The sequence below is a fragment of the Pan paniscus genome, chromosome 9 (genome assembly GCF_029289425.2).
Source record: "Pan paniscus chromosome 9, NHGRI_mPanPan1-v2.0_pri, whole genome shotgun sequence".
In the NCBI taxonomy this organism is placed as follows: Eukaryota; Metazoa; Chordata; class Mammalia; order Primates; family Hominidae; genus Pan; species Pan paniscus.
In genome coordinates this window covers 3,801,776-4,081,273 of record NC_073258.2, presented here as the reverse complement: position 1 = coordinate 4,081,273, position 279,498 = coordinate 3,801,776, and the positions used below count along the sequence as shown (strand labels likewise).

General features: G+C 56.9%; 5 protein-coding genes and 1 pseudogene across 30 annotated transcripts; 4 read left to right on the top strand and 2 right to left on the bottom strand.

Annotated features, from left to right (window-relative positions):
• Positions 1 to 16,327: 16,327 nt before the first annotated feature.
• LOC117975093 (RNA-binding protein 33-like) lies at positions 16,328 to 26,891 on the top strand (annotated as a pseudogene).
• Positions 26,892 to 53,773: 26,882 nt separating this feature from the next.
• On the bottom strand, positions 53,774 to 85,796 carry LOC112441154 (CLK4-associating serine/arginine rich protein-like). 4 transcript variants are annotated; one of them, XM_055093959.2, is made up of 5 exons: positions 65,788 to 73,707; positions 62,549 to 62,610; positions 61,352 to 61,704; positions 60,704 to 61,263; positions 53,774 to 58,852 (listed from the first exon to the last, which is right to left on the bottom strand). In XM_055093959.2, exons 3-5 carry the CDS (start codon positions 61,513 to 61,515, stop codon positions 58,638 to 58,640), a joined length of 939 nt encoding a protein of 312 aa, XP_054949934.2. In that variant the 5' UTR covers positions 61,516 to 61,704; positions 62,549 to 62,610; positions 65,788 to 73,707; the 3' UTR covers positions 53,774 to 58,637. The 4 variants fall into 4 exon arrangements, with proteins under 4 accessions (XP_054949934.2, XP_034787812.3, XP_034787811.3 ...); XM_034931921.3 differs by lacking the exons at positions 62,549 to 62,610; positions 65,788 to 73,707 and adding an exon at positions 85,486 to 85,796; XM_034931920.3 differs by lacking the exons at positions 62,549 to 62,610; positions 65,788 to 73,707 and adding an exon at positions 85,096 to 85,410.
• A 279-nt stretch (positions 85,797 to 86,075) lies between these two features.
• DUSP8 (dual specificity phosphatase 8) lies at positions 86,076 to 104,907 on the top strand. 2 transcript variants are annotated; one of them, XM_034931917.3, is made up of 7 exons: positions 86,076 to 86,197; positions 93,023 to 93,361; positions 94,968 to 95,106; positions 99,899 to 100,065; positions 100,683 to 100,842; positions 101,037 to 101,160; positions 101,380 to 104,907. In XM_034931917.3, the coding sequence occupies exons 2-7, from the start codon at positions 93,131 to 93,133 to the stop codon at positions 102,443 to 102,445; spliced, it is 1,887 nt and encodes a 628-aa protein (XP_034787808.1). In that variant the 5' UTR covers positions 86,076 to 86,197; positions 93,023 to 93,130; the 3' UTR covers positions 102,446 to 104,907. The 2 variants fall into 2 exon arrangements, with proteins under 2 accessions (XP_034787808.1, XP_034787807.1); XM_034931916.4 differs by lacking the exon at positions 86,076 to 86,197 and adding an exon at positions 86,813 to 87,057.
• LOC134731178 (uncharacterized) lies at positions 103,164 to 104,350 on the top strand. Its single transcript, XM_063608029.1, is given in 2 exon segments — positions 103,164 to 103,712; positions 103,715 to 104,350. Coding segments are annotated over 2 exon segments (1,185 nt in total).
• Positions 104,908 to 124,681: 19,774 nt separating the features above from the next.
• On the top strand, positions 124,682 to 195,954 carry MOB2 (MOB kinase activator 2). Of its 4 annotated transcripts, XM_055093958.1 has the most exons (6): positions 124,733 to 124,828; positions 163,636 to 163,806; positions 184,017 to 184,177; positions 184,416 to 184,509; positions 193,996 to 194,120; positions 194,927 to 195,954. In XM_055093958.1, the coding sequence occupies exons 4-6, from the start codon at positions 184,493 to 184,495 to the stop codon at positions 195,241 to 195,243; spliced, it is 459 nt and encodes a 152-aa protein (XP_054949933.1). In that variant the 5' UTR covers positions 124,733 to 124,828; positions 163,636 to 163,806; positions 184,017 to 184,177; positions 184,416 to 184,492; the 3' UTR covers positions 195,244 to 195,954. The 4 variants fall into 4 exon arrangements, with proteins under 4 accessions (XP_034787806.1, XP_063464097.1, XP_054949933.1 ...); XM_034931915.1 differs by lacking the exon at positions 163,636 to 163,806 and having other exon boundaries at positions 124,682 to 124,828; XM_003805501.5 differs by lacking the exons at positions 124,733 to 124,828; positions 163,636 to 163,806 and adding an exon at positions 178,132 to 178,482.
• A 6,793-nt stretch (positions 195,955 to 202,747) lies between these two features.
• BRSK2 (BR serine/threonine kinase 2) lies at positions 202,748 to 273,282 on the bottom strand. Of its 19 annotated transcripts, none has more exons than XR_004664961.3 (22): positions 273,097 to 273,280; positions 232,306 to 232,400; positions 230,068 to 230,153; positions 227,442 to 227,582; positions 222,782 to 222,898; positions 222,292 to 222,325; positions 222,028 to 222,096; positions 221,798 to 221,944; positions 220,432 to 220,463; positions 219,969 to 220,133; positions 219,759 to 219,856; positions 219,520 to 219,670; positions 217,606 to 217,671; positions 215,605 to 215,665; positions 214,651 to 214,858; positions 214,028 to 214,076; positions 210,858 to 210,981; positions 208,928 to 209,108; positions 208,769 to 208,858; positions 208,407 to 208,501; positions 206,228 to 206,275; positions 204,403 to 204,492 (listed from the first exon to the last, which is right to left on the bottom strand). XR_004664961.3 is itself a non-coding variant. In XM_057299057.2 (21 exons), exons 2-21 carry the CDS (start codon positions 232,309 to 232,311, stop codon positions 204,473 to 204,475), a joined length of 1,893 nt encoding a protein of 630 aa, XP_057155040.1. In that variant the 5' UTR covers positions 232,312 to 232,400; positions 254,720 to 254,742; the 3' UTR covers positions 202,748 to 204,472. The 19 variants fall into 19 exon arrangements, 13 of the variants coding, with proteins under 13 accessions (XP_057155040.1, XP_034787798.1, XP_034787796.1 ...); XR_004664958.4 differs by lacking the exon at positions 273,097 to 273,280 and adding an exon at positions 254,720 to 254,742; XR_004664960.4 differs by lacking the exons at positions 204,403 to 204,492; positions 273,097 to 273,280 and adding exons at positions 204,829 to 204,918; positions 254,720 to 254,742.
• Between the last annotated feature and the right edge of the window lie 6,216 nt (positions 273,283 to 279,498).

The following is a 279,498-nucleotide window of genomic DNA, read 5'->3' as shown; positions in this document are numbered from 1 at the left end:
AGTGTGAACACCTCGTAGTGTCTGTTTCACCCACTGTCTGTGCTCATGCTCATAAACCTGCAGATTTCTTTCTTATTTTTTTTTCTTTTTTTTTGAGGCAGAGTCTCGCTCTGTCACCCAGACTGGAGTGCAGTGGCAAGATCTCAGCTCACTGCAACCTCCGCCTCCCAGGTTCACACCATTCTCCTGCCTCAGCCTCCCAAGTAGCTGGGACTACAGGTGCCCGCCACCACGCCCGGCTAATTTTTTGTATTTTTCAGTAGAGACGGGGTTTCACCATGTTAGCCAGGATGGTCTCGATCTCCTGACCTTGTGATCCGCCCGCCTCGGCCTCCGAAAGTGCTGGGATTACAGGCGTGAGCCACTGCGCCCGGCCTAACATGGGACGGTTGTAACGTCAATATGTATATGCACCTCCTTTTTTCCATCAGCTTCCGCGGTTACGTTGGATCGTCGTGAATTCGGCGGTCACCTGTTGATGGAGATGTCAGCATTTCACGTCGTGTGTTTGGCATCATTTTGTTGTTTCCGTGACACTGAAGGCAGTGCCAGTGCCCTTGTTCATGCGCCTTGTGGTGACAGGCCCAAAACAAGATGGAAGAGCCACAGGGTATTTACATTCTGAACTTAAAAGATGAAGACAAAATCTTCGTAGAAATGTGGGCTGGGTGCCGTGACTGATGCCTGGAATCCCAGCACTTTGGGAGGCCGAGGTGGGTGGATCACGAGGTCGGGAGTTCGAGACCAGCCTGGCCAACATGATGAACTCTTGTCTCCACTAAAAATGCAAAAATTAGCCAGGCATGGTGGCGGGCGCCTGTAATCCCAGCTACTTCGGAGGCTGGGACAGGAGAATTGCTTGAACCCGGGAGGTGGAGGCTGCAGTGGGCCGAGATGGCACCACCGCACTCTAGCCTGGGCAACACAGCGAGACTCCGTCTCAAAAAAAAGAAAAGAAATATGGGCAAATAATACACACAGGAGACTTATATCTTACAGGAAACACTCATGGCCAATGTGCACGCAAGAAAGTTAGCAGCCATCACACAAATGCAAAGAAAAACAAAAATGAGGGGCAGTTTCTTCAGGGCTGGTGAGGGGCGGGGAAGGGCGCCACCAGTCACAGCCGCTAGGGCGACCCACTCACTCCCGGAGACTGCCTTTTTAAAATGATTCTTAGCATTGAAAGCCCTGCATCCCTGGAAATCTCTCATACTTGGGCAGACCGGGCCACTCAAATGGCTGAGGAACATTCAAACCTTTCTGTTTTGTTCTGAGATGGAGTCTCGCTCTGTCACCCAGGCTGGATTACAGTGGTGCCATCTCGGCTCACTGCAACCTCCACCTCCCGGGTTCAAGTGATTCTCCTGCCTCAGCCTCCCAAGAAGCTGAGAGTACAGGCATGAGCCATCACACCCGGCTAATTTTGTTTTTGTTTTTGTTTTTGTTTGGTTTTTTTGGATCTTTAGTAGAAACAGAGTTTCACTATATTGGCCAGGCTGGTCTTGAACTCCTGATCTCAAGTGATTTGCCTGCATCAGCCTCTCAAGCGCTGGGATTACAGGTGTGAGCCACTGTTCCCGGCCCTATTCAAACCTTTCTCAAGGCGCATGTCAGCAGCAAGCCCAGACCTCAGCAGCACTCACCCCACCAGCAGGACACCCCACTGAGGCAGGCTGCAATTTTCGTCCTTTCTTTCCTTTCTTTTTTCTTTCTTTCTTTCTTTCCTTCTTTTCTTTTTTTTTTTTTGAGATGGAGTCTCGCTCTGTCACCCAGGCTGGAGTGCAGTGGCACCATCTCGGCTCACTGCAACCTCCTCCTCCCGGGTTCAAGTGATTCTCCTGCCTCAGCCTCCCGAGTAGCTGGGACTACAGACACCTGCCACCACGGCCAGATAATTTTATATTTTTGGTAGAGATGGGGTTTCACCATGTTGGCCAGGCTGGTCTCAAACTCCTGACTTCAGGTGATCTGCCCACCTCAACCTCCCAAAGTGCTGGGATTCCATATGTGAGCCACCATGCCCGGCCAGGTTGCAATTTCCCTACATGGCCTGTGTTATTCTGTGATCCTCCTGCCGTGGCTAGAACCAGAATAAATGATGGGGGTGACGGGGACCCCATTAGTTCTCATTCGAATGACAGTGGTTTGCATTTCATATGTTAAGGTCGTGTTCACCACTGGCTCCTGAGAAGCACGATTCCTCGTGTTTGAGCAGTTTCCTCCCATCTCTGTTTGGCATTGGGTTTTGCCATGAGTGGCTTTTGAGTTTTGTCAAGGGCATCTTGGGCACCTATAGAGAAGGTTTGCTATTTTATTTGGTCGTCTGGCTGATCATCTTTCCGGCTAGCACCCTTGTTTCTTTGGGGGAAAACACTTCATGTGTATAGTTTTTGTTACATGAGTATTTTCCTTCCACCACTAAAGGCGAAGAAGCACAGTCCCCCGGCCCCCAGCAGCAGAAGGCAGGTGAGCACGGCAGCCAGCCCCACTTGACGGCCAGCCCTGCTCAGCGTCCCGGATGTGCAGGAGACTGGGACCCTGAACAAGGCTGCTGCCAGGGCAGCATCTGAGTGGGCGTCAGGCATGCTCCTGGCTTCCCCAGACAGCTGTGGTCTTTTACTGGTATAACTCTGCCTAAATCATCCAGGGCCTGTGGACGCTGACCCATGGGGTTGAAGGACACTGCGGCCCCCTCCCAGTCAGAGTGGAAGTGTGTGGAGAGCAGACGACTGCCTGGATTTCAATGCAAACCGCTCAGGGCAGAACTTGCATGGACTCTACAGCTGGCCTGCAGCTGTCCCCTCGGGCACTGGACAAAGTGTCTGCACGAATGTCCTCAGTGACCACAAACCTCTGTGCTGGCCGCATGGACCCACAGCAAGAAGCGGCGAGGTGGGTCCTGCAGCTGTCAGTCCATCCCTGACAGGCGTGCGAGAAATGGCACCTCTTCCAGACTCCCAGGAACCATTCTACACCAGGGACTGGGGGTCCAGAGGCTTCCGTCCCACCCATTGCAGCCCCCCAGGTCTAACAGCACAGATCGCCCACGCCTGGGTATAGGAATGACAATAGTGTAGTTGGATCAGTACTCCAGCAGCTACCGCTCCGGGACAGTTGGCTTGCTGGAGCAAATCATTGCGGTGTCTGGCGTCTGCCGGGGGGCTGAGATCTGGGCTGTGTTTGTCTCTATCCAAACAGACAGAACGTTAGAATGAGGTTGTCTTTACTGCGTATCCCTGATGTTCGGGAGCCTGCGTGGGCGAGCCGTCACCTCCTGGCACTGCCTCAAGGCGGCACCACCTTGCAGGGTGCCCTGCTGGTCCAGCATGCGGGAGCCCTGGCACCCATCAACCCCAGAATGAGACACAGCGGGCAGCTGGGGATAGAGCCCGTGGCATCCCAGAGGGTGCTGCCCAGGCATGTCCTGGCACTCCTCTACCTGGATGCCCATGCCACTCAGAGAGGGGCACCATGACTGGCTGTCCTGCTCGAGGAAGGAGGTACCCCAGCAGCACCTCATTCTGTGGTTGGGACGCATTTCCCTGGGATCCAAGGGGCTGTCAGCCCTGGGGGAGGCCCAGGTGAAGGAGCCCTCTCGTGGGCCCGGCCCGCAGTGCCCCCACTGTCCCTGGAGGCCCCCTGTGCTCCAGGTGGCCCGGCAGGCTCACGCTCCACAGGGAGCTTCAGGAAGCCCCAGGAGATGAGTATGCAGGGCCCAGGGCCTTGGAGCACAGCCAGGCCTTCTCCATCCACTGAGGAACACTTCTTCCTTTGACTACAAACAATCCCTACTTTCTCCTAAATTTCTGTGGGAAAATAAACTCTTGAGTACGTGATACCAAGTGGCATGAGGCCCCACAGGGCGCACCAGACCCGAAGCTGCGGGTTCCAGGGGGCTCCTGATGCAGGAGGAACGTGACAGTGGAGAAGGCGTGCGCTCCTCAAGGAAGAAGGGGACGGGAATGGGAACAGAGGCGCACGCAGGCCACAGCCCCCTACCCCCTGCCCAGCCTCAGGCCTGTCTGTGGACAGCTGCATCCGCCCGGATAACCCAGGCCCTGCTGCGGTCACAGGGAGCCCTGAAATCACAAGGCTGTTATCTTAGTTTATGTTTCCTCAAAAACAGACACTGAGCCAAAGGCTGGAGGGCAAAGCTCATGGGGTGGGGGCGGATTCGGGGAAGCGCAGGGAAGAGGGAGGAGGAGGCCAAGGAAGCCTCAGTGCAGGAACGGCTGCTGGGGACCCTCTGCAAGGCTGCAGGGGACACCAGGGTGTCCTCTGAGTTATTTCTCTTTCATTAGTACAGATTGCCCCTAGAAGGGCATTAGCTTCCCTGACTCCAGCCTTCCCCACAGGCTGGACTCCATGCTGGTGTCCACAGGTGACCTCGGGGTGGGCGAAGATGTGCACACAGGGCCCAGCTGTGTCTGCTGCAGTCGGCTTGTGCATATCACAAGCTGACGCGACATGAAGCCCTTCAGAGTCCCCTCAAGTAGAGGCTTGGGGAAGTGAGCTCCCACCGACACATGGGCGGCCATTGCTGCATCCTTCATTCCCCATCATACAGATAAGAGAGACAGGGTGGTAGGGGTGGGGGAGAAAAAGGGGAGAGAAAGGGAGAGAGAGGGGGAAAGAAGGAAGAGAGAGAGCGAGACAGAGAAAGACAGAGAGAGAAGGGAGAGAGAGCAAGAGAGAGGGGGAAGAGAAGCAGAGACAGAGATGGAGACAGAGACAGAGACGGAAACAGAGGCAGAGACAGAGATGGAGATGGAGACAGAGACAGAGACATAGACAGAGATGGACTCAGAGAGATAGACAGAGAGTGAGGATGATGAATAGCGAACAGCTGCCAGGTGAGGTTTTGCAGAATATGTGCAACAGGCAGGCTCTAAATGGCTGAAAGTCTGCTTGTTTGGGGCTATTTTTAAAACAATTGAACGTATAAAAATCTGAGTTTGGTGCCAGTGGGCTCTTGAACTAATGAGCTCAGCCTGCAGGGAAGAAATAAGTGACCCAAGGGCCAGTCCCCAGAGGCCATCTCTGGCTCGTTTAGGTAACGACCACTCGTCCTTGCCCTCACCATTCAGGTGGGCCTGGCCCACACTGGGTGAGAAGCAGGGGCCACCGGAAGAGAAGGGCGGCTTCCTTGGAGGCTGAAATCATCCCCAGGCCCATCTGGGCTCCGTGGGCCTCTGGACACACAGGCACACATGGGTGCTACAGTACCAGCCAGGGACAGTGGTATGGACAGCAAGTCTGCGCCCCGGTGGTGGCAGAAAATCATTTCCTTTATTTGATTCTCATTCACTGACTTCTTTTCTTTGGTCATGGGAAAGCCCAAAGCCCTGAGTTGACTGGATTCTCTGAGCAGAAGTGGATGCCGGCATCCAAGCTGGGTGTTGTCTGGAGTCCCCCGTTTCCCCAACTCAGGCTCCCAGGCCTCAGAGTTAACACAAAGCAAGGAGCCCAGCAGGGAAGGGCTGACCCAGGCCACGAGGGTACCCAGTGCATGTTCGGATGCTTCCACTATGCCCTTCAGGGGCAGGCGGGAGCACACGGGCCCAGAGAATCCTCATAAGACTGTTCAGACCAGGCCAGGCTCGCCTGCCTCTGCACCCAGGGCGTGCAGGCTGGCAGCCAGGAGGTCCAGGTCAGGCGGTGGCCACCCACCCGGGTCGCCCAGCATTGGAAGGAAGGGACAGCCACGGTGCACCCAGACCCCGCGGTCTGCCTGTGTGCTTCAGGGGACAAGGAGGCCTTGGAGGGCCGTTTCCGAGACCAGGCTGCGGGTGCTTCACCCTGAATGCCAGGGATGAGCTCACAGGAAAGAGAGCTGGGTCTTCCCCGGGCTCCCTGCTTTAAAGGGCACCCCCAGGCACCTGCCAAAGGAGAGCTTTATCCCTCCAGGGAAAACCAAGTTGCAGCCCCGGAAAGCACGCCGCCCCCTCCTGCAGCTCCCTCCACCCGGCTGGCCCTCCAGGGCTTCCGCGCAGCCCGGCCCGGTTCTCCAGCGCTTTCCTTTTGCTATGCAACAGTGCCACCTGGTGGCCAGCGCCGCGCAACAGCAGCCTGGAAAGAGAGCTCTGGAACCAAGGCCCCTGCGTGGAATTTTGGTTTTTTTAAAAAAAAATGACTGAGCCATTAAAGGTGCCCACACTGAATTCAACAGTGAAGAGTGACGTTCCTGACGCCGCGGTTTGGAAAGCAGCTCGGGGGCGCTGATGCCGGCAGAAACGTGGCCAGCGCGGTTCCTGAGTGGGAAAGGCTAACCCCACTGCCAGGCCCACGGCTTTGCCAAGCGACACGTGGCGGTTTATGCAGAAGGAAGGTTCATGGACTATGAGCGGTTTGTCTCTGGTTTTTCCTTTAGAGTCTGTGTGCATATCATTTTTTCAACAGCCCACAGAGTGCACGCTTTGGGCGGTGATTCTCCAAGATTCGGTTAAAGTGACAAAAACGACCAAGTCGTTCCTCATCTCAAGGTCCAGACGGGGGCAGGCGGGGGATTCCGAATGTTCCCCGTCACTTCTCGCTAGGCGTCGGTTCTTTCTCGATGGCCAACGTGGGTCTCTGCTGCCAGGGTGAGGAGGAGGGTCACGCCAGCCTGGGCATCCGTTAGCTGGTGCCTGGCGGGGTTTCCGTCTCGATCTCATGTAGTTCAGGCCTGCGACTCCACGCACACCTTTCAAAGGCAGCAGAGACAAGCAGCGTCTGATGCCTCCGGGGGCATGCGGTGGCAAAGCCAGTGAGCCTGCATTCATCAGGGTCGGCTCCAGTGGACGGGGTGTGCTGTCCCATGCCTGGGGGAGCCTAGGCTCCAAGGTGGCTTCAGAGAGGTACTCAGGAGGGTGACGCTTTGGTGTGAATGCATCCCATCCGAAATTCCTGCAATGAAATGTAACAGGCCGGGCCTTTGGGAGGGGAGTAGGCGGTGAGGAAGCCTCCTCTCATGCGAATGGGATTAAGGCTCCTCTGAAAGAGGCTCCATGCAGCATTAGCAACGTCCCAGCTTCTGGCTCCTAAACTTCTCCTTCCACAGAGCACTTGAACATGGACATAATTCAGCCAAGATCTTTGCCATTTTGCAACAAGGTCGGTCTTTCCTCTAGTGTCCAGTAAGATATTCCTCACTTCTGGCTGGGTGGGGTGGCTCACGCCTGTAATCCCAGGACTTTGGGAGGCTGAGGTGGGAGGATCACTTGAGCCCAGGATTTCAGACCACTGTGGGCAACATGACGAAACCCCAAAAGACAGAGAGAGAAGAGAAAGGGAGAAGAGAAGCAGAGACAGACAGTGGGGATTATGAATAAGGAACAGCTGCCAGGTGAGGTGGCAGGGCGGGGTAGGGCATGCCTGCAGTCCCAGCTATTTAGGAGGCTGAGGTGAAAGAATCATTTGAGCCCAGGAGGCTGAGGCTGCAGTGAGCTGAGATCTCACCACTGCACTCCAGCCTGGGTGACAGAGCCAGACCCTGTCTCAAAGAAAAAAAAAAATCCTCACTTCTAAGACCCCATCAGAATAGTCTTCACTCTCCATATTTCTACTAACTTTCTGTTCACAACCATTTAAGCGTGAGGAGAGCTGGGCTTTTCCGCAGCACCCTCTTCCGAGGACCTGCCAGAATCACCCTTAGTGGTGATTCTCTGTGGTCATGAGAATCTAGGCTGCTTCTAGCATGCACCTTCCAAATCCTCCAGCCTCTACGTTACCCAGTTCCAAAGCTGCTTCCACAGTTGTAGGTATTTGTTATAGCAACAGCCTCACTGCTGGATGTGCCCTTCTGCTGCCTCCCACTTGAGGACACAGCGTTCACCTCCTCTGAAGGTCACAGCCAAGGGCACCAGCTATGAAGCAGACTGGAGCCCTCACCAGACGCGAACCTACCAGTGCCTCGATCTTGGACTTCCCAGCCTCCACGACTATGAGAAATCAGTGTTGTCCTGTCTACATCCCCCAGTCTCAGGGATTGCATTACAGCAGCGCAAACAGCCAGCAACAATGACATAGGTGCCCTTCTCAGCCAGTATGCAGGAGAGCTGGAGAAAAACCAGCTGTGGACCTGCAGCTAAAGGAGCCAGAAAAAACGGCAAAGGGAAGAAAGGAGGAATCCGGGGCAGGCAGGAGACGCCGCGGGTGATGCAGGCCCCAGGCAGGAACCTCTGGGTGTGGAGGTTCTAATCCTGGCACCCTCGGGCCCCGAGCACCCCAGGGTCCTGGTGCAGCACATCCACCATGGGGGTGAGCTTGAGTGTGAGACTCCTCTCAGGAAGCACAAGGGACACTGCAGAAATCTGCTCTTTACGCTCCAACCTTCTCTCACGCTGGAGACAGCAAGGCCATTTATGGAGAGATTCGCAAACCAGTCCTAGCAAGCCCCCATCCCTTCAGGACAGGACGTCCCCATGTGTCAGAGTTGCTGGAGCAGTTCGGACAGCTCTCTGACACAGAAGAGGGATGGAGTGCCACAGCGCCCTGCAGGCACAGGGAGGTCATGAGCTTCACGTCACCTAGGTTGGGCCACAGTGCCAGGCTGTTTGGCCAAACGCCAGTCTGAATGTTGCTGTGAAGGTCATTTAATCAAAGTCATTTTAAATCAGTAGGCGTTGAGTGAAACAGATGTCCCTCTGACAATGTGGGTGGGCCTCATCCAGTCAGAGGAAGGCAGGTGGGCCTCACCCAATCAAATGAAGGCAGGTGGGCCTCACCCAACCAGTCAGAGGAAGGCAGGTGGGCCTCACCCAATCAAATGAAGGCAGGTGGGCCTCACCCAACCAGTCAGAGGAAGGCAGGTGGGCCTCACCCAATCAAATGAAGGCAGGTGGGCCTCATCCAATCAGGTGAAGGTCTTAAAAGGAAAAGACTGAGTTCCCACAAGAAGGAAGGAATTCTCCCTTCAGGCTGTAGACTGCAACAGTAGTTCCTGTGGGAATGACCAGCCTCCTGCCTGCCCTGTGAGTTTTGGAGTTGCCAACCTCTACAATAGCACGGGATAATCCTTTGAAATAAATCTCTCTATGTCTCTGCTCTCTCTCTCTTTTTACATATACATGCATGTGGATATAGATGAGTGTGTATAGAGATAGAAATATCTAGTTATAGAGATAGATATCTGTCTGTATCTATATAGGTACATACAGATATATATATAATAAATATTAAGTATATTCATATTAATATTATTTAATATTTAATGCATAATTCATAATCTTTTTATTTATATTATTCATATTTCCTATACTTAGCATATATTATTATATACTATATGTATTATTTTGTATATTTTTATTAATGTATGTGTATATGTTACTCATATTAATTTATATATTAATTTTTTTTTTTGAGATGGAGTCTCGCTCTGTCACCCAGGCTGGAGTGCAGCGGTGCAATCTTGGCTCACTGCAACCTCCACTCCCAGGTTCAAGCGATTCTCCTGCCTCAGCCTCCTGAGAAGCTGGGATTACAGGCATGTGCCAGTGCACCTGGCTAATTTTTGTGTTTTTAGTACAGACAGGGTTTCACCATGTTGGCCAGGCTGGTCTTGAACTCCTGACCTCAAGTGATCCACCGGCCTTGGCCTCCCAGACTGCTCGGATTACAGACTTGAGCCACTGCCTCCGACCTTCAATTTATATATTAATATTAACTAGATCTTAAAGATGATTCTGTGGGTGTACATAATATGGTAAATACAGGTGTGTGCTTGTGAGTGAGAGCACGCAAGACGTGCCCTCGGCCTGGTCTTCCCTCCAGCAGCCTTGGCCGTGGCTGGAAGAAGCCACTCCAGGATCCAGGGAAGGCCTTGTTTGGCCACTGCCTGCACCCCTCACCATATGCACCTTTTACTGAGTGCCGTGGAGCACCTGCCACCTGGAGCCACGCAGACAAATCAGGAGCCGGCGCTGGCTCGGTGATCTGTGATTAGCTTTGTGGCTCAGATGCTCTTCCTGAACGATGGGCTCTCTGCTCACAAAATGAGAAAGACGTCTTTCTCATGGCGCCATTCCTCCCGATTCCGTGTCACCTCGGAGGCCCTAAATCATCCCTGCTTCCTTTGCTCTTCGAATGAGCAGACAGCAGGACGCACACGCATCCCTGAACCTGGGCGCTTTATGCTGAGAGCGCCACACAGGTTATTTTTCCTCTTTATGTCATCTCCTATGGTCCTGCTGATAATTTAAAATTTAAAATTGTACTTATCAATAATAAGATCTATCCCTGTCCCATGCCCTCCCCGGCCTCTCTGGATGGATAATTCTTCAGTTACCACGGGAACCCTGAACGTGGAAGAAGACTTTGGACCCAGATCCTGCTCCACACCGTCACTCACCCCGCGGTGAGCAGCAGAAGGGCCTTTGAGAGGGTCGCCTCTTCCGTCGCTGTTCCGGTGGGGGAGGGGCGCAGACCCCTTTCCTGGGGACAGGAGGCCGTGGGCATCAGCAGCAGGCAGGAGGGACCACCTCTTTCTCCCCGCCATGCAAACAGCCATGCTCGCCACTGCCCAGGTCCTCCTCCGGCTGCCACTGTAAACTGAGGCAGCTGCTGCTTCCCCCCAAACTGTCCCCCAGCCAGGGCTCGGCCCGCAGTGGGACCCTGCGGGCCATCTGACCGCGCTCAGCTTCTCATCCGCCCGAGATGCCAGGCTCCGGAGGCACCATCCCTCACGGGGACTCCGCGGTCTTGGAAAGGCCGCTGTCCTGCTTCGGGAAGGCCGGGTGGCTGCGCCCTCTGGCCGGTGAGAAGCTCAGTGCGGGCCCGGCCGCCTCCCTGCCTTCAGGAGCATTTGCCATTCCTGCATTACCTAGGACTGCAAAGGTCAAACTATGTCTGTTTGAAAGGTAGCCAAAATCTCAAGCTAAAAGATGATCATTCGGGATGCTTTTACATTCAAACATCTTGAGTGACGCTCTAGTCTCCCACTGAAATCCGTCCAAGTCTGCAGAGAGGCCCTGCAGACAGCCTAGAGCAGTGACACCCTCCAGGCTGCGTCTCCATTCGGGAGTCCGTAGCCACCTTTACCAAACACAGAAGACCTCCAGCAGCTGCTGCTGCTGCTTTGTGTGTGTGCAACACCGGGACCCTTTGCTATTTTCCCTCGTGCTTTCCTTTCTTTTCTTTTCTTTTCTTTTCTTTTTTTTTTTTTTGAGACGGAGTCTTGCTCTGTCGCCCAGGCTGGTGTGTAGTGGGGCCATCTCGGCTCACTGCAAGCTCCGCCTCCTGGGTTCACGCCATGCTCCTGCCTCAGCCTCCAGAGTAGCTGGGATTGCAGGCGCCCCCAACTGCGCCCAGCTAATTTTTTTGTATTTTTAGTAGAGACGGGGTTTCACCGTGGTCTCGATCTCCTGACCTCGTGATCCGCCCGCCTCGGCCTCCCAAAGTGCTGGGATGACAGGCGTGAGCCACCGCGCCCGGCCATGCTTTCCTTTCTTGTTTAGCCACTAACATGTATTACTTTCATAATTCAAAAAATTGTAAGTGCAAGAATTCCAAGTTACTGTGTGTCAAAGGCATGAAGCAAACCCAAAAGCTGCAACCTCTTTGCCGCAAAACCTCATTGCTGTAGTCCCCCTGAATAAAGTCTGTCTCACTGCCTAAAAAAAGGAAAGAAAGAAAGAAAGAAAAACAAGATGGGGCAAAGTACAGAATCTGTGTTATTTCCATTTACAAAGCATCATTGTCCCAAGAGAAAACATTATTAAACTAGACTATTTTCACCATAGAAGCAGTAAAACTTGCTTTTAGGCATGAGAAATAGTTCTCATTAGGAGTGAGAGTTGGTAAAAGATAATCAGAAATGGCTCTATGTTACGCCCTCCTGGCAAGAAACAGCACCTTCTACCACAGCTGCCAATCTTCATGTGCCAAGAGGGCTCCCATCCGTGCCAGGTCTCAGCACACAGGTCCGCTCTGCGTCCTAGAAAATGCAAAGAACCGGCCGGGTGCAGTGGGTCACACCTGTAATCCCAGCACTTTGGGAGGCCGAGGCAGGTGGATCATGAGGTCAGGAGACTGAGACCATCCTGGCCAACATGGTGAAACCCTGTCTCTACTAAAAATACAAAAATTATTCACGTGTGGTGGCGCTAGCCTGTAATCCCAGCTACTCAGGAGGCTGAGGCAGGAGAATCGCTTGAATCCCAGGAGGCGGAGGTTGCAGTGAGCCGAGATCACACCACTGCACTCCAGCCTGGGCCACAGAGCGAGACTCCATCTCAAAAAAAAAAGAAAAGAAAAGAAAAAAGAAAATGCAAAGAACTTTCCACAACCCGCAGGTGGGCCCCTCTCTGGAAAGGTGGTCGCATTGGAAAGCGGTGCTGTGGAGAGGCTGGTTCTCAGGATGAGCTAGATTGTAAATATTTCTGCTTAAAACAAATACCTCTAAGATACAAAGTTTAAATATAATGTCATCTAAAGTTCCAAAAGTCACTTTAGTGAAAAGTGTTTTGGTCTTTACAACTTAGTGCAAACGGTGCTGAAATGCATCCTCTGGTGACATCTCTCAGCCTCCTTCCGCAGCCAGGCAGCTCAGAGGCCACGGTGGGCTGACTGAAGGATTTCCAGAAGGAGAAGGAGTGTTGAGAACAGCTCATCTTGAAATCCATCGCCCACCTTTTAGAAAGTGATAAGAAATTAGGATCTTTTTTTTTTTTTCTTTTTTTTTTTTTTTTGAGACCAAGTCTCACTCTTGTCTCCCAGTCTGGAGTGCAATGGTGTGATCTTGGCTCACTGCAACCTTCACCTTCCAGGTTCAAGGGATTCTCCTGCCTCAGCCTCCCGAGTAGCTGGGATTACGGGTGCCTGCCACCATGCCCAGCTAATTTTTGTATTTTTAGTAGAGATGGGGTTTCACCATGTTGGTGCTGGTCTCGAACTCCTGACCTCAGGTGATCTGCCTGCCTCGGCCTCCCAAAGTGCTGGGATTACAGGCGTGAGCCACCTCACCTGAGAAACTATGATCTTTTGTAGGGAGGAGATGTTACCATCGACACACTCACCGAATGTTCATTATACTCACACACGCACACAGTATTTCAGGCTGCTATCATTTGTCAATCCTGAAGTATTGCTTCAAAATCAATGAACAATCTTGGTGATGACGGGCAAGCATCTACTGTCCAACACTATGGCTTGACTAACTGACCACTTTCCTCAATATCAAGGGACTCAGGTTTCGATATTTTAATACAAGCTGTAAGAGTTTAGAAATTGTCATTAGACCCCAGCATCAATAATGGGTCCAGGAAACACAGCTCACCAGTGAAAAGCAGGCCAGTGGCCCCTGTTCTCTTGTCAAATTTAGAATAACGGGTTTGGACCGCACTGACGATGCAGACCTCGGCTGGTTATGGAAGCCCACGGTCAGGGGAGCTCTTTCCAGAGGAGTCAGCAGTGCTGAACCGCCTAAGACAGGAACCGTACGCCCTTGGCGCCCTCAGACACTGGGGACTGAGAGGGGCTCAGAGGGTGATGCCCTGGGCGACTGGCGGGTGGGGACTGCCCCTCCAGAAGGGACCAAGGTTCCACATGTTCCCCCTAAAAGAGGAAGTCCCAGGAGCACAGGTGTTGAGGCTCCTGTGGATTAAAAGCCCCACCGTGCTACACGGGCAGGTGGCTCCTGTTTTCTGGACGGCTGGGCACAGTGGACTTGACCACCGGAAACCCCCAGGCAGGAGGAAGCCCAGCAGTCCTCAGGCCCTAGGCCAGGGTGGGTGGTGGAGGTAACAGAGAGCCCGGGGACTGCTCCGTGGGTGTTCCTGCCTGCAGCCTTCCCTACTGGCCCACCACCCCCTGTCCTGCTGTGTCACTCAGGAAAGGGGTGAGCGACGGGCCAAGGGGAGGAAGCCTCCAGCAGAAGCCAGAGGTGTTGGTGGAGCCCACTCTGCATGGCCGTGCCCAGAGACCCCAGCCCCTCTGCTGCTCTGCAGAAGCGCTGGCCAGAGAGATGGAGCAGGGAGGGGCATCATTTTCTCTACACCACAGCCTCCTAGTAGATTCCCCGTGGCAGCCAGGGGTGTCCCCTCCCAGGCACTGAAGCTGGCGCATGTGGGGAGACACAGGTGTCCAGGTGTCCTATGGGGGTCCCTGGAGCACCTGCCTCATTCCGCCCGGGTCCACCCCACACTCTGCTATCCCTGAGGGTCACTCACATCCCGGAGCTTCAGTTTCAGGGTGGGTGCCTTAAAACCTTGGCACCCTGGACCTCACCACCCTGTCGCCATGCTGGGCCGGGCTCCGTCATGTCTCACTCCTACCCCCACACCCCTCTGGACAATGCTCATGCAACAAAGCAGCGCCCAGGGGTTCCCTGTGACTCTGGGGAAGGGGAGAGTCCTACACCTTTTGCACCTGTAGGGACCAGCCCTAGAGGGTCTGTGGGTTTTTCTCCTCGTGTGTGGAGACGAGAGATCATAGAAATAAAGACACAAGACAAAGAGATAAAAGAAAAGACAACTGTGCCCGGGGGACCACTACCACCAAGACGCAGGGACAGGTAGTGGCCCCAAATGCCAGGCTGTGCTGTTATTTATTGGATACAAGACAAGCGGGCAGGGTAAGGAGTGTGAGCCGTCTGCAATGATAGGTAAGGTCACGTGGGTCACGCATCCACTGGACAGGCGGCCCTTCCCTGTTTGGCAGCTGAGGCGGAGAGAGAGAGAGGAGACAGCTTACGCCATTATTTCTGCATTTCAGAGACTTTTAGTACTTTCACTAATTCTGCTACTGCTATCTAGAAGGCAGAGCCAGGTGTACAGGATGGAACCTGAAACTGACCAGGAGCGTGACCGCTGAAGCACAGCATCACAGGGAGACGGTTAGGCCTCCGGATAACTGCGGGCGATCCTGACTCATGTCAGGCCCTTCACAAGAGGTGGAGGAGCAGAGGCTTCTCCAAACTCCCCCGGGGAAAGGGAGACTCCCTTTCCCGGTCTGCTAAGTAACAGGTGCCTTTTCTAGGCGCTGAAGTTACCGCCAGACCACCGTCCGCTAGGTAACAGGCGTCTTCGCAGGCGCTGGCGTTACCGCTAGACCAAGGAGCCCTCTGGTGGCCCTGTCTGGGCATGACAGAAGGCTCGCACTCTTGTCTTCTGGTCACCCCTCACTGTGTCCCCTCAGCTCCTATCTCTGTATGGCCTGGTTTTTCCTAGGTTATGATTATACAGTGAGGATTATTATAATATTGGAATAAAGAGTAATTGCTACAAACTGATGATTAATGATATTCATATATAATCATCTCTATGATCTATATCTGGTATAACTATTCTTATTGTATACACTTTCTTTATTACACTGGAAGAGCTCGTGCCCTCGGTCTCTTGCCTTGGCACCTGGGCGGCTTGCCACCCACATGCACCCCACCCCGTCTTGCCAGAGACTGCAGCCTCTGGGGTGAACCTCCCACCTGGGCATCAGGCCCCTGCTTGTGACAATGTGAAGGTGGTTGGGGGTGCCGGGAGACAGGAGCTGAATGGTGGGTGAGGATCCCCCCCAACTGGGAGAGCTCGCAGCCCTGGCAGTTCCCTGATCCTCAGGAGTCCCCTCTGCTGGTCGGGCATCTCAGGGGTTCTTTCTGCTGCTGTTTCCCCAACCTGGTGGTGGGAGGCCTGGCACAGCGGCTCCAGGTCACATGGGCAGGAAAACAGGACAGAGGAGCAGCCACCAGTGCAGCTGGGCCTGCGGCTGGACACACTGACCACCCCAATGTCCAGCGCTGGGGCGGGTCTCTCTGTGCTGTGGGTGGGAGCGTCAAAACGTGGAAGGGGCTCCTCTCCTGGGTGCCAGGTCGGGGCTGCCCCGCAGTGCCCGCCAGACCTCCCTCTCTGAACCTGTGGGCACTGGGGGTCCTCAGCCACTGAAGGGAGAGCCAGGAGTCCTGTCACTTCCCCCGTGCCCATCCCCAGCACTTTTGGAGGGACCTGGAGAAGGAGGGGAGGGGCCCAGCCACAGGGCAGTGGTGCAGCCCCTGGAGTCTCAGCGGTTGCCCTGCCTGCAGCAAGGGTGCTGGGGCTACTGGTACCTCCCCAGCCCATCCTGGCCTCCGGTGATGTGTTGTCCCCAGAAACACACGTGGAGGACCCCAGGAGGAGCCCCATCTTGCAGCCCATGGTAAGTGGGGCAGATGGGGTCACGGCGCTGCCGACCCCCAGCTCGGGGGTCCAGGGTGCTGCCTCAGCTCCCCTGGGAGGGAGGGAAGGAGGGAGCAGGTCCGTCCTGGCGGTCCCCACCCTCCTGAGAGCGAGTTGCTGCCGGTTCATGCCCAGGGTCAGGGTCGGGGTCAGGGTGGATGTGGGCATAGCCGCAGTGGCAGATTCTGCCTCTCTGAAACATGGGCCCAGGGGTGCGAGACACCCCTCAACCCCCTACCCCCCACTGTGCCTCTGAGCTGCTGGATATGAGCCTATTGCTTCGTGTCGGGGAAGAAGCAGGAGAGAATTATCTGATCCATGAGGGACAACCAGGGAAGAGCCAGGACAGCCCCCGGGCCTCCTGCCAGTGCCCTAAGGAAGATCCCTCCCCAGCTGTGGAGCGGAGGCCAGGTCCTCGGTCCCGGTGGGGAGCGAGAGGCAGCAGTGGGTAAACGCCAGTGGAGGGGGCGGGCCAGGGGGCCCAGGCTGGAGAGAACTTTGAAGGGAGCTTTCCAGAGCCCCAAAACCTCCATCAGGTAAGGGTGGTCTGAGGTGGAGGTGGTCTGGGGTGGGATGGGCTGGGGTGAGGTGGTCTGGGGTGGGGTGGTTTGGGGTGGAGGTGGTTTGGTTGGAGGTGGTCTCGGGTGGAGGTGGTCTGGGGTGGAGGTGGTCTGGGGGTGAGGTTGTCTGGGGTGAAGTTAGTCTGGGGTGCAGGTGGTTTGGGGTGGGGTGGTCTGGGGTGGAGGTGGTTTGGGAGTGGAGGTGGTCTGGGCTGGAAGTGGTCTGTTTGCCTGCATTCCAGCTGAAAACAACTTCAGACAACTTCCAGGCTGGGATGAGATGAGACAGAACGAGGCCCTTTCATAATTTCATCTAAACACTGACAAATCAAGATCCCGGTGCCAGCCATGAAATGCCAAACCTCCCCTTCTCTCTGCTAACAGGAGCTGGGCCTTGCCTGGGGTCAGACTTTTGCCAGCTGGTCATGGGGGCTCCAGCTTTCTGACAGCCTCCAACCTGGGGAGACCCCCAACCACCCAGCCACAGCCCAGTCCTACAGAGGGTCTTCCTGACGCTCCTCCTGCGACCCCCGGGTGCCCGTGGTGTGTGTGGCACGTGGTGAGTTGTAGCCCAACCTTTCAACCACAGGCAGCTCCTGGGGCTCTGGCTGGACAGAGACGCCAGGGTCAAGAGGCAGGTGAAGGCTGAGGGTGCTCGGGAGTGGCCAGGGACGGTTCTGAGCATGGAAGTTCTTCCCCACTTCCCCAGGTACCGGCAGGAGTTACTACAGCCACTTTCCACGTGTCTGGGACTTCCCCACGCGTGACCAACTCCCCAGGAAAATGAGATGGTTACAGGCCTCAATCAATCCATTAAAGAAAAGTTTCAGGAAATAGAAACATTATTAACCACAAGCAGAGGGCTGAGGAACTAAGAAATAGCTCTGGATAAGAAGACACGCGGGGCCCAAGCTGCAGGTCCAGCGAGAGGGACGACAGTGGGCGAAGTTCCGAGAAGCCCCTTCCCTGAGGCTCCCACTCCTGTGGGAAGATGGAAGTGTCCCGGGCGGGTGGGGGAGCCCGGCGGGATGCCAGGGCTGCACTGGGCACTGCAGGGGAGCTAGGGCTGGGGGGGGCTCCATGCGAGATGAAAGCTGCCCGCCGCTGGCACAGGACTAAGGGCTGTGCACAGCACGGGAAGACCCTCCCTTTAAGAGTTTCTCCCGATGCCCCCTTCCCCCTGCAGCCCTCCTCTGCTCCCCGAGTTCCAAACACACCAGGACGGAGCCTGTTTGAGCCTGGAGCCCTTTGCATTGCTCTGCTGCAGGCTATAAAGCAAAATGTAAAACGCAACGTGCATCACGTCCAGTTCACGTATTTCTACCATGTTTGGGTGTTTTTAAGGGTCACGCTTCATTTTTATCCTAAAGCCAGTGGCAGCCACTCAATCTTTGGAGACTGGGGCTGTCGCCTGCATCCGCGGTTGGAGTTCGCCAGACACCTGGCGCCTTGGGCCACCTCTGGGCTCCAGAACCTGCAACCCTGGGCACACGGCTCTCCCGCCGTCTTGCCACAGTGCCCCCTGGCGGCCCTGCTGAGTCAAGCCAGCTTCCTGTCTTCCCAGACTGGGCTCTTCCCTGAAACCCGGGAGGGAAAGGTGAGACTTTCAGCCCCTCTGCCCAGAGCTGCTCAGGATGGCTTGGAGCCCTGCACGCATTTGGCAAATATTTACTGTGTGTGCACTATGTGCCTGGCACTGTCATTGAACCAGAGGGTAGAATAATGACCAAAACCAGGGACACCTGTTCTCAGGGCTCCAAACTTCTGGGGACGGATGGACACAGCAAAGGGGCGTCTGTGAAGTGACACAGTGAAGGGGCGTCTGTGAGGTGACACAGTGAAGGGGCGTCTGTGAGGTGACACAGTGAAGGGGCGTCTGTGAGGTGACACGTCGAAGGAACGCAAGCAAGGAGACGGAAAGAGGGAGCTGCTAGTTTACACGGGTGCTGGCGAACATAAACGTTTGTGTTTAAGTACAAAGAAAATGGTTGCAGCTGTGCAGGCCTGGGGGGTTCACACTGGGACGATGACCACGGCTGCAGCCTGGTGCCCCCCAGCTTGGGGAAAAGAAGGAAATGAAGAGCAGTGTGCAAGCTCAGATCGAGACAGCCCAAACCCAAGAAGCCAAAAGTGTATTGGGGTGCAAGCTATGCTTTACGCTCTTATGCATTCTTCTTCCATTTGTAAAAAAGTTTGGACATTCAGAGAATCTGCGTTTGGTGCCTTTCAAATCGAGGGAACAAGAGGTCCCGCCTCCACGGGCTGGGAGAGCCTCACACACAACACACAAGGTGATGACTGATTTCTCCTTTTCTGCAAGGAATTTCCTCACTTTCTCTTCCCAGCACGGGAATGAGCCTTAGGAAGAGGCAGAGGTCGAACCATTTGGTTCAAGCAAGGCCTGGGGTCCGAGAGGGAGGCCTAGCTGGAGGAGATTGGGCGTTGGGAGGGGTGGGGGAGACACCGCAGGTGACCGGAGCCCCCTCCTCAGCACAGCCCCTAGCTCAGGCCCCTGAAGCTCTCTGGGTGGAGGCTGCAATCGTTACTATAAAACCATTGTCTTAGAGAGCAGGCGCCTTCCGCCTCTGGCATGGTGCCGAATAGAGATGTGATTTCGCTTTAGATATGAACGTGCACATTTGCAGGAAAACCTAACTATGGGTGTGCCTGTGTTTACACTGTATGAAGGGCTTCTCCATCTGTCGCTGTTCTATTGTTACTGTATCAGGCATTGATGGTTTATTAATACCTTTTCCGCAACATGGAGAAAACAGATGATGTTTTCCCCCGTGTCTGTCATTACTACAGTGAGTGTTTTATTGTTGGTTTGGTTTTTTGTTGTTTTTCTTGAGACGCCCAAGCTAGAGTGCTATGGCGTGATCTGGGCTCACTGAAACCTCTGTCTCCTGGGTTCAAGCGGTTCTCCTGCCTCAGCCTGCCGAATAGCTGGGATTACAAGCACCTGCCACCACGCCTGGCTAATTTTTGTATTTTTAGTAGAGACAGGGTTTTGCAATGTTGGCCAGGCTTGTCTTGAACTCTTGACTTCAGGTGATCCACCTGCCTCAGCCTCCCAAAGTGCTGGGATTACAAGCATGAGCCACCACATGCAGCCTCATTTATGTCTGGTATTATTTACAATATCAGGCACATTTGCTTTCTTGATGTCAACCCTTCGTTGCCACGATGCATCATTGTGCAAATCTGATGCTGGGTCTGATTTGCCAAGCTCTTATTTATTTGTCAGCAGCCTGTGGTGGAGCCCAGCCCAGGGTCGGGGGCGAGAGTGTGGCAGGGTCAGGTGAGGACCCGGGAGGGGTCCGAGGAGCTGGGCCCTGGAGAGGGAGAGAGATAGGCCAGACACAGAAATGGTGGGACTCCTGGTTCAAAAGGTAGCAAAAGGCTGGGTGTGGTGGCTCACACCTGTAACCCTAGCACTTTAGGAGGCCGAGGTGGGCAGATCACGAGGTCAGGAGTTCGAGACCAGCCTAGCCAAAATGGTGAAACCCTGTCTCTACCAAAAATACGAAAATTAATCAGGGGTGGTGGCGTGTGCCTGTAATCCCAGCTACTCCGGACACTGAGGCAGGAGAATTGCTTGAACCTAGGAGGTGGAAGTTGCCGTGAGCCAAGATTGTGCCAGTGCACTCCAGCCTGGGGGAAATAGCAAGACTCTGTCTTGGGACAAAAAAAAAGCAGCAAAAAACCACAGTGAAAGCTTTCCCCTTTAGGAATGATTTTATCACTTACACAATAAATAGGGGTGATAGTGGTGCCAAGTAACAACACCAATTTACAAACTACAAAACAATAATTTTTGGATTCAGAATTTTATATAATAAATAATATTTTATTAATAGGATGTTTATGATTTTTCCAATTTTTTCTGCAAATTCATTTATTAGATCATCAAAATGGATACTTCAGAAATTTCATTTTTGGTTTTGACATAACTGAAAGTTATTTCAGTCTTTTTTGGCAAATGCAAGATCTCAAATAATTTTTGATGACCTTTGAGAAGAATCTTTGTGCTGATACAGCTGTTATTGGAGCAGTAAAGGTATCTTATGGGCTGCGACAACATTAGGATTAGTTTCTGATAAATTGTTTTAAATGATAAATGTTAGCGCATGTAGACCTGGTGATTCTTGTAGAGAAATTTTTTTTTTTAATTAATTTTTCAAAGAAATCAGTTTCATGGGAGTCTAAATTATTTTTTAATAAGCTTTATTTTTGGAATTGTTTTAGATTTACAGGAAAATTGCAAAGCAAGTTTCCATACACCTTACACCCAGCTTCCCCCATTATTAGTATCTTACTTCAGTATGGTATGTTTCTTACAATTAGAGAACCAATATTGGGCCAGGCGTGGTAGCTCACACCTGTAATCCCAGCACTTTGGGAGCCTGAGGCAGAAGGATCACTTGAGCTCAGGAGTTGGAGACCAGCCTGGCCAACATGGTGAAACCCTGTCTCTACTAAAATACAAAAATTAGCTGGACGTCGTGGCTGGCGCCTGTAATCCCAGCTACTCAGGAGGCTAAGGCAGGAGAATCGCTTGAACCCAAGAGGTGGAGGTTGCAGTGAACTGAGATCATACCACTGCACTCCTGCCTGGGCCACAGAACAAGACTCTGTCTGAAGAAAAAACTAAACTAAACTAAACTAAAAACTAAATAATGACCAAGTACGGCGGCTCACGCCTGTTATCCCAGCACTTTGGGAGGCTGAAGCAGGCGGATCACTTGAGGTCAGGAGTTCGAGACCAGCCTGGCCAACATGGCAAAACCCCGTCTCTACTAAAAATAGAAAAATTAGCCAGGCGTGGTGGTGGACACCTGTAATCCCAGCTATGCAGGAGGCTGAAGGAGGAGAACTGCTTGAACCCGAGAGACAGATGTTGCAGTGAGCCGAGATCACGCCACTGTACTCTAGCCTGGGTGACAGAGCGAGACTCCATCTCAAAAAAAAAATTAAAATAAAATAAAATAGAGAACCAATATTGATGCATTATTATTAACTCAAGTCCACACTTTGTTCTGCTCTTATTAGCATTTCCGTGCTGGTCCGTTTCTGTCCCCGGGCCCCACCCAGGGTCCCACGTGACATTCCCTTGTCCGTCTCCCTGGACTCCTCTGGGCGGTGACCGTTTCCCAGGCTCTACTTGTTGGTGGTAACCTGGAGGGTTCAGAGGACTGCTCAGGTGTTTGTACGGTGTCCCTTATTAGGATCTGTCTGGTGTTTTCACGATTAGACGGGGCTGTGGATGTGGGAAGGAAGAGCACAGAGGGAGATGCCCCTCTCGTCACCCCGTGCTGAGGGCCTGTCCTGTTGGCATGGCTCGTCGTGCCTCGCGGGCTATGCTGCCCCCGTCTCCTGGCTGTGTTTGTGTCTGTCAGGACTCCCCACGGAAAGATGCTCCTGAATTCCCCTGTCCCGTGCTGCATTCTCAGAAGGAGGTCCCAGTGCTGCCTGCACTTAAGGGGTGAGGGCTACACAGAATTAGTGGGAATCCTTCTGCATGGGGGACTTGCCTATCCACTCCCATTTATTTATTTACTTTTATTTATTTACTTATTTTGGAGACGGAGTCTCGCTCTATTGCCCAGGCTAGAGTGCAGTGGTGCGATCTCGGCTCACTGTAACCTCTGCCTCCCGAGTTCAAGTGATCCTCCTTTATTTATTTACTAAATCACTTATTTCTATCAGTCATTCTCATGGATATCTATTTTACAGTTCGGGTTAGAGTCAATGCTACTCTCTCTATTTATTGTGTTGATCGAATTGTTCTATTTGTAACCCCCAGGAGCGCTTTCTGTTGGCTCACGTGTCCCTACAACGTGCTTCTGATACTTCCCGTCACTGCATGTGTGGGGGCTTTGCTTTGTTTTCTTTTAGATTTTTTTTTCTGGAGCTACAAGATGCTCCAGACTCACCTTTATCTTTTTTGCCTCAGTCCTAGAAGTTGCCATGTCTCCAAGGGTCCCTGGTCCTTGGGTTGGAGCCTGGTATTCAACCTCCTGCTGCTGTGGGGTGCCATAGGTTTGGGGCCCTCTTGAGGCAGGAGAGGTTGTCAAGGAAGTGGCCATCTCCTCGCAGTAACCGTGGTGACCACTGGGCCAAGGCAACAAGCCTCCCCATTCACGTCGTCATTGAGCTCATTCGAACAAAGCTATCTCAGGAGGGAATTTCCCCCGTAGAGAGCATGCACATTTTGATTTTACCTGTCCTCACTCTGACCCTTTGCTCCTTATAATAGTATAAAGCACATCCCTGGGTGGAGATTTAAGATGCTAATGAGACATGAATGGTGTGAACAAGCATGTACAGCTACTGCACACATGCATCCAGAGAACCACCCAAAACATGCTTCCTAGCAACACCTCTTCCCAGCTCCTTAGGAGTAATCATGGAAGAGTCCCATAAAGGGAGCCTCCCTCAGGCCGGTCTCTGCTTCTCATCCTTGTGAGCAGCCCGCCCTGCACCCTGTCTCGCCCAGGGCATCCTGTCTGCTCTGCACCTCACTTCCACAACATTCTTTCTCCTTTGCAATGAATTCCGCTCGGCTGCTCCCACACTGTGGAGTGCACTTTCCTTCTCAATAAATCCCAGCTTTTGCTCTCCTCGCTTTATTTGTGCGTTTTGTCCAATTCTTTGTTTGAGAAGCCAAGATCCTGGACACCCTCCCTGGGTACAGTAACAGGGCTTCCGTAACAGGGCTACAGAAGCCTTAGTCGGGGGATAATTGAGGGGGGAAAAAGGCAGGAAGTAGGCGAGCCCCACCCACAGAGTCTCCACCCCCTCCTCCGGTCCTGTCTACACTGCACGAGCTAGAAGATAAAAATGTCAATTCCAAGGCCAGGGTGAGAATGAGGTCCTGCCAATCAAATGCCTTTCCCCAGGTCTGGAAGGGAAGGCAGGCAGAGGCCCACGCCAGGGTCCAAGTGCTGCTGCGCATGAGGGCGAGCTGTGCACCTGTGGCTTCCGCTGCAGCTGGTCACCTGCTTCCCCAGAGAAAGGCTTGGGTAGATGCACACCCCAGTGCTGTCACCAGCCTGTGGACGCCCTGAGGTGGCTGTGGCAGAGGTGGCGGTGAGGTGGCTCCCTGTCCCCGGACCACATGGCAGGTGCACTGGAGCTCAGGGGTTCCAGGACAGCTTGGAAACCTGAGGTCCCCAGGGGCCCCCGCTGTGGATGGCTGGAGTCCTTCCAGGAAGTCCAGGTCCCAGAGCTGCCATCGAGAACATAAGCTTCTGATTTCCACTCTAGATCCCCCTGACAGAAAATACCCTGAATGACTGCTTTTCCTGCTCTGACTGAGCCACCGCTTGTACTTGCTTCCTGGGGCAGCCCTAACAAAGGACCACAAATGACAGAAACATCCCTCTCCCAATCCTGGGGGCCAGAAGTCCGAGATGCAGGGGTGGGCAGGGCTGGTTCCTTCTGGGGCTGCAACAGAGCCTCTGTTCTGGTCTCTTCTAGCTTCTGGGTCTTGCTGGCAACCCTTGGTCCTCTGTGACTTATAGAAGCATCACCCCAACCTCTACCTTCATCTTCACGTAACGTCCTAATGTCCATCAATGACAGACTGGATAAAGAAAATGTGGTACTTATACACCATGGAATACTGTGCAGCCATCAAAAAGAATGAGATCATGTCCTTTGCAGGGACATGAATGGAGCTGGAGGTCAATATCCTTCACAAACTAATGCAGGAACAGAAAACCAAATATCGTGTGTTCCCACTTATGAGTCAGACCTGAGCACTGAGTACATAGGAACACAAGGGAACAACAGCACTGTGGTGCATTTGGCGGGGGTGGGGGGGCAGGAGGAGGGTGAGGATCAAAAAGTCACCTATTGGGTACTATGCTCATTACCTGGTTGATGAAATAATCTATACACCAAACCCCCATGACATGCAATTCATCTATATGGCAAGCCTGCACATGCAGCCCTGAACCCAAAATAAAAGCTGAAAGAAAGCTTGTCTCCAGACTAGGTTGCCTTAGAAGGCACTGGGCATTTGGGCTCCCCCAGCTCTGGAATTTTTTTTTGGAGGTGGGGATCTATTCAACTCCTGGCTGTCTTCGAGCTTGTGTCCCGCAGCTGGCGTTGTGTGCAGTCCTGCCTTCTCCTGTCTGGTTTTTCAAGGCCCTGTGAGATTGCAGATAAGCCCAAGCTCCTCCGCATCTCCACGTCTGGCTCCTGCATGCACTAGGGGCTTCTTAGGGCCTGATGTGCCGCACATCTCAGCATACAGACCCTTCCTCATCCTTCCGCTGAAGTGGCCTGGCCCTGAGCTTCCCTCCCTCCCACGGGACGGCAGTGCCTCCACGGCTGACACCACCGCCCTCACCACCTTTCCCTCTCCCCACCTCTCCCCACGTACCAGACTGTGAGCTTGGATTTACTCTGCTCTGTCATCTCTGGAGCCCAACACAACAAGAGGCCCAGAGCAGAAAGCTATAGACGTTAGTTCTGTGCATGAAGACATGGACCATGACATGAAAGATGCTGAGGGGAGAGAAATGGGAACAGGCCCAGGGGTGGAGGCAAGAAGATGGTGCTTCTGGGAATGAGAGAGAGGTGGGAAGGAGAGAACCACAAGACAGTGAGCTTTGTGCTTAGAGACTTTGTTTATTTAGAGGGTCAGGATTCAGTCTTGATATACACAGAGCCAGAGAGATTGAGGGTCGATCACACTCCTGAAATAAGGGGCAGCTGTCAGGGTCTAAGGGGTCTGATCTGCCTCTGGGGCCTCAGTGGGCCGCTTTGGATCTTAAATGAGTGAGGAGCAGGGAGAGGAAGTTCAGGAGAAGTAGTAGGCAATGAGCCAGAAGGGGTCCCCAGTCAGTTTCGGGAGCGCTGGTGTGGAGTGGATGAAGCCAGTGAGGACACAGTGGAGACAGTGGAGCACCAGAGAACCCAGGGCAAGGAAGCTGGGCAGCCGGGCCCTTCACCAGTCAGGCCACCTGCAGTCTGCAGTCAGAGCCTCAGATCTTACACTGGCAGCACACGGGGACACAGCAGCTGGACTGGCAGCAGCAGGGCTTGTAGCAGCTGGACTGGCAGCAGGATGACCCACAGCCTGAGGAGCAGCAGCAGGGCTTACAGCAGCTGGACTGGGAGCAGCCATAAGAACCACAGCCCCCCTTGGAGCCCCCACAGGAGCCACAGCCCCCCTTGGACCCCCCACAGGAGACACAGGCCCCCTTGGACCCCCCACAGGAGCCACAGCCCCCCTTGGACCCCCCACAGGAGACACAGGCCCCCTTGGAACCCCCACAGGAGACACAGCCCCCCTTGGACCCCCCACAGGAGACACAGCCCCCCTTGGACCCCCCACAGGAGACACAGGCCCCCTTGGAACCCCCACAGGAGACACAGCCTCTCTTGGAGCCCCCGCAAGAGCCACAGCCCCCTTTGCCACAGCTGGAGCAGGAACAAGCTGGCACACAGCAGCATACGGGCTTGCAGCAGCAGACAGGCACACAGCAGCTGGAGCCACATCCCCCACAGCCCCCACAGCCAGAGCCACAGCCCCCACAGCCTCCACAGCCGGAGCCACAGCCCCCACAGCCGGAGCCACAGCCTCCACAGCCGGAGCCACAGCCCCCACAGCCGGAGCCACAGCCTCCACAGCCTCCACAGCCGGAGCCACAGCCCCCACAGCTGGAGCCACAGCCTCCACGGCCCCCACAGCCGGAGCCACAGCCTCCACAGCCTCCACAGCCGGAGCCACAGCCCCCACAGCCGGAGCCACAGCCCCCACAGCCGGAGCCACAGCCCCCACAGCCTCCACAGCCGGAGCCACAGCCCCCACAGCCGGAGCCACAGCCCCCACAGCCGGAGCCACGGCCTCCACAGCCGGAGCCACAGCCCCCATAGCCGGAGCCACAGCCTCCAGAGCAGCCACAGCAGCCCATGGTTCTGGTGGATTGAGGGTGGAGCAGGTAGAGGAGCAGGTGAGAGGGAGGTGCAGGTGTGGAACTGCCTGAGCCTGGGCCCTTTATATCCCTGCCCAGGGTCAGGTGTGAAGCTGGGCACACTGTCACTTCCTGATTCCTGCTTGTGCCACTGGTCCCAGTATTCTCTTCTGCTTTACATTTTTATAAATAACTCCTGTTTTCCTCGCGCTTTTCTCGAATGTGCTGTCAGGTCTGTGATGGAAGCGGCCCCTCAGTAAACACTGGCCCTGCGGTGAGTTTCCCTTTCCATGTGACAAGAAGGAAGCGATGGGCAGGCAGTGGCTCGCTCAGAGGCCTTGGTCTTGCCGAGGGTGATTTTGAGCCCAGGACTCCTGGCTTGCTCCCGGGAAGATTCCTCTGCGGGAGCATCGTGTCTTGCTTGGGACGTGCCTAGGCACTACACCTTCACGGTCCACAGCAGCTCCTGGCCCGCGGGCTGTTTCCAAGGGTCCCAGGACCTGGGGCTTCAGCCCTCAGCTCAGCAGGGTCCTTTTCGGTGTAAGACTTTGTTGGAAGGTTTGCAGTGTTGACTGAGACGGGGATTTTAAGCGCTTATTCTGGAGCTTGCTGCGTGCTCCCCATGGAAAGTGTTCTCCTGTGATAACCGCGGTCTCTTCCAGGGCTTTCGGACCACTCGGGTGGCAGGGCTGACAGATACAGTACAGGATGCCTGCTGGAACTTGAATTTCAAATAATCGAAGGCTGCCTTTTGAGGAAGGAAATCCAAGCATTGCAAGGGGCAGACACTGCCTCTGCGCTGGGTCAGGACCCAGATCTCATTGTCTCCTGCAGCGGTTCCTCCTGCCGCCGCACGGTGTCGCTGTGAAGCGGGTTCCCCCACCGCGTGGCCGGCCCAGGGCCTCCTGGACAGCGGCACAGGCTGATGGCAGAGGCCCTTTCAGGGTCAGTGAGCGGAAGAGGATGCCCTGTCTGGGTGCCCGCCTGCTCCGGGTCCCGGGCTCAGCCTGGGAAGCAGCAACTACATTCGGGTGCAGGCCCACTGGATGCTAAAGAAAGCCGGTGGAGAGCAGGGAACCGGATGGCCATTTGCCCCCGTGACCACAATACCTGTGAGTGCCCCGAGCCCAGTCAACAGGCCTCAGGCCACGGTGTAAACACCAGCTGGCACTCGGTGACTCTTCCCGTGTATGCTGGAGCCCCACTCTGTTCTGGGGCAGGGGACTGTATCTCAGGGAGGAACAGAAAACCCATTAGGAGAGAGCCGCCTTGTGTTGGCTGTGCCCACCGGAGGCGGCACCCTCCAGCTCTGGAACAGAGGCAACAGATACATTTGCTTCCTGATACACTTGCATCCAGCGTCTGATACACTTGCATCCAGCGCCTGATACATTCGCATCCAGCGCCTGATACATTCGCATCCAGCGCCTGATACATTTGCATCCAGCGCCTGATACATTTGTTCCAGTGCTTGATATATTTGCTTCCAGTACCTCGTATATTTGCCTCCAGACCCTGAAGTAATGTATCAACACCCGCGCTGACTCCTAGTGACACCCTTGGATCAGCTCCTTCCCTCGGGTACAAGAGGACTTTTCTTTTTTTACTTTGGGAACATCTTCCCTTTCATGGGCCTTTGTTCTTCGTGGTCCATTGATGACCTTCGGGTTCGCTGAGTTGGGCAAAGAGGATCCTCAGAGGGCCTCTTACAATGCTCTGATGGAACAATCAACTCACCCTGTCCCATGGGGCACCCCACGACCATGTAGCTTTTGAGCAAATGCCCCCTGAAATGTGTGTATTATATAAGGTGCATATGCTCCTGTCTAGTCATTTGCTATTTTAATTTTAGTTAATTTTTTTCACCTTTTCAGCGTAAAGCAGACATGAGTATGTTGTAGACTTTTCTCCTGTGCTCCACATTAGGAACTACCTCTGCAGACCCATATTCTTAACTACTGTGGGTTCGTAGATTCCTCTGTGGAATTTTACAGAGCCTCTCTTTAAACAAGTTTACAAACATGCACAAAAACACACAACTTTACATAAAACTGTGCAGTATCCAGACAGGATCTGATGTCCACCTGTATCTGTAGGCTCCAGATCAAGAACCCAACAGAAAAGGGGGCACCAGGTGAGAGAGAGCTGGAAGGATTTCTCCTCCTAAAACGAGCTAGGCTGACCCCTCAGATTTTCACTCCTCCACCACCTGAAACCACACTCAGATGAGAGGAAGGCTCAGGGGCGGTTTTTCCTGGGATAGTAAAGTGCTGGCTGATGCCGCGCAGCAGAGAAGGCTCCAGCAGAAGGACTTGCAGAAGAAGCAACAAGGAGAAGGCCAGCAGCACAGTATGTTTCTTGCGACGAAGACGGCAGACAGCATGATGGCACGGGGCTTGGAGGCTAGGACATGAAGGGTGGTACAACACCTGCCTCTCTCTCTCTCTGTCTCTCTCTGTCTCTCTCTGTCTCTCTCTCTCTCTCTCTCTCTCTCAGTACTACTCCTTCTGGGTGAAGCCAGATCCTGTGCCAATAGCAGCCCTGTGGAGAGGCCTGCAGGTGAGAAGCTGAGGCCTCCCACCCACAAGCCAAGGCATGTACCATCCTGGAAGTGGGTCCAATACCAGCCGAGCCTTCAGGGGATGCAGCCTCAGACCCCCAGCCAGAACCACCCAGGAACATTTGGGGCCTGACAGAGAAGAATGAAAAGGGCTGTGTGCGGGTGCTCACATCTGCAATCCCAGCATTTTGGGAGGCTGAGGTGGGAGGATCACTTGAGCCCAGGAGTTTGAGACCAGTCTGGGTAACATAGTGATATCTCATCTCTACAAAAATGTACAAAAATTAGCTGGGCCTGTGAGCGCACACCTGTAGCCCCAGCTACTCGGGAGGCTGAGGTGGGAGGATTTCTTGAGCCCAGGAGGTCGAGGCTGCAGGGAGCTATGATTGCACCACTGCACTCCAGCCTGGGTGACAGAGCTTGACTCTGTCTCAAAAAAGAAAAAAAAGAAAAAAGAAAAAGGTAAGGCCAGTAAAACACAAGAAAATTTTAACTTCATTTCATTATTAACAAATACAATTTCTGAATCAAATATTAAAGACTCCAATATGATTATTTAAAAATAGCAAGTCATAAGTAGGGTTTGTTCCAAGAATGTTAAGATGGCTCACCATCAGGAAATGTGTCATTGTAACTCATTACAAAAGTGCCTTGAGGGAGAGAATTCACACGTCCACCTCAGCAGGTGTAACAATTAGCTATGGCGTGCCTGACCATGAGCTGAGGGACAGAAGTGTCTTCTTCAAATTGATAACTTCCGGAAGGAAGTATGAGGTTCTCGTGAAGGTAAATGTGCTGTATATAAAGAAGAAATGAAGGATAGGATGCTCATGACTCGCTGGAGGTACAGGAAGGAGGCGGATCTGAAACACTGGACGGCACTCAGGTTGACACAGGAGATGCTAGTCTGAGGGGAGCACCTGCCTCTGTGCGGGGCCAGGGGAAGATGGTGGCTGATCTCAGACTGTGTTAAACATGCATGTTAAAATGTTCACAGTCACCACTGGGGAAAAGTAGAAACAAAAACATCAGTGCAAACCAGCAGAAAAAGAGGAGAAAGGAAGAAAGAAACTTCATCAAGTCCATAGAAGCAAGAAAAGAAAATTTAAAAGCCTACGAAAAGGAAAATATAAAAATAAGAAAAGTATGGAAACAGTAGCACTCACGAGATGGTAGAGACAGTGCTGCCCCACGGATGTGGTGAGGGGCCAGGATCGCCGCCCACCAGGGAGACAGCAGCCCAGCCACAATGCAGGGCCGTTTTCAAGAGCACCCGAGGGCAGCAACCCCCACCTTTTTTGGCACGAGGAACCAGTTTTGTAGAGGAAAATTTTTCCACGGACCCGGGGGGTGGGTGGGGGCTGGTTTCAGGATGAAACTCTTCCATCTCAGATCATTAGGGATTAGTTAGATTCTCGTAAGGAGCACGCACCCTAGATCCCTCGCGTGCGCACTTGACAGTAGGGTTCTGGCTCCTGTGAGAATCGAATGTGGCGGCTGAAGGGATGGGAGGTGCAGCTCAGGAGGTCATGCTTGCACGCCTTCCACTCACCTCCTGCTGTGTGGCCTGGTTCCTAACAGGACATGGACTGTGGCCTGAGGGTTGGGGACCCCTGCCCTAGGTCACCGGGTCCTTCCATGGCTCTAACCCCCACCCACCTGGAGGCTGTGGAAAGTGCCTCAGGAGGTGGAGAGCAGAGATGTCATCAGGTTAATTTTTCTCTCTGGGAATGCAGGTGGGCTCCGTAATTCACCATCGCCCGTGTAGTTAATTACTCAATGTTGGTCTTCATTCTACTGTCCTCAGCCCTTCCTGCCTTGCCTATCCCTGCCTCACTCCTTTAATTGGAATGAATCCCAATTGTGTAGGGTCCATATGATTTTCCCGAGTCCCAGGTGCTGTCGTCTTAGATTTCTGCCATTTTGGAGGCTGTGTTCCTGTTTTCTTCTATTTGAAGGACGTTTTGTCGCCACGTTCTTGGGTCATGTTTTGGTTTTGTCCTTTTTGGAGAAATTGATCCCCTATCTTTGGGTTTATGACCTCTCCGAGGAGCATCTAGGAGCAGCTAGCTATGAGCACCCTCCTCAGCCCTGACAGCCACGGCAGACTGGCCAGGGATTTGCAGAAGCAGCAATGTTGATTCAGCCTTTGGAGTTCTGTCACCAAACCACCACGGGCTCAGTCCTCAGCATTCTGCCTTCATTCTTTCCTGGAGCATGTTATGCTCTTTGGGGCTAAACTTTCAGATCTTCCTGCGGGTCATGGTGCATTTCTCTGGCCTTTGAATCTGCTTTCTGCTCCATCTGTTAAAGCCTCCACTGCTTACACCGATGCTGCAGCTTTCCTGTCCTCCCCGTCCGCCAGCCTCTCTCTGGCTGATTCCACGGCTTTGTGCTTTAGCCACACTGTGAGCATCTCGCGCCCTTCTCGGATGCCAGCGATCCAAGTCCCAGCCACCTCCGTTCTGCCCCTCACTCTTCCTAATCACCGACTCGAACTGTAATGACTTCTGGTGCTCATTTATTCCCTGAGGCCTCCGCTCTTCCTTTTAAAACTTACTCTATAGGCCGGATGCAGAGGCTCACGCCTGTAATCCCAGCACTTTGGGAGGCCAAGGTGGGCGGATCACTTGAGGTCAGGAGTTTGAGAACAGCCTGGCCAACATGGTGAAACCCTGTCTCTACTAAAAAAAACAAAAATTAGTGGGGTGTGGTGGCACGTGCCTGTAATCTCAGCTACTTCAGAGGCTGAGGCAGGAGAATCAGTTGAACCTGGGAGGCAGAGTTTGCAGTGAGCTGAGATCACATCATTGCACTCCAGCCTGGGTGAAAGAGCAAAACTCCGTCTCAAAAAATAAACAAATAAACAAAATAAAACTTACTCTATAACTTTACCATCTCAACTGAGAGCCCTATTAAAGTTAGTATGCCATATTTGTAATTTGCTGCCATATTTGTTATTATTTGTTGCATAACTCAACCATTTGCAGGAAATCGACGTTTGTCTCCTGGATGACAAGTTCGCGTAGAAAGGTTTGGCTCCTTCCTTTCCTCCTCCTTTTGTTTTTTAAGGTTTGTTTTCATAGCTGTTACAGAATCTCACGTTACCTCTCTTGGGTTTGGCCAATCCTGTCTAGATCTTCTACCTATGTTGAAACAAAATGGGATGCTCCTGGTTCCCTTTACCCAGCACCTGAAGGCGGAGCTGCCAAGCTCTGGTGAGCACCTGGGGTGCGTGATGGTCTGCTCACGTCCAGTGCGGCCTCGTGCAGGGCTGGTGGGGGATGGCTTTGTTAGGATGCCTGGGCTCTGTGTTCACAATCCAGGTCTTATGAAATGTCCCCATCCCAGCCTCACCGCGCCCAGTCGGGAGGCGTGAACTGTTGCCACACAGAGCTGCATCCTCTGACCCAGTGTGTTCCCTAGGAAGAAGGCATTTTCAGCACAGTGGGCACTTCCCTCTCTGTGGGTTTCTCTCAGTCCCCTGCCCCCACAGCCCCCATTAGCAATGGGAACGACGGAACCTATAACCCCTCTCTCACGTCTTCCAGATAAGACAAGGCCTTTATCCCAAGCTTGAAAGACATTCTTTTTTTTTTTTTTTTTTTTTTTGAGACGGAGTCTCGCTCTGTTGCCCAGGCTGGAGTGCAGTGGCGCGATCTCGGCTCACTGCAAGCTCCGCCTGCCGGGTTCATGCCATTCTCCTGCCTCAGCCTCCCAAGGAGCTGGGACTACAGGCGTCTGCCACCACGCCTGGCTAATTTTTTTTTTGTATTTTTAGTAGAGACGGGGTTTCACCATGTTAGCCAGGATGGTCTCGATCTCCTGACATTGTGATCCGCCCGCCTGGGCCTCCCAAAGTGCTGGGATGACAGGCGTGAGCCAGCGCGCCCGGCTGAAAGACATTCATTTTTATACCATCTAATAATGTTGGCGAGGCTAAAAATGACAATTAAGACAAAGTGAGAATGGCTTTTAAAAACGTCAGAAATTAAACTAAAGTACATGCCTGTGGAAAAACAAAGTACACTGTTTGAACACAAGGGATTTGTTCTCTCAATATCCAAATAACTTTTAAAGCAGTAATGAGAAGTCAAAAAGGTATAAATTTTTTTTTTTTTTTTTTTTTTGAGACGGAGTCTTGCTCTGTCGCCCAGGCTGGAGTGCAGTGGCATGATCTCGGCTCACTGCAAGCTCCACCTCCCGGGTTCACACCATTCTCCTGCCTCAGCCTCCTGAGTAGCTGGAACTACAGGAGCCCGCCACCACGCCCGGCTAATTTTTTGTACTTTTAGTAGAGACGGGGTTTCACCATGTTAGCCAGGATGGTCTCGATTTCCTGACCTCGTGATTCGCCCGCCTTGGTCTCCCAAAGTGCTGGGATTATAGGTGTGAGCCACTGTGCCCGGCCAATAAAAAAGTATATAATTTATATTGGAGTAAAAGAATCACCCTCACTAATAGTTAATTGAAGAGATTAACAACAGGATGATAAATGAGATCCCCCATCCACCCAGGAAATTCCTGAGATTTTTAACATAAACAATACTCACCACGTGAGGCTGTGTATGCAGCAGCCAGGAGTCCTGAGCACCCCACGACCTGAGGCTGGCGGAGGAGAGATTCACTGCAGTGCACCAATGTGTTAAGACAGAACCAAGATACAACGTTGGTTCCTCAATTAGCCTCTTTAATTATATGGATGAAAGCTTAGTTTTTAAAAAATTCTCTTTACACAAAGATCACAGTTTCAAAGAAAAATATAATGCCATAGGTGGGAAGAAAAGATGGGAAGAAAACAACCAAAATGATCTTTGTAGAAAACCCAGCATCTGCCCGTCACATGAGGAAAACAGAAGGCAGGTGATCAGTTCAGTACAAGGTCCAGTTCCAAGGAGGAAGTGGCTACATTTAGAAACATAAGCAGGTGGGTGTTGGATCAGGCCAATGAGAACCCGAAGTCCAGCAAACAAATAATCACATACCCAGGAAGTGCTGCGAATGATGGAGTGACCAAGGTCTCAGAGCAACCCTACCCAGGGATATAAGGGGGTCCAGGCTCAGGGGGCTCCACACCTGCACCTCCATCTCATCTGCTCCTCTACCTGCTCCACCCTCAATCCACCAGAACCATGGGCTGCTGTGGCTGCTCTGGAGGCTGTGGCTCCGGCTGTGGGGGCTGCGGCTCCGGCTGTGGGGGCTGCGTCTCCGGCTGTGGGGGCTGTGGCTCTGGCTGTGGGGGCTGCGGCTCCGGCTGTGGGGGCTGTGGCTCCAGCTGCTGTGTGCCCATCTGCTGCTGCAAACCTGTGTGCTGCTGTGTGCCAGCCTGTTCCTGCTCCAGCTGTGGCTCCTGTGGGGGCTCCAAGGGGGGCTGTGGCTCTTGTGGGGGTTCCAAGGGGGGCTGTGTCTCCTGTGGGGGTTCCAAGGCGGGCTGTGGCTCCTGTGGGGGCTCCAAGGGGGGCTGTGGCTCCTGTGGGGGTTCCAAGGGGGGCTGTGGCTCCTGTGGGGGCTCCAAGGGGGGCTGTGGCTCCTGTGGGGGTTCCAAGGGGGGCTGTGGCTCTTGTGGCTGCTCCCAGTGCAGCTGCTGTAAGCCCTGCTGCTGCTCTTCAGGCTGTGGGTCATCCTGCTGCCAGTCCAGCTGCTGTAAGCCCTGCTGCTCCTCCTCAGGTTGTGGGTCATCCTGCTGCCAGTCCAGCTGCTGCAAGCCCTACTGCTGCCAGTCCAGCTGCTGTAAGCCCTGCTGCTCCTCCTCAGGTTGTGGGTCATCCTGCTGCCAGTCCAGTTGCTGCAATCCCTGCTGCTCCCAGTCTAGTTGCTGTGTCCCTGTGTGCTGCCAGTGTAAGATCTGAGGCTCTGGACTCAGGCCTCATATGAGTCCTGCTAATCCTGTCTTCCAAAGCTGTGACCTGTCCTTCATTGTTGAGCCCCAAATCATTGCTCAGGGTCCATTCCCTGCTGTAGAACGATGCCATATCTGGCTGCCTTTTCCTAAGAAGAGTCCACCCTAATTAATGTCCATTGTCTCTCCTAACAAATTCTCTTCCCAAGTCAACTGCAATTGCAGCTGAATCACCCCTCACCCACTAGCCTCGCCTTTGCTCATCTTTTCAGAGGCCTGAGCTCCTGAACCCACTTGCAGTCCTGTCTTTTCCAGCTGGAGCAGCTGGGCATAAGCGTCCCACCTGCAACAAGGTGGGCATTTAAGAGGCTTCCTTGGAGTGGCTTTGCATGTCCAACACTCTGCTGTATCTTTTTCTTTTTTTTTTTTTTTGAGACGGAGTCTCGCACTGTCACCCAGGCTGGAGTGCAGTGGCACCATCTCGGCTCACTGCAAGCTCCGCCTCACGGGTTCACTCCATTCTCCTGCCTCAGCCTCCCCAGTAGCTGGGACTACAGGTGCCCGCCACCACGCCCGGCTAATTTTTTTATTATTATTAGTAGTAGAGACAGGGTTTCACCATGTTAACCAGGATCACACTGCTTTATCTTAAACAGAAAGTTGCAAACTAATAAAAATACCATGCCGACAAACTGAAACACATATCTTGCTGATTTCTCTGTTGTTCGGTGTCATTACTATGGCTATGGCTATTGTTTTCTTATTCTTGTTATATTTCGGACTCCGTGAGTCTGATGGTGATGTTGGTGGAAGGTGCTAGGATGGGGCTGGCTGTCTCCCCTGCCTCTCGTCCGTCTCAAAAAAAGAAAAAAAAAAAAAAGGTAAGAGTCAAACCTGGAGAAACTCTGTATAGACAGACTTGGAACAATCTGAACACCAATTTCTTAACTGGACTGATACACATCAAATATGTTTAAACTAGGAGTGAGTAATCATACACACACACATACATACACAAATAATAATAGAGATACTTTGCAAACTGTAAAATTTAGTTGCCTTTAGAGGATTCTAGGAATCAAGTCATTATTTCGAAGATGACTATACAAAGGAAAATAATCAGGCACTTATTCTATCTCTGATAGACAAACTCTATCTTACGGTAACCAAAAAATTAGAGGAAGTATTCCAGTTTATAAATAAAGAAGAAATCGTAGAATTAGAAACTAACCATTTTGTAACCCCTAATGAAATAATGGGGCTATCAAATTTACTGCATGCAGCCAAATCACTGCTTAGAGAAAAATTTATAGCCTTAAATGCATATGTTGGAGCAAAAAAAAAAAAAAAAAGCTTAAGCTCATTTAGCCAAAAACCTATCTATAGGACTGGCATCATTGCCACACAGAGCCCAGAATGGGGTGGTAATTAGGGCTATTTGTAGGCATCCTGGTTCTCCTCTCCTTCTGGGAACAGGTTGGATGGCAGGTGGTAGGGTGGACCTTCCATGAGCCCTCTCTAAGTCAGGTGTGGCCATGTGATTTGCTTGCGTCAGTGGGAAAAAGTTTGAAGCACCTGCTGCAGTCTTCTGCATTCTCTGTTTCTTCTCCCACCATGACCACTAACATTCCAAGCAGTGGCTGCTGCTTCCGACTGAGTCCCAGAGTGACGAAGCACAGAGCAGAGTCACCAGCTGACGTGCAGTGGCCTGGGATGTGAACAGGAAGTAAGCCTGTGTCGTGTGAAGTCACTGAAACGTGGGGGTGGCGCGTGTGAGCAGCGTAATTGGTCTATCCTGGTTGACCCAGAAACCTACCAGAACAAAAACATAGCATTGTGGGCCTGGTTTATTGGTCAGGGGGTGGGTGGAAAGGAAAGTTATTAGAGGTGAGAAAGGTAGTTATTATGTGTTTGGTAAGACTGTCCCAGATCGTGTATCCCTGAGGGAAGAGTTCAGAAAACACAATGCCACTCCCACGTGGGTCGTTGTGGCTGCATTTATCAAAGCATTACAAGAACAGGGTGAGCTCGAAAGAACCGGCTGATTTGCCAGCCAGGAGGAAAGTTCTAGAAAGCCTGGAGAAACCTGGGGAGCTACAGAGTTCTCAGTTCTGCCTGGTAAATGATAAGACTTAGAAGGCTTTTGAGCAGCAAAGAACAATTGAAGCTCAAATGAAAGGAATTCTTTTTTTTTTCTTTTTTTTATTTGAGACGGAGTCTCACTCTGTTGCCCAGGCTGGAGTGTAGTGGCACGATCTCGGCTCACTGCAAGCTCTGCCTCCCAGGTTCACACCATTCTCCTACCTCAGCCTCCCAAGTAGCTGGGACTACAGGCGCCCACCACCACGACTGGCTAATTTTTTTTTTTTTTTCTGTATTTTTAGTAGAGATGAGGTTTCACCGTGTTAGCCAGGATGGTCTCGATCTCCTGACCTCATGATCCGCCTGCCTCAGCCTCCCAAAGTCCTGGGATTACAGGCATGAGCCACCGTGCTCGGCTGAAAGGAACCCTTTTTAAGGGTACACTTTGATGAGGTTCCATGAGAACAGACCACACTGAGGTAGGGAGTTGGTAGCTGCCTCCAGCCTGGCCAGTGGGGCAGGAGGGGCTGCTGTGGGGTCAGTGGGTCCAGAAGAAGACGCCGGAAACTTCTCCCCCCATGGCTCACTTGGTGTTCTCTTTGCTTGGCCTGTGGCTCCTGTGGGTAAATTCATGTCCTGCTGTGTGATGAAGAGGTTTCTGCAGGGAAGAGGGGGAGGTGTTTGGCCCCGGCAGGACCCAGTGACCTGCAGATCAAAGATGGCCTCACTACCACGGTAATGGGCACCAGAGAAGAGCCTGCTGCCAGCTATTCGTTGGAAACAGGCCCTACAGAACCAATGCTGTCTGTGCTTGTGGTGTGGGGGTAGAAGAGAAAGCGAAAGAAACCCAAAACCTTCCTTAATAATGAACAGATGTCACATGATTGTTAGCAAGATTTAAGACATAGTTGTAACTCTCCATGAAATCAACAAAGAGAAAATCACGTGTTGGATATTTTATGCATAATTTTTTGATAAAATCATAGGATTGCCTGCTGCAACATCCTTCATTTCACAGTTGGCCGTGACAGAATGACGCTGAAGGGAGTCGCGTAGCAAAAACAACTGAGCTCCTTCTCATCCTTCACGAACGCCTCTCTTCGAGGTCAACTCGCCCCATTGGGAAGCCCCTATCTTGTCTCCTTGGCCAGCTTCTCTTTCAGGGTGAACTGCCTGATCTTCACTGTGGTGGCCTTGCCTGGCTCCCAGCAGATGTTCTCCAATGTCACTTTCAGTGACATCACAGAATCCTACGTTTCTTTTTTTGCAAGCATTGCAATTTTACTTAAAATTTGCATTGTAAATATGACTGTGGAAAATGTATTTAAGAGAGCTGGTTCTGCAAAGACATGAAAGACATTTGGGAGGGGGTGTGTGGGAATAAGTGATATTGTTAAGTAAATGAGCTGCTTGAGTGGAGAACACTTTTGGAAGTGGTCATCTTGGCCCCATCTGTGCTAAAAATACAAAAAAAGAAAAAATTAGCCAGATGTGGTGGTGGGCACCTGTAGTCCCAGCTACTCGGGAGGCTGAGGCAGGAGAATGGTGTTAACCCAGGAGGCGGAGCTTGCAGTGAGCCGAGATGGTGCCACTGCACTCCAGCCTGGGTGACAGAGCGAGACTCTGTCTCAAAAAAAAAAGAAGTAGTCAGCTTGGGCTTGGCTCACTCCTGTAATCCCAGTACTTTGGGAGGTTAAGGAAGAAGGAACACTTTAGCTCAGGAGTTCAAGACCAACCTGGGTGACATAGCAAGACCCCGTCTCTGCAGAAAAATGAAAGAATTAGCTGGGCATGGTGGTGCACACCTGCAGTCCCAGCTAATGGGGAGGCTAAGGTGGAAGAATCTCTTGAGCCTGGGAGGTTGAGGCTACAGTGAGTTATGATTGCACTGCTACACTCCAGCCTGGGTGACAGAGTGAGACCCTGTCTCAAATAAATAAAAAATAAATAAATAAATGACATTGTCAGCTTGTTTACTTGTTTGTGATTATTTTCTTTTTTACCTTCCTCTTCTTGTTTTTAATAGAGATAGAGTCTCACTGTGTTGCCCAGGCTGGTCTCGAACTCCTGGGCTCAAGGGATCCTCCTGCCTCAGTCTCTCGAGTAGCTGGTACTACAGGCATGCACCACTGCCACTAGTGAATATTTTCAAGGCCTGATGGTTTACAATGAGCACAGGGAGATCCTGTATGGAGCCTAGAGATGCTGGCTGGGTGTGGAGTGGTCACCGAGGGAGCATCTTAGCATGAATCTCTGGTCAGAGTGATTGGGGAACCAGACTCAGTCTGGAAACAAGCAGGGGACACCTTCGGCTTACAGACAGCAGATTGTGGAGCTGCTCAACTTCCATAATTGCAGGGTCCAATTCTTCAGAATAATCTATGTATCTATCTATGTATCTATCGATCATCTATGTATCTTTGTATCCATCTATGTAAGTATGTAAGTACCTATCTATGTATCTATGTATCCATCTATGTATGCATGTATGTATGTATCTATGTATCTATTTACGTATCTATCGATCATCTATGTATCTCTATATCCATCTATGTATGTATGTAAGTACCTATCTATCTATGTATCTATGTATCCATCTATGTATGTATGTATGTATCTATGTATCTATGTATGTATGTGTGTATGTATGTATGTATGTGTGTATCTAGCTAGCTAGCTATGTATCTATGTATCCATGTATGTATCCATGTATGTATCGATGTATCTATGTACCTATCTATCTATCTATCTATGTAGGGACAGAGCCAGCCCAGTGCAGAGCCCTGGCTTCCTTTCTGTGCCACCAGCCACTCCACCTCAGTCTCCATTGCTTAATTCTCCTCCTCCAGGCCCCGAGCACTGGGCGGTGCCAGGTTCAGCCGGGGGGTCTCTATCTCACATGCGACCTCCTCCATGTCTCTCACAACACCTTCCCCTCTAGGTTCCACACTCACAGGCCCAGGTGCCTGCTTCTCATGGACATCTGGCCTTTCAAACTAAGCACATCCCGGACTGAACTCCTCCTCCTTCCCCTGGAACCAGCGCCTTCCCAGCCTTCCCCATTGTGGTTCACAGCAGCTCCATCCTGCCCAGGGCTCAGGATAGAAGCCTGGGCATCCTCTCGACTCCTCTTCCACCCCCCACATCCAATCCAACAGCAAATCTCCAAGGTTCTACCTTGGAAACGTATTTGGAATCTGATTCGCCAATTGCCTAATTGGTGATTTATCCAATAACCGCCTTCACTGCCACCACCCGATATTGACAGCACCTCGTGCATTCCAGCTACTCTCCCACGCACTTTATAAACATGACTCCCTGAGTATCTCTGAGGTATGCACTCTTTTTTCAGTTTAACTTTTTATATTCGGGTGATTGTAGATTCACCTGCAGTTACTCATAAGAAGTTACTCGTAAGAAGTTACTCGTAAGAAGACACACAGGGGATCTCATGTACCCTTTCCCATGTCCCCTGTGACAGCATCTGGAACACAGGTAACATAACAACACAGTGATATTGACCTTGGCACGGTCACAATACAGATCATTTCTCTAGCAAGGACCCCACGCGTTGTCCTGATGAAGTCCCCACATTTCCCTCCTGTTCTCCATTTCTGTAATTTTGTCATTTCAAGAATGCTCCATGAATGGAAACACACAGTGTGTAACCTTTTGAGACTGGCTTTTCCTACCCAGCACGATTCTCTGGAGATTCATCTGGGTCATCGAGCGTCTGTCATTCCTGCCATTTCATGGCTGAGACGTGTCCCCTGGCAGAGGTGAACCAGTGTGTTTCCCCTTCACCCATCAAGGGACATGTGGGTGTCTCCAGCATTTGGTGATCTTGAATAAGCCTCCTATTAACATTTGTGGACAGGTTTTCCGTGTGCACATGTCTCTGGGATAAATGCCCAGGAGTGAGATTGCTGTGTTGAATGGCAGTTGTGTGGTTAGTTTTTTCATAAGCTGCCAACCTATCTTCCAGAGTAGCTGTACCATTTTGCATTCCCACCATCAACATACGAGTGGCCCAGCTTCTCTGCCTTTTGCCAGCATTTGGTGTCGCTGCTATTTTTTTGTTAAGCCATTCTCATAGGGGCATCATGATATCGCATTACTGGTTAGTTTGTCTTTCCTAAAGTCTGAGGATGTCAAACTTCCTCTCACATCCTTATTTGCCATCTGTACATCCTCTTCAGAGAATTGTCTCTTCAAGTCTTTTGCCCATTTTTGGATCGGATTGTTTTTGTGTTTATGTATGATTTGCTGTTGTGTTTTGAGAGTTCTTTACATAGTCTAGATTTGTATATTCCAGTCCATTGTCAGATATGTGGTTTGTAAATATTTTGGTTAGGGTGCAAAGTTATTTTATTTCTTATTTATTTACTATTATTTTTAGACAGGTTCTCACTTTGTTGCCCAGGCTGGAGTGCAGTGGTGCAATAATGGCTCACCGTCCCCTTGATCTTCCAGGCTCAAGTGATCCTCCCAACTCAGCCTCCCAAGTAGCTGGGACCACAGGTGCACATCAGTATGCCTTTTTTTTTTTTTTTTTTGTAGAGATGGGGTCTCCCTAAGTTGCCTAGACTGGTCTCAAACTCCTGGACTCAAGTGATCCTCCCGCCTTGGCCTCTTACAGTGTTGAGATTACAGGCATGAGCCACCATGCCTGTAAGCCAAAATTCTTTTTAATATACTGCTGAATTCTATTATGAATAGTATATTTTTCTTTTCCTCTGCCACAGCAACTGGCTGCCTGGGTTATGGAATAAGAGGCAGAGCCCCAGGTGTCTTGTGGTGGTGGGAGGTGTGGGTTGACTCAGCTACTGAGATCTTGGTGTGGTTTGTTGCTGCAGCACAACCCAGGCCATCCTGACTGACACTGGGTAACTGAGGGGCTGGAAAAGAAAACATGCCGAGAAAGGCAGTTTCCACACGGATACACAAAAATCTATACTGCATTAATCAGGGTTCTCCAGAGACACAGAACCAGTGGGAGATTAGGTACATAGGTAGATTAGATAGATAGATAGATGCATACATACATAGATAATAGATAGATACATAGATACATAAATGAATAGATAGATACAAAGATAGATAATAGACATATAGATACATAGATGGATATATATAGAGATACATAGATGATAGATACATATACACATAGATACATACATGGGTAGATACATACATAGATAAATAGATGATAGGTAGATAGCTACATAGATACATAGTTAGATAGCTACATAGATACATACATACATACATAGATACACAGATAGATACATGGATACATAGATACACAGATAGATACATGGATACATAGATACAAAGGTAGATACATAGATGGATAGATACATATATAGATACATAGATGATAGATACATGCATAGATACATAGCTACATAGATAGTTACATAGATAGATACATACATACATGCATACATACACACAGAGAGAGATACACAGATACACAGATGATTATGAAGAATTGGCCCATGCGATTCTGGAGGCTGAGCAGCTCCATGATCTGCTGTCTGTAAGCTGAAGACCTAGGAAAGCCGGCGGGGTCATTCTGTTCAAGTCCAAAGGCCCGAGAACCAGGGAGCTGACGGTGTGAGTGTAAGTCCGAGGGCAGGAGACCGATGTCCCAGCTGGAGCGGTCAGGCAGAAAGGGACTTCCTCCACCTTTTGATCTATTCGGGCCCTCAGTGGATCAGAGGAAGCCACCCACACTGGGGAGGGCGTCTGCTTTCCTGAGTCCACTGATCCCAATGCTGGTCTCATCCAGAAACCGCCCTCACCGACCACCAAGAAATAACATTCAGCCAAATATCCGGGCACCCTGGGATCCAGCCAAATTCACACATAAATTTAACCATCACATATACCTGATTCAAGATTTTAAAACAGATGACAAAAGTTTTCAACTTTTACAGAAAAATATATATCATGATCTCAGAGAAGAATTTCCTAAATAAGGCCCCAAATACTCTAATTCTAAAGGAAGAGGTGGGTGAATTGATAAGTTAAAATTAAACACTCAAAGATTCTCATTTAACAAGGGAAGCTGTCGCGAGAATGAAAAGATGAACCAAGGAGGATCTTGCAACATAAAAGCTGACCACGCGATAGTTTGCTGAGTAAATGACGAGTAATGGGAGCAGCACACCAACATGGCACATGGATACATACGTAACAAACCTGCACATTGTGCACATGTACCCTAAAACTTAAAGTATAATAATAATAAAATAAAATAAAATAAAATAAAATAAAGCTGACCATGGCTCAGCATTTGAAAACACAAAGAGCTCACACCAATCAGCAAGCAAAGAAAACAACTAAACAGAGGAACCAACTCATAGACATCAGCAGGCATTTTATAAAAGAGGAAAGACAGGCCGGGCGCAGTGGCTCACGCTTGTAATCCCAGCACTTTGGGAGGCCGAGGCAGGCGGATCACGAGGTCAGGAGATCGAGACCACGGTGAAACCCCGTCTCTACTAAAAATACAAAAAAAAAAAAAAATTAGCCAGGCGTGGTGGCGGGTGCCTGTAGTCCCAGCTACTCAGAGAGGCTGAGGCAGGAGAATGGCGTGAACCCGGGAGGCGGAGCTTGCAGTGAGCCGAGATCGGGCCACTGCATCCAGCCTGGGTGACAGAGCGAGACTCCGTCTCAAAAAAAAAAAAGAAAGAAAAGAAAAGAAAACAGGAAAGACAAAGACTTGGTGGGTGCAGTTACCTTTGTTCCCACGGGCTTCATAGTCTGGTAATGAGGGTGGGGGCTGGAGTGAGGAGGCACTTCCCAGTCTTAGAATTCCAGCTTCAGCCTTCAGCCTTCTCCAATTGCCCACATGGCACAGGGGCTCTCTCCAGGGTCTTTCCCGTGCCTCGGCTGTCTATTGCAACAGCAACGGGTTTTTTGGTATTTGAGATGATCAAGTTGGTTCTAAAATTTCGCTGGACAAGTAAAGGAATTGGAAACAAACAAAACCATCTTTAAAAAGAAGAATGAAGTTGGAGTCTCACAATACTTAACTTCAAAACCTCCCATAATGTCACAGTGACGTTGTGTTTGCATTAGGAAGCGGCATACAGACCTGCGGAGCGGGACACAGGAAGAAACTCGCCATTGTGTCGGCTGATTCTCATTAAAAACACCAGTGATTTCAGTGGGATAAGCACGGTTTGTTTGTTTGTTTGTTTATATCGAGACAGAGTCTCACTCTGTCACCCAGGCTGGAGTGCAGTGCTGCAGTCTCGGCTCACCGCAACCTCTACCTCCCGAGTTAAAGCGATTCTCCTGCCTCAGCCCCCTGAGTAGCTGGGATTACAGGCGCCCCCCACCATGTCTGGCTAATTTTTGTATTTTTGGTAGAGACAGGGTTTTGCCATGTTGGCCAGGCTGGTCTTGCACTCCTGACCTCAGGTGATCTGCCCTCCTTGGCCTCCCAAAGTGCTGGGATTCCAGGCGTGAGCCACTGCGCCTGGCCAGGAAGGTCTTTTTATCAAATGCTGCTGAAACAATTGGATGAAAATGTGAAAAAATGGATCTCAACTCCTACCTCACATTACACGCAAAAATTAGCTTGAGATCCATCATAGAACTAAATATAGAAACTAAAACTCTAATGCTTCTAAAGGAAATGCTAGGAAAAAGGGTTTTCAAAGAGGTCACAAGAAAGCACTAGCTGTCAAAACAAATGTTAACGTGGACTTCAAAATCAAAAACGTTTCCGTATAAAAAGTTCAGATAACAATAAGGCAAGTCAAATACTAGAAAATTATATACGATATATATATTCTACATATATATTATATACACACATATACACATGTATATGAAATATATATGTAAATATATATACATACATATGGCAAAGCACTTCACATATTCATTCTTGATATAGAATTTATGAAGAGTTCCAACAACTCAATAACAAAAAGACAAAAAAAATCACAATAAAATGGGCAAACAATTTTAGCAAAACTTTTTAACAAGAAAGATGTGCAAATGTCCAATAAGTGCAAGAAAGAATCCTTGCGAACATTAGTCATCAGAGAAACAGAGGTCAAAATGCTCACGAGATGCAATTTTACACCCATCCGATGCCTCACATTTGAAAAGCCGCTGGCCGGTACTGACAGGCCTGGGGCAGCGGACACTCTCAGGCATTGCTGGGGAGGGGGAAAGCAGCATGAGCATTTGGAAAGCTGTCTGTTTCTTAGCAAGTTAAGCATACACTACTCTATGGTCTAGCAAGGCCAGTCCTCAATATTTAACCAAAAAATTAAAACTAAAAACATGAATACGGAAGGACTGGAAGGCATGATTATGTGTTATTCATCATCGCCCCAAACTGTGAACGATTCAAATATCTACGAACATGAGAATGGGGGAACGCAGTGGAGAATATTTTTACATGGAATAACGGGGGCACCACCCCTCATATTTTCTTATGCCCAATTTCTGTCTCCAAAGAAAAAAGAAGTAAAAGCTAAATCCACAGGCAGACTGCCTGTCACCACACCCTGGGCCTGGTAGTTAAAGATCGACCCCTGAGCTAATCGGTTATGTCATCTATAGATTCCAGACATTGTATAGAAAAGCACTGTGAAAATCCCTGTCCCATCCTGTTCCGTTCTAATTACCGGTGTATGCATCCCCCAGTCACGTACCCCCTGCTTGCTCAATCGATCACGACCCTCTCACACAGACCCCCTTAGAGTTGTAAGCCCTTAAAAGGGACAGGAATTGCTCACTTGGGGAGCTCGGTTTTTGGAGACCTGAGTCTGCCGATGCTCCCAGCTGAATAAAGCCCTTTCCTTCCACAATTCGGTGTCTAAGGGGTTCTTGTCTGCGGCTCACCCTGCTACAGAAACACTATGCGGTGATTATAAAAGAAGAAGAAGGCCAGGCGTGGTGGCTCATGCCTGTAATCCCAGCACATTGGGAGGCTGGGGCAGGTGGATCGCTTGAGCCCAGGAAGTCGAGGCTGCAGTGAGCCATGAGCGCACCACTCTGCACTCCAGCCTGGGTGACAGAGCAAGACCCTGTCTCAAAAAAAAAAAAAAAAGAAGAAGAGCAAATCATTGACACACAGAATGACATCGTGAGGGAAAGAAACCAGAGTACATTTTTACTGATTTCATTTTTGCAACATTCAACAACAGGCACAACTGGTCAGCAGAGCTGTCTGTGCCTGGAGCGATGGGCAGGAAGGGAAGGCGGCGAAAGGGAACCTTCTGGGGGTGAAGCAGTTGGTCATGGTTGGAGTGATGGGCACACGAGTACATGTTTAGCGGAACTCATGGAATTGTACACTCAAAATATGTGCAGAGCCCAGGACACCAAGGCTGCTGTGAGCTAGGATCGCACCACTGCCCTCCAGCCCGGGCGACAGAATGAGACCCCGTCTCAAAAAAAAAAAAAAAAAAAAAATGCAGCCCAAGCCTGGTGGCTCATGCCTGTAGTCCCAACACTTTGGGAGGCCAAGGCAGGTGGATCACCTGAGGTCAGGGGTTTGAGACCAGCCTGGCGAACATAGTGAAACCCCGTCTCTACTAAAAATACAAAATTAGCTGGGTGTGGTGGTGGGTGCCTGTAATCCCAGCTACTTGGGAGGCTGAGGCAGGAGAATTGCTTGAACTCGGGAGGCAGAGGTTGTAGTGAGCTGAAATTGCATCACTGCACTCCAGCCTGGGTGACAGAGGGAGACTCAGAAAAAAAAATTTTTTTCACTGCATGTAAATTTTACCTTAATAAAAAATTAAAATTTGGCTGGGTGCAGTGGCTCACACCTGTAATCCCAGCACTTTGGGAGACTGAGGCGGGTGGTTCACCTGAGGTCAGGAGTTCGAGACCAGCCTGCCCAACATGGTGAAACTCTGTCTTCACTAAAAGTACAAAAAAATTAGCCGGGCCTGGTGGTGGGCGCCTGTAATTCTAGCTACTGGGGAGGCTGAGGCAGGAAAATTGCTTGAACCCAGGAGGCAGAGACTGCAGTGACCCGAGATTGCGTCACTGCACTTTAGCCCTGGTGACAAGAGCGATACTCCTTCTCAAAAAAAAAATATTAAAATTAATCTTTTAGAAAATAAAAGTGTGTTAGAGAGGTTGGCTAATCAAAATTTGTGTAGCCTTCAAGAAGAATAAACTTGAAGAATATCCATTGATTTGTAGAATTTTTACAAAGAATTAATTGAGGAAAACTCAAAAGCATTAGAAAGGGTCCTGCTCGTCTGTTCCCTCTGTGAGCCCAGCTTGCCTGAAGGGAACGTAGGTCTAATCCGTGTCTGGAGGAGTGAGCCGAACCGCAGGAGGAAGAGGTAAGAAAGACAAAGGAGAACCAGGGCCACACTCAAATCCATGCTCTTCAAAACTTTGTTTTACAGATTTGACAAAATATTTATACTTGAAGTTTTTAAGCGGTGGAACCTATAGACAGCCTTTCTTTCAGCTTATTTTTTTATTTTTATTTTATTTTATTTTTTACAAAATGACCATCCTTGATATAAACACCAATGCCAGGGGGTGGAGGGTCTGCATCGCTGAGGAGAGCCCTGAGCACCAAGGACAATGGTCCACCCTTCGGCCAAGCCACCACCGCCTCCCAGGCTCCTGGGACACCCGCTGGAGAGGGAGCCCAGTGTCTTCTAACAAAGGGAAACATCTATGAGGAAGAGGCCAAATTTAGAAACCAAGGAAAGGACAGCTTGGCTTGAGCTGATGGTGGCTCATGGGATTGTGGAGAGATTAAAAATAACACTCGTGCATGTGAAATAGCAGAAACAACAACAGAAGTATTCACGTGTTCAGTATAAACACCTGGGCAGGAATATAAAAAGCCCGGGCTCAGGGAACTCCACACCTGCACACCTCCCTCTCACCTGCTCCTCTACCTGCTCCACCCTCAACCCACCAGAACCATGGGCTGCTGTGGCTGCTCTGGAGGCTGTGGCTCCAGCTGTGGGGGCTGTGGCTCCAGCTGTGGGGGCTGTGGCTCTGGCTGTGGGGGCTGTGGCTCCGGCTGCTGTGTGCCTGTCTGCTGCTGCAAGCCCGTGTGCTGCTGTGTGCCAGCCTGTTCCTGCTCCAGCTGTGGCTCCTGTGGGGGCTCCAAGGGGGTCTGTGTCTCTTGCGGGGGCTGCAAGGGGGGCTGTGGCTCCTGTGGAGGCTCCAAGGGGGGCTGTGGCTCCAGCTGCTGTGTGCCCGTCTGCTGCTCCTCCAGCTGTGGCTCCTGTGGGGGCTCCAAGGGGGTCTGTGGATTTCGTGGGGGCTCCAAGGGGGGCTGCGGTTCTTGTGGCTGCTCCCAGTGCAGCTGCTATAAGCCCTGCTGCTGCTCCTCAGGCTGTGGGTCATCCTGCTGCCAGTCCAGCTGCTGCAAGCCCAGCTGCTCCCAGTCCAGCTGCTGTAAGCCCTGCTGTTCCCAGTCCAGCTGTTGTAAGCCCTGCAGCTGCTCTTCAGGCTGTGGGTCATCCTGCTGCCAGTCCAGCTGCTGCAAGCCCAGCTGCTCCCAGTCCAGCTGCTGTAAGCCCTGCTGTTCCCAGTCCAGCTGTTGTAAGCCCTGCAGCTGCTCCTCAGGCTGTGGGTCATCCTGCTGCCAGTCCAACTGCTGCAAGCCCTGCTGCTCCCAGTCCAGCTGCTGTAAGCCCTGCTGCTGCTCCTCAGGCTGTGGGTCATCCTGCTGCCAGTCCAGCTGCTGCAAGCCCAGCTGCTCCCAGTCCAGCTGCTGTAAGCCCTGCTGCTCCCAGTCCCGCTGCTGTAAGCCCTGCTGCTGCTCCTCAGGCTGTGGGTCATCCTGCTGCCAGTCCAGCTGCTGCAAGCCCTGCTCCTCCCAGTCGAGCTGCTGTGTCCCAATTTGCTGCCAGTGCAAGATCTGAGGCTCTGCCCACAAACCTCAGTGGGTCCTACAGATCCGGGCTTTCCAGGAATGACTGCAGCTGTGTCCTGAACTCCTGAAGCACGTCTCTGAATCTGTCCTCCTCTGGACTAAGGCAGCCTAGCGTCCAGGGCTCAGTACTCAGCCGCTCAGCCTCTGAGGTCATGAGGGCTTCTGGCATGCTGGGTCCTGCCCATCAACCCTCCCGGAATCCCCTCTTCCTTTCCTGACCCCACCACTTCAACCTTCTCAGGGCTTCAAGATCCCACATCCCTGGGCCCCTCCTGTGAGCCTGCTGGAAACACGCTGACACTGGAATCCTCCGACCTGCTGCCGCCTCTCCCCGGTCCCTGCAACCTCCTGGCTCCTCCCCCCTTCGTCTTCATCCTGCCTGAGCTGCCACCGCTCCGATTGCTTTTGGAGTTGACCTAGAGGACTCGGAATTATTAGAGACCCCAGGATCCTCTCCTGAGGAGGAGGGGCGCCCAGTCTCCTCTTCTACCTCCGACCTGGCCCTGTTTCTTTCCCCAGGGCTTCGCCTTGTAAGTGCCTAGGCTAGATCTTCTAAATAAATACGATCCGCACCTCCCACGAGTTTGCATTGTGATTCTTTTAACTTCTGTGTGATTAGAGAAATGTACACTTTCCACAGAGTTGCGCTCCCAGGCATTTGGGAACCCCCCGTACCCTGCTGTGTGAGTTTGCTAGGGCTGCTCCACAAACCGTGTGGCTTAAGCAACAGGAGTGGATTGTCTCACAGTCTGGAGTCCGGAATCCACCATCGAGGTGCCTCAGGGCCGGGTCCTCCTGAGGCCTCCCTCCGTGGCTTACTGATGCCGCCATCCCTATATCCTCACGTGCTCATCCCTCTGTGTGTGTCTGCGTCCTCATCTCTTTGCATAAGGACACAGATTAGATTAGGGCCCACCCTACTCCATTAGGTCCGTGTTTGAACTAATCACCCCTGTAAAGACCTATCTTCAAATAAGGTGCCATTCTGAGATACTGCGTTGAGGACTCCAACGTATGAACCAGGGGGCACAACTCAGCCGTGGCATCCACTTGGCTTGGGGCGTCGCCATCTTTCCCATCTTCCAGGATACAGAATTGGGAGGCCCTTTGGGCTTCTCTCCCCCACAAGTCGCCAAATCCCGCAGCATCTCCTGGAAGGCTTCCTACAGACATCTATTTCCTGCCTCCTTGTGACACCTCCCTACACAGACTTCTGCTTCAGGTGCCCACCTGTCCCTTCCCTGCTGCCTCTGTCAGCTGGGGCTGCCAGAACAAAACCCACAGAGTAAGCCTGGAAGACGGAACAACAGACACCATTTCTCCCAGTTCCGGAGGCTGGAGGGCCTAGACCAAAGTCCAGCATGTTCGACTCATGGGGAGGGAAGGCAGGAGCTGGCGGAGGAGGAGGTGGGCTGCACGGCTGGAGCCCCCAGACCCAGGCGTCTGTAACAGCAGAGCGCTGGAGGCTGCTCGGGAAGCCACCGTCTCACAGGATGGTAGGCAGTGAGTGCCTGACGGAACTGCGACAAGAAAGTGAAAACTCAACAACACAGAAGTTTTAGAAATTGCTTCTGAGTTTCTGTTTCGGTAGTAAGGTTGACTAGACACTATTCACAACCCTGAAACTTCTAAAAGGACGTGGTGAAACCCCGTCTCCACTAAAAATACAAAAATTAGCCAGGCATGGTGGTGGGCACCTGTATCCCAGCTACTTGGGAGGCTGACGAAAGAGAATTGCTTGAACCCGGGAGGCGGAGGCTGCAGCGAGCCTAGATCGCACCACTGCATTCCAGCCTGGGCGACAGAGCTAGACTCTTTCTCTAAATAAATAAATACATACATAAGTAAGTAAATAAATAAAGCTTAAAATGCTATATTTAAAGCATATATATTTTTTAAGTCACCGAGCTGCTGAAAAACTAAATAATCCTCAGAGCCAACAAGCAAGAGAGAGCTGGACCCACAGAGGAAGGTGAAAGTCAAAAACGGCCTCCACCCCATGGCTGGACCAGAAAGAGGCCCTCTCTGTTTTCTTCCACCTGTGTTATTGGAAAAAAATATTTGACAAGGAAACATACACCAAACCCAGCTCTTTTGTTTAAAAGCCAATTGCAAAAACACAGAACGAGTGACCTGGTTTAACAGTGGCTAAGAACAATAGAAAAAGGGCCTGGTTTATCCGAGTTAAATTTGAGCTCAGGATGAGGCTAGGCTGTGGTGTTGCTGCCGAAACCCACTCTGTGGTCTGAGGGTGGATTCACAGCCACGCAGTGTCCGACTGAGGGGTGAATGAGCCCCTCCCCATCAGCCCATGCTGGTTCCTTTAATGGACTTTTTTTTCAGAGCCGTTTAAGGTTCACAGCAAAATTGAGAGGAGTGGGCCACAGCATCCCCCGTGCTCTACAATGAGAGCACTTCCTCAGAGCCCAACACAGTGGGCCACTCTCTGGGCTTCCCCAGGGGCTCAGGGTGTGGCTGGCCTGTCCCCAACTCAGGAGAGACCAGGAGTTGTCTAACAGTTCCTTCATTGGAAGTCTCTGTGGATGCCTCCCACGGACCTGAATGTTGAGGGCCCATGATTTCTACAGTACATTGAGGAGCCGGGATGCAGGGCCCCTATTTCCTCTATGTGTGCCCTGGACACCCCAGGCCCAGGGGACAGGCCTGGCCCTGTAACCCCACCAGGGTCCTGACACCAGGCTTGGCCTGGCCTTGTGATAAGCAAGAGAAGAGGCAGGTCCAGAGACACCTCCTGCACGGGATCGCCTGCTTCCGACCCCCATGACAGGCAATGGCCAGCATGGTGTGGAAGGGGCCAGGATGGCACACGGCAGGCTGCCCTGTAGCCCCAGATGGCTCCTGGCCTCAGGAAATTAATATCCACTGGAAAACTCATCACTTGGAGGCTGCCAGAGGGAAGGGTGAGTGTCACGTTCCCGCAGCCATGGCCAGCCAGCAGCATGCCCTGTGGCCTCTGGCCCAACCTGTGGGACAGGGACCCCAGACAGGGCACAAGTCCCAGTCCCAGAGGGTCCTGGCCTGATGCTAACCCAAGCCCTGTCAAGGGAAGGGCATCAGGGGCGCCATGGGCACCCAGCAGCAGCCAGGATGATCACACAGGGGACTGAGCCTTCTGTGGCAGTGGCCGGACCCAGAACTTAGCCAAAAGCAGGGCAAGCCTCCTGGATCAGAGCGGGTGCTGCTGCCTGTGCATGCCCAGCAAGGCTGAGCCAGTGATGCTACCAGGGTCCATGAGGCAAGGGTGGGTGGGGCAGGAGCAGGCTGACCAGCCGCCAACCTCGTCCACTCCAGGAGGCAGGGATGGCCAAGCTCCCACGCCCTCGTGGCCGCCACCTGACCACCGATGGGGCAGAGGCCTGAGGCCAAGCAGTCAGTGCTGGGGCCCTGCTTCCAGGGTCTACAGACTGCTCCAGTCTGGAGGGCCAAAGATAACTGGGCACGTGAGGGCCCAGGAGGTCAGTTCCCTACGTCTGCCATCCTTGGCAGGTGCATTTTGTGGTCAGAAAAAGTCAGGAAAGGTGACACCTCTCAGGTGTTATTATGAAGGACTCTCCCAAGACACATCTTTTTTTACATTTATTTTTATTGTATATATTCATGGTGGACAACATGGTGCTGTGGTAAACATGTACGCTACTGAAATGATGGCTGCAATTAACATCTCCAACACCTTCCATGGTTCCTTTTCGTATGTGTGTGTATAAGTGTGTGTGCATGGGTGTGTTTGGATAGGTGTGTGTATGAGTGTGTATGCATGTGTATGAGTGTGTGTGTTTGTATGATTATGTGTGTATGAGTGTGTGTAAGGTGTGTTTTTAATTGTGTGTGAGACTGTGTGTATGTATGTATGTGTATGAGGGTGAGTGTGTGTGTGTATGAGGGTAAGTATGTGTGTACGATGTTAGTGTGTAGTATGTGTGTGTGGTAGGAGCACCTGGAGTCTTCTCTCAGCACACCTGCCACACACAACACCTGACTGTCACCTGTAGTCCTTGCACTGTGCACTGGACTGCTCGGCTCCCTCTCCTACACAACTGCAAGCCCTTGACCTCCTCCTCCCCCTTTCCTTCTTCCTCCAGACCCTGGTAACCACTGTTCTATTCTATGTTTCTATGTATTTGACTTTTTCAAAATGTGGAATATATACATACATCTATACGTGTATATATGGAATATTCTTCAGCTTTCAAAAGAAGGAGATCTGGTTACTTAAAACAACATATACGAATCTGGAGGACATTACACAGGGTGAGAAGAGGCAGACACAGAAAGACAGACATCACACGCTCTCCCTCACACATGGAGTCTACAGGAGTGAAACTCACAGAAGCACAGAGTGCAAGCATGGGAACCAGAGGCAGGGAAAGGGGAAATGAGGAGGTGCTGGCCCAGGGGTCCAAAGCTTCAGTTCTGCAAGATGAATAAGGCTTGGAGACCCAATGCATAGCAAAGTGACCACAAGTAACAACATGGTGTTTATTATGTACTTAAAACATACTGAGAGGGTAGATCCTAAATGTTCTCACCACCAAGAAAAGAGAGAGAGAGAGAGCTATGTGAAGTGGCGGATATCTTAATTATCTTGACTGTGGTGACTATTTCACAATGTAGACATATATGAGATCATCGAATTGTATGTCTTAAATATACACAATTAAAAAACAATAAAAGCCACCCCCAGTGCCGGGCCCCACAGGCACCCCCACCCAACCCTCCTACTTGCACATACAATGTATAAAAAATAGATGCGCATACACAATTGGGTATTGCTACCAATTAGGATTTTATTATCCACATTTCTTTGCAACTTAATTTTTTTCACTAAAACCTGTATCATGGTTGCCTCTCCTAGGAAGTAGATCTGGGTATAAGTCTATGTTTCTTTACGAACATGCATATTCATATATGTGGAGTTTTTCCACAAGTAGGATCACACATACTGGACTCACTTTTCACTGTCATTTTCTTTTTGTTGATTCCTACACACCTTCCCCACTCTACCCAGCCACTGTCCTATGTACCCCAGGCACACACTCAACATATGTGTAAAAAATATTTTTATTGCTTGCTACTAAAAGAGGATCCTACAGGGCTCATTTCTCTGCATCTACATTTCACACTAGCCAGAGCCTTGAGGAAATTTCTCCAAGTCCACTGGTACAGGTGTAATCTAATTTTTTAGTGGGTATGACTTTTAGTATTAATTTTCAATTTGCTAGGATTCTTTTTCTGACACTGTAAATAATAGATCATACCCATATATGTATACATGAATATGTTTACATTTAATCTTTTTTCAGTAATTTCAAGACTAATTGTATTGATATTACCTAATTTTATTAGATATTATTTTCAAAAAACTATAATAAATTATATCCCCAGAACAATGTATGAGTACCTTTTCCCCCAATTTCACTAGCAATAGGTGTTATTATTCTTGTTAATTTTTGTCAGTCTAGTAGATATAAAATATTGCAGGTAGCCACTAACTGAGTCCACTAGCGTGGGCAGAAAAGGAATTTACCAAGACTGTAGGTAAGGAAAGGCAGATTTATTAGAGAATGTAGGAAAATACGTTGCAAGAATGGAAAGGGCAGGTCAGCAAGGGAGGAGCTGGCTGCCAGGAGACAAAGGCTTGCTGGGGATTTTATAGGATGGTGCTTGTGCCGGAGAGGGTTACATGCAGTGCTGATAATGCCAAGGTTTCAGTGAGCTAATTTGCATTTTTCTATCAACTGAGGTCATAAGTTGAGTGCAGGAAGATTGTGAGTTATGTGAGTTATTTGCATAGGAGGGCTAAGTCCTGAACCATGAAGAAAGGCAGACTTGTAGTTCATCTGCCTTCTCTTTTTGCTTTCCCTTGGTCCAACCAACCTGGCTCCTTTTCCATCATTAGGACTCCACAGAAAAGATCCCGTGTATCTGACTACCAGTGAGTCTGATTTACTTTTTATATTTTTAATTGCACATTTCCATTTGTTTATCAGAGAATCATCTTTTTCAAAACTTGGTTGTTTGTATTCTACTTGTCAATTTGTAAGAGCTACTAATGTTTTATAGATTTTTTTTTTGAGACAGGGTCTCGCTCGGTTGTTGGAGTGCAGTGGCACAATGTCAGCTTACTACAACCTCTGCCTCCTTGGTTCAAGCAATTCTCCCACCTCAGCCTCCCAAGTAGCTGTGATTACAGGCATGCACCACCATGCCCAGCTAGTTTTTATATTTTTAGTAGAGATGAGGTTTCACCATGTTGGCCTGGCTGGTCTTGAACTCTTGGCCTCATGTGATCCACCTGCCTTGGGCTCCCAAATTGCTGGGATTATAGGCATGAGCCATCGTGCTCGGCCAGTGTTTTATAGATTATAGAACTAATAAATGAATCCAGCAAGTTTTCAGAATACAGGACCAATATATAAAAATCAATTGTATTTCTACTCACTTGCAACTCTGAAAGTGACAAAACACTGTTGAAAGAAACTAAAGAAGATCTAAAACATCCCAGATTTGTTGTGGACTGAATATTCATGTTCTTTCAAATTCATATGTTGAATCCATCACTCCCATTGTGGTTGTATATGGAGATGAGTTCTCCAAGGAAGAAATTAAGGTTACATAAGGTCATAAGGGCTTCCATAGGATTTGCATCTTCATAAGAAGAGACACCAGGGAGCATTTGCCTCTGTCTCGCTCTCTCTTTCTCTCTCTCTCTCTCTTCCTCCCTCCATCTCTTTCTCTCTCCACACACAAAGGAAAGGCCATGTGAGCAAAGAGTGGGAAAGCGGCCATCTGCAACCCAAAGAGAGAGCCCTCACCAGAAACTAAAGTTGCTTGCACCCGATCTTGGACTTCTGAATTGTGAGAAAATAAATGCCTGTTGTTGGGCCACCAAATCCGTGGTATTTTGTTATGGCAGCCCAAAAGCAGACTGATGTTCATGTATCAGGAGACTTAACATTTTTCAGATGGCAATACCCCCAAAATTGATCTACAGAGTCTATGCAATCTCTATCAGGAAAGCAGCTGGCTTCTTTGTAGAAATTCACAGGCTGATTTTAAAGTTCATGTGGAATCTCAAGGGACCCGGAATAGCTAAAACAAGGTTAAAAAGAAGAACAATGTTGGAGGGCTCACACTTGCCAATTTGAAAACTTACTACAAAGCTGCAGTCATCAGGGCAGTTTAGCACTGTTGTTAGAATAAATGTATAAACCAGTGGAATAGAATTGAGAGCCAGAAATAAACCCTCATGTAGTTGACCAACTGATTTTTGACAGGGTGCCAGATCATTCAATGGAGGAAGAGCAGTACTTCAACAAATGGTGCTGGGAAACTAGACATCCACATGCACAGGAATGAGCTGGACCCCTACTTCACACCACATACACTAATTAATTTAAAATGGGTCAAAAGGCCTACATTTAAGAGTCAAATCTATAAAACTATTAAAAGAAAACATGACCTTGGATTCGGTGTGGATTCATAGATAGGACACCAAAAGCACCAGCAACAAAAGAGAAATACAAATACATTGGATGCCATCAAAAGTTAAATATTTTTGCACCAAAGGACGCTATCAACAAAGTGAAAGAACAGTCTACATAATAAAGGAAGAAAAGATTTACAAATCAGATATCTGATAAGCATCTAGTATCTAGAGTATATAAAGAACTATTTCTTCAACTTTTATTTTAGAATCAGGCAGTACATGTGCAGGTTTGTCACATGGGTATATTGTGTGATGCTGAGGTTTGGAGTATGAATGAATCTATCACCAAAATAGTGACTGTAGTACCCAGTAGTTTTTCAGTCCTTGCCCCCTTGCTCTCTCCTGTTGTTCCCCAGTATTCAGCCCTTGCCGCCTCCCTCCCTTCCTCCCTCCTCTTGTTCCCCAGTGTCTATGGTTTTCATCTTTATGTCTATGTGGACTCAAAGTTTAGCTCTCACTTATAAGTGAGAATATGTGGTATTTGGTTTTCTGCTTCTGCATTAGTTCTCTTAGGATAATGGCCTCCAGCTTCATCCACATTGCTGCAAAAGATATGACTTCATTCTTTTTTGTAGCTGTGTAGTATTCCATGGTGTATATGTACCACATTTTCTTTATCCAATCCACCATTGATGGGCACCTGGGTTGATTCCACATCTTTGCTTCTGTGAATAGCACTGCAATTAACATATAGATGCATGTGTCTTTTTGGTAGATTGATATATTTCCCTTTGGGTATATACCCAATAATGAGATTGCTGGGTCAAATAGTAGTTCAATTCTTAGCTCTTTGAGAAATCTCCAAACTGCTCTCCGTGGTGGCTGAATTCATTTACATTCCCACCGACAGTGTACAAGTGTTCCCTTTTCTCTCAAGCTTTGCCAGCATCTGATTTTAGGTTTTTTTGTTTTGTGTTGTTTTTTACTTTTTATCAAAAGCCATTCTGACTGATATGAGATGGTATCTCATGGTGGTTTTGATTTACATTCCCCTAATAGTTAGTGATGTGGAGCATTTTTTCATATAGCTGTTGGCCATGTGCATGTCTTCTTTTGAGAAGTGTCTGTTCATATCCTTTACTCACTTCTTAATGAAGTTATTTGTCTTTTGCTTGTTGATTTGTTTAAGTTCCTTGTAGATTGCAGATATTAGACTTTTGTCAAATGCACAGCATGTGAATATTTTCACCCATTTTGTAGGTTGAGTGTTGACTCCCTGTTAGTTTCTCTTACTGTGCAGAAGCTCTTCAGTTTAATAAGGTCCCGCTTGTCAATTTTTGTTTTTGTAGCAATTGCTTATGAGGACTTAGCCATACTTTTTTTTCCGAGGCTGATATCATGAAGGAAATTTCCTAACTTTTCTTCTAGGATTTTTTTTTTTTTTTTTTTGAGACAGAGCCTCGCTCTGTCGCCCAGGCTGGAGTGCTGTGGCGCGATCTCTATGGGGTGTGTATCCAAAGGAAAATAAATCAGTGTGTTGAAGAGACATCTGCACCCCATGTTTATTGCAGCACTGCTCACAATAGCCACGATATGAAAGCACCTAAGTGCTTGTCAACAGATGAATGGAAAAGTAATGGAAAAGAAAAGATCGTGTATACACACAGTGGAATTCTATTTAACCCTAAAACAGACCAAAATTCTGCCATATGTGACAATACAGGTGAGCTTGGAAGACATTATGTTAAATGAAATAAGCCAGGCACAGAAAGATGAACTGCATGATCTCACTCACCGGTGCAAGCTAAAGAAGTTGATCTCAGGAGTAGAGAGTAGAAGGGTGGTAAGCAGGGGCTGGGAAGGGGTGGGGAGGAGGGAAAGGGGAGAGCCTGGTTCACGTATACAAAACTACAGCCACACAGGGGGAATAAGCCATAGTGTTCTGTAGCACTGTATGATGACTGGGGTTAACGATAATTTATTGCACATTTGCAGATAGCTAGAGGAGAAGATATTGAGTGTTCCCAACACAAAGAAATGATAAATGTTTGAGGAGATGATATACTGTTCACTCTGAATGATCTCTACACATTGTATACGTGTATCAAAATATCATGACGGATTGCTGGGTTAGCTGTATTTTGAGCTTTTTGAGGAACCTCCAAACCATTTTCCTTAGTGGTTGTACAACTTCCCACTAACAGCATGCGAGTTCCCTTTCTTCACTTCCTCTGCAGGATTTATTTTTGCCTTTTTGATCGTGGCCATTCTGTGGGATGAGAGGACACCTCGTTGTGGTTTTGACTTGTGTGTCTTTGATGATGAATGATGCTGAGAATTTCTTCAAGCTCTCATTGGTCATTTGCACGTCTTCCTTCAGAAATGTCGGTTCAGCTCCCTCTGCAGTCATGCCTGAGAACCACAAGTGAGACACGGGGAAAATTGCATTGGTCTGAAGCCGCCTGGAGAACCGTCCTGTGGGGTAGTGAGTGGGGGGTACTAAAGGGCATGAGGTTATGAAATTTTCTACAGCTGATTATGGCGATGGGTACACAGCTCTGCGAATATACTAAAAGCATTGAATTGTATACCTTAAATGGGTGAATTGTGTGGTATATGAACGATATGGCAATAAAGCTGTTAACAAAACAAGAAGCGGTATCAGACAGGTTGAGGATCAGTGAAGCTGTGGTTGTATCAATGGACCGAGAGTTCTGGGGGAATGAAAGCACTGGAGAAAGTGAGCTAGAAAGAGGAGGGTGGCTGGAAGCAGGTGCATGGGACAGACCCCAGTGGGGTGCCCTGTGAAGAACAAGGTCACAGATATCACCACAGGGGTGAGGGGTGGGGAAGGATCATTTACTTGTATAAATGATCCCCACAGGGGCACTGTTTAACTGAGCAGTGAGAAGGAGGACACCATCCTCCAGTACCCAGAATGGTAGAGCCACTGGCAGCTTGCATCTTGAGCATGGAGAAGCTGCAGGCACCCAACTCCAACCCATGAGAGCAGCTGCGGGGGCTGAACCCTCCAAAGTCACAAGGGTGGAGTTGCCCAAGGCCTTAGGAGCCCACCCCTCACCCCAGTGTGCCTGGATGTGGGACTGGGAGTCCAAGGAGATTATTTTGGAGCTTTAAGATTTAATGGCTGCCCTGCTGGGTTTCAGACATGCAGGTCTGCAGCCCCTTCCTTTTGGCTGATTTCTCCCTTTTGAAATGGGAATGTTTACCCAATGCCTCCACCCTCATGTATCTTGAAAGTAAATAATGTGTTTTGATTTTCACAGGTTCATTGGTGGAAGGAACTTGGACTTGGGACTTTGGACTTGATGTTGGAATGAGTCAAGACATTGAGAGGACTGTTGGGAAGAGATGATCCTATTTTGTGATGTAAGGACATGAGATTTGAGGGGTCGGGGGATAATGATATAGTTGGGATGTCCCCTCCAAATCTCTTGTCAAAATGTAATCCCCAGTGTTGAAGGAGGGGCCTGCAGGGAGGTGTCTGGGTCATGGGGGTGGATCCCTCATGAGTGACTTAGTGCCACCCCCTTGGCGATGAGTGTGTTCACTCAGATCTGGTTGTTCACAAGTGTGTGGCCCCTCCTCACCCCTTGCTCCCACTCTCACCATGTGGCGTGCCTGTTCCTGCTTCGCCTTCCACCGTGAGGAAAACTCCCTGAGGGCCTCCCCAGAAGCTGAGCAGAGGTGGGTGCCATGCTTGTGCAGCCTGCAGAACCATGAGCCATTCTAACCTCTTTCCTTTATAAATTACCCAGCCTCAAGTATTTCTTTAGAGCAATGCAAAGAATGGTCTAACACACCCGGAAAGCTGAGACTGGCATGAGTATAAAGATCGTGGATAATTTTGAAATCTAAAAATGTAAAATTAATATTATTGAGGGAGTCAACACAGGAAAGATGAGAGCACGTGGGCAGAGGCTGTTGCCCATTGGTCACATGTGGTCAGCAGAGAGCAGGTGACCGGCACCCCGGAGCTTTGCAGGAAGAACCAGACAGCCTGGAGCTGAGGTTTTCATTGTAGGGGCCAAAACAAATGGGGAAAAAGACAAATTTAGAAAACAAAGAAAGTAGATGCTCAACTGAGCCAGGAGGAAGTCACTAGCAAAGAGGAAAAAAATAGAGCTCTGGAAAAATAGTGTAAACAGTCACAAGAAAGGGACCCTGTGTCATGCCTGACATCTGGACAGGTATATAAAGAGCCCAGGCTCAGGGAGCTCCACACCTGCACCTCCCTCTCACCTGCTCCTCTACCTGCTCCACCCTCAATCCACCAGAACCATGGGCTGCTGTGGCTGCTCCGGAGGCTATGGCTCCGGCTGTGGGGGCTGTGGCTCCGGCTGTGGGGGCTGTGGCTCTGGCTGTGGGGGCTGCGGCTCCAGCTGTGGGGGATGTGGCTCCAGCTGTTATGTGCCTGTCTGCTGCTGCAAGCCCGTGTGCTCCTGGGTGCCAGCCTGTTCCTGCCCCAGCTGTGGCTCCTGTGGGGGCTCCAAGGGGGGCTGTGGCTCTTGTGGGGGCTCCAAGGGGGGCTGTGTCTCCTGTGGGGGTTCCAAGGGGGCCTGTGGCTCCTGTGGGGGTTCCAAGGGGGGCTGTGGCTCCTGTGGGGGTTCCAAGGGGGGCTGTGGCTCCTGTGGCTGCTCCCAGTGCAGTTGCTGTAAGCCCTGTTGCTGCTCCTCAGGCTGTGGATCATCCTGCTGCCAGTCCAGCTGCTGCAAGCCCCGCTGCTGCCAGTCCAGCTGCTGTGTCCCTGTGTGCTGCCAGTGTAAGATCTGAGGCTCTGGACCCAGACCTTCAGGTTTCTCCTGTTTGGTGAAAGCATTTCTTATGGTTTCCCTGAGTCAGTTCATCCCACACATCCTCCCTGAGGCACCTGCACCTGCTCTAGCTCACCATCCATGCACACGCCTCCTTCCATGGCTCGGCTCTCCTCTGGGCCCTGCCTTCAGCCTCCTCACTCCAGAAACGTGTGTTTCCCTGATGCGGGAGGTGTCCTTGCCTGGACGCAGGCACCCAGCTGGCTGCCACGATGTTCCCTGCACTTGGGTGTGGACCATCTTCTTCTTCTCCCTGGGCTGACTGAGATGCAAGGTCTGACCCCACAAGGCCAGGCCGACGTTTCTGAGTGATCACTAAGAACCAGCTTCTCAACCACCATCAGGACCCTGGATCCTCCTGGGCCGCTGCCTGTTCTCCTGCGGCCCAAGTGTGACGAGGAAGGTCTCTTTCCTTCCTGTTGTCTCCATCTGTTTAAAAAAAAAAATAACAAAATAATGAAGGAATTTCCTTGCAATAAAGCCTCTCAAGTCTGTAAATCAACTGTACACTTGGTGCAATTCTGTCCAACCCCTTTCCTGTGTGGTGACCGATTCTGTGTTCTGATCTGTCAGCTAAGCTGGGAAACGCCTGCCAGCAGGCCTGGTACACTCACAAAAAAGCCTGCCATTCCCTTCTGTCCTCCTCTCGGCCTCAAATATCTTCACAGTTTCTGCTTGCAGGAGAAGAGGGCTCAGCCCGGGGAGGATTCGGCATTCAACGCCCGCCTAGAGGTGCACAGGGGCAGGGGGGCCCTGAGTCCTGACGACCAGCCAAGCAGGGCCTTGCACAAGACCCGTGGCTTCCAGCTTCCCGCTGTCCTCTGGGGCCTCGGAAGGACCCCAGGCAGGGCAAGGTCGGAGGAGGGAGGAGTGAAGCACCGCTGAGCTCCAGCGCACTCTGATTCAAACACTCAATTAGCCTTTTACAATCATGAGGTCAACGGCTTTCCATAACTAAAGGTAACCAGGAAGTTACAGAATGGCCCAAGGTGTCCTCGGAGCTCAGTCTCCCGGCAGGAAAGGGGAGTTCCTGGGAAATGACACATTTGGGGACCCTGAGCCAAGTCCATCTGTTTCATGGTGACGTGCCACCACGCTGAGCCTGTTCTCTGACCAGTGTCACAGGCAAGGCTTTAGAAATCACGCACTGGGGAGGAGGGGACGAGAGTGATCTGAGGATGATCTCCAGACAAGCGAACCCGGAGGGAAAAGGTGGAGGGAAGACAGCACACAGGGAGCGCTGGTGAGAAATGAGCTCCCACAGAACACTCACAGATCTAAGCGACGGCTGATAATGCCGGGGAAGAGCAGAGTGGGAATTTCCAGGACAAATTTCTGAGAGAAAAGAGATGCAATGTAAGGAAAAATGAAATAATCTAGAAATAAAGGCTTAGATTAATTCAGCCACATTTAGGAGAGGGAATAAAAGTGTGTCAAAGGTGCATCTTGCTAGGGGACATGGCTATCGTTAGTTTCGCGACATTAAAAGGAAATGCTGCTTAAGACAGTTTACTCAAAAATCCAAACTGGGAAACTCCAGAAGGTGGCAGCAGACATGAACGCAGAGTTCATTACATTTGGGCCCTGTACATTCCCACAGCCCACAGGACACCGAGCAACTCGGTAACAAAACCAAAAATGCATGCTGGAGACTTATAACAAAACCAGGTAAGCCAGGCATGGTAGCACAAACCTGCAGCCCCAGCTACTTGGGAGACTGAGGCAGGAGGATGGCTTGAGCCTAGGAGTCTGAGGCTGCAGTGAGCTGTGATCGCACCACTGAACTCCAGCCTGGGCAATATAAAGTGAGATGGTGTCTTAAGAAAAAGCAGGTGAACCTAAAAGTACAAGAAGGTGGGGATAAATTTCCAAGAGCCACAGTCCCCCAGGGTTTCAGTGTCTGTGCAGGAGAAAGCGAAGAAACATCTAACAGAGACGAAAACAGGGGAACCTCAAAAGAGCCAACAGGTGTGTGCTGGAAAAGCGCAGCATGAATTTTGGATTTGGCTCCTGAAATGGGGAAGGTTTTCCTCCCTCTAGTGGTGAGTGGGTGCAAGGGCCCTCGGTAAGTCCCTAGAGGCAATGGAAGAAAGCTAGGAAGCCTGCCGTGAAACAGATCACAGTGGTAGCCTACTGTTTCCAAAGGAGCTAATGAACAATGAAAGGAAATGATACCAGACATAAATAAGGCCGGGCGCAGTGGCTCACACCTGTAATCCCAGCACTTTGGGAGGTGAGGCAGGAGGATCACTTGAGGCCAGGAGTTCAAAACCAGCCTGGGCAACATAGTGAGACCCCCCACCTCTACAAAACATTTTAAAAACTAAGTGGGTATGGTGGTGTGTGTCTTTAATCCCAGCTGCTAGGGAAGTTGAGGCGGGAGGATTGCTTGAGCCTGGGAGGTTGAGGCTGCAGTGAGCTATGATTCTGCCACTGCACTCCAGCCTGGGCAACAGAGTGAAACCCCATCTCAAAAAAAGAGACATAAATGAACAACAAAAGTCATAAATAGAAGAATTGCTAAATGAGGGGACATCACTCAAGAGAAAATTAGAGTTAAAAGAAATCACTCTAGAAATAAAGTCTAAAGTGGGACAAACGTATGAGTAAAAAAGTACAATAAATTTTAAAAACCAAAAAGAAATGAAGAACTAAAAAGGATTCAAGAGACAATGACAAAAATTGAAAAGAAGCAAAGAAGATCCAAGACTCCTAACCAAAGTCATGTATGACAGTCAAACAATTACATAAAAAACTAGAATAAAAAAGCACTAATCAAAAAGAACAGAAGAGAAAAAGAAATATAGATCAGGTGATGCAATAGAAAATTCAGACTAAGAACATAGGTTTTAAACCCAAATATTTCAGTAATTATTTCACAAGTAAATGGACAAAATGCTCTAGTTTTCATATAAAGATTGCTAGACAAGTTTTCTTTAAAAATGTATAACTATATGTAAAGTCAAAAGTTGCATCTAAAACATAAGGATTCAAAAATGTAAAAAAAAAAAAAAGAAGGGGGGGATAGAAAAAGACATAACATGCAAAGAAAGCTATACTAATAGTAGGCAAAATAAAAACAAAGGCCTGGCTGGGTGCAGTGGATCATACCTGTAATCCCAGCACTTTGGGAGGCCGAGGCGCACAGATCACCTGAGGTCGGAAGTTTGAGACCAGCCTGACCAACATGGTGAAACCCAATCTCTACTAAAACTAACAAAAAAAATAGCTGGGCATGGTGGGGCACGCCTGTAATCCCAGCTACTCAGGAGGCTGAGGGAGAAGAATCGCTTGAACCCAGGAGGCAGAGGTTGCAGTGAGCCAAGATCGCGCCACTGCACTCCAGCCTGGGCAACCAGAGTGAGACTCCATCTCAAAAAATATATATATACATATATATATATAGATGCATGCATCATATATGTGCTGAGAATTTTATAGATCACAATCCTCAGCTAATGAATCCTATATAGACATTTTTATTTAACTTTTTTCTCCTTCATTATCCCAAGTCCCATCATCCTCTCCACCCATAGGCATCCATCCTTGCAGGTATCTTTCCAATTCATCTTCCATAAGTTATTTACAAACATTTGCATATAATCATGACAAATATGTAGCATTTTTCAATGTGTATGTATTTGGTTTTGGTTTTGTTTTTGAGACAGGTCTTGCTCTGTCACCCAAGCTGGAGATAGAGTGCAACGGTGCAATCTCAGCTCACTGCAACCTCCACATCCCAGGCTCAAACGATCCTTCTGCCTCAGCCTCCCAAGTAGCTGGGACTATAGTCGCACACTCCACACCTGGCTAATTTTTGTATTTTTTGTAGAGATAGGGTTTCACCACGTTGCCCAGGCTGGTCTCGAACTCCTGGACTCAAGTAATCCACCTGCCTGGCCCTCCCAAAGTGCTGGGATTACAGACGTGAGCCACTGCGTCCAGCCTTGTGTATGTTATTTAAATTCATGATGGTTATAAATTCTGTTCTGTTTCTTGCCTTTTAAGCAAATCTGGTGCTTTTGGCATGTATTGCTACATGAAAATACAATGCATTATTTCTGGCCACTGAAGTGTGTTCCACTAGATTCCTGCCCCCCATTTCCCACATCCATCACCCTTTTTTGAGCTCTTTGCTGCCATATAATCCACCATGATGAATATCCTCATTCCTCAGCATAACACCCAGGAGTGGTGAACCTAGCGAATGAGTTTTCAATGATCAATGAGTGGGATGCTGAAATGGGGAGCCTGGGAGAACAGATTTCTTTTCCTTTTTTTTGCGATAGAGTCTCATTCTGTCGCCCAGGTTGGAGTGCAGTGGCACGATCTCAGCTCACTGCAAGCTCTGCCTCCTGAGTTCACGCCATCCTCCTGCCTCAGCCTCCCGAGTAGCTGGGACTACAGGCACCCGCCACCACACCCGGCTAATTTTTTGTATTTTTAGTAGAGATGGGTTTTCACTGTGTTAACCAGGATGGTCTCCATCTCCTGACCTTGTGATCTGCCCACCTTGGCCTCCCAAAGTGCTGGAATTACAGGCGTGAGCCACCACTCCCGGCCCCAGATTTCTTGAGAAGTATCTGTTTTGGAAGGAAGGCGACTGAGGTGTTGATCAGTGCCATATCTACATCTTCTTCATCAATATGGAATGATGCTTTCATGATCTAAAAAGGCAATAGCCATAGAATGAATGTGCTTCCCAGAATCAAAAGGCCATACCAAAAAAAAAAAAATGCAGTTTACAACAACCAAAAATATTGCTCCTCCTCAAGGCTGTGTACAGAGCTAGTATATTTGTGTGATGGATGGACCCCATTACACTGTATGTGCTTGAAAGGCAGAAGTCACGTAACGACTCCCGCTGTATGCCGCAGGTAAGCACATAGCTGCTCACGCCTCTCACAGCTGCTCACGCCTCTCACTAAATACCACGCGCTAAATGTAACATATCAGTAAGACTGCAGGTGTTTCCATTCTCTTCAAAAACCAGGGGCGTTTTGTTTTCATTGCTTAACTCTGATTAAAAATAAGGTTGAAGGTCTTTTCGCGTCCTCACTAGCCATCTGTGGGTGGTCCTTTCCTATGCTTTGCCCACTTCTCCACTGGATCTCCTGCCCTCTTCTGTTGATTTTCAGGGTTCCTGTCTAGACATTAGCTTCTAGGGGTTATAAATATGGTAAACGGCAAATATCTTCTCCCAGTTGATCAATCTTCTTTTTTTTTTTTTTTTTTTTTGAGACGGAGTTTCACTCTTGCTGCCCAGGCTGGAGTGCAATGGTGCAATCTCGGCTCACCGCAACCTCCACCTCCCAGGTTTAAGCAATTCTCCTGCCTCAGCATCCCAAGTAGCTGGGATTACAGGCATGCACCACCACACCTGGCTAATTTTGTATTTTTAGTAGAGATGGGGTTTCACCACGTTGGTCAGGCTGGTCTCGAACGCCTGACATCAGGTGATCTGCCCGCCTCGGCCTCCCAAAGTGCTGGGATTACAGGGGTGACCCACCACACTTGGCCCCAATCATCTTTTAATGGTTTTTTTGTGGGGTGATATCCAGACATATATCAGTAATTTTGATGTGGTTAAATACAGCATTTTCCTAATTACTGTTTATGTTCTGGGGATCATATTTAAGAATTCATTTCCTGACCCCAAGATAATAAACACAATCTCCTATATTATCTTCCACTCTTTTTATATTTTCCTTTCACTTTTACATATCCTTTTAGGTCTTCAATCCATGTGGATTGTAGAGGGTGTGAGGTAGGCATCTAATTTTAATTCTCTGCATAGAGTGAGCCATCTTCCCCATTCAATTTGTTAAAGATTAAAGCTCCCCTGGCCGGGCACGGTGGCTCACGCCTGTAATCCCAGCACTTTGGGAGGCTGAGGCGGGTGGACCACCTGAGGTCAGGAGTTCGAGACCAGCTTGACCAACACGGAGAAACCCCGTCTCTACTAAAATACAAAATTAGCCAGTGTGGTGGTGCATGCCTGTAATCCCAGCTACTCGGGAGGCTAAAGCAGGAGAATTGCTTGTACCCGGGAGGTGGAGGTTGCGGTGAGCCAAGATCGTGCCATTGCACTCCAGCCTGGGCAATAAGAGTGAAACTCTATCTCAAAAAAAAAAAAAAAATTAAAGCTCCGCAATAGATGGGTCTTTTCTGGGTTCCTGTTCTGTACTTCTAACTATTTATCCATTCATGTGCTAGTAGCAAACTGTTTTAACAACGAAGACTTTATTATGCCTTGATATCAGGCAGAGACTACCCCTTCTGAATATTATTCAGGAGTATCTCAGTTATTCACAAGTTTGCACATAAATTTTAGATCTATGGAATAATTTTCAGAATTAAATCCTTCTGGAATTTTAATTGAATAAAATCCATTGAATGTATGAATATAAGAAACTGAACTTTTTATAATGTTAAGACTTTCCACCCATGAACATGATATATTTCTCCACTTATGACGGTCTTCTTTTATTTATTTATTTTTTTGAGATGGAGTCTCACTCTGTTGCCCAAGTTGGAGTGTAGTGGCAAGATCTCAGCTCACTGCAACCTCCGCTCCTGGGTTCAAGCCATTCTCCTGCCTCAGCCTCCCAAGTAGCTGGGATTACAGGCATGCACCACCACACCCAGCTAATTTTTGTATTTTTAGTAGAGACAGGGTTTCATCATGTTGGCCAGGCTGGTCTTGAACTCCTGGCCTCAGGTGATCCACCCACCTTAGCCACCCAAAGTGCAGGGATTACAGGTGTGAGCCACCACGCCTGGCCAGATTGTGGACTTTTAAATAGACAAACTGTATATGCACATTTATCTCAATAAAACGGTTTTCTTTTTTTAAAAAAGACACATGGGGGCCAGGCGCAGTGGTTCACGCCTGTAATCCCAGCACTTTGGGCAGCCAAGGCAGGCGGATCATGAGGTCAGGAGTTTGAGACCAGCCTGTCCAGCATGGTGAAACCCCTTCTCTACTAAAAATACAAAAAATAAAATAAAATAAAATAGCTGGGCATGGTGACAGGCGCCTGTAATCCCAGCTACTTGGGAGGTTGAGGTAGAAGAATCACTTGACCCCGGGAGTTGGAGGTTGCAGTGAACCAAGATCTCGCCACTGCACTCCAGCCTAGGCAACAGAACAGGGCTCTGTCTTAAAAAAAAAAAAAAAAAAAAAAAAAAGACATATGGGGACATGTAGTAGATTTGACATTTGTCCAACTAGAGATGAGAGAGACTCGGGAGAGGTGAGACAGGGAGAGTCTCCCAAGGTTGAAACTGGAACCCTCGGTCCAGGAAGGACATGGCATGAAGCAGGTGGGAGAACCAAATGTGCAAGCCAGCTTCCACAGCAGACATGGAAGGCCAGGGACTCCAGCCTGCACAGCAGACACAGAAGGCCAGGCAGCTCCAGCTTCCACAGTAGACACGGAAGACCAGGACTCCAGCTTTCACAGCGGACACAGAAGGCCAGAGACTCCAGCTTCCACAGCAGACTCAGAAGGCTGGGGACTCCAGCGGAGGGGCAGAGAAAGTGACAGCAGCAACAGACGAAACAGCCGCCAGTGACACCTTTCAAGCACTGAGGAATTTTGTGCCAACCAAAGCATTATTCAAAAGTGAGGGCAGGCCAGGCATAGTGGCTCACGTCTGTAATCCCAGCACTTTGGGAGGCCAAGGTGGGAGGGTTGCTTGAGCCAAGGAACTCTAGACCAGCTTGGGCAACTTAGAGAGACCCCATCTCTACACAGAAATTAAAATTAGCTGAGTGTGATGGTGTGCCTTTGTCATCCCAGCTGCTGGGGAGGCTGAGGAGAAAGGATGGCTTGAGCCCAGGAGCAGGAAACAAGCCACCTCCATGTGAAAATGCAGGCTGTCTACTGATGAATGCTCGGGAGGAGCAGGAAACAAGCCACCTCCATGTGAAAATGCAGACTGTCTACTGATGAATGCTCGGGAGAAGCAGGAAACAAGCCACCTCCATGTGAAAATGCAGGCTGTCTACTGATGAATGCTGGGGAGGAGCAGGAAACAAGCCACCTCCATGTGAAAATGCAGACTGTCTACTGATGAATGCTCGGGAGGAGCAGGAAACAAGCCACCTCCATGTGAAAATGCAGACTGTCTACTGATGAATGCTTGTGAGGGAACTTCCGGTGGATGTTTTCAGGAAGAAGAAAGCTGAGCCCGGAAGGAAGAAGTATGGTGTAAGCAAGAACCACGCCTAGAGTTGTTGGTGGATGTGTGGCAAGTTTAAGCAAATACTGACTATAAATAAACAATGATGAGCAATGTGAGAGGAGCTAAGACGCTGGAGAAACTCCCGCAGCTGACACTGGAGGGGCTGGGCAGGGGAAGAAGCTGTCCCCAGCTCCCTGCACAACTCTCAGCAGGGGAGGAATAGAGGGCCATCACGTGTAGACAACATTTGTTTAAAAATACACATGAAATGCATAAGATTGCTGCTAAAAACAGGAATAGTGTATATAACTTCTAAGTCAGTCAAAGCAAAACAAAACAAAAACAAAAACAGAACCTTAAAAACTCCATCTAAAAGAAGAGGGGAAGGAAGCACTACCACAGGATGGTGAAATGCAAAGGGTGGTGGGAAGCAGCCCACGTATGTCAGAAATCACAGCAAACCCCACAGGCTTAGCTCATCGGGTAAAGAACAGAGACCCCAAAATATGGGAGCTTTTAAAGCAGCCCCACAGTAGTTACAAGACACAGCCCTCACCCAGAAGCTTGCAGAAAGGCTGAAAGAAGCTGAATGAAAATGACTGCAGAAAAGGGAGGGAGGGAGGGAGGGAAGGAAGGAGGGAGAGACAGAAAGCCCAGATGGCAGTGACTCTCTATCGCACGCCTCCTGGCCTGACAGTCCACGTCCAGCAGACAGTCACGCACCCCAGCACCCGCATGTTTAGAAAGTGCAAAAAGAACAATGGAGAAAATAAAGATATGAGCAGAACTAAATAAAAATGTTTAACACATACAACAAACAGAATCAACAAAATCAAAAGCTGGTCTTTCAAAAGACAAAGAAAATCAACAATATTTAGCAAAACCGATGAGGAAAAAAAGGGTCGGGCAGGAGAAAGAGCATGTATAACCTGAAGCAGGGATGAAAAATGGCAAACAGGCTGGGCACGGTGGCTCACACCTGTAATCCCAGCACCGTGGGAGGCCAAGGCAGGTGGATCACCTGAAGCCAGGAGTTCGAGACCAGGCTGGCCAACATGGCAAAACCCTATCACTACTAAAAATACAAAAATTAGCCAGGCATGATAGCAGGTGCCTATAATCCCAGCTACTCGGGAGGCTAAGGCAGGAGAATTACTTGAACCTGGGAGGCAGAGGTTGTGGTGAGCCGAGATCACACCACTGTATTCCAGCCTGGGCGACAGAGTGAGACCCTGCCATAAAAAAAAAATAAAGAAAAGAAAGAAAAGAAAACAAATAATGACAAATTTAGCAGTTATTAAAAATAACAGGCTACTAAGCCAGGCGTGGTGGCACACGGTAGGGATTTGTAGTAGTCAAATGTGGTAGTCTGTAGTAGTCCCAGCTACTTCAGAGGCTGAGGACCACTTGAGGCCAGGCGTGAGTTCGAGACTGCAGTGAGCTATGATGGTGCCTGTGAATGGCCACTGCACCCCAGCCTGGACAACATAGCAAGATCCCATCTTCAAAAACAGAGGCAACTATGAAAAGTACATCCCAATAAATTTGAAAAACTTAGAATAAATGACATCTATGTTAAGAAGAAACACAGGAGGATGAGGCAGGAGAATTGCTTGAACTCGGAGGCAGAGGTTGCCGTGAGCCGAGATCACACCACTGCACTCCAGCCTGCGCAACAGAGTGAGACTCTGTCTCAAAAAAAAAAAAGAAGAAGAAGAAGAAGAAGAAACAAAAGGCTGGGCGCTGTGGCTCTCGCCTGTAATCCCAGCACTTTGGGAGGCTGAGGCAGGTGGATCATGAGGTCAGGAGACCAGCCTGGCCAACATGGTGAAACCCTGTCTCTACTAAAAATACAAAAATTAGCTGGGTGTGGTGGCACGTGCCTGTAATCCCAGGGGAGACTGAAGCAGGAGAATTGCTCAAACCAGGGAGTCAGAGGCTGCAGTGAGCCGAGACCATGCCACTGCACTCCAGCCTGGCAACAGAGCAAGACTCCATCTCAAAATAAAAGAATCCAGAAAATTCAAAGAACTTCAGACACCAATAAAAATAATAATGATCTTGGCCAGGTGTGGTGGCTCACACCTGTAATCCCAGCACTCTGGGAGGCCGAGGTGGGTGGATCACTTGAGGTCAGGAGTTCAAGACCAGCCTGACCAACATGGTGAAACCTTGACTCTACTAAAAATACAAAAATTAGCCAGGTGTGGTAGCACATGCCCGTAATCCCAGATACTCGGGAGGCTGAGGCAGGAGAATTGCTCGAGCATGGAAAGCGGAGGTTGCAGTGAGCCGAAATCGCACCATTGCGCTACAGCCTGGGAGACAGAGCAAGACTCTCCATCTCAAAAATTAATAATAATAACTATCTCAATTTTGTAAAGTGGGCCAAGGACGTGAAATTAACGAGACTCTAATGACAGGTGACCATATGGAAAGAGGCACAGCATGGCTAGTAACCAGGAAGAGGGAAGATTAAACCACAGTGTGTAACACTGTGTTACACACCCACATGAAGGGTGTAAGTTGACAGTTGCAAGTTTTGGTGGGGGTGCCAGGAAACAGGAGCTCTCTGGCAATGCTGGTTGGACAGCAGCTGGCTGGGAGGATCCCTTGGGAAGACAGCTTGGTAACAAGGACCTCCTGACTTTCAGGCACCCACACCTGCAGGAGGAGTTTTGGGCAAGAAAGTTGCAGCTTGCTTGAAATAGCAACAAAAAGGAAACAAAAGGTCCATCAACAAGTAAATGGATAAGTCAATGTATATTTAGAAAACAGAGAAAACAAATAAATTAAAACCATATGTATCCCTAGAGAAAATCTCTTTAGCCTAACACCTATTTTTTTCAAAAGCAATTTACAGAAAGAGAAATACAGTGTAATACCCATTACATAAAGTTTTCAGCATGTAAAACTTTTTTTTCTTTTTTCTTTTTTTTTTTTTTTTTTTTTTGAGATAGAGTCTCACTCTGTCGCCCAGGCTGGAGTGCAATGGCGTGATTTCAGCTCACTGCAACCACTGCCTCCCAGGTTCAAGCGATTCTCCTGCCTCAGCCTCCCGAATAGCTGGGATTACAGGCACATGCCACCATGCCTGGTTAATTTTTGTATTTTTAGTAAAGATGAGGTTTCACCATGTTACTGAGGCTGGTCTCAAACTCCTGGACTCAAATGATCCGCCCACCTCAGCCTCCCAAAGTGCTGAAATTACAGGTGTGAGCCACCGCGCCTGGCCACAAAACATTTTTAAAGGAACATACATATTAAGTAGGAGTGTGAGGACCTTCATGAGAGTGGTGAATTCCAAATTCAAGAAATTATTAGGGTGGGACAGAAACAATATGGAGAGATGGATGAACGGAGACTTCATTTATTTATGCCATTTTTTCCCAAGTTGAGTAGGGTTTTTTACATTTTTTAAATATATTACTCTTTATACCATCGTTCAATTAAAATAGATCACTTTTTTTTTTTTTTTTTTTGAGACAGAGTCCCGCTCTGTTGCCCACACTAGAGTGCAGTGGTGTGATCTCTGCTCACTGCAACCTTCACCTCTGGGTTCAAGCCATTCTCCTGCCTCAGCCTCCCAAGTAGCTGGGGTTACAAGCATGCACCACCATGCCTGGCTAATTTTTGTATTTTTAGTAGAGATGGGGTTTTGCCATGTTGGGCAGGCTGGTCTCCAACTCCTGACCTCAAATGATCCACCTGCCTCGGCCTCCCAAAGTGCTGGGATTACAGATGTGAGCCACCACACCCAGTTAATTTTTGTGTTTTCAGTAGACACGAGATTTCACCATTTTGGCCAGGCTGGTCTCCAACCCCTCACCTCAAGTGATCCACCTGCCTAGGCCTCCCAAAGTGCTGAGATTACAGGTGTGAGCCACCATGCCCGGCCTAAAATAGATGCTTTTGTAAATCCAGTGTGACTCTGGAGTCAACAGGGAGAGGCTAGACCCTTGGGGGCCTCCATTAAGTCTGGTCACAGATTCAGCAAGAGAGCAGCGGCCCACTGAGCAGCCCATACACCAAGGGGTGGATTTCTAGAGGAAACAAGAAAAAGGGGCCCTAAAAATGGCACAAACAGGAACCAGGAAATGACTGTGTGCCCAGCCTCACACATGACCCTGGGCAGGGATATAAAGGGTCCAGGCTCAGGGAGCTCCACACCTGCACCTCCCTCTCACCTGCTCCTCTACCTGCTCCACCCTCAATCCACCAGAACCATGGGCTGTTGCGGCTGCTCCGGAGGCTGTGGCTCCAGCTGTGGGAGCTGTGGCTCCGGCTGTGGGGGCTGTGGCTCCGGCTGTGGGGGCTGTGGCTCTGGCTGTGGAGGTTCTGGCTCCAGCTGCTGTGTGCCCGTCTGCTGCTGCAAGCCTGTGTGCTGCCGTGTGCCAGCCTGTTCCTGCTCCAGCTGTGGCAAAGGGGGCTGTGGCTCCTGTGGAGGCTGCAAGGGGGGCTATGGCTCTTGTGGGGGATCCAAGGGGGGTTGTGGCTCCTGTGGGGGCTCCAAGGGGGGCTGTGGCTCTTGTGGGGGATCCAAGGGTGGCTGTGGTTCCGGCTGTGGGGGATGTGGCTCCAGCTGCTGTGTGCCTGTCTGCTGCTGCAAGCCCGTGTGCTGCTGTGTGCCAGCTTGTTCCTGCTCCAGCTGTGGCAAAGGGGGCTGTGGTTCTTGTGGGGGCTCCAAGGGGGGCTGTGGTTCTTGTGGGGGATCCAAGGGGGGCTGTGGCTCCTGTGGGGGCTGCAAGGGGGGCTGTGGTTCTTGTGGGGGATCCAAGGGGGGTTGTGGCTCCAGCTGTGGGGGCTGTGGCTCCGGCTGTGGGGGCTGTGGCTCCAGCTGTGGGGGCTGTGGCTCCGGCTGTGGGGGCTGTGGCTCCGGCTGCGGTGTGCCCGTGTGTTGCTGTTCCTGTTCCAGTTGTGGCTCTTGCGGGGGCTCTAAGGGAGGCTGCGGGTCATCCTGCTCCCAGTGCAGTTGCTGTAAGCCCTGCTGCTGTTCCTCAGGCTGTGGGTCATCCTGTTGCCAATCCAGCTGCTGCAAGCCCTGCTGCTCCCAGTCCAGTTGCTGTGTCCCCGTGTGCTGCCAGTGCAAGATCTGATTTCTGGCTTTGCAGGACTCTTACCATGGCCAGGCATTCCTGCCCAGCCTTTACCTCCTTTTCCTGGCACCCAGTGAGCCAGACTCTCCTTCCCCACCCACTACCCTATCTCCCACCCTCCTGCCTTGCCAAGCATGAACACTTCTCTTTGACCTTCTACCAAGAAATGCCATGGGCCCATGCATCCAAGAAGAATGACTTTCAAGGCCTCCCTTCCAGGCATCTGGAGACCAGCCCCCCACCACCCCAGCCACCTGCAGCAAATGCCTATCTGCAAGCCCTGCCTGCTGGCACCGCATCCAGCACGGACAGCCCTGCAGGACAGCCCAGGGTGCTTGCTCACTCTGCAGTCACTAGGAGTTCAGATCTCTGTCCTTTAAACATCCAATAAACCGCTCACCCCAGCACCCCATAGCTGTCTTGGTATATTTATGTTTATTTCCCTCTCGAGGCAGGTGGGGGGCATCTGTGGCTACACTGGGTCCCCTGGGAACCACACACACACACACACCGGCCCTGAACCAAACCGGAGCAGGCAGGTGGGCGCCCTGGCCAGCAGGGATCCTGGATACATGGTGGCGGTCAGAGGCAGGAGCACCAGCAGCCACCTGGCTCAGCCCCTCGCCGTGCAGCCTCTACCACACCCTCTCAGCATCTGGCTCAGGGCGGGGGTGCCTTGCCTTGATCAGGCAAAAGCAATCACTAGGGGGTCATCATGGCCTGTTACCACGCGGTCTTATTCTCTTTGGGCTGATGTAACAGAACACCATGGACTGGCACGTACAACAGAAGTGTATTTCTCAGGGTTCTGGAAGCTGGCAGTCTGAATTAAAGATGCCGGTGGCCAGGTGCGGTGGCTCATGCCTGTAATCCCAGCACTTTGGGAGGCCGAGGGGGGCGGATCACGAGGTCAGGAGATCGAGACCATCCTGGCTAACACGGTGAAACCCCCCTCTCTACTAAAAATACAAAAATTTAGCCGGGCGTGGTGGCGGGCGCCTGTAGTCCCAGCTACTCAGGAGACTGAGGCAGGAGAATGGTGTGAACCCGGGAGGCGGAGGCTGCAGTGAGCCGAGATCGCGCCACTGCACTCCAGCCTGGGCTACAGAGCAAGATTCCGTCTCAAAAAAAACCAAAAAACAAACAAACAAAAAAAGCCAGAAGAATGCAAATATGACATTCCAGAGGGGATGTATATGGAAGGTCAGCAATCCCATTGCAGCAACCAGAGAAGGCCACATTAATTACAGAACTCAGATGGTAAAATAAATAAATAAATAAATAAATAAATAAATAAATAAATAACTTCAGGAAATCCTACCGTATGTATCTTACCACAATTTTTTTTTTCTGAGATGGAGTCTCACTCTGTTGCCCAGGCTGGAGTGCAGTAGTGTGATCTCCACTCACTGCAACCTCTGCCTCCTGGGTTCAAGCTATTCTCCTGCCTCAGCCTCCTGAGTCTCTGGGACTACAGGCATGAGCCACCATGCCCAGCTAATTTTGTTTTGTTTGTATTTTTAGTAGAGACGGGGTTTCACCATGTTGGCCAGGCTGGTCTCAAACTCCTGACCTCAAATGATCTACCTGCCTCACCCTCCCAAAGTGCTGGGATTATAGGCGTCAGCCACTGCATCCGGCCCACAATTTTGAAATACCGGAAAAATGTATCTATAAAAAAGACATTGGAGAACTGTAGAAGCAACAAGAACCAGATGAAAACATTCAGAGAGAGCCCTTCCAAGATGAGCTGAATGTCGGCTTCTCTCCCTTTAAGGAGTTAACCAGTGCTGGGTATGAGCTGAGCCTCGGTCCCACTGGGGAAGAGGAATTCTACTGGGAGAAATACCCAGCAGGGCTCTTGGCAACCACAGGGGCTGGAGCAGAAAACTGGGACATTTGCAAATTTCTGGGGAGGCTAAGAAGTGAGGCCTGAGGCCTCCGCAGGTGCGCTGAAGTCTTGCATAGCCTTGTGGAGCTTAGTACACAGAGCTTTTCTAGAGGAAGGGGTTCTGCCCCAGGCACAGGTTAATCTGGCCCTTAAGACATTTTCCAAATTTTGAAGCTGCCTGAGCAGACAACTAAAGAGCTAAGCCTGTACCTCAGGGGAAGAAGTGACTCTCTGACAGCCTGTCAGGGATAAGAAGACACGGACTGGCCAGGCTCTTAACCAAAACTCCAGGAAAGCCACACAGAGGGACGATTGACTGAAGTGGCCCAATCCCTAACTGAGCGGGTAGATGAAATGTTCAGCTCCTCTCCCTGTCTGCACTAGAGAGGGAGGCCACGTGCTCGCTGTTGGAAGAGAGCAGCTAGACCCCCACGGTCCCGAGATATAGACCCCCACGGTCCTTAGATACAGACCCCCATGGTCCTGAGATATGGAGCCGGACAGTCCTGAGATATAGACCCCCACAGTCCCGAGATACAGACCCCCACAGTCCTTAGATATAGACTCCCACAGTCCCTAGATATAGACCCCCACGGTCCCGAGATACAGACCCCCACGGTCCTGAGATACAGACCCCCACGGTCCTGAGATACAGATCCCCACGATCCTGAGATATAGACCCCCACGGTCCCTAGATATAGACCCCACGGTCCTTAGATATAGACTCCCACGGTCCCTAGATACAGATCCCCACGGTCCTGAGATACAGAACCCCACGGTCCTTAGATATAGACCCCCACGGTCCCGACATATAGACCCCCCACAGTCCCGAGATATGGACCCCCACGGTCCCTAGACACAGATCCCCATGGTCCCTAGATACAGACCCCCACGGTCCTGAGATACAGAACCCCATGGTCCCGACATATGGTCCTTAGATATGGACCCCCACGGTCCCGAGATATGGACCCCCCACGGTCCCGACATATGGACCCCCATGGTCCCTAGATATGGACCCCACGGTCCTTAGATATAGACTCCCACAGTCCCTAGATATAGACCCCCACGGTCCCGAGATACAGACCCCCACGGTCCTGAGATATAGATCCCCACGGTCCTGAGATATAGACCCCCACGGTCCCTAGATATAGACCCCACGGTCCTTAGATATAGACTCCCACGGTCCCTAGATACAGACCCCCACGGTCCCTAGATACAGACCCCCACGGTCCTGAGATACAGAACCCCACGGTCCTTAGATATAGACCCCCACGGTCCCGACATATAGACCCCCCACAGTCCCAAGATATGGACCCCCACGGTCCCGAGATATAGACCCCCACGGTCCCGACATATGGACCCCCCACGGTCCCTAGATATGGACCCCCACGGTCCTTTGAGGCATACCTCTGACAGAAAGCACGAGATACAGGACACAGCAGGAAACAGTGATCAATAATCATGCGGAAAGCTAACAGAAGAAGCAGATTACAGATAAGCCACATATTGGAGTTAGGAAACAAGGGCTTTAAAATAACTATGATTGGGCCAGGCACAGTGGCTCACGCTTGTAATCCCAGTGCTTTGGGAGGCCGAGGAGGGCGGATCACCTGAGGTCAGGAGTTCGAGACCAGACTGGCCAACATGGTGAAACCCCATCTCTACTAAAAATATAAAAAGTAGCCAAGGGCCAGGCATGGTGGCTCACGCCTGTAATCCCAGCACTTTGCGAGGCCGAGGTGGGTGTATCACAAGGTCAGGAGTTCAAGACCAGACTGGCCGACATGGTGAAACCCTGTCTCTACTAAAAATATAAAAAGTAGCCAAGGGCTGGGCACAGTGGCTCACGCCTGTAATCTCAGCACTTTGGGAGGCCAAGGCAGGCAGGATCACAGGTCAGGAAATCGAGACCAGCCTGGCCAACATGGTAAAATCCCGTCTCAACTAAAAATACAAAATATTAGCCGGGTGTAGTGGCATGCGCCTGTAGTCCCAGCTACTCAGGAGGGTGAAGCAGGAGAATCGCTTGAACCCGGGATGTGGAGGTTGCAGTGAGCCGAGATCGCGCCACTGCACTCCAGCCTGGGCAACAAGAGCAAGACTCTATCTCAAAAAAAAACCAAAAAAAAAGTAGCTGGGCATGGTGGTGGGCACCTGTAATCCCAGCTACTTGGGAGGCTGACACAAGAGAATTGCTTGAACCTGGGAGGCAGAGGTTGTAGTGAGCCAAGATTGCACCATTGCACTCCAGCCTGGGCAACAGAGCAAGACTCCGTCTCTAAATAAATAAATAAATAAATAAATAAATAAAACAATATTTAATGTCCTATAAAATTTTTAAACTTTGTGGAAGTAAAATATATGACAACAGCACAGAAGTCAGGAGAGGGATAAACAGAATTAAATAGTTGTAAGGTTCTTGCCTTGTTTATGAAGACACGAGATTATTAACTGATAATATGTTATCATAATCTCTGGATGGGTGCAGAAGCTCACGCCTATAGTCCCAGCACTTCGGGAAGCCAAGGCAGATGGATTGCTCGAGACCAGGAATTCAAAACCAGCCTGGGCAACATGGCAAAACTCCATCTCTACCAAAAATACACAAATTAGCCGGGTGTGTTGGCAGGTGCCTATAGTCCTAGCTACTCAGGAGGCTGAGGTGGGAGGATCACCTGAGCCTGGGAGGTCAAGTCTGCAGTGAGCCATGATTATGCCACTGCACTCCAGCTTGGATAACAGAGTGAGATCCCATCTCAAAAAAATAAATAAATAAATATAACCATCTCTAAGGTAGCCATTAAAGGATAATGAATACATAACCCAGAAGCTAACAGAAGACAGAAATTAGGCCAGGTACGGTGGCTCATGCCTGTAATCCCAGCTCTTTGGGAGGCCAAGGCAGGCTGATCACTTGAGGTCAGGAGTTTGAGACCAGCCTGGCCAACATGGTGAAACCTCGTCTCTGCTAAAAATACAAAAAAATAGCCAGGTGTGGTGGCACGTGCCTATAATTCCAGCTACTTGGGAGGCTGAGGCACAAGAATCGCTTGAATCTGGGAGGCAGAGGCTGCAGTGACTCGAGATTGCACCATTGCACTCCAGCCTGTGTGACGGAGTGAGACTCTGTCTCAAAAAAAAAAGGAAAAAAAAAAAAAAAAAAACAGAGAGAAGTTAAATAAGATGCATGTTGTTTAGAAAAAACAAACCCTAAATATCAAGATCCAGGAAGATAGAAAGCAAAAGAATTAAAAAAAAAAGATAAATTAGGCAAACATTAATGTTTTCAAAAACCTAGTATAATGATAGTAAGATCAGACAATGTGGACTTTGAAACAAAACCATTATTAGAAGAGATGACATTTCATGATGATAGGAGAGTTCATGCAACCAAACAGAAAACAATCCTAAACTTCTATGTGCCAAATAACAGAGCTTTAAAACATATAAAGCAAACATTGACAAAACTAAAAGAAGAAATAGATAAATCCACAAATACAATTGGGACTATAATTGGGAATGTATAGGAATAATTGGGAATTTTAATGAACCTCTCTCTCACTCCACACAATGTGCCAGCTTCCCTAAACCCTCAGACACTCTGGCCTGCCCAGCAGCTGCCAAGAGGGGCCAGTAACACCACCTGAAGATGCAGGGAACTTAATTCCTCGGGAGAGCAACTCTGACCTATGAGAGCAGAAGACAGGAAGGAGCTTGCAGAGAAACTATTCTCCCTTCCTCCTCCCTGTGGACCATTCTGAGGTGGAGCATCGCTGTATGGTCTCGTGGGAGAGGGTGTGCAGACGTGGCCAGCTGAGCTGCAACTTCCAAAAAGCCACAGCAGCTGAGTAAGAAGCAGCCTCGCCTCAGCTTCACCTCCTCCCTGGCTCGGTGTGTTCCTCCCTTCCAGAAAATGTGTACACTGAGCTTTGCATCTGGCTACTTTCTGGGGAATGGAAGCTAAGACTCCCACCATCACCATGTCCACTTAGCATTATAATGGTGATGCCAGCCCATGCAATATGACAAGAAACAAGCAATGTGAGGTTTGGAAAGAAACGAAAGTGCAGATTCATAGATGATAGGGCCATCTACTTGGGAAATCCAAGTGAACCTACAGGCGGCCTGCTTGGAGGAGTAAGAGAAGTCAGAGAGGGTGATCGACAGCCAGCCCATGACAGGCAACAACACATCAGAAATTGTGGTTTTTATAACCTTTCACAAAGCAACCGAAATCATAAGCTCAGGAGTAATATACGCAATGGGAAGACTGTAAGGCCTCCCTGGGGAAGATTATAAGGCAATATAGAAGGACGTCTTCAAACTAAATATGGAGTCTGTGTGAGAAGACACTCCAGTGTCCTCCTAGTCAATCCATCAAGTAATGCAGCTATAATCAAAATGCATAAAATCCCAAGTGTTGGCAAGGGTTTTATTTTATTTTATTTTGAGACAGAGTTTTGCCCTTGTTGCCCAAGCTAGAGTGCAATGGCACAATCACAGCTCACCACAACCTCCACCTCCCAGGTTCAAGGGATTCTCCTGCTTCAGCCTCCTAAGCAGCTGGGATTACAGGTGCCCACCACCACACCCGGCTAATTTTTGTATTTTTTAGTAGAGATGGGGTTTCACCATGTTGGCCACGCTGGTCTCAAGCTCCTGACCTCAGGTGATCCGCCCACCTCAACCTCCCAAAGTGCTGGGATTACAGGTGTTAGCCACCATGCCCAGCCCTGGCAAGGGTTTTAAATGGAGTTCTTCTAGCCTGCTGGCAAGGTATTGGAATTCCCCACTCAGGGCAACTTTGCAATATCTGGGGACATGGAAGGTGGGGGCAGGGGGCACTGTGGCTCACGCCTGTCATCCCAACACTTTGGGAGACCGAGGCGGGCAGATCACTGGAGGTCAGGAGTTCAAGACCAGCCTGGCCAACATGGTGAAACCCTGTCTCTACTAAAACTACAAAAATTAGCAGGGCGTGATGGCAGGCGCCTGTAATCCCAGCTACTCAGGAGGCTGAGGCAGGAGAATCGCTTGAACCCAGGAGGTGGAGGTTGCAGTGAGCTGAGATCGCACCAGTGTACTCCAGCCTGGGCAACAGAGCGAGATGCCATCCAAAAAAAAAAAAAAAACTAGGAAAGAAAATAATCCTGTAATCCCAGCATTTTGGAAGGCTGAAGGCCAAGAGAGGAGGATTGCTTGAGCCCAGGAATTTGAGACCAGCCTCGGTAACATAGTGAGACTTCATCTCTACAAAAAAATTTTTTTTTTTTTTTCTGAGATGGAGTTTCATTCTGTTGCCCAGGCTGGAGTACAGTGCCACGATCTTGGCTCACTGCAAGCTCCGCATCCTGGGTTCAAGCGATTCTGGTGTCTCAGCCTCCCGAGTAGCTAGGATTACAGGCACGCACCACCACACCTGGCCAAAAAAAAATTTTTTTAATTAGCTGGACATGCTGGCACATGCCTGTAGTGCCAGCTACTCAGGAGGCTGTGATGGGAGGATTCCTTGAGCTCAGGAGGTTGAGACTGCTGTGAGCTATATTTCCACCAGTGCCCTCTGGCCTGGGTGACAGAGTGAGATCCTGTCAAGAAAGAAAAGGAAGACAGGAAGGACAGAAGGACAGAAGGACAGAAGGAAGGAATGAAGGAAATGGAGAAAGAGAGAGAGGAAAGAAAGAAAAATAATCTGAGAAGTGTGTTACAAACATGTAAGAGTTGGGTGTGGTGGCACGTGCCTATAATCTCAGCTACGGGAAGCCTGAAGCAGGAGGATCACTTGGGCCCAGGAAGAGTTCAGTCCAGCCTGGATAAAATAGAGGGATCCCATATCTCTTTTTTTAAGCATATACAATAGGATGCTGTCTGCTGCAGTTTTTTTGTTTGTTTTCTTTTTTGTTTTTTGTTTGAGATGGAGTCTCGCTCTATCACCCAGGCTGGAGTGCAGTGGTGCGATCTCGGCTCACTGCAAGTTCCGCCTCCCGGGTTCAAGCAATTCTCCTGCCTCAGCTTCCCAAGTAGCTGGGACTACAGGCGCCCGCCACCACGCCCAGCTAATTTTTTGGATTTTTAGTAGAGACAGAGTTTCATCACGTTAGCCAGGATGGTCACGATCTCCTGACCTCATGATCCACCCGCCTCAGCCTCCCAAAGTGCTGGGATTACAGGCATGAGCCACCGTGCCCGGCCTGCTGCAGTTTTTTATAGCCCGAATATGAAAATAATCTAATATGTAAAAAATAAAGAATTGGTTCCACTCTTGCCATACACCCATGAAATACAGAACCACACAGACATTATCATCAGGTTGTGGGAAAGCAGCAATGTGGACGAATCTCAAAAGTATTTCCTTAAGGCCAAGCAAGGTGGTTCACGCCTATAATCCCAGCACTTTGGGAGGCCAAGGTGGGCAGATCACCTGAGGTCAGGAGTTCGAGACGAGCCTGGCCAACGTGGTGAAACCCAATCTCTACTAAAAAATACAAAATTTAGATGGGTGTGGTGGCGGACGCCTGTAATCCCAGCTACTCAGGAGGCTGAGGCTGGCGAATCGCTTGAACCCGGGAGTCGGAGGTTGCAGTGAGCTGAGATCGTGCCACTCCACTCCAACCTGGGGGAACAAAGAGACTCTGTCTGGAAAAAAAAAAAAGTATTTCCTTGAGTGAAAGATGCCAGGGGCAAAAGTCCTCTCATTGTTTGTTTCCATTGTTTCCATTTTTATAAAGTGTACGAACAGATAGCAGTAACTCACGGTGACAGGTCAGAGGGTGAGGACAGGGCACCAGGGAACTTCTGGGATAATAAAGTTTCTAGGTCTCATTATGATGGTGATAAAACTACATATACAGTTGTCAAAACCCATCTACTGGCAGGGTGCAGTGGCTCACGCCTGTAATCCCAGCACTTTGGGAGGCCAAGGCGGGAGGATCACCTGAGGTCAGGAGTTCGAGACCATCCTGGCCAACATGGTGAAACCCCATCTCTACTAAACACACAAAATTAGCTGGGCATGGTAGTGGCCGCCTGTAATCCCAGCTACTTGGGAGGCTGAGGCAGGAGAATCACTTGAACCCAGGAGATGGAGGTTGCAGTGAGCTGAGATCGTACCACTCCACTCCAGCCTGGGCGACAAGAATGAGACTCCGTCAAAAAAAAAAAAAAATCTACTTGAATAATGGGTGCCAAGGGCTGGGGAGGGGGTTGGGAAGTTGGTGTCTAATGAGGACAGAGTAGAGTTCCAGTTTTGTAAGACGAAAAGCTCCAGAGATGGGTGGTGGTGACGGTTACACAGCAAGTGAATGTACTTAATGCTGCCAAATTCACTTAAAAATAGTTAATATGGCACACCGTATGTTCCTGCATGCATTTTACCACAATAAAAAATCATACGGTTTTTAAAGAAATAACGGGAGAAAAAGTCTACTTGAACAGCTGGGATGGGCATTGTATTGAGTTAGCTATGCCTTGACTTAAGTTGGGGAAATAGTGGCATGGAGGTTTGCTACACATAATTAGTTGCAACGATTATATGCACATTAGCGAGAAAAGTGAACCCCACTGTTCCTTCTGCGCAATAGGGATGCTTTAAGAAACGACCTTGGACGTCCTCCCGGAAGCGAGAGGAGCTTCAGGCGGCCGAGCCTGCGCCACGGCCTGCGGACGGCAGAGGGCGCGCGCGAACCGCCGGGCCGGCCCCGCTCGGACCCCACCTGCACGGCCCGGAGCGCGCGTCCCCGCCCCAGGCTGCTGGACCCCCGCACGTCCCTCGCCGCGGCCTTGGCGCCTCCCTGGCCCCTCGCAAGGTCCTCCCCAGCCCCAGAGACCCCCGAGGCGGCGTCTACAGGCCCGGGCCGGGACTGACACCGCAGCCCCCTCCCTGGTCGCGCCTCCCACCCCCGTCCACACCTGTGCCGGGAGGCGGTGCGGCCGCCGAGCTGAGCTGAGCTGAGCTGACCTGGTCGGGCACCCAGGCCCCTGAGCCCACCGCCCAGGCCGGCCTCTGCTGGGTGCAAAGGCAACGTGGAACTAAGCAGCGGGGCTGCAGAAAAACCACCGTCCTCTCCAGGGTGCCACCTCCCTAGTCCGCCACCCTGGTTGGGGGCAGAACCTAACGCTCTCAGTGCTTATTTGCATGAAAATGACTACGGGGATTATAACAATCGCCGCCCAAGGCACTCTGCCCCCCAGGGACAGCCCAGGCCCTCCAGGGGAGCCGTATTCCCCTCCAAACCACCCCCTGGGAGCCTCCAGGAGGCACTAAAGGTCGCTGCCTGCCACCTGCTCCAGCCTGGCCAGTAGCTGCCCAGGGTATAACCAGAGCTCTTAGGGGACAATGGGCACTCCCAGGCCACAGGCAGATGCTGGTCACATCCCAGCTGGGCAGAAGACACGCCCATCGGGCTCACCTAGGCCTGGCAGGGGGAACAAGCCAGGTGAGGCTTCCCCCCAGGCGATAGCCCCTCTATCTAACGGACAACAGCTCCCATGCCTGCGGGTCCCAGGTCCTTTCAGGCCTGTGACTGCCTCCTCAAGGACCTCCTTCGCCCCTTCCGGGTCTCAGCCTGAATCCTCCTGCCCCCTCCCAGGGCCAAGCCTCCCCCACTTTTCAAACCCAGCAAGGCTGCACCAGGCAGCCCTACTCACCTGGCCCCGCATCCGGGTCCGGCACCTCCAGTCTCAGGGACCCCCTCCAGCCAGGGCCTCCCTTCTCGCAGGGCCCTCCCGCTTTGGGGCGCAGCCCCAACCCCAATAACCCCTGGGCTCCCTTCCGGGACAGACCCACTCCCGCCAAGGCGTTTGTTTGTGCTGTGTGCCAGCTCTGCGCCAGGACGCACTCCACCGCCACCCCCACCCCATACGGGCCACTGCCGCTCCCCTCAGGCTGGCCAGGGAAGGGAGCTGCAAGCGCTTATTAATCGCCAACGGTGTACTCAGCTCTGAGGCTGGCAGGAAGACTGAGTATGGAAAGGGGGAGCCCCAAACCCCGCTCAGCATCCCCTGCTGCCCACAGTACTCCCCACCCCCAGCCATCACCATTGGCACCCTGAGCTCCGTGGTCCTGGTGCCCACTGAGGGTTCTGCGGTCGTTGCGCCAGCTTCATTTTCTGTGGCCCTTCATTCAACCAGCGGCCGAAGCCCCCTTCAGAGCCCCAGGGTGACCCTGGGGGGCCCAGGCTGGCTGGGGGCTCGGGGGCAGAAGGCGGATCCCCCCACGCTCCCTCTCCACCCGGCAGCGGGGAGGGGGCCTTTTAGAAATGTCTAGGGTGTCTCGTGACAACCCCCCCCCCCAAAAAAAATCATTACTTTCAAAGGCTCCCAGGCTCCTGGGCAGGGGTCTTTGTCCCCTTCCTCCAGGACAGCGAGGCCTCCCCCGCCCTCCCCCTGCAGCGCGAGTCTGACCCCCTTGCTCCCGCCCAACACCTGCCGAAGGTGCAATTACCCGTGCGTTCTTCCTGCCCCGGACTCGCCGCGTCCCCGCCGCACGCGCGGAGGTGTTCCCACAGCGGTCGGCGGGGTGCGGCCCCTCAACAGCCCGCACAGGGGTCGTCGGGGCGGCTTTCCACGGAAGCGGGAGGGCTGGGGGTCGTGGGGGGTCGGCGGCGTCCTGGTGAGCCCGCCCCCGGAGTTTGCGGATGTGTGACCCGAGGCAGCCGGCTCGCCTCTGAGGGTCCCAGGTCCGCCCGAGTGCAGGGGGATCCGGCTCCGTCCTGCGGGGGTCGCGGCGGGGCGAGCACAGCCGCTGCAGGTAAAACGCCGCGCCTGGGTCTGGGGAGGGCTCCCCAGCGGCGGCCCAGCGCCAACAAAGGCCAGGAGAAGGGGAGAGCGGCGCCGGCGCCTGTCCGGGTCGTGGGGAGGACTTCGCGCCCGGAGCCGCTCAGCTGGACCGTCCGGGGTCTGTGCGACGCGGCTGGGGGCCCGGGTGACGGGGGGCCTGGGTGACGCGGGGCCCGGGGCCGGGAGGGCTTCCTGGAGGCGGGGTCCCGGACGCCGCGTGGTCCCTTTAAGAGCCGGTCCCGGGGTGAGGGCGTAAGGCGGCGGCAGCGCGACCCACCCGCACCCTGCACCCCGCCCCCCCCGCGGCAGCCGCCTCAGCTTCACCCCGAGCCCGGGCTCCGCTGACGTCACCTGCCCCCGAGCCGCGCGCGCTGATTGGCTGCAGGTGACGTCAGGGGCTTTTTTCGCTCGGCATGACCTCATCCCCGCCGGCGGCCCCGCCCTCCGCCCCGGGCCTGTCACTCGCGGCCGAGCGCGGCGGCCGAGCCGGCTCCCCCCACAACGCCCCGCCGGACGCCGGACGCCCGAGCCCGAGCCCGAGCCCCAGCCCGAGCCGCGCCGGAACCGCCCGGCCGCGCCCGCCGAGCCGCGGGGCTGGGATGCGCGCCGCGAGCGCGCGTGCCCGCCCGCAGTGCGCGCGCCCCGGCCCGAGCGAGCGCTCCCCGCGGCGTTGGCGGCGGCGGCGGCGGCGACGGCGACGCGGCCCGCGCGCTCCCCCGGCCCCTGCCCCGGCTGCGCGGGCCCCCGCCGGGCCCATGGACGGCGCAGCCGAGCGGGCGCCCTGAGCGCGGCGCGGGTCCCCGGAGCGCCCCCGAGGCGAGCGCGAGCGAGGTGAGCGGAGGCGCCGGCGGGGCGGGGGCGGGCGCCGGGGATGGGGTTCACCGGCCCGGCCCGGGGGGCGGAGGGCGCCGCGTCGGGGGCGCTGGGGCAGCGGCACCCGGTGGGCGCCCGGGAGGAGGAGGCGGCCCCGGAATGAGCGGCCACGGCCGGCCAGGACGCCAGGGACAGGGAGGCCCCTTCCCCGCCCCCCGCAACGCCCGGCGGACCCGGGCCCAGCCCACGCCCGCCCGCCGCGTTGCCGCCCTTCTCCCCGCAGCTCCTTCTTTGGGTGTGGAATGGGGGGGGACAAAAATCCAGGACCCACCAGGGCCGCCTGAGATCCAGCGCGGATCTGCGCGAGCCCCCGACGTCCCGAACGTCACCCCCGCGGGGGCCAGAACCGGAGCAGGCGGACCCTGGCCCGGAGTCGGTCCGGGAGGTGTGGAGCCTCGGCCGTGGGAGGGACGCGACGGCCTCTGGCCTGGGACACCCGGGAAGGGGCCTTCCCCTGTCGGGGGGGAGGGCTGCAGATCCATCCCCCCAGTGTCCAGGCCGCACTGCATCCCCACCCCGGGGTGCCCAGCCGGCCCCTGAGGGATAAAGCCCCCGCGCCCTTCCGCCTGCTGCAGAGGCAGCCGCGGCGCTGGGGGAGGGGCTGGCACAGCCAGGCTGCTGCAGCCACCTCGCTAGGCCCAGCTGCCCAGCCTGGGATGCGGAGCAGACCAGGTGGGGGTACCTAATAGTCTGGCCTGGAGGGGAGGGGGCAACAATAGGCCCAGCCCCAACAGGGTCACCCCTTCTGGGAGAATCTGCCTCCGTCTCCCTGCTGCGGGGTGTACCGGCCTCTGCTGAGGGGAATAGGGGCTCTGGTGCTGCAGTGATGGGGGGCGGGGACACTGTGGGATGGAGGAGGGGGTGGCAGGATGTAGCGTGGCTCCGCAGTGCTCTTGCTGTGCAGCTTGGGGTGGGGGTGGGGTGCTGCAGGCCTGGGAAGCTCCTTTTGTGCCCCAGCGGGGGGTCTGAGGGGAGGTCCAAGCCCCCGCACTCTCCCTTGCCTCCCTTCTGGCACAGCCCACCCAGAGACACTGTTGCACCTAGGGCGGTCCAGGGGTGAATGTAGCACCCCAGGCCCCAGCCCTCCACCAGGAGGACAGTCCCATGCATTCACTGCTAATAAGCACTGGATGCGGATGGCAGATCATGTGACCCCAGCTGGAAGTTCATCCTGAAGTCTCGCTGAAATACCTCCTGCTGCAGCCAGCCGGGGGCTGCACGAGTGTGGCTGGGCAGGTTCTATTCTCCTGGTATCCTCTGTCCTCGGGGAGGCTTCTGGGAATAAAGTCCCATTAACAGAGGTGCAGAAAGACGCTTAGAGTCAGTCTCTGCTCCAGGACCCTTCTCTTCTCAGGCTGGGGCTGAAGTCAGGGCCTAGAGGCTGCCACTGGACAGGTGCCTCGAAGGGGCATCAGCTAGGGCCTGGGGAGACCTAGGTGTCACTTCTTGCAGAAGGCAGGGAAAGGGGCAGACCCACAGTGAGAGAGAGGTGGTTGGACTCTGGCCATGAGAACTGCACCCGCTGACGCCCCCTCTGCCGGAGTTGCTCAGGGCAGTGAACCTTGGAAGCGCCACACTGGTCCTGATGTTTAGCATGTGGCACAGTGACCAGCAGGAGGGACACAGGTCTGGTGGGAAGGGAGGGAACCTGGATATGTCCGGCTCTGAGACTCGACTGTCACGGCCCCTTGTGCCAAGTCCTCCCATCCCCTGCCCTGCCCGGACCCCGTTCCTGGGATCGGAGGGAGCCCCCAGCCCCACCCCACATTCTCCCAGGTCCACAGCTTCCCCAGGCCAGCGGAGCAGAGTGTAGGCCAGCTTGGGTCCTACACCACTAGCCAAGGGAGCTGAGGGGAGGCAGGGATGAGGGCATCTGGGGGAGCCCAGTGAGGGAAGATGAGCTGACCTGTGTGAGTGCAGGGTCCCTGCCTCCCAGAGTTGCCACCCACCAGTCTCTCCTCAGCCTCCTTAGTGTGACGATTTCTGCCTCCAGAAGCATCCCTGGGTGACAGTGAGCCGGACAGCTCCAAGAGCCTGCCTAGGTGTGAGGGGGAGACACAGTCCCATCCCCCCATGCTTGACAGTCCTGGCAGCTGTCTCTGAAGGTAGTGAGTCCCCATTTCTAGGTGCTGAGCAGAAGGTAACATGGTAAGGATGCTGTCAGTTGAGAGCTGGGGGTGGCCTGGGACTCCCTGGTCCCGTCTGTGCTCAGGGACAGGAATGTGCTGCACAGAGACGCTGGGTGTGGGAGCTCGTGTTTGTAAGGAGTCTGAAGCTGACCCCTCGGGTACCGGAGTCCTGGGGTTCTCAGGGGATCCTGCATACAGAGGGCAAGGACGTGCGTGTACTCTAGTGTATGTCCAGCCCACGTGTGCGCACATATTCACGCGTGGGTACTTGCACACAGGGCAGGTGGATTGCAGGTAAGGAGCACCAGCCCTGTGTGTGGAGTGGGTGTGCAAAGAGGTGTGTTCTGGCACGCACAGAGGGCAGTGTGCACGCGGCACTGGAGCCAGGCATGCTGTGTCCCAGGGGAGGGTGGCGGCCCGGTGCCTCCTGGAAGGTGTGGGCCTGGGAGGAGCCTTCTTCTGACTTTGGACTTGGAAACTGCTTCCTCCTGGGCTCAGAGACCTTTGAAAAGGGTGTATGGGGCCGTGCTAGGGGGCATCCTGTCCCCAGCCCTGCCTCTCACCCCCCAACCCCTAGGCACTGGAATAGCAGGGCCACAGGTACTCAGGAGGGCTTGGCATGTGGGGCCGTGAAAGGAGAGGCGTGGAACCGACACCATCCACATTTCCTTATCTCTGTTCCCACATGGCCAGTGCTGGCCCCCCTGATCTGCACCAGGCTGTCCTTAGTGTCTCTGCTCCCCACCCCACCCAACCTGCCCCATCCCTGGCATAGCTGAGCCCCGATCCTTAGCATCTGGGGAGACAGAGGTGAGGAACATGTCCCCCTGGGAGCTGTAGGTCCAAGGAGACCCTGTGGGTGAGGATGCTCTCCCAGAGGCCAGCATGGCACAGAGGCTTCCTGCAGGAGAGGGCACTCGGCCAGCCCTTCGCAGTACAGAGAAGGCCTCTGAGGGGGCAGGGAGCCGGTGAGCTGCAGGGAGCGTGCTGGGCACAGCAGGTACCGGGAGTGGGAAGGAAGGTTAGGACCAGGTAGGGCAGAGGAGCGGAGGGGCTGAGGACTGGGCTCTGCACTGCCGGGCACCTGCTGGGGTGGGTAGGAGAGAGCAGGGAGGGGCGCGTGCCCACTCTGCAGAGGAGCCTGCTCCATGGTGGTGGCTGCCGCAGGAGCAGCGGTTGCCTGGCACCTCTGCTGTTGCCATGGTGACGATGGAGGTGCTAACTTGCTAATGAATCCCCTTCGGCTGCAAATAACAATACTATTGTGGGTGACAGGCCCAGCTCCAGCTCAGCGTTGCTTAGGAGGCAGAGCAGGGCCAGGTAAAGGCCAGGACCCGTCCTCCCGCGCCTCCAGCCCCTGCCCACCACCCTGCAGCTGGACTTGCCCTCCTCCCTCCCCTCCCTCTGGGTCTCAGATCTGGCTGGCTGCACCGAGGTCTCTCATGGCAGTGTCAGGACTCAGGGCTGTATGAAGGCTAGGCCCTGGCTGCAGAGAGGGTGAGGGCCTCTCCTCACACCTGCCCTCCTCCCTGCACTGGGGGGTATTTGCTTCTGTTGTTTTCAGTGAGAGAGAATCCACCCCCACTTAACGGATGAGGACATTGAGGCCGGGGCAGCTCCTCAAAAGACCCCCAGCCCAAGTGTCCCTGCCACTGCAGCCTTCTCGGGGTTCTGGGTCTCTGAGCTGGACCCTTGAGTATCCTACGGGGTACCTGGAGCCGCTGTCTCACCAGAACCACACATCTGGGCCCTCGCCTCTCACCACCTGTGCAAGGCTCAGGTAGAACTCGGGAAGGACAAACAGCTCATCAAGGACCCCCTGTGGGCAGTCAGGGACCCCCTTGGCAGGCAGAGACCCTCCACAGCAGGCAGGCAGCAGGCCCTTTTGCTGTTGAACTTGCTGGGTCTGGCCCTGGAGAGGACTCCCAGGCCTCGTTCCCCACCCTGTGGTGGAGGCTGGAGCACCAGCCCAGGAACGTTATCTGAGTGGGATCCTGAGGCCCTGCTGACCAGGTGCCACCGCGATCCCTGGTGTCAGCCGTGGGGTCAGCTGAGGCTGCCCATCCACAGTCAGGTGTTTCCCTGGCCTCTGGCAACAGGAGGGATGGTGGGAATGCACAGAAGCCTGGGCCCAGTCGAGGCGGGAGGGGCCAGGCAGGGGCCAAGCTTGAAGTGTCTGGAGAAGGAGAGTGAGTGCGAGGCTGGGGCTCCTGGGCAGGGAGGAGCTGGGACCTGCCCCTCAGTGTGGAGTCGGGGCTGGGCCAGGGACGAGGTCCACACCAGCCTTGCACCTGCTGCTCTGTGAACTCTCCCACTGGCCCCCGCCGGCCTGGGAGCTGACCTGGAGAGTCCAGAAACGGTGGTGGCCTCTGTCCCCAGCCTGCTGTTTGCAGTGCATGGGTGTCCTCAGGGCGCCTTCCCCCAGTGCCTCCTGTGGCTGTGGGTTGGGGGTCTGGCTTGCTGAGGGCCCGCTACCCACCGTAGCCCGCTTTGCACAGGGCGCAGGGCCCAGGGTACATCTATCTCCCAGCCTTCCCTCAGTCCTGAGCTGGGTGGAGTAAACTTCCTGACTGCCTGGCAGCTGTGGGGGCACAGGGGAGATGGCATTGCAGGGACACCCAGTGCCCATCTGTGTGTGACCCAGGTGTGACCCAGGCCCCAACCCTGCCCCAAGCCTCGGTTTCCCCATAGTTAAAGCAAACTCATCATCCTTAACACTGTGCGCCTCCTAGGGGCTGTGAGTCTAAAGTGGACCCAGAGGAAGGCCAGTCCTGGCAGGTGACAGGGAGATGGGGCCCGGCAGTGGGGCAGTGACAGGCTTGTCATCAAGCCTGCAGGAGGGGCTTCCAGAGACTCCATCCTCAGACATCCCTACTCCACCTGCCCACCCGGCAGTCTGAGGCCTTTGCAGGCCATGCCGAGGGCCTGGCACCTGCGGGGTCCCCGACACTGACCCTCCTCCTAGGGCTGCCCCACCCCTCCCATCCTGGGCCCTATCAGCCCCTGAAGGAGCCTCCTAGACCCCAGGCTCCGCTAGGGGAGGGGCACTGTGTGGGTGCGACATGCCCCTGCAGGAGCTGGGCACTCACCCCCAGCAGGCACGTGGCGCACGCTAAACCTCAGCCTGCAGGTCAGGAGGGCAGCAGTGGCAAAGGAGCCGTGCCTCTGTGCCTGAGCCCCTCCCGCACCCGCCTGCTATCCGGCTGCCCCCGGGAGCCCACTCTCCAGTGGAGGCAGCCCCAAGGCCACCATCCACCAGGGGCTGGATTATCGGCTTACGGAGCTGCCCTGGAGTCAAGTCTCCGGGGATTGGACTCCCTGGGGCTGTGCTAGGGAGAGAGGGGCAGGTGTGAGGACAGCAAGCCCGGAGGAGGGCAGAGAGCTTGACCATGTGGGAGGGTGAGGTGCAGTCCAGACCCCGACTTGCTGGGGGTCCTGTGGTGGAAAAGATGCAGAAGTCACAGCAGGGAGATGCCTGTGTCCCAGGGATGAGATGGAATGTTCTGGAATGCCTAAGGGTCCGTGAACCCCAGGGCCCACAGGAAGGACCCCTGGCCTCTTCCAGCCCTCAGACCCTTCTCTGTGGGGCCCATTTGCCCCCCTCTGCCTTGTTGCATCCTGCTGAGAGCTGGCCTTGTGACCTGGACGGGGTCTCTCCAGAGGGAGAAGGGTTCCCACGGGCACATGTTGGTGTGTCCTGGTGGGCGCAGCTCCCAGCTCTGATCTGTCCTGGGGAGCTTCTGGGTGCCACCCAGGGGCCCGCAGCACTGCTGACCATCCCCCTGTCCCTGCAGGTCCGGCACCATGTGCTAGGTCACTCCCAGCGCGAGGCCACACCTGGGCCGTCGGAGCAGCCCCTCCTCACTTCCGGGGTCACCCTCCCCAGCACCCATTGCCCCACCATGGCCGGGGACCGGCTCCCGAGGAAGGTGATGGATGCCAAGAAGCTGGCCAGCCTGCTGCGGGGCGGGCCTGGGGGGCCGCTGGTCATCGACAGCCGCTCCTTCGTGGAGTACAACAGCTGGCATGTGCTCAGCTCCGTCAACATCTGCTGCTCCAAGCTGGTGAAGCGGCGGCTGCAGCAGGGCAAGGTGACCATTGCGGAGCTCATCCAGCCGGCTGCACGCAGCCAGGTACCCAGCCCACTGCCCACCAGGCATGCATCACGTCCAGGGTCCACAGCTAAGGGGCCCTCAGCTCGGGTAGCACCCCCCTCCTCTGCCTTCCAGTCCAAACTCGACTCCTTGGGGTCACAGCCAGGGGCGTGTGGAGCAGTCCTCTCTGGCACTTGCCTCTCACCGCTGCCTGTTGCCCCTGCTCAGGGCATCCCCCGCACCCCCGCCCACAGCACCCTTCCCTACCCTCCCTCCAGGGCCTCCTTGCTCAGCTTCTGCACAGAGGTGCCGGGCCCTCCCCACGCAGATAGGACTGTGTGGCCAGGGCCAACCCAGGCTCACAGAGGGGAGCAGTGAGTGGAATAGCAAGGTGTGACCACATGGCAGTGGGAGCAGCCCAGCTGGCCTACACGGGACAGGGACAGCTGTGTGGTCCACTTCCACTGCTGTGAGGACAGGAGGGGTGGTCAAAAGGCACACGTGAGCAGTCCGTGTCCCCGTCCCACAGCTTCCCCCAGCCCGCAGAGTATTCAGGGACCCAGAATTCTCTCTGTGGCCCCCCAGGAATGTCCTTCTGGGGAAGGACAGCTCATTCTGCCCAGGACCATCAGGTGCAGCTGGGGAGGGACCAGCGGGGCTGTTGACCTGTGAAGGTGGCGGCACCTCCTCCTTCTACTGCCTCGCAGGGGACAAGGGTGACAAGCTCTTGGCCCTGGAGGCTTTGAGAGGGGTCTGGGTCACTGATAGGCCCTGTTCAGAGCTGGGACATGGGAGGACTCAAGTGGGATGGCCACTGGCCAGGAGTCCGCCCGCCCCAAGGCCAGAATCAGCTCCCTTTGGTTTCCAACAAGGGGAATCCGGTGATTAATGACCCCCAGCAAGGACTCCCGGCAGAGTGCGATCCCATTGGCTGCCGGTGACGTCACCCAGCCCGGGGTTGGCGGCTCAGCTGGCTTAAGGGCTGAGTGTGTGCTTGCAGGGCGGGGGCACCGGTGCTGTCTGAGCAAAAGCCGCTCAACATCTGGGCTGGCCCTTGGGGTGGGGGAGGAGGGCAGGAGGAACCCAGCTTCCAGCTGCTGCCTCCGGAATTGGTGCAGGGGCCTGGGGTCCTGCTGCAGCCCTCTGTTTCTCCGCTGGGGGTTGGGGAGGGGATAGGGTGGGGAGCAGAATTGCTGGCTACAGAGTTAGCCCCACTGAGAGCCCACACCCGAAGGCATGCGTTTCAGGGCCAAGCTTCTCTGTCCCTCCACCACCCTGGGAGCCAGCCAGGTCCTATCCTGGGCTCCCATCGCACTCACCTGTGTCTCCTCCACACAGGCCTGGCCCAGAGCGTCCGTCCCCTTCACCCATGTGCATGGCATGGGGGCACAGCTGCGCAGGGCAGGAGCCCACCCCTCCCTGCCCCCATGGCTTGCTGTGTGGTGTGGGTGTGTGCATCTGGGCCTCTGGCAGATGGAGGAGAGTGTGTGACTGCACCTGCCCTCCCCTCCAGGCAGCAAGGTGACAGCTGCCTGCCTCCCATCATCTGATGCCCTTACTATTCCCTTGAGCCAGCATGGCTGGGACGGGGCCAGGGCATCGATAGGTGGAGGCGGCATGCTGATCTCTGCCCCATGGCCCCCAGGTGGAGGCTACGGAGCCACAGGACGTGGTGGTCTATGACCAGAGCACGCGGGACGCCAGCGTGCTGGCCGCAGACAGCTTCCTCTCCATCCTGCTGAGCAAGCTGGACGGCTGCTTCGACAGCGTGGCCATCCTCACTGGTGAGTCCATGACCCACGCCTCCCCGAGGCACTTGCTCCGCTGGCAGTGGGGCTGGGGCTGGGGCTGGGGCATCAGGGAGGTGTCCGCTGGGCACGGGGGGATCTCCACACATCTGTGGTTCTTGAGGCCCCACCATCCTCTCCCCAGGACGCCCACACTTCAGGACCCACCAATATGACTATCCTCAACACAGAAGGAAACCTCACAGTACAGCTGGGCTCCAGAGGTGTAGGGCAAGGCATGCAGGCTAGGAGCCCCTCCCACTCCCGGAGCTCCTGTCAGAAGCCGGAGGCAGAGGCCCCATCCTCTGGAAACTCAGCTGGAGCCGTGGGGTCCCGAGGAAGTCCCCCCGCCCCCGAAAGCCCAGCTGAGTGCAGGTTGCCTGGCAACAGCCTGGCATCAAGGCTGCTGCCTGGGTCCCAGCAGACAGCCCCCAGGGATCCCTGTGGCCCAAAAGCAGCCTGGGCAACTGGCCCCAAGCCCTGGAGGCAGGGAAGCCGCCCCCCTACACACGCTGATACACACTCATATACACTCACACACTCGTGGTCCCAGAGAGTTCTTTCTTTCCTTGGGCTGTGGCTGAGGGCGTGTCTGTAGAATCCACCTTCTGGGGTCGGCCCAGGTCCCAGAGCCGGACGGAGCTGGCCTGTCCCAGGGATGTGCACCCTCCCCCATCCAGGTCTGGGGTCTTTGTCCAGGCTCCTTCTGCCTGGTCTCTGCTACCAGGGGCTGTTCCAGGCAAGCAGAGGATATGGGGGACTGTGGGGTGCAGGCACGGTGGGGTGAGGAGTAGGCAGCCAAGCCAGGCCCTTGGCCCTGCATCCAGTGGAAGCAGGGACCTTCACCCAGCCTGAGGGTGGCTGTGGGGGATGAAGGGGTGGCAGCCGCTTTGGCCAGGCCGACCTCCCGACATGCCATGTCCTGGGACCTAAAGGGCACCTGGGAGGCTTGAGGGTGGTCCAGCGTCCTGGGCAAGAGCATTGAGGCCAGGCTCCCTCCCCACCTGTCTGTGGGTGAGACCAGCACCCTGCACTGCTGGGTGGCCATGGTCAGAGGGTGTCTGTGCATCCGTGCATGGCTCTGGGCGTCTGGTGACCAGCATCTGCCTCTGCGAGTGTGTACGTGAGCATGTGTGTGCATGTATGTGTGTGTGTGCATGTGCGTGCATGTATGTGTGTGCATGTACGTGTGTGCGTGTATGGGCATATGCATGCCTGTGTGTGCGCATATGTACATGTACGTGTGTGCACGTGTATATGCATGTATATACATGGAGGTATATTTGTGTATGTACCTGCCTGTGCTTGTCTGGGTGAGATTTGGGATTTGTGTGCGTATGTGTGAACTCTCAGAAGCAGAAGCCACAGAATGACGCGCTCTGATCCAACCCTGTTCCCCTAGGTCCAGTTTGAGGACTGAACTGGTGGGGGGCGGGGAGAGAGTAGTTTGGGGCTTTTTACAGCTCACCAGGTGTAACAGGACCCCTCCCAAGGGCCAGTTTGCTGCTCTAGCCAGGAATGGGAGTCAGGAGACTCTTCTTGGAGGCTGAGAAAGGTCCCAGAGTGGCACCTCCCAACCTGCAGGCGGATCCCAGGAAAGTCCCAAGCCTGGAAGGGCCTGTCTCCCTCGAGGCCAGAGTGGGACGGTTTGGGGGGCTGGGGCCCTCACCCAGCACTGGTGGGTGGGACAGCATGGGTGTGCAGGTGGGCGTGGATGGGTGTGGGCATGGGAGGGGCCGGGCCTGTGCTAGGATTTGCCAGGAGGGCACTCCCAGGGCCTGGTCATGCCACCCTCAGAACTGCCTTTCTGTGCTGACATCTGCCGTGCAAGGTTGAGGCTGTGTCCCCTTTTCTCCAGAAGTGCAGCTGCCAAGGAGTCCCAGGCCCCGTGGTATACAGTGGGCTCATGGCGACACCCAGGCAGGCCCACGGGCTCTGCCCTCAGGCTCCCTCCCACCCTGTGGTGGGCACAGCCCCTGCTCTGGGCTGGCTCTGCGAAGAACCAGGGAGAGTGGGAAAGAATATATTGGGTGGGGCAGGGGTGCTGCCCCTCACCCAGGAGAAGGGATGTTCCAGGATCCCGCAGCACAGGCAACACAGCTCCTTGGTCCATTTGCAGGGACAGTAGAGGCCGGAATGTGAGGACCAAGCCTCTGTCCTCCCCACAGCAGGGCAGGTTTGCGGGAAGCAGGAGAGAGACAGTGGCGGGACAGGCTGTGCTGGGGTCCCAGGACTGCTGTGAACCCCACCTCCCCCTGCCGCTCCTCTTCCCCCACTCCAGCTGCGCTGCTCACGATGTTGGGGGGCAAGCGGCAAGGGATGAGAGAGGGGCCTGGCCCTTTAAGCAGCGGCCCGCAGTCGGCCTTGGACCCTTGGCCGGGCGACTGCACTGCAAGTGGGTGGAGTGGCGGCTCCCGCCCTGGCGGGGAGTCCGGGGGTCATGGAGGTGGCGGGCAGAAGTGCGTCTGTGACTGTGGCCATAAGCGCTTGCAGGGTCTCCCAGGTGGCATGGGGCAGGCACATGTCCTGGTACACACGCCTTTTTTCAAGTCTGGGATTTCACTGTGAGTAACAGGTGAACTGCAGGCGCTGCCCCAGAAACCCCCGAGTCAGGGAGCAGGGATACTGGGAAGGCGCCTTTGGAGATGCCTGGGGGTAGGGGTGCCTCCCCAGGGCCCAAAGAGTGCTGGGACCTACAAAGGGTCCACTGAACCCCAACACCCCTCACTTATCACTCACCCCCAGAGCCTGGGTGGTTCTGAAATCCCTGGAGCCTCGGTCCCTGCTAGGCCTGGCATCCACAGTGGGGTGTGTAGGGACATCCACACTACCTGCTCCGCCTGGGGAGGTCCTGGGAAGCTTCCTGGGGAATTGCTGACATAGCTGTCGGTTCTCTGCACCTGTCCAGAGACTTTCCTGCCTTTACCTCCTCTGGGAGAGGTGGGAGGGTTCTGATGGAATCCCCAGCACCTCCTCCTTTGGCCAGGCCCTGGAGAAAGCAGAGAGTAAGGCACAAAATCCCTGGGAGAGCCACAGGGAGGAGGAGAGGCAGCAGGTGGCAGAAGAGTCTGCAGAGAAGTGGTGCAGCCCTTCCACCTCCCTGGGGCTGTCCTGCAGCGGGAACATCCAGGGCTACCCCAGCTCAGAACAGTGAGTGGAAGCCAGCTACAGTGCCCATCCCAGCCTCTGCTCAGGGGAACCTGCAAGCTGGGGCGTCGTTGGTGACAAGTCACCTACCTGCTTTCCCCTGTCCAGTCAGCAGGTTCCCACAGAAGAGACTGTTCCTCCAAGGCTGCTGCCTCAACCCACCCAGCCTGGAGCTTCCCCCATCTCCACAGTCCCCCAGCGTCACGCCCTTTTTAGGGACACGGGGAGCTGGCACAGCAGGTGTTCTGGTTGGGGGTTTGCACACACTCCCCTGTCCTCAGGAGTTATCCAGGGTGGCTCTACTCCACCCAGCAGGGGAGAATGGAGAGAGGAGGAGCCCTAGGCACTGGGGGCACGCGGGGCAGGCAGTGGGCACCTGCTACACATGTGGCACCAGCCTCTTCTGCAAACCAGGACAAAAAAGAGCCCTGGGGTTCCCAGGCCCTGAGCTCCCGCCGTCACTCCCCTGCCCCGTCCAATGGGATAGGGCAGGCCTCAGCCCAGCTGCCTCAGGCTCTGCACAAGCAGGAGCCGGCTTGCCATGGGGGCTTATGTTCTGGAAGGTGTCCTCGGGGTGGTGCTGGGCCATGCTGGCTTCACCCTCCCAAGAGCCGGCAGCCACCAGGTGGGTGCTGCCCAGTTTCTGGTCCACATCGGTGGTCGCCCCAGCCAGGTCAGGGACGGCCAGGTCCATTCTCACCATGTGTCTTCGTGCTCATTATCTTCTTGGAACCACACGATGCTGTGTGGCAGGCAGGAGGAGGAAGCTGAGACCAGAGCCATGGTGTGCACTACCCATGGTCACTGAGTCAGACATCCAGGGATTCACGTTCGGGTCCTTCCAGCTGGTGCAGGGCAGGGGACTTCCTCCCACCAGCCTGTGGCCTCGGACTTGGACGTGTGTGGAAGGCAGCAGCACACGCTGGTCACGTGTGCAGCGGGTGCCCACTGCCTGCTCCGCGTGCCCCCAGTGCCCTGGGCTTCTCCACTCTCCGTCCTCCCCTGCTGGGTGGAGTACAGCCATAACCAGACGGCAAATGCCCCGAGGGCTGTGCCAGGGTGATGTCATGCCTGGGGACGGGGAGGGCCTCTCGGAAGCCCTGGCCTCCTGGTCCTGGCACCCAAGCCCAGGCCTGGGGCTCCCAGCCAGCTGGAGGCAGGGAGGCATTGCATCAGTGCAGGGGAGGAGGAAGGCCCAGCCTGGCCCCAGGCCATGGGTATGGGAGATGGCGGGGCTCGTGAGGGCCTCTCCTCTGGGCTGTGTGACGCACACCCTCAGCAGGAGACCCCTGTGGCCTTCAGAGGCCCTGCCTGGGCCCAGCGCGTGCCGTGATGGCCAGCCACCTCAACGCCACCTTTACGGGCATCCTAGCAGCGTCCTCAGCTGGGTCAGCCCCTAATTAGCGTGAGGAGGAATGTGGGCGTAGGTGCAGGCTGTAAATGTGTGGCAGTACCCCCTCCCCCCATCGCGGGCAGAGCAGGTGCGCCGCCAGAGGCTTGCCGGCTGGGCTCAGGTTCGGGTCTGGGCTGGGTGTGACTGATCCTCAGCAGTAGATGGGGTGCCCTAGGCGGACAGGGCACCCTAGGTGGACAGGGAGCCCTAGGTGTTCTCTCAACCCACTCGACGGCCCTCCTCCTACAGGGGGCTTCGCCACCTTCTCCTCCTGCTTCCCCGGCCTCTGCGAGGGCAAGCCTGCTGCCCTGCTACCCATGAGCCTCTCCCAGCCCTGCCTGCCTGTGCCCAGCGTGGGCCTGACCCGCATCCTGCCTCATCTCTACCTGGGCTCGCAGAAAGACGTCCTAAACAAGGTGTGTGTGCAGTGGAGTTGGGGGGGTGGTCAATGGGAAAGGGGCAGGAGCTCCAGAAGCAGCTTGGCAGCGGAGCGGGGGATGAGGGAGGAAAGGAGCTGAAGGCAGTGGATGAGCTGGGTGTGGGAGAAGCATGGGTGGGGGCCCAGGAGGACCCCAGGCTCCCCACCCATGCCCCTGGAAGGACCACAGCAGGGCTTGCGGGAGGGCCCGGCAGGGCTGGGGGGAGGAGCAGGGAGCTGGCATGCCAAGCTGCGGATGTCACTGGGCCTCTGGCCAGCTCCGAAAGAATCCCGTGTTTTAAAAATGGTGACGAGGGAAAAGGGTAAAAGCCACCACCCAGGCAATCATAAAATTCCTAGGAGCCCACCACCAGCCGTGGGTGGGGCCTGCAGTCGGAAGCCAGCCATGCCCCACCCCCCGCACGGGCCCAGAGTGCCAGGGTGGACCAGAGAGGCCTCCTGGGCCCTCCCCTGGATACACTGGGATCTGGGACAAATTCCAAGGCTCCCAGGATTCTAAAGGCCCTCCTGACGGCAGGGCAGGAAAAGCCTCCACCTTCACTCCCGCCCCGAGCTTCTCCCACCCCTTTCCAACCCGCCCTCCCGCCCCTCCAGGATCTGATGACGCAAAATGGAATAAGCTACGTCCTCAACGCCAGCAACTCCTGCCCCAAGCCTGACTTCATCTGCGAGAGCCGCTTCATGCGGGTCCCCATCAACGACAACTACTGTGAAAAACTGCTGCCCTGGCTGGACAAGTCCATCGAGTTCATCGGTGAGTCTGCGGTGGGCGGAGGGTGGGGACCTGGCTAGAGGAAGGCTAGAGCTGTGTGTGGCCACAGACACAGGAGGGGTCCCCAGGAAGTAGCCGGAACTGTTGGCAGTTGGGCGGGTGGGGTCCCCTACCTGGGCCAGGGAGAAGCTGTGCAGTCTTAGCCCTCACCTGGCCCCCATGGCCCACCTGCCCAGATAAAGCCAAGCTCTCCAGCTGCCAAGTCATCGTCCACTGTCTGGCTGGCATCTCCCGCTCTGCCACCATCGCCATCGCCTACATCATGAAGACCATGGGCATGTCCTCCGATGACGCCTACAGGTACCGCCTTCCCCAGTCGCGCACTTGTGGCTCACAGCGTCGCCTCCCTTCCCCCGGCTGCCCACTTGCACCAGAATGACCCCACCATCCAGGACCCGTGGCAAGGGAGGAGGGCCTGAAACCAGCCTGGCGCACATGAGCTCGTGGGTGCCCAGCGGGTGCGTCAGGTGGGCAGCCTGGCCCCGGCGGGCGCCTGGGACTGAGCCTCCTCCCCCGCAGGTTCGTGAAGGACAGGCGCCCGTCCATCTCGCCCAACTTCAACTTCCTGGGCCAGCTGCTGGAGTACGAGCGCAGCCTGAAGCTGCTGGCCGCCCTGCAGGGCGACCCGGGCACCCCCTCAGGGACGCCGGAGCCTCCGCCCAGTCCTGCCGCCGGGGCCCCGCTGCCACGGCTGCCACCACCTACCTCAGAGAGCGCTGCCACAGGCAATGCGGCTGCCAGAGAGGGCTGCCTGAGCGCGGGCGGGGAGCCCCCCGCGCCCCCCACACCCCCCACGCCCCCGGCGACCAGCGCGCTGCAGCAGGGCCTGCGCGGCCTGCACCTCTCCTCGGACCGCCTGCAGGACACTAACCGCCTCAAGCGCTCCTTCTCCCTGGACATCAAGTCTGCCTACGCCCCTAGCAGGCGGCCCGACGGCCCCGGGCCCCCCGACCCCGGCGAGGCCCCGAAGCTCTGCAAGCTGGACAGCCCGTCGGGGGCCGCGCTGGGCCTGTCCTCGCCCAGCCCGGACAGCCCGGACGCCGCGCCCGAGGCGCGCCCACGGCCCCGCCGGCGGCCCCGGCCCCCCGCCGGCTCCCCCGCGCGCTCCTCCGCGCACAGCCTCGGCCTGAACTTCGGCGATGCGGCCCGGCAGACTCCGCGGCACGGCCTCTCGGCCCTGTCGGCGCCCGGGCTGCCCGGCCCTGGCCAGCCGGCCGGCCCCGGGGCCTGGGCACCGCCGCTCGACTCCCCAGGCACGCCGTCGCCCGACGGGCCCTGGTGCTTCAGCCCCGAGGGCGCACAGGGGGCGGGCGGGGTGCTGTTTGCGCCCTTCGGCCGGGCGGGCGCCCCGGGACCAGGCGGCGGCAGCGACCTGCGGCGGCGGGAGGCAGCGAGGGCTGAGCCCCGGGACGCGCGGACCGGCTGGCCCGAGGAGCCGGCCCCGGAGACGCAGTTCAAGCGCCGCAGCTGCCAGATGGAGTTCGAGGAGGGCATGGTGGAGGGGCGCGCGCGCGGCGAGGAGCTGGCCGCCCTGGGCAAGCAGGCGAGCTTCTCGGGCAGCGTGGAGGTCATCGAGGTGTCCTGACCCCTCCGCTGCCCTCGGCCCCGCCGCCCGCAGCCAGGCCTGTTATAAATGTATATTATATATAATGCAAAGAAAGGTAAATGGTTTTACTGGGATTTTTATCGAGAAGTAAATATTTCGATTTTTTATTTATTTAAGCTGTTCATTCTGGCAATGATTTGGCAAGAGTGCGGGTGGTCCTCGAGCTCTATTTTTACTGTCTGGTATTTAAACTGAAACATACGTTTCTAAGCAATACGAGGCCACCTTCAGTCGCAAGCTGGGTGCCAGGCCTGGGGCCCCTCCCAGTTCCCCCGCCCCAGGAAACACTGCTGACCTTTGCAAAGGCTGCCGAGCTTTCGTGCACTTTTTACATAACAAAAAGGTGAAAAAAAGGAAAAAAAACTTCTTTGCCACAAACTGAGCCGCAGAACCCCCCTTCTTCCCCCACCCACCTCCCCTGCTCCCTCCCTTCTCTGCGCCGGCCTAGGGCTCTGCACCAAAGCCATAGGATGGAGGAGCAGGAGCTGGTGTGCCCCGGAGAGGTGCGGCCAGCCCTCCATCAGCTCCAGGCACCAAATCTTGGTGGCAAGGAGGGCACCCCGCTGCCCGTTGCCCCAGAGCTGTTCTCTGGCAGGGGAGGACAGGCATTGGGCCCCATGGTGCCAGGGTGTTCAGAGGGGCTGAGAAATAGAACAGTGTGTGTAGGGGCTTCGGGCAGGGGGTTCTGGAACATCAGATGAGGTGGAGCCCAGGGGAGGACAGAGGTGTTAGTGCCCCCAACTCCTGCCAGAGCCCCAGTCCAGCCACAGAGTGGCTCAGAAAGGCCATTCCTAGAGGGCTGCGGCCCTCCCTTCTCCCTTGCCCATGCCCCCAGAGCTGCCTGCCGGGCAGGGTGGCACCACTGCAGGAGAGGAGCTTGGCCTCCGGGGGTCAGGCAGGAGGCGCCTGGCTACCAGTGCTGGCTCCACTGGGCAGGAAGCCCTGGACCCCCAGGTATGAGGAGGGGGTGGTCTTAGGGTTCTGTTCCAGGTCTGCCCCGCCCCCCCCCCCAGCCATGCCCCAGGCAGAACTTGGAATTCAGGTGTGCACCTGCAGGCTGAGGGGCTCTGTGAGCAGGTGCTGCTCACACAGGGAGTTCAGGCGCCAGCCAAGCCCCTGTGCTGCTGGGATAGGCCTGCTTCACTTAGGGAGTGCTGCCTCAAGACAGGTAAAGCCCCCTCGTTTGCCCCCACCCCCATGGGGCCGCTCAGGAGAGAAACTCCCATTCACCCCTTTCCCAGGGTGCTCTCTCTCTCTAGGTGGCATGCCAGCCCCCAAACACAGGTGGCTTTTGGGCCCAGGTGGGTCAGCCTGCTGCCCCTGTCCCATACCCCCTCGGGCCATTGGGACCCCTGCCCTTCAGATGTCCTAGGGTCTAGGAGTGGGGCCAGTCACTGTGGGAAGAGGCCAGGGGCTTGGCCGGAGAGGCAGCCCAGGGCAGGACCCAGTCCTGAGTCCTGGAGCAGGGCCAGGGAGGCGCCCATCCCGCCCCGGCCAGCCGCCCTCTTTGCTGTTTCTTCTATTTGTTCTTCTTTTCACCCACAGCTCTGTGTTCCTGTCATCCCTCCTTTCAGCAAAAGTCCTGTTCCCGTTCCCTCTGTCCCCACCCACTCCTGTTCCCCCAAGAAAATAAGCTATCGTTGTATTTGCAATCTATGGATTAGAGGTTTAAGTATTTATTATTATTGGTTAATTATTATTAATTATGTAAATTTGCCTCCCGTCTGTCTGTTGTGTTGGGTTTCTGAGGAGACCCTGGGTGAGGAGGATGCACTGGCTTCCCGCTTCTCGCCCCCCATCCCTGTGCTGTCCGGGAGACAGTGGTCTGGGGCCACTGGTTGGGCCCCCTTCTCCCTTCCCCTCGTCCCTTCTGCAGGCCGTTGAGGGGGGGCTGTCTGTCTCAGTCTGTCTCTGCTCCCACTCTTGAGGCACTGGTTACCCCAAAGTGAGCAGCCAGCAGGGGGACGAAGGTCCTGTGTTGGCCACTGCCTCCTCCAGTGCTGCAGGAGGCTGGCTGAGGCCCCACCTGGTGGCTTTCTCCTGACCGAGCCCTGAGTCCTTTTCAAGCCTCTCTCCTGCCCCTCCCACCTGGCCACTGCCTCCTCCAGTGCTGCCGGAGGCGGGCCAGGGCCCCACCTGGTGGCTTTCACCTGACCCAGCCCTGAGTCCTCTCCAAGCCTCTCTCCGGCCCCTCCCACTTGGCCACTGCCTGGCATTGGGATCGCCCCAAAATGGACCCGGCCCCTCCTGTTATTTGCTGGGAAGTCCAGCGGAGGAGAGGGTGCAGGTCCCCCGCTGAGCCTCCAGTCTCTGTAGACTGGGCTGCCGGCCCTTCAGCCCCCCTTGGAGCCCCTCCCGCCGCAGCCGCACCTTCTGCTCCTGGCCCCTCCCTTTGTATTTGGAGACAATGTGTTGTAATAAAGCTTAAAGTGGATGTTTTCCCCACGACTCCGCGCCTCTTCCTTCAGACTGGTGGTGGGCAGGGTGGGGGCAGAGGCTGCTGGGAGGCAGGCCTGAGACCAGAGCCTGGTGTGTTGGGTCTGGAAACTTGCCCCAGGCTCACACCGTGGGCGAGCTCTGAGAATAGTCCCTGGGGGCCAGGCATGGGCACAGGTCCTCAGCTGCACCTTTAGGGTGTAAAACACACTTTTTTGGTTGTTACAGGCTAGTAAAAGCTTAAATAACTTAAAACGATATAAAACCTCAGTGTTACACACCAGTCCCCTCACTCCCACAATCCCAATGTGAACAGTTGGATGCTTCCCTCCCAGCCCCTCCATGTGTGCTGTGTGCTGTGTGCATGTGTGTGGGTGCATATACGTACCAGCAGAAATAGGGGTCTAGCTATATATAGTGTCTCCAACCAGACTTTTTTTTTTTTTTTTGAAATGGAGTTTCGTTATGTCATCTAGGCGGGAGTGCAATGGTGCGATCTCCGCTCACTGCAACCTCCACCTCCCGGGTTCAAACAATTCTCATGCCTCAGATTCCCAAGTAGCTGGGATTACAGGCACGTGCCATCACACCTGGCTAATTTTTGTATTTTTAGTAGAGATGGGGTTGCACCATGTTGGCCAGGCTGGTCTCAATCTCATTGACCTCAAGTGATCCGCTTGCTTTGGCCTCCCAAAGTGCTGGGATTACAGGTGTGAGCCACCGTGCCTGGCCTCCAACTAGCTTTTCAAATCTTAAGTAATGTGCATGTCATACAAGGATCAAAAGCACACCAGGGTATGTGGTAGAAAGTACTGGTTTGTCTCCCCCAGGCTTGTCCCCAGCCTCCAGGGTCCTCTCCCTGGAGGCAGCCCCAGCCCGGCCTGCAGAGCCCCGCCTCCCCCCCCCCCCCCCCCCCCCCCCCCCCCCCCCCCCCCCCCCACCGAGGGCAGACCTGGCTGCTGCAGGTGCCACAGGCTGCAAAGATTCACAGTGTGCGTGCAGCCCGGGCTGAGGCTTGTCTACACTGTGGCAGAGGATACCAGATCTGTCCTTACCACACAGACCTGGTTCATGCAGCTTCTTCCAGGTTTAGTATACCTATCCCAGGGACCCCTCCCAACCAGTGATGCTGTCCAGACCGTGTGTGTGAGTGCTCATGAGACAGGAGGAAGAGGAAGCAAGAGAGGGGAAGAGGAGGGGGCCAGTCCCTCCTCGGGGGCTGCAGGAGGAGGTAGGGTCCTTGAATCCTGCATCTTTAAGAGTCCTCAAAAAGGAGGAAAGCTAGAAACATACTCTGATGCTCCCGCAAGGCTATTTTTGGCTCAAGAACATCTATTTATAATTCGGGCAGCCCCTAGCAGTCAATAAAACTGAGGCCTGGAAAGAGCTGATGGCTGACTCAAGCAGCACCGAGGTGCTCCCTTACCCCCTGTGCGCAGGAGCACCTGCAGCTCCAGCAGGTGGGTGACGGCCTCTCCTAGGATGCCCATCTGGGGCACATAGGTCTCAGGACCCTGGGGGCAGTGTAAGACTCCAGATGGAAGGAGGGGGTCTCATTTACCAACTCAATCAGGCTCCTAGAGGTCCAAGAGCTGCCCAAAGTAGGCGGTGAAGCAAGAGTTGAACACTGGTGGACTGGCCTCCACCTGCTACGTAGAGTCCCCTAAAGGCTTGATGCCCTGCCTACAGCTGTGTCTCCCCCCAGGACAAGAGCTTTAGTTGCTGGATGGGTCTTGGATGGGTGGGTAGATGGGTGGATGAGGGAGGGAGACATGGATGGATGGATAGGTGAATTTATGGATGGGCAGATGGATGAATGGTGGATGGATGGATGGGTGCATGGATGGGTGGGTAGAAGGGCAGATGGATGAATGGGTAGAGGGATGCATGGGGTGGGTGGGTGGGTAGATGGATGGATGGATGGATCAATGAATGGGTGGATGGGTGGGCAGATGGATGAATGGGTAGAGGGATGAGTGGGGTGGGTGGGTGGATGGATCAATAGGTGGAGGGATAAATGGGATGGGTGGATGGATGGATGGATAGAGGGGCAGATGGATGAATGGGTGGAGAGGGATGAGTGGGGTGGATGGATGGATGGATGGATGGGCAAATGGATGAATGGGTAGAGGGATGAGTGGGGTGGGCGGGTGGATGGATGGATGGGCAGATGGATGAATGGGTAGAGGGATGAGTGGGGTGGGTGGGTGGATGGATGGATGGATGGGCAGATGGATGAATGGGTAGAGGGATGAGTGGGGTGGGCAGGTGGGTGGACGGATGGATGGATGGGCAGATGGATGAATGGGTAGAGGGATGAATGGGGTGGGTGGATGGATGGATGGATGGATGGGCAGATGGATGAATGGGTAGAGGGATGAGTGGGGTGGATGGGTGGGTGGATGGATGGATGGATGGGCAGATGGATGAATGGGTAGAGGGATGAGTGGGATGGATGGGTGGGTGGATGGATGGATGGATGGGCAGATGGATGAATGGGTAGAGGGATGAGTGGGGTGGGTGGGTGGATGGATGGATAGGTGGGAAGATGGATGAATGGGTGGAGGGATGAGTGGGGTGGATGGATGGATGGATGGATGAGCAAATGGATGAATGGGTAGAGGGATGAGTGGGGTGGGTGGTTGGATGGATGGATGGGCAGATGATGAATGGGTAGAGGGATGAGTGGGGTGGATGGGTGGGTGGATGGATGGATGGGCAGATGGATGAATGGGTAGAGGGATGAGTGGGGTGGGTGGGTGGATGGATGGATGGATGAATGGGTAGAGGGATGAGTGGGGTGGGTGGATGGATGGATGGATGAATGGGTAGAGGGATGAGTGGGGTGGGTGGGTGGATGGATGGATAGGTGGGCAGATGGATGAATGGGTGGAGGGTTGAGTCGGGTGGATGGATGGATGGATGAGCAAATGGATGAATGGGTAGAGGGATGAGTGGGGTGGGTGGTTGGATGGATGGATGGGCAGATGATGAATGGGTAGTGGGATGAGTGGGGTGGATGGGTGGGTGGTTGGATGGATGGATGGGCAGATGATGAATGGGTAGTGGGATGAGTGGGGTGGATGGGTGGGTGGATGGATGGATGGATGGGCAGATGGATGAATGGGTAGAGGGATGAGTGGGGTGGGTGGGTGGATGGATGGATGCATGGGCAGATGGATGGATGGATGGGCAGATGGATGAATGGGTAGAGGGATGAGTGGGGTGGGTGGGTGGATGGATGGATGGATGGGCAGATGGATGAATGGGTAGATGGGCAGATGGATGAATGGGTAGAGGGATGAGTGGGGTGGGTGGGTGGATGGATGGATACGTGGGCAGATGGATGAATGGGTGGAGGGATGAGTGGGGTGGGTGGGTGGATGGATCAATAGGTGGAGGGATAAATGGGATGGGTGGATGGATGGATGGATAGAGGGGCAGATGGATGAATGGGTGGAGAGGGATGAGTGGGGTGGATGGATGGATGGATGGATGGGCAAATGGATGAATGGGTAGAGGGATGAGTGGGGTGGGCAGGTGGATGGATGGATGGGCAGATGGATGAATGGGTAGAGGGATGAGTGGGGTGGGTGGGTGGATGGATGGATGGATGGGCAGATGGATGAATGGGTAGAGGGATGAGTGGGGTGGGTGGGTGGGTGGATGGATGGATGGATGGATGAGCAAATGGATGAATGGGTAGAGGGATGAGTGGGGTGGGTGGGTGGATGGATGGATGGGCAGATGGATGAATGGGTAGAGGGATGAGTGGGGTGGGTGGGTAGATGGATGAATGGGTGGAGGAATGAATAGGATGGATGGATGGATGAATACATAAATGGGTATTCATAAATAGGCAAGTAGATGGGTGGCTAGGGAGTAGAAGGAAAGGAAGGTGGACAGATGGATGGACGGGTGGCTAAGTGATGGGGTGGATAGGAGGTGGAAGAATGGGTAAATGAGAGGGAGGGAGGGAGCGAAGGTGGGTGGGTAATAATGTTACATTGCGTTAGTTGCACTTCTGTTAGTCTTACATTAAAGCCAGCTTGTGCTTACCTCCATTCTCCATTGGACTGCAGATGGGTACCTGGTCTTTGCATACAGAAGGCACCCAGTGAATGTCCAATGAATAAGCCACATACTAACTGTCTTGGAGTGGGACATCACAGGAGAGACCCTCTCCAAGGCCCAGGGAGAGGAACAGGCTTGGTCAATGTCCCTTAGAGGGTCAGGGGCCAAGTTGGGGCTGGGCTTGGTTCCTGGTCTCTCAGGCACCATTCCTCTGCCTGCCGAGCAGTCCCTGGAAGTGAGCTGGAGGCTGGTCTCGGTGGCACCCCTGCCAGCTGCCACTGTACTCCTGTGGATGGACTTACCAAGGCCCTTCCGGGGCTCAGAACTGAAGAGACTGAGCAGGAGAAAGGGCAGAGGGCCAGTTCTCAGGAAGCCTTTCAGGAGGAGAGTTTTGGCCTCTGAAGGCCAGGTTGTGTTTGGAGGGGCTGGGGGCAGGTGGGGCAGGAGGACATTGCAAAGGTCCATAGCATGGGAGAAAAGGCAGAGGTAGGAGCGCCCTGCGGGGAGCCAGGCAGAAGCTGAAGGCCTCTGGCCAAGGCAAGGCCCGACGGGAAGAGGGTGCATCTCGATGGGGCTCTGAATGGCAGGTGGGTTGGGGGAGTGTCTAAGAAGAGTGGTTCTTTGTGGGCAAGATGAAGGGAGGACTTGCTGTTAAGGGGAAGCCATGGAGTCTTTGAGGGGCCTATACAATGGACACCAGCAGAGGGTGCCCCAACCTCCCCGGAAGGGCGCAGGGCACAGGGCAGGGCAGGCCCTGGACAGAGGGTGGGAGAGGAGGGGCTGATTCTCAGCAGAGCTTCACAACAAATGCCTTGTGTCCATGGTGGGAGCACGTGGGGAAACTCAATTATCCCTGCAGGCAGCTGGGGCTCTGCGGCACAGTCTCTCCAGAGAAAGCACAGCCTTCTGGCCCAGGGGTGAGGGTCTAGACCTGTAAGGCAGCCCACAGTCCCAGGCCCCACTCCTGCCCCTGGGAATGGGTCTCCTGGGGTAGGAGCCTCTGTGGAAGACACTAGGCCCTGAAGGCGTGATGATGGCTTGTTTGTGAAGCGAGTGGCCCCTGACTGTGGGGACCAGAGCTCAGAGGGGATCCTGGTGGGGCAAGGGGAACATGCGTGTGCCTCCCACCCCCAAGCAGGGTGATGCCAGGGCAGGCCTTTGCCAAACACTAGGCAAGTGCCTGGGTGGATGCCCTTCAGTCCTTCCAAACTGAGCAGGTAGACTTGTCTTGCTTCAGAACCCTTCAATGTCCCCCTCCAGAGGGGCTGGGTTGGGGGTGGCCTCAGGGAGGGAAGGGGTATGGGAGCTGAACTGGAGTTGAGTGAGAATGCTGGGGAGAGGGAGGCCTCAGTAGTGGGGTGAGAGGAGAGGAACTCAGCGAAGGGCCTTCATTCTGGAAGGTGGGCGGGGGGAGGGGGACGGGTGCTAGGTCCAGGGGCATCTCTCCCAGTCTTTGCAGACACCACCCATGAAACCAAGGAACAGTGGCCTGTCCCCAGGCAGCTCCCAGGAGGAAGCTCTGGGAAGGAAAGGGGAAGACGCCGCTTACCCCTTCCCCGCCAGGAATTCTGCTGCCCCCCAACCAAGTCCAGTGCCCTCCCACTCTGCCCCAGCACATGCGCCCTCACGGCTGAGCGCACCTGCAGAACGCACTCCCGCCCCCCACACACCTGAGGCCTCCGACCAGGACAGCGCAGGGCAGGTGACTACCCAGGAAGGGTAGGGGAATGTAGGGGGACTGGTGGCACCGTTGGCATCGCCGGCCGAAGCCTGCCCCTGACTGACGCAATTGCCGGCCGGTCGCAGCTATAAATAGCCAAGGAGAGCTGGAAATAGAAGCCAGGGAAGGGCCAGAGGCGGGTGGAGGGAGGAGCTTGGGCTTGAGCACCTGACGCCAGAGGAGGAAAACAAAACTCCATTCTAGGGCTCCCCTCCCTCATCCCACCCCAGCCCAGAGGGGCGTTTGCACCCGGAAACGTTTGGGGAAGCAGGGTGAAGTCAAGAACCTGCCCAACAGTGGGCGGGGCCTCCCTGCCGCGAGGGTCGGGGCGCGTGGAGCCTGCGCTGGCCACAGCCCCCGGTCTTCGGCTCTGGGTCATCTGCGGGGCAGTGGCCCCTCCTGATATCCGCCCGCCCCCCCTCCCAAGCAGAAAGAGATTCCGGTGCCTCTCCACCCTCCCCACCCCACTCCCTCCGTCAAGCCCCTGGCCCAGGAGACCCCCGACAGCCCTGGAACACAGGCCCGATTGGCGAGATCAGTGGACACTAGGCCTGCCCAGAGCCTAGCCGGTGGGGGCGGCGTCCTGGGGGCGGGAGGGGGGCTTGTGGGGCAGTTTCCATATCTTCCTCGCCCAACCCAATCCTCCGGCCAGCGGCAGGAATGGGGCTCAGAGACTTTGCCGGCCTGGGGCAGGGCGCACTGCAGCCAGTGTGGAAGCCAGACCCAAACCGGACGGTCCCGGTACCTGGTTCTGCTCGGTCACCTCTTGCCCACCTACCCAGCGGGCGCTCACAAGCTGGGGGCCCAAAAGAGGAACAGAAAACCAGAGGACTGGGGGGGCTTTGAGGCTGAAGGGCGAAGGCCCTTCCCGGACACCCCTGAGCCCTCCACCCTGAGCCCCTAGCAGCGCCAGGGAGTGACTTCAGTCCGGGTTCCCACTGTGGGGCCTCCGCCTCTCGGAGGGCATTAGGGCTGGCAAGGCGCGGCCGATGGGGCCCTTCGCCTGTGGGGACCGTAACAAGAAACTCCAGGAGGGGCAGGATTGAGGGCAGTGGGACGGGGTTGGTGTGGGCGAGGGGAGGTTTGGGTCCCCCCACCTCTCCGGGCAGCTGGTGGCGGCCCCGCCCTCCCTGAGGGCAAGGAACCCGCAGCCGGGAGGACGGCGGCTGCAGGCCAGTGTAGGGTGGGCGCGGTCCCATTAGAGCGGGCGGGGTCCGCCAGGATGGGCGGTGAGGTCAGCCCCGACGTAGGGGGCCCAGAGCATCGCTGGGTAGCTCGGGTGGCACCGGCGTCCGGGCCGCCAACCCCGCAGGAAGCGCCCAGTCACAATCCCGCCCCAGGGCTCCTCCACGCCCCGCCGCCCAGAGCCCAGAACCTGCCCAACCTGCGCGCGCCGCGGGGCGCAGCCGGGGGCTCCGAGGACCGGGAGGCAGGCGCGGGGGGTGCACCAGCTGCTCGCGATGACCTCACGCCCGGCGGGGCCGCGCCCACTCCCAGACCGCCCTCCGCGGCGCTCTCCATCCTCAAAGCGCCGCTGCTCCTCGGCTCCCGCGTCCTGCGCGCCCCTCGCGGGTCCGGGTCCCCAGGCACTGCTGGCGTGGAGGGCGGGCGCGGGGAGCAGCTGCTCCGCTCCGAGCACGTGGGCAGCGCGGCTCCGGGTCCCGGTCCGGGGCCTAGGTGGGCAAACACCTGTCCCGCATGGGCGGGGCGAGCGCCCCTCCGGAGTCCGCCTGTCCGGCCCGGGGGACGTAGTATGAGCTCTTCTCCCGCCTCGGGCTTCGACTTGGGCTCGCCCGCCACCCCCACCCGGCGCTCCCCGAACCCTAGGCGGAGCGCAGCCCGGCAGCGCCATCTGCTGCCCGCGCCCGCCGAGGCTGGGGCCGGTTCTCTGGCCGGGGGCCCTGCACGCACGCCCACTCGTCGGGAACCCACCTGCTGGGAGGAAGGCACAGCCCTGTCTCCACCCCGCGCCCCCAGCCCACCGTCCTTCTAAGGCCCTCCCCTTGGTCCTTCGGCTGCCTCAGCTGTACTCACAACCTGCACCTGCTCTGGGCTTGCGGGTCCCGCAGGAAGGTCGCCCACACCGCGGCCCCAGGGACTCAGGCAGTCAGTGACCAGCTGTGTCTCCAGCCAGGTTTTCTCCCTGTCCTCCAGACCGGGCAATGCCAAATGGCAGCGGCCACCTGCGTCTGACTAGTCCCCCATCCCAACGCCTCCAACCCCCTTCGCGGCCACCCCTCCTTCTCAGGTAAGCAGTACACCTAGCTGCTGTTCTTGGCTCTCCCGCCACCACGCCCTCACCTGGATGGTTCCGCCAGACCCCGCAGGCCCCTTAGTCCGCCCCAGCCCTACCCAGCTGTCTACAAAGCGCATTCCTGGAAGGGCCCCTCCCTGGTCTGCCGGTGTGCTCTGTGCTCCTCCCCCAGCCCAGGTGCAGGGCGGCACTCTGAATCCCCTACCGTGCAGAGGGCATGTTCACCTCGGCCCTTGACTTCCCAGCAGGGCCTGGCATTGAGGGTGCCGCCCTGGGATATTGTGTGTGGCCTGAGGCTGCTGGAGCCAAGCACCGCAAACCAGGCGGCTTCAACAGAAACGTCTCTCCAGCCCTGCGCGGTGGCTCATGCCTAGAATCCCAGCACTTCGGGAGGCTGAGGCAGGCGGATCATCTGAGGTCAGGAGTAAGACACCAGCCTGGCCAACATGGTGAAACCCCAGTCTCTACTAAAACTACAAAAATAAGCCGGGCGTAGTGGCAGGCGCCTGTAATCCCAGCTACTCAAGAGGCTAAGGCCGGAGAATCCCTTGAACTCGGGAGGTGGAGGTTGCAGTGAGCTGAGATGGCGTCACTGCACTCCAGCCTGGGTGACAGAGCAAAATTCTGTCTCAAAACAAAACAAAAAAAGAAGAAAGAAGGAAAGAAAGGAAGGAAGGAAGGAGGGAGGGAGGGAAGAAAGGAAGGAAGGGAGAGAAAAAGAAAAGAAATGTCTCTACAAGGTCTGGAGGCCATGAGTCCAAGATCCAGGTGTAGGCAGGTGGGCTCCGTGGAGGGCCAGGAGGGAGCATCTGCCTCAGCCCCTCGCTGCAGCCTTTTACAAGGCCGTCCACCCACCCTACTCCAGTGTGGCCTCATCTTAACTAGGTTCATCTGCAGTGACCCTAGTTCCAAATAATGAGGTCACATTCTGAGGTACTGGGGTCAGGACATTGACATATGAATGTGGGATGCACAATCCCACCCATAACAGGTATCGGTGGGAGAAGGAGGCGTGTGCACGCTCTATGGCCACCACCGGGAGCCCTTCAGACTGCCCTCACCACACTGCTGGCAACCAGTCCTAGGAACGGGCTCCGCAGAGGTGAGTTTGCAGAGCCAGCATCCCAGGAGGTGGGGCCCGCATGGGTTTGATAAGTAAAAGCTGTCAGGCTGTCAGGGTCCATCTGGTCCGGGGACTCCCACCCTCCTGCCCTCCAGCAATGCCTGGGGGGAACTTTAAATGCAGGGCCCAGGGACCTACATAGCCAGCCTCTGTGGGGGCAGGGCTCAGGAATCTGTATTTCCAAAGTTTCCCTACGGAGTCTGCTGCATCTGTTGATGAGACATGTACATTTGGGGACCTGAAATCTAGGGGTCCCTACCCAGTGGATGGAGGGGACAATAGTGAACCCCAGCTGGCTAGAGGCAGAGCCAGGAGGAAGGCTGAGCCTCCTGGCCTCCATCTGTAGTTTCTGTGTGGGTGCATCCCCACGAGGCCAAGGCCCTGCTCCTTCACTGCTTCCTGACCCTCCACGCCTCCAGGCCATGCTTTGGCCATGTGCACCATGCACTCTGTGTCCCAGAGCACAGGCTCCCACCAGGACAGCTTCTCCCAGTCTGGCTCCAGGCTCTGCGTGGCTTGTGGGAGCAGCAGCAGCTCCCACTGGACCCTGGAGGGCAGAGCTGTCCTGCCAGTACCCCACCTGTGTAATGGGCCTCAGTGTCCCCATCCAGGAGAGGGAGCTGGAGCAGGCCTGGTGCCTCCTCCTTCCCATAGGGAGACGGGGAGCCTGTGCACAGGCTAGCTCTGTGGGGGCCAGTTCCATACTGTGCCGCACCCACTGGGCCCTCTGGGGCCTCAGGGTCTTATCTGCAACATGGGAATTGGGGAGGGGTGGAATGTCAGTAACTTACTTTCCCATTCCTGCTTTTTGTGGATTTTTTCCATTAACATGTGTGGAACCCTTCTGGTGCTGGGGATGGCCCCTCGGAGCCCCAGTGCCTGGGAAACAAGCCTCTGTCATCACTCTGAGATCAGTGGTTTCTGTGACAGGTGTGTACAAAAGGTGCCACCTCTCAGGAAGGGGGCAGCAGGAAGGCTGCCTGGAGGAAGGGGCATGTGAGAGAGGCCTTGTGTGATGAGCAGGAGTTCTTTGAGAGGAGCAACTCCTTCCCAACAGTAGCAGCACATTCGAAGCCCCGCAGTGCAGGGGAGCCCACAACTGCAGCCACGGGAGCCCCTGACCGACCACACACCCACCTAGGGCCGGGCACCCTGCCGAGTGCACAGGATGAAGTAGTTCCTAGAGCTGGGGAGGTGGCAGGGAACGGTCAGTTCCCAAGGATGTCAGACTCTGTCCCCAGGGCAAGGGGAGCAAACCTGCAGGTCCTTGCCTGAAAGGGTGTTTTGTTAGGGGCTGGCACCACCGGCCAGGAAGGGTGGTGGATCCCGGCCGGGTGGGGGTGGCAGGAAGGGTGGTCATTGGGGACACAAAGGGCAGGTTCCCAACTCCCCAGGTCAGTCACCTCTTTGCTTCAAGGAATGACCTGCAGGTGACCCTGGGGATCAGGGCTTCAAGGAGCAACCCACGGCAGCCTGGACGCTGCCTGCCCTGAGCGCTCTCTGCCCAGGTCTGGACAAGGACTCTGCCCATCCTGCACTTGCCAGCTGGCAGGTGGCCTGTGCCCCAGCCTCAGGCTTCATCTGCATTTGCAGATCACTGGCACCTTACAAGAATGATTCCCAGGGGAGATGAGCCCCGTCTCAGCCTCAGGTAAAGCACACCCTATATGCTATGAATCATGTGGCCGGTAACTGCACCTATTACAAGTTGAATTGTGTGCCCCAGAAAGATATGCTCAGAGATGGGGCACGGTGGCTCACACCTGTAATCCCAAGGCTTTGAGAGTCCAATGCAGGAGGATCGTTTGTACCTAGGAGGTTGAGGCTGCAGTGAGCTGCGATGGTACCGTTGCACTCCAGCCTGGGCAGCAGAGCCATACCCTGTCTCAAATAAATATATACACACACACACACACACATATACACACACACGTGTGTGCGAATAAAATAATAAACATATTTTATATATATGTGTGTGTGTGTGTGTATATATATACACATATATATGTATATATATATGAAACAAAGTCTTGCTCTGTCACCCAAGCTAGAGTGCAGTGGCACGATCTCAGCTCACTGCAACCTCTGCCTCCCAGGTTCAAGTGATTCTCCTGCCTCAGCCTCCCGAGTAGCTGGGACTACAGGCATGTGCCACTACACCTGGCTAATTTTTGTATTTTCAGTAGAAACAGGGTTTCACCATGTTGGCTAGGCTGGTACTGAACTCCAGACCTCAGGTGATCCACCTGCCTCGGCCTCCCAAAGTGCTGGGATTACAGGCATGAGCCACTGCTCCTGGCCAGGACAGGGCAGCTTTCTGGGAGCAGAGGCTCCAGCCCTCCCTCTACTGGACCTCAGTGAATCCTGGCTAGCGGGAGCTTTGATGGGGGTTGTTGCAGCCGCCTGCAGGTCCTGGGGGAGGAAGTGGCCTGGAGGGCCCTGCGTGAATGGGCAGGTGACAGCCCTGGATGTGGGTAGCAGCATCCACCAGAGATGAGCAGGAGCACCCAGCCTGCCTCCCTGTGGTGCCGCCGTGGCCTGTTTACTTAGCCACACCTGGAGATAGGGAGGCAGAGGGCACCCTCTCAGAGAGCACTGGCAGCTGCTTCGGGTCATGCACACGGAGCTTTCGGCTGCACCTGGCTCATGGGAAGGCCCCAGCCATAATCCCAGGTGACGCTGATTATCAGCATCCTCATGCCCTGCCTGCATTCTGGTCACCCCAGGGGCACCAGACCCCCACGGAGAGCTAAGCCAAATGCAGGGGCTGTCCTGGCCTCTGGAGGGGAGGCAGGGATGACTGAAGCCCGGAGAACACTGCCCAGCCTGCTCCCAAGGGTGACCACCTTGACTGTTTCCTCAGGGAGGAGCGTCCCTTTGGGAGGCAGGTCATGGTGGGACAATGGCGGGCTTGAGAGCAGATGTTTCTGGAACCCCAGCTGCCCGCCCACTCGCTGAGTGACCTCGGACAAGCCTCTGGTCCTCCAGGAGCCTCGGCCTCCTCTCTGGATTGTCACTGCCTGGGGATTAAGTGAGGGAGCAGGAGCAGGACAGCAGGCACAGTGCGATCAGCAGGAGGGCATCTGAGGCGTTTGTTGAAGGCTTGGAAGAGCTGGCGGCACCTTGGGACCGGGAGGCAGGGCAGGCTTCTGCGCCACCCTCCCCAAATCAGACTCTGTTCAGGTCTAGGAGGTAAAGGGAATGCTGAACCATGGGGGTGCTGGGGATGGAGGGGCTGCCCAGGCAGGCGCTGGCAGCTGTGGCTACCCTCAGCCTCACTGGGGACTGTCCCAAGCACAAGAACCAGCTCAGAGGTGAGAAGGAGCCATTGTTCTCCAGGCTCTGCAGCGTAGGAGAATGTGTGTGTCACGAGGCCTACCCCGTGCCAAGGCCTCTCGGCGGCGCAGCCTGGGACAGAGAGGGGACGCTGAGCACCAGCTATGTCCCCTGCTGGCCCCGAAAGGCAATGAGTGGGCCCGAGAGAAGGACAGGCAGGGTCAGAGCAGAATCCGTGAATGACCCCGCAGGGCTTGGCCTGCATCCTGGAGTCAGCGGTTGACTGGGGAATCAGCTCTTTCCCCTGAAACATGCCATGAGGTCACCCTTATCCTGGAAGCCCCAGCTTTCCAACCCACAGTGGAGGACAGCTGCCCGAGGATCTCCACACAGGTCCTGCCTATAAGGGGTCCCCAGTCTAGACGGAAGCATGATTGGGAAAATCAAGCCCCTCACTTCTCTGGCCAGGAACTCCCAGTGGGCACAGCAGCCCCCGGGGCTGCTCTAGAGCCAGGCAGGAGGAAGGAGCCTGATTAGAAAGGGCAGGGGCTGTCACGAGGCGGCTTCAATCCGCAGAAATGAACTGTCTCTCAGTCCTGGAGGCCAGAAGTCTGACATTGTCAGCATCACCAGGGCTGGTTTCTTCTGAGGGCTGTGAGGAAGGGTCTGCTCTAGGTGTCGCTCCTCGGTTTGTGTTGTAGATGGCCTTCTCCTTCCTGCGTCTCTTCACACTGTCTTCTCTACGTGAGGCTGTGTCCAAACTCCCCCCGACCCTTTTTATTTTTTTTGAGACGGAGTCTCTCTGTCACCCAGGCTGGAGTGCAGTGGTGTGATCCTGGCTCACTACAACCTCTGCCTCTCGGGTTCAAGCGATTCTCCTGCCTCAGCCTCCCGAGTAGCTGGGATTACAGGCGCCCACCACCAGGCCCAGCTAATTTTTGTATTTTTAGTAGAGACGGGGTTTCACCATGTTGGCCAGGCTGGTCTCGAACTCCTGATCTCAGGTGATCCACCCACCTCTGCCTCCCAAAGTGCTGGGATTCCAGGCGTGAGCCACCGCACCCAGCCTAAATTCCTCCTTTTTATAAGGTCACCAGTCATACAGGATTGGAAGCCCCCACTCCACCAGGACCTCATCTTAACAAATGACTTCTGTGGACAGGGCATGGGGGCTCACGCCTATAATCGAGACCAATCTGGCCAATGTGGAGAAACATCGTTTCTACTAAAAACATAAAAATTAGCCGAGCGTGGTGGTGGACACCTGTAATCCCAGCTACTCAGGAGGCTGAGGCAGGAGAATCAATTGAACCTGGGAGGCAGAGGTTGCAGTGAGCCGAGATCGCACCATTGCACTCCAGCCTGGGCAACAAGAGCAAAACTCCATCTCAAACAAACAACAACAACAACAAAAAATGACGTCTGCAGTGACTCGTTTTCCAGATAAGGTCCCTTTCAGACCTTACTGGTACTAGGGGTTAGAACTGCCTCTTATCTTTCCAGGGGACACGCGTCAGCCCATGACACTGAGTGTGCCGTGACCATCTCCCTGGCTCTGTTTACCCCAGGGTACTGGTCATTTTGCATGCGCTGCCTGCTGTATTATTTTTTTTACTGACACTCCACAGCTCCTCAAGGGGAGGCTTTAGTCTGTTGTGTCTACTACTGTTCTCCAGGCACCTTACAAGTGCCTTGTCCTTGTACGTAGTTGGCACTCACTACCTATTTGTCAGATGAATGGGTGAATGGAAGGAGGAGAGGGCTGAGTGGGAAACCCTACAGGTCTTCTTTCCTGCCAAAACTGTCAACCAAAAGCAAACCTTAATCTCCAGAGATGCCCAGAAATGGGTGCCACCCTCCCAGACCCCAAAGTTGCAGAGAAGGGGCCCCTCTAGGATTCCAGTCTCACTCCCACGTCTTGTCTGTGCGGAAGACAGAGAGTGTTGGTGATTGACAGTGGATTGAAAGATGTAATGATTCCAACTGCAGCTGTTCTTCCAGACGTGGTGTCCTTATTGGAGCCAATCAACAGTTATGATTCAGCTATTGATCAGGCAGCCACACCCACCTCAATCCCAATAAACAGAGAACATCAGAAGCAGGGTGTCGTTATTTGGAGAAATTGGCAGTATACCTCCCCACTCAGGCCTCAGGGTCCTGCAAACTCAAATTCGCTCTGCCACAATTTCATCCACATCGACTTTTTTATTTTTTTTTTTGAGACAGAGTTTCACTCTTGTCGCCACGCTGGAGTGCAGTGGCGCCATCTCGGCTCACTGCAATCTCTGCCTCCAGGGTTCAAGCAATTCTCCTGCCTCAGCCTTCGGAGTAGCTGGGATTACAGGTGCATGCTACCACGCCCAGCTAATTTTTTTTTTGTATTTTTAGTAGAGATGGGGCTTTACCATGTTGCCCAGGCTGATCTCCAACCCGCCTCAGCCTCCCAAAGTGCTGGGATCACAGGTGCCTGCCACCACGCCCAGCTAATTTTTGTATTTTTAGTAGAGACGGGGTTTCACCATGTTGGTCAGGCTGGTCTCAAACTCCTGACCTCAAGATCCGCCCGCCTCGGCCTCCCCCAGTGCTGGGATCACAGGCATCAGCCACCGCGCCCGGCCTCGTCCACACAGATTTTGATTGTCTCTTAGGATATCACATCGTATGAATGATGCCACGTTCACAGGCCCCGGAGCCGAGGACCTAGATACTCTAGAGGCTAAATAATACACGTGTGGCTGGGCGCGGTGGCTCACGCCTGTAATCCCAGTACTTTGGGAGGCCGAGGTGGGCAGATCATGAGGTCAGGAGTTCGAGACCAGCCTGACCAACATGGTGAAACCCTGTATCTACTAAAAATACAAAAATTAGCCAGGCGTGGTGGCGCACGCCTGTAATCCCAGCTATGTGGGAGGCTGAGGCAGGAGGATCCCTGGAGCCCAGGAGGCAGAGGCTGCAGTAAGCCGAGATTGTGCCACTGTACTCCAGCCTGGCAACAGAGCAAGACTCTGTCTAAAAAGAAAAAAAGAAAAAGAAAAAGAGAAAAAATATACATGTGCTTGCCAAGAGATATATCCCATGAACATTTAGGGACTTGGCAACATTTTGGGGATCTAATGATCTGAGAACATTCTTTTCAAAGTAAAGGATGGGCTGTTTCACCTCCAGCACCATGATACACTGATGGATGTGTCAATTAGACATTGTCTTTTCCTTCAAGTAGCAGAAATTCGGAAGAACGATGATTTAACCCATATTTCTTTCAAATAACATAAGCACCTTGGTAAGAGAATCAGGACTGTCGTGGAGGGTTCTGAGTTTCAGCGGGAACCCAGGTTCTTTCTGCCTTTCTGCTCTACATCATCACTTCCTCATGCTCCAAGGTGGCTGCAAGAGCTCCAGCCATCATTTTTTTTTTTCTATTCTGGTCAGGAAGCAGGAGACTGGGACAGGGTTGGGGTAGACAGGAAGGACAAAAAGGATTTCCTGGAAGCTATGCAATAACTTCACCTTACATCTCGTTGGCCACCTCGCCTACCTAGGAAGCTGGATAAAATAGTTTTTCCTGTGGTCATATTGCTCAGCATTCGATTACTAAGTAAAAAGAGGAGGAGGAAGGAGGAGGAAGAGGGGAAGAAGCAAAGAGAAGAAAAAGGAAATGGAAGTAGACATGGGGCAGCTAACCTACCCTCTCTGACCAGTACTTACTGAATGTGCTGTTCTTAACTAATTAGCAAGAGACCCAAGAGTGCACAAAAGCTTTAAATGTGCCCCAGATTGAAAACAAGGTTTAGCTGGGGCTGCAGTACAAGCAGTTCTGTCAGTTGCCACTTTTTTTTTTTTTTTTTTTTGTCTCATTCTTGCTGCCCACACTAGAGTGCAATGTCATGGTCTTGGCTCACTGCAACCTCAACCTCCCGGGTTCAAGCGATTCTCCTGCCTCAGCCTCCCAAGTAGCTGGGATTACAGGTGCCTGCCACCATGCCCGGCTAATTTTTGTGTTTTTAGTAGAGATGGGGTTTCACCATGTTGGCCAGGCTGGTCACAAACTCCTGAGCTCAGGTAGTCCACCCACCTTGGTCTCCCAAAGTGCTGGGATTACAGGCGTGAGCCACCGAACCCAGCCTTTTTATTTTCTTTTCTTTTTTTGAGATGGAGCCTTCCTCTGTCACCCAGGCTGGAGTGCAGTGGTGTGATCTCAGCTCACTGCAGCCTCCTCCTCCTGGGTTCAAACGATTTTCCTGCCTCAGCCTCCTGAGTAGCTGGGATTACAGGTGCCCACCACCACGCCCGGCTAATTTTTGTATTTTTAGTAGACCATGTTGGCCAGGCTGGTCATGAACTCCTGACCTCAAGGGATCCACCCACCTCGGCCTCCTAATGTGCTGGGATGACAGACATGAGCCACCACACCTGGCCACTTGTCACTTCTGACTCAACAGATCCAGTGGCACCCCATGTGCTGCTACGTGGAGATGGTGGCAAGCTCTACTAGGAGGGTGAGCTAGGAGGGCCCCAGGGCTTTGGAGCGAAGCCCTATCCTCTCAAGAAATAAACATGATTCTTAGAGATGCACATTCCGGCTTGCCACTGGGCTCCAGATCAGACAATATGTAACACATGAGATAGCACACATGTGATATGGGCGGGACACACGAAGACATGCATGGGGTGCACTGGGCAGCATACCATCCTCAGGGGAGGAGGGCCGGGCCAAGGCAGGAGAGCTGCCCAAGCCAGGGGCCACACGCCCAGCATGCCCACCCACTCCCCCACGGCTCCTCACCTCCGCCTGCACCAGGGGCCTAATGAAGGATTTCTTAAGACAAGTTTGCTAATATCATTCCCATTCCACTAAAAAGGAAGCTGAGGCACAGGGACATTAAACAACCTGTCCAAGTCAGGCAGGCTGTCACCAGGATTGCTGGCACCCAATGGGGCAGGAAGGAATGTGGATGGAACCTGGGGGGGCTGCCTGAAGCATCCCCTAGGACAACCACTTTCAGGGGAGCCGTTACTGGAAGAGGCCAGCACCTAGGAGCAGGCAGGGCCACCAAAGGTTCCTCGTCCTCAGGAACGATGGGTTGGGTCACTCTGCGAGGTAAAGAGATGCAGCCAGCCGAGCGAGCGGTTCGTTAAAGCAAAGTGAGCATGAAGCAGGGAGAAGGAAGTCATCAGCCTTGGCCACACGAGTAAGGTAACCTGTCCTCTCTGACCAGTGCTTACGGAATGTGCTGCTCTTAAGTAATTAGCAAGAGACCCAAGAGTGCGCAAAAGCTTTAAATGTGCCCCAGATTGAGAACAAGGTTTAGCTGGGGCTGCAGTACAAGCAGTTCTGTCACTTGTCACTTTTTTTTTTTTTTTGAGACGGAGTCTGGCTCTTGTTGCCCAGGCTAGAGTGCAATGGCACGGTCTCTGCTCACTGCAACCTCTGACTCAACAGTCAGACCTTGGTGACATGTGTCTGTCTTTTCTTCCTTCCCGAGATGCTGTGTGTTAAATGCGTGTTTCTCCTCTTTCCTTTGTCTTTCCTATTTTATCTCCGGTGGTTTTTGATGGTTAAGTTTGCAATGTTCACCCACGAGCTTTACAACCAGGAAAGCGACGCAGCAAGAGTGGACGCCTCCCAGCCTCCTGGCGGTTGCTGATAAGCTGCGGGCTGGGCCCTGGAGGGAGTGGGGGTTCACCTCTACAAGGCTCAGCTGCACTATGAGGGCAGTAAGGTGAGGTGTGGGCAGAACGGTGTTTGTACAAAGCAGCAGCAGCGCTTGGCCGGCGGAGGCGGCATCTCCAGCACCAGCACTCAGGGATGCGGGACGCTGGCGCCCTGTGGCTGCAGCAGTGACGCCTTTACTGTCCCAGTTCTGTGCTCACACATCAGGCAGGAAGAGGCTTGGCTGTGACCAGCAGAAATTCCAGTGCCGGGTCTGCATTTCCCGCACATCAAGAGCTCCGGAGAAGGGCAGCCCATGGCTGGTGCAGCCGCTTTTTGGAGTCATCTACGTCCCAAGCTCTTCCGGTCTTCTCGGTCCTTGTTTTCTGTCAATGCCTCCCACCAAGGCAGTCCGAATACCTGGTTCCCGCCCTCCAGGTATTCTGCCCGTGCAGAAACAGAAGTCAAACCGCCTCCCTGCGGAGGCGTCATTCTCTCATTCGGGTGGGAAGCCTCCCTGGCCGACTTCTGTTCTGACTCCATTGACCATAACCACGTCACGCAGCCTCCTGCTGCTGCGGGGAGGTGGGGCGGGGGGGTCTAGGGTTGAAAGGTTTCGCCTGCTGCTCCCAACTGTGGGGCAAAGCCAGAGAGAAGGGACTAAGAACGGAGGCCACTGCGACTGGAGGCGTTCCCAGATGCACGGTCTTAGAAGTTCTCGAGCTTTCTGGGCAATGCCGTGAGCTACCCAGGATCTGTTATGAATTCCTTTTCACCTTAAGCCTTTCTCTTGATGGTAACTGAGAGTCCTGCCTGATACCTAAGCATTCTCGAGCCTGGAGAGAGGCCAGGTGGCAGGAGGGGACCTGGGGAGAGCGGGGAGGGGCCGCTTCCCCCTGGCTGAATACAGGGCAGCAGGCGGGGCTGACCCTGGAGGGGGCGAGGTCAGCTGTCCTGATGCGGTCACTTGTCTGACAAGCATGGTGGAGTGACACAGCCACTGGGCTTCAGACAAGTGACCGCATCAGGCCAGCTGACCTCGCCCCCTCCAGGGTCAGCCCCGCCGGCTGCCCTGTATTCAGCCGGGGGAAGCAGTCCCTCCCCGCTCTCCCCCAGGTTCTGTGTTCTCCCTGTCCTGATTCTGTGCTCCTCCGAGCATCTTCCCCGGGGGAAGAATGGGGAACTCCTGTCACTCAGTGACAGGCAGTCACTGAGTAACTGCTGTGGGCCGGGCCCAGGACAGAGTGGCTAGGAGGTCAGATGCCCAGGGAACATGGGGACGCCCAGGGGACATGGGGACACCCAGGGGCTCAAGGGGAGAGTCTGGGATGGGGGAGAGACAGCCAAGAGCGAGGCGATACACAGCCCACCGAGCGGGGACAGCGCAGGGAGCGAGGAGAGGGCCAAAGGTGGGAGAGGACAGCCGGGGGCGCAGGGGGACTGCCGGGGAGGGAGGGGGCAGCCAGGGTATGAGGGACAGTCCTGGAGCAAGGGGAGCGCCAAAGGCGGAAGGTAACCGTCCAGGGCGTGGGGGACAGCGCGGAGAGAGCCCAAGGGGGAAATTACAGCCGGGGTGTGGGGAGACAGTTCAGGTGCGCGGGGACAGCCCGTGGAGCCAGGAACACCTGGCGGCCAGGCAGCGCAGGGTGCGAGGCCGGGACTACGCGTCCCAGCAGGCGGCGCGCGGGCGCATCACTTCCGGCGGCGGCGGGCGGCGCGTGTGGGAGCGAGCGGGCGGGCGAGTGTTTACTTCCGGACGCCGGGGCTGAGGCCGATCGCGTCGGGCAGCGGGCGCGGCGGCCCCGCGCAGCCATGGACTGGCTCATGGGGTGAGTCTGCGGCCGGGCCGGGCTCGGGCGGGCGCCGGGCGGGGCGGTCGGGGCGCGAGTGAGTTGCGGGGCTCAGTGCGGGCACCGCCGCTCAAGGGCATCGGGCCCGGGCGGAGCGGGCGGAGCAGACGCGCCTGTCCTGGGCGGGCCGGGCCGGGGCGGGCGTCTCGGGGGCAGCCCGGTTCTGGTCCCGTCAGAGGCCTGGCCCGGCCGCCCCGCGCGCCCGGCTGTCGGTGGGCCGGGGCCTCGCAGCTTTCCCTGCCCGCTCCGCTCCCTGCGCGGGGCTCGCTTCTGGACTAAGTAACTTGAACACCGGTAGAGACAAGTTCCTTAAGAAAGAGGAAAAAGAAGCGAAAGACCCCAGTTTCCTGAGATACTCGCGGGGCTGTGGCCAAGGAGGGGAGCAGGACTGGGTGTTGCGGGCTGCGGACCCGCGGAGGGTCCCGGCGAGGTGCAGATCTTGCTGCGGTCCGCGGGCGGCCGGGGCAGGAGGGTGGAGTAGGAAGGAAGCCGGAGAAACTGCTAGCTCTTAGCTGGGGAGCCGCGGCCGCCTTCCCCTCCCATCCGCTTCTGTGTTTAGCTTGCTGGAAACCGGAGAAGCGGTATAGCAGCTAAAGCGTCGCCGCTTTGCCCGCAGCAGTTATTCTGGCTATAGTGATTTTTAAAAAAGAAAACTTTTTTCCTTTGGAAGAACAATAAGGACAGGCATTTTCACCCGACAGCGTGGTCCTTGCGCATCTCTGCCTGTCCCTGTAGCTACCCCTATAGCGCCTGCCCAGAGTCCGCTTACTCATTCCAGGGGCCTGGGGTGGGAGTGGGGAGTCGTTGCCCTTGGTTTTGGCCGGTGGAAGGACTTGTGTAGACACCGAAGTTCAGAAAGTGGAGTGAAAGGCTTGATGGACATTTTGTTTCAGTGTCTCTCAGGCCCTTGGGAGTCGAAGGGCGGCGTGGGGGCGCGGGGTCGGGGGGGTGTTGTCAGGATAACCAAGGAGAGGAATTAGAACCGTTCTTGGCATCGCATTGCATGGACTTCAGTGACGGGGAGACCAGGGAAGACAAGCAGAATGGGATGAATCAAGAGACGGCAGAAGTGCCCAGTGCAGCGGGGATCGGCCTGGAGCCAGAGTGTAGGGGTCAGGGCAGCTGTGCAGATGGCTCGGGGGACCAGCCATGGGGTGGGAGGGCTCATGTCTTTTTTTTTTTTTTGAGACAGAGTCTCACTGTGTCGTCCAGGCTGGAGTGCAGTGGCGTGATCTCGGCTCACTGCAACCTCTGCCTCCTGGGTTCAAGCAGCTACCTGCCTCAGCCTCCTGAGTAGCTGGGATTACAGGCTTCCGCCACCATGCCCGCCTAATTTTTGTATTTTTAGCGGAGATGGGGTTTCAAGGCCAGGTTGGTCTTGAACTCCTGACCTCGTGATCCGCCCGCCTCAGCCTCCCAAAGTGCTGGGATTACAGGTGTGAGCCACTGCGCCCGGCCGGCTCATGGCTTCTTGAAGAGGCAACACTGCTGTTCCAGCCCTGCCGCTTATTAGCTGTGTGAGTGGTCACTTCACCGCTTTCTTTAAATCACCTGCTTTAAAAAAATCACCCCTAAGGCGGAAACTGTACGACTTGCAGTGCATGGTTGTGGAGGGAGAGACCAAGGTAAAGGCTTAGCCCAGTGCTTGGCGTGTGGTAAATGTTGGCTACTGTTAGTGTGGAGAGGTGTTTCATGCAAGGCCTCTAAAACCCACGGACACTGAGAGTTGAGGCCGCACAGCTGTGTTTGCTTTATTCCAAATCATAGGCTCTTGCTTGCTTTCTGCATTTACTGGGAGGGACTGCATTGGAAGCACCCAGGCCTCGGAGTGGGAAGTAGACTCTTGAGCCGGTGAGTTGAACCCACAGGGATTCGTGTCAGCGGGACCAGCACAGTCAGCCGGGTTCCCAAGGAGGCAGCTGAGTGCGTTTTGTGAATGTGTGATTATTACCTGTGTACATTCATAAGTAGCAGGTACTTTGTGCCTGGAAGCTGACCAGCAGTTGGTCTTTTTAAACTCACTGAGGTCTATGCTTTGTGGATTTTGCTGTCATCATTGTGAATATTCAGAAATTAACTAATACTAGCTTCCGGGGGACTGATTCTTGTTTTTGTTTTGTTTTGTTTTGTTTTGTTTTGAGATGGAGTCTCGCTCTGTTGCCCAGGCCAGAGTGCAGCGGCATGTTCTCGGCTCACCACAACCTCCGCCTTCTGGGTTCAAGTGATTCTCCTGCCTCAGTCTCTCAAGTAGCTGGTATTACAGGCACGTGCCACCAGCCCAGCTAATTTTTGTGTTTTTAGTAGAGACGGGGTTTCACTATGTTGGCCAGGCTGGTCTCAAACTCCTGACCTCAAGCGATCCACCTGCCTTGGCCTCTTAAAGTGCAGGGATTATGGGCATGAGCCACCACGCCCAGCCTGGGGGACAGATTCCTGTGACCCTTGTTAAGACTTTGGTAACCAAGTAATCCTCCAGGGAAGGATGGTGGTGCACTCATCTCATGGGCCCCAGGCTGGGTCTGGGTGCCAGGGGAAGGCTGGCGAGGACCTTGGAGCTGCTGCCTCAGAGGGCCCTGGCCAGGGAAGGGGTGTTTGCCGCTGCCTGGCTGTAAAAGTGGGCAGTTCCAAGAGGGCAGTGAGATTTTCAAGTGGGATTAGGATGGAGTGCAGTTATCTTTGCATACGTGGTTTCAAATCTGTTGGACGTTGTGAATCATGAATTCTTTAACAATTCCTTAAATATATGCTTCCCCCCCTTTTTTTTTTTTTTTGAGACGGAGTCTTGCTCAGCCGCCCAGGCTGGAGTGCAGTAGCGCGATCTTGGCTGGCTCACTGCAACACTGTTTCCCGGGTTCAAGTGATTCTCCCGTCTCAGCCTCCTGAGTCGCTGGGATTACAGGCGCCTGCCACCACACCCGGCTAATTTTTTTGTGTTTCAGTAGAGATGGGGTTTCACCATGTTGGCCAGGCTGGTCTTAAACTCCTGACCTCAGGTGATCCGCCTACCTTGGCCTCCCAAAGTGCTAGGATTACAGGTGTGAGCCACCGCGCCTGGCTGTGCTTCCTGTTTTAAGAGGTACATTTCAGTGGTCAAGTACTGCTTTTCCTCCAGAGCCTGTTTTAAGCTGGTATACAAGGATGCAGAGCAGAGAGGGCCCAGGGACTACTCTGTCTCTCCTTCCCTCTGCTCATTTCACATGTTTATTGAGCATCTACTATAAAAATAAGTTGTAAAAGCTGAAGAGTGAGCGAGCCGCAGAGACCCACAGATTTCTCTCATTCTGGTCCACTGCTCACTTAATCAGGCTGTGCCACCGGAGAGGGGTCAGCGGTGAGTGAAGCAGCTTGCTCCTATCTGAGCAGCTTTTGTGTGGTCATTGCCAGCACTTTCGTTGGCCATTAATCCTTCAACTAGGTGTCAGTCTGGGATTGGGGAAATGTGTTATTTTTGACTATTTCTTGATATTTTTAATTAATTCAAAGCACTCACTGTCAGCCAAGTAGTTAGTTTGGAATACAGGTCTCTTATGTTTTAAAAGCTTTTTTTAAAGAAAGGATTTCTTTGAATTAGTTCATCTCAGATGACAAAGTATGGACTTGACAGTAGCGGCAAACAGTGCCTTTGCCTGCCGTGTTCTCTTCTGATCACCGGAGGAGTGTTCTGTGGATGTGCAAGTGAAAAGCCACGTCTTCCTTGTCACTGGGAGAAGAGCTAAGAGCCTGGCCTGCTGAGCATTCTAGCAGCCTTATCATCAGCACTCCCAGCCGCTCCTGAGGAAGGGGGGCCCTGCAGGGAAACCTGCTCGGGAAACCGGAACAGAGCCCAGCACGTCAGGACTGGTGATGATGAGCGTGGCTGGGGCTTTTCTGGAGAAGGGTCGCAGGCATGGCTCTCCACCATCCCTTTCTCGTAGGTTTCCTTTGCTTGGCATTGCTTTGAGTTTGCTGGTGAAGTAGCTGTAAAGGTAAACTTTTTTTTCTCTCTTTCTTCCTTTTACAAAGAGTAATTCGTAACTTGAAAGCGGTTTCCACTTTTTGTATACAAGCTCTGTTCCATTCTGGGCAGCCAGTGACAGGATGTCATCCCTCGCCACTGAGTTGTAGGCAGGTGGAGAGGAGAAGCTTGAGCTGCGGTGGTTTCTGTGGAGGCTAGGGAAGGGAGGGACTCTACCACACAGTGTTGGGAGTTTAGGAGAAACTTTTGTCTTTAACCGACAACAGGCATTTGTGAAGAGGTGTGTGTGCAGTCAGTGTTACCCAACGGAACGCACAGCCCAGGAGCAGCTGAGCATCCGGGAATACAGGAAAGGAAACACACTTCCTCCCCTCCCGACTGATGGGAATGTAGCTGCCCTCCTGCTGGCCCTGCACAGGGCCCAGTGTGGTGGAGTTTGCGGGGAAAGGCCCCTCTCCTCCAGGCAGCTTCTCCGGCTGGCCACAGCCAGGGCAAGGGGGCACGTATCTCAGGCACCCTTCTTTGGGGCTCTCCTGGCTCCTTCTGAGGCCGCACGGTGCCTTGACACCAGTGCCCTGGTTACTCTCCAAGCAGCAGGTGAACTGTGGGTTAGCGGGCTCGGGCTGTGGCACCACAGTGCTGGTGATTGAATACAGACTGCAGGTGAGTGGGGAGGGCCTCTCTGGGGCCGCTGGCCTGTGCTTACTGACTCAGCTCTGATTGAAGACAGACTGCAGGTGAGTGGGGAGGGCCCCTTTGGGGCTGCTAGCTTGTGCTTACTAACTTGGCTCTCCCAGCTGCCTTCAGGGGTCCTCCTCTCTGACCGAGATAAAATCTCGTGAGTGTGTGTCTCTGCAGGAATGTGAATGGAGTGATGACGACCTTGTTTTTCTTCTTTCTTTTCTTTGCCGCATGGGAGGATGTTACTGGTGGTTGACGATTGATTCTGATTATGAGGACACCCAGGCTGAACTTGCTTGAATCTCTAGAGTTCTTTTAACAGCCTCATTGAGGTATAATTTACATACCATAAAGTTAACTTAAGTTTGCAATTAAATAATTTTTTGTAAAATTACAGGGCTGAGTAACCATCACCACAGTTTAATTTGAGAACTTTGCTATCATGCCCCAGAGAAGCCTCATGTCCACTGGTACTGCTCCCCATCCCCACCTCCAGCCCCGAGGCGGCCACCAGTCTCCCGCCATCTGTGTGGATGAGCTGAATCATGCAAATGGAATCCCAATACACCGGCTGTGTGCCTGGCCCACGCGGTGCAGTGTTGCGAACGTCCATCCATGGCTTTGCGTGTGTCTGCAGCTCCGTCCTCTTCATCACCAAGTGCAATTCCATCCTGGGGAGATGTGCATCTGCCACTCTCCTTCCACCACTGATCCGCAGTTTGTGACTGTGACTTTTAGGACAGTGAGCTGGGCCTGTTCCTCAGCCGGGGGCCCCAGATTCCTGAGTTCATGGGCTGCCGTGTACCAGGCTCTGTGCTGGGGCGGAGGTCCAGAGATGGAGACACAGCCATTCCCGCTTTCCTAGAGCTGTCAGGCTGGTAGAGAAGGGCCCCAGGCAGCAGGAGAATTGAGAAGTGGGTGAGTGCGGCCAAAAGCAGGGGGCTCGGTTAGAGCAGGTATGAAGGGCTTTTCCAAGAGGGAAGGAGGAAGGAGGTGGCCCAGGAAGAGGCAGCAACACATGCGGAGGTGTGAGCAGAGAAGCCGGCCAGCCCAGGTCCGCTGTATCTCCAGCGGGCAGCCCTGGAAGGTCTGGTTTCAGGAATAGCCTCTTTCCAACAAGGCTCCACCAGGGCGCTCTTAGGCCTGGGTTTCAGAGGTGTTTGCCTAGGGTGGTGTTGCATTCAGAGTCCTCTTCTTTAAAAAAAAGTTTTCCATCACCCCTCCCGTTTCCAAATTAACCTTAAAAAGAGCAGTGGTCGGCCAGGCGCGGTGGCTCACGCCTGTAGTCTCAGCAGTTTGGGAGGCCGAGGCGGGCGGATCACGAGGTCAGGAGGTTGAGACCATCCTGGCTAACACGGTGAAACCCTGTCTCTACTAAAAATACAAAAAATTAGCCGGTCGTGGTGGCGCGTGCCTGTAATCCCAGCTGCTCGGAAGGCTGAGGCAGGAAAGTCACTTGAACCCGGGACGTGGGGGTTGCAGTAAGTGGAGATGGCGCCACTGCACTCCAGTCTGGGTGACAGAGTGAGGCTCCATCTCAAAAAAAAAAAAAAGCAGTGGTCATGGATACATGGAGTCCTTTTTAGAATGAGCCTCCCCGTAAACCCCTAGCGACACCCCTCCCGTTTCTCCTGCTCGGACTGTCTACTAGGAACCCTTGCACAAGTGTCCTTGAAGCTGGGGGTGAGCCCACCAGGGGAGCTGCAGACGGCCTCCCCTGGTCGGGGGCTGGTAGATGGCAGGGCTGCGTTTCTCATCACGAGCGTATCTGAGACAGCGCAGCGCCCACCTTTGCTTTAGTGTTGCCACCACCAAGTGCCACCCTTGTGTCCTGGCTCAGGGGGGCCTCTTCCCAGCCCTGGGAAAGCCAGCCACCCTAGGGGTCTGCCTGCCAAGTGCTGCTGTCAGATGGAGCAGGGGCTTGGTGTACCACCAGACCCCCTCTCCAGAGGAAGCTGTGGTCTCTGCTGCCGTCATCCGGTACGGGAGGAGGGGTGTTGAGGCCACTGTGAGGGAGGACCCCTGTGCCATGCCCCTGTCACCCCAGTGTTTCTCCTTTGTCCACACAGCGGTCTGGGTTAGAAACACCAGGGCCCACTGCAACTTTTGTTAGGGCCACTGAGTGCTGGTTGGGAGCCACGGGGCCGTGGCCTTTGTTTCTCCGTGGTGATTACTGCGTGTGCAGCCTCCTGCCAGTGCTAGACCTGTCTGGAAGGGAAGGGCGTGTGCTGTTCCCGTCTGTCTTTGGCCAGAAGAGCCTCCCATTATTTGCCTTCACCATGTTTGTTTTTTTTCTGCACAGGATTTCTCCTGGCTGGGGCACACCCATTGGTGTTCAGTGGAAGTAGAAACAATTGGAACAAACAAAATGTGGAAGCTTAAAGAGAAAAGAAGGAGATGGTGGGCAGGGCTTCCAGGCCACGTGTGATCTGTGGCACTGCTTGGCCTGTGGACTGTGGCCACAGTCGCGTTGCTGTCCCTGGCTCCCTTCTCTTTGAAGGTCTCCTTTGCCAGCGCACACGGCTCCCTGGGCTGGAATGTCTGTTCATTCATCCCTGCAGTTGTTTGCGGATGTCCGGGGCTAACGTGAGTTAGTTAATGTGAGTGAGTTAAGTGCCGCAGCTCCTGTTTTTTGCCCTGCGTGGTGGTGATTTTGGTCTGTGTCATCGAGCATTTCGCTGTGGTGGGCAGGGAGGCAAAGAGCTCCCACAAAGGTATGCAGCTTTTCCCTGCAGAAAGCAGGCAAGCTGGAGGGTTGGAAAGCAAGGAGGCACCATGCTGTTTCCCTTTTGCCCATGACCTTTGCAGGTTGGGAGGCTTTTCTTCCAAGCACCCTTTCAGCAGCGCCTCTTCCCCTCCAGACATGGTGGCTGTGCAGGCTGTGGGCTGGCAGACCCTATCCCCACAGCAGTGCAATCTCAGGAGCCCACGTGGGGCTGTTGTCTCGGGGTTTGGCCCGCACCGTCTACAGAAGCTCCTAACTCCTGCTTTGCTGGGACTTGTCCTCAGCCCATGGAAAGGCCTGATGGTGCCAGGTGGCCCTGAGGAGCCGGATGCCTGAGCCTGGGGCCAAGCCTGGGCGTGAGCCCAGGAGCATAAAATTAGCTCGGGCGTGGGTTGAAAGCTGCTGGTGTGAGCATGGCTTGTCTGTGTTGAGTTTGTCGTGCACAGCCCTGGCCTCTCCCCACAGCCGGCGGCCAGCCCTCTACATGGGCGGCCGCTCTGGGTTCCGCCTCCCAGCACATCTGCCCTTCTGCTGCGTGCCCTGTTCTTTGTGCCACATGTGACAGGACCATTTGTCATAGCAGTGGTGTCATGAATTACAAGAGTGTGGGCCTGAGAATCTGGGTTGAGTCAGGTTCCTGTTGGAGGCCTGCACGCGCGCAGCCTGCTCTGAGCGCTCCGGACACGCGTGAACAGAGGCAACAGGAGCCACCCCTGGGCAGCTTCCCCACTGCCGAGGGGGACGGGAGTAAGGAGGTGTGGGATAGGGTGCCTGGAGGGGGTGCGTGGGAGAGCTGTTTGAATAGGGGCTCTAGAAGGCCTCTTTGAGAAGGTGCTGTTGAGCTGAGACCTGCGGAGGTGAGGGAGGGGACTCGCCATGCAGGCCTGTGGAGGGAGCCCTGGCTCCCTGGTGCTTTGTCTCAGAAGGGCTGCCTTTGCCTCCTCCCCTCATGGTTCCAGGGACACGTGGGTTTTTATTTAATATTTTTCAGTCGATTGTCATCTTTAATATTTTGATGAATGGGCTGTGTCAAATTTAGCCAGCAGGAGCGCATGTGACTCAGCTCCCGTATCAGTTGAATAGACGAAGGGGCAGGGAGGGAAGCCTCTGTGAGCAGGAACCAGTGAGCCTGGCTGTGTATCACCTGGATAACCTCTGAGCTGAAGAGCTGTGCCAGCAAAGCCCTTGAGCTCATGTGGGCATGGGGGACAGTCTGAGGACAGGAGGAACAGCAAGGAGACCTCAGGCTGCGCTCAGGAGGCTTCGGTGGCAGGTCAGATTGCTCTTACAATTTGGCAACCATCTTATGAATATTGTGGGTTAAAAGAAATAATCAGTGTCACCGGTAGCCAAGTTTTTAATGTTAAAAAAGATGACAATATAGAATAAAATGAACCCCTGCAGGGTTCCGTGGGGAGTATTACCATGAGAGCATCATTCTGTGCGTAGGCTGTGCTCCCTGCCAGCAGTGGGCTTCCCAGCAGGCGGCCTTGGCTCTGCGTGGGACATGCTCGGCCTGCAGCACCGTGTGCCCTCCTGAGCAGCTCTGCTCTGGTGGATGCTCTCAGCAGAAAACACACAACTTCGTGGTCCCCTCTTCTGCCCCTGGCAGGGGTAGCGTGTGGGCCAGGGTGCGAGTGTGCATCCCACGCCCAGGACTGCCAGGCAGGCCGCATGGTCAGCCACCAGGGTCAGGTGTCAGGCGCTGCTCCAGACGCGTGCGTCTCTGATCTTGGGCATGGCTCAGCAGCCTCCGGCTTGGCCGTGGGTGGTTCCTGCTCACCTGTTTCTGAGTAACCAACCCTGAAACTTCTGGGCCTAACATGAGGCCTCATCACCTTTCCCGCATCTGTGGGCTGGTGGGTGGGGCTCTGGCCCCACAGGTTATTCCTGCACTGCCACCCGTGGTGGCTGGGCTGGCAGCCCTCAGGGGCCTTGCTGTCATGGATGTCTGCTGGGGTGCCACAGTTTCCCCCACATGGATCTCTCCAGGCAGAGTTTTATATCCTCACCCTAGAGCAGAGTTTTTGGACTTCTTGCTCTCAGGACCCCTTAAAGTCCTTGTTGAGGCTGGGCATGGTGGCTTCTGCCTGTAATCCCAGCACTTTGGGAGGCCAAGGTGAGAGGATCACTTGAGCCTGGGAGTTCAGGACCAGCCTGAGCAACATAGGGAAACCCCATCTGTACAAAAAAGTAAAAAGAATTAGCCAGATGTGATGGTGTATGCCTCTAGTTCCAGTTGTTTGGGAGGCTGAGGCGGGAGGATTGCTTGAACCCAAGAGGTTGAGGCTGCGGTGAGCTCTGCACCACTGCACTCCAGTCTCAGTGATAGTGAGCCCCTGCCTCTAAAATTTAAAAAAAAGTCCTTATTGAGTTTACATGATGGAGCTATGAATATTCATCTTTTAGAAATTAAAATTGAGAATGTAAAACAACTTTAATTCATTTAGAAATAATTAAAAACCCAGTATATCTTAACATAAGTAATATTTTTAAAATTAAAAAAAAACCTATTATCTTCTAGAGTCAAATAAACAGAGTGGCTTTACTTTTTGCAAATCTTGAGAGCTGGATCTGTCAGGTTCTGTGTTTATCCTGCTGTAATTTTACAGGCCCGGTGGCTTCCACAAGGCTTTGGCACATGGCACCTTTGTGGTACTGTAAAGACAGTGCTAACCTCATGGTCCCAGACCACACTTTCGGCTCTAGGACTCCCCACGTGGCCTCTCTTTGCCTCTGCCGGGACGGCCTTCATCCCAGGAGAGCCATTGTGAAAATGGCTGGAAGACAATACATCCTTTCAGCCACCTTCTGTTGGTCAGGGAGTCACGGAGCCACCTGGATCTGGGGGTGGGAGTGGTTAAGAGTGGACAGCCTGCCTCTGGATGGAGGAGGGCTCTAGGAGGCCCTGGTCCTCCTGCCTCCTTCAGGAGGCCCTGGCTGGTCACCTCAGAGACCAAGGCCTTTTCTCTCTCCCTCTAACTTCTGGGCAGGGCTCAGCCCTCCTCACGTGCTACCTTCCTCTTCCTGCCATTTAGTTTTCCTCCCAGGGCGTGCAGCCCGGCACTACTGTGGGCCATGGGGTTGTGCAGGTGGGGCAGGTGCTGTCTCCGGGTGCCACCGAGGGCTGCTGAGGCAGAGCCAACACTGGACAGCCCGCGTTTCCATTGCTGAGCTTTCGTGGTGCCCGCTCAGGTGAGCGTCGGCCTGTGCAGGCCATGGCCCAGCGTGTTCTGTGGCTTCACCCAAGCTTTCAGCTTGATTCAGTCCAGTGTCACTGTGACAGGGCTTCAGTGTGGCCCGGGAGACGCCTCTAGGGAGAGGCTGCTCAGGCAGCCCCTCATTTAGGAAGAGCTCCTGAGCCCTAGTTGCTGGTCTGAGGGGGTGTCGGTACCCAGTGCTGGCCTGGACTGTCCTGGGAGGTATGGGGAGCACACCCCGGAACCCATCGAGCCACACTGCCTGGGACTTACCAAGCAGCAAGCTGGCCCTAGCAAAAATGGCAGAAATCGTATAAAACAGGCTACGAGCAGATAAGCTGCTCCTGTGTGGCTGTGTCCACAGTGTTTTCAGAAGCCGCTGTGTGTGGGCTTTTGTCCTTTCTCGTGTTTGGTCAGGCTTCTCTGTGGAGGCACTGCACGCCCCTTCACCAGACGTCTCTCTGCACTGGCAGTGGTCTTACCAGCCCTGGGTGGGTTCCTTGGCTACTCAGCAAGACAGACCCCATAGGGCTTCCCAAGTGCCATTCTCTGACTTAGCAAACGGGACCTCAGCATGGGCCCAGTGGTCTCCAACAAGGAAGGAAGGGTGCATGGGAGGTGAGGTTTACTGAGCAGGGTTTCTGGCCCCACAGGGTGGGCGGAGGGAACCGCGGGCAGGGACAGCGGGACAGCGGGACCCTTCCCTGTCACTGCAGCTCCCTCTGGGTTGATGCTTTTATAACAGTGGGTAGCGCTGGCTGGTGGAGTCCAGGAGTGGTGCTGAGGGTGGGGCTGACCCGCACCTGCCTCTGGCTCTGCAGGGCCTGGCCTCAGGTTGTTGTGCTCAGCAGCCATTCATCTTCCCAGCACCCATTGGACTCTGCTGGTGTCCTGTGTGCCTTGTGCTGGGGGGGGGACCTTAGGAAGAAGGACACATCCCTGCTCACCTGGGACTTGGTGTTACGTGTCCATTGTAGAGACACAAAATACAGGGAAAAAAACCCAGAAAATCAAAAGCAAATCCTCCTACCACCCAGCGATAGTCTGTACTTGACATTAAAACCGGCCTCACTCTGTAGTGGGACTCTTGCTACCCAGGGGAGTTGTCCACTGCTCCCCTGCCGGTGGGAATGGGGACGTTCCCAGGCTGTGTGATGCTTCCCGAGTCCCTGGGAAGGGAGCGTGGGGCCAGTGCTGGTGTTTCCACAGGTCGGTGCCCGCCACTTGTGTTGGTCTTTTCTAAAGAAGATCTTTGCCACGTTGACAGGCAGAGAGCGGTGCCAAGGTTTAGTCCGTGTTTCCTGCAGGAGGGCTGATATGGCCGATGCTTCTATGCACGGTGGGCCATGCCATTATCTGCTTGGTCTTTGCCTACTTTGTCTTGAACTGGTCCAGTTTTCTTATGACTGGCATGGGTTCTCTTTAAGGGTATTAATCTTGAGTGTTAAGATTTTAGAGCTTGTTCTTAAAGAGACAAGTAAAAGCCCAGGCGGAAACGATGGGAAGTGCTGGAGCCCGAGGCAGTGTCTCCACGACTCCCCTGGCCTGCAGAGGGGCAGAGGACAGGTATACTGCGAGCCAGCCCAGAGGGCCAGGGAGAGCCGGGGGCCGGGGGAGCTGGGGGCCAGGGGGCAGCCTGGGAGGGCGAGTGCCAGGAATCCTTGGGCACCTGCTCGCCCTGGGCCCGCTTCTGCCCTTGGCTGGCGCCTGAGGGATGCTCTTCTTTTCACCATCCCTTACTTTTTATTTTTTATTTTTATTTTTTGAGACGGAGTCTCGCTCTGTCGCCCAGGCTGGAGTGCAGTGGCGCTATCTCAGCTCACTGCAACCTCTGCCTCCTGGCTCCTGCCTCAGCCTCCCCAGTAGCTGGGATTACAGGCGCCCGCCACCACAACTGGCTTTTTTTTTTTTTTTTTTTTTGTATTTTTAGTAGAGACGGGATTTCACCAGGTTGGTCAGGCTGGTCTTCAACTCCTCACCTCGTGATCCACCCGCCTCGGCCTCCCAAAGTGCTGGGATTATGGGCGTGAGCCACCATGCCAGGCCTGTCCCTTACTTTCTTTTACAGCCTCCCACCTGCCTCCTTTCCGAGTGGCTGGAGCTGTGCGCTGGTTAGTTCCTCTGTCACGAAGAAATACAGGCCACGCTGGCACCCGACACCACTGACCTGTTCAGGACTTTGGTGTGGCTTGGTACAGGTTGGGACCACGTTTAGTCACTGAGGCTCCTCAGAGCATGGAGAGGGCAGTGGGCACGGGGCCACGCAGAGGGCTTAGGGCCATGTTTCTCACCGTCTGTCAAGAAACACTAGTCCTCCCAGACAACCAGGTGAATTCAGGAAGCCCCAGGTAAAGTCTGAGGCCCTCTTGGAAGCTCAGTGGACGGCAGTAGTTACAGGCTCTGAGCAAGGGAACCGTGGTTGACTGTGTGACCTGTAGTTTCCACTGCCCGGCCACTGCCACCCACTGTTCCCACCCAATTCCTACTCCCGTTGCCTGCCCTCAGCCTGTTCTTAGCTGTCAGAGGGGATGGTGGAACAGGAGCAGCCAAGAGAACTTAAAGCCGACTAAGTTTTTAAGCCGATGGTCCACAGGCACCACCCCCAGTGCCGACGGGGGTGCAGGCCTGGTGTCTGTCCGGCTGTGCTCCAGAGGTGATTTTACACCCCTCCGGGGTGTCGGGTATTATGCCCTCAGAGATCCTCTTTTCATGCCACGGGGCCTCTGGGATGTGTGGCCTGAGACTGCCTGGGGCTGGTGGATGGCTGTGCGGCGGGTGTGCAGTTGAGGCTTGCTGCTTCCTTGAGAGCAGAGTGGGCATCTTCATTTCCCAAAGCTGGCCATCTCTCCCTTCGTGACGGCAGCGTTTTCTGCTGAACAGTTTCCTGTGTCCTCCTTGCCTTCATAAATGTGTAACAAATACTGCTTCAGGGCAGGCTTCATCTTCTCCACAGACCCACACGTACCCCTGCTGTACCTGGCATGCCCAGGGCAGGGAGCAGGCGCTGGATGGGTCTGACCACCCAGGGTATGCCTCTGCCTGGCCAGCTGGCTGCCTCCTGGACACCTGGATGCAGAGCTTCCTGAGATGAGCTCTGCGTTGGGATGCACACAAGGGATTTGCTTCCTTTCGTGCTTGGGGTCTTGGGAATGCTTTTTTTTTTTCCCCCTGAGACAGGGTCTTGCTCTGTCATCCAGGCTGGAGTGCAGTGGCATAATCATGGCTCACTGTAACCTCCGCCTGCCTCCCAGGTTCAAACGATTCCCATGCCTCAGCCTGCTGAGTAGCTGCGATTATAGGCACATGCCACCAGGCCAGTGTAATTTTTTTTTTTTTTTTTGGATGGAGTTTTGCTCTTGTTGCCCAGGCTGGAGTGCTGTGTCGCGATCTCGGCTCACTGCAATCTCCGCCTCCCGAATTCAAGCGATTCTCCTGTCTCAGCCTCCCTAGTAGCTGGGATTACAGGCGTACTCCACACCTAGCTAATTTTTGTATTTTTAGTGGAGACAGGATTTCGCCATGTTGGCCAGACTGGTCTCGAACTCCTGACCTCAGGTGATCCGCCCGCCTTGGCCTCCCAAAGTGCTGGGATTACGGGAGTGAGACACCTGCGCCTGGCCAAATTTTTCTGTTTTTAGTAGAGATTGGTTTTCACTGTGTTGGCCAGGCTGGTCTTGAACTCCTGGCCTCAAGCAGTCTGCCCACCTTGGCCTCCCACAGTGCTGGGATCACAGGCGTGAGCCACTGTGCCCTGCCTTGGGAGTGCTTTTTTGACATTCACTCCTGCACTGTCAGTGTGGAGACCCAGGGGCTTTTCTGGAGATGGCCACTGTCAGGAGGTTTAGAAACCCTTTTTCATTAAAACCTTTATCTTCAAGTACATTCTGTTATTCCTGCTGGGAAGGCCTCCTACCTTTTTGGCTGAAGAAGTGCTGGGCCAAGCTGAATTGTGTGAGGGTTCCTGGGTATTTATAATTCATGTGAAAATAAAAGTGTTGTTTTCTGTGACCCCATGCCTCTCCGAGGCCCTTACTCCAAGACAGACCGAAGGCAGCTCTGTGCTGACGACGCAGGATCCTGGCCCACAGTTGTCCTCAGAGACTTCTTGGTAGGAGTGGTGGTGTCTCGGGTGCTCTCCTGCCCAGCAGTCTTCCCTCCTTTGCTGTCTTTTCCTTGTTGGACACACAGGTTCTAAGTAGCAGCATTTGTGGTTTGTCGGCTCCCAAGCTCTGCAGTGTCCCCAGGAGTGCAGCAGGTCCCAGGGTTCACTAGCTAAGTGTCCTGGCTCCTGAGCTGCCCTGGTGGTGGAACAGGGACTTGGGGCCTGGGTGCCCCCCGAAACCTTTGTGGAGCTCATATCCCACTCCCACGAGGGTCTGGATAGGCCTGGGTCCAGGGACTTGCTATGCCATGCAGTGGCTGTCCACGAGGCATCTCTGTGAGGGCGGGGCGGGAGGCCTGTTCTGTCTGGGCCCACGTTGCAGCGTGGACTTCAAGGGCGTCAGTCTGTACTATGCTGGGGCCTGCGGTCACCTTCCTTGCCCTTCCCCAGCAGGCTGGGGATCAGCTCAGGTGATCCGCCCACCTCAGCCTCCCAGAGTGCTGGAATTATAGGCGTGAGCCACCGCGCCTGGGCAGGTCATTTCATTTCTAATCAAAATAATGAAATGGGACCCGGTGGCTCACGCCTGTAATCCCTGCAATTTCGGAGGCCGAGGTGGGTGGATCCACCTGAGGTCAGGGGTTTGAGACCATCCTGGCCAACATGATGAAACCCCGTCTCTACTGAAATTACAAAAAATTAGCCAGGCGTGGTGGCATGCGCCTGTAATCCCAGCTACTCGGGAGGCTGAGGAAAGAGAATTGCTTGAACCGAGGAGACAGAAGTTGTAGTGAGCCAAGATGTGCCACTGCACTCCAGCCCGGGCGACAAGGGCAAGACTCCATCTCAAAAAAATAAATAAAATGTCCCCCAAAATGACGTGTGGAGGGCTCTAGGGTGAGGATGGAGCCCTTTTAGATAAGGACCTTTTGCGTGGGTAGGTCCCTGTTACAGAGCCTGAAGTTGTGGTGGTGGCCTATGTGTCCCGGGCCTCGAGCCTGCTGCTCAGGAAGGCCACGTCCTGCCTCCCCTCACGCCTCGCCATCCATGCCATGGGGCTCCATCCAGAAGGCTGTGAGGGTTTTGCTGGATTCCCTAAGCAAGCCCGCGGTTCCCTGGGCTGAGGCCTAGGCTCTCATAGCCATAGGCACCTGGCGGTGGCGGGGATGTATGTCCTTATCTTTGACTCATGCTCCACACAGCCACCTGAGAGGACCACATGTCATCCTCCTATATACAAGGCACTTTGGTGGACCCCCATTGCCTGTGGGGTGAAGTCCCCTGTCTCTCTCCAGCCCCACCCTGTGTGGCCCATGTGCGCTTCAGCCTGGCTGGCCCTCCAGTGTCTGCAGTTCTGCCGAGACAGCTGGCCTGTGCGCACACATGTCCTTGTTGTGGCTGTTGTCAGGTCTCTGAGCTTCTTTCCCGCCACCTGTTGTGGGCACAGGGCTGTGACCTGCTGTCTCCCGTCTGTCTTTCTGACCCCATGCAAGCTTCTCTGGCTGTGGGCTCTCAGGCACTTGAACTCCAGCCTCCCTTGTGTCCTGAGCTTCAGGACTGAGACATAGGTGGGGGCAGGTGGAGCTTTCTAGTCACCGTCTGGAAGATGCTTGTCCTTCCTCTTCTTCCTGCCTTCCTGCGGCTCCTCGACAGCCCTTGGTGAGAACAGGGCTGCCCCATGGCCAGGGCCCCAGGAAGGTGTTGGAGGGTGAAGTTCGACCCCTGCCCTGGGCTAACACCAGGGAAGGACTTGGGGCCTGGGACGGTGGGCCTTTGTCCCAGCAGCTCAGCTCGGCCGTACTCACAAGTCAGCATGAAGATTTCAAAGCCAGATTCACACATTTCACCTGACAGGAAGAATAGGGAACCCACCCCTGACAGGCTGTGTGCCCCCTTTACACGCTGATGGAACATTGACCAAAACCTCCGCTCATCTCGGTGAATTGAATTCCTCTGGAGTGTGCTCTTGACCCAAGTGGAGTTAAACTAGAAATCAGCAAAGTGATACTCCTAGTATTTAGAAATTAGGAAGCACACTTCCAAGTAACCAGTGGGACAAAGAAGAATTTGTAATGGAAATTAGAACATACTTTTTAGCTGAAAGATAACAAAAATATGCCATGCTGAGACTTGCAGGGTGCACACCGGCCAGGAGCGGTTCACAGCCCTCAGGTACTCGTCACTCTCGGAGCAGTAGCTGGGCCCAGAGATGGTGGATGGAGGGAAATGAGGCTGGAGCAGAAGTTAACAAAGCAGGAAGTCAGTCTCCCACAGATACACTCATCGAGGCCAGAGTTGGATTCTTTGAAAACAGGAATATAGTGGAAAATCTGGCAAGAGTGATCAAGACAGGGAAAAAGAGATGGCACAGATAGCCAGTCTTTTTCATAAGTCATGCTGGCCAACCAGATAGCCATATTTTAAAAAACCTTGGCCTGTACCTCACACCCTACAAAGAATAATTGAGCCCAGTAGAATGTAGGTCTAAGTGTAGAAGGTTCTGGAACTGCTGTCCAGCACGGCCTCCAGCCATGTAGCTAGGCAGCGCTAGAGATGTGCTGAGTGTAAAATACACTAGACTGAAAAAAATACAGTGGCACCATGTATTTTCTGTATTGATTGTAAGTCGAAAATATTTTACATCTGTTGGGTTAAATAAAATTAATCTTGGCTGTTTCTTTTACTTTTCAATGGGGCCATTAGAACATTTAAAATTATATCCATGGCTCAGATTATGGCTTGTGTTATATTTCTCTTGAACAGCACTGTTATAGAAGATGCTATTCTTGACCCATGGGTTAAGAAAAGTTTTTTTAAACAGGACTAAAAAGTACTCATCATAAAGGAAAAGATAGATAATTTGGTTTACATTAAAATTAAGCAGCTCTGTTTATCAAAGATATTCCACAAGAACTGAAAAGGCTGGCCGGGGACCGTGGCTCACACCTGTAATCCCTGCACTTTGAGAGGCCGAGGCTGGAGGACTGCTTGAGCCCAGGAGTTCAGGACCAGGCTGGGCAACATAGTGAGACCTCATAAATAAATAAATAAATAAAAATAAATTAACTGGATGTGGTGGCATCCGCTACTCAGGGAGACTGAGGTGGGAGGATCCCTTGAGCCCAGGAGGTGGGGGCTGTGGTGAGCCATGATCTCACCACTGTACTCCAGCCGGGGCCACAGAGCAGGACTCTGTTTCAAAAAAAAAGAAAGCAACTTTTGCAGGGGGAATTTACCATACCTAGAACTTACCGGAGCTCAGATCCAGACTTCCCCACGGGCTCCAACAAAGAACAAGAAACAGCTCGTCCCATAGAAGACGGGCAGAGGCTTGAACAGATGCCTCATGAAGAAGGACATGCAAATGGCCCCGAGCCCTGGGAAAGAGCCCTTGACCACGTCTCCCTTGGGGTGAGCCCGGGAAAACCCCGAGCCTTAGTTAGACGCACCGCACGTGATAGCGGGTGTCTAGTGAGCGCCGCGCCACTAGAGCGGGTGTCAGGGCGCCTTGCTAACCCTTTCCACCTGGTGTGCTTGCTGCTGTGTGGAACTCCCATCTTGTGCTTTTCATCTTCCCATGCTTTGTTTGAATTTCTTCTTTTTATTTTTTAATTATCCTTCTTTCAAATTGCCTTGGAAGTTAGGTACTTTATTTTATTTTATTTTTTGTAGAAGCAGGGTCTCACTGTGTTGTCCAGGATGGTCTCAGACTCCTGGCCTCAAGCCATCCACCCACCTTCACCTTCCAAAGTGCTGGGATTACACTGTGAGCCACCGTGCGCACCCCTCCTTTAGTGGTTTTCTTACAGCACACCCTAAACTTCCAGGGTCTGATGTTGATTAACAGCTTTATCCACCTCCCCGAAGTACCCAAGATACTAGACCGCTTCTGGGTACTTCCCCTCTTGAGTTGTGAGCACTTGCTGTGTTTTAAATTCTGTACACTTTGGACCCCCACATGCTACTGCTGTGTTTTAAATTCTGTACACTTCGGACCCCCACATGCTACTGCTGTGTTTTAAATTCTGTACACTTCAGACCCCCACATGCTACTGCTGTGTTTTAAATTCTGTACACTTTGGACCCCCACATGCTACTTGTACGCTGGTATTTATTTAGGTTGGCTGATTTTGTGCTCCATCTCTTTGGCTGTACCCTCTCCTTCCTCCTTTGTCCTTCTGGGTTTGTCCTTTTGCGTCTGTGACCAGTTTTCCTCTGCTTGTGCTGCAGCCTTGAGCTTTCTTGGATTTTCTTTCAGGTGACTCTGCTGGGGGCGCCCTCTCAGTCTCTGTCTGAAAATGCCTTCAGTTGTCCTTCATTCTTGGCAGAGCTTTTCGCTGTGTGTCGTGTTCTTGGTTGGCTTTCTTGCAGCCCACTTTCGACGTGAGGCCACCGACCTCCGGCTTCCGGCGTTGCTGTGGAGAAGCGGCTGTCAGGTGCACTGCTGCTCCCTCGAGGGTATCTGCCACCTCCTGGCCCCAGCTGCTTCTGACGTTTACATTTTTAAATTTTTACATAATTTCAAAGTTAGAAGTTGCCAAAGTAGTGTGAATAATTCCTGCATACCTTCTCCCAGATTGGCCAGTGTCAGCATTTCTGCCACATCTGCCTTACCGTTTTCTCTCTCTCAGTACTGCACACGGGCCTTTTTCTCAGCAGTTTGAGAGTGACTTGCGTCTTTACCCCAGCATAGGATAGAATGCACTTCTGCAGGGAGACACCTGGGTGCACCCACACAGAAAGAGATGGCGAAGGGGTCAGACTGCCCGCCCTGTTCAGGATAAACTTTGAAACAGGCTCAGAAGTTACTTCATGTGAGATGTGGGGGAGACACGGAGGCATGGTGTGAGCGAGTGATAGCAGATCAGGCTTGCTGCATACTGGGAGGGGGACTTCAGTGGAAACTGCCAGCACAGAGCGGGACCGTGAGGATGGAGGGAGCCCGGGGGTGGCCAGCCTGATGGCCAGCGTCTCAGTGGCATCTCCCTGGGCTGCAGCCTGAGAGGGGCAGGGCAGCAAGCACGGCTGCTCTCTGGAAGCCCCACTCTCAGTATTGACGTGCAAGTTCACAGTCTAGTTCCTGACGCCGTGGAGACCAAGCCCTTCCCTGGGGACTGGAGGAGAGATGAGCAAAGCGAACAGAACACGACCCTGAGAAACTGGGGCTCTGACCCCGGGCCCGCAGAGTGAGCTGCAGAAACAGTGGGCGGTCCCCACGTGGCCTTGTTACAGCCTAGATTTCTTACCGAAATAGTTTTTTTGTTTTGGTTTTTATTTTTTGTTTACAGACCAGGCTGGAGTGCAGTGGTGCAATCACAGCTCACTGCTGCCTTGACCTCCTGGGTTTAACAGATCCTCCCGCCTCAGCCTCCTGAGTAGCTGGGACCACAGGTGCGCACCACTGTGCCCCACGAATTTTGAAAAAAATTTTTTTATAGAGGCAGCGTCTTGCCGTCTTGCCTAGGGTGGTCATAAACTGAAAGACTTTTAAAGCAGTCTCCATTAATGAAAATTAGCAAGACTCTATTTTTCATTTCTCCACTGATTCAATAGTATTTAGTTTTACGTTGTTTAAAAGGAACATTCAATCTCCTTTGCAATCATAGTTCTTGATTTCATATTACTGAATGGTTGCATTAAAATCCCTTTTGACTAATTATGAGGTTGGGAATTCTAAAGTCTGTTGAGCAGACAGCTTGTGTCAAGTGAGGCAGCTGGTGATTTCTGGACACTCTTGATTCCATCTGAGCTTCCTTTTCCAGCACAGCCTTATCCTGAACACCTGATTTCGGGGTAACTTCTTATAAAGCCCACTGTGTGTTATTGTGGACACGGTCTCCTGGTGTCCCCCCTTCTGGTGACAACTAGAATGCCTCCGGGTTTCCAGCACTCGCCGTCCTCACTGGTGTAAAGCTTACCACTCTGTTCCGTGTCCTGCATCTCTGGTCAGCACCACAGTCTGTTTCCTGTGCTTCTGCCTGGGTGGCCAGGGGCTGCCCAGAAATGACCCAGATTCACACCCCAGCCTCCTGCTCCCCTGTAGCATGCTGGGTTTCTGTCCACGGTAGCATTTGCTGGAAACATCTGTTGTTCCTTTCCGTCCTGGCCTTCGTTCCTTCACTTGCTGGCCTTCCCTGGGAGGCAGGGGCAGTGAGTTCTTGGGTTCGGAGTCCCAGGGCAGTCCTGGGGCAGGTGTCCAGTGGATGGATGTGTGCTGGGGGTGTGTGGAGGACCCTGCAGAGCATGCATCGAAGCCCCTCTGCCACACTCACTCACCCTCAAGGGGAGTCTGCTGCGTGCCGGCCCCGTGCCACTGAGAACTGGGTGCACACGGCCCCACTTGGTCCCCATTGCATCTCTGCCCCAGAATGGAGGTGCAGAGAGGCCAGGTGTGTGCCTGGCGCTGTAGGGCAATGGTTCCCCAGGTGGGGTGTGGGCACCAGCAAGGGCAGTGATAAAAGAAAAACTTAATGTAAAGGTCTTTCATTGAACAACAAACGATTCCTGGATTGACAGCCTCTTGAGCCAGAGTAGGCTCATAGACTCCAGAGCAGCCCTGTGGGGGAAGATTTATGGAAAGGGAAAGTGACCTACGGAAAACGGAAGTAAGGCATAGAAACAGCCGATTGGTTACGCTCGGTATTTGCCTTATTTGAACACAGCTCGAACAGTTAGCTACATATGATTGGCCAAAACTTGGTGATTGGCGCAAGTATAGGCTATGATCTGCTTACACCTGTACTTGTCGTAGTTCACGATGTACAAAGAAACCTTTAGGTGGAACTTAAAATATGTAAGGAGGCAGCTGTAGGTGAAACTTGATTTAACAGTGGGTTGCTTGGGACCTTGTTAGAAATGCACGTTCTTGGGTTCTACCCGGAACCATTGCTGCAGAGACAAAGGGTGGCCTGGCTGGCTGTGCAGACGAGCCCTAGGCAGGCGGCTCCAGGGACCACAGGGGCCCAGCTCCCCGCAGGCTTGTCTGGCCCGGAGGTCCTGCTCCCCTGCTGTCACACGCGTGAAGCCGTCCCTGCGCACAGGCCAGTCTCACGGGGGTCACCACGGAGCGTGTGCACCACACTTTTCCCATGCCTTGATCCATCATTGGGTGTTGAGGTTTTCCCATTTCTTGGCTGTTGTACCTGGCGGCTCTGCGGAGTAACCGCTGCGGACACACAGTAGGACGGGAGGGAGAAGCCATTGCGTTTCACCCTTTCATGGCCCTTCCTTTCCCCTTCCAAGTGAGCTCTTTGAGGTGAGCCATGGAGGGCAGCGTCCCTCTGCATCCTGTCTGGGGTTGTCAAATATAGCCAGGTGGGCTCCATCGGGGCAGCGGGTGGGGTGGGGGGTGTCTGTCAGAGCAGGCAGCATCTTCCTACTGTCCCCGGACCCTTGTGTCTCAGCCACCTCCTTTCTCTGTGGTTATGTGGCTAGTTAGGCCTATAGCTGTGACATCAGGCAGAGTCACAGTGGGCACAGTGCTGGCACAGGTGCTGCCGTGACCAGCCCTGGAGTTCCGACTGTCCCCCTGCTCACCGCCACACCCTGCAGGGCGCTTACCGTGACCCTGTTATGTAGGTGGCAAAATGGAGGGACAAAGTGATAGGAGCCTGCCTGAAGAACTGAGAGGTGGGAGTTGCGTCTGGCCCAGCTGTGCTCAACCCCCTTCCAGGGTGCTCTGGCCGATAACGGAGGGAATTGACAAGCCTCACTCTGGGGAGGGAGGTGGTGGAGATGGCGGCCAGGTGTCCCTGAGCAGTTGTGGTGGGGCATCGTCTGTGGAGAGATGGCAGGCGTTGGGGGTGCCTCTCAGAGGCAGACACGGTACCTATGTCAGACATCTCTGGACACAGTGAACTGGAGGTGAGCTGTCTGGTATACCCTGAGCGTGCTGCCTGGGGGAGCCAGAGGTGGGGGTAGCGGGGACAACAGGAAGAGCTGCTGCGAGAGAGAAGGAGCTGGAAGGAGCTGTGACGGGTGGCTGCAGGGGAGGCCATGATCAGCCTCCACAGGTGCCTGCCCTGTGTTACAGGGATGGGAATTGAGGACACGGCCAGCTGAGGGTGGCCTTAGCCAGAGCTGTTTGTGGCATGGCGGAGGGTGGTGGAGAAGGAGAGGCAGGGGGTTGAACCCCCAGAAGGTGAGGGGGTGGAGCCGGCACATGAGGGTAGCGTGTACCCGTTGTGGCTCTGGAGGGCGGGAGAGTGCTGCTGGCCGGGGAGGTGGGGCCGGGCAGCCTGGCCCCCGGGCACTCTCTGCCCTTTGCATCCTCTCCAGTGAGCCTGGGGTCGTCCTGGAACGGGGGCCACAGAGGCTGGGCGCCGGCCCAACTGTCCTTGGGGGGCTTGTCCTGGCTCTGTTTTATTTTTTGGTTTATGTAATGTTTTTCTTCATCGTTGGAAGAGAGACTATAAAAGTAAAGTCACATGCTTCACCTTACAGTGGTGAAAAGTAGCACTGAAGCCTCCATCCCTCCCCACAGGGGCCTGTGTGCTAGACCGGGACATGCCTGTCTTCCTTTCTTTGTCTGAAACAAAAATGGGTTCCTCCTCTGTTCTGGATCCTGCCTAACGGCATCCCGTGCAGGCCCTGCATTTGAACGCAGCCCTGCTGCGAACAGGACTGGACTCCGATTTCTCTCTCCTTTCTGCCTGTTTGTGGCGGTCCACTCCACCCCACTGTGCAGTGCTCGAGCAGCAGGGCCCGCACTGGCTCGTCTCTCCCTTGCTTGTGTCTAAGAACGGGCACCTGTTCCCCCTCTGGCCTGATAGGTTTCACCACTGTCTAAGTGTCCCCTTCCCCTACAGGGCAGGTGCCACTCTTTCCCTGCCCCCCGCTCCATCAGTGGCATGTGGAGGTTTCACCACTGTCTAACTGTCCCCTTCCCCTACAGGGCGGGTGCCAGTCTTTCCCTGCCCCCCGCTCCATCAGCGGCATGTGGTTTCGCATGCATCGGGCTGCTCTGGTTATTGGTGAGGCCGAGCATATTTCGTGTCCTCATTACCAGCCGTCTCCTGTGATTTGCTTACCATGGCCTCAGGATGCCGTGCTTCTGATTCATGTGGCCACCGCTGAGCAGTGGGTGTTTTGGGGACTGCCCTGGGGCTGATAGGAGGGGGATGACAGACCTAGAGAGACCTAGAAAGCAGCCAGTACTTGGCACCTTCTGTTTGCACAGCTAGAAGATTCAGCTTCTTCATGGCCACTCGGAGCAGAGCTTGCCACAGAAGTGCCTTTTTTCTCGTCACCTTGGTTCTGTTAATTTTGAAAATGATTGCCCAAATGGTGTGTTCAGAAGCACTCAGGGGTCACTGCTGCCCCTGTTGGTGTGGACACTCCTTTTGGGCAGCTGGGAGGTGACTTTGCTGGTCTTGCCATGCCCAGGAGCATCCAGGGGTGTCCAGGGGCTGGTGTTGGATTCCCCGGGGAGGGCCACAATCTTCTACCTGCTCAGGACATGCTGGAGGTCAGCATTCCCATTTTATAGGTGGGAAAATGCAGAGGTGATGTCACTGGCCAGGGCCCTGCAGCTGGGAATTGAGCCCAGGCTGTCTGGTTGATAAGTGGCAGCCTCCTCTGCTCCAAAGCCCCTCGGGCCTCTGTGAAGGCTGTGCCTCTGAGGAAGGTCCAGGCAGATCCCCTTCTCTGCTCCCAGGAGCGCCCCTGAGGCCGGTAATTCCTGGAGGGCCAAGGAGTGCAGGTGTGGAGAATGGGCGCCAAGGACCCTGCCAGGGCTGAGGGAGAGAGAGGGGCCTCCTCTAGGACTTGGGGACTAGATGGACCACTGCCATGGGAATGCAGTGCCGCGGAGGCCGAGCCAGTCTCCACCAGAGGGCGCTGCTGGCCACTCGGAGGGAGCCGGGCACTGGGCAGGGACTGCCGTGGGCCCAGCCTGCTCGGTCCTGGCTGTGAGCATAGTGGTTGGGGTTTCGCTCTGGAGCCCCGACCACGTGAGTGTGACTCCCTCTGTGAGGTCTCTCGTGCAGCTGGGGGGTCGAGCCGGTGAGCACCGGGGAATGCACCAGATACCTGGGGCAGAATAGGAATGGGGTGCCAGTGCTACGCAGCACACATGTGTGCACACGTGCCTGAGGAACTAGACATCCAGGGCTGTCCCTTTATCAGGCATGTGGTGCAGCCGCGGCGGGAGAGCTTGTGTGCTCACCTGAGTCGGCGCCAGCTGGCATCAGTGCCTTCGCCTCTGACCGTGAGAAAAGGTATTGTCTTAGTTGAACCCCTCTGTCCTGTTTACTTTAACCTCCCCACCCTAGTGCTGGAGTCTTGTGTGAGGGCCTTCTGGCACCTCTCAGGTCGAGGGCCCGGGATTGGTTCCCCTCCCGAGCTCCAAGCCCTGGAGGCAGGTAGTACCCATGCCTGGTTCCGTGCCCAGCTCATGATGGGGGCCAGTGTTTGAGTACCTTTTCTGAAGGGGGCACTGGGAGGTGGTCTGCGTTTCCCCCAGGGTCGACCTTGGTTTAAGTGTTCACTTGTCGAGGTCCCTCTGAAGGTTGTGCCCTGCTCAAGGGCTGCTGTCCACCGCTGTCCCCACTCTCACGGTACGTGGGGACCTGGAGCCGGTCACTGCCGAGGTTGGGGCTTCCTGTGGCTCTCCCCGTCGGGGTGGGACTCTCCGAACCTCACGAGCTCATTCCACGGTTATTGCCATTAGACGCATGGCTGAGCTTGCATGCAGGCGTGGACTTGGGCCAGCACACTCTGTGCTATGGCTCAGAGCTCCTGCTTGGCGGGACTCCTCATCAGCCCGCTGTGTGAAGAGAGAAGCGGTGTGGGTGTCGCTCAGCAGCTGTGGTTGGGGGCCTCTGGGAAGGACAAGCGCCGTGGCCTGCGGTGATGAAGGGCTCTGCGTCATGGTGCACTTGCTGTTCCCTGGGTGCTCCCGTCCCACTAGGACGCTGAAGAGCAGAGAGACAGGGCTCTGGCTGATGAGCACCAGTGAGCCTCTGTGCTGGCCCTGCTTCTCGACCCCACTTGGATAAACGCCCAGGGAGTTTCGGAGAGGCAGAAATCCGCAGGAGCAGAGAGTGCAGAGGAGACGAGAGCAGACACATTTTGGAAGTTGGAAAGCTGAGGGTCGGGTGGAATGAACGCAAACTCAGGAAAGCTGAAATCTGACCAGCAGGGGAAGTGTTTTCACTGAGAAACTGCGGATGGCTCCCATGGAGTCTGGGAGCCCCTTGGATGGTGGAGCTGAAGACAGCAGAGCTGGTCTGGAGGCTGGAGGTGTATTTAGAAGCAGCTGGACACCCCATTCATGTCTGAGCTGTGTCTGGAGGATTAGTCCGAGCACGTGGGATCATAGCACTGTCCGCTGAGACCCAGGCGTAGTGGAGGGCATCATCCTACACATGAAGCCTTGACAGCTTTCCACATCCACCGGGGAGGTCCCCTTCTGCCCCTCCCACACCGGGTCCTCAGGACCCCAGCAGCTGAGGTCCACCCTCCAGCAGAGAATGGGAGTCTCCCCAGCCAAGAGAAAAAACCCTTGGGCACTGGGAGTGGGGAGGAGGGGCCACCCGTGTCCCTTAGTGTTCTGAAATGTCAGTGTGTTCCCTGATGTGGCCTCTGCATTCAATGACGTGGATGCTGGGTGAGTCCCTTCAATCTGGTAAGTCGTTTCCTGTGATGCTGGAAAGGTGTTGAATACAGCCAGACTCCCCCAGTGAAGCCCCCTCCGTGCACCTAGAGCCGTCAGTGAGCTTTGCAGTGCCTCCTGCCACATGTGATGTGAGGGGGCAGGGGTCACCAGATAGACCAAAGCAGATGAAAAAGCAGGAAGCCAGCCCAAACCAAAGAGTAAAGCATAGCGTTCGTGGGTCTCCTCAGAGTTGTAAAGACCACGTAGCAAGAGCAGACGTGTACAGAAAGGAGCGTCTGGTGCACAGCAAAGAGTGCCTGAGAGAGGAGGATCGGACAGCCAGTGAGGTGTGGGAGATGGTGCCGCGCGCCCTTCCCAGCAGGCCAACTGCGCAGGGCGGGTATCAGGCACGGACACCAGGAGCACAAAGGTACGAAAACCGAGCATCAGGCAGGGGTCACTGTAGCTTGGTAGGAGTTCCAGGAAGAGCAGGAAACAGAAGGGAGGAAATCACCAAAGGAACGCCACAGTTTTCCAGAAATGAATTCACAGATGAAATGGGCTCACACAGTGTCCAATGCAGTGAATGAAAAGGCGACACCAGAAGACACCAGGGATAAAGAGCATATTTTTACAACTTCCAGAGAGAAGAACAAAGCAAAACAAAACCCCTTCGTCTGTTTGTGCCGCTGAAACAATACCTGAGACTGAGTGGTTTACAGAGAACAGAGGTTTATTTCTTACAGTTTGGAGGTTTGGAATTCCAAGATGGAGGGTCCCATGTCTGGCAAGAGCCTTTGTGCAGTGTCACCTCGTGGGGAGAGGTGGAAGGGCAAGAGGTGGAACTCACAGCCCCAAGCCCTTTCAGAATCACATTAATCCATTCCTAGGGCAGAGCATCCCCATCCCTAATCACCACCCACCAGGCCCCACCTCCCAGCCCCACCCCTAATCACCGCCCACCAGGCCCCACCTCCCAGCCCCACCCCTAATCACCCCCCACCAGGCCCCACCTCCCAGCCCCACCCCTAATCACCCCCCACCAGGCCCCACCTCCCAGCCCCACCCCTAATCACCGCCCACCAGGCCCCACCTCCCAGCCCCACCCCTAATCACCGCCCACCAGGCCCCACCTCCCAGCCCCACTCCTAATCACCGCCCACCAGGCCCCACCTCCCAGCCCCACCCCTAATCACCCCCCACCAGGCCCCACCTCCCAGCCCCACCCCTAATCACCCCCCACCAGGCCCCACCTCCCAGCCCCACCCCTAATCACCCCCCACCAGGCCCCACCTCCTAGCGCTGCAGCACTGGGTGTTCAGTTTCCAGCACATGCCTTTGGGGGACACATTCAGAGCGTAGCACCAGGTTACCTACAGTGTACTGAGAACCAGAATATGAATTCCAACGTGGAAACTAGAAGATGGTCTTCAAAATGCAGTCAGAAAAGGATTTCCAGAGTAGACTTCAGCATCAGTTAACCTGTCAATGATGTAAGAGTAGAATGAAAATATTTTCTGACGTGTGAGTTCTGAAAGACTTACTTCCCAAGCACCCACTTCGGGAAGTTCTGAGGAGGTCGAGTGTGAGGAGAGAGGAAGGGTCTAAGGATGCGGAGAGAGTGGGCAGCGGGCGGCAGGACCACCGTGTGTGGCTGTGCCAGCAGTGGGGAGTCAGAGATGAGACTTTGCCCCTGGTCGTCAGGAACCACTTGGAGCCTGCCGGGGAGGCCCAGGGCTCTTCCCCAGCTGTGTTTCGCTGGGGGGCCGCCTCTGCCACCTGTCTTGCCTCAAGCCCGTCTTGGGTCTTCCACATTCTGAACAGGCTGCACCTGGCTTCAGTGTAAGCAACTAGAGTGACAGCGCCTTGCCTGAGACTGGCGGAGGGGTGCCTGTTGCCTGCCGTCCTGACACACACATGTGTTCATGGTACCCGCCCATGCTTTTCATTCTTCCTTGTTCTACGTGCAGTGTCTACTTGTTAAAGACAGTTTGAGGGGAAACCATTTCCCTTTGAGGGAAAACTAGTTTACTTCTTAAAACGGAGGAAAATTCAACCCTAGCCCTGTGTTCCATCCTGAAGAAAGTTCTAATGATGGAGTGAGTTGTCCCAGCTGTGGTACCAACCACCTAGGAGCCCACCTGATGGGAGTGGCCGCCCAGCTCCCCAGCCCATCTCCACAGCCATCACCTTGTTTGTGCTTCAGCAGCTTCTGCTTGAATTGGAGAAGTGTGCGTGTGAGCAGCTGGTTTTTTTTTATGATATAGAATTTTGCACACCCACGGGGGGGGCCACATCCAGAAGCCCAGCAGCTTCAGACAGCCCCAGGAGGCAAGGCCGGTGACACACCAGGCTCATCCCCTGCAGTGTGAAAAGTCATGATTCCCAGTGATAGAAACATCCCAGGAGCCTCAGCCTCCTGAGTAGCTGGGACCACAAGTGCACGCCACCATGCCTGGCTAATTTTTATTTTTTTTGTGGAGATGGGGTCTCACTGTGTTGCCTTGGCTGGTCTTGACCTAGGCTCAAGAGATCCTCCTGCCTCAGCCTCCTAAAGTGCTGGGATTTCAGACGTGAGCTACCACACCTGGAAGCAGCTGTGTTGAAGGTGTTGTTTACATACAGCAGAATTCTGTGATTTCAGGCATGCAATTCAGCGAGTTTTGGTGAACCTACAGGTCTGTGTGGGCAGTGCCTGCAGCCTGTGCCATCCTCAGGAAAGCTCCTCGTCCTGCTGGAGGTTTTGCCTGTTCTAGAATGTGGGGCGGATGCTCCCCGTGGCCCCGCTGTCTTCTGTGTGGCTCTCTCCATTCTAGAACGTAGGGTGGATGCTCCCTGTGGCCCCACTATCTTCTGCGTGGTTTTCCCACTCTGGTGAGTCCGCACACCGCGTGTGGCAGTTGGTCCTCTTGGAGCTTAGTGCAGATTTGGTGACTGATGTCCCTGTTCCCCAGCAGTGAGCATCTGGGACCCAGTTTTCAGCCATCACTACCAGATTCCTTTGATTCCTCGCAGACAAGCCTCCAGGCGCGTAGTGAGGCAGGCATCATCGAGTGTGTGTTTAAGTTTTTAGGAAACTGTGAAATGTTTTCCTGTATGTACTTCTCAAAAATCTGTTAGAATGTAGATAGTGCACTTTTTTTTTTTCAATTATAAAAGGAAGATTAGTGAAAATTTGGAAACTAGAATAAAATGCCTCCTCTGGGCATTTTCTTTGGAGGTCTTTTCACTTTTCCCAAAATTAAATTTTTTTTTTTTCTGATTGTGGTGATGATGTATTTTAACATGGAAAATTCCAACAATTCGTAGAAATATAAAGAAAGTAAAATACACAGGCTTACCCCTAAAGCTCTGGAGGTGTGTACCTTCCAGCTGTCCCCCAGCAAGCCTGGCTCTGACCTCCCGGGTCCCCCGGCAAGCCTGGCTCTGACCTCCCGGGTCCCCCACAGCCCTGGCTCTGACCTCCCGGGTCCCCCCGCAGCCCTGGCTCTGACCTCCCGGGTCCCCCCGCAGCCCTGGCTCTGACCTCCCGGGTCCCCCCGCAGCCCTGGCTCTGACCTCCCGGGTCCCCCCGCAGCCCTGGCTCTGACCTCCCACAGCCCTGGCTCTGACCTCCCGGGTGCCCCGCAGCCCTGGCGCTGACGTCCAGGTCCCTGCCCACTGGGCTCTTCTCCCTCTTTGATGGCTGCATAGCAGGACTTGCTAAGGAGACCCTGCGAGTGTTAGGCAGTTTCCGGCATTTTCTTTTATGAGCAATGCTTCATTCAGGTTTATTATTCATAGTCATTCCGAGTTTGAATACTTGAGATAAATTCCCATTTTACATTCTCAATGTTCTGAGGAGCTTCTCGGCCGGGGGTGCCTGGCACTGGCTGTCATTGGAAGGTCTTGTCTTCAGTTGCTTCTAAATTAGGGAAGTTGATCTTCTTATGTTTATTAACCATTTGTAGTTATTTTCTGCCTGTGAATGGTTTTTTCTTTGCCCCTTTTTTTGGGGAGGGGTGATGGTCAGTTTGTTCTTATTGGTTTGCACACATTCTTATTTGTATATGAGCAGCTCACTCACTCAAACGCTTTCAGGTTCCAGCTGCCAGCACTGCCCCTGTTCTCAGCCCCCAGGACAGAGCAGAAAATCACTGCTGCACTCCTGCTTCCGCTCCTGTTGGACTGTTAGGACCCAGCAGGACACAGAGCGGATGGCATTGCTGGTTGAGGTGGAAGCTGGGGTCTCTTAGATGACATTGGGCAAAGGCTGGCAGTAATGACGTTGGGGGTGGGAGGAACAGTCTGGAGGCTCCTGGGGCTGAGGACTCCGGGGTAAGGCTGGCCTGAGGGGGCACGTGCATGACCCTGAGAGGGAGAGGCAGGCCCTGGTGACTTGGGTTTGAGGAGGATTCTCTGGCTGAGGCCCGAGGCTGGGTCAGGGTTGGCTGGGTGGCCAGTGCAGAGGCTGCGTGGAACTCACTGTGCATGAGGGACCAGGCTGCCAGGCCAGGCCTCGCCCTGTGTGGGGACAGCTGTTGCACCCCTCTGCTCCCAAGGGCACCCCGTGCTGTGTCTCCTCCCTGCGCAGCCTCAGCCACGGACCCCACTTGAGGAATCTGAAGTGTGGGCCGTGGCGCCTCCCGCTGTAGTTTCTCCTCTTGCCTTGGAATGTGGGGTTCTCCCGCATGTGACGCATTTTCTCCAGTTTCACAGACAAAAACAGCGTTTCCAATTAGAGGGGAATGTGCCCCTGCAGGAGCAGCCCACCTGCCCGCCCAGTGTCCTTTTCCCCTGGGAGTGGGCTTCCGGGTCTTCAGTTGCCTTCCTCCCAGCCTTCTGGAGTCCACCCTGTTACCCCCTTTACTAGACACCTCGGACCAGAGCCCTGCCCCAGGCGCACCCCACACCAGCGTCCACAGCAGGACAGGGAGGATGGTGTTTGTTCGAACTGTCACCTCAAGGGGGTCTGTGCAGTGACGTTTGACCACACCCTTTGCAGTGTAGCTGGTGTGTGCCCAGGAAGCTGCCCTGCCCACCCAGAGCTGCCTGCGTGCACATCAGGAGTGCCCGTTCTCCCGCAGGCCTATGGCGGGTGGCTTTGCTGAGGGCTGTGAGGGGGAGGGCAGAGCACCAGTCACCTCCATGCATATCTCGGGGTTGTCCGTCTCTGGGGACCACCCCCACCGTTCCAGAGCGCAGAGGGGAGGGCAGGGCACACTCACCTCCATGCGTCTCTCGGGGTTGTGTCCGTCTCTGGAGACCCCCCCAACCGTTCCAGAGCACAGGGGGGAGGGCAGGGCACCAGTCACCTCCATGCGTCTCTTGGGGTTGTGTCCGTCTCTGGAGACCCCCCCCCACACCGTTCCAGAGTGCAGGGGGGAGGGCAGGGCACCAGTCACCTCCATGCATCTCTCGGGGTTGTGCCCATCTCTGGAGACCGCCCCACCCCATTCCAGAGCGCCAGGGCACGTTTCCATTTCTCTCTGGCATTTTTCTAAGGAAAAGCTGTTTCTCGACTGATCTCAATATTTTTGGGGGAAAAAAATACTGACAAAAACATTGATTTCCAGTTTTTCTGTTTGAGCCCCTGCAGGCCAGGTGGCCATGGCAGCACCCGGGGTCAGGCCCGTGACCAAGAGGGTCCCCACAGCCAGGCGTCCTCAGGAGCCGGCGAGTGGGCGCTTCGGGCTGACTTCTCGCCAGCTCCAGGGGGCTGTGGGGTGGGGGTTGTGCTCTCGCAGGCCACTCCTCCTCCCTTGTGGGGCTCCCAGCTTCCTTCCTGTGGGACTCAGGGACTCAGCCTGGACTAAATTTTGCAGCCAAGGTTTTTATACCAGCCAGAGAAGGGCAGCATGGCCTGGCAGGGCTCCACCACTCTGTTCTTAGGCGGCCTGGGCCCTGCTGGGCTCTGTGAAGCTGGGGGTGGGGAGAGCGCAGAGTGACAGAGAGGCAGGGTCTCACCTATCCCCTGGCTTTTCTGAGCCTGTGAGCTCCTGAGGGATCGTGAGCGCTCTTGTTTGTTTTAACCATCAGTCCACGCCCCACCGCCTTGCTGTGAGCAGGTGAGTGTGGGGGCTCCTCCACTTTTTTCAGCAGCATGATAGATGGGGGCTCTTAAGTCCTACCTGCCCCCCAGCCCAGGGGTTTTCCTGGATGAGCGAAATGCAGGCATCAGGAGGGAGAGGGGTCAGAGATCCCTGGATGCCCCTGCCCTCCCGCAGTCAGTGGTGGCTGGGGGCCGGGAGAATGACTAGGCAGGCTCCAGTAGCCACTTTAATTGTTCAGAGTTTGGCTTGACTTGAGCTTGAAATGGACAGTTTTGGAGGTGCGGTGGTGCATTACTCTGCCTTCTAAATTTATACCGAAATCTCGGCGCCCGGCCCCCCCGCCGATGGCTCCAGGTGGCTCTTTCTGTACTGAAGTCTCGGCCCCCGGCCCTCCCGCCGATGGCTCCAGGTGGCTCCTTCTGCATGGCCTCCACCTGGCTCTTGGCCTCCTGGCAGTCTCTGATCACCCTTACCCCAGGAGGACACTTGACCCCCAGCCTGGCCCCCCTTGTCTTCCTTCCTGGATGTCCCCTGGCCCACGGGCTGTGCTGTGCTTGGAAGGCATACTGTCTGAGGGTACGAGCCCTGTGGCACTGCCCGAGACTTGTTTCAGGGCTAGGATGGCCCTGGCTTGCTTCAATCTTTCTCTGCATGCTGGCAGCGCCACAGCCTGTCCAGGCCCCATGGACGTTGGCACCTCCAGGTCAGCTGTGGCAGAGAGGCCCCTTGCACTAGGAAGAGAGGCTATCACTGTCTCCTACTAGGGTGGCGTGGAAGAAAGCTGTTGTGTTTCGGGCGCTTTCCTGTTTGGTGTGAGGCTTGTTGGCCAGCTTGCTAGGAGCAGGGGTGGGTTTGGGGTAGACTTGATGGCATTTTCTCCTCCTCTGCCTCCTCCTCTGCTGACTGGGCTCTGGGAACTAGGAGGGCAGTGCCCCCCTGGGAACAGGAGGTGAACCAGGGCAGGATGGGCTTGTGCTGCGCTCTGGGCCGGGCATGTAGGAATAAGCTCTTTCCCCTTCCACATGCTGCTGTCCCCTCTTGGGGGACAGTCACGTGTGAAGGCTAGAGCCAGGCTGCCAGCACGGGGGTCAGCACAGAAATAGCCTTGGCTGCTGTGTGAGGGGAAGTGCGGGGCTTAGGGGGCCATGTTCACCCCTGCACCAGTGGCTCTCCCTGCAGAAACCTGCCCCATCCGCCCATCCCCTCCTAGTCCAGACTGCGTCTTCCTCATGGTCTGTGGTCTCCTTTTGATTTGTGTTGCCGATGGACATGTGTGTCCTGAGTGGTCTCTCCCCGACTCCAGCCGGGGTTTTACTTGCTTGGCAACTCCAGTTTTCCCTGCCTCTGATGCACAGTATGGAGGCTCCACGTGGACGTCCAAGGCTCCATGCAGTGCTCCTGACTGTCCGAAGTCACAGAGCAGCTTTTCTCAGGTGGCTCCTGAGACGTTTCTTTGTTTTTGTTTTGTTTTGTTTTGAGACGGCATCTCGCTCTGTCACCCAGGCTGGAGTGCAGTGGCGCAATCTCGACTCACTGCAACCTCTGCCACCCAGGTTTAAGCAATTCTCCTGCCTCAGCCTCCCAAGTAGCTGGGACTACAGGCGCCCACCAGCACGCCCGGCTAATTTTTTGTATTTTTAGTAGAGACGGGGTTTCACCATGTTAGCCAGGATGGTCTCGATCTCCTGACCTTGTGATCCACCCTGCTTGGCCTCCCAAAGTGCTGGGATTACAGGTGTGAGCCACCGCGCCCGGCTTTTTTTTTTTAAACCTTCTCTGCCCCTGCCGCTACAGAGGTGGTATTCCAGGACTCTAGGGAGGCTTGGAACCTCCAGTGTTACTTTTCAGTGTTTGTACAGGGTCTCTTTTCTAGATCCGAAAACGCCATCAGTGGATGCCAGGACCCTGTATGAATATCCAGTTGAGCTTGCTTCCTTATCAGTAAAATGGGCAGGGGCAGGTCTCAGGGGTGCCAGTTGAGGAAGTCGAGGGGTTCTGAAGCCTGGTTATTCAGAGCTGGCTGGAGCGCTGCTCTTGGACTGGCTGTTCTCAGAATCCAGCTACTCCCTTCTTTGGGCAGGCCCTGTAAGAGCGCCCCTTCAGATCAACCTTTAGCTTGATGTGGGCGTGGTTCCTTTCTGGGTAGTGTTGCCGATCCCTACCTCGGGGGCTACTTGCTTCAAAAGCCATTTTTGGGGGTCCTGGAACCAAGTTCAAAGGCAATGTGTTTGGTTCCTAAAACGCACATTTGTGTTTCCTTTAACTATCATTTATTTATTTAGAGAGTCAGGGTCTTGCACTGTCACCCAGGCTGGAGTGCAGTGGCGCAATCATAGCTCCCTGTCGCCTTGAACTCCTGGCCCCAAGCAGTTCTCCCACCTCAGCCTCTCAAGTAGCTGGGGCCACAGGTGGACCACCATGCACAGATAATTTTGAAGATTTCTTTGAGATGGGGTGGGGGGGGTGGTCTCCTTATGTTGCCCAGGCTGGTCTCAAACTTCTGACCTCAAGTGATCCTCTCACCTAGGCCTCCCAAAGTGTTGGGCTGGGGTGGCTAAATTTGTTTTTTCTGCAACAGGACCGTGCTTTAGAGGGAGGCAGCCTTGAGTTCCAATCAAAGGACTCCTTGGTAGCGGAGGGTCCGGTGAGGCTGTGCACGTCTGTTCGGGTCTGCCCTGCAGCGGCCTGTTGGCTGAAGTTGGGGGATGCCTGGGAAGCACACGCCAATGTTCATGTGAGGCCTGGCACTTAGAAGGTTCTCCGTGAACGAGTCTCTTTCCCTTCCCTCGCATTTTATTCCACGGTTTGCCTAGAGTCTTCTAATAAAGCCAGCCATTCGGTGTCTGTGCCTGGCGTCCGTGCCCCAGTGCAGTCCCCTTCCCCTCAGTTCACCCTCGGGTGGCTGCCGGGCTTGGTGTGTGGTCAGGAGAGCAGGTCCCCGGCCTAGCCTAGGCACTCTGTGCCGCAGATGTCTCGTGACACAGCTGCTGCGGAAGCCCTGGGGGTCTTCTGGGAGTCCCGAGAGTGCCCTGCCCTGGCTGTCTTGGACTCGCGTGAGTGCAGACACAGCGTGGGTTTCTCCCCGCTCGCTGCAGCCTCCACCTCGAGTTCTGTAGCTGGCTGAGTCTACTCTGAAGGGAGCTGTGGGGAAGAATTCACACATGGGGCTCTCCTGTCACCTGGGGTTTTTCAGTGCCACTTGTTTAACAGTCTTAGCTTCTGGGGCAGCTGAGAGCGTAGCGTGGGTGCCAGGAGCCGCCAGCCGTGTGGGCTGCCCAGTGGGCAGGTGCTGTGAGCCCTTCCATGGACAAGGCCCTGGCGGCCCCAGAAAACTGCCTCCTGAGTCCAGACCTCCCTTCTTCTCGCCCTCCCAGGGCTGACATCCCCCTTGGTGCAGCCGTCATTGTGATTTTCGACCTCATGGGCCATTTCTCAGCTATAAATTGCGTAAGCTGCTGAGAAAGGGCAGCGGATGCTATCTGGAGTGCAGCTGAAGGCTGCTCCCTCCCACCTCCTTGCCCCTGCCAGTCTCCTCTCCGTTCTAGGAGCACTCTGCTCCCATCATGGGTGGGCGGGCCAGGCAGTCACCCTCTCTGCATCCCCTGAGCTCTCTGGCCTCCTTCTGCCTGGGGGCATCTCCTTTTCTGCAGGCTCTCAGCTGTGGGCTCCTGGTGACTGGAAGGCAGGAACGAGCTGCCCCAGCCAGGGCTGAGCGGGTGGCGCTTTCTCTTGGCAATCAGAAGGCTGCCGCTCATTCTGGACCTCTTCCTGAGAGTGCTCTCCCGGGCAAGCGGCTTGCGAGGAGTGGCTCCCACACCCCAGCCGGGTGCGCCCCTGGCCAGCGCCTGCCAGCCACCTCTGCCACTTCCAGTGAAGTCCAGGAGCCCACAGGGCCAGCGGGTGCCATGTGTCCTTGGAGACCAAGGGCCCCTCACCAGACTCTCCCATGTGCTCTGGAGAGCGTGCTGGCCGTGCTCACTCGTGACAGGCACTGAGAAGCCGCTTTGCCACTGTCTGTGCTCTCCTGACAAGTGGATCTTGCCCCAGGAACCCGATCCAATTGTGAAGTTGCCCCAGATGTGGCCGTTTGTAGACATCAATGTATGAGAGTGTGTGGGGGACACCTGTGCCCACGCAGGGGCTCTGCTTTGGGGTGCCCACTGTTCTGGGGACCCACGGTAGTAGCTGTGCAGTGCGGCAGCCGGCTCTGTGGGCTCCTGTGGCCTCTGTGGTGTTGGTCATCTGCCCTTGTGTCCGGCACTGCAGACCATGTGTGCGGTCACCTGGACAGGGCCCAGTCTGGAGCCAGAGGAAGGAGCTGTCTGGGGGTGTCTCTCGGTTGACCTGGGGCTGCCTCATTTCTGTCTCCAGGGTGGGACAGGGCCTAGGTAGGGATTCCATACTTCTACATGGGGATGAGCAGTGCCACCTGAGGTGACAGTGTGCATGGTGTGGCATCCAGGATGTCCGGGTCAGGGCCAGGGCCTGGCTCCAGCCCTGTTAGACGAGCCTCGCGCCCATGTCTGGCTGCGGCCCAGGGCTGTCTGGATCTGTCCACTTCTCCGTCTGCCTCCTCTGGGCTGCCAGCCTTCCCCTCCCCATCCCTTCTCCACAGGCTCTGCAGGCTGGGCAGCCTCAGCTTTCTGTGCCTTGGCGAGAGTCCAGAGCCGAACCTCACACACTTTCCGCACCCCGCCTCACTGTGCTTTTGGTGGGTGGATTTAAAGCCTCCTCCCCAGCTCTCTTCTGCACATGCCTCTCTCCAGCCATCCAGAGCCCTCCTCCTCTTTGTCGCCTGAGCCCCTCACCCCTGAGGCCTCCCTCATCCCACGCCCTTCCCCTTCCCTGGTCGCCTCTTCCCGCAGCCTATCAGGGTTTGGACATTCAAATGCTGAGACCCTGGGCTTACTGGCCACAGGTCCGGGCTGTGGCGGGCTCGCCGTGAGCAGAGGGCGTGTGACCTGAGCTCAGAGGGGAGCCTGCCCGGAGCGCCCTGGCACGCTGTGCCTGGAGCTCCCCAGGAGCAGCACTCTGGCCTGATGGCCCCACCTGGGCTGTGGGGGAGCTGGGATGGAACCCAGGATGTCCTGTGGTGCCACATTTTCTCCCTCAGGGCGCTGGGGGCTGCCAGGGTGTCCTCGCCTGGCCGTGTGGTACTGCCTGGAGCAGGCATCCATCTGCTCATAGAAGGATCTGCAGGAGAGCAGGGTGTCGGATGCTGGCTTTTCAAAGTCAGGTGCCCAGGATCCAGCAGGTCGTGCCTGGTGGGAGTCATGGGGGCCCAGGCCTGGGGACAAAAAGCAGGGCCGTCTCCCTACAGCACCAGGCAGGACACTGCAGTTCGAGGGCCTGTGGACCTATGAGGCCACATCTTCACCTTGGGCTGACTGCGGGGCTGACCATCAGGCCTTCCTCCCTCTGGTGGCGCCTGAGGCCCCTGGCCTGGGTGGGCTGGAGGAGGACGTGGGTAATCCATGGAACAGGCCTTCCTAGCTGAGGTTTGATGGGACCCCAGCCCAGCGATGTGTGGAGCTGTGTATCTGTGCACTGGGTAGGGCTGGGGCTTCAGCGTCTAGCAGCAGCCCTGGGGGATCTCCAGAGCAGCCGCCTCATGTACAGTTGTCCGGCACCCTCATCTCTGTCCCTTAACACAATTGCAGCTAGCGATGAATGCTCAGTGTCACCGGAATCGTCCAGTGCAGGATCAGGCACGAGGAAGACCACAAGTATGAACAGATGGCTGGGCTGAGGGTTGACTGTAGGCACAGAGAGACGGTGGTGGTTCTGGCTGGGTGTGGAGGGGTGCAGGATTCGTCCCCTGGCCTCCCATCTCCATGGCAGGCGCAGTGGGGTTGGAGGCAAATCAAAGGAGGTAGAAGCAGATGAGAGGTAGCAGTGCAGCCACAGGAGGTGGTTGTGTGTGCAGATGTGCACTTGCGGGGTGGCGGGGCGGGAGGCAAGCCTGGAGGGACGGGAAGAGCCGCAGACCCGACGCTCACTGCCTAGCTGGCCACCCTGCCGCAGGCCCTTTTCAACTGGGCCAGATCCCACGTTCAACAGACAGGGCACGTGGTTGGCTCTCCCCCAGTCCCTTCCTTTGGCACAGGTGCCACAAGTCCCGAGGTCTGCTTCCCCCAGACGCCACCATGGCCAGTGCCGGGGCTGTGGTTCCCTTCTAGTTGAGTGCGCATTTAGTGCTGGCGTCCGCCCTAGTGTGGGCGACTGAGCCCTGGCAAGCACCGGGGCAGAGTGTTTCGTGCAGACATCACACCTGGCTGGAGAGGTTCAGCCCCCCTGAGGATCCCCTGGCACCCTGGGTGTTAGCATCGCCCTGGATGTCACTGTGCAACTGCAGGGCACGGGCATGGACTGAGAACGTGGGTGAGAAGGGGAGACAGGTTTCATTCGCTTGCCCTCCACTCACCCAGCACCTCTCTGCTTTGAGAGCTGCTTTCTTGCTCTGATGCTGACTTGGCATTTCTTCCGTTCATTTAGCAAATATTGACTGCCTGCTGTCCCCCTGTTCCGGGTGCCGGGAATATAGTGGACACAAGACCCCTGCCCTCCTGTTCCGGGTGCCGGGAATATAGTGGACACAAGAGGCCTTACATTGTAACAGGAGTGCTGGACAGATGTGCCTGTCTGTCGCAGACTGAGGAGCGCCAGGTAGGGCAGCCAGAGACGGAAGAAATGAGTGGCTGACCGGAAAATGGGATGTCTGAGGAGGAGCGCTCCAGCCACAGCAAAGGACAGGTGGCCAGCCCCGCGGTGCCAATGTGCTGGGTGCCCAGGCCACAGAGGAGACTCGAGGGACCAGAGCGAGGGGAAGTGGGGAGGGCACAAAGGCGGAGTGGGGAGCACTCAGGCTCATTCGCTGCATGGCGCAGGAGTCGTGAGGGGCTTTGAGCAGCAGGGGGTGGGATCAGAGCTGACTTGCCAGGATCACACTCCCAGTCATGTGGAGAGTGGATTGGAGGGTGGGGGCACAAGGGGGCCTGCCTGAGACCATGGTAGTGGCACAGGAGGCCCGCGGGGGTGTGTGGGTGAGGGACGTAGGGGGAAGAGACACCCCCCGGCGTGTTTTGTGGGTAGAGCCGTGAGGACCTGCTGATGGATGGATGTGGGGTCTGAGAGGGGTCCAGGGAGGACTCCCGCATTCCTCTGAGGCAGTGGGAGGATGGAGCAAGTGTCTCTGGAGTTGCAGAGGACACCCGAGGAGCCAGTTCTGAAAGGAATGCCTCAAGTCTGAGATGCCCATTAGTCTAATGGGGACAATGGGCAGGCACTGGGCCAGGAGCCCAGAGGAGTTGCTTTTCTTTTAAACCTTTACTGCAGTCTGCTTGACATACCGTGAACCACCTGTGTTTAAAGGGTGCAGCTTGACAAGTGTGGACATATGCATGTGTATCCCTGAAGCCACAGCCAGGGAGAGGAACACACCCATCACCCTGGGGTTCCAGTTTCCTCCTGCCTTTCTGTGACACTTCTCTCCCCCACTTCCTCGCTCCCAACCACTGACAAGCTTCTGTCATTGTGGTCACACCTTTATGTTTCCTGGAATTTCCCGTGAACGGAATCACAGTGTGAACCTGATGTTCACCTGGCCTCCGTCACTCAGCACACTTGCTGTAGGAGTCTTCCGTGTTCCGCGTGTCTCCCAGGCCACTCCTGTCTGTGGCTGAGGCGCGGTCCGTGGATGCTAAGGCCACACTGTGTCGCCTCCCCATGGTGGGTGTGCAGGTTCTCTCCTTTCTGACCAGCACACTTGCAGCTGCCGTGAACATTCGTGTGCAGGTCTCAATAGAAATGTGTGCTTTCCATGAAGTAGCTGAGAGTGCAGTGCTCAGACCATAGGTGGATATAGGCTTAACGCTTGTAGAAGCTGCCCAATTGCATTCTAAAGCAGTTCCAGTTCCACCATTTTGCATCCCCACCAGCAGCCTCAGGGCCCTGCTTCTTGGCACAGTGGCGGGCACGTGGCAGGCATGTGGCATGCTCATCCCATGGTCATCCCACAGGCATGTGGTATGTTCATCCCGTGGTCATCCCACAGGCACGTGGTGTGGCCGTCCCGTGGTCATCCCGCAGGCATGTGGCATGCTCATCTGTGGTCATCCTGCGGGCACATGGCCTGGCTGTCCTGTGGTCATCCTGCAGGCATGTGGCATGTTCAACCCGTGGTCATCCCACAGGCACGTGGTGTGGCCGTCCCGTGGTCATCCCGCAGGCATGTGGCATGCTCATCTGTGGTCATCCCGTGGGCACATGGCCTGGCCGTCCTGTGGTCATCCTGCAGGCATGTGGCATGTTCATCCCGTGGTCATCCCACAGGCACGTGGTGTGGCCGTCCCGTGGTCATCCCGCAGGCATGTGGCATGCTCATCTGTGGTCATCCCGCGGGCACATGGCCTGGCCGTCCTGTGGTCATCCTGCAGGCATGTGGCATGTTCATCCCGTGGTCATCCCACAGGCACGTGGTGTGGCCGTCCCGTGGTCATCCCGCAGGCATGTGGCATGCTCATCTGTGGTCATCCCGTGGGCACATGGCCTGGCCGTCCTGTGGTTGCAGCTATCCCTTGCGTAGCTGCAGCATCCTGTGCTCGTGTTTGGCATTTTGCTGATGGCCAGTGATGTTGGGCATCTTTTCATGTGCTTCATTCGGCTAATCATATCTCTTCTTTGGTGAAGTTTCTGTTCAGTCTTTTGCCCATTTTTTATTGGGTGACTTGCCTTCTTGTTATTGAATTGTAAGAGGTCATTATCTGTTTTAGATAGAAGTCCTTTATCAGATCTGTGTGTTGAAAAAATGTTTTCCAGCCTGTGGCTTGTCCTCGTTAGGTGGCCTGAGCTGAGGCATGGGCTGTTCATGTTCAGTCCTTTTCTGCTCTGGTTTCCTCTGCAGAGTTGCCGCTGCTGTGTCTTTGAGTTCAGCCACCTTGGCTTTGCAGCGGTCCCCATGGTGCTCATCTCAGACATCTTCATGCCCACATCTGGAAGTCCAGTTTGGATTTTAAGAAAAATCTTCTTTATCTCTGTTTACCACGTCTCATGTTTCTTCTGGCTTTCTGGATGGGTGGGACACAGTTAGCCTGACTTAAAATGTCATCTACTAATTCTGCCATTCGGCCATTTACGGGACTTTTCCTGTGGATCGATTTGACTCCTAGGAAGGGATTATTTTCCTTTCTTCCTTGAACACGTGGTGATCTTTGATTACAAGCAAAACACTCTGACCTCTTGGCTTTGTGCTGATGCACACACAGGCACACGTGCACATGCATACACACACACATGCACACATGCACATGAGTTTTGTGAGCCAGCAGTGCTGTGCGTGCACCCTTGCTGAGAAGAGCTCACATCCTCGAGCCACACCTGACCGTAGAGCTCTTCCGTTGTGGCCCCATGATGCCCCCACCATGGCTGCGACGCTGCGATGGAGTATAAATCGCTAAGCTCAGGTAGCTCTGCTGTTCCGAGGAGCCGGGAGAACCGATGGAAAGCTGTTGTTAGGGAAAAGACTAGTTGGGGTGTTCACGGGGCAGCTTCTCTCTGGAGAAATTCTGTGCATGTCTTTGATAGAGATTGGATTCATGAACTGATTTTAAAAGAAGGGTGAGTGATTTTGGTGGGTACGTGTGTTCAAAGCCACACCCAACTCAGTTGTAATTTTCCCGCATCACCCAGATGATTTTGAAGGAAATTCTGAACATGTTTCATCTGTGACTATTCTGTATGTCTGTAAAGGAGAGGGATTCTTTTCCTTAAACATAAGATGTCTCATTATCATACCAAAAGTAGTGATTTCTTCATAACATTGAGTATCAAGCCTTTATGTTTGTCTGGTGTCTCATGACTTGTTTTTAGAGTGTTGAATGTGGATTCAAATAAGGTCCATGCATTGCACTTGGATGACAGATTTTGAAACTCTTTAACTTTATATTTTGAAATCATTATAAATTCATAAGAAGTTGCAAAAATAGCACAAATTCCAGGGCCACCCTCAGCTAGCCCCTACAGGGACAGCACCTTACACACTGGAGCGCGACATTGGACCAGAGGTGACGGGCACAGGTGCCTAGTGGTGACCAGGCTGCAGGCTCCGCCCCATGTCTCTGGATCCACTCCACCCTTCCTGTTTGTTTTTTTTCCCATCCACTTACTTTGTTAGTGGAGCCTGCCTGCTCTTCCTGTGATGTCTCCCAGGGTCTGAATTTTGCTAATTGCATGCTGTGGTATTGTTTAGAACATTATTTTTATTTCCTGTAAATTGGCAGCTAGATTTAGACCTTGATCGCATTCTCATTCTTCTTTGGAGGCCAGTTGGCTCCGCTGGTGGCTGTGTTCCACCACAGGAAGTGCATAATATCTCGTTGTCTTTTTGTGTTGTTTGCAGCTACTGCTGACCTCTGCCTAGAACCTTCCTCTCAGTATAAGGCCAGTAATCCTATCTGGAGGGCCCCACCCTATTTCATGACTTCATCTAACCCTGATTACCTCCAGTGGTGCCATCCCCAAATAGCATCACAACACTGGGGGTACGGGCTTCAAGCTGTGAATTCGTGGGAATTCCGTCCATGACAATAGCCTTTTGATTTAAAGTGTTACTGGTGTCTAATGGAAATACAATTTTCTTTCCTTTGTATGCAAACTTAGCTTTTATCAAAGGACTTTCTGTTCGTCATAAGTCTAGTAATATTACTAGAACGCCTTGGTGTGAGTTGATCTGAGGTGACATGTGCCTTTTCCATATGTAGTTGCAAGTCTTTTTTTCCTTTAATTTTGTCTGCCATTTTCTCTTAAATGCTTTCTCTCTTTCCTCTTTTGTAGAAACTTTTAGTTTTTCAGAAGTTGACATACAATTTACAAACAATGAAATGCACGGATCTCAAGTATTCAGTTAAGTGAGTCTTGATGAATATGAATTCCCCTGTAGCCCACACCCCTGTCAAGATGCAAAACGTTTCCGTCTTCCCAGAAAACACCACCACATGCCTTACCAGTCAGCCCTGTTTGCCTGCCACCTCCCCTCCCAACAGGCAGCCACTGTCTGATTTATTTTCATCAAGGACTAATTGGGCCTTTTCTAGAACATCAGATACATGGAATCTGATGGTCCCCGCTCTTGTCTCTGGCGTTTTCCCACTGACATCACATCTGTGGGGCTTAGCTGTGCATTGCATCTTAGTGGTGGTTTTATGCTTTGGGTTGCTGAGTGGTGTTTTGTTATATGAATATACTGTCGTTTGTTGAGCTGTTCTTCTGTTCATGGACTTTGGGTTGTTTCCAGTTTCTGGCTATTGTGAACACTGCTGCTGTGAACGTTCTTGTAGGAGCCTTTATGTGGATGTATGTTTTTATTTCTTTTGGGTCAGTACTTAGCCATGGAATTATGGAATGCTACATGCATATTTAACTTTCCAAGAAACTGCCAGCCCTTTTCCTCAGTAGTTGTGGCTTTTTCCTCAGTAGTTCCTCGCCCTGCCTTCAGCGCATCAGTCTCCTGGTTCCTGCCTCCTCCACACCTTGGGTGTTCTCAGTCTGTGCAGGTTTAGCCATTCTGGAGGGCGTGGCACTTGCTCTTGTACTTATCAGCCATTATTTGTCTTCTTATGTAAAATGTCTGTTCCAGTCTTTTGCCCTTTTTAAATGTTGAGTTGTCTCTTTTATTGTTGAACTGTAGACCTGCTTTCTATAGTTTAGCTAGAAGTCTTTTGTTGGATATATGCCATCCGTGGCTTGCCTATTCATTTTTCTTAACAGTATATTGAATAGAAGTGTGTGTATGATTAAATTTTGATGAAATGTATTTTGTCACTTTTTGGTTAGTGCTTTTTACATTCTAGGAAATCTTTGCCTACTTTGAGCTTGGCACAGATACTGTCCGTGTTTTATTGTAGAAGCATTGTAGTTTTGCTTTTATGTCTGAGTTTCTGATCCGTCTTGGTGTGAGGTAGGGATTGAAGGTTTCTTTTTCTTCAGAGATACTCAGTTTTCTCCGAACTATTTATTTAAAACATTTTCCTTTCCCCCTTAGATTGATTTCACACTTTTATTGACGTCTAGTTGACCATGTAAGTGTAGGTCTAGTTCTGAACATTATTCTGTTTTATTTATGTTTATTTTGGTGTTTAATACTGTAGCTTTAAGGTAAGTCTTGAAATTCGTGTGAGTCCTGCTACTTGGGTCTTCTTTTGCAAGAATGGTTGGATCCTTCAAAGTCCTTTTGCATTTCCACGTGGATTTAAGAATCCTCTTGTTAGGCCGGGCGTGGTGGCTCATGCCTGTAATCCCAGCACTTTGCGAGGCCGAGGTGGGCAGATCACCTGAGGTCAGGAGTTCGAGACCAGCCTGGCCAACATGGTGAAACCCCGTCTCTACTAAAAATACCAAAAATTAGCCGGGCATGGTGGCGGGTGCCTGTAATCCCAGCTACTGAGGAGGCTGAGACAGGAGAATCACTTGAACCCGGGAGGCAGAGGTTGCAGTGAGCTGAGATCGTGCCATTGCACTCTAGCCTGGGTAAGAAGAGTGAAACTCCGTCTCAAAACAAACAAAAAACAAACAAAGAAACAAGAATCTTCTTGTTAATTTCTTTTAAAAATAAGAAATTATCCCAGGATTTTGATAGGATTGTATTTAATTAAGAAAATTGACATCTTAACAATATTGAGTCTTCTAATCCATGGCCATGGCAAATTTTTTTATGTGTTTAGGTCTTTAATTTTTCTCAGCATTGTTTTGTGCTTTTCAGTGAGAGGTTTTGTACGTTTGTGTTAAGATTATTCCTAAATTTAAAAATTATATTGTAAATAGCAGTTTTATAATTGTACTTTCCATTTATTTGTTGCTATTATATAGGAATAAAATTAATTTTCTTTATTGACCTTGTGCCCTGTGATGCCACTAAATTTACTTATTAGTTCTAGCAGACTTGCCCCAGTTTCCTTAGACTTTTCTGTTTACATAACCATGTTACTTGCCAAACAAGACGACCTTTTCCTTTCTGGTATTTATGCCTTGTATACCTTTGTCTTGCCTCATTACAGTGGCCTCATTGTGCCATTGGTATAAGAGTGACACTGAATAAGAGTGGTGAGAGTGAGAAGTGCTCAGAGCCCCTTCCTTGTTCCTGATTTTAGGGGGAAAATCTTTACTCCATCAGCAGCATTTGATGTTAGCTTCAGATTTTTTATAGGTGTCCTTTCTCAGCTGAGGATGGTCCCTTCTGTTCCTGGTTTGCTGAGAGTTTGCATACACGTTTTGCCATGTGCTGTGTCTGCATCTAATTGAGATGGCCATATTTTTTTCTCCTTTTATTAATGTGGTGAATGACATTGATTTTCAGGTGTTAGCTAAGCTTACATTACTGGGTGAATCTTGGCTATGCTGTATTATCCTTTCAATACATTGTTGAATTAGTTTTTTACTATTTTATTACGGAGTTTTGCATCCACATTCATGAAGGATATTGGGCTGTAATTTCCCTTTTCTAGGAATGCTGTTGTCTCACTTTGGCAGCAGCATTATGCTGGTCCTCCTCCTCTGTTTTCTGAAAGAGTATATGTATGGTTTGTATTATTTCTTACTTGTATCGTGTGTAGAGTTCATCCGCAAGCCACCTGCACCCACCATTTCCTTGTAGAAAGATTTTTAATTATAAATTCAGATTTTCTACTTCTTTGTATGTCAGTTTTGGTAGCTTGTGTTTGTGAAAAATTTGTCTGTTTCATCTACATTTTCTCTTGGCATTCAGTTCCCTATAGTGCTTTGTTACCCGCTTAATATCTGTAGGATCTGTAGGAATGTCCCTTTCATTTCTGATATCGGTAATTTATGCCCTCTTCCTCTCTTGGCTCTCTGTCTCTTTTCTGCTTAGTCTGCTTGGGAAATTGATCTTTTTTTTTTTTTTTTTTTTAAGTTTTCCAGGCTAACTTTGTGTTTAATTCTTCATTTGTCTATTTTTCATTTCATAGATTTCTGTTATTTCCTTCCACTTTGCATTTAATATGCACTTCCTTTTTCTGGCTTCTGAAGGTGGATGTATGAATCACTCATTTTAAGCCTTCTCTCCTAATATGAACATTTGTAGATTTCTTCCTCAGCTCGGCTTTAGCTGCATTCTACACGTTTTTATAAGTGATGTTTTTATTGTAATCTTCTCTTTAGCACTGTTTAATCTGATGTTCATTTCATCTCAAAAATTTCATTTTCGATGTATTCTTCAGTTCCAGGAATTTTTGTTTATTATTTTGTGGAGTTTCCGATTTTTTCAGAGCCCTAATTGCCTTGTTGATTATGTCCAACCTTTCCTCTAAATCTTTGGATATATTGGCTGGGCACAATGGCTCATGCCAGTAATCCCAGCACTTTTGGGAGGCCAAGGCGGACAGATTACTTTAGGTGAGGAGTTTGAGACCAGCGTAGCCACCAACATGGTGAAACCTCATCTCTACAAAAATACAAAAATTAGCTGCGCTTGGTGGCGTTTGCCTGTAATCCCAGCTGCTCTGGAGGCTGAGGCAGGAGAATCACTTGGGAGACAGAGGTTGCAGTGAGCCGAGATTGTGCCACTGCACTCCAGCCCGGGCAATAGAGGACACTGTCTAAATAAATAAATAAATTGTTGAATATATTTATTTCATTCTTTTAAAGTCTTTGTTTGTTACTTTCATTATCTTTGTTATCTCTAGGCCTGTTTCTGTTGACTTATTTTTCCTGGTTATGAGTTACATTTTTCTGCTTCACCTGTCTAGTAATTTTTTTGTACACTAGGTATTGTGGTAGCAATGTTGTTGAAAGTCTCAGTTCTGTTTTCCTCCCTTAAAGAGTAGTGTGGTTTGTTAATTTGCTGTTGGTTAGCTAGGATCCGTTTGAGGCTTGTTTTTAAGCTTTATTATGCCAGGTCCAGAGAACCCCCTCACTCTGGGCTATTGTAGCCCAGTCCCCATGGCACAGCCATTGTGGAATCTCTGTTACATCTATTCGCCCAAGGTGTCTCCAGTCTGGGTGTGGGAACACGTCTGTCTCCTGCCCCGTATGGCCTCCAGAACCTCTCTTCCTCACGCTTCCCAGAGCTGTTCTCTGCCAGGTCTTGCAGATGTTCTCTCTGACACCCTCAGCTATTTGTCCAGAAGCTTCCTTGGATCCCTGTTGATGTTTTTAGAGTCCCTTCTCTGTGCAGCTCTGTCCTGACTGCCTCCTCATCCTGCAAATTTCAACAGCTCAGCAGCTTGAGACTTCCATCCCTGCCACCTCAGCTTCTCCAGACTGCAGGCCCCATGTGGTTTCACCATCCCCACCTGCAGCCTGAGAGGCTCCCAGTCATCGCCTGTGCGCAGGGGCCACCGTCCTGCACGGCGGTATCCTGGGTCTGAAGCCAAGCGCTTCATATATTCTACCCAGTTTGTAGTTGTTGACAGTGGAGGTGAGGTCCAGTGTCAGTTACTCTGTCATGAGTGGAAGCAGAAATCTCTTCTTTCCTTTATTATTTTAAGAAATTCTTCCTTCCCATCTTCTACTTGGACATCATGGTGGTTTTTGTATTCTAATTTAGACTTCATTTCAAAAATGGTTTATCCTCTCATTCCTGATTCTTATTTTGCCTCTTTTTTCAAATATTTTCTTTTTCTTTTCTTTTCTTTTCTTTTTTGAGACAAAGTCTCGCTCTTCTCCCCCAGGCTGGAGCGCAGTGGTGCAATCTCGGCTCACTGCAACGTCCACCTCCTGGGTTCAAGCGATTCTTCTGCCTCAGCCTCCCAAGTAGCTGGGATTACAAGCGCCTGCCACCACGCCCAGCTAATTTTTGTATTTTTAGTAGAGATAGAGTTTCACCTTGTTGGCCAGGCTGGTCTTGAACTCCTGACCTCAGGTGATCCGCCTGCCTCAGCCTCCCAAAGTGCTGGGATTACAGGCATGAGCCACTGCGCCTGGCCTCAAATATTTTCTTAAATTGCATTGTTTCCCTGATTGTCTTATTGGGTTGTAGTCTTCATCTGTGTTATGTGTCTTCATCTGTGTTGTGTCTTCATCTTTGTTGTGTGTCTTCATCTGTGTTCTGTGTCTTCATCTGTGTTGTGTGTCTTCGTCTGTGTTGTGTGTCTTTGTGTGTCTTCATCTGTGTTATGTGTGTGTCTTTGTCTGTGTTGTGCGTCTTCATCTGTGTTGTATGTCTTCACCTGTGTTGTATGTCTTCACCTGTGTTAATGTGTGTGTCTTCGTCTGTGTTGTGTCTTCATCTGTGTTGTGTGTCTTCGTCTGTGTTGTGTGTCTTCACCTGTGTTATGTGTGTGTCTTCATCTGTGTTGTGTGTCTTCGTCTGTGTTGTGTGTCTTCACCTGTGTTATGTGTGTGTCTTCGGCTGTGTTGTATATCTTCGTCTGTGTTGTGTGTCTTTGTCTGTGTTGTGTGTCTCCGCCTGTGTTATATGTATGTCTTCGTCTGTGTTGTGTGTCTTCGTCTGTGTTGTGTGTCTCTGCCTGTGTTATGTGTATGTCTTCGTCTGTGTTGTGTGTCTTCGTCTGTGTTGTGTGTCTTCGTCTGTGTTGTGTGATTTCGTCTGTGTTATGTGTGTGTCTTTCTGGGATGTTTTAATTGTCAGTGGGAGAGTGTTACTCTCCTCTATTCTTCTTGATTTTCATTGGACTCAACCGTGAAACTTTCCTGCTTGCTTTTAAGTGACCCCACTTTCCCTGTGCCTTTGTGAGGGTGCCAAGGGCATTGCTTTGCTGCTTCCATAGCTTTTGAGCTCCTCCTTCTGTTGTTTTCACAAAGTGATTAAAAACACGAAGCTCTCCAGGAGTCTCCTTGTTGGAGGGGAGGCTACAGACGAGCAAATGGAGGGGCCAGTGTGGTCCAGGCAGTGATGGCTGCAGGGGTGGGCTGGAGACCTCAGGGGAACCCCTGCTTAGCTTAGTATAGATACAAATGTCGACATGTAGGTGGAGATTGAGGCGTATGAGTGCATGTGTGTATACACATGTGCCTCCGTGTTCTTCCAGCTGAGAGGGCCTGGAAGCAGTGACACCCACTAGCAACGAGCCCACCCAGTGCTCTGATCTTAGTGTTTTTGTTTCTCGTTTGTGTAGACCCAGGCTGGAGTGAGGTGGTGTAGTCATGGTTCACTGCAGCCACCAACCTCCTGGGCTCAAGTGATCCTCTCACTTCAGCTCCTCAGTTGTTGAAACCACAGGCACATGCCACTGTGCCCAGATAATTAAAAAAAAAATTGTTTTAGAAATGGGGGTCTTGCTGTGTTGCCCAGGCTGATCTGAAACTCCTGGCCTCAAGCGATTCACCTACCTGGGCCTCTCAAAGTGCTCTTGAGATTCCAGATGTGAATCAACGTGCCTGACCAGGTCTCAGTTTTGAATTCATTCATTACTTTTTTGAGGCAGGGTCTCGCTCCGTCACCCAGGCTGGAGTGCAGTGGTGTGATTATGGGTCACGGCAGCCTCAATCTCCTGGGCTCAAGTGATCCTCCTGCCTCAGCCTCCCATGTAGCTGGGAACACAGACACACACCACTATGCCTGGCTAATTTTTACATTTTTTGTAGAGATGGGGTCTCCCTTTATTGCCCAGGCTGGTCTCAAACTCTTGGGCTCAAGTGATGGTCCCTTCTTGGCCTCCCAAAATACTGGGATTACAGGCATGAGCCACCATGCCTGGCCAGTTTTTTTTTTTTTTTTTTTTTTTTTTGAGATGGAGTCTCGCTCTGTCGCCCAGGCTGGAGTGCAGTGGCGCGATCTCAGCTCACTGCAAGCTCTGCCTCCCGGGTTCACGCCATTCTCCTGCCTCAGCCTCCCGAGTAGCTGGGACTACAGGCGCCCACCACCACACCCGGCTGATTTTTTTGTATTTTTAGTAGAGACAGAGTTTCACTGTGTTAGCTCGGATGGTCTCGATCTCCTGACCTTGTGATCCGCCCATCTTGGCCTCCCAAAGTGCTAGGATTACAGGCGTGAGCCACCACGCCCGGCTGCCTGGCCAGTTTTTAATATTTTCTAATGAAAAGAACCAGGGGTCCTTGGAGAAGGGGCTGATTCCCGGGCTGGGGCAGGGAATGCAGGAGGAGCCTGGGGCACCCTGCAGTGCCAGGAAGTCAGGACATGCCCCAAAATGAAAAGTCTGTTGATGGGGGTGCGTCAGGGGACCCAGCAGCTGATGGCAGGAGCTCCCCAGGGCCAAGGGCGGACAGTGTGATTCACAAAACAAAGTAGTGTTGTGTTCTAGCTCGGAGTGCAGCCTCAATAGCCAGGACTTCATCCCAATATAAACAAATGGCTGAATATATAAATGAGTGACCAAGAAGAGGCCGCTCTCTGGTGCCGAACTTCCAGTAATTCCCGTAGCTACTCCTCCGTCAGGGTGGTAAGGGGTGGTCCCCGCCCCTTCAGTGTGGTCTGTGTGCAGCAGCTTCGTTCGAGAGCGCGGTGCGGGGCGGGGAAGACGAGAGTGTCTTTGCGTGGGGAGGCCTGGCAGTCACAGCCTCAGCCAGGAGATCGGGAGCACCTCCCGCGATGAGCCGTGCTGACAGGACGGGCCGTGGGCACGGGGCGACGAGGGGGACATTTCCCTCTGTGCTCTTCCTACCCACACCCACAGCCCAGCCTCGTGGTGAGGAGAGCAGTGGATGGATCCAGACGTCTGAGTCAAGTTTGGACCTTGCTGCATCAACGTGGATTTGTTCATTGTTAACAAACAGACCATCCTAGTGCAAGGGTTAGCAATAGGAAGAGTGAGTGGGGGGCCACGGGGATTCTGTGTTTGCAGTTCTTTGTAAATCTAACACTTTTCTCAAACTAAAAGCTGATTAAAGGTAAAATAACCTCTGACACAGACACATGGCCCGTGCCCCCTGCCCCGTCCCGCCTTGGTTGCGACCGTTCCCCCCTGCGTGGTGCCTCTGCCCCGCTCCTGTGCTCTCTGTTCCTGGCCAGCTCCTGGCCCTGGCTGTGCCCGGAAGGTGCTTTTGCTCTTCCTTTTCTGGGGTGGCGGGGCCAGGCCACACTGGCACCCGTCACTGGCCTGCGGGCCTCTGTGGCAGCTCCTCGTGGAGTCTGCAGAGCCTGCTCCGGGTCTGCTCCTCTTCCCAGTGCGGTGTCTGTAGCTCAGTGTCTGTGGGTTCCAGCTGCCCCTCCCCCTCCCCCACTCCTGCCCCACTCCCTAAGTTTTGATCAATAGGAATACCTGCTCCCTGCACATGTCCCCCAGTGAACAAACACAGATGAATGTGGACGTTCCTCTGGCGCCAGCCCAGCCCTCTCGGGACAGTGGCATAAGCCACAGAGCTGCCGTGTGCTGACCAGACCCACTGGACACGCTTGGTGTGCACCCCCCACCCTACCGGGCACCTTGTCTTGACTGTTCCCCCGCCGCCGTGCCACCCTCACCACTGCCTTGCCTGGACCAGACTCACTGGGCACACTTGGTGTGCTCCCCCCACCCTACCCGGCACCTTGTCCTGACTGTTCCCCCGCCCCCGTGCCACCCTCACCACTGCCTTGCCTGGTTGCCTGGCTTCTTGTGCCCGAAGCCTCCACCATCCCCAGCTTCCTTTATGCTCTGCCCTCCAACCCCCAGCAGCTCATTCTCCCTGTCATGGGCCTCTGCACGGCCTTCTCTGTCCGGGCCATGCCTCCCGAGAGTGGGCAGGTCTGCGTCATACACCTCCTGCTCCCAGCCCTGCTACTCACGGGGGCCTCCCCAGGCCTGGAGCCTGCTCTTCCTATGGCTCCCTTTGCCACTTGGGTGACCTGCCAGCACCTGTGTCCCTGCTGTTGGTGGAGCCCCCGAGGGCAGACCGGCAGCCGTGAGCACGGTGCCTGGGTGCGTGTGGCACCACAGGGCTGTGGGATGGCCTTGCCAAGGCAGAGGAAGGCCCGTGGGCGCATGGACGTCCTGAGCCTCACCGGGCTGTTTGTTCTGTAGAGACCGGTTACGCACTGCTCAGAGCGTGGCTTAGGGACTGGCCTAGTGGGGAAAATGAAACTGCAGCCTGTTGGGCCTGCTGCTGCTGCTGCTGCTGCTGCTTAGGGAGGCGGGGGCCGGCCTGGGGCCGGCCTCTGCTGTGGCTCCTGGGGAGTGTGTCTGTGTTGGGTCGGTGTGCTGTCTCCCCGTGCGCCCAGGCTGTGTGTGTGTGTGTGCAGTCCAGACACCACAGCTCCCATGGGGGCTGGTATTGATGGGGGTAAGCCTGCCCTGGCTGCTTTCCTGATGGCTCTGTGCTCCCCGCAGCAGCTGGTACCTCGGGCTGTGTCCTGACTCCTACAGGGCTTCACACCGACAGAGGTGCTGGGACAGCTTCTGAGGGGCAGTGGCTGGAGATGCTGGGGTCTCTTGATTGGCAGGAAGCACAGGAAGTATGGCTCCCATGCGGGTGGGGGATGCTTCTGATGACCCCGTGTTGTCAGGGGGCTGTCACTGCCAGTGGGGTCCACGCTGACTCAGGATGAGGAGAGAGCATTGCCCTCTCAGGTGTTTGCATTTTCGGGATGTGGTGGTCTCCTGTGTGCAGACCAGCCAGAAGGAAGGCCAGGGCCGTGCCGCTCTGTGCGCCCCCATGGGGAGCTGCTCTGGGCATTTCTGTTGGGCTGGGTGCCCTGTGGTCCTGGCTGGCAGCAGCCTCAGCCCAGCACCGTCCAGGCACCGCAGAAGCTGGTCGGCCCCTTCTCTCTCCAGGGCCATCCAGCAGGAAAGCCACTTTGAGTGCCTCCAGCTGTGTACACACTGCAGGGCAGGGCGGCCCACCTGTCTGTCCGTCTGTCTGTCCCCAGCCCGAGCACTGACTGGGCTAGGCTGGGCCGGACAAGGGAGAGGGGAGTGCCATCGACCTGGAGCTCGTCAGCAGAGCTGCTGCCTGTGTTGAGAAGGCCTTTCCTGGGGGCTTGGCACCAGAGGACCTTGAGGTGGACCCCAGGACCTTTCTGATGGATCCTTCTTGCAGGCCAAGGACGGCCCTGTCCCCTCCCTTCTGGTCCCACCCCCACCGCCTCTTCTGACAGCCATGCCACTTTGAAAAGGCCAATTCAGATGCTCCCTTATTTAACCAGCCTTGGCCGGCCCTTGCCTCTGGAAAGGGAGCAGCTGTTTGTCTCTGCCAGGCGTCCCATTGGCCAGGGAGTGAGGGTGGAGGGCCGAGAGGCTGGAGGGCCCGGCAGCAGGCATTTGCGAGTGCTGGCCAGCCGGCACCCCGCCCCGCTTCTCCTCCCCACCTTCCCGCCGCCCACATCATGCTGGGAGACCACTGCAGTCTCCCTGAAGACCAAGCCCTGCCCGGCCAGTCCCCGCAAAGTGGACTCTGCTGCAAAATGGTGCTTCAGGCTGTCAGCAAAGTGCTCAGGTAACACCTGCCGGCCTGGCTGGGGGAGGGGTGTGTAGCACATCTGTCTGCCCTGTTCTTGCCCCCAGGAGGTCAGGGTGGGGAGGCGGCGGACTGTGTCCGTGGCTGCCCTCCCAGTGTGGCCGGCGGCTGTGCAGCGAGCTGTGCTGGGCCACACGCAAGCTGTCCAGGGCAGAGGCGGCTGTGCAGTCCCGGGCCAGCCTGGCAGGTTTGCTCTGGAGCCCTGCCCAGTGGGGCTTTCCTTAGCCGCCTGCACTTCCTGTTGCTCTGTGGGAGAGGAGCGGGTCTTGGTGTCCTCGACCTTCGGGGTTGACCCCACCTTGCCGGCACAGGAGCCTGCCTTGTCCTCCCGCAACCCACAGGGTGTGGTTCCTCAGCCGCCAGCAGGTGTGCCTGTCTTTGTCCCAGCCTGCGGCTGTTTGTGCCCTGGGCAGGGGCTTCAGCCACCCAGGCAGAGGTGACCCGGAGTCTGTCCTTGTGTGGCCTTGTCCAGAGAAGTGGCATGGGGCTCCCGGGTGCCTCTTTTTGTGCTGGCTGCCATAGGGATGTTGCCGGAAAATCCATTTTTGACATTTTTCTCACCTGTACTTTCTCTGACCTGCTGCGGGGGTGCCTCCCTGCCCACACCACTCAGCCCGGTGTGTGCAGGGGCGTGTGTGGGAGCGTGCGCCCATGTGTGTGGGAGCGTGCACCCGTGTGTGGGCATGAGGGGCCGGGGGAGTGGGGCAGGCACAGCCAGCTGCAGCAGTGAGCGTGTCCTCCCGGGTGGGGTTGCCTGGTGGGGGTGTGAGGCGAGCGTGGCCTGCTGGACGTGCCCTCCAAGGGCCGGGGGCTGCGGCACCCGTGTGCATCTCCGTGCCTCTGCCTGTCCCTGGGCACCCGGCTCCATCTTTCTCTTCATAGGCTCCTTCCCTATCTCCCGATCACCTGTGCATTCAACAGGGAGGGCTCCACAAGTAGACACAAGGGTGCCGGCCGGTGACCCTGCCTAGGATGTCCTATCTTAAGGTGAAACTGTGAGGTTTTGGAAACATGTGGGCAAGTTGGCAGTACTCGTGAGTTCAAATCAGGAATGGTGCCTGACATCAGTGGTGTGAGGGGACTGGCGTGTGTGTGTGTGTGTGTGTGTGTGTGCCTGTGCCAGTGTGTGCTTTTGTGTCTGAGGCCAAATGCCGAAGGCAGCTCCACAGGAGACACAGAGGCAGGCCTGGAGCCCAGCCAGGCCCTAAGGAAGACGGGCAGAGTCCCTTCCCTGGGGCTCAGGAAGGTTTCAAAGGAAGCGATGAGGAAGCCACCTTGGCTGGGAGCTGGACGCATGGAGGGGCCAAGGCGCAGTGGAGCATGGTGGCCACGTGGGGCTGAGGTTCTAGGACAGCAGCAGCACCTGCCTGTTTGGACGTTTGGTCTGGGATGTCTGCGGGCGTTCCTTGTGCCATCTTGGCTTTTTCCTTCTCAATGGGCCTCTGCAGAGGGCACAGTAGGCTGGTGAAAGCTCTCTTTGTCTGGGGCTGCTGACCTGTTTGGGGGGGCAGACAATTAAACTCAGAAGAGAAGAAGCCACACTCCACAGCTTCCAGCTGGCTGAAGCCTGTGGGCAGTGCAGGCTGTGCTGAGAGATGGACAGGGGCTCCGGAGGCCTTCCCACCCCTCAGCCTGAGGCCGTGTGACAGAAGTGGGATCAGCACCCAGGGAGAACTCAGGTTAGAACACGGTGTTAGAAATGCAGTTTTCAGGCCCCCCCTCAACACCCAGAAGGCCACATCAGAAATGTAGGGGTGGGGGTGGCGCCAAGCACCCCAGCATGTGGTGCCCTCCCTGCATGTTGGGGTGACAGGAGGTGCCCGTGGTGTGTACCCTGGGCAGCAAGGTGTGCTGAGACCCGGGCTCTGTACCGGGTGGCTACTGGGGGCTCTGCCTGGCCGGGTCTTGGGGGAAGGGGTCACTGGGAGCCTTGACTTTTAGGCTCTGGGTGGACCAACCAGCACTGACATTCACCCGAACCAAGGAGCAGGAGGGGCCCGGTGCAGATGGCTGAGTGGGGTCCAAGGACCATGCCCTCCTCAGAGGCGTCGCCTGCGGGCCTTTCTCCTGCACCCCACACGCTGCCTGGTCACCGTATTTTCCAGGCCTGGGCTTGGGGACTTGCATTTCTGGGCCCCTCGTGCCTGCCCCACCCCTTGGCGTTGATCTGTGGTGGGAAGTGCCAGACGAGGGCCACCTCCTGCTGCTGCCCACTCACCTCAGGGTCTACAGGCTCGACTTCTATAGCAAGCGTGCTCTGGGCGAGTGGGGGTCTCTGAGCCTGGAGCACCCCATTCCTGTGGGCCGTGGGGCCTGGCCAGGATTCCATCCCTGTGATAATGAAGTTGACACTCGTGGCACAGGTGCAGGGCACTCGGTTGTGCTGTCCTCGTCCCTCAGGGCGGATGAGGAGTGGGCGGCTCCCAGCCCACTCCCCAGCTCCCCCTGCCTGTGAAGCAGTGTGCACCTGCTGTGGGCAGGGTGAGGCCCCCTGTGTGTTGACTGGTTGTCTACGTTTTCCACGGGAGCCCAGCAGCTCTGATGCCTCCCCGTGCCCCTTCCCTTGCCCACCAAATTTGTGTCTAGCAGGGATTGCCTCACTTCCCAGTAGGGATCAGTTACGTGCTGGGTGCCAAGGAGGCCGACTGGCACGTCATGGGTACCACTGGCGAGAATGGGGAGGGTGGCATTTGACAGGCTCTTAAAGGACCAGGAGAAGTTTGCTAGGCCTGGTGTAAGATGGGCAAGTTGGCAGAGCAGCAGCTGGTGCCCACAAACAGGGTGCAGACCCCTGTGGCGGGCAGGACAGGGCATCTAGAGCAGGGAGGAGGGAGGTGAGGCTGGTGAGTGTGTGGGAGGCAGGAAGGAGGTGGTTCCATCTGGCCCGGCCCTCCTAAGTGCATGGTGCCTGCCAGGCAGGACCCAGGCTCAGAGCCCACCTGTTGGAATAGTGTGAGGGACTTTGTTTTGGGGGCTGTGCACGCAGCATCTGCCCTTCTGCTTCTTCCAAGTGGTCACGGAAGCCCTGTGGGTGGGCTGAGGTCCAGGGTCCACTCCCCGGTCCCTTCAGCGCCATCTCTGTCCTGCCTGCGGCCGGGGCCTGCTCCCACAGTCCTCCCTCCACATCGAAGGACTTGGTCTTTCTGTGCCCCGGGGCTCCTAGCCAGCAGGACAGGGGGAGCTGGGAGCAGGGCGCAGGGCCTCGGCACTTCCCTGGGTGAGGGGCAGCTGGGCCACTGAGGCAGTGACTGGGCAGACCTCTGGGCCTGGACGGCGCAGAGCCTGTTTCAGAGCCTGTGAGCCTGCGGGGGGCGCCGCAGAGGTGTTTTCTCCACTGGGCAAAGCCAAGAATGACTAAGGACGAGAAGAGTGCCATGGAGGTGTCGTGTGCTCTGAGGCCTCCTTGGCAGCTGCCGCTGGCTTGGACCGAGCAATGGGCTGCCTCAGAGTGACTGCTTCCTGCCCAGGCCTGGGCCTTCGCTGAGAGCCTGCCGTTCTGGGAAGGAGGGCACTTGAGGTCAGGGAGACGTGGGTGCTGCCAGGCGTTCGGGGCTTTCCCATGGAAGTCCCTCTGTTGGTGCCCGCACAGCCGTTCCTGGAGCAGAGGCCATGTCCTGCGCGTCCCCTTGGTCCTACTACCTTTGGGCCAGTGCCCGTCCATCTGCCCCATGGGAATGAGTGACCGGGTCCAAAGAAGGTAGGCTTGCAGGAGGCTTGTCTCACAGTGCACCAAGCTCTGGGGCCCGGCCAGCCCTGGGTGCTGGGGACAGGGTGAAACTGGGGGAGCAGCTTGGGGAGGCCCAGCCTGGAGGGCCTTGTGCGTACTTTTCTTCTGTGTTCTAGGAGAGCAGGTGTGGACGGGAAGAGGCAGGGAGGCTGAGGTGCCAGTGCCAGAGTGGCGGCTGCTCACCACCTCCTGACCACAGCCAGAGCCTGGGAGAGGGAAGCCAGGTCTCCAGGTTCTGCCCCTGCCCAGCCCTCTCTGAGGACCGGAGGTGGAAGGTAGCCCCGGCCTGGAAGGCTGGCAAGGGGGCAGGAACTGTCAGTAGGGCAGCCTCCCTGAGCGGGCCCTGGGGCACACCCTGAGAGTGAGCGCGCTGACAGCTGCTCCTGCTGGCAGCCCTGTGTGACCGACCACCAAGTAACTGCCACCTGGAGCTTGCCAGTTGACACAGCTCCTAAGACACAGAGCAGGGAGATGGCTTGTAGCCCGCTTGGCAGCCTGGGCCCCCACTGCAACCCACCCCTCCAAATGGGAAGGCCGGGCCCAGGCTGTAGCTGCCCGTGTGGGGTGTGATGTGCTGTGCTGTGAGAGCACAGGGCAGGGAGGTGCAGGCCCACCTGCCGGTGGTCAGGGCCAGGCCCAGCGTCATGGGGAGAGCCTTCCCTGTGGTGGACACGCTGGGCATGGCCTGGCAGAGGCTGGTGTGGAGTCTGGGTGCCTCGCTGTGCTGGGGCGAGGGGCTGCAGGCTACACGGAAGCTCACCCTGTCTGTCCCACCCCTGTACTGTGAGGACCCCAAGTGCCCACACTGCATGTGGCCCATCCACACCTGTGCTTCCTCTTCCTCAGACCCCACGCCCTGTGCTCTGGAGAGATGGCAGAGTGGGAGTGCCAGGGCCCAGGGGCCCTGCCCCTGCCCCTCCCTGCCCCTGCCCCTCCCTGTCCCTGCCCCTGCCCCTACTCCTGCCCCTGCTCCCTGCCTGGCTCTGGCTACTCCCAGCACTGCCCCCAGAGGCCTGCGCTGGTCTCCTTTTAAGGCGAAGATCTGCTGTGAGAAGCTGAAAGGGAAACATTTCCCTGGCATTCAGGGAGCATTTTTCCTTTCTCTTTCTCTTAAATAAACCATTAGCAACTTTTCAAAACAAGAAAGGAAAAAAATAAGGACAGGGTCAGGTTGCCGCAAAGACCTTTGGCCCCCATCCTCATCACCCTGTGGCCTCCCCAGGCCTGGTGGACAACAGGGATACTGGAGCTGCAGGCCAGGCTGCCGCCTGATGCCAGGGGCCCCGTGCTCTCAGGCTGGCCAGGAAGTCAGGTGCCCTGCACAAGGCCTGTGGTATGTTTTCACTGGGGCCACCAGCAGCAGGGGCAGGGACAGGCTGGCCAACTCAAAAGAAGCCAGGAGTGAGAGGGTTTGCTTCTCCTTTCCTTCCAAGAGCACTGGAAAACTGGAAGGTGGGCGCTGGGGGCCCTAAACCCTGGGCCCCTCCCTGGTTGGAGGACGTGGTGAGGGGTGAGGATGCCCTCCGTGCAGGGGCCCGTGTGGCAAGTGGGAGCGCCAGCCCTTCTTCCCAGGAGGCGCCACGCAAGGCAGCTCCACTGGCCCCTCTGCGGAGCAGCCTCACCGTTGGTGTCCCGTTGGTGTCCTTTGAGCCTGGCAGGGAGGCAGTGTCGCCCCGATGGGCTCGGGCAGCTCCCTCTACAGCTGCGCTGGCCACAACTGACCCCCCGGGCAGGCCCTGGGTCTGATGGGCGTGTAGTGACCACACCGCATCTCCTCTCTTGGCAGGAAGTCCAAAGCCAAGCCCAATGGCAAGAAGCCCGCTGCGGAGGAGAGGAAGGCCTACCTGGAGCCCGAGCACACCAAGGCCAGGATCACCGACTTCCAGTTCAAGGAGCTGGTGGTGCTGCCCCGCGAGATTGACCTTAACGAGTGGCTGGCCAGCAACAGTGCGCGGGGGCCTGGGGGCGGGCCCCTTCCCTCCTCCCTGCTCCTCCTCAAAGCCCCTCCTCAAGGGGGACCCCCACGGCTGGTGCTCAGCAGCCCCCTGCCGCGAGGGGAGAGTGTGGCCCGTGGACGGGCAGAGCTCACCCAGCCGAGCTCCTGCACCTGTTGCTGGAAGCAGGGGTGGACGGGGCGGCTCAGCTCTGGCGTTTCTCACATCTGGCTCCTTCTCTTCTCTTCCAGCCACGACGTTTTTCCACCACATCAACCTGCAGTATAGCACCATCTCGGAGTTCTGCACAGGAGAGACGTGTCAGACGATGGCCGTGTGCAACACGTGAGTGCTGCCTGGCTACAGCCCACTTTCTCTTGGGAGACTCGGTGGGCTCTGAGCCCCCTCTGCCCCAGGCTCCTGTCCTCTCGGATTCCGTTCTCACCTGGAGACCCTGAGAAGTCTTGGCACAGGCCTTCCACAACATCCACCTTCCTGTGGAAAGGCCACAGGCTGGGCCGGTGGCCCAGCTACCCAGGTCCCCAGTGGGGCCCAGAAGGTGCAGGAGCTGGTGGGGGTTGATGGGCTATGTTTCTAGGGACAGAGACGTTTCCAGAAGGAATGCCCTAAGATTGCAGAGAGCCCTTCTCCGCTGGCTCCTGTGACAGCTCTGGATGGGACAGTGAGGGCTGGGCTGGGCAGGCCACAGCTCCTTGCTTGGCCATTCATTTCATGGGGGCTCAGTTACCTTCTCCGTGACCATCCAACATGCCTGGTGCTGGTAGCTCTCTCCTGGAAGCACTGCACCCTGATTTCCTCAGTAAGCGGGTGTCCGTTAGTGGCCCTGAGCACCCCACTTGCGTAGCACGGGAAGGAGCGCCGCCAGGCCTGGGTTGCTGAAGGCAGCCTTGGAGGCTGCAGGCAGGAGGAGGCTGGGTCTGCTGGGCTTAGCCTGGGACATGTGCGGCTGAGGAGGGTGGAAGCTTTTCCCTGATGTCCCGTTGTTGTCAGTGCACACAGGTCAGGGACAGAATGTGTGCCTGTGAGTGCGTCCTGAAAGTCATCCTGCCCACAGACATGGCTTTCCTGGCCCTGGCACAGGGAGACGTGGTCCCCAGACAAAGCTGAGTTCTGCCTTCAAGAAGCCAAGGGGAGCTTCTGCACAGGCAGCTGGCAGGCATCCCCTTGGCTTCAGTCCTGCTGGGCCCCGCCCTCATGGCCATGATGGGTCACAGCTTGGTTTGGTTATGGGTGACACCGGGGCAGGTACAGACAACAGCTGGCTTCACTCTCTTAATTCCCCAGGAAAATGAGGTGTCACAGCCAGGCATGGCCCAGGAAGGTGGGGACAGTGCTTATGGCTTTGAGGGGAGCAAGCTCAATGTGAGACGGCGGTGGCCTCCATGGATCAGGCATGGAGATGGGTCCTGAGGTGGCAGGGCAGCACCCGAGAGCTACTCGAGAGCCTTGTGTCCACTGTGGCTCTGGAGCCACCTGTGGCCAAGTGCTGGCTCAGCGCCTCTGCTCCTGGGCAGACGGGGCCTGGCACCCTTCCCAGAGGCTCTTCTCCTGCATGTTCTGTGGTACTGGGTTGGTTTGGAAAAGGGGTCCTTGGAGGAGTGTAGGATGTGGTGTTGGGCAGACCTATGTCCCCTTGGAGGGCCTAGGCCACCCAGATTTGCCTCTTGGTCCTTCTCATCTGGAGCTGGCATCATGGTGGTAGTAGATGTGTGTGAATTAATTGCATGTAATGCCTTCCCAGGAATCCTTTCAAACCAAGGGACAGAAATCCACTCAAACTAAGAGAAACATGGAGACTTCTCAGAGGGCCTCAGGGCCACTTGCCACCCAAAAGACCAGCAAGTCTGCCTGGGTCGTGTGAGGGCTCTGGGATTGAGGCGTGTCTCCTCCCTGCTAGGGCCTGTAGGACAGTCCCAAAAAGGCTAATGTCTGACTCCTAGGGAGAGGAGAAAGGGGGCGGGGCCGGAAACACATTGCAGCAATAATGGCTGAGAACTTCCCACAAAGACACAAAGCTGCAGACTTAAGAAGCTAAGCAAACCCCAAATAAGGCTGACAGAAACGTGCAGATGCATGCAACCAAATGCTGAGAACTGGGGGCAAAGAAAAAGCCCTTGGCAGCCATCCTCTGTCAGCAATCAGACGGCGGTGGCCCGGTACTGACAACAGATGCTGCAGTGAATGACCGTGGCACTTGTTAGAAACCCAGGAGGCCAGAAGGAAGAAGGAAGCCCCACACATCTTCCAGTGCTGGGAGAAAAGAAAGGTCATCCCAGAATTCCACATCCAGCCAGTGTCCAAAGTCACTCAAAACCAAGAGCCCTCACAGCCAGCAGACCTGTTCCAGAGGCTCCCTGCAGAGTTCTCCCGACAGGGGGGCCTCCTCCCACTGAGGATTTGTGGAGACGCCAGTGATGGTGCAAGAAGACAAGAGTAGTGTCCGGCAGTGCCTGTGCAGTGCCGTTCCCAGGGCGGCCGTGGGGCCTGTGGCGGCGGTGGGGCTGTGGTGGCTGTGGGGCCTGTGGCGGCCGTGGGGCCTGTGCAGTGCCGTTCCCAGGGCGGCTGTGAGGCCTGTGGTGGCCGTGGGGCCTGTGCAGTGCCATTCCCAGGGCAGCCGTGGGGCCTGTGGTGGCGGTGGGGCTGTGGCGGCTGTGGGGCCTGGCGGCGGTGGGGCTGTGGGCAAGAGAGCTGCTATGCTCCAGTGGAAGCACGTGTGGGTGCCATGGAGAGCATGTGGGGTTGAGGTGCGTGTTACAGCCCTTTGAGCAGGCCTTGCAGAGCTTATGTGAAGAGACGCAGTCAGAATCAGAATAGGTAAATTTAAATGAAATATAAAAACATTTCAGTGGCCCAAGAGAAAGCAGGAAAGAAGAAATACCATAAGGAATGAGAAACAGAGGCAACAAACAGCAAATAGTGGAAAACCTAAATGCTAACAGATCAACAGACGGGACTGGGCAGCTTATGAGAATGTATTTTTAAAATAACCAACTCTCTGGTGTTTACAAGAAGCTCATTTGTCGTATGTCATTCGGGATGCTGTCACGAAACACGATAGGCTAGGTGGCTTGTGAACAACAGAATCTTATTTCTTGCGGTTCTGGAAGCTGAAAGTCCAAGGTGAAGATCCACTGTGGACCAGGAAGGGGGCACTGACCACGTCACTGGATCTGATTAGCCAGATTCAGTGTCTGGTGAGGGTCCCTTTCCTGGTCCACAGACAGCACCTTCTTGCTGGAAGGAAGGCAGGGCGACGGAGCCACCAGTTCCGTTCATGAGCGTTCTGCCCTTGCAACCTCATCGCCTCCCAAAGGCCCCATCTCCAGATACCCTTGCGTCTGGGGTTAAGCTTTCAACATAGGAATGTGGGGCATAAGCACCCTGTGTGTCACACCACTCTAGGTGCTGTGGTGCAGGCGGGTGAGAAGTAAGAGGACAAGATGTGCTGAGAAAACACCCATCAGAAGGAAGCGGAAGTGGCTATGTCAGTGCCAAAGGAGACTCCGAGGAAGGAAGTGACCAGGAATAAGAAGGTTATCTAATTAGAAAAGGAGCAGCTCTTGAAGAAATCCTGCCATAAATGTGTGTGCGCCAGACAACAGGGCTTTCCACACAAAGCAAACGGACGGCCTGAACGGCACGGAGACATGGGTAGAAATCACATGATAGCCGGGGATTGCAGCGCTCCCCTCAGTGATGGAGCCTCATAGTCAGCGAGAGCACGGAGCCCGATGACCCCACCCATGGGTTGGATTGAAATGACACACGCATGCACTGCAGCCTCAACAGCAGAACACCCATCTTTTCAACTTCACAAAGATGAGCCACCAAGATGGAGCATACGTGTCACAAAAGAGCCCTTAACAAATTTTAAAAAATCAAAACCATGCGAAGTAAGTTTTCTGACCATGGTGGGGTTAAATTAGAAATCAGTAACAGAGAACAGGAAAGTCTCCAAACACTTGCAGACTAACACAATTCTGAGTAGTCCATGGATCCGAGAGGATGCCTGAAGAAAAAAACTTTAACAAACTGTACACAGGAAAATAGAGCATGTCAGGGTTTGTGAGACGTAAGCAATGTCTGGAGCGGATTTATAGGATTAAATGCTTTCTGAGAAAAAGAAGACGACTCTCAGTGATCTACGTTTCCAACTTAAACTAGAGAGAGCAAAATAAGTCAAAATCAAGGAGGAGAAAGTAAATAAGAACACAAAGCACTGAGATTGATTTTTAAAACAATTGGGGAAATGAGTGAAATCAAAATGTGATGATTTGGAAAGGCAATAAATTGGTAAACCTTTAGTAGGTACAAAGATAAGAGAGAAGATGCAATGATCAATAAAAAGGAGTGAGTGTCACTAAACCCTGTGGATGTAGAGAGGAGTATCACTGTAGACCCAGTGGATGTTAAAAGGATAATAAGGAAGTATTGCAAAAAAACCCTCTGTGCACACGAATTCTATGGCTTGGGTTAAATGGACCAACTCTTTGGAAAGCGCAGTATATCAGAACTCGCCTAAGATAGGCAGTGCCATAAGGTAAGAAGAAAGAATAAAAGGCATCCAAATTGGAAAAGAAATAAAACAATAAGCCCCCCTTATCTACAGTTTCCGTTACCCACAGTCAACTATGGTCTGAAAATAGTAAATGGAAAATTCCCGAAATAAACAGTTAATAAGTTTTCAACTGCATGCTGTTCTGAGCAGTGTGATGCGGTCTCCACCGTCCTGCTCCAGGTGTGCCTCCTCCTCCCTCGGCCCAGCTGTGCCTCGGCCCCCGTGTGGATACACTGCCGCAGTGCCAGGGTGCTCATGCTCAGGTTGCCCTTATGTGATGTGAGGCGGCCCAAAGCGCAAGAGCGTGATGCTGGCAATTCAGATATGCCAAAGAGAAGACAGAAAGCACTTCCTTGACCTAAAGATGAAAAGGTGAAAGTTCCTGACTAGAAAGAAACAGATTGTGTGTGAGGTTGCTAAGATCTAAGGTAAGAACAAATCTCTTCTTTATGAAATTGTGAAAAAGGGAAAAAAAGTCACGTTAATTTCGCTGTTACACCTGAAATTGCAAAAGTGACAGCCACAGTGCGTGTTGAGTACTTGGATCTGGGGGTGGAGGAGGTGAGAGGATGGGAGCAGCAGTGTGTTGCCATTGAGCCTGCAGGAGGCCAGCAAGGGACCCCCTGATATGCGACCCCAGCCACTCACTGCAACTGATTGTCCTCAGTTTATGAATTACACTGGGTGTGGTGGCTCACACCTGTAATCCTGGCTACTCAGGAGGCTGAGGCGGTGGATCACTTCAGGAGTTCGAGACTAACTTAGCAACATAGCGAGACCCTATCTCAGTCAATCAATCAAATCTGCCTGTCTTTATTTTAGTAATGTATGTATAGGAGAAAGCGCAGCGTATATAGGGTTTGGTGCTCTCTGTGGCTTCAGGCATCCCCTGGGGGTCTTGCAGTGCATCCCCTGTGGATGGGGGGGATTGCTGTATCCCTGTGCACACATAGTGTGATTGGGAAAACCTCAAGGATTGTAGCAAATAATAATAATAAATTTAGCGAGGTCAACACGCACAAATCAGTCATAGGTCTGTATATTAGCAATGTGAAATTTAAAACTGAAATTAATATTTAAAATGCCATTTATAATAGCTCCAAAAATAATGCGATCCTTAGTTATAAACTTAACAAGACATTCCCAGGATCTGCACCCTGGAAACTACGAAATGCTGTTACAGAAAATCGAAGGTCTATGTAAATGGAGAGACGCACTGCGCTTATCACCTGGAAGATGACTCCAAACACAAATTCTCCCCCAAACTGATCTGTTGATTTAGTGCAGTCTCAATCCAAATCCCAGCAGAGTTCAAGTATAGACCAGTTAGTTCTAAAATTTATATGGAGGGACAAATTAACTGAAATAGCTACAATGATTTTGAAAAAATAAGAGGAATCTCACACTTTTGAGACTTACTGTGAAACTCCAGTAATTAAGACAGTGTGCAGTGTTGAAGGAATGGATACAGAGCTCCATGGAACACAGTAGAGTCCAGAGATAGCCACCACACAAATGTGTGGATGGAGAGTCCGGAGACAGCCCCACACAAACGTGTGGACGGAGAGTCCGGAGACAGACCCACACAAACGTGTGGACGGAGAGTCCGGAGACAGACCCACACAAACGTGTGGACGGAGAGTCCGGAGACAGACCCACACAAACGTGTGGACGGAGAGTCCGGAGACAGACCCACACAAACGTGTGGACGGAGAGTCCGGAGACAGACCCACACAAACGTGTGGACGGAGAGTCCGGAGACAGACCCACACAAACGTGTGGACGGAGAGTCCGGAGACAGACCCACACAAACGTGTGGACGGAGAGTCCGGAGACAGACCCACACAAACGTGTGGACGGAGAGTCCGGAGACAGACCCACACAAACGTGTGGACGGAGAGTCCGGAGACAGCCCCACACAAACGTGTGGATGGAGAGTCCGGAGATAGACCCACACAAACGTGTGGATGGAGAGTCCGGAGACAGCCCCACACAAACGTGTGGATGGAGAGTCCGGAGACAGCCCCACTCAAACGTGTGGATGGAGAGTCCGGAGATAGACCCACACAAACGGGGCCCTCAGAGTTTTGACAAAGAGCAAAATAAATTCAAGGGAGAGAGGGTAGTCTGTTCAACAAATGCTGCTGGGAAAAGCAGTCATTTGTGTCAAAAACCAAACACTGACCTAACCCTCATGCCTCATGCAAACATCTAAAACTACAAAGCTTTTGGAAGAAACCATAGGAAATCCTTATGACCTGACACTAGGCAGCAAAATTCAGAACTTTTGCTTCAAGACACTTTTAAGAGAAAGAAGACAAACTCCAGGCTGGGAGAGAAAACATTTGCAAATCACACATCCCACAAAGGACTGATATCCAGAATACATAAAGAACATACACAACTCAGCAGTAAGAAAACAAAACAGTCCAGTTAACTGTCAGCAAAAGAAATGAGCAGACAGTTTGCCAAAGAGGGTGTAAGGATGGCAGCTGGGGCTATCCTGTGTTGTTAGCAATTAGAGAAAGGCAAGCCGAAACCATGGGCAGACCCATGTCCACCTGCCCACATGCCGGTCGGGACACTGGTGCTGGCCAGGATGTGGCCGCCTGGGACTCTGTTCTGCTGGCAGGGACACAGGTAAATAGATGAGCACGCCATGTCCGTCTCTGCAGGGGCAGTGTCTGGGCAGTGAGGAGCCGTGGACTTCCGACACGTCTGCCATGTGACTGCATCCCAGGGGCCTCCGTGCAAGAGGGGCCCAGATCGGGAGGATCCGCACGGTGCGATTCCTTCCTGCGGCCCATTCCTGAGGCGCCATCCCCGGGGTGCTGGGGGCACAGCAGCACGGGTGTGAGGGGCCACGTAAGCCGCTGCGTGTCCTGATTGTGGTTATGAATGCATGAGTCCACATGTGGATAAAAATCTTAGAACTATATACCAGAAACGGTTTACTGATAATTGAAAAAGTACAGAAGTACAGGAAACAGTGGTGTTCCATCTTTCAGAACAGATGGGACAATCCACAGTGTCCCTGAGTTACTGCTTTCTCTGGGTTTGCATCGTGGAAAAGGGTTTCCGTCTCTAACCTCCACTGTTTTGAGACCTGTCGCACACCTGTGGCCAGGTGCATCAGATGTCAGCTTGCAGTGTCAGGGTCCCTGGAGCCAGTGTCTGACTCCTGCAGAGTGCTGGGCCATCCTGGCTGGGTCCTCGCCCTGGAAACATGGGCCTCAGCCTGGCCCTTAGGGGCTGGGCCTCCCCTACACCATCTGGGAACCCCAGGACAGTGGGGATACGTGCGTCCTCTACATCGTTCTCGAGGAGCAGATGCTGAAAGGACTGTTGTCTCTGCATTCTCAGAGGGTCTGACAGCCTGGTGGCGATGCCCACGGTGAGGCCTGCAGCCTGGGCAGGTGGGCGTGAAGGTCATGCAGAGCTGCCCCAGGGGGAGGACAGCACCTGAGAGGCAGGTGTGGGCACTGCATCCCCGTCCTCATGGCCTGTCCGTTTTGGGGCTGCACTTCCCCTTCGGGTGGACTGAGTCAGCCCCGCACAGGGCACACATGAGAGCTCCTGGTTTGCATTCTGGAGGTGGGTGCTGGGAGGGGGTTGTCCTAGGGCCCTGGTGGTGCTGGGAGGTGGCCTGATGGCTGTTTCTGTTGCAGAGGGCAGGGTGCCAGCATGCAGGGCTTGCAGTGTCATCCTCTAGCTTCTTGGTAACTCTGGTGACTCCCCCCGGGATCTGCAGTGCACAGGCTGAGGGGCTTCTTGGACACAGCAGAGGGGTGCCCAGAGACACTGGAGGCCCTGTGCCCGGAGACGCTGGAGGCCCCGTGCCCGGAGACGCTGGAGGCCCTGTGCCCAGCTGGGAGGATGGCTTCTCTGGCTGTGCAGGAAGTGGGCGAGCCCCCAGTGGCCCTGTCTCAGCCCTTGGGGCGTCTCCCCAGGTGCCTTGGTGGGCTCTGGAACCCAGGGCACGATGCTTGGAGCTGGCCAAGAGAAGAGTGGCCTCCAGAGTGGAGCCTGGGTCCATCCTTTTCAGCACTGCCCCACCCAGGGCCATTCCAAGAGGAACCGTGACTGGATGAGGAGGGTGGGAGCGGTTCATGTGCAGCCTGGTACTGGCAGACTGCCCGTTGGTCTAGCTGGGGCAGTGGAGGCGATGGTGGTTGTGGCCATGGTGGCCCCACTGAGGGGGCATTTGCTCAGTGGCCAGTACTGCTCTGTGCTGTGTGGCCCATTCCCACCTGTGGTGAGCTGGGAGCTGGCTCTCAGGGAGGAAATCCCAACCCATAGTGTTGGCTGTGTCTCAGGTGTAAGCACTCCCACCACAGCACTCTCCACTGCCTGTGGGTGGGGCTGTGGCATCGGCCCCAGCATGCCCTGGTTCAGGCCTGCGGGGGCAGCCACTGTGGGCATGGCCTTGGAGGACTGAGACCCAGCACCGTGGCGGGGGGAGAGGGGTGGTGGCTGCCAGGTGGGTGCCCTGGGTCTTGGTGGTGTGCTGGGGGAGGAGGGGTGTTAGGGGCTGGGGGTCACCTTATATTTACATGAACTAGAGCACACCCTTGTCATGGCTGGACCTAACAGTAAGAGGCAAACCCAGGGTGTCCACGTCCCTAGGATGCTCCAGCCTGCTCTGGGGCCACGAGTCTCACATGAGGACTGGCCGTCCTGTATACAGGGGCAAGAGGGGGCCAGGTCCCTGTCCTGGCCAGGCTGTTAGCTGCAGGTGCCCACAGAGACCACCGCCCTCCTCTGCTTTCCCCGGAGAGGGGCTTGGCTTCTAGCAGTCAGAGCAGGGCTCTCCCAAAGGTGGGGCCTGGCCGACGAGCCACAGCACAGCTTCCTGGGAAGAGAAGGAGCTCTGTGCTTTCAAAATAACAACAGAAAAACAGCAGCACGCGCTTGTGTAAACGAATACAACTGAAGCCATGTAGAAGCGGAGAAAACGAAGATGACCCCTTCATTTAATCACACACCTGTACAGCCATGTGGCTGGCAGGCTCCCCAGCGTGATCCTGGCGTAGTTCCAAGTCAGCGCAGGCAGACCCCTCCATAGAGTGCAGTGTGGTCCCCGGAGACAGTGTGTGGGGACAGTGTGCATGTCCAGGGAGGGAGACACCTGGGTCTGCCACACCTCCGCTGTTGGCGCCACCTCTGCCCGCAGATGACCTGAGCGGGTGGGACCCAGTGGCTGGGTGGGTGTGCAGCGGGCGCATGCCCTGACCGTGTCTCTGTCTCCACAGACAGTACTACTGGTATGACGAGCGGGGGAAGAAGGTCAAGTGCACGGCCCCGCAGTACGTTGACTTCGTCATGAGCTCCGTGCAGAAGCTGGTGACGGATGAGGACGTGTTCCCCACAAAATACGGTTCGTCTCCCCCAGCACTGGGCGGTCATCCTCACGGTGGGGCAGGGAGCATTCAGGACGTGTCTGCAAGTGACCAAGCCCCTGTGCTGGGAGGAGCAGAGGCACGGAGGGCGGCAGCTGCACCACCCCAGCCCCTGCTTAGCATGGAGCCACCTGGGCTGTGGGGTGAGGCCGGAGCCCTTGGGCAGGGGTCAGCCCAGCCAGGGCCAAGGGCCATCTCCCTGGCCCTCTGGGCCATGCGGCTGCACTGGGCCCCTCTTGGTTTCTGCTGCTCATGCTGCTCTCACCGTCCAGCTTGTGGGGGCTTGGGCTGGGTATCAGCCGCCGAGCCTGTGTCCAGATTTTGGTGGGATGTGGTGGGGCTCCACGCCACTCCCGTGCTGCCAGAGGGACGGCAGGGGACAACAGGAGAGGCCCGTGCCACCATCGCCACCTCCGTCCTGGCCCGGGAGACGGCCCCAAGTGTCCATCAGGGAGACACCACGGGGGCCCGAGTGCCCGATCACAGGCCCCTTCCTGAGGAGGTGGCCAGGATGGCCCAACGAGCTCCCAGCCCTCAGGGCAGGTGCAGCCTCCGGAGCCTGAGTATGTAGGGAGGTCTCAGCAGCCCAGACCCGGGGTTGGCAAGTCCCTGTGGTGCCTGCTGATGGGCAGAAGCTGTTGCTGCTGGGGCTTTGTAGGCCTTGAGGGTGGCAGGGTCAAGGTGTGGGTGGCAGGTACCAGACCCACCAGGCTGGGTGCCAGGGGCCTGGCCTCTGTTGGGGCCAAGGGATGTCTGCAGCTTGTGACACGGTGGCCTTCCCCAGGCAGAGAATTCCCCAGCTCCTTTGAGTCCCTGGTGAGGAAGATCTGCAGACACCTGTTCCACGTGCTGGCACACATCTACTGGGCCCACTTCAAGGAGACGCTGGCCCTGGAGCTGCACGGACACTTGAACACGCTCTACGTCCACTTCATCCTCTTTGCTCGGGAGTTCAACCTGCTGGACCCCAAAGAGACCGCCATCATGGACGACCTCACCGAGGTGCTATGCAGCGGGGCCAGCGGGGTCCACAGTGGGGGCAGCGGGGATGGGGCCGGCAGCGGGGGCCCGGGAGCACAGAACCACGTGAAGGAGAGATGAGCCCCCCGGGCCGGACAGGGGCGCACGTGTGCAAAGAGACGGTGGTGTGTGTTCTCTCCTGCATCTGCGTGTGCACACATGTGCTGGGCACGCGTGTGGTGAGGTCTGAGAGGGCCCCGGGCTGCACTGGTGTGGGCTGCACAGGCACAGACGCAGAGGCCCCGGCCGTGTCCTGTGGCCCCGTCGGATGGATGCGTGCCGTTTGTAGAGAAGAGCCTTGGGCCCATTCACTCGTTCAGCAGACACGCATGGGACTGATGCTTTGAGTTTTCTTCTGTGGGGTTTTCCTTTCTCTGGTCTCCGTGCAGCCCCTGCCCTCCCTCGGGTGCTGCTGGCCTCAAAGGAGGAACTCGTGGGGGGAGGGTGTGATTTGCAGACCTGGGTCTCTGCTCTGCTCTGGGGGTGGGGCTTGCTTTCACAGAGACCCTCCTTCCCTCCCACCCCTCCTCTCCCGGCCTCGCCAGGAGTCTTGGCTGTTGGCAGCTCAGAGGTGGGGGAGGCCTGTGGTGTGGGGTGCCCTGCACCTGCTCCTGCTCCTGTCACCCCTTCCTGCTGCCTCCTCCATGCCCAAGGAACACCCATGGTGCAGTCCTCAGGCAAGGCCAGGACGGGGCTGAGGCCCTGCGTGGAGATGCTGCACCAGCAGAAGGCTGAGACCCGCTTACCTTAGTTCATCTGTTCACTCGTAATAAAAAGAATTCTCTCAGGTCAGAGCCTGTGTACGTCTCAGCGTCTCGGTGACCCCCCCCACACTGTGGGCATCCCGGCCACTTGTTTGGTGGGCAGCCCCAGGAGCAGGCACCCCGGAGGCTGCCCCGAGAGTGGGGGTCGGAGCAGACTCGCCCCTCACTGCCTGCAAGGGTCCACAGCCAGCCTGCAGGTGCCGTGGGGGCAGCACATACCCTGTGTCACTCGCTCTTCCCAGCTGCCTCAGCCCCCTGCCTCTCCCCGTGCTGGTGGCGGGGACCCTCAAATGTGGCTGCAGTAAGCTGGGGACATCTTCTCCGAAGGGCTCTGGGCCAGCCTGAAACAGTGGCTCTGCCGCAGGGGCCATTCCTGGCCGGGACAGCGTGGCCCAGGGGCAAGCAGGTTTGTGTCCTCAGCCTGGGAGTGGGTGGGCACGTGCTGCAGGGAGAGGGGCCCTAAGCTGAAGCCTGGAGCTTATCAGGACCTGAGTGGGCTGAGAAGCGGGAAGAGAGGGCTTCCAGGGTCAGGGCCTAGTTGGTTCAGACTTCAGGACTGTGGGCCCCTGCCGATGGCGCCTGCTGCACAGTGACCTCGGGCAGTCCGCCCCCCCCCACCCCCCTTAGCTAGGGGGGCCTGCCCAGGTCATGGTGCTCCCCTGGCCTCGGGCTCAGCCTGCATGATGCACCTGTGGCCAACAGGCCCCTTCTTGGCTTTCCCAGGGATCGAGCTGCAGGTCAGAGGCCCTTCCCCTGCCCTGTCTCTGCCTCCCACCCCGAGAGCTGACAGCCTCTGGGCTTCTCAGAACATGTCTGGAGTCAGCTGGGGGCATCTCCTCCGACATCCACGCGTACCCTAAGGCCTTCACCGCCTGGTCCGCCACCTCCCCACGAGGGCCCACACTGACTCCGTGACCCTGGGCTGCATGGTGAGTCAGTGCCTGGAGCCAAACCCAGTTCCCAGAGAGAGGCCTGCTGGGTGCCACCCACCCTTGTCTTCTGATGCTCTGCGTGGACCCCCAGAGTGGAGGCCCCAGGACACCCACAGAACTTGACTGAAGGGGCTGAGCGTAGGAACCTGAGGCAGGGACCGGCGCTGGCCTAGGTAGCAAGGAGGTCCCCCGGCGAGGGAGGGCAAGAACAGGGGCGGGTGGCCTGGTGGGGCCGCCCTCTCTGGCTGAGGCCCCGGCTAGGGTGTGCAGGAAGCTCCTGGCTGAGGCCACAGGGAGCCAACCGGGCACACAGCCTGGGTCGCTGTGTGCTGGCGAACCTGGGGCCTGGCTGCCGAGCGGAGGCCGGGTGGAAGATTGGACTGAGAGTGCTGTAGGGTACAGGGGGCTGGGGGCCAGCTCCACTGGGGCTGAAGGGGCTAGGAGGACACCGGGATTCCAGCCAGAGCCTCCAAGGCAGCTTCAGATGGAGTGTGTGTGGAGCCCGTGGGACGGCCTTAGGAGGTGTCCAGGGCGCGCATTCGTGCCGGTCTCACACTCAGGATGCAGCTGCAGGGTCCCCAGGGCACGTGGGAGTCGTGGGCATGAGTTCCTTTGGGAAGGGTGCCTGGGATGAGGGCTGGCGCTGGGCGTTGGGGGCGCCTGCTGCTAGGCCATTGTCTGGTGGACCTGTCCCGCTCCTGGGCTGAGGGGACTGTGCTGTGCGCTGTCCTCCACTGGGATGGGTTCTTGCTGTAAGACCTGGAGTCCTGGTCAAGCCTTCCTGCCTCTGCCTCCATTTCCCTCCGTGAACAGGAGGCCTGTACACTGAGGGGGGTCTCAGTGTTGAGGGCTCAGCCTCGCCCCCAGCTGCAGCCATGGCTCACTAAGTCTCTATCTATGGTCTGTGTTCTGAAAGGCAGAATGATGGTCTCCAAAAGAGATCCGTGTCCTAATCCTAAGAGACTGTCTCCTTAGATAGCACAGCAGGATGGAAGCTGCAGATGGAATCAGGTTCCCGGTCACTGACCTGAGGAAGGGGAGGTTATCTGGATGGGCCCAGTGTTGTCAGGAGAGCCAAGGGCACTGAGCAGGGAGGCAGCGGAGGAAGACAGCGCGGCGTGGGAAGGGCCTGAGTCAGCAGTGCAGGCAGCTCCTAGAAGCTGGGAAAGGAAGGCACCCAGAAAGAACTGGCCTTGCAGACTAGCCCGGTGAGGTCCGTTTGAGGTAAGTTCATTTTGCCTCCAGCCACGAAGTTCATGGCAACTGCAGCAACAGGAGATGAAGGCAGATTTTGGTTCTAGGCATGAGGCGCTGCTGTAGCAAATACCTAGAAAGGTGGAAGTGGCTTTGGAATTGGGCTGAAAGAATTTTGAGGGTGATAGAAAAAGCCCGTGATGTTGTTAAACAGGTGGTAGAAGGATGGAGGCGAGCGGTGCTCAAGGGGCTCGGAGGAACCAGCCTGGGCTCTGAGAAGAGTCAGAGCCGCTCTGACCCGCCCATCCTCGGACATGTGGGGTTAAAGGTGCAGGTGGGAGCTCAGAGGGAAAGGAAAGAACGGGAGCCAGGGAGAGCCCCGTCCATGGGGGCAGAGGTGCAGCTGTACTCTGTCCCGTTGCCACGTGCGGGCAGCACTCGCGGGTGGTCAGCCTGGGCCCCTTGCGCTGCTCAGGTTGGCCACTGAGTGAGGGAAGGACATTAGCAGAGGGGTGAGCACCCTGCCATCGGGAATTCTCAGCTGAAGATGCTGATGTCAGGAGATTCACTGTCAGGAATGTGTGCTCGGAGTAATGGCCACACCAAGAGCTCCTGGAGGAGGGCGAGCCTGTGGCTGGTGGATGCCCCGGGTCACCCAAGCAGATGCTGAAAGCAGGGACCGCTGTGGGAGGTCTGTGGACGAGCCTTGGGTCTGTGGACGAGCCTTGGGTCTTACGGATCCGGTGAAGCCCTGTGGGAACCACGAGGGGCTCTTAAACCATCAGAAACTCAGCTGGCTTGGACTGAGGCAGAGGGGATGTGATGAAAGGCTCTTGAGCCCCAAAAATCAGCAGGCAGGAAGCAGACTAAACTGTTCAGCTGCAAACACTTGCTACGTTTCATAAATAGACAGCATGGCCCTGAGGGTGGAGGTGTCAGCACAGAGGCAGAGTTGGGACCCACAGAAGGAGTTCCCAGGCCTTGCTGGGACGGAAGAAGTGTGCCCAGCTGGATTTTGGATTTCTTGGGAGCAGCGACACAGGCACCTTGCAGCTTTCTCTGTGTGTCGTGTGTGTGTGTGTGTGTGTGTGTGTGTGTGTGTGTGTGTGTATGCACATATAAATGACTGGGTTTCACCGTCACCCAAACTGGAGTGCTGGGTAATCCTAGCTCACTGCAGCCTCAGACTTCTGGGCTCAAGCGATCCTCCCCCTTCAGACTCCTGAGTAGCCAGCACCACAGGTGCGAGCCACCACGCCCGGCTGATTTTGAAATATTTTGTAGAGTTGAAGTTTCACTACCCAGGCTGGTCTTGAACCCCTGGGCTCAGGTGATCCCTTCTGTCTCAGCCTCCGAAAGTGCTGGACCGTCACACCCAGCCAAACTTTCCTTGAAAACAGGAGTGTCTGTGACTGGCATTCCGCGTCTGTTCTCTGGTCGTATTTTGGGAGCAGGTAACTGGTTTTCTAGCTTTCGGGGTCCACAGATGGAGAGGAAACTGCCCCAGGGTGGAATGCCCAGAGTGTCACCCATACCTGATCGGGGTAGCTTAGAGGGTGCGACTTGCGACTTGTGAGCTGATGAGCTGTACGTGAGGTTTGGGACTGGACTGGGTGCTGCGTTTGGTGGAGACTGTTGGGGCCGTGAGGGGAGGGATGCATTTGCACGTGGGATGGGTGTGAAGCAGCGGGAGTGGGAGGGTACTGCGGTCGGCCTGAGACATCCCTTACCACTGGTGATGTCCACATCTAGTCCCATGGAAGTGAACGTGCCACCCAGCAGCAAAGGGGAATGAAAGCAGCGATGGGATTAAGGCAATCAGCTGACCTTGAGAGGCAGAGATGGTCTGGGCCCAGTGAGAGCACGAGGCCTTCATTGTGGAAGCTGGACGCAGGTTGGGATGCGCAGGACACGGCTGTGAGGAGGCTCCACCCACGCTCCTGGCTGCGAAGGTGGAGACCCCGGGCCACGGGATGCAGGCGGCCACAGGTCCTCCCCTGGAGCCTCCAGGAGGAGCACACCTTGATTCTAGACCAGGGAGACCTCTTGAGTGAGACCTGCCCAGTCCTTGACTCTGGGACTGTGAGGTATTGGTGTTTTAAGCTTCTTACTTTGCGGTAACTATGGCGGTGATAGGAAACCACAGGAGACAATGCATCTACCAAGCAGGCCAAGGCGTTCTTACAGGGTCCTGGGGGCAGGTGCACAAGAGGGCCCAACTCCCCGGCATGAGACCCACAGTGTAGACTGTGCCAGTCTGGCTGGCACGAACGTGGCTCCCCGGGTAGTGTTCCCTGCACGTCTGTCAGCCCTGCCCGCTCTCCAGCAGGCCCCGCTGCCTGGAAAGTCGCCACTGGTTCTCCCTCCTGTTGCTGGCCTCCTCCTCTCTGGCTCTCTGCTGACCCCGACCCCTTGCCAGATCACACCAAGAGACTTGGGTTGGTGGTGGGGAGTTGGGGTGGGATGGGGAGAAGTCACTGGAGTGAGTGGGGAGGCACTGGACTTAGGGCAGAGGGCCTGGGCACCACACCACTGGAGGGCAGGAGGCAGGCAGGACGGGGAGGCAGGGCCAGTCCACCTGTGGTGAGCTCCCTGGCAGGGGATGGGAGCAGGGCAGCTGGAACGCCCCACCTTGAAGCTGGCATGTGGGCATCAGCCTCCTGCAAGCTCTGAGGCTTTGTGACACCAGGAATTGTTCCATCTTATAGCTTAGGAGGCTGGGGCTCTGTGCCTCTGCCTTCAGCTGACGGAAAAGCCCAGGGCAGGCTCCCCATGGAGCAGACCTAGGCCTGGACTGCTATGTGCAGGGCCCCTCCCTGGAGCACCCATCTCCCGCCTGCGTCCTGTACAGGAGGTGGGTCAGACTGTCGTCCCCCGCCACCCACCTGCCATCCCATGGGTGGGCTCACCAGTCGGCTCGTTCACCAGGGCCCTAGCTCTCAGGCCAGGCCATGGCAGGCTCTGAGCCCAGATGTGCCCGTCAGATTAGCCACCTGGGAACTGAGGACCAGGACTGTGAAGCCATCCTCTAGGTGGGCAGACCGGCCACCACATCCTTTTTCAATCTCCATTTTAATTTCTTCATAGAAATGATGTGAGGACCAACTGGTGTAAAGTGAGACTAGTGTCTGCCACATCAGAAGTCCTGCCATATTTGTTTTCATTTTTTATATAAACCAGCAGATTCTGGCTTAGCTCGCTTTGGGTTCTGTTACTTACAACCAAGAGAGCTTGGTGTCAGAAGTGGGACTGCAGGACACAGCCCCTTCCTGAGCAGTGGGGAGCTGGGAGGACTCTTGACACACTGTTTCCTTTTGGGCCTCCAGTCATGGGCCTGAGAAGGCTGACTTCTCACCGTGAATGTTTAGAGGAGGGCCAGGAGTGCGTGTGTCAGCCGCTCTCAGAGAAGCAGCTGCAGGACCACAGGTCAGGAAGGCTTCCGGTCCAGGGCCAGTAGCCTGCGACCCCACAGACTGTCCTGTGCCTCACTGAACCGTAGCAGCCAAATTCCTTTCCTCAGCCTGTTTCTTAAGGTAAAATGAACCAGGAAACTGTAATCCAGGGATTGGAATGGATCCTGATTCCCTGGGCCCCTCTCAAGTGCCTTCTCTTCAGGGTACCAACCTCCTGTGAGCTCAGCCGCTTGGCAGTCCAGGGTCAAACAGAGGACGGCTCAGCTTCCCTCTGTGTCCTGGGCTCTGAGCGGAGCCCTGAGCTAACTAAGCCTGACAAACATGGTGACCCCCTGGCTCCCTCCAGAGAGATGGGTACAGGCACAGCTTGAAGTTCAGGGCAGTGGCTCTCACCTGGGGGTGATTCTGTCCCCTACCAGGAGACTCATGGCAATGTCTGGGGACGTTTTGTCACAATGGAGGTGGGACAGCTACTAGCTTCTGTTGGGCTGAGACCAGGGATGTGGCCCCCACCCCATCGCCATCTCCCCCCTCCAAGCCATGTGCTTAGCACCTGCTCCAATGATAGACAGCTGGGTGCAGTCCGGCCGCATCTGAGTCCTTCACGTGGGAGGGGAGTGTGCGTGGGCCTCCCAGGGCAGCTCTGTGGACGCTGCAGTCTCTGCCTGGACCCTGCTGAGGCCTGCTGCTGGCCTCCTCCAGGCTGCGGTGGACTCCCGGCCACTGGCCTCACACAGCATGGGCCTGGACTTGCCCTTCTGCTGCGGCGGCAGAGGGGCAGCTGGGCCAGGGCGTCGTGCCAGTGGAGCCCACGGCCCTGGCTGCCCTCTGTGGCAGGTATGGCTGGGACCATCCCCGCTCTAGCTCCAGGGGCTGTGCTCAGCCTGGGCCCCTCACTCCCAAGGCTGGGTCATGGCACCCTATCCGGACCCTTCCCAAGTAAGGAGTGGGAAGGCGGCTCATTCTCCAGGAAAAGGCCCAGGCCCTGAGTGGCCGTGCAGGCCTTGTGGGGTGGCAGAGGTGCCGTGCAAAGAGTGCTCCGCCCAGGCCCTGGCCCTCAACGGGAGCCCGCCTCAGGCTGGGGCAGCCTCGGGGGATGGCCCCACACATCGGAAGTGACCTCTGACCTTGGCCGCCCGGAATCTCACCCCCTTCAGCTGGGCAGAGGGTAGCTGCATTCACACTGGCGCAGCCCAGGGGCTGCAAGTGGGGAACAAGAAGCTGTCCCGGGCTGTCACAGAGCCCTGCGCGCCCGCCCTGCCCAGATGAAGACCTGCGTCGCTGTCTTTGCGGAAGGGATTTATTGTTCCGGAGCTGCAGCTGCTCACAGTTATGACAGGGGTACACTGCAGGGGCTTGCCCATTTCCGTGGTGCCTGCTGGAGTCCGCGTGTGTCCGAAGCACAAAAGGGGAAGGCAAGCAAGAGGCAGTTTGCTTCGTGTCCTCGATCTCCGTGGAGAGCCCCTTCCCGCCTGTACCGCCTGGCGTTTGCTGTCCTAGGTGTTTGCTTTTGTTCTTATGTATAGAAATCCCAGCCTGTGGCAGAGGCCTAATGTTAACAGAAGCGTTAAAATCTATACACGAGGTGGGTGGGAGGCAGGGGCAGGCACCGAAGCAGACAGACGACTCCACGGCAGAGGCATGCATCAGACCCGCCGCCCCCCACGGCCGCTGCACCTGGGCTGTGCCCGCCTGGGAGGGCTGGGCACATGGGCGGAAGGGAACACAGAAGCTGGAGCTGGGGTGAAGCACGGCGGCGGGCACTGGGCAGGGTGGGCCTGCAGCCCTCTGAGGGCTGCGCCCTGGGCCTCGCTCTGCACAGAACGCCCTGCGGAGGAGCGCCACCGACTCTTTGTCCTTTTTTTTTCTTTTTTTTTTTTCAATTTTTTCATTTTAATAAGAAAAGCCTCACAGTGCCCCTGCCGTCCTGTGTGTGGGGAGGGCCAGCTGAGGGCCCTCCTCCTACCCCTTCACCTTTGGACACAAAACCAAGATTGCCCCAGCCTGACAGAGGGGCGCTGGCGCTGCCGCCCGCTACGAGACACCGCCCCTCTGCCCCGAGCCCCCCCAGAGGTGGAGCTGCTTCTCCACAGAGAGAGACGGAACCCATGACAGAGCGAACCGCACCGTCTTTAGATGTGTGTGTAGAAAGAAGCGGGAGCAAGGGACTAAAACACAAAACCTGGCCCTGCCCCAGCGGCGCCCCCGCCCCCACACCCTTTTCCAAAAACCACCAAGAAAAAAAAGTTTATAAAAATATCTTGCAGGAATTCTTTAAAGTTTACAGTAGCTCGCCAGCCCCCCCGCGCCCCACCAGCTCTGTCCTCAGAGGGCGCCCTGGCCCCAGTCCCCCCACTGCCTGAGACGCGCAGACGGCAGGGGATGTGGCCGCCGCCCTTCCCTGAACAGAGGTGCGGAGAATCCATAAATTAAAACAGCAAATAAATAACACTGATCCCAGCCCAGCGGCCTGGCCTGCTGGGAAGGCTCTGGTGCCGCAGGGTGTCTCTGTTTCCACCTCAGCCAGAGAGGAGCGCCAGAGCCCACAGCCGCCCCAGATGAGGCAAGGGAGGCGCGGGTGAGACGAGAGGACGGGAGGCAGCCCGAGGAGGCCAAGACTACACGGAGGCGGCGCGGCCAGGGAGGCGGGGCACGGGCCTGCGAGGAGGCCTCCAGGTGCGGCGGGGAGGCGGTGGACGGGGTGGACGGGGTCTGTTCCTGTGGCTACGTCGCCCACCGGGGGTCCTGGCCCCAGGCGGCCACCAGGCAGGCTGTTCTTGCTGAGGGGTCAGGTGACCGGGAGTCCGGGTCGGCCGGGCTGGAGGAGGCTCCCCCGAGCCTGGCCCTCCTCCCACGGGCCGTGCGGAGCTGAGGCGAGGAGCTGCCGCGGGGTGGACGGGGCGCTGGGCTGGGCCTCGCTGCCCGGCAGCAACAGCAGGAGCGGAGGGAGGGCGGGTCCGCAGCAGCTGCCTTCGGTCACAGAGGATGGCCTCGTGGAGGTGACATGTTAACTTTTCGGGATAATTCCTGGTATCAGAGTGGAAACAAGCGATGCCGTCAGAGACAGGCAGAGGCAGAGACAGAGAGAAAAGAGAGCGGGCGCGGGCGGCGCAGCCCACAGGCCGGCCCCAACGCCCCTTTCCTTTCCTCCCAGGCTCTGAGAACAGTCTGGACGGACGGGCGGCGCGGCCGCGGGTCCACTCGGGGCAGGGCGGGCGGCGGGCGGCGAGGCAGCCGCTGTCAGTGCTGTGCTGGGGGGGGGGGGGGGCTAGTGTGTCTAAGGCTGCTCGCGGCGGGCGGCGGGCGGGCCCATCTTGGCCGTGTCCTTGCCCGTTGGGTACTCGGCGTCCCCTCCGGGGCCAGGGCCAGCGGCCGCGGAGTCACCGAGTGGGCCGTGGGCACTCCGCTTGGCGGGCGTGCTGGGGGCCTGGGCCGCCTGCCCGTTCTTCTCGTCTGAAAAAAGTTGTTTAATTACGTCAAAGAAGTTACTCAATGGGCTGCCTGGGTACACAGAACAGAGACAAAAAAAAAAAAAAAAAAGAAAGAAAAAAGAAAAAAAAGGGGGAGAGAAAGAGGAGGGGAGGGAAGGAGAGAGAAAGAGAACAAACAAACAAATGAACGAAGGGGCCTCGACGAGGGAAAAGAACCCAGAGATGAGGCTGAGATGGGGCCGAGCGGGGACCGGTGGGCGGCAAGCAGGGTGGGCAGGCGGCGGCCAGCAGGGGCCCTGTATGCTGGGGGCTGTGCGGTGGGGAAGCTGTGCGCCGTGGGGCCAGGAGCTTAGGACCCTAGCGCCTCCGAGCGGTTGCGCAGGACCCAGTGCTCCTTTGGCGAAGTGAGGCTCGGGGCAGGTGGTGAGACCCCTCCCTCCCCACCAAGGCCTGGCCCGGAAGGCCCTGCCCCACCCCCCTTCCCTCCCCACCTTGCAGCCGTGAGGGCCGACCCACCCCAACTCCGGAGATGGCAGCGTAAAGACAAGGGCCTGCTGGGAGCTCTGAAGCCTCGCAGGACCCTGGGGGCAGCTGCTGGCCCCACTGCATGAAGCCCAGTGGATGACAGGGAGAGGGTGTGCCCACCACACCTCCCCAGAGAGACCTGAAGCCCGACCCCTGGCCAGCTTGGACACAGTTTAGCAGCAGACAGACAGATGAACAGATGGGTGGACAAGCATGGAGGGGTGGATGTGGGAGGCAGGCTCGGGGGCTGGGGGCAGGCAGCTAGAGTCATGTCCCGGGTCCCTGGGATGGGGGCAGTCCTGAGAAGAGGGGCGGAAATGGGGAGCCCACCCTTCTTGGGGCCCTGTGCTCACTGCCCAGGTGTGTCGATGGAGGCCCCTCAATCCCACTTCCTAAGCCTAACCCCCACCTGAGCCCTGAGCTGTGGGCCCCTCCGCTCCCTGCCAGGCACAGCCTCCAGTGGACAGAGGGATGGGCACCGGCCCCTCCCCTAGGCCACAGCCTGCACCAGTGGGACCAGTGGGACCCTCACTGGCTTCAGGCCTTGGGAGCCCCTTCTTGGGCCTGCCCTGATCCTAGGGCCTGGCAGAGGTGAGTCTGGCCAGGAACCCCGCCTGGGCTTGCTGTGGTGGGGGAGCGACCTGGGCTGCTCCTGGTAGAGGATGGGGCCGGATCTGGGCTGCTGGGTGCCTACATCTACACAGGGAGGCCGGGACAACCCGGGCGGCAGGTGGCGGCCACAGCGGGCTGAGGGTGAGCGGTGAAGTGGCAGGTGGAGGTGCCAGGTGAGCGTGGGGGATTCTTACCACATTTGGAAAGCCGCCCCGTCATCATTTCCATACAGTTAGTGGTGTCTGGAGTACAGAATGGAGAGAGGAGGGAGGGAGTGAGTGAAAGGCTGTCCTGGGCCTTCTGGCTGGACGCCCACAGCCTCGATGGGGAGGGGGCGGAGCCAGGAGTGGGTAGGGCCCCAGAGGCATGGGTGGGGAATACTGGGGGGGGCCAGAGCCAGAGGGGGCGGGGCTTATAAGGGGCAGTGCAGGGGCAGGGCCTGGAGTGAGGCGGGGCTGCGGAGGCAGGGAACAAGGCGGAGCCACCTGGGCAGCAGCCGGACCTCCAGCAGCCTGAGCCTGAGCCTGGATATGGCCGGTGCCCTGGGTGGGCCTAGCCCCTCCCCTGGGCTGACAACCCTGCCCTGGCCGTGGCCTGCATCCTCACTGTGCCACTCGGCAGCTCCAGGGCCCTGTGGCTTCCGGCTGCCCCTCAACTCAAGGCAGGCACCCTCTTCCTCGGCCCTCTTCCCTACTGCTGGGCCTGGGGATGTTGGTGCTGCCAGGACTGGGGTGGGAGCAAGGCCCTGGGAGGGGCTACTCCCTCAAGGCCCTCACTGGCGCCTGCACAGGGTGGACACATGCCCTGGTCTGCCTGTGCCTGCTCACTGGGGGCTCTCAGCCTCCCCTCCCTCGGCCGCGGTCTCTGGGAGGGTGGGCAGTGTCTGAGGAGGCCCCCTGCTGGCTAGCCACCTTCCACACATCCTTGGAGCTGGGCTCACTGGACAAAAGCATCCAGTGTGGGAGGGGGGCAGGGCTGGGAAGGGCTGGGCGTAGCGAGATCACGGGGACAGGCTGGGCTCCCCAAGTCCACAGGGAGACAGATGGGGCCCAGAATAGGCCCCCAAGAGCCTCTGCAGTGGGCTCCACTGAGGTCAGGGTCCGGGGCAGGAATGGAGAGGGGCTTGGAGTTGGCTCCAGGGGAGTGCTGCGTGCTGACAGGCGGTACCACACTTTAAGGGGCCAGGCTGGGGGAGCTTTACCTACAGCCCACGCAGAAGCGCTCGACTGAGGCACCCAGATGGCTGCTCAGGTGCGGGGACACCCTGGGCAGCACCCCGGGGCCCGTTTCTGCTTGCCCTACTGGACAAGCCCTGTCTATCCCTGGCCTTGGTGGCTGCCCTGTCGTTCCCTGGCCTCGGTTTCCCTTCCTAAGATGAAGGCTTTCAAGGCTCAGAGGCTGCTGCCGGCCGACGGCATGGCCTCCGCTGTAGGGCAGCGCCACGTGTACCTGCGGGGCCGAGCACCTGGAACCCTGCTCCTCCTTGCCCGCTGTGCCAGCCTGGCTCCCAAAATCAGGAGAAGGGGGCTACTCCTCCACCCACTGGGGCTTCGGTTAGGGCCAGGGCTGTTGGGGACCTCAGCCCCCAGCCCGCAGCAAGGTGAAGCCCACTCTGGGGGGGCTCCCACAGGTGATGGCATGATGATGGAATGAGGATGTCACGGGGAGGGGCAGGGGGGCCCTCTTTGGCTTCCAGGACCCCACACGGAAACACAGGAGGTGACCCTAGCAGGCCACGGAGCTGCGGAGATGCAGGCTGGGAGAGGGGACCCCCAGGGTCCAGCCGGGTGCTCCCCCACGCCGCCCAGCGCCCCCACGCCGTGCCACCACTCAGAGGCACACCCACACCCCCTTGCTGACAGACCAGGCCCATGCATGTGCCCAGTGCTCCGCCCTGCCCCCACCACACGTGGGCCCAGGGGAGTGGGGGGAGCCCTCCCTGCCGTATGCTGAGTGGCACGGACCCTCGGGCTCCTAGACCCTGGTGGTTCCGGGCTGGGGCAACCCTCCCCTGCGTGAGCCCATCAGGCTGTGGTGAAGCCCCCGCTCTGGCTGGGCTCAAGCCCCTCTCCCCTGCTGGAGGCATGGCCCTGGGCTGTCAGGAAGTTTGGAGAGATGAGAAGTCACAGCCCGTCAGGCAGCCCGCGGCCCTCCTAGGGTGCCATGGCGGGGAGCCCCGAGGGCAGGGCCTTGTCACTGCTCTCCCAGGGCCTGTGCGGGCTGCCCTAGCAGATGGGCCGCCCGGGGCATGCTTGGCCTGTCCAGGGCCGAGACCTGTGGGTGGGCATGGAGGGCCCTGCTCAGGGCCAGCCTGGCTCCGCCGAGGACCTGCCCGCAGCCCCTCCCCGCCCCAGCACAGGCCGGGCGCCTTACCTGCCAGCGTCAGAGGCTACTCTCGTAGCTGGTGGCCACCTTCTGGCCCTTAAGCCCAGCACCCCAGCTTAGTCCTGGCGCTGGTGGGGGGGGTTCTACGGTGGACAAGAGGCGCCTTTCAGTGTGGTGCGGCTGCGCCCTATGTCCCTGGCGTGCAGAGGCGAGGCGGGTGGTCCCGCCGGGCCAGGGAGGGGCCCTGCTCCCTGAGGGGTGCAGCCACAGCTCGGGGCAGGGAGGTGGGGGCGTCCGTCAAGAGGGGCCAGGAGGCTGCGCCCGGGTCCTCACGCCTCCCGTCCGCGCAGCACCAGCTGGCCACGCCCCACTCGCAGGCCGCAGGTTGGCCGGAGCTGAGCCCGCCTCACCTGACAAGTGCTGGGCCGCGGGCGGGTCGTGTGTGCTCAGCAGCTGGGCCTGGATGGTCTCCACCACCCTCTTGAAGCGACGGCTTGGGCCTAGGGGAGACAGGGGGTTACGCCCTGGACGGGCCTGGGCCGGGAGCCGCCCCGGGGGCGCCAGCTCACCTGAGAGCAGGGTGAAGGTGACGGAGTAGATGCCGTTCTCCTTCTGCGCCTCCCCACCCTCCGTGTAGGTGATATCAACCTGGAACTTGACCGGCTTCTGGAACACGGCTGGCCCCCCAGTGGCCTTGTACTCGGCCCGGAAGCTCGTTTGGGAGATGACGCTGTGGCTGAGACTGGGAATCTGTGGAGAGAGAGCAGCGTGAGCGTGGCTGGCATGGCCGGTCCCACCCTGGCCCTCTGGGGAGGCAGCCCTGGGGCGAGCCAGCCCCACCGTGCACACATTGTGAGCACCCAGGCACCTCTGCTTCTGTGAGGGGCACAGTGCGGTTGGAGACGGCTGGAGCAGGGGGAGGGGCGTTTCCAGCCCCCACCCTCCAAAGCTTTGGTCCACTTAGCGGGCACAGCTAAGCCCCTGCCGGGCTTTTCTCAGGCAGCCACAGCACAGGATGACCAGGACCTTACAGAGGAGCCTTAAGGGCAAAGATGGAGGTGGAAGGTGACCCCTGCAGCCTGAGGTGGGGGTCCAGGGTGGAGCTGAGTGGGAGGTGGGGGGTCTGGGAGCTGCCACTGAGAGGGAGGTGCAAGGGCGGGGCCGGGGCTGTGCCCTCCTGCTGGGGCTTCCTGGGACTCCCACTGGTTGCGGGACCTATGGTGCTGGGCGCCGGCTGGGTGGGCCTCACAGTACCGAGGGGGCAGCTGCAGGAAGCAGAACTCAGGGCCGCCCAGCGCACAGGGCCCAGGCCGGCACACGGCCGCCTCACTGGGGCCGGCATGGGGAGGGGCTGAGGCCACTGCTGAGTCTGAGGTTAGCCGTGGCAACCAGGGGCAGCATGAAGGGATGTGGTGAGGGAGGAGGCCGAGGAAGTGAGCAGCCTGTGGGGACGGGGACGCTGAGGACCCCTGAGGCCAGGGTCCAAGTGCAGTCTGAGGTCCGCCCTGCCCTGCCCAGCGCTGGGCTCTCCTGGCCCTGGAGCCTTCTGCAGGGGCTCCAAGCTGTCCCCACAGCGTAAGGGAAGCTCAGCTGCAGCCATGGCAGCAGTGGCCTGAGTGCCCGGGGGCAGAGCATATGGTGGGGTGGAGGCCAGTCCCTAGCTAGAGAGGCTGCCACAGCGAACCACGGCCTGATCTTGCCAAGATCCTGGGGCCAGGGAGGGCGCCTGGGCAGTGGTGAGCACAGGGCAGGACAGCAGCCCTGGGGAGGCAGGCTGGGGGCGGTGGGGGAGGCGGGTGGGGGGCAGCCCCTGTGATGCCTGGGCGCTGGGTGCAGCACAGGGTGGGGCAGGGCCGGCAAGGAAGGGGCGTCCTGATGGGACTGGGTGCTGGAGTCCTGGCGACAAACTTTCTCCATTTGAGGCTTTTAGGGCCTTTCTGCTCTCCTAACCCAAAGATGCCCAGCAAAGACAAATGAAGCCCACCCAAGACCCTGAGCGCGACCACTCTGTGGAGAGCCACCCGGCCTCCGAGGGCAGGGTGAGACCAGGGAAACTGAGACACCTGAGGGCTGGGGCTGTCCACTGAGGGCCAGCAGAGCCCCACGGGTCCCTGGGGCCATAGCCTCACAAGGCCTTCTCCCTGAGTCTGATGGAAATGTCACCCTCTGAGACCCACCCAGTCGGAGCCTTCCTTCTGCCCCACATGCCAGCTGCCCAGGCCTGTCCGGCACACACCTAGGGCTGCTGGGGACCAGTGAGCAAAGCCCTGACTCCCTCCGCAGGCCAAGCACCCCAGATGGGCAGTGACCCCTCCCTCACGAGGGTGGGCAGGACAGAGCGCCTGTCCAGTGAAGGCGGCCAGGCAGGCCCACGGGTGAGCGGACATCCGTGCTGTGTGCGTGGACATGTCCTGTCTAAGTGAGGAGGCTGGATTCTCGGGGCTGGGCCGTGTGGGGTTGGGAGGGCTGCCTGCCTCCCCCGGCGCCCTGTGGCCTCACCGACAGGAAGGCGTGCACGATGTCAGCCTTGATGGAGCTCAGAGGTTTGTCTTTGATGACCACGAAGATCTGCTCCTCCTTCTCCAGGCTGATGAAGTTCCCAAACCAGGACTTCTTGGCCAGCCTGGGCAGTGGGAGACAGAGGCTGTGAGGATTGAGGTGTGGTACCGTCCACACCCCTGCCTCCCTCGAATCTGGGGTTGGAACGGCGGAATCTTCAATTGCTGTGTGATAGAAACGGCTGTCTCCACAGTGCTAGCCAGAACCCATGGCCCTGACCCCAACGCCCTAACCCTAGCCCATATGCCCTGACCATCACCGTGGCTCTAACCCCAACCCTAACCCTAACCTTTCTCCAAGCCCTAACGCCCTGACCCTGGCCCATATGCCACCCACTCCCAAGTCTGGGGATGCCCCTCCACAGGTGAGCCCTCCACAGGTGAGCCCTCCACAGGTGAGCCCCCCACAGGTGAGCCCCCCCTCACCAAGGCCGCTGTGAGAGGTGGCTCAAGCTGGGCTCCTGAAGTCAGCTGTGCCCCCCACCCCCAGGAGCAGGCGGGGCCTGCAACTCGCTTCCAACAGGAGAGGGGGGAGGCGCTTCTGAGGCCACAGAAGGCTACTCCTGTCTTGCTGGCAGGCTCACCCCAACATGCAGAGGCCCTCTGCTCTCCAGCTCAAGAGCACCCGAACCCCACCCACCAGCGCGGGGGCCAGGAAGCCCAGCCGTGAGAGGACCATGGCCAGAGGCGCCTCTAGCACAGCCCCTGAGACTCAGGCAGAGCGCGCCTGGGTGGCTGTTCACAGAGGTGGCACGCTCTGCTGGCGTCCCCTGCCGTTGCTGCCTGGAGATGGAACCAGGTGCACTGAGAGGCAGAGGCAGGGACCGGGAGGAGGGGCCAGCAGGGCTGGGGCTCAGTGGTGCCCTCTCCCGACTGATTCTGAGGCCCCTCCCAGCGGCCTCACAACTCAACTCCCCTTTCCCTTGCCCATTCCTGGAGCTGCCTCCTCGGCCACTGTGCGGCCTGGGAGTCCTGCCGGACAAGCACGGGGACCAGGTCCAACCATCGCTCAGCCCCTCGACGCCTCCTCAGTGTCCTGCCGGTCTCGGCGGCTGTCTGTTCTGGGTTCAAAGCTCCGAGGGCCACCACTGGCCCTGACCTTACCCCAGCCCCATGCCAGGGCCTGGAGCCAGGAAGTGCACAAGGCAGCCTGGCAGTTCTGGAAGCACAGGTGAGTTTCTACATGGTCGATGTTCTGCCCGACGAAGAGACAGGACAGATGGTACAAACATGACTCTCTGCTTTGAGGCCCAGGGGTGCAGCATTTGGCAAAAATAGTCCCATGTGTGAAAGATGCCTGACGGCCCAGGGAGGCCAGGCCGACGAGGGGTGAGGGGCCTGCACTGTGACTCCAGCACCCACGTGGTGGGCAGTGCACAGCCTGGCCGGACACTAGTCTGGGTGTTGCTACGAAGCTATTTTTAGATGAGACGAACTTAAATCAGTCGCCTGTTGAGTCTGGCGGGGGACCCTTCCTCACAGGGTGGGTGCATCCGCCAGGTTCAGTCTTCCTGGGGAAAGAACGCCCCTCGAGGCTGCAACCTGGAAACTGCCTGGGCTTCCAGCTAGCGCTTCAGACTCAAGGACATCAGCCCTGAGTGTCCAGCCTGCAGCCCTGCGTGTCCCTGGCAGCAGCTGGGGCTGGGGGTTATCTCAGGTCCCCAGCAAGCGAGTTGTCGCCAAAGAGGGGCTGTGGGAGGCATCCGTGCTGGACCCTCGTCCAAGGCGTCTGTGCAGGACCCTCAACAAGGGCTGTCACAGGCATCTGTGCCGGGCCCTTGGGTGGGGCTGTGGGAGGCGTCTGTGCTGGACCCTCGGGAACGGCTGTCGCAGGCATCTCTGCCGGGCCCTTGGGTGGAGCTGTAGGAGGCATCTGTGCTGGAGCCTTGGGAAGGGGTGTCTGTGCCGGGCCCTTGGGTGAGGCTGTGGGAGGCACCCGTGCCGGACCCTTGAGAGGGGTCAGGGCCTCCAGGCCATCTCAAGATGGGGGAGGGGAGAAGCGCAGGCAGCCACAGTGGCATCAAAGCCACCTTCTCGGCTTCGATGTTTTCCACCTTCTCTGAGGAAGATAATTATGAGTCTGTTCATGAAAGCTTTTGGTAGCAGCAGAAACGGCAATGTCAGGGCCTAGGCGGAAGGTTCCCAAGTCTGCTGAGCCCTGTGCATCTGGGCTTGCGACGATACCTACACACCTCCGACCTGGGCACCCAGCTGGAAGGGCCACCTGATCGGCGCAGAAAGGCCACTGGGTTGGGATCCTGGCACAGGCTGCAGATGCTGCTCCTGGGGCTTAGCACTGAGCAGTTTCCACAGGGGCCCCTGGTTTAAAGCCAGCAGCAGGACGAAGGTTCTTGTCTTACTCCGTCCACAGCTGGCCACATCTTCATTTCCCGGGGTCTCCTGTGAAGTGACTCCAGCCTGACCGCTGCTCTCTGCCGCTGCCTGGCCTGGGGTCACGCTGCAGGCTCATATGTGTACACCGCCAGTCGCCTGGTCTCCGAGACACTGCCCAGAGACTGAGGCCATCGTGGAGAGGAGGGAGAGGGCCTGGGCGCTGGGAAGAGGTCTCTCTGGGGACATCTTTGTCCAGACACCAGTCACAGCGGCCCCCAGGGCATCTCAGCACCTGGGTGCTGTAGAGTCTCTGCAGTGGCACCTCTCACGGCTCAGAAAGGCAGCGGGGCCAGACCTCGGCTTGGCTGCTCTGCTCTGCCCCTGCACACGTGTTCCCACCAGGCCTGCTGCCCCTTTGTTCTTAACACGGGCTGCTTTCTCCTTGAGACCTGAGCGACCCGGTCTTTGCCCTTGGCGAGCTCAGGCCCTGGGGAGACTCTGCCCAGTGTACCCCCTGCTCGCCTCCAGCCAACCCTAGGCTCTCCCAAGGCCTGAAGCTTCTCAACAGGGCTGGGGGCTCCTCCCCTGGCTGGCCTTCCCCTCACAGCCAGGAATTCGAACTTCAGAGACTCAGTGGCCGAGACGGGCCTGCCTGCAGTGGGAGGTGGGGCCACGTGGAGAAGGAGCACCCTGTTGGCCATAGGGGAAGGGTTCCATGCCCCTCTCCCGGCCAGCCTGGTGTCAGGTACCAGGAGGCCTCCAGCAGGGGCCACTTACTCTGGGGACGACTCTGGTGTCAGGTTGGACATCTCCTCCGGCGTCGGAACTGTGCACACAGGATGAACAGGAGGAAAGGCGTGGTGACCGCTCCATCCTTCCCCTGCCCTGGCCACCTTGCGCCGAGGTCAGGGTCATCAGGAGTCCACCCACACACACTGGGACAGCCCCCCAGGGGCACTGGTCCACCCCAGCTCCCGGCCACCTTAGAGGCCCACTGGCAGTGGCGCCCCCAGGCTAAGGGGAGCTGTCCCCGCCTCTGGTGCTGAAGTTGGCTGTGCCTTCTCCAGCAGCACTGGCTGGCCCTCGGTGCCCCACACGTGGGGCCTCCTGACTGGCAGTGCCCCCTCGGTGGCCAGCTCTCCTTGCTGTGTGCCTGGCCCCAGGACACAGAGTGGGTAGACTCAGGAACACAGAACGTCTGGAGGGGATACCAGCCTGTGCGACAGGTAGGACACAGGCTGCTGCTGGGCGCTTTCGGGACAGTGAGACGTGGGCAGGCCCAGGCCACCCCTGCAGCTACAGGCCCCGCGGACTGGTCTGGCACTGTCGGGCGGGGCCCTCCCCAAGGCAGCCTCTGCTCTCTCCCAGCCCCACTCTGGCGCCTCCGGGCAGATACTCACCTTGCAGTTTCCGGCGGTGGAAGCGGGGTGAGCCCAGAAAGCTGTTCTTGATGGAGTTGAGCCGCGCCCTCCAGGGCACCCCTCCGACGCTGGGGCTGGACGGGGGCGTGGGGTTGGGCGTGCCGGCCGGGCTCTCCTTTGGCGTGTGGACAGGCGTCCCCTTGGGGGTGGGGAGGGGACTGCCCCTTGGTGAGGGGTGAGGGGTCACCTGTATGGTGGGGACAGATTTGGTGTTTGGTTCAATCCCGGCGGGTGGGGGCCGGGGGGGCACCCGCAGGGCAGGCGGGCCCAGGGGTGGTGCCAGCTGGGGACAAAGGCCAGTGGCGGGAGGCTGGGCTGGGGTGCTGGCCGGGAAGGGGTTGGACTTGGTGCCCTGCAGAGGCTTGTCGGTCAGCTTGGCCTTGCACGGCAAGGTCTGGGTCTTGGGGTCGGGCCGCAGGGCGGCCTGCAGAGGGAGGACGTGTCCAGGCCTCGAGGCGCTCCCACAAGCTTCGGGCTCCGTGGAGGTGGCCAGGGGGTGGGCCACGAAGGGCGGCTCGGGGGGCGGTGGGGGCAGGACAAGCTTCCTAATAGGCTACGGGGAGGCGCAGGGAGCGAGCGGGGTGGGGGCAGCCGCGCGGCACATGCACCCCAGTCCCCCGCATGCACACGGCACAGGAGGACCAGAAAGAAACAGGCAGGAGCGGGAGGGTGGGGAGGCAGGCAGGCATGGGCAGGAGGATTGGCCACAAAAGAAAACAAGTGACACACAAGAAAACAAACAAAACAAAAGAGCGTGCAGTTAGCAGAGCAGCCTGCACCACAGAGCAGCAGCCGCCACAGGAGCGCGGGCATGGGGGGGCGTCTGGGGCTGCTTCCCAGGGTCCGCGAGGCTGCCCCCACCCTGGCACACGCTGACTGGGAGGGTTGGGGCCTCTGTGCATCCGAGCTGGGTGGGGGCGGGGGGTCACTCACCCGGGGGCTGCTGAGTGGGCTGGTGGAAAGGCCTGAGGAGGCACCGCTGATGGACCGAGACCTGGAGGTCACAAGGTACAGGGCCACTGCTCAGCCAGCGGGCAGTGGAGCAGCAGGTGCTGGGCTCTGCTCCCCCCAGGTAAACCCTCCAGGAGGCCTGGAGCCCGGGCCAAGAGCCTCGAGGCCCTGGGTCCTGCTGCACACCCTGTCAATTCAGGAGGGCCCAGGGTGCCTGGCTGTGCCCAGCCCCACTGGGGCCCCCATCAGAGCCCACGTGTGGGGGCCACCCCATGCCAGCAGCCCAGGCACAGCACAGGATACGGCATCAGACAGCCGCGGCAAAGGACCATCCAGCGTGGGGGTGGACCGAGGGACGAGGGGACAGACGGGAGCTTCCTGTGAGCTTCCTGTATGCAGCCCCTTCTGCTCCAGGCCTCGTGCTGGCTCCAGCCTCCCACCTGCCAAGCCCCCCCTGGCTGAGCTCTCACAGGGCCTGCAGCCTGGTCCTCCATGTCCCTAGATGCCCGTGAGGGATGCCTGGGTCAGCGGCCGGCCCTTCCCTTGTCCACAACCAGGAGGGCCTGGGCAGGGCCAGGCTGGGGCAGCTGCTGGCAGGGACGGTGGGGCCTTGTCCCACCAGTGCCCTACTCAGCCTGAGACCTGCACACAGCAGGAGGGAGGCTCTGGCCCGGCGTGCCCGGCTGAGACTCCGGTGTGTGGCCGCCACCCCCGTGCAGGGACCAGGACGGCTGTGCGTCGTTCCACCACACTGCACGGACGAGCCGGCGCCCACGCGCCCAGACAGTGGCAGCTGCCATCCTTGGAGGAAGGAAATGCAGGGAGGGGCCGAGGCAGCCGCCGAAGAGAAGAGGACAGAGAAGAGTAAAAGCCCGGCCTGCACTGCCCACCAGGCCTGCCCACCGCCAGCCGGCCACGAGGGGCCTCGCTAGTCCACACCACGGCCCAGGCCCCGGACCGTGGAGAGTGCCACACTGGCCACACACCTGGCTCCCGGACACCCGGGGGCTGGGCCCCACGGTGACGACCCTCCAACTCCCTCACCAGACACAGCCAAGGGGCAGGGAGGCGGCAGGGACCCCATGCACAACCCAGCCTGTCTGGGCCAGGATGACACCCAGGGCTGGAACTGGACCCAGAGCTTTCAGGGCTGAGCTGGGAGCGTGGACAGCCCTCATGGGGGCAGCAGCCACCAGTGAGGCCCTGGACCTGTGGTTCCTGTCGAGCCCGCCCAGAGCTCGTGACTGGGCACGAGGAAGACAGAAGAGGTGCTGGAAACCCCGGGGTGGAGGGGCCGAGCCCTGGTCCTATCCGGCCAGGCAGCTGCTGGGAACACTGAGCTACAGTTGCTGGGGCAGGGGCAGGAGAGACGGCGCCAGCCCTGAGGGCAGCCAGGGCAGGCAGAGTGAGGGCACACAGGTGAGGGTCCCAGGTAGGCACGGGGCCAGGGCTCAAAGAGAAGGACCCCGACCAGCAGCCAGCACACTGCAGCCTTGGGGGCGGCGCCACCCGCCCAGGCTCGCAAAACTGGCCCCAGGTAGAGGCCCCAGGTAGAGGCCCCTCTTGACGGCGGCGCCTCCTGCCCTCCTCAGTTCCTGCAGGTGGGCACAGGACGGCTGCTCGGCTTCAACTGTGGCCGGCCCCAGGGGCAGCAGGGCCACCGAGGCCCACTGGACACAGCACAGGGGCTGGCAGGAGGAGCGGCTCGGCCTGCAGCCACGCCGGGCTCTAGCCCCAGGCCCTGTAAGCCATGGTGCGTGGTCCCCTCACAGGCAGGCGTGGGCCACGCCTCAGCAGCCCCACCCCTCCTCCTCGGCCTCTGCCTGGCCCTCGGGCCCTCGCCTGGCTTGCTGGCTGGCTTCACCGCAGCAGGAGCCCTGCAGCCCAGCCCGCCACCAGACCCGCCCATGTGCCTGCCTGGCCTGAGGCAGGACAGCGTGTCTGGGGCTGGGAGGTGCGGGGACGGGTGGTCGGGGTGTATACCTGTCTTCTTTGCTGAATTGGGGATGGGCCTCAGCGATATCCAGGCTTTTACTGAACATTGCTTTACTACAGCAGAACAGAGCGAGAAAACACAGTTACTGACAGCCACACGTGGGCACAGGTCGGCCCCCAGGGCCCGGGCCACACCGGGTAAGAACTCCACGTGGCTCTGAGGCCGCCGCACAAAGATGACGAGCGAGGAGGCTGGGCCAGACGGCACACCCCGCACCGTGTGACTGCTGGGCAGGGTGGCCTGGTAGCCCCCACCCCAGCCCCCAGGACCCCTGCGTCCCCAGTCAGCAGCCCTGTGTGGCCCAGCACCAAGCAGCTGGGTCTCTGCTGGCTGCACAGGTGGCCCCACCAGGAGTGGAATCTGGCTGGGACATGCCAGGACTAGTGGCCTTCCAGAGGCCCCGGAATGGTCCATGGCCTGGCCCATCCCACACCTGCCCCAGGCAGCCAGGCCTGGGAGTTGCAGCAGAGGCCAAGAGGGCGGCCTCCCACGCCGCTGACCGGAGGGGCCAGGCAGTGGGGTGGTGGGGCCTGCCCTGCAGGGTCAGGGAGTCCAGGGAGGTGGCCACGCAGGCAGGAGGCAGGCACCTGGGCTGCAGGTTGAGGTACCCCCATGACATGCAGGCCACTGAAGGTCAGGACAGTAGAATGTAGATAGGAGGGCCCCTTGCTACCCCCTAGTACTGGGGTCAGGGCTGCGCTGACTGGGCCCTGGGAAGGAGGTTCTGGGGGCTGGGACCCCAGGTTGGAAGCTGGGCCAGCCTGAAACCCTGGGGAGGGCCTAGGACTCCCAGGGGGCCATGGCCTGGGAGCTGCCAGAACTGGGACCACCAGTACTCTGGCCAGGGCTGGGGCTGGAACAGGTTTAGCCTGATGGCTGCCAAGCTACCTTGCAGTTCCCCACAGCTTCCCCCAAGTTCCCGAGGAACAGGCCACGCCTGTCCCACCCCCCACATCTCCAATACAAGGAGGGGGCCCTGGGGTGCTGAGGCCCAGATCACAGGGCAGACCAGAGACTGCTGCCCGGGCTCCCGGACCTCCTGGTGTGCTCCTGGGCCCAAGGGCTGTCCCCAAGTGTTGGAAGCTGCCACCTGGTGAGGGACGTTTGAGCTCATCCCCAAGAGGCCGCACCGGCTCCAAGGATTTGCTGAGGGCCTCGTGCGGGCAGCCCAGCCCTGCCCCCACCCAGCAGAGGCTCCAGAGGGGCTGGGTGCCCTTCCTCCGGCCACGGGTCTGCTCATCACTGCTGAGTTCTGTGATGTCCCTGGCCACACACACCACACTTGCCACCCAGAGCCGGGCCCAGCATTGCTGGGACCAGGGGGACAGGCTTGCTGGGCTGATGGCTCTGAGCATGGTGTGACCACATCACAGCTCAGCCCAGCCAAGCTTGGGTCAAGCCAGCCCAGCCTGGCTCGGCTCAGCCAAATCCAGTTTAGCCCAGCCCAGCCCTGCCCACCCTAATTCAACTCAATCCTGCTCAGCCTCGCAGTCCAGTACAGCCCAGCTCGGCTCAACCAAGTGCAGTCTAGCCCAGCCCAAACCAGCCCAGGCCAGCCCAGCTCAGCCTAGTCTAGTCTAGACCAGCCCAGCCCAGCTCAACCCTGTCTAGTCCAGTTTAGTCCAGCCCAGCCCAGCCCAGCTTATTCTAGCCCAGTCCAACCCAGCCCAGCCTAGCTTAGCCTAGCCTATGCCAGCCCAGCTTAGCCTAGCCCAGTCCAGTCTAGCCCAGTCCATTCCAGCACAGCACAGCCCAGCTCAGCTAAGCCCAGTTTAGCCCATACAGCCCCACCCAATGGCCTCAGCCGAGACCCCAAGCCAATGGGTAGCGATGAGCCAGGCAGCAGTGCCGCGCAGCCAGGGCCCAGGGAGGGAGGCCCAGCAGCCTCGGGGCACACACACCTCTGGCCGTGCTGGGCCATCTCAATGGCCCGCCGTGCAGGCACCGGGGAGCCGCCGTCCGTCACGCTGAGCACCTCCATGGACTTGCGTTCTGGCCGCCGCTTGCCGTGCCGGTTCAGCATCGGGGAGTCCACACGCTTCCGGGGAGGGTCTGAGTACAGACGAAGGTCAGGCCAGACAGCCCCTGGACCCCGGTGGGGCAGTGCAGGCCGGGCTGGAGGCCACCCCTGGACCCATACCTATCTCGTTCCGGGGGGGCAGGTCCTCATCCTCCTGGCTCGGGTACCTTTCTTTCCGGTCCAGGAGGAGGAAGTAAATCATCTTCTCCTGGTTCTCCCTACAGCGGGCGAGAGGCGCAAGACGCGCTGGCACACGGGGCCGCCGGCTCCTCCGGGGCGGCGCTCCCACCCCAGGCCCCGTGCCCCACCCGGGAGCAGCCCCAGACGCACTCCTCGGACAGCAGGTCCTGCAGCAGCTTGTTGCGGTCTCGGAAGCAGCCCAGTGAGTGCATGCTGTCCAGCACGTCGGGGTCGATGTCCTCCAGGCTGGGCAGCGAGCGGATCTGCACCTTGCGAGGAATGGGCTGCTCTGGTTCGGGCTCATTCTTGCCCCCTCTGTGGACACAGGACGGGCCACCCGCTCATCAGCTCCAGCCGGGCCTGGGCGGCTGCGAGGGTGGGAGGCCCGCCCTCACCTGGGGCCCTTCATCCTGCCACTCTCCCTGTGCCCAGCCCGCGGAGGCCTCCTGCGTCCTGCCCACACCCCGCACCCAGCGCAGGCCACGGAGGGCCAAGGGCCAAGGCAGGGCAGGGCCTGCGCTGGGCCGGAGCCCTCCCCCCGCCTTTCCTAGCAGGGCCTCCAGGCCACAGCAACAGGCAAAGCAGGCGATTAGTGGGTGGAAAAGCTACTTACATATACCATATGTGTTTCTGAATGTGCTCTAGCTACAAGGAAAGAGAAACAGGGAGTTAGTACGGACGAGGGACGGAAAGAGCCCACATTAGGAGGTGAGGGGGAAGGCAGGGGCGCTGGGAGCACGGAGAGAGCAGGAGAGGGTGAGGGCAAGTGAGTGGGGGGAAGGTGGGGAGGAGGATAGGGAGGGGGCTGCGTTCCCAGAGGCTCAAGGCCAGCACCCCTGCTCCTGCCTCTCCCAAGTGGAGAAGAAAACACACACCTCAAGGAGGAGAGAAGTCGGGGGAGCTGGGGTCGGAGGGGGTGCTCCAGGTAGGGGCAGGGGCCTGGGGAGCGGAGGGAGAGGGGGAGGGAGGGAAGCTGGAGCCAGGGCGGCCCCAGGTGCCTGTGCTGCCTGGGCTGGGCCCCTCCGTGGCTCTAGGAAGGAACCAAGGCAGGAGAGCAGGGAGCAGCCAGGAGGGAGCTGAAGCCAGGAGAACCCGGCCCACCTGTGCGGCGGGGCAGGGCTGGGTGCAGGTGCAGGCAGGAGGCTGGGAGGGCCGGCCAGCCACACGGCCCCTTCTCTCCACCCTGACTCAGGGACAGCTCGTGGGGTGTGAGGCAGTGGCCACTTGGGAACAGGGCAACGCTACCCTGGAAGGGCCAGCCCAGAGTGTGACCTGCTTCTGTCAAGTGGACACGTGCGGTCCCCACACCAGGCAGCCCTGGAGGAGGTCAGGACCAGCAGCTGGGGGCTACCTTTGGCTCTTGCTAGCCCCCACAGCTGCTGGGGGCACTCAGCAGAACTATTCATGCTGCCTGGAGCTTGCCCCAGCAGCGTCTGCAGGCAGGATGGCCGTGATGGGGAAGCACCAGTGCTTTTGTGTAACTTATAGCCAGGTCTCACCTACATGTGCACACAGCCCCCCACACCTGTGCACACCCCACACTGGTACAAGTGCTCATATGCACCTGGACACACCTCTCCACATGTGCACATGCCCACACCTACGCCCTCACCCAATCACATGAACCTGGGCATGTGCCTGGGTACCCCCACACCCTTGAACACACACCTGGGCATGTGCCTACATTTGTGCACCCACACACCTGAACACGAGCCCACACATGCCTGGGCACTCCCACACCTGGGCACGCACACACACTTGAACACTCACCTGGTCACCCACACACGGGCATGGGCCCACATTTGATCACCCACACCTGAACACAAGCCGACACCTGTGCACACGTCCACACACCTGGGCACCGACCCACACACCTGGGTGCCCACACGTCTGGGCACACACCTGTGCACACACAGGCACACGCCCGCCCCCGCGCCCCCTGCCACGCTCTGGGGCCGCCCTGCTCCGAGGGCACGCACCGTGAGGCGGCGTGCGGCGTCCACCTCGATCATGCCCCGTAGCAGACTCTGGCAGTCGGGCGGGATAAAGTGCGGCATGTGGAACACGCCCCGCTTCACCTTCTCCAGCAGCTGTCGCAAGTTGTCATCGTCGAAGGGCAGAGCCCCCTGCGGGCGGCCGGGTGGGGGTCAGCATGGGCGGGCAGGTTTGGGGAGAGGCCAGGGAAGGGTTGAGGGGGCCAGGGTCTCACCACCAGCAAGGCGAACAGGATGACGCCGCAGCTCCACACGTCCGCCTTCCGGCCGTCATACTTCTCCCCCTGTGGACGGCAGTGCCCGGGCTGTTGGGGGGCGCAGGGCAGGGCGGGGGCCTTGGCGGGCCTGGGCTCAGAGGGAGTCGGCCCGGGGACAGGCAGCCTAGCAGCACCTGGGGGTGCGGCAGGCTGGGGTCCCACCAGGGTCAGGTCCCCGCCACCCTGGGACCCACAGAGCTGCACGCGGCGGCGCTGACTCACCCGGATCACCTCGGGGCAGGCGTAGTGGGGGGACCTGCGGGCAAGGGCAGAGGTCAGCGGCGGGGCTCCGGGCGCTGCCAGGCCCTCCCCCCAGGGTGATGGTGCACCGCAGGGCCCTCAAGGAGGCCTCCAGGGCTGTGGTGCCAGACGCCCCCACATTCCCTGCATCCCCAGGCGGGCTTTTGGGAGGAGATCAAGGTGGGGCACTGGGTCTCTGCTGCGCCCAAGGCTGTCTGCCCACTCGGCCGGGCAGGGGCCAGGGGGTCCCCAGGAGAGGGGCATGTAAGTGGGTCCCAGCGTCTCTCCCAGGCAGGCCAGGGCCAGGGCTGTACCCCTACCCTTACTGTGCCGGGAGGCCTGTCTCCCCACCACCACCAGGCTGTGGGGTACCGGGAGGCTCAGGCAGGCTGGGGGCCTCTCAGTCCACCGGCTCCTCTTCCCCCAGCCCAGCCCGTCCCCCAGCCTCTCCCCAGGGCAGAGGGCCACGTACCCACAGCTGGTCTCCAACAGGCTGTCGCCAACCTGCAGGGACGCCATGCCGAAGTCTGCGATCCGGATGTTGTTCTTCTCGTCCAGCAGGAGGTTTTCAGGTTTCAGATCCCTGTGGCTGGGGAGGAGGGTGGTGAGGCTGAACAGGGCCAGTCTCTGCCTTGAGCGCCTCCCCGCCCTGGAGACCCCCTGCCCAGAGCCCATTGCCTCTCCAAACGCCAATCACACGTAAGGGCCAATAGCAGCCCAGCCTGGTGATGTCATAGGCAGCCAATCAGAAGTCACCTGCCTGGTCCGTTTGGCTCTGGCCTTTGGTCAGGCATCCCTGTTTCTCCTGCCATGCCCTCCTGCACCCTGGCAGGCTCCTTCCTGCCCCCTCCTGCTCCCTAGCACACCTGCTCTGGCCTAGACCAACCTAGGGCCCCCAGGCACGTAGGGATGCAAGCAATGGCCCCTGGAAAGGCCGAGGGGCTCCCAGAGTGCTTGGGTGGGTGCCAGGCAGAAAACTACCCGACACACTGCCCACTCAGGGGAAAGGGGAGGTGCAGGGGGTCCTCGGGGGGAAAAGGGAAGCACCTGGTGCACATGGTGCACTTGAGAGGTAGCTAATGGGAGGGACGGTGCACTTGAGGGGCCGCTAATGGGGGGGACGGTGCACTTGAGGGGCCGCTAATATGGTGCACTTGAGGGGCCGCTAATGGGGGGAGGGTACGGTGCACTTGAGGGGTAGCTAATGGGATGGATGGTGCACTTGAGGGGCAGCTAATGGGGGGGAGGGTACGGTGCACTTGAGGGGTAGCTAATGGGGGGGACGGTGCACTTGAGGGGCCGCTAATGGGGGGGACGGTGCACTTGAGGGGCCGCTAATGGGGGGGACGGTGCACTTGAGGGGTAGTTAATGGGGGAGACGGTGCACTTGAGGGGCCGCTAATGGGGGGATGGTACACTTGAGGGGTAGCTAATGGGGGGATGGTGTACTTGAGGGGCAGCTAATCGGGGGGACGGTGCACCTGAGGAGCAGCTAATGAGGAGGGGATGATGCACCTGAGGGGTAGCTAATGATGGGGATGGTGCACTTGAGGGGTAGCTAATGGGGGGACGGTGCACTTGAGGGGCCGCTAATGGGGGGAGGGGATGGTGCACTTGAGGGGCAGCTAATGGGGGGGACGGTGCACTTGAGGGATAGCTAATGAGGGGGACGGTGCACTTGAGGGGCCGCTAATGGGGGGAGGGGACGGTGCACTTGAGGGGTAGTTAATGAGGGGAACGGTGCACTTGAGGGGTAGCTAATGGGGGGATGGTACACTTGAGGGGTAGCTAATGAGGGGGACGGTGCACTTGAGGGGTAGCTAATGAGGGGGATGGTGCACTTGAGGGGTAGCTAATGGGGGGATGGTGCACTTGAGGGGCCGCTAATGGGGGGACGGTGCACTTGAGGGGCCGCTAATGGGGGGACGGTGCACTTGAGGGGCCGCTAATGGGGGGGAGGGTGCACTTGAGGGGCCGCTAATGGGGGGGATGTTGCACTTGAGGGGTAGTTAATGGGGGGGAGGGTGCACTTGAGGGGCCGCTAATGGGGGGGATGGTGCACTTGAGGGGTAGTTAATGGGGGGGAGGGTGCACTTGAGGGGCAGCTAATGGGGGGAGGGGATGGTGCACTTGAGGGGCAGCTAATGGGGGGGACGGTGCACTTGAGGGATAGCTAATGAGGGGGATGGTGCACTTGAGGGGTAGCTAATGGGGGGGAGGGGATGGTGCACTTGAGGGGCAGCTAATGGGGGGGACGGTGCACTTGAGGGGCCGCTAATGGGGGGAGGGGATGGTGCACTTGAGGGGCAGCTAATGGGGGGGACGGTGCACTTGAGGGATAGCTAATGGGGGGGACGGTGCACTTCAGGGGCCGCTAATGGGGGGAGGGGATGGTGCACTTGAGGGGCTGCTAATGAGGGGATGGTACACTTGAGGGGTAGCTAATGGGGGGATGGTGTACTTGAGGGGCAGCTAATCGGGGGGACGGTGCACCTGAGGAGCAGCTAATGAGGAGGGGATGATGCACCTGAGGGGTAGCTAATGATGGGGATGGTGCACTTGAGGGGTAGCTAATGGGGGGACGGTGCACTTGAGGGGCCGCTAATGGGGGGAGGGGATGGTGCACTTGAGGGGCAGCTAATGGGGGGGACGGTGCACTTGAGGGATAGCTAATGAGGGGGACGGTGCACTTGAGGGGCCGCTAATGGGGGGAGGGGACGGTGCACTTGAGGGGTAGTTAATGAGGGGAACGGTGCACTTGAGGGGTAGCTAATGGGGGGATGGTACACTTGAGGGGTAGCTAATGAGGGGGACGGTGCACTTGAGGGGTAGCTAATGAGGGGGATGGTGCACTTGAGGGGTAGCTAATGGGGGGATGGTGCACTTGAGGGGCCGCTAATGGGGGGACGGTGCACTTGAGGGGCCGCTAATGGGGGGACGGTGCACTTGAGGGGCCGCTAATGGGGGGGAGGGTGCACTTGAGGGGCCGCTAATGGGGGGGATGTTGCACTTGAGGGGTAGTTAATGGGGGGGAGGGTGCACTTGAGGGGCCGCTAATGGGGGGGATGGTGCACTTGAGGGGTAGTTAATGGGGGGGAGGGTGCACTTGAGGGGCAGCTAATGGGGGGAGGGGATGGTGCACTTGAGGGGCAGCTAATGGGGGGGACGGTGCACTTGAGGGATAGCTAATGAGGGGGATGGTGCACTTGAGGGGTAGCTAATGGGGGGGAGGGGATGGTGCACTTGAGGGGCAGCTAATGGGGGGGACGGTGCACTTGAGGGGCCGCTAATGGGGGGAGGGGATGGTGCACTTGAGGGGCAGCTAATGGGGGGGACGGTGCACTTGAGGGATAGCTAATGGGGGGGACGGTGCACTTCAGGGGCCGCTAATGGGGGGAGGGGATGGTGCACTTGAGGGGCTGCTAATGAGGGGATGGTACACTTGAGGGGTAGCTAATGGGGGGATGGTGTACTTGAGGGGCAGCTAATCGGGGGGACGGTGCACCTGAGGAGCAGCTAATGAGGAGGGGATGATGCACCTGAGGGGTAGCTAATGATGGGGATGGTGCACTTGAGGGGTAGCTAATGGGGGGACGGTGCACTTGAGGGGCCGCTAATGGGGGGAGGGGATGGTGCACTTGAGGGGTAGTTAATGGGGGGGACGGTGCACTTGAGGGGTAGCTAATGGGGGGGATGGTGCACTTCAGGGGTAGCTAATGGGGGGATGGTGCACTTGAGGGGCAGCTAATGGGGGGGATGGTGCACTTGAGGGGCAGCTAATGAGGGGGACGGTGCACTTGAGGGGCTGCTAATGGGGGGGATGGTGCACTTGAGGGGCTGCTAATGGGGGGGATGGTGCACTTGAGGGGTAGTTAATGGGGGGGATGGTGCACTTGAGGGGCCGCTATGGGGGGACGGTGCACTTGAGGGGCCGCTAATGGGGGGGATGGTGCACTTGAGGGGTAGTTAATGGGGGGGATGGTGCACTTGAGGGGTAGCTAATGGGGGGATGGTGCACTTGAGGGGTAGTTAATGGGGGGGATGGTGCACTTGAGGGGTAGTTAATGGGGGGGATGGTGCACTTGAGGGGCAGCTAATGGGGGGATGGTGCACTTGAGGGGTAGCTAATGGGGGGGATGGTGCACTTGAGGGGTAGTTAATGGGGGGGAGGGTGCACTTGAGGGGCAGCTAATGGGGGGAGGGGATGGTGCACTTGAGGGGCAGCTAATGAGGGGGACAGTGCACTTGAGGGGTAGCTAATAGGGGGATGGTGCACTTGAGGGGCTGCTAATGGGGACGGTGCACTTGAGGGGTAGTTAATGGGGGGGATGGTGCACTTGAGGGGCAGCTAATGGGGGGATGGTGCACTTGAGGGGTAGTTAATGGGGGGGACGGTGCACTTGAGGGGCTGCTAATGGGGGGGATGGTGCACTTGAGGGGTAGTTAATGGGGGGGATGGTGCACTTGAGGGGTAGTTAATGGGGGGATGGTGCACTTGAGGGGCTGCTAATGGGGGGGATGGTGCACTTGAGGGGTAGTTAATGGGGGGGATGGTGCACTTGAGGGGCTGCTAATGGGGGGGATGGTGCACTTGAGGGGCAGCTAATGGGGGGATGGTGCACTTGAGGGGCCGCTAATGGGGGGAGGGGATGGTGCACTTGAGGGGCTGCTAATGGGGGGGATGGTGCACTTGAGGGGCAGCTAATGGGGGGACGGTGCACTTGAGGGGTAGCTAATGGGGGGGACAGTGCACTTGAGGGGCAGCTAATGGGGAGGAGGGAATGGTGCACTTGAGGGGCCGCTAATGGGGGGAGGGGATGGTGCACTTGAGGGGCTGCTAATGGGGGGGATGGTGCACTTGAGGGGCCGCTATGGGGGGATGGTGCACTTGAGGGGCAGCTAATGGGGGGGACGGTGCACTTGCAGGGCAGCTAATGGGGAGGAGGGGATGGTGCACTTGAGGGGTAGCTAATGGGGGGGACAGTGCACTTGAGGGGCAGCTAATGGGGGGCATGGTGTACCTCGGAATAGCACCATAGGAGGTGTAGTCCTTGGGGCACAGGGGGCGTCTGTGGTAGCGCACTGGGTGTGGGGGTCCCTGGGGAGTGGGGGGCACCAGGGGTGGGGCTCACCATATGGAGTGGCTGTGGCAGAAGTCCAGCGCTGAGATGATCTGCCGGAAGAACTTCCGAGCCTCCTTAGGCGTCAGCCTCCCCTTCTTCACCAGGTAGTCGAAGAGCTCACCACCTGACACGTGTTCTAGCACCAGGTACCTGCAGGAGACGGGGCCACCAGTGCGCCCAGCTGCGGCTGCCCGCCGCCCCTCCTCATCCCAGGGCCTCCCACAGCTGCCTCCTGGCCCAGCCTCTCTGCAGGCCGCCCCCATCCTCCTGCTGGCTGCGGGGGCAGCTGAGAGGAGCCCTGACTATGGTGGATCTCAAACCATCTGGGCTCCTGGGGGTGGACCTCAAATGAGTCTTCAAGGAGCCTGGGTTGGGGTGGGGTGGGGTGAGGGTGGAGGAACAGGTGAAGGGATGGTTCTGGGGGCACAGCCGCCAGGGAGGGTTTGGAACCCACAGGCTGAGTGTGGCGGGTGCTGGGGCCAAGGCTCGGTGCATGGGGTAGCCTCGGGACTCTGCCCTGCCTGCTCTGGCCCTCACACCCTGTGGTCCTCAGTGGCACAGGCACCGAGCAGGGAGACCACGCAGCCGCATCCAGGGGCCCAGGGACTGTCTGGGCCTCTGTGGGGGGAACAGGAGGTGTGAAGGCCAGGGGAAGGGGGTGAGGAAAAGGTTGGCCTGGCCCTCCCCTTCCTGCCCTGGTGGGCTCCCAGCACTGCCCCCGTGGGGTCTCAGCCACATGGAGGGTCCTGAGGGGCTGGTTCCTGGTGAGAGGCCCGTGGGACGCTGCATGCAGCTGCTTGGGGGCCGCTCCACCCAGGCTGAACCAGCTCGGGGGGGAGGCCTGTGAGGGTGGTGGCCCCTGGTGTGGCTGTGGTGATGTAGGGGGGCTGTACAGCCAAGGGGGTGGCACCTTGGTGCAGGCTCAGAGCTGCCGTGCGGACTGGGATGACGGGCTGTCCCAGGAGCTGGTTTTGGCAGGAGTCAAGGGCCCAGTGTGGGGATGGGAGCAGAGGTTGTGGTGAAGCCCCCAGGGCAGGGGAAGGTGTGAAGCCCCCAGGGCAGGGGAAGGTGGTGAAGCCCCCAGGGCAGGGGAAGGCGGTGAAGCCCCCAGGGCAGGGGAAGATATGAAGCCCCCAGGGCAGGGGAAGGCGGTGAAGCCCCCAGGACAGGGGAAGGTGTGAAGCCCTCAGGGCAGGGGAGGGTGTGAAGCCCCCAGGGCAGGGGAAGGTGTGAAGCCCTCAGGCCAGGGGAAGGTGTGAAGCCCTCAGGCCAGGGGAAGGTGGTGGGGGCCAGGGTGGGATTCTGGGCAGGGGGGCGGCCAGGCCCAAGGCTCAGCATAGGCCACATGGTGTCCAGAGGGGGTGGGACAACACCCAGGGCCAGACCTCGGGAGAAGCCGCGAGCCCGGCCGTGCCCACCTCCTGGGCTCTTTCCTGTTCTTGGGCCTTGGCCTGCTGTGCCCATCCCCCCCGCACTCCCCTGCCCTCCCCTCCGAGAAGGCCTCCCCAGGACCCCACTGCACCAGCACCGTGTCATCATGAGGAAGCCATGCCCCTTGTCACAGTCCACCTTGCCAGCATCAGGGCCAGGACCACCCCCGCCCCCCCAGGCCTCTGGTGACAGTTTCTGAGCCCCTGCTCATGGTGGGGTAGGCGGGCTCCCCACACCCCACCCCTGGGTTTCCTCTCCCCAGCTACACACGAGCTGGCCACCTGCACATGCTCCCCACGAGAATGCAGAAACCCAGGCCAGAGCGAGCATGGACATTGCTGCTGGGGGAAGGGGAGCTGCCGGGTTCAGCCAGGCCCTCAGCCAGCTCACCCTGAGGGCAGCCCCCAGCCCAGCCCAGCCCTGTATGTTCCCTGCTCCCTCAGAGCCTGATGCCTCAGAGATGCCCGGCTGGGATCACCTGGCAGGTCACGCCACCGCCCTGGGACCAGCGAGGGTCAGATGGGGCTCAAGGCCAGACAGCCCTCGGGCAGCAGCCCCTCATCTGTCAGAAAGCCCCATCAGAGCACACAGAGCAGACTGCCGTGAGTGACCACTTTGCCCACTCCCAGGAGCTCCCTGAGGCTGGGTCTGGGGGGATGGGGTTCACAGCCAGGCATGCCTGGGACAGGGTAGGGATTTCTGCTGGCCTCAGCGGCTGTGGAGGTGACACTTTCAGCCACACTTGGCAGTCACGGTCCAGCCAGGGCGGGATCCTGGTGGCTATGCCTCGTGTGAGGGAGCCTCAGGGATAGAGACATGGCTCACTGCCCAGGGCTGGGGACGTCCTGGGCAGAGGCCGGGAGGCTCAGCGTGGCCATGTGGGGAGGGCCAGGTGCTCCTGCCCCTTGCCCTGAAACTCCTATCTCCCCTCCAGAAGGTCCTGTTCCCCCTTGCCAGCCTCAGGCTGGTGGCTCTGCGAGCCTCCACAGAGCAGGTCTCCGGTCTGGTCCAGAAGCAGAGACCACAGCGGCCTGGGCTGAGACCCTACCCAGGCAGGTGTTCATGCTAGCAGGGCCAGGGCTGCTGGGATGCAGCAGGCGCCCCTGGCCTCCAGCCCCTGTGCTCCCCAAGCCCCGGACACCCACCCCTGCAGCGACAGCTGCCACCTCCGCCACCCCAGCTCTTCAGACCCAGCAATACCTACAAATATTTTTTGTTTTCATAAACGTCGTGCAGCTTTAGGACGTGGGGGTGCTCAATGAGCTTCAGGATCGCGATCTCCCGCTCCACCTGCATGGGAGAGGCCAGAGAACATCACGCTTACAGGGCTGGGGCACGCATCGCTCCCCACAGACACTGCCTTTGGTGCCAGCTGTGGGGGTCGCAGGGGCCTTTGGTGCCAGCTGTGGGGGACGCAGGGGCCTTTGGTGCCAGCTGTGGGGGACGCAAGGGCCTTTGGTGCCAGCTGTGGGGGACACAGGGGCCTTTGGTGCCAGCTGTGGGGGACGCAGGGGCCTTTGGTGCCAGCTGTGGGGGATGCAGGGACGTGGGCTGCTCAGCCGGGGCCCTGGCTGGTGGAGAGGGCAGAGGGCAGGGGCCTCAGTGGAGGGAGCCCAGGCCGCCGGGCTGACACCAGCCTGTAGGGCTGAGGACTGGGGGCCCCTGGAGCAGGAGGGCCCCTCCCCACACTGCCCAGGAAGGCAGGCAGCCTGGGCCTCTCTGTGAGCCCAGCCTCAGGAATGGGGCCTGGAGCTGTTGGAGACAAGGCCTCCCAGGCTCCCAGCCAGTCGGATGCAGGGCCCTTCCAGGCAGGCTGTGCCTGGGCTCCGCCCTTCCTCACGGTGGAGGCCTCACAGGAGGAGGGGCCGGGACAGGCCTCTGTGGGCTCAGGACTAGCATGAGGTGGGGGCAGGCATCCTGTTGTGTGTGGGACATACAGTAGGTGTGCAGGCCGTGGGCAGGGCACGTGCCCCCCATCCACAGGCTCCCAGCTGGTACTGTCCCCCAAGTGGGGAGGGCCCCAGGGAGGGGCAGAAGTGACCCCAGAGGGCACCTGACTCAGGACACCCAGTCCTGCTCCGAGGTAAGGGCAGGGCCCCCTCCCTCAGACATGCAAGCCTGGCCACGGGCAGCTGGTGCTCCGCCCAGCACAAAGAAGTGGCCGTGTCAGTGGTGGGGCCAGTGAGGCCATGGCCTGGGGTCCCAGCCCTCAGGAGCCAGTGTGGACCAGGCTTTGGAGCTAGGGCCAGTCTTGTGATAGGGTCCCAGCCCTGGCGAGTTGGCCAGCCTGTCCCCAAGCCCTTCCCTCCCAGGCGGACATCTGTGCACAGCGCCTGCAGGTGACAGGGACACCTCCCCTTTCCCGCATCCCCAGGCCCTCCTTTAGTCGGGGCTCACAGGCACCTCCCAAATTCAGCATGGGACTCTCCCCAGCTACGCCCCGCACTGGATCTCTCTGCCAGGCGCTGTCCTGGCCCCATCACTCCCAGGGCCTCTGTTTCTCCTCCAAGGCAGGGTGGGACCCTGCCAGCCCCATCCAGGCAGCCCTCAGCAGCCCTTAACACCACCCCCACCTCCCCATAGGGTCCCCAGGCCTCCCCAGTTTAGTCTGGTTAATTCCTCCACACCCCAGCAGCTGGGGGGTGCTCAACATGTCACAGTCCCCAACCCTCAGCACCTTCCACAAGCCTCCCCTCTCTTGGCCACTCCCACTGGCCTCGTCCCCGTGTCCTGCCCCACCCGCAGCCCTGCATGCGAAGGAATGAATGGAGAGGAAGGGAGAGGAGGGGGCTCGACTGGCCCCAGTGCTGGGAGGGTCGCACACTGCCAGCCCAGATCCCACTGTGGGTGGGACCCGGAGCAGCTGGGAGCCCCAGCCTCTTCCTCTACACCCAGGGTCAGGCTTCCCAGCAGCCGGGGCCGCCCCCTCCCCACTGACAGGTGGGTCACAGCCCAGAAACCCTCCACCCAGGGGGCCTGCCTGGTCTCCATGGTGACCAGACACCACCGGATGGAGCCGACGGAGGCCAGGCCCCAGTGGAGGAGGAAGGTGCAGCTCCCCTCTGCCAAGCTGTGCCCTGGTAGGAGAGGGGTGCTCTGAGGCAGGGAACTCCTCTCCATTCTAGCTGGGAACACTGAAGCCCCGCCTGCTAGCACAGCAGGTCCTGCAGCAACTGAACTGCCCAGCTGCAGCCTGTCCCCTCAGGGGTGCCCACTCTGCTTGGAGGCAGGAGAAAGGTGGGCAGGGCTGGAGGGGAGGAGCAAGGGCAAAGGCGCCCTACCAGGGGACCAGCAGGGGTGTGGCGGCCCAGGAGCCTGCAGGACCCGCCCCCCCCCACCCCGCATTCAGCACCGCAGGTCCCCACAACCTTGGCTCCCACCCCTGTGCTATTCCCCGCCCCACCCCACCGCTGGCCCCGCCTCCCTCCCCAGCCCCACCCACCTTCATCAGCACAGACTCGCTGAGCTTCTCACGGTTGACGATCTTGATGGCCACCTTCTGGCAGGTGACGCAGTGAACCCCCAGCTTCACCAGACCTGCGGGAGAGAAGCAGCCGCGCTCAGACCCGCCCAGGGTGCCTGCAGCGAGCACCCAGCCGGACAGTGCAGGTTGGGGGCCTCCTCCCACGTCCTGGACAGCAGGGGTCCCACCCGCTCCAGGGCCGGAGGCCCCTGCCCGCCTGGGTCGCTGTCCAGAACAGCTCAGTGCTGGCGTCATGCTGCCCCTACAAAGCTGTGTCTTCCCTCCACACCGGCCCTTTGGGCTTCTCAGGTCTCTGTGGCCCCCCTTGCCCTCTCCCCATCCCAAGGCACCCAAATCCCCTCCCTTCAGCCTTCAGCCACCCTCAGCTGGGAGCCAGGGTGCCCTCGAGGTGCCTGCCTGGCCCAAGAAGGCTGTCCCCCGCACACCCTGCCGAGACCCCCACCTGCAGCCTTCTGCAGAGATACCTCAGCCGCCGCCCTCCGCCGAGACCCCCACCGGCACCCCTCCGCCGAGACCCCCACCGGCACCCCTCCTCCGCCGAGACCCCCACCGGCACCCCTCCTCCGCCGAGACCCCCACCGGCACCCCTCCTCCGCCGAGACCCCCACCGGCACCCCTCCTCCGCCGAGACCCCCACCGGCACCCCTCCTCCGCCGAGACCCCCACCGGCACCCCTCCTCTGCCGAGATGCTCTGCACCTGAGCCCCGGCCCTGTGTTCACCCCAGGACACCAGGACGGGCCCCAGGTAGCTCCCCAGGCAGCACTGCCCTAGACCTCCGCGGCCCGGCAGCCCCTTCCTTCCCAGACCCACCTAAAAGGCAGGCAGGGTGCTCTGGGAATGTGCCTTGGCTGGGCACACGGTCCCGGTCCCCCTCCGCGCCTCGGCCCACCCTCCCTTTCTCCTCTCCCCACTTTTTTCACAGCCAGATACTTGCCCCTGCCCAGGACAGCCCAGCCACACCCCTGAGCCCCACCTGGCCTGAGCTGTGGCCTTGACACTGGAGATGCCCCCAGGAGCCCACAACCCAGGCCCTCTTCTACCATCAAAGGTCCTCAGGCGCACTCATGGGCCATTCCATGTTGGGGCATGTTGGAACCATGGGGGGATCAGGTTATCACAGGGGACCCCACTCCTAGGTGCACCCAGACACCCAGAGCCGGCCCAGGTTATCACAGGGGACCCCACTCCTAGGTGCCCCCAGACACCCAGAGCCAGCCCAGGTTATCACAGGGGACCCCACTCCTAGGTGCCCCCAGACACCCAGAGCCGGCCCAGGTTATCACAGGGGACCCCACTCCTGGGTGCCCCCAGACACCCAGAGCCGGCCCAGGTTATCACAGGGGACCCCACTCCTGGGTGCCCCCAGACACCCAGAGCCGGCCCAGGTTATCACAGGGAACCCCACTCCTAGGTGCGCCCAGACACCCAGAGCCGGCCCAGGTTATCACAGGGGACCCCACTCCTAGGTGCCCCCAGACACGCAGAGCCCGCCCATATTATCACAGAGGACCCCACTCCTAGGTGCCCCCAGACACACAGAGCCGGCCCAGGTTATCACAGGGGACCCCACTCCTAGGTGCGCCCAGACACCCAGATCCTGGCTGGCATTCCCACTGGGCTTTAGTGGCCGCCATCCTTCCGTGCACGCGCTGTGCTCAAATTTCACCCAGACTCGGCCTCGCCCTGTTGACCCGCGGGACGTCACCGGTGTTTACTGACCGTGTGGGTGTGCTCTGGGCTCCTTTCCTGTTCTCATTTTTATCCTGGTGCACACACATGTGTGCATTTTCTTACCAATTTGCAAGAGCCCTTTGATTTTTTTGGGAAATTAATCCTTTATTTGTCTCACGTGTCAAGCCTCCATTCCCCCGGCCCCATCGGCTTTTAGCTTTATTTTGCCCTTTCCGTCAGTTTCATTTGTGTGGCGTCACGCCTGGATCTGGGTGAGCCCAGGCCGGGTGGGGGACCCAAGACCTTGCCGAAGAAGCGGGCTTCTCCAGAGGCAGGGGGAGCTGCAGGCCGGGCAGTGACACAGGCTGGGCACAGAGGGGAGCCCAGTGCCAGGGGTGGGGGGTGGCCTCGGCAGGGTGTGCTCATGGAGGAAGAGCTGCTTCTCCCTGAAGGCCTTTGATCCAGCACAAGGCTTGTGATTTGCTCAGCCGGAGAAGCACTCAGGAGGGCCTAGAGCCCTTCATCCATAATCCAGGGCGGCTGGAGGCGCCCACAGCGCATCCCTCCCCAGGCACGAGGCTGGCCTGCATCCCGGGGCAGGGGTCCCTGCAGGAAGGACTCAGCCCCACACACGGAAAGGAGCAAGAGCTCAATGTCCCCCAAACCTGGCTGCAAGGCTAAGGCGTGGTCCGTGACAAAAGCCTCTGGTCCGAAGGGCATCGAGCTCCTAAAAACCCTCAGGACAAACTCCTGGGAGGATGCAGCCAGAGGCCAGGACAGAGGCTCCCAAAGGAAGGAGGAAATGACCCAGAAATGCCCAGCATGAGGCACCCTCAGGAGACCCCAAAGGATGAAGGGCCCACACCCTGCCCCAGGGCATCATGAGGGTGCAGGGGTGAAGCAGGAGGGAGGCTGTGGTCAAAGCCCCCAAGGGCACCGGGACAGCATTCCCAGGGTAGGTGACGAAGCCCTGGTGGCTCTGCATTTTCACAAAAGATGGTCCCAAACAGGAGGGAAGTCATTAGGGCACAGCCACCAAGGGCACGGGGCAGCTGTTAAACAGTGGCAAAACCTGATCAGACCGCAGAAGACGCTCACTGCTGAGCACAGCAGGATGCTGGTTACAGAGCAGCAGGGCCCTGGGCAGGGACAGCACGTGTGGCCACATGCACAGACATACACCTGTGTACACCCCTAGGTGTGTGCATACCTCTATGCGTGCACACACACACCAGTACACACCCGTGCCTACACTCAGTGCACACACACCCATGTGCACACACCCACACACCAAGTGCACACGCACCCAGGACACACACCCGTGCACACACGCACACACACCCAGGACACACGCCCAGTGCACACACCCACACGAGTGCACACACACCTGTGCACATGCATCCAGGACACACCCATGCACACACACCCATGGGCACACGCCCACACACATGCACACACACCCATGCACACGTGCATGCACCCAGGACACACACCCGTGCACACACACCCATGCACACGTGCACACACACCCAGTGCACACACCCACACACCGAGTGCACACACGCACGCACCCAGGACACACACCCATGCACACACACCTGTGTACACATGTGCATGCACCCAGGACACACCCGTGTACACACACCCATGCACACACACCCAGGACACACCCAGTGCACACGCCCACACGCCAAGGGCACACACCCATGCACACGCACCCAGTACACACCTCCAGTGCACACAAGCACCCAGTGCACACCCCCAGTAACCCGTGTGCACACACCCATGCACACAGTACGCATGCCTGTACACACACCCATGCATGTACACACGATTGCATACATACACCCCAGTGCACATGCACACACACCCGCAGTGCACACACACTCGTGCACATACCATCATGCACACATACGTACAAACATGCACACTCCCAGTGTGCACACACATCCTTGAATGACAGGAGCCAAAAGGTGTGGAGAGCACAATCCTGCCTCCAGAAAAGGAAAGAAAGTGGGGACTGAAAATGGGAGGGAGCCTGACAACCACCTGGGCCAACTTTATTGAAAGGACACTGCTGGGCCCAGCACAAATCAGGACAGCCAAGTCTCGGAGCACTGGCCTTGCTCCAGGCGCTGCTTTGAATGGGGCCCCTTCACCCCTATTTCACAGATGAGGAAACAGTGGTTCCATCCCCTGCCAGCACATGTGGCTCAGAAGGGCTGTGAGGACAGCGGACCACATGGAAGAAGGCATTCCTGGCAAGCACCCACCTTCCCAGAGGAGGTTACGGAGGGGATGGAGCCACTGGGGGTGGGCCTGCCGCATCCATAGAGCCTGCCCACGTCCTTGAGGCTGGAGTCTGGGGGCTGCAGGTGGCCTCTCAGATAGCAACAGAGTCACAGAGGAGCCACAGCCACCAAGAGCCTCCTGCCTATGCTCAGGAGCCTCGCAGTGGCTCAGGTAAAGGCAGCCACGACGCAGCAGGCTGGGATGTAGGAGAGCCGTCCCCAGCTGCATCCTGGAGCTCTGGTCACTCCTCCTGCCTCCATCTTCTTTCACTTGCTGCCCCTATGCCTAGAAAGTCCTTTCCCCATTACTGTACTCTGAAGACTCCTACACACTCCTCAGAGCCCAGCATAGAGGCGTCCCTCCTAGGTAAAGCTTCCCTGGGGTCCTAGGCAGCAGTGCAGGCCTCTGCGTCTTGGTATCCCTCAGCTCCGAGTTTCTCTGAGCAGAATGTTTGGGTTATGAGCAGTTTTGCCACTTTCTGGAGGCAGGGAGTGGGGAGTGTGCTGTGAGAGGCCCTCCTGACTGGGCTGTAGCCTGGAGGATGGGGGACAGGAAGCTGGAGCGGGGAAGCCCAGGGCCACCCTTCATCATCTCCCCCTGCAACTCACTGTGGCTTATTTTCCAATTGAGAGTCCATCTCTAATTGCTGTCTTTACACAAACACAGGCTTGGCTGTCGAGAGGGAAGGCACGCAGTGCCACAGATCACTGCCCAGGGCCCTGAGGGGGCAGGCGGTGCACAGCAGCTCACGCCAGGCCCCATTTCTGTGGGAGCGTGTGCCGGCGGGTGCCCAAGAGTGCTGGGTCTCCCTGCGCCCCCCACAGGGAAGGGCCTGGGCATGTGGAGCCCCAGGGCATCCCAGGGAAGCCACGGGTATGCCACGAGGATGCTGGGCCTCAGGGAGCAGACTAGCACATTAACACGGGTGCCCCCAGGTGCTCCTGAGCCGGCCAGGAGAGTCAAAGGGAGCCCCAGGACTACCCTGCACGTGGTATCTGAGAGCAGGCCTTGACTCAAGTCCCAGGCTGGCCAAGAAGTGAGGGGCCTTCTCCTGCCTGGGCCGGGCGGGGCAGCAGGACAGCCCCTGCCCCTGCACTCAGCTACCCAGGAGGACTGGCAGGCAGGGTTGTGCCAGGAGGGCTGGCACTTTCTGGAGGGGCAGTGAGGGCTCAGTTCTGCAGCTCTGCCGGCAGCGCCCTGCCCCCAGGAAGCCAGTGGGGCTGTGGGGAGAGAGGGGATGGGGGGCTGCAGGTCCAGGAGCCAAGCCAGCCTAGGGCTGGACGGGCTGCTTTTTAGTTTGGGTAGGGGGCCCTGGGGCAGGTGGCAGTGTTGGCACTGGGGAAGGACCCCACGCAGCCCCCTCACCGCCCCGGCACGCACCAGACTAAAGTTGCGCAGCAGGTATGGGGACAGCCTGGGGTGCCGCCCCCCATCTCCCGCATGCAGACCCAGGAGGCTTCCCACAAGGCGGAGTGGTCCCGTTTCATAGACTTGCCTGCTGCTGGCCACTCTGGTGCCCTCCCCACCTGCATTTGGCTGAGGGATCCTGAGCTCCTCCCCAGCAGCCCCGCCACATCCTGTGTCTGCACCCCCAGGTCCTCTCTGCTCCCCACCACGTGGCTGCTGGCCCATCTGTTGCCCCCACCCCCGTTGCCAGCAACCACCTCCTGGAGGGAGGACACCTCACAGGTGAGAGTCACACAGAAAAGACACGGGGCACCTTCACCCAGGGCCAGGCAGGAGTCACACAGAGAAGACACGCGGCGCCTTCGCCCAGGGCCTCTGCGAGTTCCCAGCACCCCAGGGCCTTCCCTGCACACCCTAGATTTGCGGGGACAGACCCAGGCTCGAGACCGAGATTTGCCAGGACTGGGCACCCCCCGAGGGCTACATGCGTCCTCCCCGGCGTGTCCTGTCTCCTGCGGAGTCTGAAAGGATTAAAGTGACAGTTCAAGCCTCTTCTTTCCCCTGGAGGGGCCGTCTCAGGTATTTACACCCCACAGGCCCAAGCCCAGTCGCCAGCAGAGCACGCCCCACACACATCCCCAGAGCATGCCCCACACACATCCCCAGTGCCCGCTGTGTGCCAGGCCCCCATCCAGGCCCTGATGGCCACGTGGCCCTGCCCGTCCCATGCAGCTGGGTGCCCAGAGCACCCAAGGCCCCACAGGGACCGGTGTGTGCTGGTGTTTGCTTTCCCGAATGGGCGCGCACAGGCTAGGAGCCAGGGGCCAGCCCACCGTCCAGAGCACTGGGTTTAGGGGGAAGGCTGGACAGGTGAGGTGTGCTCACCGTGGCACCACACCGGACAGCAGAACCTCAGCCCTCCCCAGCCATGAGGCCGCAAATCCGCTCTCCAGAGGCCTGAGGCACTGGCCCCGGGGCAGGTGTACCCAGGAAGCTCAGCGTTCCCCCCACGCCCTCCCCTGCCCCACGCCTCTTCCCATCTCCACAGCGCACATCTAGTGCCACAGCCTGGAGTGCCACCTGGGGACCCTGTCGGGTGCCTGCTACCCACCCTCGCCCAGAAGGGGGTGGGTTCCCAAAGAAAGGACGGGGGCAGCTCATCTACCCCAAGGCCAGTGGAGAGGACACAGAGTGGGAGACGAGCGGGGGTGTGGGGGGCTCGGGATGGGCTGCCGACCTCGGTGCTGGATGCGTCCCCTGTAGGTGAAGAGCCTCCCGCGGCCCCTGGCCCAGGCTGCATGGAGGAAACGTCCTGAGGGGGTGGGGTCATTGGACAGGCCTGCCCTGCCTCCACCCCACTGAGGCGGCTCCCAGAGACCAGGACAGGTGACAACCTGCCCCGTCGCTGTCACCAACCCGCACCTCTGGGACCAAGCGGGCTTCATCCACAGACCACAAGGACACCACAGCTTCCTCCTGGACTCTGGGGAGCTCAGTGGGCATGTCTGGCAGCAGTGCCCTGCAGGGCGTCCACGTGCTGAGGACCCGAGGCCCCCACACAGCCTGCGGGACCCCCCAGGAAGCAGCCCCTCCAGCCCAGCCTGCAGATCAGGCAGCCCTGAGTGACGCCTTCACCAGAGCCACCTGAGAGGCCTTAAGCCGAAGCCACTTGCTGAGTGGCTTGGACTGATGACCCGAGGAGCTGAGACTCCAAGTGCTGAGAGCGCCGGGACCGACCGGCCACGCAGCGCAGGACGATGCAGACGTCAGGCTTCCCATCACAGGCCCCGGGGCAGCACTCAGGACCGGGGTCCGAGTCCCCACGCCTGGCAGGAACAGCCTCGCTGAGTGGGAAACACGTGGCATCGCAGCAGGGCCTGGGCGCCAATCCCACTGACCCCACGGTCTCTGACAAGGGCCCCAGATTCTTTGCCCATGGAGGCGGGGAGAACACCCCTCCCGCCAGCACTCTGGGCCCACGAGGTGCTGTGTGTGAGCCCCAGGAAGGGGAAGCATGAAGGCCAGGGGGTCCTGCTCCGCCCCTGCATCCCGCCCCCCCGCCAGCAGGTCCCAGGGAGCCCACCTGGCAGAGGCCCAGGTCCAGAGCCCCCAGCAGGCTCCACAGGGCCCTGCCTGGCCCCCCCGACTCCCTCTGTCCAAACAGTCCCAACGGGTCCTGAGCCTGGGCCTCCCAGGCCAGGATGGAGGGTGAAGCACGGGAGGAATGGCCTGTTGGCTGGATGCAGATGGAGGGCAGGGCAGAAGGTGTGTGGCTGTCCCGTCCTGCCGGGGCACAAAGCAGCCCAGGTCCTGGCGAAGGGTCCTGGACCCTTCTCCTTTAGATGTTGGGGGAGTTCCTGCCGCTTGGCCCCACCCCAGTGAAGGGGGTCCCTCACCTATCCCCAACTCCCACACTGGCCACACAGCCCCCACTGTCTGCCTGGAGGGATTCTGAGGGCAGGTGGGGGCCACCTCTGCAGGACACCTTGTCCCCACCTGGCTCTCCCTGTCCTTCTTCCTTTTGCCCCCACACTCAGACCCACCCAGTGCTGGGGCACCCCCCACATGAGGCAGTAGGGGGTGAGGGCCTCGCAGGTGGACACCCAGCAGAGACTTCCCTCCGCCCGGCCAGCAGGACCCACTGTCACTCCAGGGGAATGGTGGGGCTCCCCGGGGCTCACGGAGCAGTTCCGGAGGCCACAGGGGTGCCGAGGGGTCCACCATGGCCCCACATCACAGCTGGAGGATGCGGGGGTGGAATGGTGACCCCCAAAAGATGTGTGTCCCAGTGCCCGGGGCGCATGAATGTGACCCGACTTGGAAAAACAGTCTCTGCAGAGGTTTCTAAGTTATGGATCTCAATATAACATAGCCCCGGATTTGGGGTGGACGCTAAACCCAACTACCAGCCTTCCTATCAGAGAAAGGCCGAGGAAAGTGTGGCTGGGGACACACGGGGTGGGATGGGGGCCGCCACGTGAGGGTGAAAGCAAGATGGGGGTGGGGGAGCGCTTCTGCAGGCCCAGGGGCACCGGGAACGCTCAGTGGGGGAGGCCTGGGTCACTGGGAACGCCCAGCGAGGGAGGCCTGGGGCACAGGGAACACCCAGCGGGGGAGGCCTGAGGCACCCGGAACGCCCAGCGGGGGAGGCCTCGGGCACCCGGAACACCCAGCGGGGGAGGCTTGGGGCAGGGCTTCCTTGAGGCCTTGGAAGAGCCAGCCCACCCTGGACCTTGGACTTCCCGCCTCCAGAATGTGAAAGAGCACGTCTCTGCTGTTCGGTGACCGGGTCTAAGGAACCCCAGGGAGCTCACGAGTGCCGTCCTCTGCTCACACGACTGTCCGTGGGCAGCATCCTTCATCATGAATCTCCTAAGGCACCTCGAATTCCAGGACCACTGTGGCCACAGCACACCCCTACCCCTCCCACAGTCTCAGAACTTCTCCCCACACACACTCTCCACGTGCCTGAACCCGGCCAGAGGCCTCGGCTCCTAACTGAAGGCTCTGCACTGAAGTATTTACGAGGTCTCGAACTCACCCCTAGCCTCAAGACGCTAAGGACAGGACAGTGGGGAGGGTCCCTGGTTCTGCCGTTTCTGAAGCCTGGACGGCCACGACCCCACCGTCTCCACCACGTACCCCACAAGGCACCATGTCCCCCACGAGGCACCGCATCCCCCACGAGGCACCGCTCTGGGGGAGGCCCTGAGGTACATGGAGGCACAGCTCTTGGGGAGGTCCTGGGTGCATGGGCCCTGGAGGTACCTGGACATTAACCCTCCGGGCTGCTCTCTGGCTGAGCTAAGGCTCCCAAGCTGCATTGCCCTCCCCTTGATCTTTGCAAAGCTCTGTTCCCTTTCCCAGGAGGGGACACAGACACCTGAGGAGCTCAGAAACCCAGGTCTGAGAGACCTCGAGGTCCATCCTCCGGACACCACATCACCAGGTTGGGACTGGCTGTGGGGCTTGCTGGGTGGGCAGCGGCCCCCAGCTGGGGCCAGCACAAGCTTCATCTCCGTCACCCCCTCGGTCCTGGCTTGGGGAGTGGACATGGCGCTGGGCAAACAGCTGGCAAAACTGAGACTCTGGAGGGAGTGTGTCCAGTTCCCCACAGGCAGCCGAGCCTTGGACGGTCAGGCCTGCCTGCCTGTGGGGTCGCCAGAGCTCTTCCAGCACCATGGACAGGACTGTCAGGGAGGAGTGTCCTTGGAAGCAGGTCTTCAGCTCCTCAGAGGCCCTGCCCTGGCGACACCTTTGTCAAGGCCACCCAGTGGGGACTGTCAGCCATGCATCCTGGGGGTGTGGACACCGTAGCAACTGCAAACTCAGGAGGTGCACAGGCCCCTCTGCACCGTCCCCACAGCTCCTCACTCGCCAGGGCTCACCACAGAGCCTCCGGCATCCTGAGCCAGCCTCGGCCCCATAAGCTGCTCCCCTTGTGGTCAGCACACCTTCCCCAGCAATACAGGGACCCCCACCCCTCCCCAGAGCACCCCATGGGTGGCACACGGCAGACAGGGTGGAGGAGCGGCTGGAGGAGGGCAGGCCCCACCTGGGACTCTGCACACACAGGGTACCAAACAGCTCAGGAGGGGGCTGGGGGCTGTGAGCTGCGATGAGGCCTGGCCAGCCCCCGCCCCCAATCTACTTGGCTCACCCCTGATCATTCACCTGCATGCTCCCGTGAGGGGCTCATGGGGGGCCCACAGCTGGGGCTGGGCTGGGCTCTCACCCGACACACAGTTGGCTCTGACCCCGCCTCGAATACACCCGATGATGCGGCCCAGGCACAGGCGCCACCCTCCCCCCATGGGGCACCCCAACCTCAGGCTAGACCCCCTGCAGGCCGAGTGACACCCCCAGCCTGCCCCGACCCCACCCCCACCTGCCCCCTCCTCTCCCGGGCCCTGGTCAGGCCGCCGTGCTCACATCTCCAGCAGAGACCCCGGTGCTGGGCCGGCAGGTTTGCTCCCCAGGCTGGGGGTCCTCCCACCTGCCCCGAGAGGGGCCTCTGAAGTTGCCACAGACATTGAAGCCTTGTTCCTTCATTAGCACCCAGGCCCTTGCTCCCTGACCCTTCGGCCTCCTCAGTCTGGGGGCACCCAGGCTCTATGCACCCCCACCCTGCACACCCACGGTAACAGCCCCGACACAGGAGCTGGGGCAGGGGGCAGGAAGGAGCGAGGCCCTCAGCACACGCTCAGAACATCAATAGATCCCACGGCCTCCACCGCCCGCCCACCAGTGCCAGGTGCAGAGGGAAGGGGCGGCGCATCTCTTGGGAGACAACTGCTCACGTTGGAAAAGAACCTCTCTAGTTAAATTCGTGCCACCCTGAAGCATTTCACACGCACTGCAGCCGCTCCGCTGCCTCTGCCTGGCTCCCGCCTCCTAACCCAGCACCCAAACAAAGGTGGGATGCAGCTCCCACTCGGGACCAGATTGTGGAGGAGGAAGCAGCTTCCCAGCCCTAGGCTGTTCCAGGATCCAGGTCCCTTCCAAGCAGAGGCAGGCATCTCTGCAGCTGGAGATGGGCAAGGGTGGGCCTGAGCCAGGGCCAGACTGCAGACGCCTGCCTCCCTCCTGGGTGTGACCCCAGACGTGCCTGGCCTCAGGGGTCTCCTGACACCCCGTCCTGGGGGGTGAAGATTAAATGAGAGCCCCCACACTGTCCCTCCCCTCCGAAGCGCAGCCTGGGATCCAAAGCACAGCCTGGGACTGTACCAGGAGGAGGCCCAGGGTCAGCCAAGCCAGGAGCCCACAGGCAGCCCAAAGATCTGAATCCTAAAGATCTGAGGGTATCACTCTGAGCATCCCAAAGCCCCTCTCTGCTCTGCACCCAAATGAAAGATGTCGGTGGGAGGCCCCAGTCAGGCTCCAGGGTTGAGACCTACTTGCCAGCACCCAGCCAGGGGGCCGAGGGGGCCCTGGGGGGCATAGGCCCCTCCCCATGAGAGGCTCAAGCCAGGCTCTTAAGGTCAGGTGGAAAAACAGGGAGTTGCCGGGCACCTGCTGGATGCCACATGGAGGCTGAGCCCCCAGGACTGCCAGCCCCCACCTAGAGCTGAGGACAGGAGTAACCGGAGGAGTCCCCCAGGCAGGCCACAAAGAGGGTGACAGCCAGGGAGGAGGCTGCAGGGAGGAGGTGTATCCCGAGGGGACAGCCCAGGCAGTGGAGGAAGAGGCTGGAGCTGGGGACCAAGTGGGTGGAGATAGGACTTGGGGGAGTCACAGGGGGTCCAGGCAGGGCCTGCATGGAGGGGCCCAGGCCCAGGCTGGCGGACCTCACACTCACCTGTCAAACCTTCCTGAATTAAACAAAAGGGAGCCTGGCCGTGACGGGGGACCCTCTAAACATTCAAGAACCTTCTAGAGGCAGACAGGCAGAGGAGGCAGGGGGTGGGCCTGGGCCTGCCTGTCTCCAGGGGACCTGGAAAACTGAAAACGTCTGTTAGCCAGAGTGCAGGGCAGGCCTCAGGTGGGGCTGCAGACACCCTGGAGCATCTGCCAAGGGTGTGCACAGGTTGGGGCAGCCCTGGCCAGCCTCTCCCCTCTCTGGGCCAACAAGAAGAGTAGTTGGGGTCACACCCAGCAGAGCGGGGGCCGGCCCTGTGGCAAAATCTGTCTCATCCTAACAAGGCCACCCCACTTCCTGCCCATTAGGCCATCACACATGCACACACGCACACATGCACGCACGCACACTTGCATGCATGCACAGACACTGAGCCTCCGGGCAGAGGCCCCGCCTTCCAGAGACTCACACAAGACAACATTCCCTCTTATCCAAGAAAGAGGAGGCTCCGCACTCAACCAGGCTTCCTTGGAGACGAACGACCACGTGCCCGGGTGTGGGAGGAGGCGCGGAGCCTGGAGCAGAATCGGGAGCACCAGTCCTCAGGAAATCAGGATTTCAAACATTCTTGTTTCTGTTTTTTTCGAGATGGAATCTGACTCTGTCGCCCAGACTGGAGTGCAGGGGCGCCATCTCGGCTTACTGCAATCTCTGCCTCCCAGGTTCAAGTGATTCTCCCACCTCAGCCTCCTGAGCAGCTGGGATTACAGGCGCATGCCACCACCACACACAGCTAATTTTTGTATTTTTAGTAGAGACGGGGTTTCACCATGTTGGCCAGGCTGGTCTCAAACCACGGACCTCAAGTGAGGCACCCGCCATGGCCCCCCAAAGTGCTGGGATTACAGGCGTGAGCCACTCTGGCCAGAAATGAGAATTTCAAAAATTCTGTTGACTGCACCAGTGTGCTAGGATTTAGTGAGTGGCTGCATCTATAAACAAGGTCTACAAAAACGACTAAGAAACAAAAAAAAGCTCTAAGACATGAAAAATAATAACTGCTAGAATAAGAAACTATTTAAATAAGGACTGAAAAAATGAGAAAATTCCCAGCAAAGCAGAACAAGATAACAGAAAGACATAGAGAGACCACCGACCTGACAGCTCAGTATTTGGAGCTGCCCGGGCAGCCAGCGGCTGGAAACACCACCCAAGAGGGAATCACGTCCCAGGGCCCACAAACACAGCTGAGCGAAGGCCCCCCAGTGCCCAGACTCACACCTGACATGCACCTGCAGAGCCCACAAACACAGCTGAGCAAAGGCCCCCCCCCGCCAGTGCCCAGACTCACACCTGACATGCACCTGCAGAGCCCACAAACACAGCTGAGCAAAGGCCCACCCCGGTGCCCAGACTCATGCCTGACACACACCTGTAACCGGGAGCTCCCAGACACTTGCTGCATTCAATCAATCAACCGATCAATCAATTAATCAATCAGGTATTCACTGAGCTTCTATTAGTCACAGGCACTTATGGCACTACAGAAAAAAAAAGAAAAAACTTCCCCACCCAAGGGTTCAGTCCCTTGGATATGTGTTAGAGCTGAACAGAAATTTGCTGGAGGGACCCCCAGTCCCAGTCCAGCTGAAGTCCTGTTTGGATCTGGCTGAGCAGCCCCCCACATGCCCAACACAGGCAGGGAGCCCCTCCAGGATGACAGCTCCTACTTCAGTCTGAACTGCTGCTCTAAATAAACAACATGCAGTATCCAACGAAACATTACAGCGTATGCAAAGAGGTGGGGAAATGGGTCCCCCTCCGAAGAGAAGAAACAGCCAACAGAAGCAGGACACAGGTAACCCACTCTCAAGAGAAGAAACAGCCAACAGAAGCAGGACACAGTGTGACCCACTCTCAAGAGAAGAAACAGCCAACAGAAGCAGGACACAGGTGACCCACTCGCAAGAGAAGAAACAGCCAACAGAAGCAGGACACAGTGTGACCCACTCTCAAGAGAAGAAACAGCCAACAGAAGCACGACACAGTGTGACCCACTCTCAAGAGAAGAAACAGCCAACAGAAGCAGGACACAGGTGACCCACTCGCAAGAGAAGAAACAGCCAACAGAAGCAGGACACAGTGTGACCCACTCTCAAGAGAAGAAACAGCCAACAGAAGCAGGACACAGTGTGACCCACTCTCAAGAGAAGAAACAGCCAACAGAAGCAGGACACAGTGTGACCCACTCTCAAGAGAAGAAACAGCCAACAGAAGCAGGACACAGTGTGACCCACTCTCAAGAGAAGAAACAGCCAACAGAAGCAGGACACAGGTGACCCACTCGCAAGAGAAGAAACAGCCAACAGAAGCAGGACACAGTGTGACCCACTCTCAAGAGAAGAAACAGCCAACAGAAGCACGACACAGGTGACCCACTCTCAAGAGAAGAAACAGCCAACAGAAGCAGGACACAGGAGAACCACTCTCAAGAGAAGAAACTGCCAACAGAAGCAGGACACAGTGTGACCCACTCTCAAGAGAAGAAACAGCCAACAGAAGCAGGACACAGTGTGACACACTCTCAAGAGAAGAAACAGCCAACAGAAGCAGGACACAGGTGACCCACTCGCAAGAGAAGAAACAGCCAACAGAAGCACGACACAGGTGACCCACTCTCAAGAGAAGAAACAGCCAACAGAAGCAGGACACAGTGTGACCCACTCTCAAGAGAAGAAACAGCCAACAGAAGCACGACACAGTGTGACCCACTCTCAAGAGAAGAAACAGCCAACAGAAGCAGGACACAGGTGACTCACTCTCAAGAGAAGAAACAGCCAACAGAAGCAGGACACAGGTGACCCACTCTCAAGAGAAGAAACAGCCAACAGAAGCAGGACACAGGTAACCCACTCGCAAGAGAAGAAACAGCCAACAGAAGCAGGACACAGTGTGACCCACTCTCAAGAGAAGAAACAGCCAACAGAAGCACGACACAGGTGACCCACTCTCAAGAGAAGAAACAGCCAACAGAAGCAGGACACAGGTAACCCACTCTCAAGAGAAGAAACAGCCAACAGAAGCAGGACACAGTGTGACCCACTCTCAAGAGAAGAAACAGCCAACAGAAGCAGGACACAGTGTGACCCACTCTCAAGAGAAGAAACAGCCAACAGAAGCAGGACACAGGTGACCCACTCTCAAGAGAAGAAACAGCCAACAGAAGCAGGACACAGTGTGACCCACTCTCAAGAGAAGAAACAGCCAACAGAAGCAGGACACAGGTGACCCACTCTCAAGAGAAGAAACAGCCAACAGAAGCAGGACACAGTGTGACACACTCTCAAGAGAAGAAACAGCCAACAGAAGCAGGACACAGTGTGACCCACTCTCAAGAGAAGAAACAGCCAACAGAAGCAGGACACAGGTGATCTAAATGCTAGAATTTTCAGAAAAGGATAATATCACACATATATATATTTCATTGGAGAAAAAGATGAACGAAATTAATTCAGTGGATTGGCTGAATAGCAGCGTGGGTACAATAGAAGAACAGTGACCTCGATGACCAGCCAGCAGAAACTATCCTGACAAGCACCAAAGCAAAAGAGGGAGGTGGAGACCTCACAGCATGTCAGGTGCCTATGGAGCCCCCTCATACTCTAAGGCACTTGTTCCCAGAGTCCCTCAATACAGGAAAGAGCAAATAGGGAAAAGGGCGCATTTTATTTTTATTTTTTTCTGAGATGGAGTCTCGCTTTATCCCCCAGTGTGGAGTGCAGTGGTGCAATCTCAGCTCACCGCAAACTCCACCTCCCAGGCTCAAGCAATTCTCCTGCCTCAGCCTCCCGAGTGGCTGGGATTACAGGTGCCTGCCACTACACCTGGCTAATTTTTGTATTTTTAGTAGAGATGGGGTTTCACCATGTTGGCCAGGCTGGTCTCGAACGCCTGACCTCGTGATCCGCCCTCCTTGACCTCCCAAAGTGTTGGGATTACGGGCATGAGCCACCACGCCTGGCTGAAGAGGCCACATTTTAAGAGAGAACAATGAAGAATTTCCCCAAATGTACTAAATACATCAGCCCGTGGATCCACGGGGCTCACTGAACCTCAAGCAGGACAGACACCTGGAGGAACACACCAAGGCGGGTCACTGCGAAACACACAAAACTGAAGGATAAAAAGAAAACCTCAAAAGCAGCCAGAGACACACATCATACCCGGGGCCTCAGTGGTGGCTGCCTCTCACCAGCAGAGGACCATGGTGTAGCACCTGCTAAGCACTCAAAGGAAACCCAGAATTCTACATTCAGCAAAAGTATCCTCCAAAACTGAGGCTAAATACAGCCGCCGGTAGTTAAATGAAAGCCGGGAGAACGTGTTGGACACAGACGTGTGGGAAGCCCTTCGGTCCGAGGGAGGTGAGCCCAGGCCACAGCCTCAGGGAGAGGTGACGGGCACTGGGAAGGGGGCACATGAGCCTAAAAACCTGTTCTTACAAGAGCATCTCTCGAAGACTGACCCTGCAAAACAGCGGATTTTGCGGACGTGACACCCAGGAAATAGAACACTCAATGCTGCAGTCCACGGGCTGTGTGGCTGGAAGGACGTCCTCACAGGCATCATACTCTGTGCCCACGAGACCCCCCAGCCTCAGGACCCTCCGTACTCTTAAGAGTTACTGACAAAATCAAAGTGCTGTGGTTTGTGTGTTTCTATCCACCAACATTATTGTACTTGAAATTAAAACAGAAATTTTATAAACACATCCCTCCCCCTCCCCTTGCCCTAGCTCGGGTGGCCCCAGGCCCTGGCCATTGCAAAGGTCCCCGTGCACCAGGTGAGCCCTGAGGTTGCCAAGAGCACTAATGAACTTGGTTCAGCTTGCCTGGTTCCAGTTCCCACTGGCAATGGACTTTGAAACTCTCAACTTTTCCCAGTCTGAAAAACCTACATCACAGAAAAGAACTGCCAGGGGCACTCACCTGCCCAAAGCTGGGAGCTCCGGCCTTTACCACAGCTGCCCTCCCAGGGGACAGTGGCCGAGGAGGCCGTGGTGGAGCCCGTGCAACAGAAGGGGCAGCCGCTCCAAGTCCTCTGCTGGGACCACCGTGTGGGCAGTGAGCAGGTAACGGGTTCCTCCAAGCCAGTGAATTCTATGAAGGAAAGTGAGGGACCCAAGGGGGCAGAGCAGGCCCCGGGCAGGCAGGGGTGCCAGCTATCCAGCAGGGACCAGGGCTGCCTTTTCTGTGGGGCCTTAAAAAACCCAAATGAGGCTGACTAAAACTGGGTCCAATGAGAAAGTCTGGCAGCTCCTCAAAGTTAAACACAAGCCAGGTGCAGTGGCTCAAGCCTGTAATCTTCGCATGTTGGGAGGCCAAGGCTGCAGTGAGCCAGAATCAAATCGCTGCACTCCAGCTGGACAACAGAGTGAGACCCTGTCTCAGAAAAATAAATGAACTAATTTTTTTAAAAAGGTAAAGACAGGGCCAGGCGCAGTGGCTCATGCCTGTAATCCCAGCACTTTGGGAGGCCCAGACGGGCGGATCATGAGGTCAGGAGATCAAGACCATCCTGGCTAACACGGTGAAACCCCCTCTCTACTAAAAATACAAAAAATTAGCCAGGCGTGGTGGTGGGCGCCTGTAGTCCCAGCTACTCAGGAGGCTGAGGCAAGAGAATGGCGTGAACCCTGGAGGCGGAGCTTGCAGTGAGCCGAGATCACGCCACTGCACTCCATCCTGGGCAACAGAGCGAGACTCCATCTCAAAAAAAAAAAAAAGGTAAAGACAGAATTACCACTCTGAGGTCTATGCTCCCAGGAACTGAGCTCAGGGACCCACATGGGTACTCACACACACGTCCACAGCACGCCACTCCTGAGAGACACAAGGTGGAAGCAGCCACATGTCCACGGCAGATGATAGGCGAACAATGTGGTCTGTCCACACAGGTAAGTGCGTTCAGCCTCAAAAGGAAGGAAACCCCAACAGGGATGACAACAGGGATGGCCCTGAGTACATTCTGCTGTGTGAAGGAAGCCAGACGCAGACAGACGCACAGCATGGGACCAGTGTCTGTGACACGTCCAGAAATGGAAGGCAGGCCATGCTCCCACGGATGGAGGAGGGGCAAGAGAACGTGTGGCGCAGGGTCCCTTGGGGTGGAACATTCTGGAACTAGACAGTGGTGGCCGCGTAGCACCGTGAATGCGCTAACCGTCCCTGAATTGTATGGTTAATTTTATATTATGTGAATTTCATTTTAATTAAAAAAATTCAGTCTACTTTTTGTCACCCTACACTAAACAATGTCAGTGATAAAATACATGCCATTTCCAAAACACAAATCTTCCTTGGCCTAAGTTCCAAACAATTGCTGCCTTTGAAACTGCACCTTAGCATACTCTGAGGCTCCTTAGCTTCTAATGAACACCGCATTCCACACATAAGTTCATCCTGGGATCCCAGTGATGCGAACTCTCTACAGAGGGAAGTTCCTAGCGCCCTGAGATCCCCGGAGCACACTGTGGGGCAGTGGCATCCCCAGCCTCAAACTGCCACAGGGGCATGGAGACAGCTTTCCAGGCGGAGAAGCAGCCTGGACACTCCCAGGCCGTCCTCCTCCTGCCCAGCCTCTGGAGATTCTATTTGCACATAGAATTTTAAACAACGGAACAATGGCAACTTTGGGGTGTGGTATTTTTGACCAGCACAAATCTTAGTTCATACAGAAAAATTTGAGTATCTTTAATTTGAATATCTTTATGTTTGAAGGTAAACTCTTCCTTTTAAATTAATGAACAATTGTTTTTAAACTAAGCACAGATGGAGAAAACGCAGTTATATATCCCTGGGGATCACATGACTATTTCCAAGTCTGGCTACAGTAAAGCGTGTGAGGAAGTGGCTGGCGCTGTGTGTCCAGTGTGGGAGGCAGCCCATTTTCCTCGGGGCGGAAGGCAGAGCCAGGCGCTGTGGCTGCCCACCACTGTGCAGCAGCAGCCCCTTACCCACCCGACCTCACCTGAGCTCCAGCCCCTGGGGCTGCTCCTTGGCTCTGGGGCCACTGATGCCCCCAGAGATGGCAGGAGGGGCTGATGGAGTGGGGGTGCCAGGCCCCACCACCCCAGGCTCAGCTCAGGCCCCTCCTTTTGGTTCCCCCGTTCTGCCCAGGCCCCGCCATGGACCTGTGTTGTCAGGGTCAGTGGGTGGTGGGCACTGCAGGGAGCCCAGGCCACATGGCTCAGCTCCAGGAACACAGACCCCAGACGCCCATGACCACTTCCTTCCTGGCTTGGGGAAGTTCTACTGGGGAGCTGGATGCCAGGGCCCATGTGGGCTGTAGGGCTCCCAGGGCAGAAGGTCAGGGCACAGCCTGGGCACAGGGCCCCTCCACCTGCAGAGATACCACTGCCAGGGCCCTCGGGGCTGGACAGAGACAGCTCAGGCCCTGCAGAAGCCCCTGGCCTCCAAGAAGGATGAGTCTCCTACCATGGTCCTGGGGCACTGCCTCTGTGAGTCTCCCCGTGGCCCCTGCAAGGGGCTGCAGGGGTGGGAGGGGTGGGCCAGAGGGAGGGTCTCCTGGGCTGACCCCAGTGGACAGTGGGGTCAGCGCACACCACACCTGAGGGGGTGTCCCGAGGGGCCGTCCCCAGGGGCCGTCTGGGAGGCAGAAGCCCCCAGGGGAGCTCATGGCAGCTAGACATCTGGCTGGCTCCAATCAGAGATCCTGGCTTAGGTCTGAGCTGGTGCCATGAGATGGGGAGAGACCCACCCCAGTCCCTGCCCAGCCCCATCCTCCCCAGGAATGCAGGTTCTGAACGCAGGCTCCTAACATGGGAAGAAGGAGGCCAGGGCCTGGGGTGCTGGGGGCAGCGCCTGCAGTGAGCCCCGCCCATCCACCCCTCAGGCCTACAGCAGTCAGAAAGGGCGTGCACGGTGGGAGGCCATGGGCGGTCCCGTCCCATGCGAGTGACTGCCACTACTGTGCCCTGGGCCAGAGACCCGACGGGCCTGGGACGCAGGGTTGCCTGGGACGCGGGGTTGCTGTGTGCGGCCAGGGCAGAGACCCGACGGGCCTGGGACACGGGGTTGCTGTGTGCGGCCAGGGCTAGTGATCCAACGGGCCTGGGTTGATCTGTGCAGCCAGGGCACCGTTGCCCACTCCCAGCAGGCAGGAGGATCCCCTCTGGGCTGGGGCTGCCTTATCTGACCCCCCAGCCACTGTCCCTGGCTCAGTAAAGGTTTTCCCACAGACACCCCAGCTCTGCTGGGCCCCTCCCACCACTGGACGCCCTCCCTGCAACCCGACCCTGTCTCGCATTTTCTGAGGGCGCCTGCTCCCTCGGCCCCGCCTACCAAACAGCTCAGACTTCACCGACCAGAGAGGACAGAGCAGCACAGCTCAGATTTCACCAATCACAGGACGGGGCAGCACAGCTGAGACTCCACCCACCACAGGACAGGGCAGCGCAGCTGAGACTCCACCCACCACAGGACGGGGCAGCGCAGCTCAGACTCCACCCACCACAGGACGGGGCAGCGCAGCTCAGACTCCACCCACCACAGGACGCGGCAGCGCAGCTGAGACTCCACCCACCGCAGGACGGGGCAGCGCAGCTGAGACTCCACCCACCGCAGGACGGGGCAGGGCAGCTGAGACTCCACCCACCGCAAGACGCGGCAGCGCAGCTGAGACTCCACCCACCACAGGACGGGGCGGCGCAGCTGAGACTCCACCCACTGCAGGACGGGGCGGCGCAGCTGAGACTCCACCCACCGCAGGACGGGGCGGCGCAGCTGAGACTCCACCCACCACAGGGCTGCTGTTAAGGCTGGTGACCAAGGCCACGTTCCCCACAGGACGGGGCAGCACAGGGGGCAGAGCTCTTTTGGGGAGGGCAAGACGAGGGCCCGGATGCCAGGCCGGGCCAGTGGGCAGGAGCCTTTCCACATAGGGGCAGGCAGCGCCAGCGTAGGAACCTGCACAGCTGGCCCTCCCAGCAGGTGCAGCCCACCAGGTGCTGGCGAGGTCCCCTGTCCCTGCTGTGGGGGCTGCATCCCTCACACATGAACACACTCCTCCCTCGAGGGGCCCTGGCCAGCCAGGGAGCGTGGCACGCACCTGCTGGGCTGGGCTGCAGGCAGAGCCAGGTCTGGCCTTGAGGAAGGTGGAGGTGCGGCTGGAGCAGCTGTGGGCCAGGAGTGTGGCCAGCTGGCACTCTGTGATGTGCGGCCCCTCCCCTGCCCACCGCTGGGCCAGACCTGGGCTCTCTTGGGGAGCAGAGGGAGAAAGGGCAGGTGCAGGGCCGGCGGGGACGTGCCCATTGGCTGGGGTGGCCCTCAGGGCTCATGGGGTGAGGCTGGTGCCCTACCAGGCTCCCTCCCCAAACTAGGGCCATATGGGGCAGAACTGTGCCCCCTGTTCCAGCCCCAGCTTCGGGACCCCACCCGGGCAGGCCGTGGCGGGGCACTGGCTGCTTTCCTGCTGATCTGGCCCAGGAGCAAGGCTGTGAGGAAGGAAGCTCAGAGCCCGCTCTCCCCTCAGCAAGGTTGGCTCAGTGACCAGGAAGGAGGAACTAGCCAGCCTGAGGCTGGAGCCCCCACCCTAGGCCCCTGAGGATCCCCAGCTGGTCTCCAAACCTGGGCTGCCTCCTCCAAAGCCCGCCCCCTCCTCCTTCCTGCCAAATCTCCATCTGTTGCCATGGTGATGGGAGCAGAAAAGGCAGACGCATGGCTGTTCTCTCCGCCCCTGCTCCTGCCCCCCTCAGCGGGGCCCTGGGCTGGAACCCCCACCCCAGCCAGCAAGGGCCCTGGCCTCTGAGACCGGGGAACACCCACCTTCTGCACAAAAGGGCCGTCGAAGGCCCTCCTACCAAGTGGCTGCTGAAGCTCCTCCTCAGGCCACAGTGGTCTGGGTGGTGCCCTGCTGTGCCTGCCGAGGGCGGTGGGGGGGCCCACCTGTGGCCTTCTCAACCAGAAGGGGTGTCCCCCAGCCCCTGAGAATGGAGGACCAGCCTCCCCCATGGCCCCACCCTAGGCAGGCGGGGGCTCCTGAGGGTGGGCGTCAGGCAGTGCTGACTCAGGGCCACAGGTGTGCCTGGGTGGGGGACCAGCCCTCAGAGACACAGTGTGAGCCCTGCACTCGGAGCCCCCGAGTCCACTCCTGGGGACCAGAGAGCCTGACGACAACAAAAGCGGCGTCTCGTGCTCAGCAGTGAGGCCTTTGAAGCACCGAGGTCTGCGGGCCCAGCACCCATCGCACACAGCAGCATGACTATGCTGGGTGCTTTCACGGCGCCCCCAAACACGGACTCTGCGACCGTCACCGCTCTGCAAGGCCGACGTCACAAACCCCCCCAAACACGGACTCTGCAACTGTCACCGCTCTGCGAGGCCGAGGTCACAAACCCCCCAAAACACAGACTCTGCGACCATCACCGCTCTGCGAGGCCGACGTCACAAACCCCCCCAAACAGGGACTCTGCATCCGTCACCGCTCTGCGAGGCCGACATCACAAACCCCCCCAAACACGGACTCTGCGTCCGTCACCGCTCTGCGAGGCTGACGTCACAAACCCCCCCAAACATGGACTCTGCGTCCGTCACCGCTCTGCGAGGCCGACGTCACAAACCCCCCCAAACACGGACTCTGCGTCCGTCACCGCTCTGCGAGGCCAACGCCATGAGCGCCCCACCTGCACGCAGGGCTCTTCCCTCTGCTTTTGGAGCCGCTGGTGCACTCAGAAAACCTGTGTCTCCGGCAGGCTCCCCATCTCGGTGGTTCCTGAAGCTCTGTGGAGGCACGACTGACACGTGACAGCCAGCACGCATTTAAAGCACACGCGTGTGAAACCATGACCTGAGGGCCGACATACCTGACACCCCCAAAGCGTCCTTGTGCCCTTCATACACCCCCCACCCACCTCAGCAGCGGCTCTGTCTCTGGACGGCGCCTTCTCTACAACACCCATAAACAGAACCACACGGCACAGACGCCAACTTCCGCGGACGCCACGCAGCCTCCAAGGAGACACAGAAGTGACTCAAAGCCCCCGGCACACCCTGAGCAGGGGAGCCCCGGTGAACTGGGGGAAAAGGCCCTTCTCACGGAAGGTGCTCTGACCAGTTCGTTACAAAACCACCAACACTCCCAACTGTTTTAAATGAGCCAAGGACAGGTAAATCGCTAAGGAAACACAGATGACTAACACCTGTGCGAAGGAGCTCCACTCCCACGGCCCAAGCAGCACGACTGAGCACAGGGAGAAGAGGCGGGCACGGGAGCATGAGGATGCCAGCTGCCCCGTCTGCAGCCCCAGCCTCTCCCTGACTCCCCCAGCTCCAGGCTGCAAGGGGTGAAGGGGATGGCTGGGGCGGAGCAGAGAAACAGAGAGGGAAATGCAGGCCCTGAGGAAAGCCAGGCCCATGCCTCCAGGGTCCGACGGCACACACAGATGTGTGTACACACACCCTTGCACAGGCAGACACAGGCAGACACATACACACACACCCCTGTACAGGCAGACACACATACATCCCTGCATAGGCAGACACATATGCACACCCCTGCACAGACATACACACACACACACACCCCTGCACAGGCAAACACCTGTATACAGATACATACACACACACACACCCTTGCACAGGCAGACACACATACACCTCCATAAGGCAGACATACATACCCCTGTACAGGCAGATACGCACACACACCCCAGCACAGCCACACACACACCCTTGCACAGCCAAACACACACACCCCTGCACAGGCAGATGTGCACACACATACCCCTGCATAGGCAGATGTGCACACACACACACCCCACCTGACTCACTCTCAGATCTAGTAAGGACCAGCGGGGAGGGTTCCGACGTGAACCCTGACCTGTGCCATCAGGTTGAGGGTCTGCGATGAATTCCGCCTGTCAGGATGGCAGCCACAGGGGTGTCCTTGAGGGTCCAGGCCCTGGACCTGACAAGGAGTGGCCATAGCACTCAGGTGTCTCCTGGGAAGACGGGGGGACTTGGCACAGGCTTTGACCTCAGGATACCCCCAGCCTGGTGGCCGCTGTGTGAAGACCCCCACCCCATACAGCCTTCTCCCCAGTTCTCCCATGGCTGCTGCCCTGGGGCTGGACGCTGGACTTCTAAGGTGGATGGTGACCTGGGACCCTGGACTCCACCCTCCCCAAAGCCAGGGGCTATGAGAGGATCAGCAGGAGCTGGATGGATTCCTGGGGCATGAGTGTGGGACTGCAGAGGACTGCTGGACACAGGGAGGGGAACTGGTCAGGTGGCCAAGAGAAAGCTCCAGCAGTGGAACTGTGGGCTCTAGGAACAGGCGGAGGGAGGCTGGGGCCCGAGGCCAGGCCCGCCTGTGCTCCCCATGCCATGAGCCTCACAGTTTGCCCCAGGGAGGCCAGAGGATGGGCTGCAGAGAGTATGGGGCTCAAAGGTGGATTCTGGAGTGGAAGGACCTGGGACCAGGAACCCCTCCACCAGGAGGTGATGGAGGAGGTGCCCAGGCAGCCCCTGCCCCCTCTAGCTGCAGGGCAGGTGGGCTCAGCTCCAGGGTGGGCAGGAGACCCAGGCGGCCTTCCCTGGAGGGCACAGGTGCCCTGAGTCTGTGGATCTGAGGGCACACTGGGCAAATGGAGCAGCAAACAGCCCCTCCCTGCCGGGCCCGCCCCACACTCTGGGAAAGCCCTCCTGGAGGTGGCACCTGCCTGGAGGCGGGGGGACCCAATCCCAGCGGAGCCAGTTGATCACGTTAGACTTCTATTAACTGGTTTTCACAATTCAATATTGAAAGATTAGCCCGATGAAACATTTTGATTGAATCCTGTAACTATTTGGTGATTCAGTCTCTGAAGCTAGTGTCCTAGTTTAGGGGCTGCGTCGAGGCCCCTAGAGGGTCTAGAACCCCTGCAGAGCTGCTAGAACCAGGCTGCTAGAACCCCTGCAGAGGTGGGGCCTGAGGCACCCCATGAAGGAAGGGGTCTCCTGGGGGTCAGCAATTTCCCTGAAGGTCATGCAGGGCAGGTGGCAGGAACAAGGGCCTCGGAGGGGAGGCCCGTGCAGGAAGACGAGGGGTGGCACTGTGGCCAAGGGTCCGATGTGAGAAGCCCCCCAAGTGGACTCTGTGGGGCCAGGAACCTACTTCCTGTGTGGACACCACGGTGTCGCCAGAGGGCACAGGGGGCAGCAGGGCCCTCTGCAGGCAGTGGGGCTGTCGTGGACATAGCAGAGGTGGCCAGCGGGAGCCAGTCAGAGCCGGTGACCCACACCACGCTCAGAGAGGGCTGGGGTGGGAAGGAGACAGCAGATGTGGGGGACCCACGCAGACACCACAGCCACCACAGCAGCCTCCTCCGGGGCCTGCAGCTCCCTCCGCTCTGCACCTGCCAGGCCCCACCCTCGGCAGCCTAGGGGATGGCTACCAAGTCGCCGTGGTGACGTTGGGACCCCCTTCCCTGGGAAACCCTAGGAGCCTCCACCTGTCATCCTAGGTGCAGGCAGACAAGGATGCACAGACCACACACATGCACGCGCACACACGTTTGCACGCACAGGCAGGCACGCATGCACACACCTGCACATGCAGACGCACCACACACACACACGCACACACACACAGATATGCAGGCGCACACAAACCTGCACATGGACATGCACACACATGCGTGTACCTCGTGGAGGGAGCAGATGCCTGGGCTCCTCTTTTCCAAGCTGCAGGCTGACACCCTGCCAGCCCCACCCCAGGCCCTGGGATGTGGCCCAGCAACAGGCCCACCCCCACACCCTCCAGCAGCACAGCCAGCAGGCGGCCGAGTGCTGGACACACAGCTGTCCTGGCCTCTGCAGGCCTCCTCATGCCAGCTCCGTGTGGCCCATCCTGAGAGCCTGGGGCTTGCTGGCATCCTCTGCAGGGGTTTGGGCCCCCGCCCTCCTGTGTTGCCAAATACCAGCTCCGCTCGCCCCCCATGCAATTTGCTGAGCTCTCTGGGGTCCTGAGTGGCAGGGACAGCCCAGGTGTGGCTCAGTTTATCTTTTTTTTGAGACAGAGTCTTGCTCTATCACCCAGGCTGGAGTGCAGTGGCAAGATCTCAGCTCACTGCAAGCTCCGCCTCCCGGGTTCATGCCATTCTCCCGCCTCAGCCTCCCCAGTAGCTGGAACTACAGGCACCCACCACCATGCCCGGCTAATTTTTGTTTTTGTTTTGTATTTTTAGTAGAGATGGGGTTTCACCGTGTTAGCCAGGATGGTCTCCATCTCCTGACCTTGTGATCCGCCGCCTTGGCCTCCCAAAGTGCTGGGATTACAGGCGTGAGCCACTGCGCCCGGCCCAGTTTATCTCCTAAGAAGGGACCTCTGGCGGCTGGGCAGGGAGAGGAAGGCCAGGCAGGAGGAGGGGAAGGCTGGGCAGGAGGAGCCGCTGGCCGAGGGACACCCTGACCTCGGCAGGGGTGCGGGCAACAAACAGGGTGAGGAGCTGGGACAGAGTTGGGAGGTTCCTGTCTCCGTATCTTGGGTGGGTTTAGGAGCCTGTGGGGGCTTGTGGGGGTCTGGGAAGGCTGGGGATGGAATGGCACAGGTGCAGACCAGCGTCTGACGTGGACAGAAGGGGCGCCTGGGGCTGGGCCAATCACTCTGCAAGGGGTGTGGGGCCTGCGGGGCCAAGGAGCAGGGGCTGGATGGGGTCACTGCCACGCAGGTAGGCAGGAAGGACCGAGCGCTGGAGATGCGGGCTGCTGGCTGGGGCCACACTCAGGAAAGGATGGACCTCCCCACCTCGGCACAGAGCACAATCTTTAGGCTGCCCTGAGCCCAAGAGCTCCGCACCCCATCTTCCTGGCTCAACCCTGGGTCCTCAAAGCTGGGGAGCAAAGGTCAATGGCCAAGCCTGTGCCCTTGGGGGTAGCTGGCGCCGCTGGTCAGTCCCCCATCCCAGACCCCTGGGCAGGACAGGGCATGTTTTCCTAGAGGAAGGGGCTGGGGCTGGCAGCTCGCTGCCTGCAACTATGGGGTGCTGGCTGCAGGCTAGCCCTAGGATCCCAACTTCTCATCTATCATGCAGTGGGGCTGCCACCAGCTCCCCCAGCCATCCTGAGCTTCATGAGCCACAGGGGGAAGGCTGGGCAAGGCTGGCACCTGCACACACAGGTGGGCACGCACACACACACACCTGCATATGCAGACACACCACACACACATACACAGACGCACACACCTCCCACCCCGGCTGGCACGCAGGGCTCCAGGAACAACGTCAGCTCCTGTCCCAAGTGAGGAGACGTAGAGGATCCCAGGCAGAGGGCTAGGAGGGCAGTGTCCACATTCCCTGCCCCACTGACTGGCCCAGGGCTGTGGATGAGGCAGCCTGGCCCGGGCCGCTCCCAAGCCCCCTCCCAGGGCGACTGACCTCCCTGGGGAGGGGCTGGAGGCTGCTCAGGCCCCTCAGAGAGCCCCCCCAACAACCCCCTAGACCACCAGAGATGGAGGCCCACACCCCTCAGAGAGCCCCCCTACAACCCCCTAGACCACCAGAGATGGAGGCCTGCACGCCCGCCTGCCTGCCACACCTTGGGGGCCTTGTGTCAGGACACAGGGGCAGCGAGGGCTGGGGAGGGACTCCACGCAGGGCCCTGCGGCCACCCTCCCACAGAGCGGGAGTGCTGAGCCCTGCCCCCAGCCCGGCGAGCCTGCCTGTCCCAGAGGAGCCGTCGCAGCAGTAATCTCCAGGGCGCGGTAAGAATAGAGCTGCTTAGCGGGCAGTGGGTAGCGGGCGGCTTGCGGGAAGGGCAGAGAGGGGAGAGGCAGGGGCTGCAAGCCCACGCCGGTTGCTCCTACCCTCCCAAACGTTAGCATCTGTCCCTGAGTGCCTTGTGGTCTTAGAGGCAGGGGCCACATCAGGAACCAGGGCAGGGCATCCACCTCCGGGGCACCCCCTCTGCCCTCCCAAGGCTGGTGCTCTGTGGCATCCAGGGAGGGGCCGTGCAGATGGTCTCCCCCGAGGACCTTTCCCCACCCCAACCTCCTCTGGGTGCTGGGACAGGGACGGAGGGGAAGACAGAGCAAGGGCAAGGATCAGAGGCAGGTGCAACTCTCGGCCAAAGGGACGTCTGTCCTGGGAGGCTGAGGCAGGCGGAGGGCTGGCTGGAACGACGGCCTCCTCCCGTGGCCACTTCCCTGGAGAGGGGACGTGACAGGAGAGCAGGGTCAGGAAAAGGGGCAGCATCAAGGACACGGGGCCCAGAGACAGGAGGGGAACACAGAGGAGTGAGGCCCTGGGCAGGGACACAGCTCTGCGCACCCAGATTGCGGGCAGCTGGGGCAGGCAGCAATCAAAGGGTGGCCGCAGGGCTGAGTCTCCAACCTCCCGGGGCCAGGCTGGAGGTGCTGTGTGCCCACACCAGCTTCTGTGGGACAGTGGAGAGGGTGCTGGCTCTGGAAGCTTTCACCCAGACAGATGTGAACTCTGCTCACACTTCACTGGTCAAAGAGCGAAGCCCAGGAGAGGGGCAGGGGCTTGGGTACAACTCCAGGCCAGGCTCACCCCATTCGCCCCATCTGACCAGGCCCACCGCCCGCCTCCCATCCCAACTCCTGTGATGCCACCGTCCCAAGTTGGGCAGTGGGGCCTGGAGCCCGGCCGCCTCCCCACGTGGGTAAGCGCTCAACGTGTTTCCCCCAGAGAAGCCAGGACACTTTCAGGTCACTCTCCGCACAGGCCCTGTGGGGGCTTGGTTTATCCGACGCCAGCAGGAGCCACAGAGCCCAGAACAGAGCCCACTTCTGTCTCACCAGCATGGGGGTCCACAGGCGACCATCAGTGCACCAGGTGCCACAACAGGACTGTCACCAGCAGGTGAGGGACCTAAGAGGGCTGCCAGACACCACTGAACTGGGGTGATGGGAGCTCAGGACACACCGTCAGAGGTGGGGTATCAGTTATCCCCCTTTCACACCAAACAGCCAGCTCCAACCGCCCGGGCCCCTCCTCCGCAGCCCCTGCCCATCCCATGAGCCTGCGGGTTTCGTGGCCTCCTGAGTGGAAGGAGCAGAGAGGGGGCTGAGACCAGGAGCGCAGGGCCCCCAGGCCCAAGAGCAGCCTTCAGCTCCAACCCCAGCACCAGCAGAGGCACCAGCAGGGTAGCCCTGGTGGGGAGGACCCCACAGTGACCGGTGAGCTAGTGACGCCGTGGCCTGCGGGGAGGGGTGGCTGCCTCACGTGCTCTGCCACGCACAGCAGCCTCCATCCTGGGCTGGGGGACAACTGCCACGTTCCCTCCAGCAGACAAGGCTGGCCAGTCCGGTCACAGCAGGCAGTGACAAGGGCACTGCCCCCAGGGGAAGGGTAGCGTGACACAGGCCCCCCGAGGATGAGGCCCCAAGCCAGCTGACCCCACAGTTGAGCTGTGGGATGGGGGACTCAACACCCCATGGGTGAGAGGCCGGGCAGAGGCCTGCAGCCAGGCACCTCCCCCGTGGTGGCCCCAGGGGGCCCCGCCCGTCCTCCCGCCCACGCCATCTGCAAACCCCCTCGGCGGCTCTGGCTTTTGCTGGAGAGGGCGCTCATCCGTGCACTTTACGATGAGTCACAAATCCCCGGGGATTTGGGGTTTAGGGTCAACAAACCTCCAAGCAGATCCGAGCCCTCCATCTCCTCAGAGGCAGTCGCAGCCCCTCACTCTGCCGAGCTCAGCGCCCCTCCCGCCTCCTCTGCTGGGGGCCTGTTCCCTCCCCGTGTATCAGCTGCCCCCAGTCCACTCCCTCCCCCTTTGGCAGGAGACCCTGTGTCCCTGAGTGAGGGGCTGTGGGCCGGAGTGGCCTTTTCTGTCCTGGCCTCTTGAGTCCTGGCCCTCTGCCAGTGCCCAGGCAGGATCAGATGAGGCCCTAGAGAACCCTCTCCTGTGTGTGGGGAGCTCCAGGGAGATGCTGCCCCTCACCCCCCAGGAGGAGTCAGGAGGGCTGGCTGGGCTGGCCTGAGGGGCAAGTCCCAGGAGAAGGGTGGGGCAGCCAGAGGGTTACACGCAGCACCACCCACCCTTTGCGATGCTCCTCCCTGGAGGCGGGGCTCAGGCACGGACAAGGTTCAGGTGGAGGCAGCTTGGAGCTGGGTTTGCGGCAGTAGCTCCTCTGCCCACAACCATCCACCCCCAAGGCCACCTTCTCAAACTCCTGCAACTAACCTACCCTTAGGCCACATGAGCCCTGAAACAAGGTGACTTGGAGGAGTCTGTCACAAAGGGCTCCCAGGAGTGCGCTCCAGGGGACATGGATCAGACCCCACCACAGCCTGTTGTGCCTGCCCCGCCTCGGGGAGCCCCGACACCCACCGCCTCTGGAGAGCGCAAGGTCAGGCCCCCCAGCCTTCCCCAGGCTGCTCCATGCCTGCTCTCCGGCACCCACACGCAGGGGCACCCTCAGCTCTGTGGGGCCCTGGCCCTCCCTCTCCCCTGTAAGTTAAAGACAGAGAGGCCCTGGCGGGGCACGAGGGGTGGGTCCTGTGGGTCTGCCCAGGGCCCAGGGCCGCGGGACTGGCCAGCAGGACGCACCGAACACATTTGGTTTCCTCCTGCCCCTCCTCAGCACAGAACCAGAGACCCACAGCTGACGACAGGTTTGGGATCTTGCCAAAAATCACCGGCCCTCACATATCTTCTTTCCAGCTGCAGCTGGGCTGTGAGGACCCAGCGCCAAGGCAGGCGCCCTCCCGGGAGGAGGAAGCTGCAGACTTCAGCACGGCTGGTGCTGGACAGCTCCCCGGGGGCCTCTCCGCCTCCCGAACAGGGCATAAGGTCCTTTCCTCCTCCTCAAAGTCGGCAAACTCCCTGCTGTGTCCCCACAGTCCGCTCTGGGACGACGCAGCAGAGCAGGGGCTTCCATACCATCCACGGCTGCTGCCGCCTTCCCTGGAGACCAGAGAGGACGGGCAGGGGCTGCACCGGCGGTTGGCGTGGGCCCGAAGGGGCTCTGTGCAGCCTGCAGGAGGTGGGGCTGCTGGCCCAGGAGTGACGTTCCCCGGCTCCAGGAACATACTCCGGGGTATGCTGGCCCTGGTCCCAGGGGCTCCTGAGCGCCCCTGGACCGTGCAGGAAGGTGGGGGACTGGAAGAGCAACCTATTCTTCCAGGTTGTGACAATCCCAGGCAGACAGACTCACTATGAGACACAGACACTTCCAGGAGGGCACCCGTACCCCGGGCGTGAGCCCCGACTCACAGACACTGGCAGGAAATCCCAAAATACAGATCCGCGAGGGTAGCCGTGCATCAGTTGCTCACGGGTGAGGTGTGATGCCGGGGGCATGTGCTGAGGACACAGGCCAGGTGCCTCAGCAGGAGAACTCTGTGAAGACAGGAGCCTAGAGGCCTGCGGAGTGGGCAGGGCGTCCCCTGCCCCGTGCAGCTCTGTGACCGGCTCCACCACTATTCTGTCTGCTGGTCCTCCCTGATGCCCAACGGTGGCTGTCCTGACACTCATGTGGCCTGAATGAAATGAGCCCTCATGCCCCGCATTGAGGCCAGGCTGGGAGCTGGGCACGCACCAGCAGGGATGGAAGGAAGGAGGGTCACACGGCCCCGCCGCCGGCAGCCACTGGGCCAGAGGAGCAGACGCCACAGGGTCCCAGCACCACGAGGAGCCTGGGGAGGGCCATGGCTAGACAGGAAGGGCCCTAGCCCTGGACCAGCTCCTCATCTGCACCCCTCCCAGTGCCACAGTGTCCGGGGTGGGTGACCACAGGGCCCAGGCAGAGCCGACAGGTCCTCCACTACCTGCCCCCACCCCCGACCACAATGGAGAACACAGCTGACAGGGGCCCATTCCTCCCACGTGGCATCTGCCCCCCGAAACCACCTGCACGTGTGTGACACACAGTGAACGTTCCAGCATGTGTGTCCCCAGGCGGGCAGGGCATTTTGCTGGCCCCATGCCTGGCTTGGTGCTGGCAGTGTTCGGTGCCCAGGAAGGATGTGGACGGGTGGAAGACAGTACCCACGGCCGCTATACAGGGTCAGGGGTTATGGAAGAGGCGGTCACTGCCCAGGGTCAGGGGTTATGGAAGAGGATGCCACCGCCACCCCAGCTCTCCAAGTGGGGTCCCCCAACCAGCATCAGCATCACCTGGAAACTTCTGAGAGATGCAGAGCCCAGGCCCACCCCATGCCCGGGCCTCCGGGGAAAGCTGAGGCTTAGGGCCCCTGGGAACAGCCCCCAGCCATGGAGGGGGCGGGAGACTGAGTCCATGGCCCCACGCAGAGCCCAGCGCCTGCCCACTCCCTCCTGCAGGGAGACTGGGCTGGCGGCGGAGGCCCAGGCCTGGGAAATGTTCTTTTAAAGTTAAAATCCCAGCATCCGACTGGCTTCCTGCCGGTTTCTAGAAATCAGTGCTAATTTCTCAGGGTGATAACGGCCCTTTGGTTTTCAAGAGTTTCTCTGTTATATGTGCAGACCAAATGTTTACAATAAACGGTGGCTGGGACTATTTCTGCGTAACGGAGGTGGGGAGTGTTGCTGGCGGCTACAGGCGGTGCTCGCCAGGCTTGGGGCACTCTCCTCTGCTCCCATGTGAAAACACCAGGACCCGGAGCGAGGCCTCCATCCCAGAAAAGCCTCGGGAACCACAGAGCTGGGGCTCAGCCACGACACACCCCAGGGTGCCAAGGAAGAAGGAGGCTGGGCCCGACGGCACCGGGGAATTTGGTCGGCCCAGAACTCACTGCTTCCCTGTACCCCAAATCCCCCATGTCCACCCGGCAGAAGGCAGGGCCACAGCAGATGACATGGGATGTGTCCGGGGTCACTGTGGCAGCAGAGGGACAGGCAGGACAAGCTCCTCACCAGCCCAGAGCCCTGGGGGGGCAGCTGCCAGTTTGAGCCCCGAGGGACTGTGCGGCCCTGGCATCCCCAGCTGACCAGCCCGGCCTTGCCACAATCCCTATCACGGCTCATGGCTCCCCTCTCATTGTCCCCAGCAGAGAGAGCTCCACAAAAATCCCATCGGCTGGGGGAAGGCAACACAGTGACGCCATCTGAGCTGCTTCTCCCCACCCTCGGACATCCTGGCCCACAAGCCATCTCCCCTCCTCGGCTGTCCTGAGGCTGATGCTGGCCCCAGTGGCAGGGCCAGGCCCTGGGCTCAGTCCCGGCAAGAGCAACCCCCTGGCACCACCCCACCATCCTGTCCAAGCCACTTCACAGATAGGGAAACTGCGGTGTGGACACAAGTGACCACTCAGCCAGCGTCTGGAACCAAGTATCCTGGAGGTGGCCCTGCCCTGGGGGGCCTGCCCACAACAGACAGCACAGGAACGTCTTGGCCAGAGACCCCCAGTCACAACGGCTCTGTGGCTCTGGCCTGGGGCGGGGCTGCCTGCCCAGCTCCTTCCTGGCTGGAGGTGCCCGTGTGCTGTGGAAGGGACGGAGTCATTCCGCAGCCCCCCTGCAAACCCTGTGTGCAAGAAGTCACCACGGGGCTGGCAGAGGGACCCAAAGACCCAGGACGGCGCAGGACGAAAGCCAGGGACGGCCGCGGGTGCCAAGGGCCAGTCTCCGCCCCAGACACCAAAGGCAAGCGGAGGGGCTGGGGGGGCTCCAAGCTCCAGGGGGCCCCACACATCTCCTGGCACCTACCAAGGACCTGGGTACACCCAGGCCCCATCACAGATGAGCAGGAGGGAAGCTTGAGTGCAGGGACCAGGACTCCTGAAGCCACACCGGCAGGGCCTGCAGCCTAACCCTGGGGAAAGTGCTGCCCTGGGGAAAGGCCTGCCCTGGGGAAAGGCCTATGCGGACTGGGGCCACCGCCTCCTGTCTGGACACCTCGGAGCTTGTGTGGGAGGGGAACCTCTGGCCCCCTGGCCCTCTGTGCTGCCCTGCGCTCTGCAGAAAGTTAATGGCACCAAGGGGCTGCACAGGGGGCAGCTGAATGAGCCCCCATCTGGCCACCCCAGGTCTCTGAGAACCCAGCTTTGGGGCTGCCTCTCCACCCCCTGTATCCCCAGGGGGCAGGGCCAAGGCGCCTGACATGGCCATCCTGGCCACCACCCTTCCCGGGGCGGGTACCACACCTATTACCTCTGTCCGCACAAGATAACTCTCGGACCCAGGGCAGCAACGTCACCCCCGCCCAGGGAAGCAGCCAATCAGGGGCCCAGGCCAGCCCCAACCAGGCAGCTCAGGCAGCAGCTAGCCCTGCAGCTGATTCAGGGTGCCGAGGACACGAGGCCCGACGCTAGCTGTGAAGAGGGGCTTTCCCTCAGCATGGAGGGCCACCAGGCACTGCCCCCCAGCCCCTATCCTGACCCCTTCTCCCATACAAAGGGTTCCCCGGGGGCTCCCAGGCCAAGCCACCCGCAGAGGCCACATTCCTGGCCAGGCAGGCTCCCTGTGCCCCCGCAAACCACCCACAGCTGGACTCAGTCCGACATGCAGCCATCCCCGCTGTATCACGGGGATCATGCAGGCGGCCGTCCAGGCGCCCTCCCACCTCTGCCCGGGGCCGGGAAGGCCAGCCTGCCCTCCAGGGCCCTGGGCTCCAGCTTAAGCCAAGTGGGCAGTGATGGCGCGAATGCCCTGGGCACCCCCATCCCCCTCAGGCCAAGGTGCCCAGAACTCCCACTGGCCCTACCCAGCCCCACCCCAGCCCAGCTCCATCCCAGGAGTGTCCATTCCCCTCAGCCAGTGCCATGAGGCTGCCATGGCCACCCAGGAAAGGCAGCTCTGTCCTCATAGGATGGTACCCCCAGGGCAAACAGGACCCAAGCTCAGCCCAAGGACGTGGCACCCAACGAGGAGCACGGTGCCCAGAGAGACACATGCCAACCGACGGGACCTTGCCATCCACTGGGGGTGGTGCTGTCACTCTCCAGGGTTCGGGGAGGAAGCCAGGCCCAGCCTGCAGCCCAGGCCCCTGGGGTAAAGCAGCGTAGGGCAGCCACGGCCTCCGTGGGCCCCGGGACTGAAGGCAGAACGAGCCTGGGAAGCTGGAGGCGTCCAGGAAAACGAGGAGTTTCTCTTTAACAGCAGGACTTTCGGGAGCACTGCTCTGTGGGTGGGGCCTGGCTCCCAGCTGCTGGGCCCAGAACACTGGCCCCTCAGAGGCGGTAGAACAAGGCCTGGACCTGGCAGGCCGGGCCCTGAAAGGCAGCCGGCTTGGCACAATCCGTGCTTTGTCCCTGCAGCCTCTGCCCCAGCCCAGCCTCCATCTTGTCCAGAGCCCCAGGCAGCTGGCTCAGGGCAGCCTGGCCCGGCGGACATCCCTGGGGTGAGGCCTCAGGGAGGTCTGCAGGCCGCTTGGTCAGCCTAGGCTAGGACCTGGGGCTTGGGCCTGACACAGGCACCAGCCCTACAGGTGAAAGCGGGGCTGCCCTGCACAGAGGAGGTGGCAGGGTGACGTTAACTTCCTGCAGAGCACAGGGCAGCACAGAGGACCAGCCATGTGAGCCCCAAGGGGCCTGACAGATGCTGGTCTGCCGTCCTCCTGCGTGGTACGGTGTTTCCAGCCATTGGAACCTCGCACAAGCTTCAGGGAAACCCCATTCTACACTCAGGGACCCTGAGGTCCCAGTCCTTCCACTTCCGAGGGGCCAGGGTCCAGGTGGGCTGTCCAGAGCTGAGGGCAGGGCCCAGAACTGCACAGTGATGCCCCACAGTGCCACCATCTAGGCACAGCCCCACACAGGTGGATGCCGGCGGCCGGCAGTCACGGGGACCAGCCCGCCTCCTCTCCTGGTGCCGGCTGCCCAGCAGGGCTGCTGACTTCAGAGACAGCCTGACCCTCCCCAGGTGCCCAAAGAAGCTAGTCTGTGCCCAGTGAGGACTGGAAGGCACAGAAGCCCTCAAGCAAGCGCCACCAGGTGATGGCAAAGGGGCCTTCCCGACGGCTCCTCCTGAGCGCCAGTGGCCAACGGGGAGGCACAGCCCACTCAGGCTGTTCCCAGGGACTGGGGTCTGACCTGCCCTCGGGCCAGCCTGGAGGGGGTCTCCTGTCTGCTTCAAAGCACCCAGAGCGCCGAAGCAGGGTGAGGCCACGATGAGAGGGCCCGGGGTCACTCCACAGACGACTCCGGGAGTGAGAACCAGGAGAGCTCGCTTAGGCCCAGGTCCGGGAGCCGGTCCGAGCAACTCTGGTGTCCTGGGGTACAGGCCTTGCTGGCCCCATGCAGTCCTCGAGGCGGCTGTAAGGGAAGAGGGACCAGGAGTGGGGGACGTGGGTGGAAGGGAAGAGGGACCAGGAGTGGGGGATGTGGGTGGAAGGGAAGAGAGACCAGGAGCGGGGGACGCAGGGGTCCACACACACCTGGCACAGCGACGACCTTAAGACACTCCCAGCCACCCTCAGAGCAAGGAAGGGACCTGGCCACCTCGGCAGCCAACGATGGTGGGGACCCAGAGGCCCTGGAGCTTGGGTCGTGGGCAGGAGCCACGGCCCTTGATAGTAGCTCCAGCTGGGCCTGCGTGAGATTTGCCAGAAACAGATCCCCTTGAAGCCTAGAGGCCAACCTCACATCACAGCCCAGGCCCTGCATTCCCCAGTGGTTCTGGACACGACTCCCTGCTCAGGCAGATGGTGGAGCAGGCGGGGCAGCAGCCAGCCATGGTGACTCTGGAAAGCCCTCCCTGGCACAGCTTGGGGAGGGGGCACAGCCTGGCCTTGAGGCTTCCACATCCAGGAAATCCACGGCGTGCACGCACCTCAGCAGAGCAGGGCCAGCACGGCCAGCACGATCAGGGCCGGGCGGTGCCCTCTGCCCAGCGTGTCTTTTCCAGCCATTGCCAGTGACAAGGCAGGGAGACCCATGTCAACAGGGACACACACACTTGAGGTGCCCAGGGCCACAGTGGGTGGGGACAGGACAAGGGCCTAGGGCTCCCGCCTCCAACGACCCTCCCACCCCCGCCTAGGGGAACTGCCGTCCTCACCACCCGGAACCTCTGTGCCAAGGGCCCTGACAGGGACACTCAAGGCCAGCTCTCAGCTGGAAAGGGGGCTCCCTGTGGAGGGCATGCAGGGCAGGAAGACGCCAGGGGCAGCATCTTGAGGCCTCCACCCTGGCGCAGTCACTGACATGGCGCCCAGCGACACCAAATGGGCCTTTCCAGGGACTTCAGGGGGCCAGGGAGACTTCAGATGGGAGGGCTACCCACCACGCTGGCTCCCTGGGCTCTGTGCACGGCGCCCCTGAGAACAGCGTCCTGAGACCTCAGCTTGTAGAAACCCCGTGCAGGGCAGATGAGGGGTTCAGTCCAGCCCCAGGCTGCTGCTGCCCTGACAAAACAGCTGGGGTCAGATGGCCAGGGCCTGATGTGGGGAAGGCCACAGAATTCCCGGGGTCTCGCAGCAGACACCCCACGCTGAGTCCACCTTCACCTTCATGGCTGGGGAGGCTGCCGGGTCCTGTCTACCCATGCGCTCTCCGGGCTCAGCCCTGCACAGCCCATCTCCAGGGGCCCATCTCCAGGACCCATCTCCATGGCCCATCTCCAGGGGCCCATCTCCAGGACCCATCTCCATGGCCCATCTCCAGGGGCCCATCTCCAGGACCCATCTCCAGGACCCATCTCCATGGCCCATCTCCAGGGACCTGCACACCACAGCCAATCACTGCCCATCCTGCTCAACTTCCTAAACAGACCCCATCTCAGGCCAGCTTCCTTCCCCTCCACATCTGCCTCCAGCTTCTGGGCCTGGGGTCACCCCCAGGGTCTCCCAGGCACAGGCTCTCCCTCCCCTCACCTGTTCCATCTTCAATGGCTTCTCCCATCCCAGGACCCCTCTCCACCCTGGCAGCCACCAGGGCTCAACCTTCCTAAAGGCCATTGAGAACATGGAGGGGCGGTCCCAGGTCCCTGGCAGCCTAGTTCCCTCCCCCACGCCACAGCAGGTGAACACTGCCAGGTGAGCTGCAGGGCAGCCCCTCATCCTAGCTCCTTTGTTCCCTTGCAGGGAGCCCTATCGCGGCCATGTTCCTTTCTCCCACCCCCCAGACAGAGGATTCCCAAAGGCAGGCCCCTCATCGTCCCATGCAGCCCACCCGCCTGCCCCCAAGAACAGCTCCAAGGGCCCGAGGTTCTCCAGCTCCTCCCACAGGGCCCTCCCAGGCCTCCCAGATTTCAGGAGCTAAGCCGAGGTTTGGGCAAGAAGGTGCCCTGCTCCACATACTGATGGGGCACAGGGACAAAGGCGCGCAGGGACAAAAGCCACCCAGCCCGTGCCACACACCCTCCTGGACCTGCATGCTCAAAAACTCGGAGTGTCTGCGCCCTCCAACCTCCATGGTTGCCCTTGCTGGCAGGGACTGTGTCTCGGCATCTCTGCAGGGGTCAAGCTCAGATGAGGCTACACAAGCCTTTCTCAGCCCCAAGAAAAGCTGGGGCAGCACCTTTGCAGGTGGGTTCCCACCCCAACCCCAGCCTACATCCCCCTAAGTCTTGGCCAGAAACCACCAAGCAGCCGGCGAGGAGGCTTCCACAGATGCTCAGTGCTCTGACGGCTTCACCTGGTGCCTGGCACCGGCAGTGAGACCACTGAAGGCAACCCCCACGGCCACCGAGGGGAGCTGTGCAGAGGACGCCCCATGCAGAAGGACGACCCTACAGCCACACTGGCCCTGCAGGAGGCACAGACCCAACAAGACAGGCAGGTGCCGTACAGGTGAGACCATGCAGCGCTCACGGTGAAAGGCAGAAGAAGACACCCGACCGGACCCTGCGGCGTCTAGAAGGGCGTCCTCCAGGCCCCGGTGGGGGCGCTGCGTGGTCTCCCCTCCCCACACGGCCAGACTCCCCAAGGGCAGGTTTCGGACCACATCTTTGGCCCACCGTCCAGCAGGCCCCAGCTTGGGTCAGCCGGGTGGAAGGGCTCTCGTGGCACCACAAGGCTCACTGCCACTGCCACTGACCACCTCCCTCTCAGTGGCCACCTCAAGTCGAGCAGCTCCTACTTCCAAGGACTCAGGCAGAGAGAGAAGATGAACAGAGAGGGCCAAACAAAGCTGCCAGCCACAGACACGGGGAAGGGGCTGGAGTCGCGTCCACACCAATGGCCCCCCAAGCAAGGCCTCCACAGCTCCCCTGTGGCCAGGTCCCTGGAAGAAGCGTTCTCAACGGCAGGATCAGATCGTCCTCGGGTGGTGGCGGCCAGAAGCCCAGCCTCCCGTTCTCCCACGGAGGTCTCCTGGCAGGAAGCCTATCTCCCTCTTGAGCTTGGGACCTGGTAGCTCTCCTGGCATCTGGTGCCAAGTGGCCCGGCACACACACTCCGGGCCCCATGTCCACCCAACTCCTGGTGACCCTTCAGCAGCAGCAACAGAAGATGCACAGAAATGGTGGCCTTCTCCAGGGCCCTCCTGGTGACACGCTTGCGCTCTGCCCGTCATAACTCGGGAGAGAGGGGCCGCTTTGTGCCCCCCCTCGAGCTGTTTTCTAAATATCTCTCTCAGCACGTTGTAGACACACACAGCCCATCCTTTTGTATTCATTACTGTTAATTACAGTGGAAACCTCCCGTAATTAACTGCCGCCAGCAGAATTCCATGAAGAGTGGAGACCAGCCCCTACCCACCGAGGCCGCGCACAGCACATAACTCATCGTGTCTTCATTTACACGCGGATGTTTCCTTATAATAACATTTTATTGGGACCGTAATTGGATTATCTCACTGACTCCTGCATCCTGCTGCCCTGGGCCCCTCCTTCACCACGGATTTCACACACTAGTTTTTCTTTCCGGGAAAGACGAGAATTTTGAACTCAGGTGACATGGGCTGAATGCCACCTCCTCCTCCAACCCAGGCCGCACCACCCCACCTGCCCAGGCCCTGCCCTGTGGCCAGGGGCCCCTCCGTGCCGTGGCGGGTGGCGGAAGGCTGTGCACCCAAGGTGAGGCAGCTCCCCTGAACCCCTCGGTCTAAACCCCTTCCTGCAGCTCTGCCGTAGTTACATCACAGCCACGGCCCTCCCCCAAGAGCCTGGGCCTGGCCCACTTTCTTTCCCCAACGCCACCTCCCAGCTCCTCCTCTGTGCAGCCGTGAGGGGCTGAGCCTCCACCCTGCACCAGCGCTCTCCTCCTCCTTCCCTCCACCCCTGCCCGCCCGGGTCTAAGGAACTTCTCGGATTGGAAGGGAGAGGCAGTGCCGTGGGACCTCGGGGACACCAAGAGACAGGCCGGTCCTGAGAGAAGAAAGAAAATGGCTGAGCCCCAGCCTCCACAAAGGCGACTCTGTGAATGCGCCTGACCAGATGAAGGGCTAGCCAAACCCAGCGGGCCGGGGAGAGTTGGCCACATGCGAGGGTAGCCGGGTTGCCTCTGGCCTGGGTTCGGCCCCGCAGGGACCCGGCCTGTTCCCTAGAACGACAGCCAGGCCCCACCGGGAAGCCCCCTCCACCGGCAGGCCGCGGGGCTGCTCCACGGGTCAGGTCCCACGCACTTCTGGTCCCAGCACCAATGGCCTCTCCCTGCCCCGGGGGAATGCAGGTCACAGACGCTCCGCCCGCCCGAGCCCGAGCCGGAGCAGCGCAAGGCGCTGTCCAGCCCTCTGCAGGTCCCCGCACTCTCCCGCCCCCACCGCGGAGGGAGATCGGGCCTGCCCGGAGGCCCCGGTGGCCGGCGCGCGGAGGTGGGAGTCCCGCCGGGGGCGCAGCTGCTCGGGCAGCACGCCTATTAGCGCGGCCGCGGCAGACGGCAGATGGGCGCCCGCGCGGCCCCCTCCTCCCGCGGCACAATGGGCCCGGTCGCTGGGGCGCACAATGCGGCCCGGGCCGCGCACCTGCAGCGGGGCCCGAGGGGCGCCGTCCCGTGCGCCCCTGTCCGCCTGCGCGCCCCGCGCCGCGCCGCGTGTCCTTGGGCCGCGCCCGGCCAACCGCAGCCAAGCGGCCTGCGGGATCCGCGGCGGAACCGGGGCGCACGAGCGGACGGGGGCGCACGGGCCGCCCATTGTTCGCGGCCGGGGCCCGGGCCGGGCCTGCGGCTTCGCGGCCGGGGCCTCCCTCGGGCGCCCCCCACCCAGTGCGCTGCCAGCGCGGCCTCCCCGGCCCCGGTCCCCGCCCCGGCCGCACGCACCTGTCTGCCCCTTGCCCAGCGTCTTCTCCAGCCGGTAGGGCCCAACATACTGCGCGTGCTGCGCGCCGCCGTCCTTCCCCGTCGATGTCATCGCTCCGGGGCCCGGCGCCGGCCAGGGGCGCCCGGGCGCGCGGGCAGGGAGGGGCCGCCCAGCGTCCGCCCGCGTCCGCCGAGTGCCGTCCGCGCCGACCCGGCCGGGGCGCCCCCGCGGGCCCGGCTGCTTCGCGCCGCCCGCGTCCGCCCGCGCCGCCGCCCCCCGCGTCCACTCCGACGCGGCAGTCCGAGGCCTGGCCCGCGGTGACGCCTCCGCCTCGTCGAGAGGACAGGGCGGGCGGGGGCACCTGGCTTCCGCCGCCGCCGCCGCCGCCGAGGCCCGCGCCCCGCGCCCCGCGCCCCCAGCGCACGCCCGTCAGCGGCCGCGCAGCCGAGCCGAGCCGAGCCGAGCCGAGCCGTGCAGCTGAGCCGAACAGCCGAGCCCAGCAGCCGAGCCGAGCCGAACAGAGCCGAGCCGAGCCGAGCCGCGCAGCTGAGCCGAACAGCCGAGCCCAGCAGCCGAGCCGAGCCGAACAGAGCCGAGCCGCGCAGCCGAGCCGTGTAGCCAAGCCGAACAGCCGAGCCCTGTAGCCAAGCCGAACAGCCGAGCCGAACAGCGGAGTCGAGCGGAGCTGAGGGGAGCCGAGCCGGGCCGCGCAACGGAGCCGAGCCGACACGAGCCTGTACGAACGCAGCGGGATGCGGCGGCGGCGGCAAGCGGTGCCCGCGCCGGCCAATCAGCGCCTCCCCACCCCGCCCCGCCGCTACGAGCGCTCGGGGAGACTCTAGGGGGCGAGGCGAGGCCAGGGCGAGGCCGGGACCTGGGAGCCTCCAGCCCGCCGGCTGCCACGTCCGGTCCCACCAGGCAGCAGAGCTCCCGCTGCCGCCCGACCCGCCATTAAGGCGCATCCCGGGACGGAGCAGGCAGTGGGCCCATGGCGAGGGGGTGCAGATGGCTGCCCTGGACGGGGGTTTTACCCTGCAGGGCGTGACCCCGGGTGTCCCTAAGAGTTTCCCGCCCCTCGAGGGGGTGCTGCACGCGTGGGGGATGGGGATGCTGCCCTGGAGCGGGGCGAGTGTTGCATGCGGGGCGGGAGTGCTGTACTGGGGAGAGGTGCTGTATTCGGGGCAGGGGTGCTGAACACATGGGGGGTGCTGCACACATGGGGGGTGATGCACGCCAGCGAGGGGCATGCTGCGCTGGAGGGGGCGGGTGTTGCATGCAGGGCGCGGATAAGGCACACGTGGCGGGGGGGCTGCATGGGAGTCTGTGGGGCTACTGCACGCGGGCGTTGTCCAAGCAGTGATTGTGCACCCCCAAGGAGGACGTGGCCCTCCGCCTCCGCTCCCGAGGGAGAAGCGGCGGTTTTCCCAGTTATGCCACAGTGACCTGCGCGGCGCGGAGTCAAGGAACTCACCTGGGATCCGGCCGCAGCGCCCTGGCGCCTCCCGGCCCTTGCTACCGACCCCTCTTTCAGGTTGAGCAGCTGGGCAGGGGTTGCCGGGAGCAGCCTTTGGAGGTCTAAACACAGGCAGCCGAAGAGGCAGCCAGACCTGGACGGACCCTCTGTTTCTTTGCAGAAAAACACTGGTATTTCCTTAAGCCCGTGCTGCAGAAGGTGGTGGGAGGGGAGAGGTGAGGGAGACCCGGAACGCTGAAGAAGTGGGGGTCCCAGATCTTGCCCGTGTATGGTCTGCGGGCAACGTTTCCCCTGCGGGCTCTGCCACACACTGCTGCTGACCGTGGTCCGCTCCCCATCCTGGTAAGCCCGTATGAGCTCAGGAAACTGCGTGGTCTTCCCAGTGCGCCCTCCTGCTCTTTGGGCTGTCTGTATTTCCAGCTGGGGAAGGGGAGTGGGCCCCAAAGCGCCTGTCCACTCTCGGCCTGCACCCGCCCGCCCTGCTTCCCTTCAAATGCTGTGGACTAAGGGTCCTCCCTACCCAATTCTGGGGCCTCTGAGCATGAGCAATCAGGGCCCCACCAGTGGGGGCAGGGGAGGGGGGCTGAGAGCATGGGACAGAGGCAGAGGGCACTCCCCTTTCCCCCGCTGCTGCTGCTGCTGTGAGTGGGGACAGCAGGCATTTTTAGCTGAAAGTAGACTGCGACCTCCAGCTGGAGAAACTGTCAAGCAGTGAGGTCTGGCTGGAGGCTGACTGGGAGTGGTCTGGTCCAGGTGCCAACAGAGGCCGAGGGTGTGCAGGAGACCAGGAGAGGGCGTCAGGCCACAGCCAGAGGGCAGGGGCACTTGACCCGAGATGCCCTCTCTCTGCTGCCACGGTCACCTGGCCTCCCAGGCTGCAGCAGAGTCAGACGCACCTTTGTGACATCCTCAGCAGCATTTTGCCCTATTGACCGTTTGCATCCGGCTACTCCAGTGGCCAAAATTCTTGCTTTCTTCCTTCCCACCTCCTTGCCAGCCTGCATCCCTCTCCCAACCCTCACTGCAGCCCTGAGGCCTTTTCTTCCCTGTCTGTGTCTGAGCAGCCTACGCCATCGGTGGCCTCTGGGGCTCAGTCTGGGGCCTCTCTTCTGGCTCCCTGCCTGTCCTCCAGGCACGAGAGGCTACTCAGCCTTCAGCCTCTTGAGTGCCTATCCTCAAATCGCCCTCCCAGCCTCCCTTGGCCCTGCTGTCCCCTCTTGAAGGTGCTGCACAAAACCCCAGACTCAACACCTTCTCGATAGCACACCGCGCCCTCCCTGCTCCCATCTTTGTGGGGATCAACAGGATGACTGCCCTTCCTTCCAGCAGGCCTGGTACTGGGGTGCCCCAGGAGAGGGTGTACCAGGGTGTGGCCAGCCAGGAGGTGCCCACGACTGTGATGCCACAGCCCTCGGTCCCCCTCTGTCACGTGTAAGGTGGGAGCAGGAGCCCCAGGGGAGCCAGGGCTCTTGAGCACGAAGGTCTGTTGTCGGACTTAGGAAAGGGCCCAGTCTCACAAAGACGTCCAGACCAAGACTCACCAGTGGAGCCCACCAAACACTAATGGAGGAAAAGCACCCCGCTACACAGACGCTTCCAGGACACAGAAGAAGACGGGCCATGTCCCAGCTCCTCTGTGAAACTGTCATCACCCTGGTGCCAAAACCATGCAAGGACATGACAAGAAAATTAAAGTCCACTCAGGAGCCTAGACACAAAAATCCCTTAACAAAACATCAAATCAATTCCAGCAATATATAAAGAGAACACATATGACCTTGTGGAGCGTACCCGGGAATGCAAAGTTAGTTTAACATTTCAAAATCAATTGTCATTCACTATTAGCAGACCGACACAGAAAAACCACACGGTCATTTCCACAGATGCAAGGAAAGCATTCAACAAAATTCAGCACTCATTCACGACAAAGGCTCTCAGTAAACCAGGAGGAGAAGATTCGAATCTATTCTGCTCCTGCACTCCCAACCCAACAAAGGGAAACTACAAAAACCCACAGCTAATGTCAGGCTTAGTGGTGAGAAACTGAAAGCTTTTCCTTGGGTCAGGGATGGGGCAAGGTTGTCCATCATCATCATTTATTTCAGTGTTGTGCCAGAGTACATGCCGAAGTAATGAGGCAAGGAAGACAAAATTTGTACCAGTTGAAAAGGAAATTTTTTATTATTATTATTTTTTTTTTTTTTTTGAGATGGAGTCTTGCTCTGTCGCCCAGGCTGGAGTGCAATGGCCCGATCTCAGCTGACTGCAAGCTCCGCCTCCCGGGTTCACGTCATTATCCTGCCTCAGCCTCCCATGTAGCTGGGACTACAGGTGCCCGCCACCACGCCCAGCTAATTTTTTTTTATTTTTAGTAGAGGCGGGGTTTCACCGTGTTAGCCAGGATGGTCTCGATCTCCTGACCTCATGATCCACCCGCCTCGGCCTCCCAAAGTGCTGGGATTACAGGCGTGAGCCACCGTGCCCAGCCAAAAAGGAAATTTTAGGTGATCTTTATTAGAAGATAACATTAATGGCCAGGCACAGTGGCTCACGTCTGTAATCCCAGCACTTTGGGAGGCTGAGGCGGGCAGATCACCTGAGGTCAGGAGTTCGAGACCAGCCTGGCCAACCTGGTGAAACCCTGTCTCTACTAAAAATACAAAAATTAGCTGGGTTTGGTGATGGGCACCTGTAATCCCAGCTACTCAGGAGGCTCAGGCAGGAGAATCGCTTGAACCCACGAGGCAGAGTTTGCAGTGAGCCGAGATCACGCCATTGCACTCCAGCCTGGGCAACAAGAGCAAAACTCCGTCTCAGAAAGTAAAACAAGAAGAAAACATTATTGTCTGCAGAAAATTCTAAGCTACAAACTGGTACTAAAACGAATAAGTAAGTTTACCAAAGCCACAGGGTACAAAGCCAAAAAAAGGTCAATTCTATTTGTGTGCTAACCATCAATTAGAAGTTGAAATTATGAAAACAGTACCACTTACAAAGAGAATTTAAAAACCACGAAATACTAGGGGTAAATTTATCAGAATTTGCATGAGACCTGTACACAGAAAACGATTATACATCTCTCAGTATATTGAGTGAGACTTAACAAGGCCTAAGTAATCGATTTAATTTTAATTTGATTTTTTAAATTTTCTCTCTCTTTTTTTTTTTTTTAGAAATTGACAAGCTGCCAGGTGCGGTGGCTCATGCTTGTACTGCCAGCACTTTGGAAGGCCAAGGTGGGAGGATAGCTTGAGCCCAGGAATTTGAGACCAGCCTGGGCAGCATAGCAAGACTCCATCTGATATAGTTTAGGTATTTGTCCCCGCCCAGACATATGTTGAAATAGAATCTTCAGTGTTGGAGATGGGGCCTGCTGGGAGATGTTTTGGTCATGGGGTGGATTCCTCGGGGCTTGGTGCTGTCCTTGCAATGGTGAGTATTCGTGAGATCTAGTTAAGTGGGTGCCTCCCCTCCCACTCTCTCTTGCTCCCACTTCTGCCGTGTGAGACCCCTGCTCCCCCTTTGCCTTCCACCGTTATTGGAAGCTTCCGGATGCCATGCTTCCTTTACAGCCTGCAGAACCATAAGCCAATTAAACCTCTTTTTAAAATAAACTACCCAGTCTCAGGTATTTATAGCAACACAAGAACAGCCTAACACACTATCTCTATGAAAAATAAAAATAAAATAGCCAGGCATGGCTACACACCAGGACTCCACACTTGTAGTCCCAGCTCCCTGGGAGGCTGAGGTGGGAGAATTGCTTGAACTGGAGAGATGGAGGCTTCAGTGAGCCACCATAGAGCCACTACGCTCCAGCCTGGGCAACAGAGTGAGACCCTGCCTCAAAAAAATGATGACGGAAATTTAGACGACACAAAGCACCTCGAACTCTCAGACGTTGCAGATGGGAGTGCAAAATGATGCTTTGGGAACCAGTCTGTCAGTTTCTTATAAAATTAGACACACCGTTACCATACAATCCAACAATCCCACTTACAGGTATTTTCCCAAGAAAAAGAAAACTTACGGCCACACACAACTTGCATGCAAATGTTCATAGCCACTTTATTAGTAACAGCCAAGAAGTGGAAAGAACCCCATTGTCCTTGGGTGATGACTGGACAGACAGGCTGTGGTGCACCCACACGGGGAACGCGACTCAGCCGTGACCACAGCGGGCCGGGAAGCGTGGCTGAGATGTGGGCAAATCTCAAACACATTAGGCCAAGTGAAAGAATCTGGCCTCAGAAAGCCATGTGCTGTATGATTCTATTTCTATGATATTATGGAAAAGGCAAAACTGTAGCTACAGAAGGCAGAGGGGTGGCTGCGGGTCCAGGGCGATAGGAATTCTTGCACATCCTGACGGCTGGTTCGTTTGCTAAACTCATCGAATCATATACGTACAATCTTACTTCAGTAAAGCTGCGCAGCAGCTCTTCTGAGCTCCACCCAGAAGAGCCCATGGGCCACGCAGGGAGACACACCTGGGTGCACCGGGTGCCCTGCCGGCCACAAGGTCCATGGCAACCCAAGGGGAAGCCCCGCCTGTGGGTGGGTGGGTGGGTGGCAGGGGGAGGGCTTCCTGCAGGAGGCGGTTCCAGCTGCCTGAGGATGTAAGTGCAGGCCAGTGGACAAGTGGGTCATTGAGGCTGGGGGCAGTGGCTCATGCCTGTAATCCCAGCACTGTGGGAGGCCAAGGCAGGCAAATCACCTGAGGTCAGGAGTTCAAGACCAGCCTGGCCAACATGGTGAAACCCCGACTTTATTAAAAATACAAAAATTGGCCTGGCACGGTGGCTCATGCCTGTAATCCCAGCACTTTGGGAGGCTGAGGTGGGCGAATCACGAGGTCAGGAGATCAAGACCTGGCCGGGTTTCACCTGGCTAACACGGTGAAACCCCGTCTCTACTAAAAAAAAAAAAAAATACAAAAAAAAAAAAA

Excerpts from the sequence above, each read along its gene's own strand:
- LOC112441154 (XM_034931921.3), bottom strand. The coding sequence starts at position 61,515 with ATGGTCCACACCCAAGTGCAGGGAACATCGTGGCAGCCAGCTGGGTGC. Across the intron at positions 61,264-61,351 it reads AGGAGGCGTGTGCATGGATG|GAGAAACCTGAAGGTCTGGG; the intron begins GTGAGCTAGAGC and ends TTCACCAAACAG. Across the intron at positions 58,853-60,703 it reads TGGAGCAGGTAGAGGAGCAG|GCATGACTGCAGAGGGAGCT; the intron begins GTGAGAGGGAGG and ends TGTGGTTCTCAG.
- DUSP8 (XM_034931917.3), top strand. The coding sequence starts at position 93,131 with ATGGCCGGGGACCGGCTCCCGAGGAAGGTGATGGATGCCAAGAAGCTG. Across the intron at positions 95,107-99,898 it reads CAGCGTGGCCATCCTCACTG|GGGGCTTCGCCACCTTCTCC; the intron begins GTGAGTCCATGA and ends CTCCTCCTACAG. Across the intron at positions 101,161-101,379 it reads TCCTCCGATGACGCCTACAG|GTTCGTGAAGGACAGGCGCC; the intron begins GTACCGCCTTCC and ends CCTCCCCCGCAG.
- MOB2 (XM_063608027.1), top strand. Across the intron at positions 184,178-184,415 it reads CGAGTGGCTGGCCAGCAACA|CCACGACGTTTTTCCACCAC; the intron begins GTGCGCGGGGGC and ends CTTCTCTTCCAG. Across the intron at positions 184,510-193,995 it reads ACGATGGCCGTGTGCAACAC|ACAGTACTACTGGTATGACG; the intron begins GTGAGTGCTGCC and ends CTGTCTCCACAG.
- BRSK2 (XM_034931902.3), bottom strand. The coding sequence starts at position 273,187 with ATGACATCGACGGGGAAGGACGGCGGCGCGCAGCACGCGCAGTATGTT. Across the intron at positions 214,859-215,604 it reads GCCCACTCAGCAGCCCCCGG|GTGACCCCTCACCCCTCACC; the intron begins GTGAGTGACCCC and ends CCCACCATACAG. Across the intron at positions 209,109-210,857 it reads TCGTGCACGCCTTCCTGTCG|ATTCCCAGTCTCAGCCACAG; the intron begins GTGAGGCCACAG and ends CTCTCTCCACAG.